This window comes from Melanostigma gelatinosum (assembly GCF_949748355.1).
Source record: "Melanostigma gelatinosum genome assembly, chromosome: 10".
In the NCBI taxonomy this organism is placed as follows: Eukaryota; Metazoa; Chordata; class Actinopteri; order Perciformes; family Zoarcidae; genus Melanostigma; species Melanostigma gelatinosum.
In genome coordinates, this window is record NC_136643.1 from 23,276,019 (window position 1) to 23,562,128 (window position 286,110).

At 44.6% G+C, this 286,110-nt stretch overlaps 14 protein-coding genes across 21 annotated transcripts in view; 8 read left to right on the forward strand and 6 right to left on the reverse strand.

Moving 5' to 3' along the window:
* dgkh (diacylglycerol kinase, eta) overlaps window positions 1-14,014 on the forward strand; it is a gene marked incomplete at its 5' end in the record, with an annotated part of 51,662 nt that extends 37,648 nt beyond the window's left edge. For 3 of the 5 annotated variants that reach the window (XM_079277535.1, XM_079277533.1, XM_079277537.1), the window contains 14 exons: window positions 137-271; window positions 460-577; window positions 736-846; window positions 1,172-1,268; window positions 2,176-2,283; window positions 4,792-4,905; window positions 5,001-5,135; window positions 5,273-5,433; window positions 5,519-5,624; window positions 6,435-6,527; window positions 6,606-6,725; window positions 6,928-7,033; window positions 8,283-8,413; window positions 10,009-14,014. In XM_079277535.1, the coding sequence (XP_079133661.1) occupies window positions 137-271; window positions 460-577; window positions 736-846; window positions 1,172-1,268; window positions 2,176-2,283; window positions 4,792-4,905; window positions 5,001-5,135; window positions 5,273-5,433; window positions 5,519-5,624; window positions 6,435-6,527; window positions 6,606-6,725; window positions 6,928-7,033; window positions 8,283-8,413; window positions 10,009-10,095 (1,622 nt within the window). In that variant the 3' untranslated portion in view covers window positions 10,096-14,014. Of the gene's footprint in view, window positions 1-136; window positions 272-459; window positions 578-735; window positions 847-1,171; window positions 1,269-2,175; window positions 2,284-4,791; window positions 4,906-5,000; window positions 5,136-5,272; window positions 5,434-5,518; window positions 5,625-6,434; window positions 6,528-6,605; window positions 6,726-6,927; window positions 7,034-8,282; window positions 8,644-10,008 lie in introns of those variants that run through there. The other 2 variants (XM_079277536.1, XM_079277534.1) reach the window with 2 other exon arrangements.
* Window positions 14,015-15,808: 1,794 nt separating this feature from the next.
* Window positions 15,809-34,193, forward strand: akap11 (A kinase (PRKA) anchor protein 11). Of its 2 annotated transcripts, XM_079276950.1 has the most exons (12): window positions 15,809-15,926; window positions 18,748-18,852; window positions 19,436-19,546; window positions 19,642-19,695; window positions 19,802-19,933; window positions 21,036-21,300; window positions 21,598-25,924; window positions 26,101-26,241; window positions 28,223-28,306; window positions 29,831-29,877; window positions 30,463-30,662; window positions 31,438-34,193. In XM_079276950.1, the coding sequence occupies exons 2-12, from the start codon at window positions 18,790-18,792 to the stop codon at window positions 31,621-31,623; spliced, it is 5,610 nt and encodes a 1,869-aa protein (XP_079133076.1). In that variant the 5' UTR covers window positions 15,809-15,926; window positions 18,748-18,789; the 3' UTR covers window positions 31,624-34,193. The 2 variants fall into 2 exon arrangements, with proteins under 2 accessions (XP_079133076.1, XP_079133077.1); XM_079276951.1 differs by lacking the exons at window positions 29,831-29,877; window positions 30,463-30,662; window positions 31,438-34,193 and having other exon boundaries at window positions 28,153-28,263.
* A 9,958-nt stretch (window positions 34,194-44,151) lies between these two features.
* tnfsf11 (TNF superfamily member 11) lies at window positions 44,152-50,683 on the forward strand. Its single transcript, XM_079277636.1, has 4 exons — window positions 44,152-44,514; window positions 46,470-46,505; window positions 49,368-49,494; window positions 50,109-50,683. The coding sequence occupies exons 1-4, from the start codon at window positions 44,314-44,316 to the stop codon at window positions 50,540-50,542; spliced, it is 798 nt and encodes a 265-aa protein (XP_079133762.1). The 5' UTR covers window positions 44,152-44,313; the 3' UTR covers window positions 50,543-50,683.
* A 21,491-nt stretch (window positions 50,684-72,174) lies between these two features.
* On the reverse strand, window positions 72,175-83,670 carry epsti1 (epithelial stromal interaction 1; the record flags this gene model as incomplete). The annotated part of the gene is made up of 10 exons (XM_079277243.1): window positions 72,175-72,865; window positions 74,477-74,682; window positions 74,958-75,028; window positions 78,170-78,239; window positions 79,408-79,481; window positions 81,503-81,586; window positions 81,869-81,942; window positions 82,055-82,138; window positions 82,244-82,302; window positions 83,504-83,670. 10 exons carry the CDS (start codon window positions 83,668-83,670, stop codon window positions 72,726-72,728), a joined length of 1,029 nt encoding a protein of 342 aa, XP_079133369.1. The 3' UTR covers window positions 72,175-72,725.
* A 656-nt stretch (window positions 83,671-84,326) lies between these two features.
* Window positions 84,327-90,768, reverse strand: idh1 (isocitrate dehydrogenase (NADP(+)) 1). The gene is made up of 9 exons (XM_079277721.1): window positions 90,660-90,768; window positions 89,641-89,771; window positions 87,825-88,116; window positions 87,200-87,302; window positions 86,745-86,922; window positions 86,481-86,632; window positions 86,198-86,338; window positions 85,895-86,057; window positions 84,327-85,179 (listed from the first exon to the last, which is right to left on the reverse strand). Exons 2-9 carry the CDS (start codon window positions 89,760-89,762, stop codon window positions 85,086-85,088), a joined length of 1,245 nt encoding a protein of 414 aa, XP_079133847.1. The 5' UTR covers window positions 89,763-89,771; window positions 90,660-90,768; the 3' UTR covers window positions 84,327-85,085.
* A 2,636-nt stretch (window positions 90,769-93,404) lies between these two features.
* Window positions 93,405-180,801, forward strand: kcnh3 (potassium voltage-gated channel, subfamily H (eag-related), member 3; the record flags this gene model as incomplete). The annotated part of the gene is made up of 15 exons (XM_079277311.1): window positions 93,405-93,633; window positions 150,919-151,152; window positions 154,625-154,759; window positions 157,973-158,112; window positions 159,463-159,721; window positions 161,189-161,346; window positions 161,846-162,047; window positions 165,964-166,338; window positions 169,998-170,197; window positions 170,826-171,075; window positions 174,754-174,968; window positions 178,363-178,619; window positions 178,966-179,066; window positions 179,172-179,224; window positions 179,845-180,801. The coding sequence occupies exons 1-15, from the start codon at window positions 93,558-93,560 to the stop codon at window positions 180,799-180,801; spliced, it is 3,612 nt and encodes a 1,203-aa protein (XP_079133437.1). The 5' UTR covers window positions 93,405-93,557.
* Window positions 180,802-183,125: 2,324 nt separating this feature from the next.
* On the reverse strand, window positions 183,126-193,581 carry armc8 (armadillo repeat containing 8). The gene is made up of 23 exons (XM_079276495.1): window positions 193,323-193,581; window positions 191,441-191,517; window positions 190,537-190,608; window positions 190,207-190,349; window positions 190,004-190,101; window positions 189,810-189,902; window positions 189,630-189,710; window positions 189,424-189,499; window positions 189,261-189,351; window positions 189,112-189,172; window positions 188,821-189,021; window positions 188,206-188,301; window positions 188,020-188,102; window positions 187,672-187,753; window positions 187,507-187,593; window positions 187,334-187,426; window positions 186,892-187,041; window positions 186,036-186,131; window positions 185,674-185,769; window positions 185,238-185,310; window positions 184,791-184,826; window positions 184,502-184,595; window positions 183,126-184,428 (listed from the first exon to the last, which is right to left on the reverse strand). Exons 1-23 carry the CDS (start codon window positions 193,365-193,367, stop codon window positions 184,395-184,397), a joined length of 2,058 nt encoding a protein of 685 aa, XP_079132621.1. The 5' UTR covers window positions 193,368-193,581; the 3' UTR covers window positions 183,126-184,394.
* Window positions 193,582-194,124: 543 nt separating this feature from the next.
* On the forward strand, window positions 194,125-198,123 carry dbr1 (debranching RNA lariats 1). The gene is made up of 9 exons (XM_079276337.1): window positions 194,125-194,256; window positions 194,936-195,264; window positions 195,352-195,476; window positions 195,564-195,644; window positions 195,717-195,802; window positions 195,899-196,123; window positions 196,246-196,323; window positions 196,422-196,567; window positions 196,814-198,123. The coding sequence occupies exons 2-9, from the start codon at window positions 195,068-195,070 to the stop codon at window positions 197,550-197,552; spliced, it is 1,677 nt and encodes a 558-aa protein (XP_079132463.1). The 5' UTR covers window positions 194,125-194,256; window positions 194,936-195,067; the 3' UTR covers window positions 197,553-198,123.
* A 147-nt stretch (window positions 198,124-198,270) lies between these two features.
* rab5b (RAB5B, member RAS oncogene family) lies at window positions 198,271-203,266 on the reverse strand. The gene is made up of 6 exons (XM_079276338.1): window positions 203,193-203,266; window positions 202,154-202,447; window positions 201,905-202,056; window positions 201,409-201,531; window positions 200,849-200,942; window positions 198,271-200,443 (listed from the first exon to the last, which is right to left on the reverse strand). Exons 2-6 carry the CDS (start codon window positions 202,317-202,319, stop codon window positions 200,328-200,330), a joined length of 651 nt encoding a protein of 216 aa, XP_079132464.1. The 5' UTR covers window positions 202,320-202,447; window positions 203,193-203,266; the 3' UTR covers window positions 198,271-200,327.
* Window positions 203,267-203,658: 392 nt separating this feature from the next.
* lcmt2 (leucine carboxyl methyltransferase 2) lies at window positions 203,659-209,055 on the forward strand. Of its 2 annotated transcripts, none has more exons than XM_079276978.1 (14): window positions 203,659-203,774; window positions 205,521-205,645; window positions 205,813-205,894; window positions 206,030-206,210; window positions 206,310-206,466; window positions 206,606-206,795; window positions 206,906-207,013; window positions 207,118-207,205; window positions 207,312-207,539; window positions 207,710-207,955; window positions 208,043-208,140; window positions 208,288-208,475; window positions 208,562-208,697; window positions 208,890-209,055. In XM_079276978.1, exons 1-14 carry the CDS (start codon window positions 203,709-203,711, stop codon window positions 209,052-209,054), a joined length of 2,058 nt encoding a protein of 685 aa, XP_079133104.1. In that variant the 5' UTR covers window positions 203,659-203,708; the 3' UTR covers window position 209,055. The 2 variants fall into 2 exon arrangements, with proteins under 2 accessions (XP_079133104.1, XP_079133105.1); XM_079276979.1 differs by having other exon boundaries at window positions 207,166-207,205.
* A 441-nt stretch (window positions 209,056-209,496) lies between these two features.
* On the reverse strand, window positions 209,497-213,125 carry crygs2 (crystallin, gamma S2; the record flags this gene model as incomplete). The annotated part of the gene is made up of 3 exons (XM_079277244.1): window positions 209,497-209,783; window positions 210,273-210,544; window positions 213,113-213,125. 3 exons carry the CDS (start codon window positions 213,123-213,125, stop codon window positions 209,511-209,513), a joined length of 558 nt encoding a protein of 185 aa, XP_079133370.1. The 3' UTR covers window positions 209,497-209,510.
* Window positions 211,996-217,078, reverse strand: tbccd1 (TBCC domain containing 1). The gene is made up of 9 exons (XM_079276980.1): window positions 216,927-217,078; window positions 216,379-216,443; window positions 216,021-216,287; window positions 215,690-215,848; window positions 215,384-215,500; window positions 214,876-215,125; window positions 214,556-214,742; window positions 213,956-214,474; window positions 211,996-213,560 (listed from the first exon to the last, which is right to left on the reverse strand). The coding sequence occupies exons 2-9, from the start codon at window positions 216,439-216,441 to the stop codon at window positions 213,347-213,349; spliced, it is 1,776 nt and encodes a 591-aa protein (XP_079133106.1). The 5' UTR covers window positions 216,442-216,443; window positions 216,927-217,078; the 3' UTR covers window positions 211,996-213,346.
* A 949-nt stretch (window positions 217,079-218,027) lies between these two features.
* dnajb11 (DnaJ heat shock protein family (Hsp40) member B11) lies at window positions 218,028-222,601 on the forward strand. Its single transcript, XM_079277729.1, has 10 exons — window positions 218,028-218,187; window positions 218,603-218,759; window positions 219,328-219,425; window positions 219,850-219,982; window positions 220,137-220,279; window positions 220,599-220,681; window positions 220,791-220,848; window positions 220,939-221,050; window positions 221,193-221,352; window positions 221,534-222,601. Exons 1-10 carry the CDS (start codon window positions 218,114-218,116, stop codon window positions 221,596-221,598), a joined length of 1,083 nt encoding a protein of 360 aa, XP_079133855.1. The 5' UTR covers window positions 218,028-218,113; the 3' UTR covers window positions 221,599-222,601.
* Window positions 222,602-242,378: 19,777 nt separating this feature from the next.
* satb2 (SATB homeobox 2) lies at window positions 242,379-284,049 on the forward strand. 2 transcript variants are annotated; one of them, XM_079277514.1, is made up of 14 exons: window positions 242,379-242,513; window positions 250,143-250,358; window positions 253,745-253,930; window positions 263,270-263,396; window positions 264,460-264,583; window positions 265,153-265,255; window positions 266,661-266,711; window positions 266,793-267,379; window positions 268,349-268,561; window positions 269,432-269,518; window positions 270,274-270,426; window positions 272,663-272,857; window positions 281,207-281,419; window positions 281,523-284,049. In XM_079277514.1, the coding sequence occupies exons 2-14, from the start codon at window positions 250,187-250,189 to the stop codon at window positions 282,015-282,017; spliced, it is 2,706 nt and encodes a 901-aa protein (XP_079133640.1). In that variant the 5' UTR covers window positions 242,379-242,513; window positions 250,143-250,186; the 3' UTR covers window positions 282,018-284,049. The 2 variants fall into 2 exon arrangements, with proteins under 2 accessions (XP_079133640.1, XP_079133641.1); XM_079277515.1 differs by having other exon boundaries at window positions 281,228-281,419.
* Window positions 284,050-286,110: the final 2,061 nt, after the last annotated feature.

Consider the following 286,110-nt stretch of genomic DNA (forward strand, 5'->3'; position numbering starts at 1 on the left):
TGCCCCCTGGTGGGATGCGAGGGTGGCATCACATTAAACAGTGAGGTCATTGTGTACCCTCTATTGTGTTCTGCCCTAAGGAACCACGAAGAAAGAAGCAAGAATGACAGGAATTCTTTCTCTCTTGTCTCTCCAGCTGTTAAGAGTCCCTGTTCTCCCACGGAGAGGAGAGTGAGCCGCAGCACGCAGTCCTACAGCTCCTTCACCATCACCCCCTTCACCACCAGCAAGGAGAACCTCCCCGTACTCAACACTCGCATCATCTGCCCCGGTAAACGCACCGCTTTCTGTTTCATTTCCTTCTAATGACACAGAAACCTTAACGAAACACACAAGGACAGGGTCACTTGGATATTTCAGCTCAGCCTCGTGTGTGTGTGTGTGTGTGTGTGTGTGTGTGTGTGTGTGTGTGTGTGTGTGTGTGTGTGTGTGTGTGTGTGTGTGTGTGTGTGTGTGCAGGCTTGCGGGCAGGTCTGGCTGCCTCCATCGCTGGCAGCTCCATCATCAGCAAGATGCTGCTGGCTAACATCGACCCCTTTGGTGCCACGCCGTTCATCGACCCCGACCTCGACTCTCTGTAAGTTCCTCGTTGCGCGTCTCCTCCCGTCTTCGCCACTGTTTGGATTTCTGTCCTTCTCTCTCTGACCGTTCGCGTGTAGATCTACACCCACCTCCGTGTGTCACTTTGTCCTTGATATATTTGTATATATGTTTGTCTGCTTGTGTGGCTGTCAGAGAGGGCTACATGGAGAAGTGCGTGATGAACAACTACTTCGGCATCGGCCTGGACGCCAAGATCTCCCTGGAGTTCAACAACAAGCGAGAGGAGCACCCAGAGAAATGCAGGTGAGACACATTTCTGTTACCAGGCATCTCTCAGCCAATCCCATCAATTAATCATGAAAGCTGCTTCATTGCCTACATCTATATTTAGAAAGCTTTACTCATGATTGTATTCCTCCTCATATACTACATTCATTGTGATTACTCAAGATGATATTTCTTGTTTTCTTGTGTTCTGACTCTTAAAGAAGGACGTATCCTTTTATTAAGTGAGAAACCTTCTTGTATCTGGGTAGTTTATAACTGCACTCCTTCCCTCTGTCCGCTGTAAAACCCTTTTGTTTTTCACCTCACCGTAAATCTCCCTCTCTGCTTCCCTCCCACACAGGAGTCGTACCAAGAACATGATGTGGTACGGCGTTTTGGGCACAAAGGAGCTTCTGCAGAGAACATACAAGAATCTGGAGCAGAAGGTCCAGCTAGAGGTGAGAAGGGGAGGAACAGCGGAGAGCGCTTTACTTCGAAAGAGTCTGAAAAAGTCGAGCAGCATGTTCAAAGACAGACGTCATCCTGCACGCTTTACGATAAAACCTAAGTGTGAAAAAACAAAGAACATCTACTTGACACCTGTAGTCCCAGGCAGCTGAAGGCACCAATCTGCAAACAGTGGGGAGTGATTTAGATGAAGATGTTACAGATGTAAGGGGAAGCATGATTCCGCAACTGCACAGTTTATTTCTCCCCTCAAATTTATTCAGAGGCTGATTTGGAGTGTTCAGGAGAAACAACGTCTGCAGAACAGCTGCCTGCTGACACGCTTCTCCAGTCTGAAGGTTTACAAAGAATAAAAACACTTACAGCCTCGAATGTTGTGTGCTTATCGGGTCGGGTGCAGGAGAGTCATGAAGTGATGTCCTCCCATATGGCAACCTGTCTGGACAATTGGGTATTTAGGATTAGTATCAGGTTTAATACCTGTCTTAAATGCCCATGTATACTACATCATTTGTATTATGTCCAACGAGAAATGGTCTTTTTTTTATGGATTTATGGCTCTTTGCTTTTGCTGTGAAATTGGACTTCAAGTGAAATAAAGGTTCTGATTGCGTAACAAAAGCTAACTTTTTTTACTCCGAATTTATGGAAATGGTGGCGTGTTCTGTATACTCTTAGATAAAAACAATACACCGTCTTGTTTAGAGTATTGCAATACATCACGGCACATGACCCCTGTGTCATGATATTGTGTTGCCATATTCTTGCCAACGCACAGCCCTATTAGATTTGATGTTCATGAAAGCTACGGATTTCTGCAATAGACACATACAGCACGTACAGCTTCCCTGCTCCCTTCACTTACTGGTCCGCTCGGTTGTTATTTGTCTCTCCCAGTGTGACGGCCAGTACATCCCCCTGCCCAGCCTTCAGGGGATCGCAGTGTTAAACATTCCTAGCTACGCAGGCGGGACCAACTTCTGGGGCGGCACCAAGGAGGATGACGTGAGTACACCTACAGTACACAAGAGGAACTCTCTGTAATGTTCCAATCTGGCTGGAAGCCCTTGGTAGGCGACTGAGATCACCTTTAGAGAGGAAAGGGGGAGTGGTTTTGTTTTTGTTTTTTTCCTCCTCGAGCCAATGTCAGCAGTTGGCCGGACCGCTGGATCAACGCTGCACCTCTCACTGTGTCCCTCTCGTTTTCTCTGTTGTTAAACATGGAAAGACTGCCTGGATCCTGGTGTAGCATGACCCCGATAGCCTGGAGGTGCAGGGGGAGGGATGGTTAGAGAGATATTTGTGCTTGTTTGTTTAAGGCCCAGAGTACAAGGGCTGCTGAGGGATTAGAGTCAGTTTGCACGCACACACACACACACACACACACACACACCCCTTAGTGAGCCCCTGCAGAGTTTACCCTTGGACACACATACAGTCTGAGCATTTGGTGTTATGTAACTGTTTCGTTGGAGCGGTGGAAACAGGGAGAGGACATTTAGTTATTGCACACACAGACACACTAACACATTACAATTTAAGTTTTTATCTTAGTCTCCAAATAGATCGATTTGTTTTGTGGCTCAATCGTACATTTTGACACGTTGCGGCTGACCTGTAGCTTCACTGTAAAACAAAGAGTGAGTTTACAGGAAAATAGAGTTAGAATGCTCATAATTGGTACCAAACACTGATGATGAACAGAGAGATGTCACCTATCCAGCAAAAGAAATGGTTTCTCCTCATTGCGTTGACCTTTTCACGGGCAGTTTGCAGGCAGAGATCGATACCAGACTCTCCTTTCACAAACAATTCATGTCTCGTTCAGGCCGCAGCGAAACGGAGCTGACAAGGAAAACTTTCTCCTTTGAGGCAATATATAGGCAATCATATCGTTTTAATACATTTAATGAATTATAATCACTGTTAAAATGTTATTATAAGTTAATCCAAGTGGTCATTGTATGCTTTAAGTCAGGGGTCAGCAACCTTTACTGGCCAAAGAGCCATTTTGCTCTATTTTCCACCAAATACAATGTGTCTGGAGCCGCAAAAGCTATTCGATATCACAGCTTATATACGTTTTATATATCGTTATATTATATATACAAAAACTATAGTTTGTTGTATTTATGAAATAATAGAACAAGAATAAAGACAATTATTGACATTTTATTGCTATTTTAACTTTCATGAAGAGGAGAAAAAAAATACACTGGCATGTGTAGGTCTACACTGAGGTCACAGAACTAAACACAGAACTATGCAGGCCTCGAGTCCTCCCCATAGTTCTGGGAAATAACTTAGAATTAAATATAACATATAGCTGCAGAAGTGAATCAAACACAGAACAAGTCAAGTCTATTTGGGTCCTCTCCCCATGTTTGTGGAAAAAATATTAAATGAAAAGTAGCTTACTTTGAAATAAATACAACATATAGCTGCAGCCTAATATCTTAAAATGAGTGAAGATGAAAAATAGGCAGTTTGTATTTAAGTAAGACTAAAGTCCATTTCAGTGCGATGTCATCCTCTTCTTTCCTCAGACACGTACAGCCATCAACCGTCGCGCCTGAACATAAAAACACAACGACATCAGTTCAGGATCTAAAATAAATATCTTTCTCCAAGATAATAGCCTATTAAATGATAGTGTTCTCACCTGTTTAATGTGGCTTTTGTTTCTGAACGTCGCTGCAGAGTTTCTCTATGTCAGGGCTGTAAGATGTGACTTGAGCGATATTTAGCGCATCTCCAGCTTGATCTTTTTCAGCACATGCTGTGTGTTGGGTCTGAAAGTGTCTTTCAACATTCGATTTTTTGTTGTTTGCAAATTTCTCGCCACATATTAAGCATACAGGTAGGCCAGCGTTGTTGGCAGTGAACGCAAATAAATACGTCCACGCAGAATTAAATTCTCTATTTTCTTCCAGGAGTTTTCTTTTTTTGGATTTATCCATTGATAACCTTACCGAGTCTGCAATCACGACGAGCCACCTGCAGGGGAAGCTTGACGGCGACGTAATAGGATGTGACGCACATTTTAGTTGACTAAATATTAAAAGGTTTTTTATTTTCCGTGACACAGTATCACCTCAAACTCCAAGATATGAGGTGTTCCCTTTGAAAGATTGTCCACTGACAAAAAACATTCAAATAAATTTAATATTTATTTATTTATTTATTTTGCACAAAGACTCAGGGAGCCGCAACAGAGGGGCTCGCGCGGGTTGCCGACCCCTGCTTTAAGTAAAGTGTAAAAAATAATTAAATGTATGCCAGATCAACAAATAAAATGTAAAACTGAAAGCAAACCATGACCACTTAAAGTAAGTTATAATCACATATTATGCATTATTATACATATATTATTATGCTGTTTTCATGTGCATCGTCAGTAAGAACAGAAGGATTTGGGACTCAGTGCCACAGACAGGGCAGGGAAGTCGAGAGGTGTTGAGAAATGGATGAACGCATTGTTTGGTTCCTGAATGTCACCGTTGTGCCGTGCAGATCTTCTGTGCCCCGTCGTTTGACGATAAGATCCTGGAAGTTGTGGCTGTGTTTGGGAGCATGCAGATGGCTGTGTCCAGAGTCATCAAGCTGCAACACCACCGCATCGCACAGGTGAGAACGCACATAAAACACAACAATATGAAAAGAAAAATGCACACGCTTATAGGAATATGTTCATGTCATGTGTGCCTTTCTGCCCCAATCAGTGTCGAACGGTGAAGATTACTATCCTGGGTGACGAGGGAGTTCCCATTCAGGTGGACGGTGAGGCCTGGATCCAGCCGCCCGGAGTCATCAAGATCCAGCACAAGAACAGAGCTCAGATGCTCACCAGAGACCGGGTGAGCCGGGAGGGAGGGGAAGCGGAGGTGGCCTCTGGAATGTTTGGAATAAAATGAGTGAGGAGGCTGGGTTTTGAGTGAATCGTTCCTGGTAGAAGGACAAGATATGCACTCATCCTTTGATTTCCCCCTCGTAGGCGTTTGAGAATACCCTGAAGTCATGGGAGGACAAGTTGAAGTATGACAAGCCTCCTTTGCGGCCTCACCTCTACCCACAACAGTCTGTGGATCTGGCGACAGAGGAGGAGGCCGCCATGGTGCAGCTGTGCGCCCGAGCTGCAGAGGAGCTCATCACAAGGTAAAAGATCAGGTCTCACTCTCGAAGGCCACACAGGCTTTACATATACACATGTTAAATCATCATTTGACATGTCTGATCCCAGGATATGCGAGGCTGCAAAGACCAATGGGTTTTTAGAGCAGGAGCTGGCTCATGCTGTTAATGCCTCGTCTCACGCCATCAACAAAACACACCCCAAGTTCCCGGAGGTAAGCGATCGACACGAACCACACAGCATGTCGTGTTTTCCTTCCTACGTTGAGCCTTGGGATGTTGCTGTGTGTGAGCTGCATTTTAGGGTTGAAGTCAAGTTTAAATCCACGTTTTCATGAACCTGTGGATGCTGTGTCCACGGGAGCTGCAGTTTTTTGTTTAAACACAATTTAGATTGAAGTATTTCAAAACATTGATATTTTTCTCTGTGTATGTTGTTACGGATTAATCCTTTTAGAACGTGTCACACTTCCCTCACTTTTTAAAGACATTCCTTGATGACCTGACAAACTAAAAAGGCCAATTCATAGCACCAGGCGACAACCTCCAGTTCTGAAGAGTGAAGCCGATGCGGAAGTGCCTTAAATTTGCATTCTCTGTAATGACCATCAGGGGGCGACTCCTCTGGTTGTATAGAAGTCTATGAGAAGATGACGCCACTTCTCTCTTGATTTATTCCCTCAGTAAACATTGTAAACATGAGTTTATGGTCTCAATCTCTAGTTTCACGTCTTCTTCAATACAGCATGATGTTCATTTAGTAAATGATGGTCCACTTAGAGTTGTACTTAGCTCCACCCTTTCGTGACTTCTGGTTAAATATACCAAGATGGCGACAGGCAAAACGCCGAACTCAAGCCTTTAAAGCCGTAGTCCCCAAACCAATGGGACTCACGGTGACCACGTCCACTTCCTGTTTACATGCTATGAGTATGACTGCACTAGTTTTGTACTGAAGCTATTCAAATGCTCACAATGAGAAATGTGTGACATGACACTAAATAACGGTCGTATCCCGTTTCCAGAGTCTGACCAGAAACACGGCTATAGAGGTGGCCAGCACTGTCAAGGCTCTGTACAACGAGACAGAGTCCCTGCTGTTGGGCCGAGTCTCTCTGGTGAGTAATCGTGGGGACTTTATCCTTACATGAATGACTTTCTTTCACTTTTACCACACATTATTTAACCCCTTGCAGCAACTGGACCAGCCAGAGGAGGATCAGCTGTCCAGTGCTCTGCAGAGTGTGGAGCTGGAACTGGGCAAACTGGGAGAGATCCCCTGGCTCTACCACATACTGCAGCCCAATGATGAGGAGGTGAGCAGCCTCACACACACACACACACACACACACATGAAGACGTGTATAACATTGCCACCATTGTGTTTTACTCCCGCGCATCATCACTGAAAGCATGTATACGCATATACTGTATGTCTTCGGTGTAACATGGCTCCACGTAACGGGAGATCTGAGTAGCTAAATGAAAGGCTATAGGTTGACTGTGCTTATGTACCAGGACCACTCTCTGGGTTACGGCAAGAGGAACAATCGCAGCAGCATGTTTCGCATAGTGCCCAAGTTCAAGAAGGAGAAGGCCGCCAAGAAGACAAGCCCTCAGTCAGGTAGGGCTGTGCACACTTTTCCCTCACTAGCGAACGGACTGGACAGACAGACTGCTTAAAGGACAGGGAGTCAGTCAGAGTCGGCCTCGGCTGCCACGGGGATCTCTGTTTGAGAGGTTTAGGTGTAAAGTGTAGAGTGGATGTTTTCCTGTGTCCCTCCGCGTAGAAGCTGCAGAAATCATTTCACACTTTAATTCAATACTTCCACGACTGGAAAGCACTTATCTAGAAGTGCTGCCATCTCGTGCTAGTTCATTAGCACTTTATGGCTGCTGTGTTTAAACTCACACACACTCAACAAACTTGGTTCTTCCACCGATCGTCATGGCACAGTCCACGCATAAAGGCCTTGCCTCATTATCATCCACCGGTAGAAACAAGAAGAATGGGTGTGTGTTTGAGGTGTTGTGTCCCACAGTCTGACCTCCAGCCATCAACTCGCACCACCTCCTCCCCTCCATTCATGCTCTCATCTCGCCGTCTACATGGCGTCAGAAGGCGCAGAGTCAGGAGAAGAACAAGGCTGCAACAAGGGAAGGCCTGCAGGCATCCAATATTACATTTGAACATGAAACAGCCAGGAATCAGCTCTTTTGTTGTTGCACATTAAAGTGAATATCTGATTTCTAGATGACCAAATGGAACTCGATGTTGCTGCGCACTAAGTGGGTAGATATTCATATACATAATAGGACCAGTAAGAATACGTCAACAGACAGACGGGGGTAGAGTGGAAGCCCTTTCCTCTCATCGCAGGCTGGTTCTTGATCAGTTGGGCTGTCTTTCCTGCAGACCGCCTCCCTTTACTTCCTACTTCTCCCTTTACTTTTCTGTGTGTTCTGATATTGGTCGATGATATGCATGCCCCCCCCCCTCCTCCAGTCTTCCTGGAACGACATCGGCCACCGCCTTGTTCTGACCAACCTTTGGCCTTTGTCAAACTCCTCCGCCAGCTGCCGCCACTGCTCTCCCTCTTCCCTTCCTCTCTGGTGCTCTCCCTCCATCTTTATTCCATCTTCCCGTCAGTGATTCACCACAAATGTGTGCCCATGTGTGAGGGTCATGTGTGCAATGACATATTCCTGAGAGTACACGAATGGGACGAGCGGTTGAGTGAAGTGTGAGAGTGAGAGCTTTTGGTGTGTGTGTGTGTGTGTGTGTGTGTGTGTGTGCATACCTGTGAGGCGCCCTGAGCCCCTCTCTGCTCTGCCCCGTGTGCGTGTTTGTGTGTGTCGGTGTGTGTGTGTAGTGGAGAGATGGGGCACAGAGGAGGTGGGCGTCTGGCTGGAACAGCTGAGTCTGGGGGAGTACAGAGACACCTTCATCCGACACGACATCAGAGGCTCGGAGCTGCTGCACCTGGAGAGGAGGGACCTGAAGGTACACACACACACACACACACACACCTCAATCCCTCGGTGAATCTGTGTGAACCCTCTCGTCCAAACCCACAATCAACTCTTTCTCTCTTGTCTACTGGATTTCTTATGCTCTTTAACCTGTTAGATGTCTCCCTGTTTTGCCACCTCTCGTGCTGCTCTGCATTGCTCTGCTTGGCTTCTATACTGTCTGGTCGTTGCTTTGTGAAAGAGACTCGCCGTAACCCACTAACACCGTGTGTCTCCTGAAGAGGGGAAGCCGACAGGGCTGGGCTGGGGGTGGATGGATCAAAGCGGGCGGGTTGTCGAGGGGCAAGAAAGAGTCCCGAGAGGAGAATGAAATTAGGTTTTTTTTACACGAACATACAAACGCGCACCGTTCACACATTCACACACTTGGATTTGTTCTGATCCACTGGACGCTTTGCGTGATGCCTTCCTACTCGATGCGTAGGTGTGTATCACCGTTGACGTGGAAACGATGTTGCACATACAAAAAGGACAATTGAGAGAAAAAAAAATGAGCGGAGTCATCAGTTCTTCTGCTGAAGAGCAGAAGTGAAACACAAGCTCCCTTTCATCGGTGAGGACGTACATTCAGATTACATTGCCAGAGTGAAACCAACTGGATTATGACGCTGATCCCAACATCAATATTTGGGAGTTAAAAAAAATGACATCACAAAATTTTGACCAAATGATTAATTGATTAATCAAGAAAAGAACAGATTATTAAACAATGAAAATAACCTTCAGTTGAAGATCTAGACAAACGATATGAAGGTAAGTTGTAACTGACACTTCTGTTGAAAATAAGATTGACTAACTGAAGGAATACAGAATGATGCTTTTTAAACCAGCACACTAACGATGCTGAGGTTACCCGGAGAGCAGAGAGTGTGTGGTTGGTGATCCTGTTGAGTAATTTTGGTACGACGGTGCAGGTTAGTGTGCACGACTGGCACACTCACATAAACCTTGAAAAGAAAAAAAGAATTTCATGTTTTGAATGTGTTTGTTTCACAGCTGACCACGGAAAACAATACAGGGTCATTGTGTTTATGAGCGTGATGCCACTGTGTGTGATTCTCACAGCGCCTCTCATGAGCAGCAGCTCGCATGCTGGCCTCCCCTTTCAGATGGCAGGCTGTTGACTTGTTGTAGTTACAAAGCACAGGTGTTACATTAACAGTGGCTCTGTGCTATTCAAGTGTAGCAGCAAGTCATGACAAGTCCGTCATTTTAGTATTTGATAGTATTTGGTGGTAAACCAAAAAGCTGCAATCAAGTATTAATTGGAATCTTTGGCCTGATGACGGTGCGAGACAAATAAGTGATGTGATTCCAGAAGTTATTCGAATTTTGATGGTGACGTGAATGTGTCAACCAAATGTCCAGACATTTCACTCACAACCAAAGAGAAAAAGTCAGAGGATCACCAAAGCATCATGGGTATCTGGCAATCCATCGGTTGTTGACATAATTCAGTCTGAACCAAAGTGGTCGCCCCAAAGGCGGATATTTGGTTGCAATACTTGACTTACAGCAGAAATGCGTGTGTGGTTTCTTCATGTGCTGGCCTTCTTTTTTCCTCAGGATCTGGGGATATCGAAAGTGGGTCATATGAAGAGAATTCTCCAGGGAACTAAAGACCTGGCCAAGGCCTCTATGGTTGACCTCTAACCCGGGAGCAGACGCAGCCGGAGAGGGGAAACGAACATTCCCCTCTCGTCAGTGGAAGAGTTTTGGCAACACCGTAGGCAGCGGAGGTGAAGATAGGCATTCCAGGAGCGCTGGATTTGTATCCCTCTGCTGAGAAAGCCTTTGTGATGTTGTTAACATGATTACATTGATGTGTTCCTTTGTGCTTTGGTGCCAAAATGACAGTCGAGAAAGCGGATTGAAATGCAAAAGGACTTCATGGATCTTCACAAAATAAAACAACAACAACAACAAAAGCCATTTCTAAGTTAATAACCATTCATAGCGCACAATCAGGTATGCAACTATCCATACGGTTGACTTGTTGTTTGAGTTGTGATAACAAACAGCAAAACCAGGACTTCCATGAGCGTGGGTAAACGTGATGTTTGCTGGACGTCCCAGAGCTGCAGATGCACCAAAGCAGCCTCCGGCTTTCAGGAGCACTGCTGCAGATAAAGGTGCAACATCACAGTCTAGCTGGAAGGTGTGGTGTCTGAAAACAGTGGGATACTGTCGCATGCTATGCTTGCTCGTCTTTAGATATGTTTAATTGCATGATTAGTGTCTTGATTTCTTTTTTTCTGTGCAAAATAAGACTTGAACAAGTTTTACATGACTTAAGTATTACGATGCCATTTGTTACTACTGAAAGCATCCTTTTTTGGTCTAAATCCAACTCTCTTTGTTTTCTCGCTTTAATTTATTTTGTTTGCATGATAATGATGTGTCAAAGATTTGTGCCATATTTTCAGTCATTTAGTGTAAAATGTGCTTTATTGGTAGAAGTCATAAGAAGTTTGTTTTTTTCTTCTTTTTTTGATGAGGTTATGAATATTTGGAATTAATATTTGTAAGTTGACACGTTCTCTGTGGATGTGAAATCAGTACCAAAGTGAATGTCTAAGAAAACGTTGATGACTTTGTTCAGGTCGCACCTCTTAAATTGAATCGGCCAGTAGGTCGTAGTTCTTAGTTCCTTTTAAGGTCGGATGAGATTCCTGTTGATCTGAAGCACGTAAACTGTAGGGTTGCTGAGTTTTTTTAAGGAACACTTAAAAGGCACTTTCTACTTCTTGCGTCATGCAAGTGCAGATACTCATATCATTACATAGAAGTAACGGTTCACCTCAACTTTTTAAACTTTTGGCAATTTAACACAGTATTTACCACTAATGAGAATAGCAGTTAGATATGGGTTTTGAATATGTAATAGAGCAGTTGATCTGCAGCCTGCATAGCATCATTCAAGTGCAGCTTTCTTCTTTTGTTGTTTTCTTCAAATTACGAGTGAGACGTTGATAGAACACGACTTTTACTCGTTAGTTTCTTTTAAGACTGGTGGCATTACAGGGTATATTTCTATATGTGATGCTCAGTTTGTATATACATATATGCACTGTATATATACTGGTGTATGCAAACCATGTTTGTAAGTGTTGTAGTCTGATGCATTTGTAGATTGCTGACATGGCATGCGTTGTCAACAGCTTACACATTTGATTGTGTATATTACACCGTAACAATTGTGTATTGTTGATTTGTCCTAATCTCTTGTACATGATAATGCTGTTGTATTCTAATGATGGTGCAATATTTTATCTCTTGTTTTGATACTGTCTCTGCAGCTTTCTGACATGATGTTTATCAGGGGGGGGGGGGCAAAAGAAAGGCAGGCGTTGAAAGAGTTCTTTTCTACATGTACTCTTCCCCGAGGTTTGGGGATTAGATTTTGACAGTTAGGCCCCGTAGACAGAGTGCTTTTTCTTATGGACTCCAAATTTCTTCCAGCGGTTCACTACTTTGTAGTTTTGCTCCTCTGTGCTTCCAAGATGATCCACTAAAGTAGGACTGTGTCAGCGAATGAGTAGAATGGGCAGACATGACTGTTGTGTTTACACGTAATATGTATCACAAGGTATTTGTGTACATTGTGTGTGTGTGTGTGTGTGTGTGTGTGTGTGTGTGTGTGTGTGTGTGTCTACGACAACAGTGGCATATTGTACCTTTATCAGCAATTGTATACTTACTTTTGCCAACTAATTTTATCATGTCATTTTAACTCAGTCTAAACTAGCTTAAAACGTTTTTTTATTTTTTCTGAATATTGAGTGCTACATTTTAACATGTGCACACATTTCCATCAAAGTATCCTAAATAATAATAGAATGCGAGTGAGTCGGGGGCTGAATCTTCATGTGTTTTCTCGAGTATCCCACCAGAGGGCGACCTGTTACATCTCACCTCTCCACCGTCCCTCACGCGCATCTCAAACAGCGCAGCGTTGCTGTTGCTTATGCCGACAATCAGTTGTGCAGCTCACTGCGTTCAGTAAGCCGCAGCGTTGCTAATTGGCTTGCAGAAATCAATAAGCCTGTCAATCAAATTCCGATCCAGGATACATTTTCTTTCGGTAATACTTTATATTCACCATCATTAATAATGGGTACATTTGTTGTTTATCAAACTGTAGTTAATAGTTATTTTACTGTTAATAATGTTTACTAATTATTTGTTATAGTTCATTTAGTTGTATAGTTATTTTGTGTATTGAGAAATACTTGTATATTGTATCATAGCTGACAGGAGATGATAACAACAACATTCTGATTACATTAGTACACTACGTGTTGTTGCACACATTGTAACATTTTAGATACTGTATTCAGTATTTCTTAATGATTTACCAAATGATTTGTAAAACCTCTAAACATTACATAGATAGATGGACCAGAAACCAATTAATGAACATCAACAAAGTGTTAGCTATCTGTCTAAATATTGTTTATAGATGCTTTACAAATTATTTATTAACATTTAACAAAGTATTATAATCATCAGTCATCTAAATAAATGAAAAGGTTTTCAGAGAATATATAAAATGTTATGTGTGCAACAAAACACTTAATATATCATTATTAATAATTAGTCCACATTATTAATTACCATTTCATTGTTTGTCAATAGTAAAATAACAATTAACTAAAGAGTAAATAACGATCAATTTGCTATTTAATAATGATGGTTATTGTAGAGTGTGACCCTGTCTTTTTTCATTGAGTAGATCAGATTCATTGTTATCGATCTGATGACCGTTGGCCTTTTGCGAGCCAGAATCTCTGGATTTAGGTTGAGACCAAGTTGAAGCCTTTTCGTTAGTCCTGCTTTAAATGGAGCAGTATAGTACGACTGCTGTACGCTGCTTTGTTCCTGCAGTGCTCAGTACGTTTTTTAAATTTAATCTCCATCATTGCCAGTTACCAAACTGAATCCACTAATACCGTTGCAGTTCCTGAGCTGTGTCTGTCTGTGTTTCTGTTATCCGCGTGTCCAAAGTGTCTGCCGGGTTCTCTAAATCTCAAGTGTTTGGGCTCCAGGCGAGGGGATGCTTGACCTTTCCACACAAAGTGGAAGTAGCCACCTTTCTCCCTTGCTGTGTTTTCCAGTGGTCTGTAAATAATGCTGCAAACTGCCTGGTTTCCAAAAACTAACGAAACCCATGCAAGGATCTCTAAAATATGGGATAACATGATAGTCTCTGACGTGGTTTCCTGAAGCGATGGGAGAAAAGTGAGTTTCATTTGTTTACATTATGTTTACAATGGCACAGTTTTAATTTTTAAGAATATATATGTAGGTATAAACAATATTTGCATATTTATTGCCTAAGGTTAAATGACATGATGTGTGTTGTGTTTTCACATTTGGAATATAATGTTACAGTTGTCACCTGTATTACTATCTGGATGATTTTGGTAAAGTAGTTGACCATTTTCATGACTACTAAGTGACTGTTTTCTGTGCCTTTTTATGGTTAGAATGCATGGTTAACTATTTATTACAATTTGGAGTCACTGAGATGTGTATTTTTGTATTCTGAATAAATAAATGGTTGAGCTTTTGTTGTACATTTTTTAGGTGCCTTAAAACAGGCTACCTATTCATATCTCTCTTCTTCAATAAAACCAAATACATATGCAGTGTGTTTCCGCCTCCTGTTTCGATGTCGCTTCCAGTAAAAGAATCGGTGCTATAAAATGTGAAAAATCTTCAGGGGATAAAATGTGTTCCAGCTGACAGTTATACATAGATATTTAATCGCGCTTTTGCCCCCTCTCAAATGAAAAAAAATCTTCTGTTCAAAGTTTCCCTATTGTGTCATAAGATAAATATGCTCTGCAAACAAATTGCAGTTAGCATTTCAAAGTTTCAAAAACCAAGTGTTGAACAGCTACATTGTGATTGAAGACTGTGGGCCATCCGTGACATTTGAATTTCTTTTGGATCACCCACATCCTTAAGCATTTCTCTCCACATCCCCTCCTCTGCGTTTATCTTTACTCATAGTCTTGCAATGTCTTTTTTAAACCCGTAAAGTTTTCAGTAGCTCATTTTACTTCAAGTCAATGTTTTTTCTCACTGCATCTCTGGCAACATGTTCTTTTTTTTTTTTACTGTCTGATCCCTTCCACCTCTTTCACCAATTGTCAAAACCTCAACGTTTTTCCCCCTAGAAGCAAAAACCCAATTATGAAGGACATGGAATCTTTCCATATGTTGTGACTGTTGATGTGCCAACATATCAAAAGTTGACAGGACAATCACGTATTGCTCCTAATTGTTCTTCTAAGATGCATTATTAAGACATGGAAACATCTGTAATGGTAAGGAAATGAAAACATAACCCTTTTCACATTCAGGCTTAAGTTTTTTTTATTGCATTTCTTAGTTCCTGTAGGCAATAACAACAACAAAATAACATCCCTTTTTATCTGGTCACGCTGTTTTTGATGATTAGCCTTTACCAAATGGTCGGGATGTCAATAAATTCCTGGAAGCCACCGGATTAGTTTTTAAATATGCAGTGCCATTAACATGATCTCAAAATGTGGTCAATCAAATGGTGGAACCCATTAAATGGCCAATCTATACTGCTGCTTGGCAATATTGTTGGAAACTTCTCTCTTCTTTAAAATGGGCATTTAACGTTGTTTCCTTTCCATTCACCACAACCAATCAAAGAGCTTTAATTTCCTTGTACACATTTTAGATACAGTTTTCTTGTCAATTTCAAGAAATATGTTTATGGGAAGGATGCAACTCATCACTAATTAATGACACAAGAGCATAGCATCAGCATTTTCAGCAATACAACTGTGTAAATGTACAAATTCAAAGCAGCAATTTGTGTCGGCATACATAAATGGTGCTATGGAATTAATTAAAATGTATTTACACTGTACTGTGAATGAATCAGGTGTGGCTTTAAAATACATTTTAAGTGCAAGATTTGGATAAATTAAATGATGTATCATCACTTTTCATTGCTGTATTAGTTTGTGTGTTTATATATTTTGTGTACAATGAAATTCTTCAAGACATATGTGAACATAAAAGCCATAAAAAAAAACACCCCGCAGTTTGATTGTTCTGTGTTCGACAGTGACAGAGTGCGACACACATCGATTGCTCGGCGTGCGATTAATGATGCCTCGTCACTCTTGTTTTCATGGGAAGAGCGGTGTTGCACAGGAAATGAGGAATCCGAATCATTTGTGAGATTTGGTGAAATCAAATCGTAAGACGGTAAAGTCTGTATATATGTTTTTGAACTCATCCAACGTTCAGTGAAGGTCTGTCGCTTGGGAAGGATATAAATAGTTATTTGACCCGGTTTAAATTCAGAAAATTAGGTGAAGCGTCCCTTCAGTTACGATACTGTTGGCAAGAAGAGTTCAAAACGGACGAATCTTTTACGCTCGCGCATCAAAAACACAGCGGCGACACCGTCAACACTGCTGGAGTCCTGAGAGGTGAGGCAAAAATTACTTCTTAATAACGCCACACAGCTATGTTTGGAAACATACAGAAAAAAGGCCACATATTGCAGCTGGTTTAGGTATTTAAATCTAACTTTAACGGTATCGTTAGCTTGGTGGTGGCTAGGTGTGAGCTAACGACAATAAAGGTGACATCACAGGCCTGTTTCCGATGCTAGCCTCCGGATGATTGACAGCCTGTCAACTTAGCAAGCTGGCTAATTTGACGTTGTTTTGACTGTCGCTTTGTGAATTTTACGATGGATTTGTTAAGTGTTTTATCTGCATAATGCGCTGCGGCTGTCCAGCGAGTTAACCGTGTTTTGTGTGTGTGTTGTTTTTGTGGTCGTGAAACAACATCAGCATCCACAGTGTGGCCTGCTGCTGCGGAGGGAAACCAGCCCCACAAGCCGTAACGTTAGCTTGTCATTCCTCCAGACAGGGTTTGGTAACGTAAATTAGCTTATTAACGTTACATGTTACGTTAGAGGTGCAGAATATAACAGCCAGTCTGTTGTTTAGGCAGTAGGTCGTCAACATATCGCGTTGCAACGACGAAGAAATGTACAAAATACAATAGTTATGTTCAGTGACAACATGGTGTCTTGCATATTAAATGTCTGGTATTTGTTTTAACCCTGTTTGCAGCGGTGGTCAGGGGGACCACCACCGAGGTGACACCCTAAAATTAGATAGAATCTATCTGTAGCCAAGACCTAAACGTAGCTCTTGAATGTATGACATCAGTACGCTGACATTTTTAAGATGTGTCCACTGATTTGCTGCATCAAAGGACATTACATCAAAAGTGTGTCTTAGCAGTTGTTCTAGTATTCTCTATGGAGAAGGACTGCAAATTATAACACAAGGTGGCCCAAAACCTGATGATAATGAAGCCCTATCATATAAGACGGAGGCAATTAGTTAATCCTCATAATATAATGTAAGGAAGACGTTTGACATGACATGGGCCCTGGTATTGTCCGAGCTGGCCCACTGACTTTACCAGAACAGAGCCATCGTTAATGTTATCAGTAACACTTGCTGTGCTGTTCCAACTATGACGAGACATAATTCAATGTAATGTAATTAGAAGGACTCATTGGAAACTGGAGCAAGGAATGTTTGGCATTTTTGCTGTATTTGACATTGAGAGCATTGCTATACAAACTATATAAACAGTAAACCACTATGTGTTGCGTGAATATCTTCATTCAAAATAGCTCTACTATGGCACATCTCCTGCTCCAACATTTGTCTCAATGCAACCAGCACCACATTGCTGTCTCTCTGTTGGTCAACCAAACAAAGGACTAGTTCACATATCGGAAAGATAAGTTATTCGGGTTCAGATCGAGTCTTTCTCAAGTCTTCCAGGCTGTGCTTTTCTCTCTCTCCGTTTCTGTTTATCTATCCTTCCGGCCACCCACACTCATGCTCAAAAGTTGGCCCACATCAGCTCTGAAACCAAACAACATTTTAGACTACACAGTTTCTGGCCTTGACAGGTTGTTTTGTCGCCGCCCTTCTAAGATGATCATAAACACCCCTTTGAATCTTTTTGGCAGGATCTGCTGAGCTTCATGACATCTTTGTGCAAACAATCATAATGCGTTTCATGAATCAGCACTTGAGGATTTCTTTAAGCCGAAACTTAGCTACACTTAATTGCAGTTTTTCCACGATATGACTAATACCGAATACATGTGGCATTATGTGACCACATCAGTTGCACAAGGTGGTGATGGAGGCCAATTAGCATACCGCTGAATACTAAAGCTGTGAACCCAACATGAAACATCCCAGGCTAAAAAAAAAAAGCAGATATGTTGTTCATCTCTGTTCCAGATAGCCACAGCCATAATAGACGCCATTGTGCCTGCTTGCCTTGTGAGTGAATTGGGATGTGCTGCATAGTTGAGGTCAGGCAGCAGCAGCAGCTGGCCGTGTTGTTTTTGCGCAGCCCACCAAAGCACCCATGAGAAGCTAGGAGGTCCTGGATCGCCAGAGGAAGCCAGTGGCTTGTATGCTGCCCCTCTGGTTCTCAGGATGCAGGCTGGGCTGATCAATGGGACCGCCTGCCTGTGTCTAGACTCCTCTGGCTGCTTTGGACCGTACCTCAAAGGAGAGGCTTGGATTTCTTGGGAAACTTTTGCTTCTTGTACACTGTAAATATTTTTGCCTCCTTTACCCGCTCTCTCATGCTGCTTACCGAGTGTGCTTCCCCTGCTCAGTCAGAGCACACACCCCTGTTCTCTTTGCCTCGCTGTTTGATCTTTGATGCAGGCCTGGCTGTTTAAAGAATATCAAAAGAAGCCAGGCCTACTATAGCTGATCCTCGCCAGCAGGACAAGTCTAGGCCTACTTTCAAGAGCTTTATTCAGGTTATTTTCACACAGGTTTGAAAACAATGTGGTCTACAAGTTTAGCTGTATAATCTCAAAGAAATGGAGGTACAACCCACAAGGTTAACTGTATGGCCTCCTGTGCCGAAATGTTTCGTAATCCCTTTCACAGGCTTGATCCCATTGATAACAGTGAATGGCACTGATGCAGTGACGGAGCGCTTTGTTGCCTGTGAACCTGTGACTTTGTCACCTCATGCTTCCTGTTTTGGCATGTGTGTGTGCAACAGCAGATGGGGACATAGTGGGATGTCTCTCTGTCTACTCGTAGCACACAACTTGTAATTGCTTTGTCATGTGATTTGTTGTGTGACAGCTGAGGAGCAGCAATCGAGATCTCACGTTCAACATTTGGTTTTATTTACTTGCTGCGGATTCGTTGATTCTATTTTCCACCTTTCTACCTGCAGGTGAGCGGCCGGTCAGCCAGCCACGTGCAGCTCTCTGCCGCTATGGATGCCTGTGCACGTATTAGAGGAGTCCCCATAAGGTCCAGGGCCTCAGTCCGGAAAGAGGTCTGTCTGCCGGGACACTGCATTTTATTCTGAAAATATCTGTTGTGTACTGTATGTTTTGAAAGGGGGGATTTCCAGCCCCACTCTCCAGGGATTCTCCATGGCTGCCATGACATCTGACATTTGCTTTTTATATATTTATTTATATGAAGAAGCATTTCTGCCGGACAAATTGAAACACACTGACTGACTGCTGGACTTTACTTCCACTTGTGATGTCGATGTCAATGTTAAAATGCAAAATATCTCGTCGTAGTTGTTTGTCCAGTTTGAATTGAGTATGACAACAACGTACAGTCCTTTTTGTGTTTGTTTGTTATCTGTAGTTGTGAGTTTCTATGTAAATGTTAGGCCAACAGGATCGTAAAGTGTTTTAAATGCCGCTTTGAATACAATCTGATGAGCCAGGATCTATATTTAAGGAAGTGTAAATGCACAAAGGTGTATATAAAAGAAGATGCACACAACTTCTTCACTCATCTTTCATGCATCCTACAGTGATGCACACATACACATTGATTTTTCATTGTTTCTGTTGGGTAACCATGTACTTGGGGCTTATTAACGCTGCATGTGTTTGCAGACCGTGCGTGACGGTGGGCCGCAGTGTGTGAAGAGCCTCTTTAGGAACAAGAAGGAGCTGTGCAGCGTTGGCCTGGAGCTGCCAACCAGAGACGCCACGAGGCTGACCGAGGTTTGTCACACAAACAGCAGGGCAAACATGTGCAGAGCACAGCCGTCGTCAAACACCAGGCGCAGCGATACTGACCATCAACTGTGCTCTTTCAGATTCATTTTGTGTGTCTGCCTGGCCAATGTGAGGGGGATGATGTCACCCAACAGGTATGTTTTCATAATTACAAACAGGAGTTATGACAAAAGACTTTCACTTGTTAAATACAATTCTGATGCGGTACTGATGGCCATTTTGTGTCTTCTTCTTCCCCAGGCTCTGTTTTCTATGCCTGGAGGGCTGTGTGAGCTTCTGAGGTCCCTCCACGTTCACAGCCTCAAAAATGACGAGGTTCTGCTGCTCAAAGACTCCCGCAGGCTGGCAGAGCACCGGGACGCGGGGCCTCAGGTGGGTGACGGATCTGTCATATTGAAGGAATGTGCTCAGTCAGCATGTTTTGAGTAAAGGGGAAGTGAGGGGAAATGATAAGAGGAAGTAAGAATGAGCTACTCTACTCATGTATCCTAACAAGAAGTTATTTCCTTTATTTAAAAAAAAAAAAGCACCAGTGGCTCAGGATGATTCTTTTAAGAGAATACTTTTATTAGATCAATAGCATTGGCTCCTGTTTTAATCATTTCCCTTAAAAATGTGCCTTACCCTAAAACTCAACAAGTGCTAGTGAAATAAAATCTTTATTTACACTAGAAACATGCACATTTGAGTACTTGAATGAAGACAAGTTTTTAAATGTTTAATTTGTAAAACTGAATCACTTTCTGGGTGCGCCATTTTTGTTGTATCTTCCTAAAATTCTTGCATTTGTTGACGAAATGGTTTCCCCATATTTATGGCCTTACCTGTCCCTTCATGTAAACGGACACACCAAGTCGTTCTCAGCCTTTTGAAGAAGTGCAGGTGGGATGGACGGACCGAGATGTTGTTTTTCCAGCCTAGTCCTTGGTCCTGTGTGCAGTGTTTGGGTACACACATGCCCTGCAGCTCACTCTGTGGTTTTGTCGGTTCACATAGTGAGACCTCCCACCTATCGGCAGTACTACTGCACATGCAACAGATCAACTCGCAATCAGAGTGCAGACATAACAATGCACGACCAGCCTCTCTCCGCCCTCCTGTAAGATTAGGATAAGAAACATCGCATGTGAATTCAGTTTAGTTTGCGCAGATCTTTCACATTATCAGCTGCTGCTGCTGATTGCAGGACATGATCGCTTTGACAGTTTAAAGACTGTGTTGGTTACAAATACTGTCATTTTTCTCTAAATCAGCTGATTAAAGGTGCCATTTTGCTACCTGGGCACTGCCGAGGTGCCCTAGAGCAAGGCACCAGACCGCCATCTGCTCCCTGGGCGCTGTGTGTTCTGTGCTGTGTACATGTGTAACAACAAAAGTTGATTTGATTTAAATCACCAGGCTTAACTTTCAGTATTTCTCTCTCCCTTGTCCTCCTTTCTTTTCTCTTTCCCTCTTCATCTCTTTCCGCCTCCAGTGTTGGTTGAAGGCCGTGTGTGTGCTGAGGCATAATCCCAGCACTAGTGTCTGCCCTCAAGCCAGCGTAGCATCTTTGGTGGGCTTGCTCGGGTGTTACGTGGCAGGCGTCCGCTATGCTTTGGAGCTCCAGGCTCTGCAGAGGGGCACAGCTGAGCCCGGTCATCCGGAGGAAGACGACACCAACCAGTCGGTCTCATCGATCGAGGATGACTTCGTCACGGCCCTGGAGCATCTGGAGGAGGACGACACCGGAGACCATCCCTGTAGGTTAAACAGCGAATGCTTGGTGTTATTTAGTAGCCTTGGGTCTCTTATGTGGAATATCTTGTCAGCCATCATCTGAATGTAGATACTTCTGCTAAATCCAAAATTGAGACGTACATTTTAAACCTGCTCCGTTCATCATACCGCCATAATCTATGCATGATATCGTTTTAAAAAGTGGTTCAGTGCTCGATGGCACTCGTATAAAGGCACAATGGATGAGCATGTTTTCAGTCAGCTTTCGTTTGTGGTTAACGTTTTGTCTCCTTGTCTCCTTTTCCTGTCCGTCTCCGCAGCTTCCTATCTGAAAGGCCCTTTTAGAAAGCGTGATGTGGCATCACAGACGGTCCCAGCCCACAAGAGAAAAAAGGAATTCGCAGGCGCCCGCATTATCATAGGCTCATCTTCGAAGAAGAATTTGCATAAGTCTGGTCCAGATGTATCTGTCACAGTGCAGAAGTCATCATGCATAGAATCTCAATGGACTTACTGCAGCCCCGGAGCTCGTCTCCCCTCGCCTTTGAATAATGTCAGTGAATCGGAGGAGTCGGACTGCTCCAGCCCCAGCCCAATCATTTTCCTGGATGAGGTGGGCTACCAGAAGAGCCTGCTGGCCAAACTGGACATCCCCCAGGTTCCAGGGGGGCCCAGAGAGCGAGTTGAAGACTCAGACTCTGAAGTCAGTGAATTCTTCGACAGCTTTGACCAGTTTGATGACCTGGAGGAGCTGAGCTCAGACAACTGCACTCTGGCGCTGCCTCTGGACGCCGTCAGTGCCCCAACCGCATCCAAATATGTTTCTAGGGGCTGCTCAACCAAGGGAATGAATCCTCACCGCTTTGACCAGCCCACCCTCCCAGCCAATGTGAAGAAACCCACACCTCTGAAACCAGGCTCTCCCTACTCGCTTCACTCTGAGGTGCCTGACTCCCCTCGACCCGTGCAGATCCCCTCTGAGGAGAACGGTTGCCCACTCTTTAGTCCCGTCAGCTCGTCAGCCTTCAGCCCGCTGGTGGACTCCAGTGGACCGCTGGCATACTTCTGGAAGGCAGATGAGGATGGACGGGATAGCTCAGAGCTACGTAAACCCCAGGATCTCTGCTCTCTGTATAAGACCTACTCAGACTTTGCGAGCAGTCTCTCCAAAGAAATTCTAGGATCTGTGTGTGGCTACCAGTCTGCTGTTGACATCAGCGACAACAAGAATCTCAGCTGCGTCTGCCACAAGGAATTTCAGAACCCATCGGGCTACCTGATGAAGCTCTCAGAAATACAAGAGGCCGTAACAGTGGCCACGCTGCAGAAGAAGTCCCAGTCTCTGAAGGACGGCATTCAGAGGTTTGCCACTGACCTGGTGGAGATGAGCTTGGGCAGCGCCTTGCGAGACCTCCAAAAAGGTGTATCCTCCTGTACCACCACCTTGTGTCACCTAGCTGCCAGGCTCACCTCCTCAGTGTTTCAAATGGCCTTCCATGAGATTGGCATGCGCCATGCCTTTGTGTTAAAAGAACGAGCAATCAACGGATTAGCTGGCTTCCTGGTCGGAGAGGCTGTGTCTGGGGCGCTCAAGGAGTTCCTGACGGTGAAAAAGCAGATGTTCCACAACACTGTGACACAATTTGCAGCTGATCTGGCGGAAGAGTTGGTGTTTGAGGGCATTATGGAAGTGTGTCAGTTCTCCCACCCCTCAACCCCTCTCACCCCGAGTGATTGGTCCTTTGGCTGCGGGCAAGAGGAGGAAGAGGAAGAGGAGGAGGAGGTGGTTTCCTCCTATGCTTCAGACTTGTCTGAGTCAGTTATCCAAGAGGCCTTCATAGAGCTGTCTCAGGCTGATGTTGCCTTCACTAGCCAAGCGGCTATTAGTGTGTCTCTGGACAACATCTGTTACGTCAGTGCAGAGAACGGTAGCGCTCAAACCTGCAGTACCTTTGCCAACCAGCAGGTTTTAAGTGCCAGCTCAGCTGCAGCGGTTCCTGGGCCCTCAGGAGAGGATGCTACCTGCACGGTGAAGAAAGCCCTGTTTACTGTATCCGGCATGGCCAGCTGTATTCCTGTGCCCCAAGCAGGCCAAGCCCTCTCCCACCTCCAGGATTCTGAGGAGAGCTGTCCTGTGTCTAGCTTATCGGATGTCCCACAGGCCAGCCCCCAAATAGTAACTGTATCCTCTGCCGACACCACCACATCTACCCAAACTTGCCTTCACAGTCATGGAACGCAGACCCCCACACCTGGAGAAGACCCCTCCCAAGGAAAGTCTCCATTCCAAAACATCTCTGGCAACATGGTGGATATGATAGTAACTGAGGCATGTGAGCTAATAACTGCATCTAAGATGAAGACGAGTTTTGGTGACTGTGCTGATTTCTTCACAAAGACGATCGGAAGCAGAAGGGACTCTTCTTCTAAGCAAGACGAGTTTAATTATGAGGCTCCAGATTCCCCTTCAAAGCAGGCAGCTGGCTTCAGATATGACCCAGCAACAGACCAAAGCATTCCTCACATTTCTTTTCAGGCAGGCTCTCATAGCCAGGGGAGACCCGGCTGTGAGGTAGACCCCAGGACCAGAGCAGTGGCTGAAATACATCCTGTGATGATGGATACTCTTGATGTGCCGGGTACCGAGATGGGTGGACAAAGGAGGATATCTGTTCCTGGGGATGACTCGGCTCCAAACTCCGGGCAAAAATCCGGTGGGACTCCTGGCACTCCCCCTTCTACCCCTCAGCAGCCCAGTGAGGTGTCCAAGGAGAAACAGATAAAACGGTTCTCCAAGAAGCTGAAAAGCAAGCTGGCGAAGGAATTTTCCCCTGCTACCCCCCCACCCACTCCTCACTATCAGCCTGAGCCCGGCCCAGGGCCAAAAGACGTAACCCCCGAGGCAGACAAGGCTGAGTTCATGCTCAAACTGATGAGGTCTCTCTCTGAGGAGGCAGACGGCAATGAGGATGAAGAGGAGGACGAGTTGGCAGAAGAGGGCCGTGTTGGTGGCACTAACGGATGTTTAGAGTCGGTGGGTGGCCGGCATGAAGTGAACCAGATGTCCGCTCGCAGAATGTCCAACAAGGAAGCTCTCCACTATGCTGAGCGGTTGGCTTGCCACATTGTCTCCATGGCCACAGAGATGGACACCCTGGGAGTGGCAGAGGAGGAGGGAGAGGTGAGCAAGGGTGGCGAGAGGAGGAGAGACAGCGTGGCTCAGTTCTCAGAGCAGACCCTGAACACCTTGTGGGTCTATGCCGGGGAGGTGGCTGGAGAGGTCATCAATGATGTGAAGAGGATGGTGAGCTCTGCACAGCCGTGTCCATACCACAGAAGAAGAAGCTTTGACAGATCTGGTTCTGAATGCTTGCATCACCACCACCAACACCAGTCTCAACCCAGTACAGACCAGAACAGAGACTGGAGGGTAGGGAGGCTGGCTGAGCAATGGTCTAATGACCTGATAGCCTCCGTCTTCCGGTCTCCCACCTCCACTTCAAGCACCAGCTCCAGCTCGGGCCTGTCCTCTGAGTATCCTAGCTGTGAGAGCGTGACGGATGAATATGCTGGATACCTCATCAGGGTGCTGAAAAAAGAGGGAGGCAATAGGGAGTTGGTCCTGGACCAGTATGCGAGCCGCTTGGCCTACCGCTCCATAAAACTGGGCTTGGCTCATGCCAGTCGCAAGATCAAGCACAGATCCTCCAGCACCCGCCTTTGCTCGTCCAAGTCGCTGCCAGATGAATGGAAAGCCTCTGGTTGTGAAGCAGCCCCGCCCAAGGACAGGGCAGAGTCAGTGGTTTGTCCCTCAGGCAAGGATGCTCAGTGTAGTTGCAAGGACTCTGAAGAGCAGAGTCGGAGGGAGTACATGGATCTGGTCAACTTCGCAGAGTCTTTAGCCTACAACATCACCTGCGATGTGACACGCAAGCTGCATCTTTCCTCTGCACGACTGCCCAAGTCTCTCACTGACTCCTGTCTGTACAAGAAATCCAAACTGGAAGACATGGCAGAGAGTCTCATCAGGAGCGCCTTCTCTTGCCCCCTGTTGTCCAAGGAGGGTAAGAGCAGGCATTACCACAGTACAGGAAGCCTGTATGATGGAGGCTACAGGAGTCGGGTGATGCAGGTCGTCGAGCATTATGCCAGGAAAATAGTTGATGACACTCTGAAGATGAGCCGCTCGTCAGTTGGACATTCATCCCGGGACCACCAGAGGACCCAAGGCCAGGACAGACACCCTCACACCCAGAGGTTGTCTGAGGGGCCATCACTGGGCCTCGCAATGGTGGAGAGGACATGCCGATATTGTCAGGTCCAGGAGTGCCCGTACTGCACCAAACCCAGCAGGCACCACCGCCAGTCCGTATCACAGAGGAGCAGAAGGGGGCCGGAATCTCAGGCAAGGCCTGAGCGGCTCTCTAGCCTGGAGATTCCCAAGATCCACATTGACCGGGACCACAGGGCGGTGTTCGCAGAGGAGATGGTGTCCATGGCAATTAACACCGCTAAACGTGAGCTGAGCAACACCAGCCTCAACGCTGACAGCGGCATCGGCCATGATGGAACCAGCTACGCCGAGAGCCTCACTGCTGAAATCATGACGTCGGCCCTGTCCAACATCTGCCAGACCGGCAACATCAGGTAACCGCATCAAGAGTCACATTAGTAGTTGCTTTTGTCTGTTCTGTCATGTTAAATGCATAGATGTTGTAGCATATAAGAAAAAATGGTACTTTAAAGCTGCTACTATTTCACATTTCACAGAGAATTTTCATCATCTGTGTTTTTTGTGTCCTTTCATCTCTCCGTGCATTTAGCTTCCCAGGTAGGGAAGCCGCTGAGTCCTCTGTGTCCCAGCAGCTGAGTGTAGGAGACGACAGTCTGGGCAGCTGGTCCAACCTGAGCTTTGAGGATGAGCACCTAGACGACAACAGCAGCTTCCTCCACCTCAGTGACAGGTAAACAAGCACTGGTCTTCTCATACGTAGCATACGAAATATCCGGTTAACTGTAGAGCACGCTGCTGTTATCTCCCCTTCTGTCCATATTCCACTGTCGTGGTAGATAATGAATGCACTTTGCAGATCACCAGACACTGAACCATGTATTTGATTGTGATATGTGTGTGTGTGTGTGTGTGGATCTGGGAAATGACAGGGGAATTTGATTCTTCATTACTTTTAGCTCTCATAGTCTTTCCCTCTTGCACTTTTATTGGTGCCAATAAGACATCCACAGTGTGATTTGACTCAAGAGTATTGATCAATGAGCAAAGTAGGAGTTATTGAAAGTCCTTCTGTGGACTGGGTACAGCTTTGTCTTCCCATTGTCTCCCGGAGGTGATAGGGTATCTCTTTCCAACAGGGTGGTAAATGCCAATGTTTTTCATTCGGTTCTTTATTTAAATGTGAACAATCTAATCATGGGTTCTATAAAAGAACAACAACAAACAAACAGTCAGATAAGATAACATAGGATGTGTAGAAAAAATACCATGTGAATTTGAACACACTGGTCACAAGCTGTGCACCGGTAATGGCACAGTTGAGTTCTCTGGGGAAAAGTCTGACGTGGGTTTGATATTTCAGTTTGAGGCAGTGGAATTATTTTCCTGTGCGGTCATGCACTCTGGACTTAACGAATCACTTTAGTGTTGATGTGTGCTGTTCATCTCCTCGGACCCAGAGCACTACAGAAACACTCTTTTCCTGCTAGTGTTGGACAGCAGCCGTCTCCCGTGGCTGCCTCTAGAGTGGAGGTTTCCCAAGATCAGCACAGGGCACAGTGTGTTGTTTGCCAACCTCATTTTGACTTCACTGCCAAAATGCAATTGTTTCTAATTTGTGCGGTTGTTGCATCATACGTGAGCTTTAACGGATATGTTGTTTGAGATTAAATGTAGTTGTCTCCGCTGCCAAGTTGTTCTCAGAATGTTTGTGAAATACACCACAGGGATACGCACCAAGTAGTAGTTGTGACAGAATTGGCCTTAGATGGATATTGTCACTGTTTGTGTGTATGCATGCAAAAAAACTAAAACAGGATGTGAGTGGGACAGAGTGAGTGACATGGTATCATGTGTCCAGCCTCTGGAAGTCAAAGTTGTTGACATTTCTGGGAAAGGTTGACATCTCTATGGAAGCAAAACGGACAACATTTGAGATCCGTTCCCAAGATCCTCAAAGAGCACGATGTGTTGGCATCTAGTTATTTTTGCCATCAGGGCCAAGTTAATGTATCATCATATTTCCTAAAGGTGTGTCTCTGAGTGCTCTCATCACTTCAGGCAGTGGTTCTATCGGAGCAAAGTCCCCCATGGGCAATTCATTAAGCAGATTAAATAATGGAAGGAAAAAACGCACCTTGAAGGTGTCATCGGGACACTTGAGCGTGACGATTGACTAAATGAAGAAACTCAACATGTGTCACTCACTCAAACCGCAGAGAGAAAGCTGCAGCTGAGGTAATGCAGATTAACAGAAGGTATCAGAGGCGTTCCTCCCTTCAGCCGCACACCACCGTGTGCAGGTTCCAGCCAGCGGGCTAATCATCGACTAATTACAGATGTTGTGTGTGCTGCTGTGCTGCTGTTGCCAGCTGGTTGTCCTGGCGGAACCCTCAGGATTAAGGACAAGAATGTCATGATCTCACGTTGTAAGCCTTTAGCAACAAATGGTCTCGATCAACATTACAGATGACTCAGTGGGAAAAATCTGCATCATTACGAGAACCCTACTCTGGATTATTCCAAAATGCCAGAAAAAGAATATCCTCAACCTGAGTCTTGTTTGTTGAAGCTACATGATAGATGGGCTCGTTATGAAACTGCCGCCACGTCTAACGTCCTGATGTCTGTTCCGTTTCGGTAGCGCTCGTTAGCAAGTAGCCTCCGTCGGTGTTCCAGTGGTGCGTTCGTTACCTGCCTTCTCTCTCCAGCAGCAATGGGAACAGCAGCAGCTGGAGCAGTCTGGGCCTGGAGGGGGAGGCGTGTGAGGACCGCATGTCGTTCTCTCCCTCTGACAGGTTGGTCAGCAACCTTTTGACTAAAAAATAAAAAAAATGTAAGAAGCCCGTAAGACCTGGGGGTTTACCCAGAATGAGACAAAGAAATAGTTTTACTATGAAGCCAAATCTAAGTCTGCAGACGTGTAACGGATCCATCAGTGGAAAATCTCAGCACAAAATTGGAACCAGGAAGCTGCCTCATCATGTGAAAATGATTTAGAAGATTGTGCAATGGCATTTTGATTTATACTTTGTCTCATACTAGGAACCACCAGCCACTTGCATGACCACACAAAGCTGTAAACAGAAACAGGCTTGACATATGCTGGTTGATTGTAATGTCTGCATGCGATGTATTGCCTCAGCTTTGCTGCTTTCATGTTGTGTTGTTGCTTAATAGAATAATGTCTAGTGCCGTGATATTTAAGGGGTCTTGCCCTCTTTACATTGATGCTATTCAACTGTTCAAACCCACTAATAGGTTCAATTCACTTAAAATAAAACCATACTGCAGCATTGAATCCGCACTGCCAGACATTTATAACAATCCCATTGTTTTCTCAGGTCAGGCATTCATGTTTTTCAGGCATTACACGTTGAACCTATTAAACAACAATGTGTCCTGGGTTTTATTTTAACAGAATTCACTTCTCAGATGTGGGAGTTTCCCACAGACATCAGTGCTTTACAACTACATGATCATTTCTCACAAACGATGCAGAACAGTAACCGGGGATTTCATACCAACAGTACTGTGTCGCCCACTCCTCCGTCACTAGACAACGTCATCCAGCACTGAGGACCAAACAGTTGGTCAGTTCAGAGCCGGCCATGAGGTGGCAGGTTTCTCACAGATTCAGGTTTTTTAAACATGTCAATTAACGAGATTGTTAGAAACAAATACTGTCCTGTACGGTCTAAAATACATGTTCCAGTACGTCACCGTCGGCTCATTCTGTTCAACTTTGATTAAAACAACAAAACATTTGCTATTAGTTGCCAGTTGCAGCAAATTCACTGGTGGGTTTGTACACCTCAGGCTCTGCCTTTAAAGGCCAAAGATGATAAATGTGATACGACTCAGTTATTGTCCTTTATTGCATGACTTTATAGTTGCTGCCATGTGTCTCTTAGTTTCTAGTCCTCTGCTTTGATAAAGTCATCGCTGCTTCATGATCCTATTCATGAAAACAGTAAAAGGCGTCTCCCTCCTGGAGAGAGACGGATCTCCTGATATTCTATTGAGCAGTGACGTAAACGGGTCTGTAGCTGTGGGCCGTGTCAACAACACCGCGATTAACAATCTTATGAAAAGTTGAGAAATTACTGTTTACCTGTTGGCACATCACACAGAATGGATAAATCAACTTTCACACCGATCAAGTGCTCTGACTCATCGTGTCTTCACAATCAGTCTAAAGACGCCTCCCTCGACATGTGTGACAGCATGCTCCTTGTCGTCTGTGTCTCCTTGCATGCAGCCTCGTGTCCCCGGCCGCTTCCTACTTCTCACTAACCTGTGTGACATTTCCCATCCCGCAGTGACCATACGGAGGACAGGGAGGCCGAGGTCAAAGAGGAATCCAGCGGTAAGGATGTTTTTATGGCTGCGACCACAGAGGTTTCGAATTCAATACAAGCTATTGTGAACAGGACTCTCCTTATAGTTCCGTTTAACAGAGATCACTGTTGGAGAGCAGAGGGACATAGGGAAGAGACGCCCCCCCCCCCCCCCCCCCCCTTCCTAATTTGAGGTCTCGCTCTTTCCACTCTTTGAGATTCAGAACAGTTGCCGTTGATTCCGGCCGGCTGTGTGCGTCTGTCTGCCTGTCTGAGTGTGTTGTAGCCGGGAATTTTACCACCCCCGTATTCAGACACACTAATGCTCATTCAACCACTCCACTCCCTCCTCAGTCATTCGTGCGTGTGTGTGTGTGTGTGTGTGAGAGGGGGGGGGGGGACTCCTTGTTGGGTCTGTTGTACTGTGGGAAAAGAGAGCAAAGGGCCGCGACATGTAACGCTGATCGTATCCGTCTGTCTTTGAGATGTACTGGAGCAGAGCACGCTAATGTGTCTGATCAGTGTTTCGGTGAGCCAGTCTCATGACAATGCTTTGTAGAAAGAGACTCACTGGATGAGTCACCTTGAATGAACCACGTTGGTCTGTGCTGCAGGGACTCTCTGCGTGGGCAGGACTCAGGTGCAGGCTCCCAGGACCGCGCTGGTCGTAGTGAACTCGGATGTCAGGGAGTTCGGGCGCGGCCCTCCACACGTGGCCCTCGACCCCCAGCTCAGGAGCATGCTGCAGTGGGTGGCGGCCTCCATGGCCGACATCCCCCAGGTCCAGCTGGGTCCCGACAGAGAGCTCCAGCAGGTGATTGCCCTCGGCCCGTTCTGAACGCGGTCACTACGTACCATCACGGCGGTGTTTATTATGAAACATCAGCGCGTCGCACTGCTTCGATGAAAGCTTGTTGGTTTTAAAGGTTGTGTCGTGGTGTCCTGGTTTCCTCTTCGCTGTGGAGACAAACCGCTCATGCAACGATTAAGTAAAGCGACTTGTATAATATATCATAGTTCTGGTTCTCATTTATTTAAAAATCTGTCAAAAAAATTATAAAACTTTTAAATCAATATACATGGGGCAATGAACACACAATTCAATCCATCCTCAACAACACAGATAAAAAACCTTCAGAAATAGCTTCATAGCTGAGCACATGGGGACCTCTGCCCTCTCTGAATATTACAGTTCATATTCAGTTCTGTGTTGTAATCTTTGAATGTTGCTTCTGAGCTTTGGCTTATTCCAAATCGCCTCGTTGCATCTGTCCTCATGAATCTTAAGACTGAAAATAAAATGTAACTCGGCGAGAGAAAACCTCTGACAAAGGTTGATTGTGTGCCCTGTCCCAATTAAAGATCACTTTGATCTTTGATTAGCCTCTCCTCTGGCAACTAGCCAAAGCGGCTCCACTACTGTCACATCTCTGCTTTATGAGACATGACAAGTGAGAATCCCTGACACATTCACCCCCGTCTCATTTCTTGGCAGTGCACGAATACTCGTAAATCTAAGTAACGATTGATAAAGCTCCCGCGGCCTCCTTTTGATTGTGGAAGTGAACGATAACCTTGTGCCCTTTCAGCTCGCAGCGGTGGTCCAAAGGCTTCGGGAGAAGAAGTGGCGGGTGGGAGAGCTGCTGCACACGCTGCTGCGCTACTGCGAAGAGGGCCAGACGCACGGCCAGCCGCCGGCCAGAGACGAGGCCCCGCAGCCGGGCAGGGAGCCGCACCGCATCCCCCTCTTCCAGTGGCTGCTGGAGCGCGCCTAGGTCCTCATCTCCTCTCCTCTCTCCTCAGTTCCTAACAGGGCTTTGCAAAACTCCACTGCCCCTAGAGGGCGCCATACAAATCAACTAATCTATCTTTCTCTGATGAATGTGGGCGGCGTGTGTTTTGCATTGCATGCAGTGACCAACAGTACCTCTGTCGTGATTTATTTTTCTTTCCGCCCTCTGTTTATGTTGTTGGAGATTCATTATTTAACGAGCTGTCTCTCCCGCTCACCTTCACGTCTGAATTGAAGCCCTCACACCTCGCTGCCATTGTGCTTGAGCTAAAAAATGAAGGTAGAAGCAAAAAAGAGAGAGAGAACGAGAGAGAACGAGAGAGAGAGAGAGAGAACGAGAGAGAGAGAGAGAGAACGAGAGAGAGAGAGAGAGACACTTCCCATCTATTCCAGACAGAAGTGCAGTGAGTTTAGAGAAAGAGAATGTGGTTTTTCTTTTTTGTTAGGGAATCCCCATAGTTGCTGGTCAGATGATGTCATCACACCCACAGCTCACCTCTGTGGTGTTTCCACATGTTGAGAGACCAACTGTGCGCTCACTCACACACACACACACACGCCACGCCCTTGTATTGTCACAGGGAACCCGAGAGACACCAGTGCTCATCCTCGGCAGTGTTCCATTGTCATTCAGTCGGCTCTGGTGACGTTTTCTTCTCCGAAGTTAAATGTCGATAACGTGACTCGTCACGTTTGACTGATGATGCTGCCATACATACAGATTGACGAGGCGTTGTTCGTCAGTAAATTGTGCCACACTGTCGTCACGCGCCGATGATCAAATGGGCCGGTCACTTGGCGCTCGAATGATAATTAGCGCTTGCTGAAGCTGCCGCTTGCCATTATCGGTGTTCCTGTTGTATCTGATATCTGTAACGCTGCTTGCCGAGCCTCTCAATCTCCTTGGTTGTCAAACTTAGTAAAAATACTTGCAGTGGATGATGATTACTGTGACAGTTGGTATAAAGAAGTATCTATTTTTTGAAGGTAGACTGTGTCTAGTCAAACATGAAATGCTGCTCAAAGCTATGAAAAAGAAAAAGCCACGACGTTGGCTTAATGTTGCCAAACGTAGCTTACAGGGTGACTCCTCCAGTCAGTAGTAAGTGAGTGATCCACCCCCGGTCAGCTCCAGGGAAGATCCAGTGACGCAGACGGTGGATCTTTTAGTAATTAAAGACACTCCTCTGGTCTGCACCTCCAGAACCACAAACGAACAGCATGTGCGTAGCTCAAGCTTGGAATGAGGAACTCGGGTACCAAAACTACAACACAGCACTAACTCATCTAACACGCACACACTCGTTACTCACCAGCCTCCCCATACGTGTGCCTCCTCACGCACTGCACTACTAGCTGAGATGCACTTTTTCTTCTTTTGTCTTGATTTGGCCGGAGGAGAGACTGGGCATTTCCAGCCCTGCCCTCGGACCTCTCCTGGCCTCCCTCTGTGAACTCACTCCCGGCGTGGACGTAAGCCTACATGCACAGAACTCCCTCCTCAAAGACAGACCGTTGGGATGCCTTTTCATGGTTGCTGTTTATTTATTCTTTCCTTGAACGAAGGACCCAAGGATGACGCGACGCTTCGAGGTTCCTCACATTTATTATCAGGACTTTCCCCCTCTTGAGTTTGAAACACTGTAATATAGCACATTCTTTTTCTGTTATTCTGAACTAAGTGTTGTTGGTGGTGCTCCCCTGCATGGCTGAATCTTCATTGGCTGTTGCAGCCGAGCGTTCTTTATGTATTCGCTGAACTGAGCTGCAGTGATCGCTCCGTGTTCCACACTGCCTCTGCAGGCCCGTTGCTGCTTAACCTGCAGGCTGCCAAACGGTCGTATAATCTTAAAGGTGTTTGTCCTGTATGATTGGTTTACATGCAAAAATGATGATATCACAAAATCCACTATTTTTTTTAAAAGTGATCCCTACTGTTAATGATGACAGTGGAAAAGAAGAGAGTCAAGTATTAACCTGAGAAGTGCGAGTGCATATATCTTGGTTTACATGAAAGGAATGTATTAAGAGTCGTCACCTGACATGAAGAGAGCGTCACAGTGGACAGTCTCTCCCAGTGTGAATGTGTCGTCGTTGAAGTAGGACTGTCCGGGTTATTCTCATTGTTCGGCCCCCTCTCTTCTTTCTTCTGTCTACTTTACCGTCCTGTGCATCCCACATGACCGATCGCTCTATATTGTTGTGTTTGTGAAAGCTGAATGTTTACTTGCAAAAGACTCCATTTAGAAGCAGCCGCTGTCGATCTGTTTTTGCGTCGGTCGTTCCCAGTGTTACTTTCCGACCACAGGCGGGAAAATGAGACAAATAAGAAATAAAAAGAGAGAAGTATACCTCGCCTCCTCACTCCCGTATTGTTCCCGCGCCCTTGTACAACCCTGCCAAATGAAGATATTTAATAAGTTATATATCAGTGAGTTCACTACTTGTTCTCCTTGATGAATAGTTTACACATTCTGAGCTTGAAGTCAAAAACTCTAAATTTGTTAATGTTGAAGCTTGGTGTGACAATAAAGCTTTTTTCATCTGCTCTTATTTATTGTCTCCTGTCTCTGATGTTGTTTCACTTTGTCACGGTGTGGTGTTACTTATGAAGTATATCATGTGACTAAATGAATTTAGTTTCAGCTTTTTGCTCAATGAAAGACAATCCAATAATTGTTAAAAGGGGGTCATGGTAATGACTCATTAAATCTGTTACCAACAAAAATAGCAAACGTTCTCTGCTGCTAGTTTCTAAAAAGTGAGGATTGTCTGCTTTTTTAAATTTTTAATATTTGAAAACAAGCATTTTTCCTCATGGTCCTCGGCGGTGGAAAAAAAATACATTTAATCAAGTACTCCAAGTCTAAGTATAAAAGTAAAGGTACTTGTACTTTATGCTAGTTTATACTTCAACTCCACTGCATGTCAAAAGGGAACATTTGAAGTATAATGTACCATATTGTACTTGTGCTCTGCTACATTTAGTTAATCAAAATGCTGCTTCCACACTGCAGTAATGCATCAACAATAATAATATAAAAAGCACATTTTGCTTCTATTATTTCTGTTATAAGTCAAACGTTGAATGCTGAGTACGTCTTCCCCCTCCTGTATCCTTCCACTTTAAACGTTGAGAAACATTAAATCCCCAAAGAATGATCCGGTTTGGTCAGACATAAGTAATTGTTACAGTAAATCCCAGCAGTGATGTACGGTATCAGAAACTCCACCACATCAAAGCAAGTCTTTATACTGTCGGTGAAGTATAGCTTAAACACTTTGACGACAGTTCTGTCTCTGCTTGTTGATCCATCACATGAAGAAGACTTTATTCAGGGTGGGTGTCTCAGTGATAACAGCCTGCTGTTAACTGCAGTGAGTCCTCCGCAGCAATTACAAGGCTGTCACTTTACCGGCCAAAGGCTGCTCCCCTCCCTTACTGTTGACTCGTGCTGCAGGTGCCAAAAGAAACAGAAGGGATGTGTATCCATCAAAGCTGGCCTCAATAACAGTGCTACACGTCGTGGCTATGCCTGGATACAGCCGCACAAAACAAGCCATTGTTGCTGTGCGATTACACACATGCACAAATGTATAATTCGGTAATGTGTGCTACAATGGACAGTACCTGTCAGTGACAGCTCTCGGTGTGGAGGATGAATGGAGGTGTCTGTCTGACATGGAGGGAGAGAAAAGAAGAAAGAGGGAAGGTGGGAATGCCTAATTGCAGGCTGTGTAGTGACACAGGAGGCGAGGGATGTGTCATGACGAGCACATCTCTGATCTTTTGAGCGGCGGGAAGCGAGAGGCCATACAAGGATATGGTTCGGCTCAGCTTGTGGGCGACCTGGCTGAGTCAAGTCATCTCCAGCAGGCTTCAAATTAGGGGGATGGAGATCTGAAACTCTGCAAATTGCTGTCGCCTCTTGGTGAGAAAAAAAATGCTTACTGGGAAGATGGGAAGATTGGTATTTCCTGTTCTTGTTCCCTGAGCAACATGACGAGTCTTTATTCCGTACCGAGTCAGGGAGCAGCCCGAGACGCTAGACATCCGTTCCTGTGACAAAGTTCAAAGCCGACGAGGCCACCTCAAAGTTTTAATCACACAGACAGAAGAACATAAGGAATGCATAATATCACGTATTAAAACCACGTCGGTATAGTGTGAAGAGTTCATGATATTTTACTCTTTTGTTGAGCTAATTTGTCCATGTCGTCATCGGGCATTATTTGAATGCCCGGATCGGTTCTATCTGGGCAAGTGAGCCCAGCAAAGAACAAATAAAGATAAATTGGGGAAAGTCCCGTTACTAACATTTCAGCGTGTACTATTTCCCAGTTTATTGAACAAAATAAACATTGTGATTGAATTAGATTCAACGAGTATGGGTGTGATTGGTTTATTGATTGACATACGGCTACAAAGTTACAGATATAGAGGTTTTAGAGGCTGTGAGCTAAACATCCCAACTCAAGCTCCACTTACGAGCTTTTCTTCGTCTTCATGAACAGATTGAGTTTGCCCAGTTTTTACGGAGATGAATTTCTTCACAAGCAATTAAGAGGATTTCATTCATTTTTAGGATTTCTTGCCCACATTGGCGTAAAAGTTTATTCTTGACCATGGGAGTGTTTATGACTAAACAATCCCAACTAAAGGCCCACTTACGAGTTTTTTCCCGAGCTTTCAGCCAAATCGCACAAGAAAAACAACGATTGGTTGTACTGATCAACAGCATCAAGTCTGATAATACAGGTCGAGGCACTGATGATACACTGGCACTCTCCAACATAACAGCATCACTATGGACGGGGTGGTTGAGTGACACAGACCAAGCATTACTGAGAGTGCGTCAGTTGACGTGAGTAGCCGGGAAGATACTGAAACATGACCACAGAAACTCACAAGAAGATTGCAACAGCTTCACAGAAGTGAAGCCACAGGAACGCAAGTGAGACACGACAGCAGTTTACGAGGAGGATGCTTTTATTAATCCGCTCTGACGGGCACATTATCGTGCACAGTGTACGAGCACAGACACACAGTCAGTGCGGCGATGCGATGTATAGCTGTTGTTGTGCAGAAAAGGATCAGTCAGCGACATGGACAGGTGCCCAATGGCATATACCACCCTCAGACTGTTTCACAGTGGTGTGGTCACACACACACACACACACACACACACAGACAGACAGACACACACTCTCTCTGACATCAGATAGGCTGGGTCCTGGCTCGGTTGGTGCATCCCCCCGCCGTGTAGATGTGTGAGTCACTGACATCACTTCCCTCCCAACAGCAACAAACGGTCGGGTTGTTGGGAGAGTCCACTGGATGAGGGGAGAGGAGGGGGGGGGGGGGGTGTTTGTGTCAAGCCCATGGAATCCATGATATACTGTACTGGGCTTTGTGTTGGAAAGGGGAAAACCAGCTACATCATCTCTGCTAGGCCTTTGTTTACTGCGGCCTGAAGAACATATCCTTTGTTTTGTTTTGTTTTTGTTCTTCTCTTCGTGGTGCATCTGCTCTTTGTTTCGTCACCATGAAGTTAAAGGTGTGAGCGGTTAATGAGCCGAGGGACTGAATAGCGGAGGTGGGTGTGAGGTCATGCTGGATGACCTACTGTACTGGAGCATGCAGAGCAATGAGGCACTTCCAAAGGTTTTGACTTAAAAGCTCATTCGAAAATAAATTTTCTCCTGGAACTTGCGGTGATAAATTGTTTTCAGGCGGAGGTTGTAGCGCCGCAGTCCAAAAACCTCCAGATCCAAAAACCTCCAGATCCAACGGTAATTCTGAAAAAGTTTATGGAGTGGAAAATCTAATCGTTCAAAGTTAATACTCAGTATCCAACTTCAAAACTGGATTAATGAAAGAAGGGAGTGTTTAAGTAATTTTCTGAGCTTCTCAACCTGTTTTATCTGACATCTGATGAGCTCGTCTTATATATATACATATATATATATATATATATTTCATATATATATATATATATGAAATATAAATAGTGAACATTCACTGCTATTAATAGGCTATCATACATTTACTGTGATTCCATGATATATATTTGATGAAAAAATCTGGTCAAAGTAATGTAAATATAGAAATATCTAGAATAAATACATTATATACTAAATAAATACTAGTACTTGGTCCCATATTCAATAAAACGATGGGGTCTGCTTTCAAAAATAAAAAAGAGTTGTCGTCCTGATCTATGAAGTGACATACAGTTGAGTTTTCAGGCTGACAAACATCAATGAGATTTTGAATTAGGATTTCTAACTCCTGGAGCAGATCCCATTCTACATATAAGTATATATATATATATATATATATATATATATATATATATATATATATATATAATTTATATATATATAAGGTATATATATATATATATTTAGATACGTTTGAAATAACATTTCTTTTTACAATCAACACTTGAAATGATGAAGTCATTTGCAAAGGACAAGTTGGTACAAAATGCAAACCGTATCCTCCTGTGATGTTGAAGCTGTTGTCATGGTAACAGTAGTTGTGGTGCTCTTCCTTAATCCTGTTTGCTTTATGAGTGAGGGCACGACTAATGAAAGATCCCACGCAGTCACCACCGGGGAGCTGGAAACACTTTCAAAACGTGAGGTGACCCGTGACATTTCCCTGCTGTTGTCTGCTTGTTTCCAGTAGTGACCACATAGTGATGCTGTAACTCTCTCTCTCGCTCTCTCTCTCTCTCTCTCTCTCTCTCTCTCTCTCTCTCTCTCTCTCTCTCTCTCTGTGTGGCTGTGTGTGTGTGTGTGTGTGTGTGAAAACCAGGCAGCAGGCATGGACAATAACTCAGACGTTTAACCTCCCAGGGCAACTCAGACCTTGGCACAATGGAAGCTGTCAGCGTGGGAGCGAAAGGTCGGAGACAGCGCCGAAGGAGCGAGGGAGAATAGATGCAGATAAGAGCTTAATGTCAGGGGGAACGGCTGAATCACGTTGAAATTATGAGTGTTTATCTGAAAAGGATTGGAAGGGAGCAGAAAGAGAGGGCCGTGGGCGGAGGGGAAATATCCCGGTCAAGAGGGGCTGCTGGCGATTCCCAAACTGACGACTCTGTTTTGACTCGTTGGTGATTAAAAACAGCAGATGGAGCTCCGTAGCGTGGTCAATAATATTTGCTGTTATCTGATGAATATGGGTAGTGAGCCTGTCTGACTCACAAAAACAACAAGCTGGCGCACACTGCGCACCATTGCTCCCACCCTGGCGGGATAGACAACAGCAGAGGGGAAGCGTTCACTGTTTCATTCAAGAAGCATTGCTTCATCCACCGTTGTGTCTCTGCTCGGCGCTTGTCGGCTTCCACCCACTGCTCTATTGACTCAGGTGCGTGCGTAAGTTTGGGTTTAACAGACACATCTTGACAAATCATGTTTCCCGATGACCTCAGGGCACTTCCTCCGAGCTCACGCCCACCTCGGACGACGACAGCGCGGCCTGTGTCTTCAGGCCCGGGGCCGGGCCGCTTTGATGTGACCACAGAGAGGAAGCAGGGGTTAAGTCCGGGAGATCCTGACATGGTTAACTGAATGAGAGATATCTGCTGCTGTCATGGTCGGTCCTTTTTCGCTGAGTCACTGGAAGCTCTTCCCACTGTTAGGGGGAAATGTAAGGATCTCTTGTTTGGTCAGAAAACACTGTCTGCAATGTGATGTAAGATGGAGAGACGAGAGGAGACGAGAGGAAGAAGGGAAGCGAGGGAGCAAAGAGGAAGGAGCCGAGGGAGAGAGGATGTTGGAGCAACGGGGGAGTGCTGACAGACAGAGTGTTTTGGGCCCTGAGTGGGGGAGCGACATGTGTGTTCACACGCGTTTTAAACAAGGAAAGCCTGGCTCCCACTGACTGAGCAAAAGTCCATCATTCGTTTGAAGCTGTGTGCCCACACAGGCCACAGAGTCTTTATCTGCATATTGTTTGCCATCGTGGCATTGGTCTAGGGATGGCAATCACTTTGGTCCAGACTGACACAGCTCAACAACTATTGGGTGGATTGACATTCAAATTTAGTAAACCTTTTCATGGTTTCCAAGCCTAAAGACTTTGGTGTTCCCCTGACTGTTCACCTAGCGCCACTATGAGGTTTTGAGTGAAATTTCTCGACATCATTTCGACAGCTGTTGAAATTTGAAACAGATTTTCATGTTCCCCTCAGGATGAATTGTAATAGCTTTTGTAAACTTGTCATTTTGAGCCTTTGTCTACGTAATTTGTCCAATACGTACAAAACTAAGATGGTGAACATGATACATGCTGATGTTAGCATTTATCTCAAGTACAAAGTATCTCACAGAGCCACTGGCATGGCTGTAAACTCTTAGTCTTGTTTATCTTCATGAGGCTTTTTTATTTTATATAAATGTATTCTATGTGAATAAAAGAAATGTTCCTGTGTAAACTGATTTTAAACAGCCTTAGGGTTTAAATCTTTTTGAATTTTGTTTAGTTCTCTTCAAATGATTTCCTTGAAACTGCTTCATTCAGTGTCTATAATCCTGTGGGCTTAATCATAATCTTCTTATTCTTCATCTTCCATACAAAGGTTTGCTGCGTAACTCCTCCTGCAGTGTTGCGCGCACGTGTCAAAATACATTAAAACGTGCGGCCTGATCGAGAGCTATGACCTTTCTTAGCGATTCGCACAGCTGTTTTCACGTAAATCGCAAAACACAGCGAGAAATCTTCACATCCACACACATGGGGTTTCGGCATAAAGAGGAGGAGGAGGAGGAGGAGGGTGTAAACATTGGGGTTGCTATGGAGGTGGCAGTGTAAGAAGTTTCGAGCGAGCGGCAAGAAAAGGCAGCGTGTGTGCGTGTTTTGCAGACTTTGAGTGACCTTCTCACCACAAAGGATGTGGGAGTGAGGAGAGAGAGAGACAATTCTCTGCTCCTCATGCAGCGAGTCTTAAAAGCAGCCTTCCAATCAGATAAAAGAGAGCAACAATAAACAGCGGAAAAATCCCGGCTTGTTATACCTTTTGTGTAAGATGTGCTTCTCACGCGTGAGGAATCTTGAGAAGGCATGTTATCGTTTCAAAACGGCCAGTTAATCAAATGCCATCGCATATTTATGCCAGGCAGCAGCTCAACCATTTCCTCATACTTGGCTTCTCAAATTCATGCATCTCTGCCCTTCATGGTTTCCAAAAACAGGCTGAATCCAGTGGAATCATTCTGGTTGCTTTGAAGCCGAAATAGCCACTGGGCAGAACCAGACTGACCGGATCCCGCTGTTCACCATGACTCTACAGTCCGTCTGTGAACCCTGAACCTTCACCCCGGATCCCCGATACCTCAGACGGCGTAAAACCGCCGACGTCAGAGTCCACCAGATGAGCGCGAGATTGCTGAGTTTAGCGTTGGGGTGAGTGTGAGGGCATGGTTAGCTAGGAATGCTCTTACAAACCAGAGATAACAACTGCTCATAACAATGCAAAGAGTTGACCAGTGACGAAGGTACACACCCTGTCTCAAGTGTTATCTTTGCATGCCGTTATGAGGGCACTTTTGTCTTTCTGTCGCCCTCTTACTTTACCTCTCTTCACCCTTTCTCTCTCATTCATGCTTCATCTCAATTTCTTTCCTCTTCGTCCTCTCTCTACAGCTACAGGGCCTTTGGCTCTCTGTCGCCATCCGAAGGAGCATCGGGTTCCACTCGCTGGCAGGCGGAACAAAGCAAAAACAAAGGGGCATGGACACCGTCCAAACACCCTTTTTTCCTCTCGCCTATGCACGCACGCACATGCACGCTCGTGAGTCAACCAAACGCAAATAAAAGCGTGTGATACAACCCAAACAAACACGTGTTAACCTGAATATCAGCCCAAACCAGGCCTCCGCTCTCCGCTCTTCCCTGCCGCAGCGCCGCGCTCCTGACTCCTTCAGGAAATTGCTGAGGGCACAGGAAACCCACAGCTAAACACAGTTTCTCATGGTGCATTAACGACCCCTGACCGAGGGAAGAGCACTTCGTAGTACCACATCCAGAGCAGTGCCAAGGCCACGCCGCGCTCAGCCAAGTGCAGGAGGTAGCTGGACGCGAACGCTGGAATGAAGGTCTCCTGGGAAAGATACGCTCTGAACCATCGTCAGGAGAAAGTCTTCTGGCTGAGCACAGACTCCAGTCCTTGTGCTACGTTTCAGAAGCAAAACATCAACAGAGGCTGTTCTACAAGCGTGGTAAAAACAAGCGTAATCGTAAGAGGGGGGAATGTGGTTGTCGAACGTAACCAAAATCATATGTGTGGTTTTATGAAGTTAGAATGCCCATAATGACGGTGTATTAAATTATTGTAGCGCCATGAGGTTTGATGGTTTTAGGCAGGGGGGGGGGGGCACATATAAAAAGCCAGCTTTCTCCCATGAACTCCTCTGGCACCGAGAAATTTCGCTCGGATTTCGCAAACTCACCGAACCTACTACAGCCGCCCCTCCTTTCCATTGTCACTGCTTCTGCCCTAAAATAACTCCTGTTCCTGAAGGAGGCTGGTTTTCTGCCGGGTTTTCAAATACTACACTGTTGTTCTGCTGGCAGCGGGTAAACGGCAGAGCTTAGGGAGGTCACTCTCTGGGCTAACAGGAGCCACTGCCATGTTTAGATGCTGCAACAGCCGCGATGTGTGACCGCTGGGCCGTCTGTGGACACTCCATGCGACAATACCTTATTGTGCACGTTTGTTTTGGGAAAACACAAGTGTAAGCGGATTATAATAGGAGATGTGAAGGAATTAATAGTATCATGTTGTCATCTCTACTCTTTTTAGGAACGCAGCCGAAGCCTTGACACAAAGTTTGAGTTTGTGTGACTTTGTTTGCCATACTAGCACAGACGAATTCTTGCACAGTTCATTAAAATGTTTAAATATTTCTGGATTACCAAGATCATATGAATGCGTGTATCGCTCTTATCGACATACCCTCAGAGAATAATCAGTTTCTTGCAGCTCAACAGAGCGCTTTACCATCTTTCAACGCATTGTTTTGGTTTAACGGACTTTACTGTGCTGGTTCGGGTAATGTACAAACTCAAAGTCTCTCCGAGAGCCAGTGTTTGGTTTGTCCTTTCTGGGCGACAGTAGGAACATGGCGGTGCAACATGGCGGAGTCTGAGGACCCGCTCCCGAAGATATAAACGGCTCGACCGAAGCTAACGAAAGCACAAAGATTCTTAGTTTTAGGTGATTACACACATTAAAACATCGTGAAAAACACTAAAATATATGAATATTATCTTCCATGTCTGTCAATAAATCCCCTTCAATCTAACACACTGCTCATTTAAACTAACACATATTTAATCCATCCACACATTTACAAGAAGTGATGGGAGGAGTGTGAGGAGTGGAATGATACGCTTCCTTCTTCACTGCTGCTGGACGGCTGCCAGGGACTTCCCATTCAGAGAACATGACAATAGAATGTGAAAAATGCATGATTGACTCTTTCTAGATACTTAACAGAAGAGTGTTTTGATCTGAGGCCGCATCAGTTATGCTGGTCCGGACTGAGGCAGCTATCAACAAAAAAAAACACGCTTCCTTGAATGACATGACGACAATAAAGGCTACTCTTAAAATGAGTAAAAATGCATTTTCATATATCAGAATTCCGCTTTTGTCTGATATGACTAACAGCTGAGCAGGAGACAAACATTGACTCTGGAGCTCTAAGCTGCCACACCAGCACATGATGAGTAAAGAGTCACTGATCCCAAAACAAAAAGAGCAAACAATGATAATTATGTGACCAACTGCCAGTGTGAAGGAATCCGGATTGCGTTATTATTGAGATACATGCATTTACAACTTTAAAATGTGTTTTGTTTATTGTTCACGTGGATGTTTGAGCTTCACAGAGTTTGACACTGGAGATGGTTTCACTGCTGAAGATGGAAGTATCCACTGATGCAGACACTTCAAACCTCCAGTGCACAAACACGAAGGATGGACTTCTTGAAGGAGACGCCTTTGTAATAAACAATATTTGCATATTCAAACATTCTGTATTTTGCAATAAGGGGAGTTGATGTAATTTTAAGATTTTGAAGTTCATTGACTTTTTTTTGTGTGGAAAAATAATCCGATTATGTAAATTGTTTATGTAAATAATATTTCTAAATGTTTTAATTAAAACTGGTTTCAAATTAATAACACATGTATTACTAGATATAGCATTTTTATTCCTTTACTTTTTTCATGTTTTGTTGTTAAGTTTGACCTACACATATTTGAGTTTGTTTGTGTGTTTATAGCTGTAAACTGATTACTCATATGAGGTATTAAATAGATCCACTGCATCTCCAGTTGTGCTGCTGAACTCTCTCAGCGTCAGCGCAGGGGGTGTGTCACCAGGGGGTGGATCACGTGCCAGTGCGTTGGCCCCGTGGAGCCATAAAGGACTCGCTTTACCTGTCGTGCGTTCATGTCGGCCCGGTTGCCAGTCTTGTTCCAGTCTGTCCCGTTGCTCTGTCTGAGGCTCCCTCTGATTGGCTGCAGCGCAAACCAGCTCTTTTCAGCCCACCCACCGCTGATTATAGGGACTCTCGCAGGCTCTCTTTCCTGCCCTGCATTGAGTCTGGGACCTGGCCCTGGGGCTGAACGGCACACACAGAGCGCGCACCATGGCAGCTACCCACAGCGAGTACAGAGGCTACCTGCGGAACACCGTCGACATCGAGGCAGGGCAGCACCGCTTCCACCCGGTGCAGAGCTCGGAGCCCACTTACCGGCCGCTCCTATTCGGGACCCTCGCTGTTATGGGATTGCTTCAGGTGGCTTCCAGCGTGGCGATCTTATTGCACCTGACGGGTTACCTGCAAGAGGTAGGCTCCACGTGACACTGCGTGCTCCGGTTTGGCGGCTCATTTCCAGTGCGCGTTGAGACGCTTTGCAAACTCACTCACTGCCGTTTACTCAAGCTTTGGTTCCGCGTGTAAATATTTATCTACAGACACTGTCAACAGCTCTCGAGTGGGCTGCGAGCGAGTTAAGATAGTCCAACGACTCTTGCGCAATTGTATAACGCCATAAAGTGACAGATAAGTAAGTTTGCTATCTCTATATAAAAGCTGGCGGCGCGCGCTCTTAGATGTAAAGAAGGAGTAATCTGCACAAGCGGAAAAAAAGAAGAAAAGGAAAAAAGGCTCAACATCGAGCAACTTCTGCAGTTTTGTGCGCCAAGATTTCGTGCACTCTTTTGAAGGCGCTGCGCTTCAGCCGCAGGCAGTTAAAAGCGTCTTCCCTCGCTGTACAAGCACCTCTAGATAACATCTCCAAAAAGCCCGCGTGACATTTTCCAAAGATTAGTTCTTTCAGCAAGATCTTTTCTCTCAGGGGCTGCAGGCAGCGCGAGTCAAAGCATCGCGAATCCCCCTTTTGAAGTGATAACATCGCAGTCGGCCTTGCGAGATGTCAATGTTTGCAAAATGCAGATGTTTTCACTTGAGCCTCCCAGGCTGCAGTTTTTCTTGTGCGTGTTTACATGCCATCGGGGAGCGTGTATTTGTAATTTATATGTGTCATAAGTTGTAAACTCTCGAGCATAAGCAGAGCTGTTTTCAAGGAGGTTGGAGGCAGAGAGTGTCTGGCAAAACTCAAGGAAGACCAGAGACACTATGAGAATACAAATGTTCCTGCATGTCCCATTGCCTTATGTCAGCGCATCTTTGCCGTATTTCAGTCTGTGAGCCAGTAAAATAGCATCTATGTTCTGCCACAACTGTTTTTGGGAGTTTAAAAATTTCGTGTTTCCGCATCCGGGCTCTGTCAGGATGCTGGAGGTTCACCTGGGGAGCATCCCTCTCTCGCTCTGTCCCTCCCTCTCTCTCTCGCGCTCTGTCTGTTTGCTTCTGTCTCTTCCCCAGTGTTTGTGTGTTGAATTTCTTTGGCTTGTCTTTGGCATAAACACACTGCAGTGTGGTAGTGGCTGGTTATGTTCTAGATGTGAACCAGAGGGGGAGAAACGAACTAAAAGAGAGGAAGGCTAAAGCGTAAAAAAACAAATAAAAAATACCCAGCGAAAAGACAAGGCAATCGTAAAAAGAGACATTTCATGGCTCTATTTGTATTTGTGTAATAAGGTGTGGGTTTTATCTGATCGTGTGATGAGAGGGATGCAGGACCAGACTCTTTTTTTAGGGAGCGATCAGAGTGTTCCTCGAATACCCAGCAGCATGAGATGCCTTCCGGTTGGCCGAAGTTGGAGCCGTGCTTCGGATTAACAGGCAGCCTTTTTTTTTTTTTAGATTTCCATGTCGGCTGCATGTGGTAGCACTTTTCAGCGTGAGTCAGTAGTTGTGTCTGTACGGGGGGGAGTGGAGTTTGTCACCATCATCTGCCCCCTTCAGCACCTGTAGAACTTCCTGGAGATGTTGGAGGAGAGCTGGAATCTGCACAGCGCCGTGTCTCCATAGGAATGTGGTGATCGGAGCAGGTTTTAGAAACACCGCTTTGATTCCAGCTCGTCTGTGTGCGTCAGGCCGTGCGCATTCATGAAAGCCCCGTGGCCGTTTTGTTAGCTTAACCTCATTACCCCACTCCCACACACACACACTCCCACACACACACACTCCCACACACACACACTCCCACGCACACACACTCCCACACGTATCCAAACTGAAATGTCTTTCTGTAAGTCTTGTCAAATATTCCTCCCACCCACACCGGTCAGGGGGGAATTCTCCCAACAGACCTTGCTGGTTTGAGAAGGCTTAACTCCGGTATTGTCTTCTCACATGGACCTCTCTAACCTCGGCTCCTGTGTTTCTGTCTCCAGGTGGATTTGTCCACAGCCCCACATCGGCCAATAGAGGTGAGTGTGACCGCTGGTTAACCCCAGGCAACACTGCTGCACGACACGCCCTCTGACTGGAGCACAGTCCACTCGGATAGATTGCATTTTAACAGGTTTTTCTTCCTGCTACGACGCCACACACACACACACACACACACCTGAAGTCTTTGATGTTAATGGCAGGACTCCTGCTGTGTAAATCATCTTGTTATTGATTATTAATCATCAGCACTAATTGCCATTTTTTCAATTTCTACTTCAACAAACTCAATGTGAGCAGACTTTGGTTGATCGAACAGTCGTCGACGTGTCACTAAAGGAAACTATGGGGGAAACAAAATGGCAGCGCCAAACAAAACATCTCCGCGACAACAGCAATCCGCTTTAAGAATGTTATGAAGCGCACCAGGTATTTGCTCGCTGACACTGTCGAGGGCAAAGTACAGTACGTGCAACAACTTGGCTTCAGTTTTTTTGGGGGAAAAAGCATAAAATAAACAAGATAATCATCTGCAAGTTCGCACTGACAGAAGTCATGATTTTCCCCCACGGGTGCGTTGTCAGCACATACCACAGCTTCTGTCTGCAAAGCACCAAACCCCAGGTGGTGGTCACACGGGCTGGGAAAGAGGTCCGACCACAGCAGCAGCAACACCTTTCTGCCTTTTGCTAAAGAGGCAATTAGCCCAAACGAGCCTCATCGCGTACTGACACTGTGCACAGAGAGTAGTTTACTGCATCGGCTGTTGGTGAGTCACCCATTGGCGACAGTGGTTGCAGAGTATTCCTTCGATGATCAGCAGTGGCATGAGGGAGTTATAAAATAGGAATTATTGACCGTTGAAGTCATTGTTTAGTTCCTAATCCCTCTTTGGAAGTTGGCGCACATTTTTTTTGGCACAGGTTTTGTAGAGCAAATGCAAAAATAAGGAAACTATGGAACCAGGAATTAAAACAACACAGAAGAAAAGGACTGCTGTGCTTCACTGGTGTTTGGTTTCCCATAATGCTTTAATTTCATTCTCATATTATGTATTTGTGTTTGCCCTGGGTATCCCTGGTGGAGTACTTTGCACAAACCACCCAGCCGGTCTTAGACTGAGGAGTTCATTGTTGCTGTTTCCCATGGAGCGCGGGGAGACTTGCTGGGATCTTTATGAGGTGTCGGGGTGACGGGCCCGCTTGGCACACCACTGTGTTGTGTTAGGGTCAGCCCCGGGACCGCCGGTGTTCTCCGCTGTCAGTTCAGGGGTTTTGCTCGACAGCGGGGCCTCGGTGGACAGCTGTCAGCTCTGCAGTCCGGCTTTGACGTGAGACGGCCGAGAGTCTCGGGAGGGGGTGAGATCACCAATCGGACTCTGTGATCTGAATGTTTGCAGTCCGCACACATCTGCATAACCGTGTCAGAAGGAGATCTGACTGACGCGGCGGCAAACACAAAGGGACGATCTGCTTCGGTGGCCGAGCCTCGAGTGGTCAGAGGACTTTTGTTCTCGTCTCTGAATGTATCCGTATGCATGTATGTATGTATACATACATACATGCATACATACATACACATATATATATATATACACAGATGTAGAGTCAGTCAGTTCGCCTTGATGGAGCAGCTCCGTCTGCTGCAGAGTGGTTGTCACAGTTTAATTCTAGATCAGGAAGCTGCCAAGCTGCAGCTACTTTGTCTAAATAATCTCTTCTCCCTGGTGAAGGAGGTATGACGCGGTCTCGCCACAAATCAAGATGGATCCCACAGTGTAGGGCCAATTGGGAGCGCGTTCACAATTACTCTGCAGCCTTGGCAAGACGATGTTTACCCCCGTCTCCGTCCAAGACGCAGCGCTATAAACATGTTTGTGCAGCAAATTGTTTTTGGACGACTGACTGTGCTAATCTTAGTCGGGGAGGCGTGCTAATCTGTCTGGACTTGGCTTGTGAATACTTCACAGTAATATTATTAGCACAGTGCAGGTGCAATGTTGCAAAAACATGTAAATGCTTTTGGTGGGACCGGCCCTGTCGTTGAGTTTGTTGTGGCAGTGTTTGTGTCTGCGTGTTGTTTTTTAAGTTGGGAATGTTTCCCTCGAAAACAACACTTTCCATTTCCCCACCTCTTTCTTTTGATGGGCGTTTCCTCAGAGTTATTGTGAGATGATATTTCCAGGATACCTGAGACAATTCATAAAACATGTGAAAACACCTTCAGGACATAAAGACACGATCTGTTTGTAATTAACCACATTTATTTGTATCTGCTGTACACATGCACACTTAAATAAAGATGGACCGGCTGCATCCCCAACATTTCAAGGCCTTCCTTCGAAGTAACTTACAGAAAGCGGCCTCTTGCCCGAGGCAGGACAGCCCGGCTCAGACTGTGGACGTCGGGTTCATCTGCCTTGAATAGAATCGGCACGCTGGGCTGAATGCAGTCCAGATACTATTTGTGCCAAATCCGTGAGAAGCGCAATCTATCTGAAAGGTTACACTCACCAGGAGGCCTCCCTGTCGCCGCCTTCGGCCCCGAGTACAACCGCGGCGGTAATGAGACGTTAGCAGGATAGACAATGCAGTCGGTGTATGCTCATCCATTTGCTGTGTTCACACACGCACACAATTTTCGCACAAACAGACGGATATTCAAAGAGACAGCTGACAAAGATGTTGTAACTCATGTCAAAACCGTATTGTTGCTGAGAGAAAAAGTAATTCATGGGTACCGTGAGGGTTTATTTTTAATTGTGGGTGTAAGTTTCAGTTTGGGCAACTTCTCAGAGTAGGATAACGCACACACACGCATGCAAAACTGTTTTTTGATGTTGTTTTGCGTGTCTGTTCTTCAGCGTTTGTTGAACTGGTTTCTTTTGGTGTTGTCTTCAGGAGGTCCAGACGGAGCCGGTGCTGAACGCGCTGAGAGACACGAAGAAAAAAGGACGCTGCAAAACCTTCAAAGAGAGCCTTCCATCAGCTCATCTACCAATCGGAGAGACCAAGGAGTACTCAAAGAGTGAGTCCGCTTGAATCAACATCCGTATGTTCTCACACTAGAAACAATTTAGCCATATCTGATGTAACTCCTCTCCTAATAACATGAGTGGCGAGTCACTAAATTAAAACGGTTGCATCACACAGTTGTTACTGATATTTAAAAGCAGCAACTGTCAACTGCATCTAACTGACGGAGCAAACGTTACCTCGCTGACATATGAACTATTAATAGCAAACGTATTAATATGGACGACAGTCAACATGTCTGACTGGACGTGATTAAATGCTGTTTAATAATTATGTAAACTACAGAAACATACTTTAAGTGATTGAATAGCCAAAGAAGTTCAACTCTATTACCATTTAGCATAATGGGCCATTGCATGAATACCAACTCTCCATGAATTCACTTATCAACACAATTACATATATTTATAAAGTTGAATGCAACATTTGACCACCTCTAGCTTATGGAAGTTATTTAACAGCTGCTTCCTGTTTGACAGCGCTCCCAACGCTGAAACCAGCTCGGTCCTTAGAACTTCTGAATGACTTTACACAGAAACCTTGTTCTTCTGTTTGGTATATGATCAACCAAACCTTATGTTTCATATTGCTCTTGTTGCCATGTAGAGGGTCTAACGAAGGCCATCACCATTGACTGGGACGAGGAGCACGGATACCGCAACAGAATGGGCTACCAGAAGGGGAAACTGCTGGTGATGGAGTCGGGTTTCTACTATATTTACGCCAAGACCTGCTTCCGCTACTACAGACCAGAGGAAAGCAGTCCGGCCGGGCTCCCGCAGGTGGATGTTAGCAACACCCAGCTCATCCAGTATGTCTACCACGAGAGCATCAAACAGAACAGCAAGTCCGTGGTGCTGATGAAGACGGGCAGCACCATGCGCTGGAACATCACGACCTATAACATGTACTGCGCCCAGCAGGGCCGAGGGGTCCGGCTGGACGAGGGGGACGCCTTGTACGTCAACGTGTCCAATGCTTGGATGCTGGACCCGGAGGGAGAAGGGACGTATTTTGGGGCCATAAAGTTGGGCAACTGAAAAAGAAACACGTGGGGAGCGGACATGCTACTGAACATTTGATATGCCAAAGAACCACTGTTAGCGAGTTATAGTGTCGACTTGTCGAAAACGTTTTTGTATCGTTCGCGTGTCGGTTTTTTTACATTGCTCTTCACCAAATTGCCGAGTCATATATATATATATATATATATATATATATATATATATATATATATATATATATATATATATATATATATATATATATATATATATATATATATATATATATATATATATATGGTAAAAGGTCGTCACCTTTTTAACATCTTGTCTTGCTCTTTTTAAAAGTATGTGGTTGGTGTTGAGAAACGTCAATACATTTCAGTTCATATTACAACATTTAGACTTAAGCACAGACATGTGTTGCACTAATTAAACAAATCACGAGGGAGCAACTTAGGAAGTAAGTTTGTTGGCAAGAAGTGCAGTGAGAATGGATTTATCAATGTTGATTGTCGGGGTGGGGGGGGGGGGGTGTCCAAAAAGAGCATTGCAGCTGATGCAGCATCTGCTTGTACTCAGCAGATTATCACAGAATAAAAATAACTCCCAGGTCTGCCTCTGACCCACGGCAGTGACTGCACCAAATGTTTTCCCGCCAGGTTTTGTGAGTGTGAACGAGGCGGGCAATGAGGCGTCCTCACGGCAAGTAACTCAACGGTATAATTAGAAATAGGCAGTTAGACGGTGAGTTATATCACCCTCAACATCTCTAAAGATTCACTCTGACGCCGACGTTGTTTCTTTAAGCAACAAAAGCAGTTTAAAAAGAAGGTCGTGTGTGTGTGTGTGTGTGTGTGTGCGCTCCAAAAACTCAACTTGCATTCCAGTTTTTTTTGTCTTAAAGAGATCTGAGAGTGGCCTGCTTCATGGAAGGCAGTGACGCGACTGTCATTTTAAAGCAGGGCGGGAATGACATCTGTTTGTTCTGTTTATGACGATCGACAAACGATGCAGATAGCTGGACTGTCTGACCATAACTTACACAAATAGACGTTTGTCTTCTTTAACTATAGAGGAGCCGAATTGAGTTTGGTTCATCTTTAACTTAACTTTTGTTTTTCATTTGGCTCTTCAGTGAGGCAAATGGGAATATGCACTAAATATTTATTTATTAGCTGTAGAAGTACAGAGACAGATCATTGTTACAGTGACCTTTCGGCTGTAACAAATCATTTCTATTTTATGTCTGTGTGACATTCATTATGCAGCACTTAGAGGAAATAGTAGACACGCTTTTTGTTATTAAAACACAGGGGCTTCATTTTAAATTCCATATTTATGTATCTTGATTTTGACAATTCTGTGTGCACTTGCCTGGCCAAAAGCAATATGGATATATTGTTTCTTCCACAAGATACCTGTAAGATCTTCATCTGATAGATTCTTTTTCCATTCAGTGTTTTTTTTATTTATGTCTGTATGTTTTAATAAAAAAAAACGACTTTTGTAACAATGTTTCATGTGGATTGACATTACCCACAATGCTATTGTTTGCGGTGACGAGGATTAGATGACAGCCACCTTCAAACCCGATGACAAGGCCACCCTGACTGTAATAAAAAAGTGCAGTCACGCTGCTCCGGTCAGCGCGGCCCACCAACTCATTACACTGATAGAAAGGAAGAAAGGTTGTCTAGAAAGGAACCGCGCGCCGCTGCAGCGCCGCTAACTCACAGCAGACATGTTGGACCGCAGCGCAGCGCGACCTGCAGAATAAACAAGAAGCAGACTGCATGCGACGGGAGGAATGACGAGCGTTTCGTTACTCCGTGTCGATCATTGTGGCGATGGGGTCTCCCATGAAGCCCTGCGGCGTGTGTGCGAGTGAGAGAAACGGTTTTAAAGTTGGGACTCGGAGCCAAACTGTTTCTCTATTGTCTGTACTTGGGCGTTCACCGGCATGTGGCCAGAGAGTGGCTGGCGTTCACACGTTTGTGCTGTACGCCGGGACCTCACACAGCTTTCAGCTCATTGTTCAAACGTAACCGAGAGTTTGACATAAAATCTGGGGCTTGCAGCAGAAACACTTGGCTTGAGGTGTACAAGGAGCTAATTAGCTTTGACATGGTTTTCTTTGCCATATTTTCTTTCACTGACTGCTACAGTGTAACATTTTATTGGCCTTCGTGTCTTTGCAAAAGAGAACACGCTTTTTTTAAGGGAAATGGTTCACCTAAAATGTTGTTTTTGAGAACGATTGTATGCACACAACAACTTGCACTTGCAGTTTTGCAACAACACAAACAATTCAGCTGCGGCGTCCATAGACCTGCTCAGCTTCAGATTTAAATAGCTGAAGCCATAAGTGTAAACAATGGACGAGCGCAGTGTGCCGCCCTTTTGAAGTGACTTGATTTCTCAATTCTTGGCGCTGAACGAGAAACCATTAAAATGTGTTGTGTCAGTAAACATTATGGAGAGCTTGGCGTCCACTGGACCCCCACCCACACACACACACACAGACACACACACTGGACACATATACGCACATCCGTACACACACCTACACTCACACATAGACAGAGAAGCTTCACTTGCTCGCTGCACTCAGCGGTTCGTAAAATAGGCCCATTTGGCACAAGTGCAGAACTTACCGACTTGTTTTATTACTCACACATGTAAAAACACAGGAGGCTATGAAAGGCAATGGCCCAATCCATGTCAGAGTAGGTATGGATTTGAACTATTACAGGGAATGACACGGATTGCTGACTTGTGTTTTTTCGCTCCTGCCTGCTGCTCTTCACATGTTCCACGACGCTGTGTTTGCAGACGAGAGACTTTATCCGTGTCCTCTATGCTTTCATGATGCTGCATCTCCATCAGACAGTCTTTTAAAGGGGTGGAGCTGTTGATTCAGAAAAACAAAGTCATGTGTTGGAGAATGTATCGGGGTGCTTTCCCCCAATAAGCAGCACCAGAGGCATCACTATAGAAGTCGAGCTAACTGTGGGTGCTTAGCTTTACGAGACTTTGCGGTTCGGGGGAAATGGAGCTCTGGAGGTCTTTGTTATGTGCAGTCCGGTTGCTTAGTGTTTTGCATGCTTACGCACATCTAATTATCCACGCACTATCGACGTAGAAATGTGTTCCACACATGCATTTAAAAAAGAAATGCGAACACGCTTGCATGCACACACACTCACACGCTCCTCTGCTGCTGAGTCAGCACGGCCAGCTATTTTCACAAGCCGGGCCCTCGCCCTTTGTCTTCAGCCCGATATAGCTCCGATGTCTCTGGCTTTTGATGTCTGACGTTTTTTTTACCACTTGGCTAATGCTAACATTAGTGTTATTAAAACAATAACAGAGTGAGATTTACAGGCTATGCTGCAGACGCATGGGCGTGAGATAGCGGGAGGGTTATTACTGTAACCCTAACCCTGTCATCTCCTCCTTGAGCTGTCAGCAAAGAGTGTGTGTGCCAGACTGTCTACGTCTGTGTGAAAATGTGTAGGTCGTGAGCCGCCCAGAGGTTTATTCAATCAAAGAACACGCCCATGAGCAAATTCATAACGAATATGAAGGGTATCCTATCGGGTCAGTTGGTTCAGGCACACAGAATGTCAGCCCAACAGGTTCAAATCCATCCCCTCTCGCTCCTATCTTTTTTGTTTTAATCTTTCCTCCATCAAATACAAATCTTTTGACATCAGTGACCCCTCTGACCTTGTACTTGTCTCTTTTGACCTGGCTTCAGCACCATGGATAGCACATCTAGATCTGATCTGCAATGCCTCAAAGGGCATTCGGGATGTTGGTGCTGCATCATGGCAGATTGTAACCGTATCCTTGAACAGTGGCTCGGATCAGCCAGGATTGATTCTTCAAAGTCCAGACCCTTGTACACACAGTCGTGCCTGCAGTTTTGTCAACATTATAATAAGAGTACATGCGCTGATGGGATTTTCTACTTTGTTGCTCCACATTTTGCTCCATCGAAGCTTAATTTGCACTGATCACACTTAAAGGAACCGACCCAAAATGATCCAATAGCAGGACAGAGCAGTGGAGCTTAAGTCTGAATTGGGCAAGACACACATCAAAGCACATTCTGTAACATGCCCAATTACCTTGATCCCACTGTTTATTAGACATGCTAAAGGACATAACTCAATTTACTTCTGCTTTGAGAATCAAATACAAAAAACTACAAACAATACAACATGGGGATCATTACAGTTGTATTAAATGCAATATTTTCCTTTCCTATTTTGATTTGAATAAAATCCTCCAGTGTTTAGGGTTCTGATCACTGGTTTTAATCAAGCGACTTGAAATGACTCCCAGAGGAAGAGGGAATGTTAATAAAGTTAAAAACAGGAAAGACGTACGCCAATAGACACAGACAAGACAGGCAGACACACACACACACGCTCACAGATGCATGCATCCATGCAACCACACTCAAGTATGTGCGCAATACTTCAAACACATACACACACACACATGCACGTACAGAGGGAATCCCCATCCATGATGCAGCAGCAATAACTCAGAGTTAATCCCTGGATAAAATGTCTCAGATGGATCAGTTCTTCCATTAAGGTGTGGTGACACCTGGACAGAACAACACAATAATCCTCACGAGGACACCTGCAGCTCAGTGCCCCCATGTGATCAAGCCAAAGCCCCCCAGTATTAACCGACTGTTGAAGAGAGACACAGATACTCTTTAGATATCCTGAAGATGAATGAAGTGTCTTGTTAACAGTTGAATTTGTCTGTCTGTCAGTCAGCGGGTCTGATCTGTAGTGCAGTGACGGCAGGGCGATGACTCAGACCAAAGGGTTGAGCCAGGACAATGTCAGAATATGAGAGCTAAATCAGCAGAGGCTCCCAGACTTCCCAAACCACCAGCAACAACAAGCAACACACCCAGCATTGAGACGAGCTGGAATGTCATTCATATGGTGCTGATTTCATCCCTCGCTCCCTTCCTCTCCCAGTTCTTTTTTCCGTCCCATGTCGAGGAGTTGTGTCGGCTGCTTTGGTTGTTTGGTTGGCTGAATTGTTGACGCAAAAAGATTTGTTGAACGACTGCTCGTCACGTTGCTGGTTGGGAGGTTTGCTCGTCATATGGTCATGTGTTGGTTGACCCTTTGGCAGGACAGTGGTAGTTGATCGGCTGCCTTCTTGAATGTTTTTTTAAAGTAAGAGTATACTTACGAGGTCCCTTTATTAATATGCTGCTTTCAAAAACAAAATATCTCTAATATGTCATAATATGTCTCATTGGGTTCTGGGATACTTCCAGGTGCATTTTAATTGATTTATTAATTGACTAAACATTTAGCTGCAGGTTAATCATTGATCATGTAATAGTTGCAAACTCAAAACTAAGCGAGCCGTGGCTAAAAAACTCGCCCTTCGTGGTTACCACAATGGTGCGGCCACTTTCAAATTGAAATGAGCGCAAACCTGAGATTTAATTTCCTTTTTGTATTCCTTAAGTCCTGAAAGACGCAGATAGAGGCTCAGCTCTGGCTGCAAACAGTCTGCTGTTTAGTTCTGTGATGAAACAAAGCGAGCCAGACATCTAGAATCAATAATTCTTGTTCCAAAGATAATGCTTGAAGCCCTACTGGGTGGCTCGTGAGTCATGTGTCACGCCAGTTGTTTGATTGGTTGGTTGGAAAGGAGCTCATTATCTCCCTGACTGACCCGTCGTCTCGTGGGCCGGTCCTTGGGTCGGTTGTTTGTGTTACTGCCCGGCTGATTGTTTGATTGTCCGGTTGTGGCGACGCGGTCACGGCTGGCTGGCTGTTTGTGTAAATTCTAAATGTTATAATCTGGACAGTCCTTGCATTGTGTAAGAAATGATGGAGACAATACAACTGTTGGTCATGATAAATAATAGATTGCAGTCGTTGCAGGCTCTCTTTCGGATTGTTTTGAAAAGAACGAGCAGTTGAGGGCCAACCAGTGAAGAGGAGGGGACTCTTCTATCTCAGTCTGCATCGAGGAGCAAAACAAGTCGCTGCAGTTGAAAGACGGCGTATTAAATGGTGACCACAGGCCACAGGCAACTTACCAACATGTTTTACTTTCCGCAACTCAAATGAAAAAAAACTTCCCCTTTACACTCACATGGAGATCAGTGTCGTGATTGGCAATCGCTGACTCTTTGTCAAACCAAGCCGATTCGATCTTTATCTGTCTCTCAGACACGCAAATGTGATTTGAGCAGCACTTTTCCAGCAGGCTTTGATACGACTGCACAGCACATGCTAACCACCAACACGCTGCTTGACCGAGAAGTTCCTCAGCCTGTCTGCCAGGTCCTATGGCTTCATACATCGAAAACCTCATTTCAGTAAAATGGCTCCCGCTGATTTTCCCCGCTGTCAGCGAATGTTTAGACTGACGGCTGTTTGGGGAGATGAATGCTCGTATGACATTGTGGATAATGTGAAGAAGGGACAGTGGGCCAAAGGTCTGTCTGTCTCCTTACAGATGTGCTGTTGGAGGAATGTATTGTAGCAGCTTGACAGAACATTTATGCAATGTTACTCTTGGTTGAATGGCTCGAAATGTGGGTAAAAGTTGACACTTTAATCTTGTATGAGAATTGGCAGCATTGGCATAGAAGTTTCTTGAAAGCAACAATGACAGAACAGGTTCATCAGGTTTATAAAGTGTGGTTGAAAGTGGACTTGGAACAAGATCAGGAACGATGAGCTGTCAGGAAGCATTTGGAGGTTGAAGTGCTGTTGCACAAACTCCAACTGAACAGGCCAAGGTTCATTGTTTTCACTAACGCAATGCTTGTATTACCGCCAGCACATCCACCGTATGTTCAACTACACTTTAATAATCATTTTGTCCCGCTGAAGAGAAGTCTGTAGTTTATGTATTTGTAGCAATAAGTAATAAGTAGCAATACAAAACATACTGTAAGTGATTAAATACAACAAATTTGCCTGGGACAGCATCTGAAATAGAGCAATAACAGATATTATTTGATTCAATCAACGAAGAAACAAAAGCTAATCTGGTGATATAATATATTCACATTATAACACAGAAGCAAAAAAGACAAGATCGATATAAGATGCATATGTAGGCCTGTATGTGAATTGCTGCAGACAAAACATGCCATGCAAACGCAGAAAAGGGAAAAGAGAGAAGGCCACTTCATACCGAATCGGAGGTAATTTGTCTCGTCAGATGAGTTTGAAGCTGAGCTGTAAAGGGGAGCTGAGACGGGCAGGAAGCTCACGCGGTGCTCAACATTACTTCAGCTCGTGTTCCTGGAAAAACACTCCGGCTTTTTTGTAAACTGAAACCATTTGATTATATACAGATGATATCCATTTATGTCTGTTCGTTAAGATGACCTGTGTTTATTTTATTTATTTCCTTTACAATGGGGTGTCTTCTCTTCATATGCAAATGAGCTGTGACGACAGTGGTCTTGGACTGTTCCGGTGTATCTTTCAATGCCATGAGACAGCACAGACTCAGACACGCAGGAGATTATCAAGACACTGAAAGGAACAGATCCGGGCAGAGAACCAAAAAACACATGCGTATGAACTGATAATGAGTTCAGTGTTACTGTTGGACTGCAGTAAATCTGAGAAATCACAATGGGGATGTCAGAACATATACCTCTTTAGCTGCACTCAATGTGTGTTGCTTCTCAGCCCTTTCGTCTCCACAGATACATGGAAAAACAATGCAATGCTCTGGTTCCTGCACAGGTCAACTTCTGGGCTGCTTGTTAATAAAACGCTGTGGGTTTGTGGCCTCTTTTTTTTTTTTAAAAGCCATAAAAAAAAGAATGTTTAAAACAAATGCTTGAAAGTCTGGGAACACGCTTAACCACGGTGATTTCTTTCACGTAAAATATGAAAAAAACGCTAGATTTTTAGATTATTTCATGTCATGCCTGTGCCAGCTGAGCTGAGTTTCATCATTTGTACGGTTTGCCAGGACACTGCGGTGACATGAACTGAAACTGATTCTTTTCTGCTGAGCAGAGAGATCTGCCGAGAGATCTAACACGAGGCTGAAGCTGCAACGTCTCCCTCACCAGTTCACGATCCATGTACCTGCAGTGACGATTGTAATAAAACGTTTTACCGGACCAAATTAGTTTGTCCATAAAGATTTTGTTGCTTACAAAACAAGACAAAAGATCGGGAGGGTACATGCGGAACATGAATGGGTCAGCAGTGATGGAGTTACATGGAAGACAGGAAACTGTGTCTTTGTGTTCGTCGTATATTATAAGTATGATGAGGATCTGATTTTTTTATTCAAACTTTTCTAGCTTATTTTACAAATTTAATTTTTAACATCAGGCTTTTAGGATAAGGACTCAACTATATTTGTGTCAAATCAAAATGTCAAGTAATCTCAGGTAAAGTTGGGGTTTCTGATGTGCGAACATGCCCGAAGCAATCACAGAGCCGCTGACGTTTATCCTCAACTTCGATCCAGCGTCGTCCTCTACACAGTTGAGAAATGCTACACGGTGAATGTACACGCAGTAAGTAGGGCGGCTACTTACTCTTAAAAAGAAGAACACCAATTTCCGCAATACAACAATTTCAGACAAATGATACAGATTTGGTGTGAAAAGGCCGAAACACTCGGTTACAAACTAGTTAGCTGGACGTGCTAACGATAGCCGTTTACATATGAGCAGACACTCACAACAGTATCTTCCACTTTTAACTGTGCAAGGAAAAGGGCTTTAGATGTGTTTAGTAGGTTGGATTGCTGGAGTGTAAACTCATTTCAGAAAGCTCACGTGCTATTTGGAAATACGAATCACTGACCTGAACAAATCTGTTAATACAGGAATTAAAAAAGTGATCATGTGCTTTTTCCTGGTTGTATTTGTCAGAAACCACAGTTTCCGTGACGATTTGGACCAAGTTGAACAGATGTTTGTTTGGGGGAAACGTCATTAGCTCAGACGACCCTGTTCACTTCCTGTGACATGAGAAACATCCTGTCGCGCGAGCCTTTCAACCCACACTTGTCCCCGAGTGGCAGATTATTCCAATATGTCACAAACAACGGCGCACAAAAAACGCTCCGTATGAACAACTGTTGTGTACTGTTGTCTTCACTCAGTTGACAAAATAGAGACTGTCATTTTTATTACGGTGTTCTTTCCTTTGCCTTGAATCACAGTTATCTGATTTCATTCACTGTCACGCATGGCATTTTCTAGATACATAAGCAAGTCTGCAGTTGATTCCAGGTGATCATGTGCAGCAGTTAAGAATCGTCTACAATCGTAAAGTAGACATTTGTGGCTTGTCGCTTTGATCGCAGCATGATTTTGTCCCGACGCAATCCCTTGTGATTCTGTTTCTCTTCTCACTTAAAGTCTTACTTTCATTCTCTCCCACAGTTTCTCTTCCCAAAGTGCATTTCATCACCGCTTTCTTACGCGCTGTTCCTACCACGACTTACCTCTTTGTGAAACCGCGTGGGCAAACAAACGGGCCCGAGCTCGCCGGCAAAAGCAGTCTTGACATTCAGTGGAAAAGGAGCGAGATGTTTAAAGCACATGCGCATGCACTTATACGAGAGGACACACACGGAGAGCTAGTAAAAACTTCCACCCGCAGAGTTATTGACATGGGTTCAGCTCTGCCAAACATCCTTTTACCAGAATCCAGTCGACCTCGGGATGGGATCAAACTCAAATACCGTAGTCATTGCTGGATTAACCGGCAGCAAGACCGCATTTCATAGCTGGAGGCGATGTGTGCATGTTGCCGGAGATGTATCACCTGAGATGGAAGACCCTATTTATTCGTACTTAATCCCTGCACTGATTGGAAACAAACATGTCATGTCGAGCCATTTCCCTGCAGCGAATCGTCAGATTGTCTGCTGTAAACCGCAGCAGATTAGAGAGAGAGGAATCCAGGAATCAACAACCGTCTGTCTGTGTGGTGTGTTGGTCAGTCTGGGAGAGGATCGCACACACATACACACTTTGATATACACGGGATTACATACACGCGCACACACACACAGACAGCTGTTTGGAATTACGTAGCCAGGGTGATGAACCCACTGACAGCGATGCCACTCGTGCAACATTCAAAGACAGATGAGGACGTGGGAAAACACACAATATTCATCGATTTCTTGTAATCTCTATTTGACGTCTGCACGTGGAGTGTCGACTGCTCGCGTGCTGTTTAAGACCATAACCGAACAAACAGGTATGTATTTATACCGATCTGCCAGAGGGCTGTTCTTGAAGTTGCAAAATCAACTACATTTTGGGCAGTTTACAGGAAAAACATCTCAGCGGGAAACGTGGTTTGAGGTATCAATCAATCTCCATCAGTGTTGGGAAATAAGATGTAAGTCAAGACTTTCAAATATTGGGGAGGATGTTTTGGTCAAAGCTTATTTCAGCAACATATCCTCATACAACACAAGATTTCTTTGTGTGTTCTCCTACAAATATCCAGTGACACGAGCACTCCGCATGCCTGCGTGAGCCCCGGCAGTGCAGAATCTGTGAGGCAACAAAATGACCAATGTTTAGGAACAGATCGTGCTTTGGGTTTTGTTGCAGAAGTTCCAGAAGAAAAGTGAGATTAAAATACGTCAACATCGACCTTTAGTTTCACACGTGACACAAACACTTGTCTCCTGAGTGAAAGTCCTGTTGTTTGTTTGACTCGTCCATCAACCACGACAGCCTCACGACATGGACTTTGTAGTTCTGTGTGCTTGGAGGCAGACCTGCACATGCTGGCTCACAATAATACACACTACACTGCATTTCTCTTCTATTTCTCACGTTTTATGCCTGTTTTGGTCAGTGACACATGGAGAGAGCAGCAGGTTTTGTGGGCTCGGGTGGGAGGACACGGTCAGGAGCAACAACAATCAACACACTTACCTGCAGGTACGTACACAAAGTACACAAAGACCCCTGCATTTAAACCACCCAAAGCTAATTGGGCCTCGATACTGTGGAAAAAGCATTGTTCACACATGTCAGGGTTCCGCTTGATTTACTCGTTTCGTAAGAAACAAATCAAGATTTCATTTTGTCAACAGAAAGAGTTGAAGTCTTTTGTCTTTTGTGTTTTCTTGATAGCCGAGAGCACACACCGTTTAAATCCCACACTCCAGAACTTGGCCTCCGGTTGGATTCTGATCCAGTAAGTGTTTGTTCCACGGCCAGCCCGAAGTAGGCAGTAGCTTTACTGTAAACACAATTATGCTAACTGTGGCAAGATTCAGAGACCACATGAAGGGAGATAGGCTCCCACGCAAAACACTCGCTGAGGCACTCTCGCACACGATACTTACTCTCTCACTTACACACTCATAAACCAAAACATGCATCCGCACCTGCAGTCTCACGGTACACGGACCCACCGGCTGCACACACCTGCACACCATAAACAACTTCCTCTGCGGCCGGTGTGATTAGAAATCACCCTGAGAGAGTACAACGAGGGGGGGGCGGCCCCCTTGCTGCGCACACACACACACACACACACACACACACACACACACACACACACACACACACACACACACACTGGAACCACAACAGACGATGGAGGATTTACTGACCAAACACTCCGCAATGATGGTGTCCAGAATTATCTGCAGGAGCACGAATTCATAAACACACACACACACACACACACACACACATGTGGGAGTAAAACAAATAATTTGATCGCTAACGACTGCACGGAAGGTGATTCACACATGCATTCAATTGCTGTGTCCCTCCTAACAACACACACACACACACACACACACACACTCACACACGCGATGCCCAGTGTCTCACCTCAGGCAAGCATCTTTTTGGTCCATAGTGTCATTTACAGAATAACACATCATTCTTTCCACTGTGGGAGTGGGCTGGGCTCTTTTTGGTTTCAGAGTCACTGTATAGTCCCTCAAGCCAACACACACACACACACACACACACACACAGAACCATATTCAACCTTACACCCTCACGCCACACAACTGTTATTCCTCTTCACTGTACATTTAAGGGAATCCTCAGGCGGCGTGTTCCAGCGACATTCACGCTCCTACCTCGCTTCAGTGACCGCAGGCATTGCAAAGTGACCGATTTATCTTGATCTCAAGTCGTTTAAACGACGTGCAGATTAAAACTGCCAGAAGGGGAAAAGTTCAGATGCGCTGGCAGTGCCACGTGTCACTGCCATTGCTGAGCCTCCTTGTCTCGGCCCGTTGACGCTGGCCAGCCATTGATCCAGATTGGCCGGATGTTTATTGAGCATCGTTAGCGGGTTTGACATTTCCCACAGAGCGGGTGAATTAGTTTTATTATTTACCGCAGGAGTCCAGCGAAAGGCTGCGTTCAATCAAACAAAAACCGGCGCGAGGATCCTCTGTCACCCCCGCCACTTGAGCTGGAACGCAGCTGCAGACGTCTCTGCTGTCCAGAGTGACTTCACTTTTCTCTGTGCCAAGAACAGTTGCATGCAATGCAGACTCTACAGGCTTATGCCTTTCTAGATTGATTGTCCTCAATCTCATTGTGGTGGAGTGCAAAGCTGGCCGTGCACACGCTGCTCGACACGACACGAAGCGCTCCTCGGGGCTGCAAAGGCTTTTTTATTGCAGCTGCAGCTCATAGGGTGGTGATCAAAATCGGTGTCAGAGATAACCGAACGGCACTGTTTGAAAGTGAAACCGCACATCTGCAGTTTTGCTTCAGAAAGGTGGTGAAAGCTGACACCGCCCACGGATAACCAAGTACTGTCCTTGCATTTCCTCTCCTGCTTCCTGTGTCACATGTGGCTTTTACACTGAGTGAAAATGAGACGAGAGTTGCAGAGACTTTTCAAGAACGTAAAGTTACTGTGAATTCAAGTGAATTTCTAAAAAAATGTCACGGAAATCAGCCACGCCGAACAAACATGTGGCAAGAACTGATCAAAAGTCTGTTCCTCTTCTCTTGTCTGCTATCTTGGTCTTGAGCATCAGATGTTCCGTGTTCCTCTCAGTATCTGAGACACTCGACATACACACACGTGATGTCCTTTTTTTCTTCTCGAGAAAACAAGCAGGAAACAATAGCAAAGTAGCAGATGCAGTGATTTGCTGTCCACTGCCACCAATAGATTTTCAAATAGGCAGAGAGGCTAATCTCTTACTGACAGTTGCCTCAGCAGGCCGGAATGCAGCGCAACCACAAAACATTTCAAATCTTGCGCAGCTGCCAGCGCCACTATTGCACTTTCTGAACGAAGTTTCCATCTGTTGTCTCGAACTTGTTGAAAGTCCCTCTCAGAAACTCATGAACTGAAGACGTGGAGGGCGTGAAAATGGTCACACCTGAAGAGAGGATTGAAGATACTTGACGACTTAATGTTTCCTGGAATGCAAAAACATCACAACTTGATTGTATCTCACATTTAAAGGGTCGATTTCACCGTGAAGATCAAAGGGACAGTTAGGAGAAAGGGTGTGACACTTTTCAAACAAAAATGGTTTTGAACTCTGTCTTTCCACCGATCCCTGGTCCAAGCGCAATGCTTCAAACTCGGCACCAGCGACCGGATAATGACCCCAAAAACCCCAAATTCAAATCAACCCACTGAGTCAAAACCCATTTCTCAACTAAGACTCTGTGTGTGTGTTCGAGGGCTTTGGCTGCGTGGTTGTGGTGCAGATCTCACTTCTGAGAACAACACTGGGCATTAATCACCTTTGAGGGTGTAACGTATTTTTCCGTTGTGTTTCTGATGCAGGCGCCCCCGCAGAATAATCAGGTTGGTGTTCGTGACCCCGAGGCGCCGGTCACTGTGGATTATTGATGCAGGACTTTTTATCAGCCCCTAAAATGTGAAGGCACACTTTTCCTCATATCACACACTCAATAAAATCGAGATATTCTCAGGCAAATGATATCACTGGTACAGGCGATGTAACGTAACCCCCCCCCCAGTCTTTATTTCATTTCTTTCTCCACAACCATCAGTCGACTCCCCCGGAAATGATCTCGCAACCCCCTCGGGGTTCCTGTGTATGGAACCTATTCTCATGCCTCATTTTAGCAGATATGCAACAGCAATGGTAAAACAAGAACGTTTAAATACTTCCTCACGCAAACACTGTCAGAACAAGTCAACGGAACATTCTCATGACTTATTGGGATTGTTCAGGCGGCGCTCTTGAAAACCCAAAAACGTCAGAAACATCTGATTCAGAAAGACAAGCGTAAACACAACAAAGAGACGCAGGGCGGGGCAGACGGCGAACCCAATCTCAAAGCTCATCGACGTTCCTGACGGAAAGTATTTGCATAATGTATCCAATCAAGTCTGGTAAGATGTGACCACAAGAAAATATACATCACAATTACGCTGCAATTACGCATGGTTTATTGTGTGAGATGGGTCCAGTGAAATAAAGCTCTTTGTGCGGAGCAGTTGGACAGACGGGGTCTTAGGAGACCTGTTTTGGTTGGAAGACCATAATTGCTTTGAATTGGCCCTTGCGCAAAAGCAGCCTGCTACAGTGTGCTGAGAAAGCATTGTAGTGCGTGAATGTGTGTGCGTGCTCGGGTGTTTTCTGTACGCGCACGCAAGACCGCGCCCCTGCAAGCGAGTGTTTTGTTCTGCAATCTCCTGCCTTGATGAAGTGGGGTCCGCCGAGCCAAAGCGTTGCTGAGAGTTCAGAGACATCGGCGAGGATCCTAGTGAGACAGCGAGCGACCGCAGGTTTGGTCAGGACATGGTCAAGCTCGGGTCAGGGCCGGGTCCGAAGGGAATGGCTATATTAAGTCACTGAGTTTGTTTCAGGGAATGTTTTTAGGGAAAGGAGCTGACCCGCGTGTTTTTGGGTTCACTGTACTGTAAGTTGTTTGTGTTATTCTTTCTGTTGCTCCTCAATCAAGACGCTCCTGGACTGCTGCGCTCTCGCAAATCATTTTGATGTCAACGTGAGCAATTTGGGTGTTTGGAAATGTCATCAGGCTTCTGTACAAGAGTGTTTGTACAGTGCTAAATCTCTCTGAGTCATTCCTGTTTGACCACACAAACTGGACAAATTGTTTTCCCACAGAGGTCTTTTGTATTCCATTAATCCTCGGTAATGTGTGACTTGATATGGAACGCTTCTACTGCGCCACGCCTCTGTTACGCGGGACCTTTATTAATGAGGACAGGGGAGCTACTTGTCGTTTGCCTGTTTTAATTGACCTTACAGTTATCTCTATCAATATACAATGTGTCAGAGCAACAACCAGCCGTGTGCTTCATGTGCACATTCGTAGTCCCGTGGGATTTTCCCGAAGTTCTTTCCCAGACTCGGGGGACAGCTCGTGTACATAACATGCTGCAGTACAGAAGGTAAAGTGCCCATCCATTCATGAGGAGGACCTCCAGTGTTGTCCTAACCTCCCATAAAGCGCCATCAATCTGTCACCGTCACAGCCTTGTTACTGTAAGGTCTGTTCCACTTGAAACAAGCCTCTAATTATACTCCCAGTCGACTCCCACTGGACCACATACTGTACGCTGCGCTAACCGGCCGCACTGCACTGTAGGTCTGCATCCACAGGCAGTTTGCAAGCATTGTCATCTCGCTCTCTCTCTCGCTCTCAAGTCCCAAACCTCCTCTCAGAATAGCATATAGCACCAGCCACAGCACAGATTTAGGGGCCAATGACGTCGCAGTGGATGTGACATACAAAAAGACAAAGTATGACCACCCCCGTTTCTGTGTTTGGGGTCGTGGGGCTCAGGATGCGAAGCTGAAACCTGAAACAACGCTCTCTGTCTCTGCTCTGCCTTCCTGGGGCTCAAGACGAGTGGGAATCGACACAGTGGCCCTGAAGTGATTAGTGGTTTCAGTCATTTTCATCCCACTGCAATGCATGTGTGTGTGTGTGTGTTTGTTTGTGCCGGAGTATAAGCAATAAAATAGAAACGGGGCACCGGGCAAACCAGTCTGTGGGTGGAGGAAACGCAGAACCAATCCGATGATGACATTGCCTTTGGTCGCGTTGTTGACAGTTGCTAAGCTTGAAAGCTTATATTTTGGCTTTTTGCACGAGGGCCCAATTACCAGAAACACGTGTTACTCCAATACCCACAGAAAGGTTTGACCTGTGTGTGTTTGCGTACATGCCATGCTGAACCCGGCAGCCTTTCACCTCACTTTCACCCACAGTATCTGCATCTTTTCAGCAGCTCAACTTGTAACCTGCCGTAATACCGGAGATTAGACCGGAGTCCGCCATTATAAACACGGTGAGTCATGTTCATTGGAACTAAACGGATGCACACATCAGTCCGAGGTCACGCCATTGGCGATTAAAGAACACCCTGTCACAGGCTGTGCCGTTCTTGATCCACGCACATCCGTCATCTGCTGTTTGCGGCCACTCTGCGACCTCTGACTGATATTTCTATGGCATTGCTTACATCGCAATTAGAGCTGAAGTTCTCGGGTTCATTCCCTTCGGTCACATTCTTATTTCCTATGGATTTGTGGCGCAAGGGAAATGCAGTCAAGACGGAAAACTGCGTCACGGACTTGGATGGTGCGAGTGTGTGAGAGCCGCATCCAAAAAGTCAAAAGGTTCAGCTCAAACACACGAGTGTGTATTATCTCACTGCTCTGCGTTTCCTAGGATGCCACTGAGTTATGAATAAGGCCATAAATCATCATTACAATCATATATTTATAGCTGTGCTCCGACCCCGGATTAGGTGCTGGTTGAAACAAGGCATGTGCAACACAAGACGCAACATGTGGACCACACAGGAAAGTACTGAGGACGAGGAGCCAAACACTCTGCATACCTTTGTTTCTTCTTCTTCTTTTTCTTATACGATTTTATGTTTGAATTAGTTTTTTGGGGGGGGGGGGGTTGTGTTGCTTCTGCTGACGATTTATGGATTGTTTGAAGGCCGCAGAGGACATGTGAGCGTAAAGTACAGCTGTCAGCGCTATCGGCCAGCAGTCGAGGAGCGCCTTCACTGCCCTCCTTGTGGAGCCAACTTTCCCTCAGGAAGCAAAGTCACTCAGTTGTGGTTTGACGTTGTTTGTGAGTGCATATCCAGTGAGTGTGTGTGTGTGTGTTTGAGAAAGCGGGATACAAAGTAAGACCAAGGGTGTTTGTGTCTGCACATTGCATGCTCACATTCTTGTGTATGTGCAATGTGTGCGTGCTGCAGTATTTTTAGGTGTCTGCGTGATCGCGTCCCAGGACTGGCGAGCTGTTTCTCAGGTCAGTCTGAAAATGTACCTCTCACTCCTCTCAGTGGGAAATGTTTTATGACAGCCGGTACAGACATCGCACCACTACGCTCCGTATGTAAAGTCTAAGAGGAGCGTGCAGGGGGCCATCAAAACCAAGAACGCACAGTGTCGGTCCTGTCTGCTGCAGGAGGAAACATGTCTGTATGCACGTCAGGCCAAAGTCAGCCAACGACAACTTGAAGGTTGGAAATAATCTAAAGGCTCTGTACACTCGAATCACGAAAAAAACCTTCCTCGCTTACCGCTAGTGGTGGCAAACCATGCAGATAGTTTTGGTTTTATGTGCTGAAGTTTTGAAATGTCCTGCCGTGAGATTTCTTACAACACCCCCGAAATACAATGGAGGTGGCTGGACTTCTGCCTGTGGTGTTCAACGTGTTGAAAAGTTACAATTGAAAATCTATTCCTAGAAAGAATGTCACGGTTGCCTTGGATGATCCGCAGACCTCATTTGTGAACAGTTTTCATTGGAACTACTTTCTGCTGAAGAAATGCTCCCAGTGCACGCTGCCCAGTGAGGTCTGTGGATTACAGTGTAATCCAGTGTAACCAGGACATTGTCATGTTGCTGCACATTCTTTTTCCAAAAGTCATTCCGTCAATTCTGTGAGTGCCAAAGAATGAAACTGTTGTATTGTGGTAGTGGCAGAAAGCTAAAGAGGCAGATATCTTAAAAACGAAAAGAACATCAATCATAAATGATCTGCATGGCGTTAAACATCACTACGCTACAGGAAGTCACTCCTGTCAGCTGACATCACACCAATGAGTCTCCTGTGTGGACAATATAACTGGACAAACTGTCCACATACATGAGTCTTTATATGACTTGATTATCTCTGTTCATCCTGTAATGTCTGGTCATTCAAAATATCTTTACTCTCTGCTCAAACTTTTAGATTCATACAATAATGGTGATTTTCTTTGCTTATTTCTAGCATTATGGTCCAATCTTTTTTCTTTATCTCGTTTTTTTTTTTAGCGGGCTGTGCATCTCACTTGTGGTGCTTTTTCTGGGTGAACAGATCTCTAAGGCTGATCAGCCCAAACATTTCGGACGACACATAAAAAAAATTAATTTTTTTCTGCTGCGATCAACTCGACTTAGATGTTGTCGTCATCAGAGCTTTGACAAATAGAGATACGCAAAAAAGCCGGACCACCTTCTTTGGCTCGCCTCAAAGCACAGCACTTGTCTGGCAGAGGAACAAAGCGGATGTGTGACTTAAAACTCTCACATTGCTGGTCACCCATGAGCTCACATTCTAACTTGATGCGAAATATCCTTCCAAGTAACCAGTGCAAAAACAAATGGTGGTGACATCAGATATATCGAGAAACTTCACGCTTTTCAAACCAATACTTAATATTCTCCAAAGATTTATGGCTGTGTGTGACTGCCGGGGTGTTTCTGAAGTGGACATATTTTAATGTATTTTTCACACAGAAGTTTTGGTGTGTGTGTGTGTGTGTGTGTGTGACACTACAGTATGAGGTGACCTCATTCTGATTATGCTCTCTGGGAATCCCCCAACTCCCAACTGTTTGTAGGCCTCTGCATTCATACATGCGTGTGTGTGTGCGTGTGTGTGTGTGTGCTGGTCTGTGTAACTCTGCCATATGCTGAGGTAATGACTGCCCTCAAGCTCATCCTCACAACCACTGGGTGGCCCAGTGACTTAAACAGCCACAATTGCTTGAAGAAAAGGTAGGACAAGTGGGGTGAAACAAAGTTTGAAGTTGCCTCAGTGCTGCAGCTGTGAGATTGTAAAACACAAACCCCAAACTAATTCCTTAAACAGGCTCAAATGTTTGTTTCAGCCCTGAGGCCCACTGGTGGAAGCTCAGCTGTAATGTTTATTGCAGCTGTGGGGCCTGGCAGTAATGTATGCAAGTTCAAGCCTTTGAGTTCATTCAAATAAATTCGACTTTCATTTGATCTCACTGGAGTCCATTCATCACGCGGAGACACACCCAGTGGCTATCGGGGGGGAAGGAAGACCTGCGAGGAGGGTATCAGCATGAGGCGGCTCTCCCTCTGATCTCTGTTCAACATCAACAGTGTACCAACGCTGGTGACCAGACAGGAAAGGATCGGCGTTCCTCACTCCGGTGGGAGTGACGTGGGTGTTTTGTGCGTTTACCGCCGCACATGTGTCAGTGTAGTTGCCATGCATGTGTTTGTCTTGTGCGCTTTGGGTGCTGCACAGGCAAAGGTTTCCCCACTTTGAAGCGCTGGGAAAGAGTCGGTCTCCTCCTGCACCCGCCCCCCCCCCCCCCCTTCTTCCTCTCTGCTGCTGGACCTCCACCAGCTGCAAGACTTGTCCTCCTCCGTTCTCTTAACAGAAGGGATTGTACCACACGTGGGGATCAGAAACGTGTACTCCTACCTACAGGCCAAAGTAGGTCAACTGCCAGGGCCTTCCGAAATGACTCACGACTGGGTTCGTGCCGCTTTTACTGGGAAAACGACGCTAAGAGAGCGGTGAGAGTGAAGCAGAACGGTACGAGCTGTGGGTCGGATGGCTGAACAATGAGCTGAAACCAGAGGAGAGCTGCTCATAGATACTTCTCCATCAGTTCCCACGTGTACTATTAGGACCTGTCACGTTACAAGCATACACAGAGATCAGCTTCTTATATAGTCCTCACTTCAACATGCTAAGTTGCACAACAGCTTGGAGGATTTCAATTTCTTGGTTGGATGATAGTGCAGAAAAAAGAAGGCAGAGGGTTTGAATTCTGCTTATTGTCATCTCTCCAGACCTTCTGAGCTGATCAGCGCTCCAGAGGACAATTAGTAATAGAGATCAGATGATGATTCATGTTCATTATTATGATAATAAACATGAAGTCTGACACTTTGGGACTTTTTCGAGAGCTTCATTTTTCTCGACAGATTCTTTTAAGTTTGCGTTGATAACTTTCTTTATTTCGATCTTTCTCATTCTGGTTGTCTGAAAACAGGCAAACGGGGAAACACCCCAAGTGATGAACACTGAGCAGGAACATTAAATCCCTTCAGGACCAATACAAACAACACACAAAGGTCAATGCTTGAACGCTTCCATGGCACTGTCACGGAAGCTTGATCAGCTGTACCCATCGCCATATGAGCGTAATGTAGAGCGGCGGGCTTTGAGAGGAGTGGATGACAATTACAGTATAGCTTCATACAAAGACATACAAAAAGTTTTGCACTTTTGTACTTATACTTTCCTACACTTCTCTCGACATCAGTCCATGTAACAAATTCGAGGGGATTTCACTGTTCTTTCCAAATAACGCGGTGAACCTGCTTCCTGGAAGCAGCCACGGATCCCGGAGCTGTTTCCATCTGAGCTGATTGACGTGTCCTGTAAGAGAGCCACGCGGCCCGTGGAGACGTCATGCGATACCTTCCCACGCCCGCGTCTCATCAGCTCACGGACGAGAACTGAACTGTATTGATTAGGCGACGGAGAAGTGGTGTGTCCCCACCTCCGCCCACGCACACACGGCCAGTTCATTTCAAGGTCTTTCCTCTTTACTTGATCGCGGCACACATCTGAATCTGATTCCCCACCCACCCTGAACTCTGACCTACAATAACTAAACCGGGTTTTTTTATTCTTACTTTGGTAACTCAAATAAAGCTGTTCTGCCTAAAATGTTAACACACACACAGCTGCATTATATGGAGACATTACAGTATTAGTTATAAATATATGGCAATGATTATAACTAATAACACAAATACACGGAACATTTTCTTCTCTGCAGCTGGCCTCTTCAACGAGGCCCAGATCCCCTTCCCACTTGTATCTCTGTATACATTGCACATATTCTTCAGACTTCATACTGTGAACTTTTGCACACAGCTACTGCAGAGAGAACAGTTGTAGTGCACATATTTTAATAGTTTTTATTGTACATTGTTCTATTCTATATTTATATTTCTTGACAAATTCCTTGTATGTGAAAACAAACCTGATTCTGATTATAATTTCTCCTCTAGGCCGTTGCTGCTACATTTAAAAAGTCCAGATTTCTTTTGTAGAATTGAGGCTCTTGCTAATCTCCAGCGCAAAGGCCTTTGCTGGATGACATCAGCAGTAAAACGCCTCCTGCATGACTTCATGCCGGAGTAGAAGGGGATTTCTGCTCCCCCGTGTAGAGAGCACCACCCTTTGTTCTCCGTTGCCCCGGTCAGGTGATAACCATCTCTGCTGTCCGGGCCTCCGCGCTGTCATGAGGCTGACATTCACGGCTTCAACAGCAGCACTGTGCCAACCGCCCACCTGGAAACCCCACCCTGTCCGATATAAGGCACTGATGAAAGAGAGAGCTTTGACAAACTGTGAGAGTTCACAAGAAGCCGTTTTATTGAAGTCCTCTAAAGCTATTGTGCCTTTGCACTGAAGCCTTTCTAAAGAAAGTCCCATTTGGATTTAAAATCTTTTGATGTCCTGAAGAATCCTGCAATAGATACACCCCATGTGACTTTGATTATAAGACAAACAAAAAGCATCATGTATGTGGGTAGAGCTTTTCCTCCATCTCCGCACACTGATTTAATTAAGAGCCCCAAATATGATCTGAAGATGGTGAGTCACGGTGAACACCCGAACACCCGACATGACTCACGAGTGCATGCAGACAGACACAAGGCAGCAAACACTCAATTACAATAGCATTATCAAAAACAGATTCAAAGAAGCACACGGGTATATAATTAATGCAGCTGTGTAGTGCCGTCAGCGTTTACATCCACCACCAAGGTAGGGACCTCAAGTCTGTCGTTTCTTATCATCGTGGACGCTGGTTATGCATTTTTATTTGGCCCAACTCCCAAAGTGTCAAACTCAATATTAAAGGAGAGACATGTCCTCCCATTAAACATGCATACCATTTAATTCATCGTGCAGTCGAGTAGTGTGTAGGCCTGCTCGTAGTCGCTGTTGCACTGCTCCAGGATGTCCTCGAGGAAGACTCTGCTGCAGTCTGGAAAGCTCTTCTTCAGTTTCACCAAGGCCCAATCATAGTCAGGATCTGGAAAGCACACAGGAAAGAAATCATCCTCATGGATCCCACTGTATTCATCATTGTTCCCACAAGGCCCCTGTTGAAAAGAGGGCTCTTTGATTGTCATCCCATATGGCACAGCGCAGTATCGTTCTCATGCACAGCAGACGGACACATGTTTTATTCTTTTCTTTTTGGGGATGAACTGTATATTTTGTGGAACATTTGCACACACGATCTGAGAGGCAATCCCCAAGATGCTCTCGTCAGCTCCACTAAAACGAGAAGTAAAAAGAGGGACTCAGAAGTCTGCAGTCATGTCTTCCAGGCAGCTCGAAAGCTCTTCTGTCTGACCACTTTGGCATCTCTTCCCTACAACTACCCACATCGTCCGGAATCGGACGCCCGGTGGTTCTCCCTGCCACGGCCTGGGCAGCACTGTGAGGGACAGACGAGAGAGGCCGTCGCACGATCATGCAGGAGATTGGCTCCGGCAAGGTAGCGACGGCACGGAAAGACCCGATCAGCGGGCTGGTAAAATGCAGACCGGGGCTGGCGGACGCAGCCTGACATGGATCGAGGATGTTGTGGGATTCCGACACGCAGAATAGTCCCCGCAGTGCCGGTGCCAGGACTGAAGGTTTGAGATATTCTTGGGTAATTCAGCTTTAACCTCTGACTTGGTTTGGATGGACAGATAGTCGGGCTGTAAGGTCGGACAAGAGCCTTACGACCAGACAGAGGATGATCCATAAACTGCACAATAAGACTCTTTGACCTGTCAGCTACAGTAGAGGAGGCGGTATTGCGGTAGGGTTTACATGCTTCATTAAAGCATGTAAACATGTTTACATGCTTCATTAAAGCATGTAAACATGTTTTAGTGGAAACCCCAAATAAACCTGAAAATGAGCAAGATCCATGTATGTCTCCCCTTTAAGTGCCATAGGAGTTTAGGAGTGCCATATATGTAAAAAGGTTCGATATTTGGATTATAACAAGTGTTAAAAAATAAAACAATCTAAAGAATAAATTACAGAAAGAACGAGTGACACATTTCTTAAGAGCAGCAGGTGATAATGTTTGTGTTCATGTCTCTGAGTGGCAAGTATGTGAACCCGGCCAATTATAGAAGGACGCGACTGTTCTCGTTTGGCTGCAGGCCGAGAGTCAGTTTGTTCCTGAGAATTTTCCTCTGATTGACAGGAGCCCAAAGTGTTTTGTGTGTGTGTGTGTGTTGGTGTCAGACTTTCATGCCCACGTTCTCTGTGTCCTGTCAACAAACGCTTAAAATGTGTTCGGTATGTTGCTCAATCCATACTACGTAAAGGTTTGTGTCCAGAAGGAGGGGAAATACTTTCTTACGCTCACTCATCGACACAAACAGACATTTCTCACAAACTACAAGTAGCAGCAGGATTTGAACGCCCAGAGCTACGGCATCACTCCGTACCACGCATAACTTCCTGCCTACATATTTGAAGCACGTGAAGCCTTTGATTTAACGCAGACTAAACAGACAATCACAGTCCTTCTGAGAAAGGATGAGGTGGGCAACTCTTGTCACATGTCTGATTTAGGTTTGGTTAACCAGCGTTGAGCCAGACTTAAAAAAGGCGTGAGAATCAGTCGGCTCACCACCTTCAACTGTCCAGTCGGCAAAGCACTGATCTAGGTCTGGGATCGGCTGAGAGGGGGGGAGTTGGTGTCCACGGGGGTTGGACGGCCGGTGTCTAAAATCCTCGGGGGCCAAAACGGGACACTCCCAAACGCCTTCTTCCTTTGTGTCCGTCTCGCTCCCCCCGCGTCGACCCTCGAGATTGTCCAGAAAGGCTTGGTTCACCCTGTCAAAACACAATGAATCAAAGGAATGCGTCACATGAAACAAACTAATGCTGTACTTCACAACTACACATGCTAGCAGGCTGTACGTGGCAGTGAGCGGGATGTGTCTGACAGCTTTTAAAACTTCAATAAGCTTGAGTCCACTGTGCAGAGAGGCCTCCATCTGATGCCTCACATTCATGTGTGCACTCGAAGTGCCCAAAGTTGAATCAGCTTTTATCTCGGAGACAGAACCATAATTAAATATAACAGTGTGTATACATGTTGTACATACCTCCTGTGTTCGTGCTGTTCGTCTCTCACACCTGTCAAGTCCTCTCTCTGTTTACCCTCCACGGCCCCACTCTGACAAAAAAACATCATTCAAAGTATAAAGGAAAAGATGGTTTACGGTAATATGCTTTTGGAAACTGAGAAAGGCATAAATTGTGTCTGAGCAGCACTAACTTGAAAGGTTAACTGGAACACTCCACGGGGGCCTTTAAGGGCTCGGCTGAATGTAAGGTATACATACATGCATGAACAGGATCATTGCATTGTGGGTTTGAGCAAAATATCGGCAGCATAAGCAGAAAAATATGCAAAATATGAAAACATAAATAAAGAGACAAACGGCTAAATGAAACACAGGAGGTGGAGGTTCAATGAGTTTGTTTCTTGGCTTGTGCAATAACCAGCTCTGTGCTATCAGTTTCTTGTAGCTTTTCTACAGGTGGAGAACATGTTGTACAGCCAATATTACTCTATGAACATTTATTAACCCGGATTTAAACTGAATTATGGCTATTTACTTTTCAATATGGATACATGTATTGACTGTTCAGACACACACACATCTCTCTCTCTCTCTCTCTCTCTCTCTCTCTCTCTCTCTCTCTGTTGTCCTGTCCCAGGGGAGCTCATGGGTCAGCGAGGTGGTTATTCAGGATGGGACGAGAGGAAGGAACACACAGCCCACCTGTGTGAGCGCTCTATCTCTATTATGGAGCCATTGCAGGAAGAACAACAGATCCCAGGGTCCCACTAGGAACCACATCAAGAAGTTTGACTTTTGCTGCTCCGCGGCCGCAAGCTTTCATCTCCTAATCTGTGACGTCTATCTGGGAGAGCTGCAGCCTGGGGGAGTCGGAGAGAGGAGAGGAGAGGGAGAGGGAAGGAAAGGAGAGGAAAGGAGAGGGATGGAAGAGGAGACGGAAGGAAATGATGGGAAAGGAGAGAGAAGTAGATGTCAGTGAAGGAGACGGAAGGAAAAGAAACTAAAGGAAAGGAGAGGGAATAAAATGAGAATAAAGGAAAGGAAAGGAAAGGAGAGGTAAGGAAAGTAATGAGAAGGTAAAATGCATGGAAAGGATAAGAAAGGAGAGAAAAGGAAAGGACAGGAGGAGATGAGAAAAAAGAGGCAAGATGATACAAGACAGACAAGGAGACAATAAGACGGGAACGGAAAGGAGAGAAAAGGAAGAGAGAGGAGAATGCAGGAAATGAGATGAGACGAAACAAGGAGAGACGAGAAGACGGGAGAGGAGAAGACGTAATAGGCGAGGAGACGCAATGAGAGGAGACAAAGCGAGTTGAGACAAAGTGAGACGTGAAGGCGGGAAGAGGTGAGTCTCTGTTGCTGTCTGTTGCCCTGGAATCATCCAGTGAACTGTATAATCCATTCAGCCTGTCAGTGTGTTACTGTGTGTGTGTCCCACCATAAAACAAGAGACTTCGTTATTACTGTAACTGACTGCTTTCTGTTTCTTTCTCCACCATAGTTTGACCCAAGGTCTCTCTCTCGCTCTCTCTCTGTGTCTCTCACATACAAAATAAATGTCTGGTGGAAAAGTCTCTGTGAGAAAGAGAGAGAGACGAAAGGCACAACGATGAGAAAAAGACCAGAAAGAAAACATTTCCTCCGTCCACCGAGGGAGCTGAGTGTGCAGTTTTAACAGTGTCGTCCGTCACCACATAATCCGCTCACAGCCTGATACAGTGTGGAACATACAGTGTCCTGCACACTCTCTTCTTCTCTGGTGTCTCTGACAGACACTAGGCTGGGTGGAGGAACTATTAGCCCTGTGTCTGACTTTCTGGCTGTCTGGCTGTCAGCACTCTCCAATAAATGCATGTTGTCTGAGCTAAGAATAACCGTGACCTCTTCATATTTAAGATTTACAGCAGCTGTCGATTTCAAGATTTATAGCAGCCATTACACCCCCACAACTCCAAAAAAAGATTGTTGATTAAGAGGAAAGTTATTCACAACGAGGGTTGCCCCCGTTTTGACTGACGTGCCGTGTGATTGGCTCTTGGGGAGCTTGGGTTTCCTCCAGGTACTTTTACTAGCGCAGGTTATTCCGCTTCGTTCTGCCTTCCGCAGACTCCTCGCAGTCACGTCATGTTTTGTCTCGGTCTCTGCTCAGTGTGAACTCTGGGAAGTCCCTTGAACTCTGCCTTCCACTCGTTCCCTCCCAGGAAAACTGACAGGCAGAGAGGAAGAGAGGCTGAGAAAAAGGAAGCAGTGAAAACAAAAGAGAGGGAAAGGAGCCGACAGCCAGGCAGCATCGAGAGGCAAGGGAGAGGAAAAACAGTGGCATACTCCTCTGTGTATTTACACTTCCTTTTTACACGACCATGAGCATGCTGTACTGCTGTGTGCCCCGGCTCTGACCAGGAGATAATTACAGGGGGATCTGGCTCCTCAACCCCACCCGGCCCACTGGGGATACCGCTTAATACCCGCCGCGGCCCCGGATGATGAACACTCGAGAGTATTTATTCAGGAAACAGCTCACAGATCCATTGGTGTGAATAACCACAGAGCTTCGGTCTCCGACCCCCACGGCCACAGATATGAGACTCAACACTGAACCCTGGGACCCACAGAGCAAGCGTATGTGTGTGTGTGTGTGTGTGCATTCAAGCATGTGCCTACATCATGCAAATAGAAGAGGAGCAGAATGGACATTGAACTGTTCATTTGACTGGTACTAAATAAAAATGGTGTTTGCTGTTGTGGGGACAACACACGTCGGTGGGGCCCGTAAAGTGTTGTCGCAGCTCTGGAGACGGACGCTTGGCTAGTTAGCTAGTTAGCTTGTCTTTCTCCGAAGCCATGATAAGTAAGAAAGAGGGACAACAAGACCCAGCGCTGCCGCTGGCTACCAGCCGCTTTTTGGCTCATTTCTGTGACCAGTGTAGCATTAAAGCATGGCGGTATTAGCCAGCTGTCCGCTAGTTAACTAGCTTGTTTATTCCACCATGCTTTAATGCTACACTGGTGACAGGAAATAAGCTGAACAAAGTTGTCCCTCATTTGACGATAGCGATGTGCTTTCTTACACTGTGGCAAAACTGTGTGGATGAAGCATTAAGCTGCAAATGATCTGCTCGTTTTGGTCGTTACTGCAAAATCTCACCTCAGCGAGTAAATAAAACATGTGAGAGCACATACAAGTGCACACACACACACACACACACTGTATGTGGTTGCTGGCTTACCCTGGATGACGTGTGTGCCAGCGGACCCGGAGCTGTCCTCTCAAATCTCTGCAGAAAACTCTCAGTCTTCCTAGAATAAATACACAAGTCATATCTCCTGTCTTGCAGTTACACATTTGAAAAAGAGAAACATGGGAACACACACAAACACACTGATAAATAAGGTATGAAGGAGTATTTGTTTACGCCACAGATGCTCCGCAGGCCTTGGATACTGACAGTACTGGATTTTCCACGAGGTTGACCAAGTTTGTTTGTCCCTCACTGACACCGCTCTCCCCGTTTCAAGAGCTCTTCATTGTTTCTTCAGGTTCACACATTGGTCTGCTGTCTCCTGTTTTTGTTTCTCTTGTAAGGAAGCCAGAGATGCTACTTGACAAGCCATTTCCCCCAGCGCCGACTTTGTATAATATTCCAACAACATCTCGACTGTCAGGGTAATTGATTTAGAGCGGTCTGGTGCACTGTTGGAGAATACGGCATGAAAACCTTGTGCAGACAGAGAACACTCTGAATCATTATTGTATGTACATTCAACATATTATCCAAAATCCCTGGTTATTTTAAAGGGGCACTACACTCATTTTACATGTCAAAGTCAATCCACTCGTCACGGGGAGTGCTACTCATCATCATTGTATAATGTCCTCTGTGGCCCTGAAGGAGTGACTGAAGTGACATCAGCTGTAATTTCTGTTTAGGGTAAATTAACAAATCATTTTCTTAATTTCAGGTGATTATACACTGATGAAAACATAGTTACGAATGTTGTATTACATTTCTTCTGACGAATCCCGTGCAATGCTACACACTGGCCCTTTAGCATGTTAGCATTGTCCTGGTGAGCCTGTTCGCCGGCTGACATTTAGACATTTAAAGGTGCACCGCCGCTTCCAAGAAAATAATTTCTTATTTTACACAACTAGAACACGGGCATTGGGACTGCTTACAAGTTTGAAAAGGTAATCAGGGGTCATCAGAGGTGAAGCTAATGTTGCCTGTCTTCATGCTTCCCCTGTTTTTTTTTGCTGTTTTCTGCCAATAAAAAACTCCAGAGACAATTATAGGTCAGCAGAGGATCAGACATTGGGCGCTTCCTTTGTAAAGGTCTGGATATTGTGACATCCGATGCTCATAGATCGAATGCAGAGCAAGAAGTAACACAAGACGACACACGGAAACAACACAACGCAGCGCAGTGACAGTGACGAGGCCGAGTGAACCTGATCGGGGCTGACCTGGCACGATCCTGGCTGAACTGCTCCCTCCTCCTCTGCTCCTCCTGTCGCTTTCTCTCCTCCAGACGATCGGCCTGCAACGCATCACAGACAGCAGTCACACCACAGCACACAGCCGGATGCACGGCGGGCTGCCGCCATGCAACAACATGCACTTACACATTCAACATATGTGGTATACGGGCTGCAGGTGTTGCTGTAGAACATAACCAAGCCTTCTGTTGCACACTATTTACAGATGCCATTCACATGTATACTACGTGAACAGTACTTGTGGCTGTCTGACATGAGAAACGTCTCTTTCAAGTTCATGATATTATGAAGATAAACAATGAAAGCAATAAATTCCCAGATATGGTTCAATCACGTTCAACAAATCAATAAAAAAGTCAGAAGATGTGGTATTTTAAAATATTTATGTAAATAATTCCATCATCTACAAGATCTAGCTTCTTAGAAAACATCCTCAATTATATCTTGTGTGATGTTTTGTAAGATGACGCATCCCATTTTCTCGATCCCACTGTCGTATAAAGAGATGGAAATCCCGTTTAGTTCCCTGTCATTGCAGTATTGCAGTAATTGTGTATTTGCTGGATAGAGACAAAAGTATTTGTATTTTCACGTTGAGATTCTGGCACCAGCGTGGTGAGCAGCCCGGCCGTGTCGGCTGTTACAGGATGTATTTACTGTAAAAACAAATCAAAGAGGCAGGCTGTCCGGGAGCAGTGATGAGCTGTAGCAGTCTCAGTTTTAGTGGTTCGAACCCTTCATCGTTTTCCACCCTGAACCCTCCCAAACCAAAGTGGGTCAGGATGGATTTATGACCCAGAGGCACGTTTCTGCCAGCCTCTTGTCAGACCCCGTCTACAGACGAAGAAGTGGCTGTTTCACATGCATCTGCTCTGTTTGCTGGATTATAGCACATTCCTATGGCTTCACGGAGGTCATTGCGCAACAGGACAGGGTCTGTGGAACACAGCTCGGGTCTTAATAATTAACGACCGTAGCAGTCTATCAACCACTATTGGACCATATAAGCGGGGCCGGACTGTGGAGTGAAACACGTCTGAGAGCAGAGGGACGAGCTGTCTTCGCTTGCTGGAAACCCATGGGACCATTAACCAGGTGGTTCTGATGCTGGTGGGGGGTGTGAGGGAAGACTCTGCTCTGGCACACACTGCTGCGGCTCAGGAGCAGGCGTGACTCTACTGACATCTAGCGGCGAAAACTCATATTGTTTCTCACTGATGGGAGACAAACTAGTGCCATGCAGTGGGAAGGTGAGACTCCCACAGGGAGAAATGTCCGCACATCTTCCTACCACCACCCAAAAAACACCACTAAAATGTATATGCACCCTTCAAAAACGTTGACTGTCAGTATTTCTGTATTTGCTGCATGTCTCTGGATTTGGTTGCGTTTTCTTTACTTGCGGTGGAGTTTTGTTGTGCTGAATGATTGTAGTCAAATTGGTGAATATTTTTTTATTTAAATGTGTTTGGTCTCGTTGCATGTGTGTTCTTTGGTGGCGCTGTATTCCTGAGAAAACGTTCATTATACACTCAGTGTCCACTTTATTAGCTACACCTGTACAGTCTAATGTGCAATCCAATGCAAGTCGTAAAGTCAACTTTAATTGATTAGCAGGTCTGCTGTGGCTGAGAGGCACAGGTGTGACGTCTTCTGCTGAACTCACGGACCACAATGCAATGCAGCCACAAGTAATGCCATATTCTGAGTAAGTGGTGCAACTCTTCACTGGAAAAACAGCAACTATTGCAACTGCTGTTGCTCTTTGCACCTCCTCTCACGGCCCGTGGCTGAGTGCCGTGCATTCCTGACATGGAACTCTGGGGTTTGTCAAAAAGCACTCTGTGAATTACAGGATATCACGAGAAGGGTTGAGGCTTCGATCTGACATAACTCCCCAAAGGGTGTTAAACATATAAAATGCGTTTCCTCATATTGCAATGATTAGTAATGCAACTGAAATATAAATAGAAGAGGTGGCGACTGATTTGAAGAAGCCTTTTGCGATAAATTGAACAAAAGGCCAAAGTACATACTCTTGTTGTTTTAATCTTGGTCTCACCTTCTCCCTCTGTATATCTTTCTTCTTCTGGTTCTCCTCATCCTCCTCTTGTCTCTTCCTCTTGTCCAAGTCTTCCTTTTTTAGCTTGAAACAACAACAAACACATTAAATATCTATTTGTGATTCAGCCAATGCAGAAAATAATCTGAACCACGATATCTTGATATATGATGACTTTAATCACGATATGGTTCCATTGAAAATGCTAAATTGTCATCCTGCATTTTCGACCAGCCCTGGTTACAATACGCTTCTATAATTCACAGAGCCCGTCAGACTGACTGATAGAAGGTATTTCATCTGAGGTGTGAAGTCAGAGGGGAAACAGTATGTGTGTGTTTTAAAACAGTAAACGTGATGAAGTACCCTTTTCTGCAGTTTGGAGCAACGAGAGTCTGTATGCTGCTTCTCCCTGGCTCCAGACAATGTTGCACTCCCACCTTGATACATGAAACAGCGTATTACATATCAGGAATGTGCAAATGCATAAAGTAAGAGTAATGTCATACAAATGGTTGACGATGATTTGCATTGGGTGTAGTTGTGGTTTACCCAGCTTCGCTGGAGTCACGTGCACAGAGGGGACTCTGTTTGCCTCCTTCCATCTCTGACAATCCTCCTGTTCTTTCTGAGCGACTAGAGAAACACAAAGCTTCATTACTTGGGAAAGAAATTACATTTTTTCGTATGAAGATCAAAACGATACAGGTCTGATAGATGAGAGCAGCAGCGTCAGCCTACTTCTTAGGAGCTGGGTTCGCCGAGATTCATTTGGTGGGATCACGGTGTATCCGCCTGAGCTGAGACAAGGACGGAGACATGAAGGAGCTCGTTAGGGACGAACGGGCTGTGGATACTGCAAAATCTCATCAACGTTAAGATACACAACGCTTGGTTAGCAATGCTTTGTCTTGTTTACCTATTTTTCTGATCAGATATTTCTTGCTATAATCATATGTTCATCATTGGTTAATTTCATAATGTATTTATGGCCCAAAAACAAAGAAATCGAAGTGTTCCCATGACGTAGAATAAGATGAAAACATGTTAATTTAGGGAAACATGACCTGAGACATAAATCCAAGTTTTTCAAACTCTTTTGAAAAAGGTAGGCGCGTAGATACATTTCGGAGTAAAAGTAAAACGAACAAAAAAACATTGTCAAATGAAAACTTTACTTGAGGATTTGAGTGACTGTTTGCTTCCATGATGGTATTATGTTTCAGAGAAAAGCTTCTTAACTCCACTACATTTATATAACAGCCACAGTTACACCATTCTTCAAAAACTAAAATATACACAATCAGTTCATAGAATTGCCATAGATTCATCTGTATCAGTGTACAAAGCTGATAAAATCAACACAATGTGCGACTAAAACATTAAAATGCTGCTTTCATGACAAAAATAATCCAAGTAGCATTCGGTCTTGATATTGAGATCGGAAACTGAAAGTAAAAGTTCCAAGCAGCTGTTGTTTGTCACATGAACTTAAACATAACATTGCAGTGCTGTTGCTTTGAAGTCATTAGTAATGTATCTGTTATTACTAATAGAAGCATTTTATTTTTCTGTCCCAAAACTAAATTATTAACGTGTTTTCTTTCTTTTCTTTCAATTCAGGTACAACATAAAGTAAAAAAACAAACGTATTTTGTGACAGCGGCCTTCACTTTGTTGTTATCTTGTGTTTAAACACTAAAAGGCAGTTTAAACTTAGCCTGCGCTTGCGGTTAATTAATAGTGACAAGTGGGATTTCCGGGAAACAGTGAAGGCACCGTTTCCCTCTCACGTGAAACGAAAGTGAAAGTCAGCAGCAGCGAGTTCCACAACAACAGATTCAACTTGTGAAATGTTTCACTGACTAGCTGGGTAGAGTTAACGAGTTAACTAATACTGACACTTTGTGTGACGTCATTATAAACTCAACACGTCCGTGTCACAGTAATGTGTCAGACTTTTATCACTTTTGGTAAAACACATCTGTAACTGTGACTTACTATTGCGGCTGTCTGCCGGTCGCCTGCGGATTCCCGCTGTCAGGCGCATCTCTGTTTGTGTTCTCAGGTGTCCGCTCAGCTCCAGATGTTCCTGATGTGCCGTCTTTAGAGTTGACAGAGTTGGGCTGGTTTCCTGCGTCTCTCTGGTTGTGGTCATTAGGGTCCATTATGCCTCCACTGAGAGATACTGTGTGACTGACAGGGCTGCTGTCCTGTTGATGTGCTGTTCTCAGTGCGGTCATCACATGGGCATAATACGGGACGGTGGGAGGGCCTTAATGCAATAGCGCCATCTACTGGTAAAAACAGATGTTGAATAAATGACAACATGGCATAATACAACTGCCAATTCCCAACCGATCGCATTGTTCCTGTATTCTTCATATTCCTGAATTACTGCTCAATGCAAAGCTAATTCTGTGACCTATTCACTCATTTTTAAGCATTTATACTGTAGAATACACTGTTACTGGCTTGCACAGTGCATTACTGTGGAGCTATGACTGTACAGTGTAATATTTAGTACACATACTTTCATATTTTATCACATTAGTAAGTATCCATCTACATAAATAAATACTATAAAAACTATTTTGATAATCAAAGAATCATTTGATGTATTTTTAAAGGCAGAAATGCAAATTATTTGGCGTTTCCAGCCTCTTAAATGTGAGGATGAGCTTCTTTTATGAGCGTAAAACCGAATATCTTTAGTCGGACAGAACAAGATATCTGGAGACGTCGCCTTCAGCTCAGAGATAGAAATTTATCCAAACATGAGAGACAAGACAAATATTTCCTCAAAAAACGATTTATTGCGAGTTATATTTGGACTGAAGAACTTCTTGGCAGGACATACTGGATGGCCACGCACACACACACACAGGACAAAGAAATACACCTCTTAAACAACTGACAAGTAACATCAACAAGACAACTACATCTAAAAGGAATGTATTGTATTTGTTTACAAGTTGTGCAAGAAGAGTCCTAGAAATGAACGTTTGGTGCTGCAAAACAGTAAAACATGGTACGCGTGGCCAATCCACCACCATGCCGAGGGGTTAAACTAGAGAACAGGCCGACGGTGCTCCTGCTGTGGTTTTTAGCGGGCACGAAAACATCAAATGTAGCTTGAGGTATTGTGAAGACAGTGCAAGAATCAACCGATGACTTTGACACAAAACTAATAAGGCAGCGAGGGTCCCGGGGCTCCCTCGCACAGACCACCAACAACTACTGACAACACACTCACGTCAGCGGACCAAGTGCAATCAAAGGTCACTGAGCCATCGGGTCAGGAGGCCGGTAATGTTTGCGTATGGCTGTGTACTACCGATGATGGCCTACACTGATCAGAGACCTCCGCTCCCCCTTCCTCCTGGGAATGACATGGTTTCAGTCTGTAGACCTCCTGGAGCACCTGGGCACACTCCTTGCTGCTCCAGCGTAAACTCCGGTAGAACTCCCGTAACTTTGTAGATGTTTCAGTGTGTGTGTGTGTGTGTGTGTGTGTGTGTGTGTGTGTGTGTGCGTGTGTGCGCGTGTGTGTGTGTCTAACAGCTGAGGCTGGGAGGTGAGATCACAGTTTGGGCGGGTTAGCGAGCTTAATCTTCAGGTTCTCTGCCAGCTTGTCCAGGAACTCGAAGGTGTTCAAGTAGTCGGCGCGTTTCACACTGCAAACAGAGACGAAGGAGAAACGATTTAGAATACTTTAACGTTACTTTGGGAGGTGCGGAGTTTCATTTGTCCACGTAGCAGCACTGAAGAATGTCGCCTAAATCAAAAGTAGAACTCAGTGTGGACAAAGAACAAGAAGATGGTTATTACAGAGTTATTACAAACTCAACACCTCGCGCAGACTTCTAGTGAGAAGAATTGACTGCGACTTTAACTGTGACACAGCAGCAGGAAGTGTTGTAATTAATGTTCCCCTCCAGACATTGTAGAAAATAAATTCTGAAAAGCAGCTGGAAGCATATTCACTCTTTCTCCCTTATTGAGAAAGCCTTTATGTGTGAATATTCAAACATGCCAATCTCACAGCACGTTTGACCCCGAGGAGTCTGTTGTCCACCAAAATTGGCGACTATGGTAAATTAAGTTGCCGTCTTTTACTTGTTTATCTTGTTTGTTCGCTTGTAACTGACAGTGGCTGACACAGCATTAGTGGTTGTAAAACACAATAATATCTCGTGGGATTTTTTGCTAGATAATTGGAGGAAGCTCTAGGGTCCCGTTAACATCCAAAAACTGCAAACGCTCCACCATGGTAGCGGTCACGACTTTCACTATGCTAATGCTAACTCTCTGTTCTAGACATCTACAGCGGGGACACCCGACGCGGAAAAACACAGAATAAATTGAGCGCTAGATCACGAAGAGACTGACTTTGGCAGGCCTTTGACGCAGATCGCCAAATCCTTGGTCATGAAACCAGCCTCGATGGTCTCGACGCAAACGGCCTCCAGCCCCTCAGAGAACACTCGCAGCTCTGCGTTGTTGTCCAGCTTTGCCCGGTGGAGCAGGCCCTGCGTCCACGCAAAGATGGAGGCTGCAGCACACAAGCACACAGAGAAGGGGAGGACACGTTATATTACACACAACGCATGCGTTATAAATTAAGATCACATTGATAGAACTTTTGGATTTCCTCTGAGGTTGTGTCTGGGTCAACGCTCATGTCGTTTGTACCGATGGGGTTGGTGGAGGTCTCCTTCCCTTGCTGGTGTTGTCTGTAGTGGCGAGTCACTGTGCCGTGGGCGGCCTCAGACTCCACTGTGCGTCCATCAGGACAGAGGAGCACACTGCTCATCATACCCAGGGAGCCGTAGCCTGAAACAGAGTCACACAGAAAGCACATTAACGACAGACCATTTCTCTACTTTCTTTATTATGATTCAGTTTTGCAGGAGTTCTAAGACTGTTTCTACATATTTATTCACATAACTGATGAGAGTGCGTCGTTTCTACCGACCTTGTGCCACGGAGTCAGACTGTACGTCTCCGTCGTAGTTCTTGCAGGCCCAAATGAAGCCTCCCTCAGATTTCATGGCCTGGGCCACCATGTCGTCTATCAGACGGTGCTCGTACCAGATGCCTTTGGCCTCAAACTTAGCACGGTATTCCCTGGAACACACGAGAAGGTGGAGAGTGCGTTAAAGTTGCGATCTCCAGTATAAAAGTGTGTGTACTTGTGAGAGAGAGAGAGAAAGTGTGCATGTGATTTAAAAGTCCTTACTTCTCGTAGATCTCCTGGAAGATGTCTTTGAAGCGACCGTCGTACTTCTTCAGGATGGTGTTCTTGGTGCTGAGGTAGAGAGCCCAGCCTTTGGTCAAAGCCATCTGGAAGGAGCTGTGGGCAAAGTCTGTGATGGAGCTGTCCGTGTTGTACATCCCCATCGCAACACCACCCGAGCCTGGACGGACACAAACGCACACGTTAAGTATCGTACGGTCACATACAGTGGTTGGGTTTGAGTGATCCAACAGGTGAATAGGAACAGGATTGACGCATATAGATAAGCCGTATCTTATTTTTCCCTCATTTGCAATGTGAACACAACGCTAAATGTGCTGCCAGTCCAGCTTCGTTGTATTGACTGACACACCTTATGATATTTCCCACCTTAGACTGATGCTCGTGTGTCTGTGTGTTGGGAGCGTGACGGTGCAGCGGGCTGGACGTCTTCTTACCCTCAAACTCATGGATGACATATTTAACCGGCTCTCCGTTTGTGGGTGTGTAGGTCATCTCCACTTTCCCAGGCCCGGGCACCACAAAGTCTGTGGCTTTGTACTGTGGGGAGCACATTGAGAAACACGAAGAAAGGTTAATACTGCTGCAACGTTGCCGTTTACTTAACCGCACAGCCGTTACAGGCAGCTTTAGGGAGGTCAAACGACAATGCCCGAGTCATAAACACCGTGGCAGGACCAGGCTGTCATCACCAGCAGAGTACATAATACGAATACCTCCGGCATCCTCGGGATACTATGTAACAAGCAGCCATTTGACCTTTCACCTGCATAACTCTCTGCAGAGAGGACTGTTGACTCTGGCACAGCGCTCACTCATGATTTAGTTGTGCGGCGTTGCTGCTACTTGTCCAGGCTCATACAAGCATTCACCGCAAGCCCAGCAGTCACAGCTAATTATGCTTCAGCAGCAGTTGTGGTTTTGTCAGATAATAACAGGTGTTGGTCTTTGCACATAGATAAAGACTCTCACACGAGTGCTGCACAGCTACCGTTGCTCCTTTCATCTGTAGTCCTGCAGTTGAATAGTATTTAAACTCAAAGCCGTGAACCAATAGCGTACCTGATCTCCGTGGGCGTGTCTGCCGATGATGATGGGCTTGATCCAGCCAGGCACCAGGCGGGGGATGTTCTTGCAGAGGATGGCCTCCCTGAACACGGTGCCTCCCAGGATGTTACGGATGGTGCCGTTGGGCGACCGCCACATCTGCTTGAGCTTGAACTCCTCCACGCGGTTCTCATCCGGCGTGATGGTGGCGCACTTGATGCCCACGCTGTAGCGGCGCACCGCCTCCGCCGCCTCGACCGTCACCCGGTCGTCTGTCGCGTCCCGGTTCTCCATGCCGAGGTCATAGCTTCGCAGGAGGACACGGAGAGGGTTAGGGTTGGGATTTAAAAGTACCGGAGAGACAGCATCCGTGATGTCCTGAAAATGTGTTGAAATGTTCTAAACTAATATTCCTACGATACCAAAACAATACTGTTTTTCAATACTTAGTTTCAGCCTTATGAACATGTCTTAATTCTACAGACATGTGAATAAATAACTTGGCCTCCGGTTAGTAAAATGTTGTCAAAAGTTAGACAGGCTGAAAATATCTGATCCAAAAGGTGAATAAACAAGCCGAACAACCTGTCACACATTCACTGGCAGCTCCTGTTACTCGACATGTTTTGATACTAAATGCTACAGAGATATTTTAGTCAGTAGTCCAAAGGATTCATATTTGTGTGCCTTTAAGTAGGAGGAGAAGCAGAGACGTAAGGAGAAGAAATGGACCAGACATGGAGACAGCAGAGGCACGGGACGCCATAAAGACAGTGGTTATCTGTGCTTCACTTTCACAAACATCCTGGAGCACAACTAAGCACTGAAAGTGAACATATGCCACTGGTTTAGTTGGCTACAAGCTAATCTGTGAAGGTTGCAGCACACTGGCTGCAATGTGCAACATAATCACCGTGTCAAAGGACACAAACGACATTAATAATAACTCAACCGGGGCTTTATTCCCTCCACATCTCCGCTAATTACAATTTCATGGAAGACCTGACACAGTGTCTGCATCGAGAACAGCCATTAGCCTCCTGCCCCACTTCTCTCACAGTACTGTGCTCTGTACAGGCCGGGCACTCGCACAAGAGAGAAGGAGATCTGCAAAACCAGCCAGCAACACAAAGACAAAGGAAACAAGGAATCGATTGTGCAATGAAGACTGGCTGCTAAGATAAGTGGAAAAGTTGGTCCACTCGTTACACTTCCACAAAAGGAACCTAACAAACCAGTAAGATGAGGAAGTATACAGCTAGGTGGAGCTCGGTGCTCATCACTCCCTTCAAGTACGAGCTGTCTCTGAAACCCGTTGCCATTGTTTGAAAGCAGCCGTGACCTTTCACCCACTTTCTTCCTTCCCTTCCCCACAGCACCAAGCCACAACAAGATGATACTCTACAAGAACATACGGCTGCGAGAAATCATTAACTTTTTATGACGCGCCACAAGAAGTGATGATTATGTAATCACATCTATCTAAAAAAGGAAGTCTAAGTCCAAAGTGCCGGCTACCTCTCCCCACTGAAGCCTGAAGATGTGATTCGTTATGACGGATGGGGGGGGGGGGGGGGGGGACATAGGGACTTGAACTTCACATAAAAAAGGTCATGCAAATAACATACAACTCTGAACAAAGTCCATGCAGGAGATAAGAGGAGCAACAAGGTCAAAATGAAGAAACAGATGCACCAATTAGAGAAAATGATTTGGGTAACAAAATGTAACCAATCAGTTGTGATTCACAGGAACGTGAGAGCAGCTGAGAGACAAAGTGGAGCTCCGGTGCCCTGGATGCCCTGTGGTCGTCACACTGAGGCGTACTCACCTGTGCAGGTCGAGCTCCAGATACGGGAAGATGAGTTTCTCCTTAATGAGCTCCCAGATGACTCGAGTCATCTCATCTCCCTGCATCTCCACCACAGAGCCTGACTTGATCTTCTGAGACATGTTTGAGTCCTACGACACACAGGGGACAAACACACAGACTTTAGGATGACGACGGAGGACGACAGCAGAGAAGAGAGACAGAAAGAGAGACGGGTGAAGGACAGAACACGTCAGACGCAATCTCTGACGTGTTCTGTCCCTGACCAATCTCTCTCAGGGATTTCATTCGGCTAAAATAACGAAGATAAATACTTTTGTTGGCATCATATAGTAAATTGTTAAATGATTGCACAAAACACAAGTAACCGGACAATCAATCATTTAAAAAGCACATCTGTGGTTGTTCCGCTCTACATAACACTGCAGACTCAATGAATGAATTCATTCATTCATTCAACGCATCCAGTAAGAGTAGTCAGACCAGCACCCCACCTGATACACTCCATAATCCTCTTAAACATGGGCCAAACAAAACCCCTACAGCATAAGCCTAACCAATGCCAACACACCTATTAATAGCCATTAATAGAGTAACTTAAAGTGCCCTTCATCTTATTCTATTATTGACTTAAATGTTCATCCTCGTTTCTCTGTGAAAATCGTAATGAACGGTCACTTGACTGCTGGTATTTTACGACAGTTTCAAAGTTGTACAACTCGTCGCATGATGGGGAGGGGACTGCTGAACAGCCAGACGCAGACGAGGAATGCAACCTGTCAACACAGCGTATGACGTGCAGGTTTTTACAAACATAGGCCTCCCAATAAATACCACGAACACAGGAAGGAGTTTTCTCAGACTATGGGCCTTGTTGACCACCGTATAGCACGACTGTGGCTAACTAGTGTATCGAGGCAATGAGATAAGAGTCGAGCAGCACATTACATTTCCCTGTCAGTGCCACGTTACGTCGCCACCACTTCATTCTGCGGTTAGCTAATGTATCGATAAGTTACCTCGTTCGGTTTAAAGGTCCACGGAACAGTCAGAGACGGGTAGAGGAAGCGGAATGACGCCCGAATGAGAGGGGAAAGTGATGAATACTGGCAGAGGTGCGGCAGGTATCCGGATCCCGACCTCACGAAATATTGGCCAATCAGAGAAGAGCAGAAAAAAAACGAACCACCAATCAGACAAGCCCACCAAGCCGGAGGGGCGTGATTTGTCTGTGCGGAGTCTGCAAATGTGGCTCACTGATTGGTCCGAGATATATAGCGCTATCCGAGATTCATTGATTCTGAGTGATTACTTAAAAATGGATTTTGTGTAATCCCCTTTCCACACTCTTACATGAACCTTTAATAAATGGGTTATTTAATTTTAATCTGTATGTATTTTGTATTACTAAATCAAATTATTGTCAAGTAAAATATGTCTGATTAAAATAATATAACAATAAGATATAAGCTTTATTTACCACGTGTATATACTAGAATTAGAGAACAACAACATAATTTGTCAACCTTAAAGAATCTAAATATATTATTTTGAGTTAGAACACATCCGCTTGTTGTCTTTTAAGTAAATAAGGTTTGGGAGTATGGAGACTACTAGTTCTCGGAAAGAAGCTGTGATTATCCCAATTAGGAAACCAGGCAAAGACTCATCAAACCCAATAAATTATAGACCCACAGCATTAATTAACATCCCATGTAGGTAAGATAATGGAAAGAATGATTACAGACATATTAACATTTTATATGGAGTCCAGGGGAATGATAACACCTCATCAAAGTGGATTTCGGAAAGGTAGGGGAGCTCTATGGACCCAATTATTTGTTTAGAAACAGAAATCAAAAAGGCCCAGGTGAATAAGGAGTCAGTGTCTTTAAAAAGACAGTTTCTCACTAAGTGGCTCATCATGAACACTCATTTTGTTGTAAAAAAAAAAGGTGTTCATTGTGAGAATTATCTTGTTGATCAAAACCTGTAAGCTTCAGAAACAAATGTTTGCCACAGAGCTTATTTTCTGAAACAACCCCAAATCCAATAAAAAATTCCCCATTGGCATCAGAAATGGACCAACCAGAAAAAGGGCGCCCCCTGCAGGTGGTACGGTAAACGTCCGCGTGTTCGATGAGGGCGTCACGTCAGAGGGAAGCCAGGTGAAGTTGGCTTCCATTGATTCGTAACTTCATTAAGTTAACATTACGGATAGTCACTGAAATGATACGACGTTGGCATTCAAATACAACAACCGGGAGAGTTGGAACGTTTTATAACGTTGCTACTGTGGTTTTTTGTTGGAGAGTGGATTTCTGAAATTCTGGTTGAAAAGCAGCTGCTTAAAAACGAGTGAAACAGAAACTGAGCTGGGCCTGGTTGGACGGGGATGGAGAACCAACGTGTAGTGGGAACTATGTGGTGGTTGTTGGCCACCATGAAGAACAGTGGACTTCAAAAAGTGAGTCAAACACTTCCCCTCTTCTCTCTGTGCGCAGCTGTTTGTGTTGCTTCTAATGCGCAAGAAGGTGTATTATAGCTGTTCTCTTCAATATTGCATTTGAGTTTTTATAAAGATGGATGAATAGATAAGAGACATTGTTGTGTTTTGATGTGAACATAACTGTGTTGTCTGAGTGCCTTCCTAAGTGGAAAAGAAAAGCAAATAACCTATGTGGTTTTATACGTGTGACGTTAAAACATAAAAACATCAACTTTGTTCGTACCAGCAAGGATAACCTTCGTGTGACACACTGGGCCTCTTAAGAGGGGGATGCCAGTCTAATCATTGGTCTAACCTGTTATGCACAAGTGTTTTTTTTTAATTATTCAAATGCATATTCTATAGTGAGTAAATGACCAATTCATTCTGCTCTGTGCCAAATTCACATTCGTGTGGTGCAGACAGCAGGCTGGAAACTGCAGCTTCATTACGTGTCCATAGACCCAGAGACTAACATGAACTCCTTTACACTATATGGCCCCAGTTTCCCTTTTGGAAAAAGGAACACGAGTTGCGCTGCGTCACTAGCAGATGGCAGAATCTCACTGCGCAATAAGAACCGAACCTCCTGATATCTCCAACTGCTTGAGACCATGTGGTCCTGAGGAGAGGCGAGGAGCTCGCGGAGGACTCGATCATGTTACGGTCCTCCGAGGAAATCTTAAAGCCAATTCCTCCTTCTCACATAGTTCATTCCACATTCATGTGTAACTCCGGGAATTTGAACGGGCAACATGCAGTAAAGTGGGATTCTTGTGTTTTACTCTGTGAAGCCGTGACTTCAAAAGACGCTGCACGGTCTTTGCTTTGTGCAAACTGCGGACTTTATTGATTCGATCAACGCTCATTGGATCTACTTTTTCTTTCACTCGGAGATCATCAGGGGGAAATGCCACTGGCTTCCAAAACACCGTCTCTTTGTTGTCTCCCAGCTCCACTTTGAAACGGGACCAGAGCTTGGCAAGACCTGGGAGGCGTCACGTGACTCTGCATCTGCTCTCAGTTGTGGCACGATAACCACGAAACGGGAGAGAGAGAGAGTCGAGGAGGAGCTTGCACGCGCCATCAGCACCAAAAACTTGCAGGCTCCACATCCATCCCCACAGCTCTCTCCAGCGCACTTGCTTTCTGCGAGCGCACACTGGCGTTTTAATTATTTTCTCCAACCGTCGGAAGGTGCACAGGGGCATCCCCACGGTTACTACTCGCTCTCCGCTTGGTTGATTATGGTCACAACCCCCGCGGTGCCAAGGTGGAGTCACCGCGCGTATCTCGGATCGGTGCGCTTCTCCAGGGGCTGGGATGCGCACCGGGCACCTCTCGCTTCCTGCCTCGTTTCGGGTCTGCGCAGGAGTCAAGCGCGGCCCCGGGGCGCCGAGGCAGGAGGACCCAGTCCACCCGGAGCAGGATGCCGGTGATGAGAGGGCTGCTGGCCCCGCAAAACACCTTCCTGGACACCATCGCCACCCGCTTCGATGGCACCCGTGAGTAACAAAGGGGAGCCCTCCCGCGAACCTCACTACACACAGTTCAGATACTTCATGTATATACATGAGAGAAGAAGACAAACTATGGGAGCTGCATGCATACAGGAATATTCTCATGAAAGTTTAAAAGTTATAAAGATTTTCAGCCTGCGCAGTAAGGGCACATTTACTCAGAAGATATAGTGTGCACCTGTCTGAGCTAGATGGGCTACATACAATGAAGCACAAATAAACATCACATACGCATGCAATCAAAGGTGTTTATAGACTTTGCCAGCTGTGATTTTTGCCTACTGTTGTCGTTTTTATGACCAGAGACTTCCTCCAGTTCCTTTGTGCACCACTGTGGCCGTTGTGTCCGTTTTGCACACATGGCCAGAGTGAAGCCATCGTCTCTTTTACTCCACCAGTCTCACCAGAAAGGTTGCAGATCAAACTCAAAGCTTTTGATAGATGAGTCTGTTGTATTCTGATCTCCACCATAAAATGAGAGAGAGAGGAGAGAGAGACGCACCTTTAGTTTGAGAATCACCTGATTTGACTGCTTTGGAGAGAGATCTTTGGCAAGGGTGTCTTGTGAACAGATGCGATGAGCGGCCCGTGTGTGTTTGGGCCCCTGCTGGGTAGGTGGGCGGGTGAGAGATGCTTATATTGTGCTTGGTATCGTCTGCACTGATTATTCAGGGCGATGGGAGTCTGTGTCTCCCCAAAACCAGTTACGCCTGGCAGCATGATGGAAAAGATTAGTCGACCGTGCATCATGCGCGGCGCCTTAAGGCAGATCCCGATCTCACGCAAGGTTTTTTTTTTTTTCTAAGTCCTCTCCTAACTACACTGACAAAACACAGAGGCAATGGTGCCTCTGTGTTTTGTCCACAGGACATTTAAATGCTCTGACTTTGATATGCAAAGTGAGTTGTTGCTGCTGGATCTGCTGCTGGGGCTTCTCTGTGCTGTATATCCTTAATCCTCACACCCATGTCTCCGCAGTTAAGTGTCATATAACAAAGAGGCTACAAATAATTCAGGTCTACACTATCGTCATATAGTCTGCATGCATTCATGCCCCCCCCCCTCACATATGCTCGCACACAAATACAGTAGGATGGGAATGATCATGTTTTGTAGATTGTCTTCGTGTCTGGAAGTGGTCTGAGCCGAGCTATTTTTCTTTCACTGGCTAAAACAAAGGCCTTCCATTTGCCGAGGTGCTGATAATTACACTTCTCCATCTGCAGTCATTGTAATTAACACACGTGTGTCAAGAATTCATCGTGGCCTTTCTGCTTGTCAGAGGAGGAGGATGAAGAGGAGCGGGGTGCGTGGGTGAAATGAGAGGTTGTGGGGGTGGGGAGGGCGGGAGTGTGTGTGCATGATGGGAGAATGTGGTGTAGCTGCTCTGGTGGGAGGAGGGGGGATTTGGGATGTCTATATATGACGCCGCTACGGGTCGAGTTGTGACAAACATGCAGCTATGTGGGCTTCTCTTCATTGTTGAATGGTGAGATATTCGTACATCGCATTAAATCAGACACTTGAGGGAGAATGGAGGCCAGTTATGTGTCTGTCTGTGGAGGTGATGGAAGCTTTGTTTCTCAGTGAATAATGCTCTGTGGGGGGGGGGGGGATTCACAAACATATTTATTTTCATCTGATGCACACACGAATACTTTTTGGTTTTAAATATAAGTAATAGAAATCCACAAATATATGCATTTAAAAGTTAAAAGGATTTTAAATTTTCATCAAAAACATTGTTGAACCTGCATTCAAGTCTTACGGCTCCAACAAGGTCTTTGATCAGCTGATGGAGACCTTGCTGTTGTGCATTTCAATCAATTCGTCTGTCAGCAGCTGATAACGCTGTTTAGTTTCCCAGCGTTGTGGTGGAAGCGTAGCGCCCACCCTCCGTTTCCCTCCCAGGTTAACGCCGTTAGCTTCGTCAGCGCTGTTTGCACTGTTGGCTGCGAGCCGCCAGCTCAGCCGTCGCCATGTTGAGCTGCGTGGAGGCAACAGATGTGCTGCCAATCGATCACCTTTTGAGTATTGACGTTAAGCGCTGCATCACGTTGCAGTTTTAACGTCACAGCTTCTGAATCATACACTTGGAGAACAGTTATCTGTATTTATAGACCGGTCTCATGACGACCGCTGTAGCCAACACCTCTTAGAACAGCAGGAGAAAAAGAACACACGCGCGCACAAACACTTTGTAAATGGAACAGTTGTTCGTCGACCCAGCACCCTGCAAATTGCTTTTCATTTCTGTTCATTTTGCAATCAGTGAATTCATGCAGAGGTCTCATTAGAATCATTATTTTATACTTGCTAATATGTGAAAATTACAGTCCGGAGGAAACTGAGGAAACAATGAGTCATCTGAAGACTTCATGCACAGTTCAATCAATGCTCATTTGCCGCTGTGCTTCCTATAAAAGGCAACAGCTGTGTGGGACTAAACGAGTCAATTGGACCTATTAATTGAGTGGGTCTTGGCTTGGTCCTAATCAGGTTAGGGCCTGAGCTCTGCACATCACGTGGACATGTCTGCACCAGCACTCTGCACAAGCTGCCACCAGCCTGCTAGCACCCACTCCTACTCTCAGCCTTCGTTTTTAATCCAAAAGGAGATTTAGCTGTATGGCAAAAGGCCAACAGAACGACAATAAACCTCCTAATTGTAGCATCATCGTAGAAGACGTAGCCCAACCTTTGCTGATCAAGAAAGAAAATGCTTTTACGGAGAGCGTGTACAATATCAAATTTTCCATGAGCCCCTTATTCATCTGAGACACAGCCTGGTGTCAGACTGTCTCTTCCCCGTTACTCTGTTACACCTACACTGTTTTAAGAATAGAATTAAATCTGCTGGGAAACTGATGTCTTTACGTCTCACGTTGCCAATTTTGCACAAATGTCCGGGATTTATAGAGAGTTGAACGTGTTACCTGGACTGATGGATGGCTTATATGTTAAGAAAAGCAGATAGACCCATATACCGGTATTATCTTACAAGAATAGAGATTGGACTCTTGCACCATTTTTACATTTTCACTTCCATCTTCCCAGCCTTATCACACATCATACTCACTTCGCCACAAAGCCCATTTGCTCCAGTCTCGGATAAGTTTATTCTGTCTCTCTGTAAGAGCTGAGAGAACTGAAACGATCTTACTTCCCTCATCCCTCACTGCTGCGTCCCTCCTTCAGTCTTCCATTAGTCTGTTCCCACCTCATGATATTCACCTGATTATGTGCGTTCGTGTGTGCAAGTGAGAAAACAAGTGTACACGGCCCTGGGCTGCAGGGAGACAGACTGTCGCCACTGAGTTTGTGTATCTGTGTGTTTGACAGCACAGATTAGCGTTGGAGCGTTGTCGTGTCTCAGGTGTGTGTTTCCCCCGTGGTGCTTTGCATAACGTGGTGCTTTTGCATTAATGGTGGCACAAGAGGGAAAGTCATTACATGGCAATCTGTCAAAAATGTGTCTGTGTTTCAGCACAGACCAAAGTGGTGGACGGACCAACACGACACTTGATTTTGAAAAAGGAGAGCAACGATTTTGATCCCCAGCTACTTTTATTGACTATGAATCAGGGCTACAATTGCACAGATGAGAGAGAGGGGGGAGAGGAGGAGAGGGAGGGGGAGAGAGTAGGTAGGTAGGTATAGCAATAAGGGTTCGTAGGTAATGAGGGAAGTAATAAAAGCTGTTTGGTGCATTCAAGGCACGGCCAGATGTGATCAAAATGGGAATAAGACTGAAGGCAGATAATGGTGGCAATAATTATAAGTAAGAGAATGTTCATAATGGATCCAAAATATTATAATTACAATCGGAGATAAATTGGAGGGATTTTAAAAGAGGACCGTGACTTTGCTTGAGATCCTCAGGCAGAGACTTCGGTCACTTTCATGTGAACTGGACTTATAAAAGGAGTGATGCTGGAAGTCATGTTGTTTTTACTCCCTTCTGTGCAGTCGGTGCCCTGACATGGCTGCAGGTACTCGCTCGCCACTCTTTCCTGCTACCTCTGCAATAAACTCTGTGACACACATCCTCACCTGCAGGAATCCACTGGAGACTCACATGTGCCACATTGCACTGCCTGCATAATATATCTCGCCAAGTTACACGAGGCCATGAGTCAGGAGGACTGTGATTGGGACGGCGAATTATTAAAACCATCAGTTAGACGGGCACGCTCTTCAGATCATTTATAATCACGAGCTCTCAATTCTATCAGCTCACTTCATTATATCTGAATTCAACAATCTCCTCTTTGCACTTATGCTGCACCTGCAGTCAGATTATGAAGTTGATAATAAACGATGAGAGAACTCTGCTCACTTACTGAATCAGGTCTTGGATCATTTCCATTCTCCAGACACAGAAAAGAGCTGGAGTCTGAAGGCCTACGGGGCTGTTTTCTTCTTTCTTGCTTGGAAAGACATGGCCACCTTTGGGGATATTATATACTTGCATTAATATGGAGATTCACCTTAACCATTGACCCAAAAATCCTCTTGTCCCCAATTGAGGATTATTTGTTTTGAAAAAGATATTCCTTTAATACCCATTTTCCTGATGACCGTTTTAATTTCACATTTGAAAGTTCTGCATACCTCAAAAGTGTTGAGAGCCACATGAGCAGACAGGGATTTGAACAAAGAACGCAGCAGGAAAATGTTGCCGGTGGTCGGTGCTTGATTTAGGCTTTTTTCATTTCACAGCTAAACGATAACTAAAATATGTTTCTGAAAACCTTTTGAGGCGACAAATAGGCAGTGCAGGAACAAAGTCTTGTGTCAAAGTTATTTTTCATAAAAGTTGCCAACTGCGGCTTTCATGTTCAAAATTGTACATTTTGTACTTATTGAGGTCAACTTCATATCACACATTCCTCACTTTTATTGTTCTGTAAAAGGCATTTGTCTGCAGCTTCCCTGCTGTACTGATGGTACCTATCAAAGCACACAGAGGCTATGAAACTGAATAATAAGTCTGCCGCTAATTGAAAGACCTCTTATAATGGAGCCGAGTATCAAGGCAGCGCTACAGGGCCTCTTGTTCTGAGGAAGATGGATGTCAAAATGTCACGTTTTGTGTGCAGTTGCTGATTTTAAACCAGCAGACCTGTGTTGGAGCCTCTGTGTTTTTTACTCCAGCATTGTCAAAAGCATAATTGGAGCAATTTTGTCAGTTGTCGTGATGTAGAGAATGCACCATGGCCCGGTGAACTGACGGGTCCGCCGAGGGAAGCACAAAGAGACGGAGAGAGAGCGAGAGGTAGAAGAAGCACACAAAGGCAGAGAAGAAGACGGAGCTAGAACTAGGCAAAAGATGTGCAGGATGAGCCGGACTGAGCCCGGGACTGTAATGGTGGTGAATGAAAGTGATGAAACCTAAGCGACAGGGGGTACATTAAGGCTGCTCTGAGCTAATACGTTCCAATTGGAAGCAGATGAATCCGAGCTCTGGCTGTATTAGGCCCCTGGACTCACCACAGTGTCGTAGAAAGGAAAGAGGGAACAGCTTTTGGATTGTCTTTCCTTGCAAATTTCCTAAAACCTATTTTTTTAATATTGCCTCGTTTAGCCAGATTTGAGTGCCAGCTCAATTATGTGTACACGTTCTGAACTGTCTCTCCCTAAATCACAAGTAAATGCATCAAAATACTTTGTTATATTAGCTGTGGTCGCTAACGCTGTTGTCCTGAGAGGCAGCTGAATATTCACAGTCCTGCAGTATTTCCACAAGCACACGACTATATTACTTTGTTGGATTTAGAGCAGGTTATTACAGCGAATTACTTATTGTTATATGAACAAAAGCCACTCAGCCATCAGCTGTAGTGCCACGGTAAGAAGAGACAAAATCAGTTTAATGTGATTTGATATGTTACAGCACCACAAAAACAGTTAAGAGAGAACAATTTATAATGAGATAAAATTACCATATTTTATTGCACCACACGCATGAATTTGTGATGTATGATGCATTAAAACATGTGACATGTAAAGATACACGACATGGCCAAAACTATATCCACATATCTTTATGGAATGAGATGCCTGCACATTTTTGGCCGTGTAGTGTAAATCTCACATCTATACATCTCATTTTAAAAGCTGCAATTAGCCGCTAATAAAAGCTGTCTGTACGCAACCAGTGAACCAAATAGAACACTGTATAAGCTCCGCCTTCCAGCAACACTGACGCATCCCTCGATTTACCATTCTGTGGTCTTAACACACACACACACACACACACACACACGCAGCCTTAAACCTCAACTCCCGTCCAGACTCATTACTTTATTTTCACGCCAAAGTTCATGTCTGGCCGCAGCCATAAGAGCGACACGCTGTACAGAAGTGAGATGCTGTGGGAGGTACGGCCCTCTGAAGTCACCATATGGAGCATGATGCTCCCAAGAGCATGCTCCTGTCTCTCGGGTAAAAAAACAACAACCAGTAATGCAGCCAAACATACAGTACAGCACATATGGATACACAGCCCTCCCACAGCCATCGGATACCATTCTGTCAAAGATGCAAATATGTGCTTAAACGAGGACGAGAAGAGGACACAAAGTCCCGACGACCTCTGTACTTTGGGAAGGAGAAAGATGATCAGAGAGCTGGTCCGGTGACAACAACTACTGCTGTTCTCAGCCTCTGAAAAATACAACTCACCGGAGTTCCATGCTCAGTCATTGTCTGTCCGTGCACATCGTTAAAGAGAGAAAACAGATGCTTCAATTAACGCTCGCATCATCAATAAAGTGTTTTTGTAGCCGGCTCCATCCGCGGTTCAAGTGACTTCTACATCATAGTTATCTGAAATCTGCCAACATGGATTTATGATTGCAGCCTAAATCAAACGTGTCATTGCCAAGAAATGGTTTCATTTGCTTCAGCTTTGTTTACTTGCTGGCAGTCGGCACAAGTTTGGGCACATTAAAACTGAAGTCCACAGATGCTTTACCTCATCGTCACACAGCCCCTCCCAAAGGGGGAACTAAAGCAGTTGTATCGCTCTCTGCAAAGCCAATAGACTCCATTGACATTTAGGTATTCTGCTGATTCTGCTGAGTGGATCCTTTTTCATTTGAAGATGCCAGAATTGACTCAGCCTTTCAAAGGTTTAGAAAAGAAAAGCCTGCGTGAGGTAGGAGTAACAGATGACCTTATTGAATTCAAAATGTTTTCTTATCTTGAAGGAGCATTGTGTTGGAATTGGAAAAGAAGGATATCTCAAGCAGCCTGATTGAATGTCATGCACAAGGCAGTGTAATACATACAGACCCCCCCCCCCTTTTTTAATTTAAATTGGAAAAGCCTTGCTAGGAGAGGAGAGTTAAAGGTGGCGCAGGGCAGTTGGAGTCTCTTCAGTCAGTCACACTGCATCAGAGCCAAGTGACCCAAACAGGACTTGGCAGCGAGTGCCCGGGGACTGTCGCTCCCTACCTCCAACCTGCTCGCTGAAGATGGACGAGACACTGAACAGCCTTTTCAGAGACTGCTGTGGAGGTCTCAAAGCACCTTTTAATCCATGTTCTTGTGTCAATGGTCACGCTCATATTTATTAAAACATGTGTCCATTTGTTTGTTTTTGGTTTGGTAGATGACCATCGTATTGCATCATTTGCCCGGGCCACGACTCCCCGGTTTGCCATCTCGTCCTGCTTTTGTGTAATTTTAGCAAATATTGACTTTGGAGAAGGCGACGGGTCTGTCTCTCTTGTCCAGCATCAAAAGGCCAGCGACAAAGCAATGTTCCAATAAAGAAAAACAATGCTGTTTTCCATGGCAGGGCTCTGGGAGAGGCAGGTGGTCAGTGAGAGTCTGCCGTAAAAAAAAGAAAAAGCATCAGATGCACCTGTTACTGGACGAGACAGATTGGCTTGACTTGGCTTTACGAGGTCACAAAGACATGACCCCGAGCCGATGTTGTTCTTCTGTGTTTCTGAGCCTCTTGTGTTGTCTCCACCTCTGACTGAGCGGTCTGTGCTTTAGTAGCTCACCCAGAATGTGTTCACACGATAAGGAGATGCATGCTGAGGATGCAACGGAACGGTATCGTTGCGTTGATGTCCCTGGTTGTTTTGAAGGCAAATGTGTTGAGAGCAGGCGGCAACCTCCGGTTCTGAAGAGTGCAGCCAATGCTGAAGTGCTTTGAACTTGCGTTATCTCTAATAACCAGCAGGGGGCGACTCCTCCGGTTGCAAAAATAAGTCAATCGTATAGCAGTCTATGGGAAAATGACTCTACTTCTCACTTGATTTATGGGTTATACACTGAGTAATATCAGTTGCCTTTCATAAAAGGAAGACGGGGCTTCATTTAAGTGCATTTGTTTGACAATATTTGCCTTTATCCGAACAGGATTATGTAAATGTATGTAAATTAGCAGCCACGGTGCAGTATGAGTCTTATGCTACATCTTCCTCCTCCTACTGGATAAAGAAAAATGGAACGCCACTTAAAGTCAGAGTTGCTACTTGTGAACCCGGACTTCACGAAGAAGCAGTTGTCTGAAGTCACAACGATTCGCTATATATATTGTGACAGCCCCCGGGGTGGACAGGGGGTTTCACGACAACACTGACCAATAAACACAACCAGTCGGCAGATAAACGGTTCAAGTGAGGTTTTTACTGAAGGTAGAGAGGGGAAAGAGGTAGGATAGACACTCAAGAACACAATGTCCGTTTTCCAGAGGGAGGGTCGGGGTCCAATTCCACGGGTCGGTGCACAGCGGGTATTCCTCAGACGGTCCAGGGCGCGGGCAGGAGCAGGGTAGTCGTACAGGCAGGGGTCGTGAGCCGGGCGGGTAGTCAGACGTTCCAGGGTGATCCAGGGGTAAGGCAGTCTTCTCCAAGGGTTTCTCTGTTTAGCTACTTCTTCTGCTTCCTCTTCCACTCCTACTCTCTCCCGGTTTCCTGTTGCCTGGGCCCTTTTGTAGTCCCCTCCTCCTCCTCTGATAGGGTGTGGTCGCTCCCTCGTCTCTCCTCCTCAGGTGTTGCTTGTTGGGCTGATGGTGGTTTGGCGCTCTTTTCCCTTCCCTGACATGGGGGCTCCGCCTCCATGTCAGGCAATATCGTCCCTCTATCACTGCCCCTCTGGGGTTGCCCCTCCGGCTGCCACATACCCCCCCCCTTAAATCCGACCTGGGGGGAGGACTGCTCCAGGAACCTAGGGCGTCCCGTCTTGACAGGGCGTCCGCGTTTCCATGAGCGGCCCCGGATCTGTGGACAACAGAGAAAGCATACGGCTGAAGGGATAAAAACCAGCGGGTGACCCTGGCGTTATTGTCTTTCGCTCGGGACATCCATACCAGGGGGCGTGGTCCGTGACCAGGGTAAAGTGCCGTCCCAGCAGATAGTACTTCAGTTCCCCCAGAGCCCATTTGATGGCCAAACATTCCTTCTCGACCGTGGCGTATTTTGTTTCTCTAGGTAACAGTTTTCTGCTTACGTACGTGATTGGGTGCTCCTCTCCATCCCTCAGCTGGGACAGGACGGCACCCACCCCGGTCTCGGAGGCATCCGTCTGTACCACCAACGGTTGGGTAAAGTCCGGGGTCACCAGCACTGGTTCGGAACACAGTGCTTCCTTCAGCTTCTCGAAGGCGTCCTCGGTCTCTGCCGTCCAGACGATCCGATCTGGCAGCCGGTTTTTGGTGAGGTCCGTCAGGGGCGCTGCAAGGGCAGAGAACTGGGGAACAAAACGTCGGTAGTAGCTAGCTAGCCCAATAAAGGCTCGTACCTGTTTCTTTGTGCGGGGGCGGGGCCACTCCCGGATCGCGTCGACTTTTCCTACCTGGGGCTTGACGCAGCCGCGGCCGATGGTGTACCCCAGGTAGTCAGCTTCCCGGAGGCCGAGGCGACATTTCTTGGGGTTGGCTGTCAGCCCCGCCCCTCGCAGAGCTTTCAGGACTGCGTCCAGTCTTTGGAGGTGAGCCCCCCATTCCTCCCCGTGTACGACGATGTCGTCCAGATAGGCTGCCGCGTATTCTCGATGGGGACGAAGTACCTGGTCCATCAGTCTCTGGTACGTGGGGGGGGCTCCGTGGAGACCGAACGGCAGCCTCTTATAGTGGTACAGGCCCATGGGAGTAGTGAAGGCCGTTTTTTCCCTGTCTTCGGGGGCCACTGCCACTTGCCAGTAGCCTTTAGTCAAGTCGAGGGTGGTTATGTATCTGGCCCTCCCGATGCGCTCTATCATTTCGTCCACCCTGGGCATCGGGTAGGCATCAAATTTTGAGATGGCGTTGAGCTGTCTAAAATCATTACAGAATCTGACTGAGCCATCTGGTTTCGGAACCAACACTATAGGGCTGCACCACTCGCTAGTCGAGGGTTCGATGATGTCGGCCTCCAGCATACTCTGTACCTCTCTCTCTATCGCCCCCCGGCGGGCTTCGGGGATGCGGTACGGCCTTAGTTTTACCTTCTTCCCGGGCTCGGTGATTATCCGGTGTTGCACCAGTGTGGTGTATCCGGGGTCCGGGGAGAACACGTCTCGGAACCGATCCACCATTTCCCGGACGTCCTGCTTCTGCCGGGGGGTCAACTCTTCTCCCACGGGTACCTCGACGGGCTCCGTTTTTCCTGGGGTTGTAGAGAGAGAGAAACAGAGCATGGCATCCCTACTCACCCATTTCTTGAGAAGGTTAACATGATAGATCTTCGTCGGGTGCCTTCGACCTGGTTGCCTGACTCGGTAGTTTACCGGCCCCAATTTTTCCATAATTTCATACGGTCCCCTCCATCGGGCTAAAAACTTACATTCCGCCGTGGGCACCAGGACCAACACCCGATCCCCTGGGTTAAACACTCGGGGTTGTGTTCCCCGGTTGTACACGCGGGCTTGGGCCGCCTGTGCCTCGGCCATGTGTTCTCGGACTATGGGCCAGAGTGATGCCATCCTCACCCTCATCTCCTCGACGTGGTCCACCATGGTGCGGTAGGGGGAGGGTTGGTGTTCCCAGGCTTCCTTGGCCAGGTCGAGTAGTCCCCGGGGTCGTCGACCGTACAGGAGCTCGAAGGGCGAGAATCCTGTAGACGCCTGGGGCACCTCTCTAATGGAGAACATAAGGAATGGCAGCAGTTGGTCCCAATTCTTACCGTCCTGGTCCATGGTCTTTTTCAGCATTTTTTTCAGTGTCTGGTTGAATCTCTCGACTAGGCCGTCCGTTTGGGGGTGATACACCGACGTCCTCAGTTGGGTCACCTTCAGCATGCCACACAGGTCCTTCATGATCCTAGACATGAACGGGGTCCCTTGGTCGGTGAGAATCTCCTCCGGTATTCCGACCCTGGAAAACAACATCACAAGCTCCCTGGCTATGCCCTTGGTGGCCATGGAGCGTAGGGGGATGGCTTCGGGATACCGGGTGGCGTAATCAACAATAACCAGGATGTACCTGTGTCCCCTGTTGGTCTTGGGTAGGGGCCCCACTAGGTCCATCCCGATCCTGCTGAAGGGGACGGTGATGATCGGCAGGGGCACCAGCGGGTTTCTGTGATGGGGTTGTGGGGCCACTTGTTGACATTCGGGGCAGCTCCGGCAGTAATCTTCGATGGCCTTTTTTATTCCGGGCCAGTGGAACCTGGCCCTCACCCTTTCCAGGGTTTTCTCCACTCCTAGATGGGCACCTAGGAGATGGGAGTGGGCTAACTGTAGGACAGAGGGTATAAAAGGACGTGGCACCAGTAACAACCTGAGGGGGGCCCCGTCCCTCATTACTACCTGGTATAGGAGCCCGTTATATATGGCGAAATGTGTGGGAGGGAGGTCTCTTACCCCGTCCAGTGGTCGTCCGTCTACGGCGGCCACCTGCCGAAGGGCGTTGGCTAGGTTGGGGTCCTCCAACTGGGCCGTCCCAAACCTCCCTGTGAGGGGCCCGGGTAAGATGGGCTCCTCCGGGTCCTGGGGAAACAGCCCGGCCAGCTCCTCTTCGTCGAGGGAGGGGGTATCTGCTTCCTCGGGGATGGGCGGCGCCTCTCCTTCGGGCTCACTGGGGCTGGAGGGTCCGTCGTTCTCGATGGCTGTGGCATAGACGTCATCGGGGTTGGGTTGGGTGGCCTCCACCAACGCCCGGGCCACGGCACTGGCGACTCCTTCCGATAGGGGATCGGTGGAGATCTCCTCCCCCAGCCCACAGATGGCTTTTTTTTTGTATTTTCGGGGAGGGGTCGTACCTGGTTTCACCACCAGGCTGCGCCAAAGCTCCTGGAACACGGGCAGGTCTCGGCCGACGAGCACCTCTACGGGGAGTCCTTCCACGACTCCTGCAGTGCCGATGTATCTACCCCTTGTCGTGTAGATCTCTAGGGCGGTGGTGGGGTATTCGCGGGTCTCCCCATGGATGCACGTGACCGCTCGGGTGCCGGTTAGGAGCGGGTACTGAGCATACGTGGGTCTCACCAATGTAATGGCGCTCCCGGAGTCCACCATCGCTGAGGCGTCGCGGCCGTTGACTTTGACAGGGGTGAGGGGCATGTGGTCCTCGTGAGTGGCCCAGCATCCTGTAATCAAACCGCATGGGCGACTCCCCTCACTGGCCGTGGGCATGGGCGCGTCCTGGCGGTGAGGGCATCCCCAGGCGATGTGCCCGATCTCGCCGCAGTGGTAGCACCTCCTCTCTTCCTGTCCAAACGCCGGCCGACGTCGGGGAAAGCCTGGGGGGAAGGAGGGAGACACATATTTATTTTCCTCCGTTTTAATTTTTTCTTTGCGGGTGGGCCCCTCTAATGTCTGGTTTCTTCCCCCACGCACTAAAGCTTGTGCGGCTTGGTAACCCTCCATTATTTCCACCAGGTCCTCGATGTTTCGGGGGTTTCTCTGGCCTGCCAATTTTTTTGCCTCATACGGGAGTGATCGGATGTATTTGTCCATGACCACGCGATCGGTGGGCGACACCTCGGTTGGCTCTGCGTGTAGCCAGGCCGTCGTGATCCTTTTTATCTCATGCATCTGGGCTCGCGGAGAAAGTGAGGCGTCATATGACCAGTCATGAAATCGTTGGGCCTTTAAGAACAGCGTGACCCCGCATCGCTGTAACGCTTCCGCTTTCAAAACCCGGAAGTCAACTTTTCCAGCGCGCTCTAAGTCCTGATACGTTACCTGCGTTTCATTGATCAAAAAGGGGGCTATTAACTCTGCCCAGTGATCTTCTGGCCATTTCTCGCGGAGTGCCGTTGTCTGGAATATTTGGAAAAAAACTTCAACATCGTCCGCTGCCGTTTGTTTGAGCAGGAAGCGCGCTGGATTGGCTCTCTCCACGGTATGTTGCTCCTGTTGGTTCTGTAACATGCCCTTGATTTCGCTTTGCATGGCCTCCGCGCGTTCTGTTTGCAATTCCATATATTTCTCCATTTGGCTTTGCTGTTGGTATTGTTGTTGCTGCTGGGATTGGAGGATTTGCATTTGTATTTGCATGGCTTGTTCGTGGCGCTTTTGGGTTTCTTGGTTGCTAGCGATTAGCCCCGCTAGCAGCTCTTGAAATGGCACCGGGGTGGCCATGCTTACTGGGTCGGTTGGTCTATCGGTCAGCGTTGCCAGAACCGGGTAGTGCCCACGTTCTCCACCAAGTTGTGACAGCCCCCGGGGTGGACAGGGGGTTTCACGACAACACTGACCAATAAACACAACCAGTCGGCAGATAAACGGTTCAAGTGAGGTTTTTACTGAAGGTAGAGAGGGGAAAGAGGTAGGATAGACACTCAAGAACACAATGTCCGTTTTCCAGAGGGAGGGTCGGGGTCCAATTCCACGGGTCGGTGCACAGCGGGTATTCCTCAGACGGTCCAGGGCGCGGGCAGGAGCAGGGTAGTCGTACAGGCAGGGGTCGTGAGCCGGGCGGGTAGTCAGACGTTCCAGGGTGATCCAGGGGTAAGGCAGTCTTCTCCAAGGGTTTCTCTGTTTAGCTACTTCTTCTGCTTCCTCTTCCACTCCTACTCTCTCCCGGTTTCCTGTTGCCTGGGCCCTTTTGTAGTCCCCTCCTCCTCCTCTGATAGGGTGTGGTCGCTCCCTCGTCTCTCCTCCTCAGGTGTTGCTTGTTGGGCTGATGGTGGTTTGGCGCTCTTTTCCCTTCCCTGACATGGGGGCTCCGCCTCCATGTCAGGCAATATCGTCCCTCTATCACTGCCCCTCTGGGGTTGCCCCTCCGGCTGCCACAATATATATGCCTTGATTTAATTCAAATAATACATAATACAGTAAAACCCCTTCTGCTTGTAAATTGAGGTCAAAATATGTCGCCATGTCGTCTGGTAGCTGGTTACGTTAGTTTTTTTTTTTACGTTTGGCGTTGCACACCTGGAATGCTTGGAGGCCGGAAGTTGGAAATTTGAATTGATAAAATTGCGACCTCCGAGTTGTCTGGAGCGCAGCATTACTCTCAGGAATTTATATTATTCGTTCTCGCTCCCCTTGTATCCCGTTAGCTCCGGGGAGCAGCAACAGTGACTGACTGCTACTCTTAACGCCACAGCTCGACACTGTCAAACTGTGTGTGTGTGTGTGTGTGTGTGTGTGTGGCTGCCAGCCGTTTGCATTATTGCCACCTTTCTTAATATAGCCGGCAAGATTACGCAATTATGGCACGGTGTCAAAGTGATGAGGGAGACTTTTACGCATGATTCTCCCTCAACTGACTTGTTGGAGTGACACAGGGCTTCGTGCAGTCAAATAGATTACAGCGTGATCATTATTAAAATGCCAAACACGATGGTCTGTTAATGTTGCTTATTTGGAAACGAGGAGGGAAAAGTCACTTCATCGTCAGGTTTGGGGACTGACTGATTCGCCGCCGGTTTGACAATTATGTCCAGGGAACAGGGAAAGATGATGAGACCACTGAGGTTGTAGGGTTGAGTAGAATGTCCAGGAGTCTAGAGACACGCATCGTTTTTGTTTTCCTTGAAATGCAACTAGGAGATCTATGGAGCCACAGTAGTTAGCAGCAAGGTAGCGTAGCTGCTTCCTGTTGACACAAATATAATCATCTGTATCTTCTTCACACCTGTTTCATAAACAACTAGTTCAGGCTCACTGCTGGAGTCCAACACCGTGCACAACGTCTCTGCTCCCCCCTAACCAGTAATATGTTACTAAGTGCCCACATGTACAAAGAACAACTTACTTTATAGTTTAAATAAACAAGTGGCAACAAGACGGGGCTAAATTAATTTGTTAGATGCTTAAATTGCATCATTCATGCTTCAAAGTGTCATATGTTTTGTATCGAACAGGAACACGAGCCTCTGTGTTGTTTTTACTTATTTATCGAGTGAAGTGGTTCGAGACCTTTTCCGACACGACGGCTGTAAACGTGCTCCTGAATGTTTTACATTTTACAGGCCGTGTTTCACCGTCGCGTTGGTGTTACGCCGACCTTTTTAAATCCTCACCTGCTTCTCCCTCAACTCATCCACAATTCAGAGCACGGACGGCAAATTGTAATCTTTCCGCCAATTTTTCAATCTTCTCTCTTCCACAGAGTGCACCTCTTCTAGTTATCTCTCATCAGGCTGTAGACATTATACACAACACATCCAGAAATTACTTCTTATCATGGCGGGCGTGTGTGCGTGTGAGACACTTTAAATGCTCACTGAATAGGAAGCGTTTAATGAGCACATTTTCGTTTGTGTAGTGGTGTTTGCGGAGATGCTGCACGTTTTGCACACACACAAATTTGCATTTTCCTTAAATGAATATAATCAGGCTACACAAGGTCACAGCAGCGGCTCCCTCTCTCCTCTACACCCATAACATGTTCAGTCTTCTTCTTATATGTTGTGATGTCTGATTCTTTTCACAATGTTTGCTGTTGTCTTCCAGATTGTATTTCACGGTTCAGTTAAAGACTCAATGATCAATCTGAAAGGAAAAATATAAGACACATGGTAGGAATTATACCATGTTTGTTTACATGTGTGAACATGAGAAACATTCAACATTTTCTTACCGAGACTATGTTTATTATTTAGGTTTATTACAAATGCTCCCTCTACAGGTCCCTGGGTATGTTTAAAGAGCTCCAAACTTTATTGTGGTAAAGTTTTGAGTCTTGTAGGTGTACTGTACCCCCCACCTGAGCTTGGTTCACCTGGAACTCTATTAGGCTGTACAGCTGAAGACTGCTGAAGCAATGGTTTAAAAACAACCTGTGCGTGGGCTACAATAGAAAACAATGACTTATTACCTTTTGGATTTCATTTATTCCCCTTACTGGGGAATGAAAAACATTAAATAACAAGTAACTCAAGCTCTCTCTGTGAGAATATGAGAGTGTGCTCACCAGTGTGTGAACTGGAATAAGCCTCTTTCACCCTTTGCTCCATATGGGAGACATTCCAGCATTGCCTTCTGTATTTAATGACAATATTCCTAAACAGTGGGCAGAAAACCAGTTAACTAGCTCACAATTCCTCCCAGATGAGATGAGATGAGCCAGCAAACATCTGTAACAGAGAAAACACGAAGGCAATCGGAGAAATATGGTCTTGTAGTAAACTAACCCCCTTCTGGGAGAACTCTGGTGGTGGGTCTGGGTTGCACTGTTGCCGACAAAAAACGTTCCAACGCAACTAAACTGCCCTCAATTACATTTTGAGGTTTTTGAGCCGTTTTAAAAAATGTGATTTAATGTTGTAAATTGAGACAAAACAAAAATGCAACAAAACTACTTGGTTAGGTTGAGTAAAACGTCACGGTATGGCTTAAAGTAAGTCATTTAAAGTGACTACAAGGAACTTTCATCGTGCAATGATTTTGGCGGTCCCTGTGGACGGAAGCGGTCGTGTTTCCAAGCACCAGAGTCCCTTTTAGAAAACATCTCATTTTACTGCAGCAGGTTCCGACAGTTGGACCTGGTGGCATCGATGGCGAGCGTTAAAGTAACTACCTAGAAACAGCTTCTCGCTTACTGATGTAGGTCATATAGAAGCATCAGCATTAGAGACTGTATTATATAACTAGCTAAAGGTTCCTCACAGTAACTTTAAGTTACACACGTCAATTGGGTCAAAGTCCTGCGTTTGTTTGACCCATCCATCCATGCCGGCCTCTTCCCTACATGGACTGTATGGTGTCTTGCACTGTCTAAAAAATAAAATGATATACCGATTAACATCATCTTGCGACTTCTGGAGACATTTCGTGCAGCCTTCAGCTACTTCCAATTGAAAAGAGGTAGAGACGGCGTCGTAACAAAGAGAAACCCGAGCAGAGAAAGTGAAAACGGGGAGAGATGGATGGCCCAGACGTCGCTCGTCTTTAGACGGATGGACCAGACACAACAAGTGTATGCACAGTTGACGGAACGGTCTGGATGGGAACATGAAATATTTAGCCGCAGTAAATGGAAGCGGATGCAGTCGGTTGTGTTCTCCTTGGTCCTCTTGTGTGTCGCTTCCGGGCCCCCATTGTGTGAGGCAGAAGGCTAACGCCAGTGCCCGTGTCGTGCACCGCGTGACCTAACCGATGCCTGGGTGATCAGCCATGATATGTGCGGACAGATGGGGAATACTGGCTGATATGGAAGGAGTTTCGTGTCACCACGTTTGATGAACTGTGAACGATTCCCGTCCCGGTCTCGCCAAATTGCTTATGAATGACACGAGAATTAGTCTGTCATTTAGAGAGCAATAACACCGTCATTTCACACCATGTAGTCTGTCCTGCTAATGTAAACGCACTTTCCTTTCAACCAGGAGACGGATGTTCGAGAACGTTGTTCGTTCCTCAAAGTGTTTTCTACACAAAGAACAGGCCTAATGTATCCTCCAGCAAAAAGCATTTTCACGTGACGCCGGTTACAAGCGGTGCAATTTGACAAGTCGGTGACGCGTTTTGAGTGAGAATGCGTCACAGACCAGCCTATCGAAATGATTGCAGACATCTTGAGGGTCAATTATTTTCTGTACTCGAGTATTCCTCGTGTGTTTCTTGAAGGTTGTGCCGGAAAAACGTTCTTTCTCAAAGTTGAACATGAAATCTCACCCTGGTCCTAAATGCTCAATATTTCATGTGTTGCTGTTTCTCTCATGAAAAGAAACCACACCTTTTGTCTTTGGTTTCCATAGTAACAAAAACACTGTGGTTCCATAGACGGAAGACTTTCAGTGAGTTCACATGCACTCACCCCTGTGGAGCTTTCTTGTAAACAAACTGTTTTGTTTCCATCCAGTGTTTCTCACTGTGCGTTGTGTTTTCTTGAGATCCAACAAACGTCTGAATTGAAATGACTTCCTCATTAAAGACCCGGAGTTGTCAGCAGGTACGTGCACGGTGTCGCCCGTGCGCTGTGTCTCCTTGTGAATGTCACCGGATACAAACAGAGCAGGCATCTGCTCATACATGTCACACGGCTTGATGCTGTACCGGTTTGCTTATCTGACGCAGCATATTCTATTCAATTCAATTACTATTACAAATACTATTCAATTACGATTTTTGGCTGCCAAAGATGATGAAAACAAGATAATTGAGAGAAAATGATTATTCTGCCACATTTCCTTTCTCATTGACGCTCTTGTTTTGTCTCGTGTTATGAATCCAGCGCAGCTCTTTTTACTTGAGTTTATGATTGGCGGTTGTTTACAAGAGCACGAAGTTCTTCATTTAGTCTTTTTCATTTTGCACCAGATGGATGCATTTTACTTTAAAATGTTCTCCTTTTAATGCACAATGTCTTCAAAGTCATGAAGCAATTGTGGTAAAATATCGTGATCTCAACTTTCACCAAAATAATGAATCAAAAACTGATTTTGCGTCCCTGAACCACCTTGAGTTGTCTCCTGCATTGACTGCTGTGGTGGTGGGATCCGGTTTCATTTAATTTAGGTGATTATATTGTGTATATATGCAGATATTAGTTCAGGGATGAGGGTCATAATACATTCATTCATTGTCCTTCATGATCCCAACTGTTGCTGCTTCTCTGCAGAACACCAGCTCTCTTGCGTTGGCGTTTCCGTTCTCCTCCCTTGACGTCTCTGAGTGACTCGTGCCAGATACGACCCGCCTTCTTGACATCATCATGGTACATGGGTGAAATTACTTGTAGAACTCCTTTTTAGTCTTCCGACCACTCAAAGCGTGACACTACATGTCACCCACCCTTTCACACCGATCCACCCGGGCTAAACGCTTCACACCGACATGGACTGGAGGAGCCGGGTGATCAAACCGCCAATCTTTGGTTGGAAGGCGACACATGACACACATACGTGCACTGCTTCCGTCACCGACTTCGCTGATCTGCACACTCTATTATCTATGCGTTAACCTCAGTTTAATAAATTGTTTGGTTTTTAAGTACAACCTTGCGTGGACTCCCTCCTCGTCACATTCCCTGAGTTTGTGACTTCTCTGATTTCCTGCTGTAATGGTTTCTCCCAGTAACCTGGTTCCTTGCATGTAAATATGGTCGATGTGTGACTCTGAAGCCAAATTCAAGCTCAACTTCCCGCAGCTCTGTGTGTGATTGTGATAGTGTGTGTGTGTGTGTGTGTGAGTGCTGCAGCTGTGGGCTGTTGAGACTCCGTCAAACGATTTTATCAGGTCTGAAATGAGCGTCAAATAGCAATCTGTCCAGTTCTGAGTGGTGCGCTGTCCACCGGCCTATTTAAAAGTCTGTCTGTCCACTTCTCTCTCTGCCTTTATGAGCAGTGCCAAAGTCCCGTCTGCCTTTCTGTCTGCCCATCTGTTTATCTTTTCATCTGGCAGTCCGTCCGTCCAAGCCGTCACTCTGTTTATCCCCCTGTCTGTCCATCTGGCTGTCTCTGTCCAATTAGCATATCTGGCTGTCAGTCGTGCAGTCGTCTTGCTTTGTTCGTGCAGCGGTAATCACTGTGGCTGCATTGTGTGAATCAGTATTTCCAAGCACCTCTTTCATCCGTACGGCTTAATAACGTCTTTGTTATCATGCACTTGATTTCTGTGTGGTATAAATTTGTCTTTTCGCCGCTGTAGTATTTATTTGGGGGATTTTACAAGGTCTGAAAAAATCGTACAAAAAGTAGGTTCTCTCTCACTCACTCACTCACTCACTCACTCACTCACTCACTCACAGCTTGACAATATGAATTACTTGAGCCAGAAAAGGAGAGCTATTCAAGCTGATGCCTGCCTACCTTCTCCCTCTCATTATTGGAAACAGCAGTTACATATCGGAATTTTCTAGATCAATGACCGAAGTAATGAAATAGCGTTACAGACATCTACAGGGTCAATACAGCAATACACACCAAGGGTCGATGTGGCAATGTTACAAAAGCATGAACGCACAAAGAGAGACATTGTTTTAGCTCCTAGAGAGTGTATACCCCTCCTAAAGTATAAACAGTCCTCCCAACCTATAAAGCAAACGCCGGTCTTCCTCAATGATCAAAAAGGACGAGCCTACGTAGCAGTAAGATCTAGTTGTGCCCATTAGAAGCTAAAAAGCTCGATGCTTTTAAAGATGGCATGAAACACACTGGTGGGGCATCACCAGTCGAGTCTGAAAAGTGAAGCCAATGCGAAAGTGCCTTAAACCTGCATTCTCTCTAATGGCCACCAGGGGCGACTCCACTGGTTGTATAGAAGTCTATGAGAAAATGACTCTACTTCTCTCTTGATTTATTACCTCAGTAAACATTGTAAACATGAGTTTATGGTCTCAATCTCTAGTTTCAAGTCTTCTTCAACACAGCATGATGTTCATTTAGTACATTATGGTCCATTTAGAGTCACACAGACCATAAAGCAGGGGATGCTTTACGGTGGACTTACTGTGATTGACAGGTCGCTACCATGCCGTTGTCTTGTCTAAGAGTTGTCCGTGTCTTTATCTTATAATTAAACCCTTTCACAGTATGTTTTCAGTTCATGAAAGTTAAATTTGGTCGCCTAAAAATGTCATTCAGTGTACTTAGCACCACCCTCTTGTGTCACTCCTGGTTTCAAATAGCCAATATGGCGACGGACAAAAACAAAGATGGGAAGGCCAAAATTAAAACTTGAGGCTTCAAAACCGTAGTTCACAAACAAATGGATCAGTGAAATGTGACGGACACAAAGCCCTCTGTTCCTTCTGCCAGTCCCCTACGGCGCGAAAGGTAATATACAGTTCAATCAGGAGAGACGAGTCACATGAAGAACAGATGATTGTTTATTGTCAACGGCTGGTATGTGATGATAAAGTCTTGACGGAGCTTGGCGCTTGGACTCTACAGGGAGATTTGTAATTGAGGGGCGTCTGCCCTGAGCAGCAGCAAGATAAATTCCCGGTGGTGGCTGATGAGGCTGATAGAATGATGAGTTGATGAAGCTGTGAAGACTGGGCGGTGGAGGGGCGCGTAAGATAGATCGATAGGTACTTTATTAATCCTGCATTGTTTTTGCTACAGTTATGTTGAGGGGGTTGTCCATCAAAGCTGATCAAAGGATTCATATTTAGTGGCACAGGTACTCCTCACTATAAGAAACTATTATTTCCTTTTTGTGGCACAGCGTGTTGTAGACTTTTTGGAAAATGGCTCAAACGAGGGCCTCGTATCCTTTTTATGAGAACCAATCGGTGCAAAGTGCCACCTCGGGCCCAGCAAATGAGAAGGGAGGGAGAGGCCCGGGACATTGTAAGGTCAAGAATGGAGGATAATAGCCGGAGAAAATTAAATGACGGCTCAGGCTGCAGAGGAGAAATGAGTGTTCTGTTACACACCGGCTCTGTAATTGCCTGTGTGCAGTATTTTCACCTTCTAGCCTATACTGGATAAGGACCGCTGAGGGCAGGGAGATTCATTTCGACGGGACACAGCGATGTGGGTTTTTGATTGACATCACCAGAGCGGCTGTGTCGTGTACAACGACAACGCCGGGCCGGAGAAGGTTATTGAAAGGTTCCAGACAGCTGCCAGGAATCATCTGCTGACGACTACAGATGTTCCACATCATCTACACGTCAAGAAGCACGTCCCTGCTCCCAACTGTGTGATCGCGTGGCGAAAAAAAGATAATTGTGACGCTTTCTGGAGGAGACATGGACACGCTTTGTTATGTTTCAGTTTTATTATGTAAGAAATTGACTCAACAAGCCATCTATATAGCTTGAAAGATTATTGATTGTAGAGCCCTGCAGGGATGAAGTATCTTTGTAGGCCAACCCGGGTGTTCAGCAAGATAATCCTCACAAATGAAAACCACTTTTATGATTTGCAAAGCATAAATTCAATAACCAGAAGTAGAGATGTCATGATACCAGATATTTATTTATATATATATTAAGCAAACTACACCACGGTAGCATGAGCCGGAGTATAAACACAACAAGGCTGTAAAGGCAAAGTACAAATACAATATCTGTGCTGTAGTGTCATGAAGCCACTTCTTTAAGACGTGGAAGCTTTCAAATTCATGGGAGGCGTCGTTACTGATGTATTTGACATCGTAGAGCAAAACGTGAAAAAATCTGTGTTAACCACCGACCCTATTTTTGTCCATTTTCATCACTCCGGGCTAGCCAGAAAATGTGTGGTTTAATATGACTTATAAAAGTGAGCGTGTGGCACGTCGATATTGTATGTAGACATTGAATATATCTCACGAATCATCTGCCATGACAGCCTCCTCTGAAATACCGCCACTGTGGTGGTGCTACACAGCAAAGCCGCATCATTTCTCACCACTGATACTGGGTCTAAATGTATCAAGGCGGCACACATGCAAGTGGTGGAACAATGGGTTTGACATAAAAATCTGGATGAAAAAAATCCGCCGACGTCTCTGTTATTCAGTCCCATTAGGATCTGACTTTTGTTTGCAGCCAAATATTTGCTGCCAAAAATAATCTGCTCTATTTAAAGCTGCCCTGATCGATTCTTTTCTCCAGACGTATTACACAACTGGAGCCTAAATAAACCCCGATGTATGATTTTCGACCAGCACCAAACAGCAGGCAGCTTTTTACGCAAATTCCAGTCAGATGATGCTGACTTCATGTACAGCACTCCTACCAACCTCCATGAAACAGCATCACTTTTAGATATTGGGTTAGACACGGTATCAGTTTGAGTATTCGTGTGTGTGAGAGCTGAGGTAAAGGGAGGGAAAGCCCCGTGAGTGTTATGTGCAAAATGAAGTGTCTCAGGTTTTGTAACTTTGACATCGGCTCAGCTGGGGTTTATTTAATTTGCATAAATTCTTGCAGGGGCAAACCAAAACATTTTTCATACACAAAGAACAAAATCCTATGTCTATCATTACATTATTAAGATCTTCTTATGTAGGATGTACGAAAGCTTTTGAATGGATGAAGACGTCTGTGAGATGGAGGCTCACGCTGCAACGTCACGTCGCTACAAGACAAAAGCATCTAATCGGAGCATTTTGTTCTGATTAGCTCCTCCAGAAATTAAAGCGCTCTCAGAACTAATCTGGAAAATCCCCCGTGCCACATGGCGACGGATGTTTCTTTGTATTTGTTAGTCATTAAAAACGTTTTTGTTGAAGAAATTGTGTGGAAAAGCCGTGGAGAGATTTTTGTTTTGCTGGAGATATGCATTCTGGTGTGGCTCCAGGACTGTTTTAAACATTTTTCTCAACGTGTGTGTGGCAGGCAGGCAGTGGCATCACTATCACTGCTCCGAGTGCCTGGAGTGTTGGAACAGCAGGTACGGCTTTGATTTAAATCCCAGTCGGCGTGCAGGGATGAATGCACGTCACTGTAAATTGGGTGATACTGTAAGAGAACAGGGCATGTAAAGACAAAAATGTTAAACATGATGCATACAGCTCGGAGCAACAGGAGGAGTGTGTGTGCCGAGATAGTTGTGGGTGGAGGAGCTTTGAAGCTGATCCAAAGTGAAGAGGGGAAATAGATTGTGTGTCGCCCACACATAATGAGAATGGAATAGTTGGGACTCTCCGTTCCCCTCTTTCCCTTCATCCCGCTATTTCCACTGCCATCTCCTCTTCCTCCTCCAATTATAAGCAGTCCTCCTGCTCCGTTTGTGTGGAGGTCGTGATGTAACGGCAGTGGTGTTTCTCTGAGCTCTCCAGGGAGAAATGCAGCAGGACCACCAATGAATCGTGTGTGTGTGCGTCTTCCCACCGATTACTTATTCTAGGGCTGTCCTCGACCAAAGAAATTCGTAGTCGACGAACACTCATACGAGTTTGTCACCTAATCGATTCGTTGATTTATTCTTAATCTGTAACACTGAGTTTCTCCACAAAGAATCCCACAAAAGCACCACTTTGAATATCGTGTTTGCCAGAGATGTGCTCGTAGGTTTCTTGGAAATAAGTCGTTCAAAATGACTCCAATCAACGAAAGAAATCGTAGTCAATTTAAAACCAAAATGACGGATAAAGGCTCATCTCCAATAATGTTCTGGCCCCGCTTCTGCTTCTTTGTGTTTACTTGCGGCAGCGTTACGTGCCTCTGCTCTGCCGTAAAAACCAACAACTAAATGACAGCTGACAAAAGCTTTTGTGGACAGAGGAGACTCATTATGTCACTCACTGTAAGTGTCCAGTATTGACTTTCCATCTTACAGAATAGAGGGGCGGACAACGTCGATGTGCTGGATTGATATCGACCTCTGACCTTATCAAGCGGATTGCGTATCGGCTATAATGTGACCGACCCATATAAAAAACAGTTCCTTTCATTACAATATATCTTATTTCGTTCAGTCAGGGTGGGCAGCAGACAGCTTTTAGTACCACAGCTGACATCGAAATGATCCGAATGAGTTCCGTGAATTGAGGTTTAAAATGTTGGCGAAAGAAAAGAGAGCACTGGTATCGGATCGGATACTCTGCATCAGCAGATAACCTGAGTTGAGCTACTGGACTCTGTATCGGGACAGAAGTAGTCTTGGTGCTACTTATGGATTTGGCCTTTAGATGGGATGCACAAGAAATTCTAATTGGTTAATTGGTTTCGTAAAAAATAAATGACTTAATTTGGCAATTTAGGAGATGATGGTGACAGACGATTGTTTGGACGTGGATGTTTCCCGTCGTATTTGTGTCGATGGTGTTCGGGTTTATAGATTACTGTGATTGGGTTCTTGATTCCCACATACATCTAAATGTTTAATATGCTCCACCTCTCCAGTTTCTTTTATTTTTACACCTGGCTCTGCCCTCACTAGTGCTGCTCTCTCCACCAGCACACGCCACCGTACCACCGCACCGGAGACCAGTGTGTGACAGTCAGCACCGCAGGAGGGGCAGAGCAACACATGTCTCCATGGGAACACGCCACCGTGTGTGTGTGTGTGTGTGTGTGTGTGTGTGTGTGTGTGAGATCACACACAGATCAACAGGGAGTAATGACAGTAATTGGAACTATTAATTCTTCATGTGGTGCAGCAAGGAAATGGGAAGTCCTAGAATAGTCCCAGCTCCTGTGTGAAGCTGAGGCACTAAAATGGGGGAGACAGAAAGTGTTTGATATATATGTATATATATATATATATATATATATATATATATATATATATATATATATGCCCTTACATTACATAGGTTCATTCTAATTGAAGTGGAAGGAAATGGGGAAAAGAAGTTCTGCCTTTCAACCAGTTACTGACTCTGTGAATATTCTAACAGGCTTCCACACTGACGGTCTAATTATAAAAATCTCTGAAACGAGAAACAAACAAATTTTGCCGCAGGCACGATTGAAATAAATATTTATTGTGGCGATGCAATCTGGAATCTGGATGTAGTAAAACACTTGTTGGCTTCCAGCCGTCTCTGTTTGTATTTATTACATTTGTGCCAGCGTTTTGGAGCACATTTGCCGTATCATTTGTAAAATCACAGAAACCTCAGTGAATGCCTTTACCTCTGAGGTCTGTCTCATATGACTATCAATCCTGTGACTGGAGGTCCCTGACTTTAACAGGCACAACATTCAAACCATTTAATGCTGAATGCTCCGTCTCCTCAGACAGAGTGGGCTCTGCTGCCATACTACAGCATGCATTCCAACAGCTCTGCACATTTACAAACCCGGTGCTTCAGCTTGCAATAACTGCCTCGGGCTCAGGTCGGTGAGGACGTGGAGAACAGAAAGGCTGTCTGGTTGAAGTCTGGCTCGGTTACTGCTCTCTCGGGTCGGGTTCAGACAGCAATATGCAGCCCAAGTTGGCAGTACTGTTCCTTCTCATGTGTTGTAGCTCAGACGCGGACCAAAACGCTCACCGAGTTGAGAAATTTAACGATATAGGTTTATGTTTTCAGATATATTTTGGTTATAAATGTTCAAACTTTGTTTGAGAAATCAATCAGCAGCACGGTGCAACACCCTGTTGCCATGGAGAAGACCCCAGCCAGAGGCGATGAATCAGTCAGCACTGCAACCACGAACAAAACACCGCAGTGGCTGACTCGGGTGAACTTAAACTTGCCGTCTTTTTTTGCAACTTCGGGGCAGCGGTAACAAGATGAATGGAACGCCGAGATATAAACTTTTAAAGCTGGAGTGCTGAACTTTTGTCTCCCCCTTCTGGCAGCGAGAGGGACCTCAGCGACGGAGCAGCAGCTCGGAGTACCGCGGAAAATCTTAAGAAGCTTCCAAGATAAAAAAAAAAAAAAAAGTTCAGAGTACGGATTCATGGAAAAGAAATCACCGGGACAGTGCACATTAATCAACATTTCAGTTTCCGCCTCAATGTCCAGAAGTTTCGTCCTGGGCAGCTCATCTGTGTTCTTCAAGCTATTCTTTTTTTACAGCTATGCACGAGAACAGACTCATTATGCTGCAGAGCTGACCGGCTTAATCGTGAAAGCTACATTCGCAATGAGGCCCATATTTCTGAATATCCAAACGGAATAGTCTGTTCACGTGATCTGCGTCAAATACTAAAATTGCCAGTTTCAGATGTGTGTAAGCCCCATGAGAAACGTTCTGTATTGGGCGTAACATGTTCTGTGCAGCATTCTGAGCTTGTGTGTGTGTGTTTGTAATGAGACGTATGGAGCTCGGCGGCCTGACTCGACCTGATCCCCTCTGCTTCCCTTATCCCGCTCCCTCTCTCTCTCTCTTCTGTTGTGGTGCGTTACAGATTGCTGTGGGTGGATGGTGTTGCATGGTGTGAGAGCAAAGCATGATCAAACAGGCATGCATTTGTCATATTGCCAAAGCCCTTTCATTTGCGTCACTTCTTTAGGGATTGAGATTTAACAGAGGAGGAAGGGGAAGAGTAGAACTTGCTTTGAAGCACTTTGACTGATGTCTTGGCTGATGTCACAGCTGGACCTTTGAGACACTTGTGACAGACGGGAGCGTAGACTGTCTATAAAGATGGACAACTTGACGACTCTCCAAAAGTGAAGCCAAAACATCTTGGTTGCTAATGCTAATGAGCTGTGGCTCTAATGCTAATGAGCTAATGCTAATGAGCTAATGCTAATGAGCTGTGGCTCTAATGCTAATGAGCTGTGGCCGCTGTGCTCACGGTTGAGTCGGGCGGGTGTAAAGGCGGGACCACGATCACGACCTCGCACAGTTTTGTAGTCACCACTCTGTGGTCTCACTCAATGTCCCTCCCACAGCGGCACTGATGCGCTACAGCCCATCAGTAACCGCTGAAGGAGGCTGTGCTACAGACAGACAAACATCACAATCCTCTACGCTGAAGCTGCAAAAATATCAAGTATTTCTGCGTGTCACGTTTTACAAAAAATGCAGCTCAGCGAGGATTCGGACATATTTTGTACCCCAGACGTAGCGTGTGCGTTCACTGAATCCAGTCTGCAGTGGTTCATACGCTTCATTGATAAACCAGAGGTATACAGTAGCAATTGGCTTCATGATCAAAGAACGTTTTTGTATCACGTCAACAAAAACGTTCTACTAATTTAATTTCTTACACGCCCCCCCTCCTCCTCCCCCTCACTCTCTCTGTGTGTGTGTGTGTGTGTGTGTGTGTGTGTGTGTGTGTGTGTGTGTGTGTGTGTGTGTGTGTGTGTGAGAGAGAGAGAGAGATTGAGAGGGCACTGTGGCTTTTTCTCTGTCTTTCCATGACCGCTGAATTGGTGAATATTGATGAGTATCCAAGGACTGAATTGTGAATGTAATGGGTTTCAAGCCGTCAGTGAGACATGGGGTCCGCTGGTTTGAGCGGACAGCGGGGCTTCCTATGTTGCTGCCCCAGCATGCAACTAGAAGCTAAGAGCCCTGACGCCCATTTGCTTACTTCCCAGTGTGGTCCACCAGCTCGCTCAATAGTCCACCGGACGACCCTCCACTTTACCCTCTGGATTTATAGTCTGAAGTATTGACCATTCGTTTCCAGTGACTCAACCGAGGCATCTTAAAGATCTTTAAAGTGGACACATGTGACCCTGCCTGCAGCTTATTAAGCCCCAGGGCAGTTACTCGAAGTCAATGTTTCAACAGATATTATCTTCTGTTCTATTGCCAAAAACAGACCCATTTAAAATGACTCCAACTGCAAAAACAATCAGAAAAGGTAACTCATAATAAGGAAAATATTATAAGTGATGCCTAATACAAATAAAAATGGGTAAAAGAAAAACGTACAGACCATCACAAGGCTAGATAGGGTTATTTATCTTACAGGATACCATGCTATAACTATAGCATCCTGCCCAGAGGAATAGTTTTACATTTTTAGATTGCTTTCTGTTGCAGAGCTCAATGAGGAGATCGATTCCACACTCAAGTCAGTCTGTTAGATATAAGGATGAAGCCAGCAAACGGTGGACGCCGGCGGCTCAGCTGCCTTTGTCGGAAGGTCACAACTCTGCTTTCCAGCACCTCTAAAGTTTACTATTTGACAACATTTTATATCTATTTTAGTTTCAACCACATGAAAACCAAAGTGCACGGATTAAACAACGTTTTCTCATTGATTTGTAGGCCTCTGTGGTTGCCGTCATAACCTGGAGGGGATAAAAGGGCAAGAAAAATGCGCAGTTGCACTTCTGAAACACCCGCGTGCTCTTTCATCCTCCGCTTCAGCTGCACGGCCACAATCTCCCCGTCCATCCACCGCGACTAACGCTTGATTTCAAACTCTGATGCACCGCTATAACCACGCAGATGACGTCATAGAAAATATTCATGAAATTCATTCTGCTGTGTTAAGCTGCATCATGGGGTTTCATCTTCAAGGCTTGAAGTTGTTTCTGCTGTTCTTCGTGCTCCATAAGGCTCTTGGGCCAGATGAGTTTGTAAAGATAATTTTACAGACGTTGTGGTCTTTGTTCTGTTCAGTAAAAATGAATATTGGGCAAATGTTATAATATGTTCAAATGTAATCTTGTAGATGGAGTTTTTACGTAATTTTTCGGTTATAAACTTGACTAAATACAGGTGTTTGATGACTATTGTCACATCAATGTAAAAAAATAATATTAGCGAGTGATTATGACCGCTTTAACTACCTAACACCAGCTCTCAGCAGCTTATAATACTACTGATTAAAACTAATCCCAAGAAGTTTTTAACAATAAAAGTAAAAAATGTTTCCGAATCATTTGAATCATGTGTTTTTATGCAAATAATCACTAAGATGACTATGACAAAATAAAAGCATAATATTTCGATTTTTTGACTGTCGACACCGATTTCAGAGGCGGTGGTGAGAAAAAAGCTATAGTCTGGAGCCTTGTAAACCAGCTGCTATAATAAAACAAAACGACAAACGATCTGTAACGTCGCCGATGGCTCATCGACAATCGTTTTGGGCGGCAAAAATGTCGGCTCACATCATCTGTAAACGTTATATTTGCTCCCCCTCTTCTTTTTTCAAACGATCCGATCTGTGAATCAAAACTGCGATATGATTCGAACCGTGAGTTTTTTTTATTAAGGCTTATATTAAATTCAGGCATCCTCCCGATCTTTGTACACTGTCTGTGCTGCCTTCATTCCTTATGGATTTGAACTCTACCTGAAGTAATCAAGTGGAGTAAATGATCTGTGGCAGCGTTCAGAAGGTTCAGTCAACAGTATCTGACACAGAATCGACTCATGTTTGATGCTGAGAAGTCCAACGCAGCCGGCTCCGTGTGCAAAACGTGGCAACGTCTTACTTCCAAGATTGGATATCCTCCTGCTTTTTATTTCATGGATTTTTCGAGGAGCTTTTGTTGTGGCTCTCCAGCTCATTTTACAGCCAGGTTTACTGCTAGTGTTTTGTTAAAAGAGCAGCTCAGCCATGTTTCACTTTCCCCAATAAGCGATCACTTACCGCCATGGGCTACGTAAATGATCTGCTACTTACTTTTGTTAGTATTACACACAGAAGCGTGGTACCCAAACAAAGACTTTGTCCTCTCCGTCCACTACAGCTTCACTCGCTGCAAAACAACTTCCATCCTGCCGTCGAGCCAACATCCACAGTGCGACGAGGAACTCTCTCAAGGCCTCTCTCCGGAGAAATAATGCTGAGCCTCGCCACAGAATAAACTGGCTGGTGCAGAATTATTTATAAGGCAACAACTCCAGCGACACAGAGACTAGAGCAAAAACCTTCCAGTGGGAATAACTTGATTTCTAAGGACTTGAGAAGTAAGATGGTAAAAAGGCTCTATTTCCCAGGCACCACAGTTGGTGACATAGCCACAAAAAGTCTGTAATTCATGATAGGGGTGTCTAATAAGATCTTGATCCCTATGGGCAGTGTTGTAGTCAAGACCCCCAAGACCAAAGTGTTTGGAGACTGAGACAAGACCAAGACTTTGAGGGGTTTTGACTGAGTCCCACACTGTATGACACACTTGAGATGAAATGTGGAACATGTAAACCAGAGGCCCTCCTCAAACTGATCTGAAAGATCCACATTCCCATAAAAAAAGAAAACAAAGAAGATTCCTCTTCATTCAAGAGACCGAGACCTTTTTAAAAAATGGTCTTGAGACCGAAAGCCACTCAACCCAATCCTCTCATCAGCCTTCACATTTGAGATTTTCTCCATATTGATGAGTTTGCAACTCAAACCTCCCTATGGTTTGCAGAAACAGGCAATGACAACTACGAAAGAAAATTACGAGTTTCAGAGAACGCAGGATTTGTTCGAGGCCAATTTGAATGTGATTGCAAGACACTGTTTGTAAATTGGTTTCAGCAATCGTCCACGAATCAGCTTAAATGGTGGTGTGGTGAGTTTTCAGCTTTCGGAGCAGCAGTGAGTGGTGCCGGTTGATGTAGGGATCAGTAACAAAGGCAGCTGAATTGATATAGCTGAATCATTGATTATGGTTCAAATAGATTTATCTGTAAACGTGCGTTTGATGCTCGAGGCTGGTGTGACCGGCCCTCTCCTTCCCCCTCTGCGTCCTCTGTCCTTCGTCCACCCATTCTTTTGAATAAACCAGAGGTTTTCTACTGTGCCCCCCCCCCCCCCCCACATCAGGGCTTTGATGAGCCACAACTGCTCGGACACACTTCATTGTCTCCAGTGGGATGTGCTTCTGCCCTCTCAGCACAATTTAATGTGTCCACAAAATGCCTTAATATGTATCATTTAGTGGAGCAAAACACTGCTCGCACTTACAGACTGATTGCTTTCATTCACCTCAACCCCGTCCCTTCCTCTTTCATCTTGATTTCCTCTCCTACCCCACCCCCTTTCTGCCAGCACAGCTGCACTGCACAGCGTCTGTCCTCATGGAGACACAGCGGCTAGAAAACCCAGATAGCTCCATCCAGTGTCTGTGTGTTGTCTCTCTCTCTCTCTCTCTCTCTCTCTCTCTCTCTCTCTCTCTCTCTCTCTCTCTCTCTCTCTCTCTCTCTCTCTCTCGCTCGCTCGCTCGAGGGGCCCCTCATCAATATTCACCACCACGACCAGCGCTTTTGTCCATCAGGGCCATGCACCTATACCTCCCCAATTATGCTGTGTCTTATGTTGTTCTTTGTAAATGTGGGCACTTAGTAACACATTACTGGTTAAGGGGGAGCAGAGACGTTGTGCACGGTGTTGGACTCCAGCAGTGAGCCTGAACTAGTTGTTTATGAAACAGGTGTGAAGAAGATACAGATGATTATATTTGTGTCAACAGGAAGCAGCTACGCTACCTTGCTGCTAACTACTGGGGCTCCATAGATCTCCTAGTTGCATTTCAAGGAAAACAAAAACGATGCGTGCTGCAGACCTAAGAAGCGGTTTGTAGTACAACTGATTGAGCCTTCAGACGTTTGTTTTCCTTTAAGGAACAGCTGGTCTCTAGACTCCTGGACATTCTACTCAACCCGACAACCTCAGTGGTCTCATCATCTTTCCCTGTTCCCTGTCAGAAGAACACACGTTACATTTGTCCAATTATTTAGCCGTTAGCTCAGCTGGAGGTCTTCCAGAATCAGACGAACCAGTGCCGGATAATCCGACGCCTTCCACGGCAGTGGAGTCTATTAGGCAGCTCATCAAAATCCTGCTGTGAACAGCAAATTCCTTCTTCCTGAACATCTACACATTGTGGCAACGCTCCATTGTCAGCGGTGGGGTTACATTCTGTTTCCTGGTTCCAAAGTTGCTGCTTTTATTGAGCAGTTTTCTGCCTGAGTTGAATTCTAAGTTGTTTTTTTTAAATGTTTGGACATAATTGTCAAACCGGCGGCGAATCAGTCAGTCCCCAAACCTGACGATGAAGTGACTTTTCCCACCTCGTTTCAATGTTTGGACAAATTGCATTCATAATTATAGTTATTAGCCTCAAGCTTTTAGTATTCTGTGTGTTTTTCTGGGATTTTACTCCGTGTGGAGGGACAGTCGTTTCAGTTCTCAGCCTCCTGATTATTGAACCTCTGCAGTGCCTGGATATGGATGTATTGATCATACCTTTGGTATTGATCATAGCTTTGGGAGAGGGTGGACCGGGGGCACTTCTTATCGGCTGACTGTGACCACAGGACGGATCTATTTAAGTGTAAGCTTGGCCTTGGAGAGAGCTTGAGAGCTACACATACAGTGATAATATTCGATCAATTAAGTAGACAGATTGGCTGAGTTAAGTGTGATCGTTACAAGTCGGCATTGCCAAGTCCCTGTTTTGTGTTTGGTGTCTGCGTACAGCTGCTCAAAGGGACTACCAAACATGAACTAACAAGACAACAACATTTTACAACCTCCGCTCTACTTTGGAGCCGTCTGTTACAATGACATCAACCGTGGGAAGAATCCAATTAACGAGAATCGCAAATGAGTTTTTGTAGCAAGTGTGTGGTGGCAGAGAATGCAGCTGAAAAACGCACTGACTGGTGTCTTTATGTACACAGTGAAATAAAACATATTCTAAGAGATCCAATCCTGTTTCCCTGTATGATGTGAGTACCGGGAGTAAGAAGTGTATATTAATCCAGTCGCTAGGTAAAATGTTGGTGCAAACCACAGGATGTTAAATGTCAGCATTTCTGAACCGAAAGTATGTTTTATAAATATGCTTCATATCAGCAACAATGTGAAACGATTACCGGTAGTTAGAAACAAGATCGTGATTTGAAACAACCCAACGCAACACCGACGGGCCGCAACACCACCCTTAGCCAGCGGACTTACTTACTTAGCGTTGCAGAACAACGTCCCGAGCAACGTCAACGTAAACTTTTGGTTTCACACGGGACACGGAGCAGTCTTCTCTGTATTTGGTTGATCATCTACCGCCCGTCCTAACAACCTGGAGTGGACGTCTCTTGCTTGTTATGCTCATAATAATACAACGTAACCTTCATACCCCGTTACTTTTAATAACACTCAGTGCTCTGACCAAATGCTAAAACACATACAACTTATCCGGGGTTTGCAGAAATATACATTTTTTTCCTTGCGACCGGTCTGTGTATGTGGGATCTCTGCAGCTCTCGCTCTGTATTCTCAGAGCTACACAAACTTTTAAGTGATTTAATCAAATCTGAAGCATTGGATCAAATAGCTATACTCTGCTCACATATTCAGTTCCACGTGACTGAAGATGAAAGCGTTCTAATTTCCATTTTATTCGACAGGGCGGTGAAATCCTGCTTTTCCGCCTGATGTTAAATTAACCTTCAATGCTATGTTGTCTCGGAGATACTTGCCATTCAAAAGTGTTGCCAATATTTTAACATTTTCACCTTTTTAAAGTTTCTGCTCTATTTCCTTTGAAAGACATTTTGAGCATCACTACTTCCATGTGCTTTAAGACAAATGAACTTGAGCCTGAACTGGACACGGGGTACATTAGTGTCCTGTTGCACTCGGACAATCATCACTTCAAGTCACTTCAAGAGTTCTTCAACAGCTGCCGAATCGGCTGCAGGATTTGATCAGTTGCTGTGATGATATCGACACGTAACGTAACGGTGTTGATTCCTTCTCCAACTTTAACCCGTAGACTCTAGTGCCACTTCATCCAGTGAAACAGAAATACGGACCTTTTTAGTGTTACTGTTTCAGCAGGCCGTTGAGCCATGTCATCGCTGCAATTACTGACCGAGTTTTAAAAAGATGAATAAATATGTCGCACGGAGCCAGTCCACGGGACTTATGCAGTCAAAGCCGGGTATATAAAGCATGATTCATAGACAGGCCGCCGGTATATCAGCCAGGCCTGGCCTCCAACAGACAACACTATGATGAATCCTCTGAGTGATGAGTAGGGCGACTTCCATCATGTCCTTCAGGGTGCTTTATCACATGGATATACTTATAGGTTGACTGGCTGGAATGGCAGGCGTTCCATTACCAGATGATGCTTCATGGCTCATTGGTTCCTATTTGCTTGTTACAGAGAGTCCAAATGCAGATTACATTGTTTAGGATTGTTCTCCTCCCCTCTTTCTCTCCATGCAGATGTGCTGTGCATGCATGTATTTGTGTGTGTGTGTGTGTGTGATACTAGAAATCCATACCACCTGTCCAGAGCAAGCTTCTCCCCAGAGGTAGACGCTGAGCCACACAACGCCAGGACAGATTAACGCTGGCACCGGCAGAGATTGAGCGGTTGAGGGTGAGGGACGGACAGGAAGAGAGTGGAAATGGGAGCTAAAGAGACGAGACAGAATAACTGTAGAAGAAAAGGCCAGTTTTCTAGTCCGACCTTATTTTCAAGAGATTGCCTGTTGGTTCAGACTTTCAGTTTCCTTTATTTCAAACCCAACTCTGTCTCTTTCGTTCTCTTCTTCTAGGTTTTCAAAGTGATTCTTCCACATTTCATCATCTTCTTTCTCTTTCTCCCCATAGTCTCCTGATACTCGTCCCTTTGCTTCTCCATCTTTCATCTTGTCCTTTCATACCATGTCTTTCTTCTCTGAATTCTCTGTCTCCAAACTCTCCCTCCCTATAATTGCATTACTCATCATGCTGATCCGTGCACAGTAGCATGAAACCCTAAACCCTTCACTTTCCTCATCCCTCGCTCCCCATCTGCCTTTCGGAGCTCAGTTACCCCCAGCGTAGTCTTCTTAGTTTCTCACTCGCATGTCATTCCTGTCCTTTATCTTTTTGCTCCATTTCCATTTCTTTTCCTTCCTTTTGTGTAGGTGAGTGGGAGTGTGTCCACACCTACCCAGCAAACATTTTTCTTGTTCTGTTTTCCCCTCACATCCACATGATGCTGGCATTTTATTCACACCAGATACTTTCAACCTATTCAACTGTTCGTATGATATCTTACGAAAAGTCATTTTTGGTGCGTTTTCCGACAAATGTCCGTTAAATCAACCAAACTGCTTGATAAGGTTTAGGAAATGATTGTGGTTTGGGTTCAAATAACTGAATAAGTGGTCTTACAAGTACGGAACATATGTGACAAAGAAGTCAATTTAAGATAACTTCGGAAGTGTCTTTACTTATTCGTTGGATATGTGTCTCATTTGGCGGTCCCAGCGGACAGAATCGGTGTGGTTGTTTCAAGCACCAGAGTCCCTTTAGGAAACGGAGACAAAGGGCGCTCTTACTCACATAAATGCCCTCATGGCCACGATGCTTTTAGTACATTTCAGTGGCATTCGATCTCACTGTACACAGCAGGGCAACCCAACAACCCACAAACCAATTAGCAGAGGAAAACTAAAGCATTTTGAATGCAGTGCGTGTGACATGCTGTTTCACGTAATCCCGCCTCCTTCCCTTCCCATGAGTCCATACTGAATATTTGAATCCTCTGTGTTGTTGTATTCTCTATTATCTTTACTAAACTCAAGTGACTTCCGCCTCTCCTCTTTCTTCCAGTGTCTACATTATGTTGAAACGCAGTTGATGGAGCATTAGTTCAATTATACCACTGGAGATGTGCTTGCATCAGCTGATTTAGCTATTGGTGTTGCATTCGTGCCTCCACATCACTGTCTCATTGCTGCATTAGCCCATTTGCAGCTGAATGTCATCGTTGTATTCATACAGGTTTGTGGAGCCTTTGTAACCTGAAATAGCTCTCACATGTACAAGTTTTAAACCTTTTTCATGTGCAGCAATAAGTGTTTTTTAAAGTTAGTGCTACATTTTCAGAATACAAACCCGAGGCCAGGTTTATCAGGTTCGCGTATAATTGTGCTTAAGAGGCTGCACACTCCATCACAATGGGATTAAAAAACAGATCAATGTTGAGCATAAAAAACAAGAAAATTCATCGTTTCATTTGTGTACTCTTAGCAATAGAATTCCCTGGTGGTAACATTTGTCACAATACATGATGAAGATGCACGGTCTGAGATAGCATGGCTGCGTAGTGGATTAAATGAACCATAGCAGCCCTGCTGACAGAAGCACCTGGCTGCAGAAAGGCAGTTCTTGGAAAAGGAAAGAAGTCAAATTCATTGTTCCGCTCACACAACAAGCTCCTCTGTCAGGCTTATATTTAGCCGATTGGCTGGTTGTATTTAATTTATTTCTTTAGAAGAAGAAGAAAGAAGAAGAAGAAACATTCCTTTATTAGTCCCACAGTGGGGAAATTAGTTTACACGATTTTGTAAGAGATTATTTGTAAGAGTACACAAAGTCAATAGTACACAAAGTTTATTTGTAACGGACAAGTACAGATAAACTTTGACAGTTGCAGAAGCAGCGTCTATGTACTCAACCTGCAACCACAGAGTTGCTGTTCTCGACCTCATAACTGTGCATTCTCGTGGCTGTGACTGAACGGCCAAATTGTTCCTAATGATCAGGCCGATACTTCGCATCGCCGCTCTGTTAGAGTGTGCGTGGGCGACTGAAAGGCTTTGTCGAGTCCATTTTTCTACCCGAGTGTTATATGTGGTCCATTTACCATCTAGTGTTGGGAGGCCTTTAGACTTAATTTCTTTTTTACATCGGTACAATGTCCAGTCGTATTGATAGATATTTGTTCTGTTCATGTTGAACCTTGATTCTGAGGGACATGCTCAGTCAGTCTGCAGGGGGAACGGGAAGGGCAGTGTTTCTCTCCATTTGTAAAGATCTGTCCATCGGTGAAGAATGTCAGCTTCAGGTAACAAAAGATGCCACTTTCAATAGGACGGGAGAGGAGAATGGGACGAATGGAGCAGCACTGTACTTTGTTCAACTTTGATCTAATGTGTAGAAAGGAGTCACACTCTGATAGAAACCTGAAAAAAATCTCCTGAAACCACAACACACACACAGTGGTTCTTACCTGTCACGGTCATTGGTTTTAAGTGTTATCTTTCCCATCAATAATGATTACAGCTGCAATTACCCCGTTTTTCCGCTCCTGTAATACAAATCCAGTCCAGTCTTTTTTTTTGTTGTGAAATTTCACTTTTGCGAAAAATGGAGAAAGTCCAAAATGTTTCTGCTAATCTAGAAACATGCTAACGCCGTCACACAGGCCTATGTGAGGCTTCCATCGACTTCCACGTCCCTTTATCCATTTGGCCGGAAGAGGTGAGCAGGAGGTATTCTGTGAGGTCAGTGACACAGGAAAACATTATGAAGACGGCAGAGAAGAAAGTAAACTAACACTGGACACTGGAGGAGGTTGAAGAGACCGTAGGGAAGGCGGTGAACTCCACCGCCACCTGCAGAAGTTCCTGGAAGACTTGTCGGGTGTATCAGCTGCCAATTGTAGATGTGCCAGATGTACTTCCTGAGCGTACCCCAGTCGTTCTGCGTCTACAGCATCGTGCTGTGGATGTTCTGGCATTTGCTTTTGTCCGGTGTTTCGCACCGCGGTGTTCAGGGCAACAAGCTGCACGAACCGCATCAATTAACTCCGCTGGAGGACGACAGAAGGACGTTTACCTCCAACCTCTTTCATGCTGCTGTGGATGAAAGCGACACTGATACAAGTTTGTTTACGGTTCTTGGGGATTAATGTGGTTTAAGGGGGGAAAAAGTAGCTTGAAGAGTTTTATGTCTCCAGAAGAAGCTGCGGAGAATCAGATAAATTGCCTCGAGCGGTGTCACTTGAGTCAGCGTCGGTTGTGACTACAAATTGAAACTGAAACCAATCTGGACCTCAGTAGCTCGTCTCTGCTCCAGGCGAGAGGCTCCAGGCTACATCAGGCACCACTGGAGTAAAACACCACAATCACGGAACAAACTGTCAGCAGTCAAGTGGCATTGTGGGTAATGTACGCGCCAGGTTTCGACGAGGAAGACGAATGTGTGCAATAAGAAAGACGTCATCTCTGGTTCTGCTGCATCGATTGTGATACTTTTTTTTTTAAACTGCCCCATTGTGAGTTTGACAATGTTATACTAAGAGTTATTTTTGTACGCCAGAGCCACTTCAGCAATAATGAGACCACCAAAAGGCCACAGGAGACCCTTCCTCCCAACAGCTACCATTCTCTAAAACTCCGCTCCCACTGACACGACAAGATATCGCCGTGCCTTTTCATTATAGATCTCAAAGTCCATCCACAGGCTGCGCTCTATGACGGTGTGTCTGCAGGACCGGGCTGCTATTTTATCCATCTCTCCCTCAGCGGACCACAATCATCCACAGACATTGATGCAAAGGTCAGAGGAGCGGTTTCCCCCCCCCCCCCCCCCTCTGTCATAGTGTGACCTTTCTTTGAACATCCACCGACACAGCAAAAGCCTTTAAGGTTCTCAATCTTAACGCGCCTCGCTTCAGTCAGTGTACCACAAACAAAACGCACGAGGTCGGTCCAAACTATTACTGTGTATGTCGGCACAGATCAGGAGTTCAGAAAAACAAAACGGTCAAAGAGGGAGTAATTGATCTGTGTTTCATTGATACATTAACTAAGAGACCTGAATCATGTTGTGAGCTGCTTTCATTGATCTAGCGCAACCACAGTTTCCTTTAAAGCATCGCGGGATGAGGGACTGATTCCAAATCCATGTTCTGCAAAGAGCCGTCCTAACGCTACCAAACGGGTGTTTTGACCACTGAAAAAGGAGCTTTGGGAAGACACTTTAAAGAGTCTTTAAAGTGGGTACAGTATATAGCGCAAGGGAGAGAAGGAAAAGAAGAAAAGCTAAATTCAGGTTCCAGAGGTTAAAATGTGTCAATGCAACTTAATCCCTTTCTGTTTCATTCTTGTCATGCAGTCATATGATGGGAACCGAACCCTGTCTGCACCCAATAAATGACACAGAAGAGCAGAGAGCACACGTCCTCTCAACGTTCGAACAGGGATCTTGATGATCAATGAAAAATCTCCGTCTCTGCTGCCTGAACAAGGCTAGACACTCGCAATGCAGGCAGTGTGATTGCTTAGCTTAGCCCCAGAAAAACAAATGTAAGAGTGGGTGATTTTAACACATTCCTCACATCTCCATTCCCAGAGAGATCCTTGGACCGGTGCCAATGAGACATTCACTTGCTTCTCTCTGTTCCTCTCAGATAGATGGATGGACAGATAAATCCTCCGGATGACTCGATACATGTACGCACACGTAGTTGCTTCAAAAACAGGAAACACAATTATTAATCTGCTGGTAATTTTTCTCGATTACTTGTTTTGTTTCAAATCTCAGTTTCCCAGAGCTCCAGTTTATGTCCTAAAATGTCTCGTGTCGTTTGAGTGGCACTCCAAAACCCAAAGATATCCATTTTACAGTGACATAAAACAGACAAGCGGCCAATCCTCACATTCAAGGTGCCAGAAGCAGCAAATCCAGTACCACTGAGTCACGCTGAAACACGTCACTACAGGTACGGCTCGCTGCTGCGTGTGCACCGCATCCCCCCGGCATCGAAACGAGAAGGAAGTGATAAAGTAGTAAAGCCAATCCTCTTCCTTGAACCGATTGGCTGCCTGGGCCAAGTGCGACATTGTCGACCGCGCTCGGCACCAAACAGGTTAAGAATACTTGAACTTCTATGCGCTAGAAAAACAAAAGAGGAACTCGCTCTCCTTCTTCCTTTTTTTGATTCCATTTTTTCTGTTTTATTGTCTCATCTAAGTTCCGCTCTGCGGTGCCCCGCAAGCAATTTCCCGAATGGTGTTTTTCATCAGAGAATTACAGCAGGAAAACACCAAGCGGGTCTCAATGAGTCTGTCACAGCTGAGCGTCCCCACGCCGGCTTCAGCGTACTGTATCCTGCTCGAGGGAGCTGGCTGATACGGTTGAGGCGTGCTGTATCATAAGATGCCTCTGATAATCGGTGAGCGCTGCTCGATGCAGAAGCACCATCAATATTTTAGTGGAGAGAATCTGCACAAAAGCTTGCCGTTGGTTTTATTGTGACCGGTTTCTCCTGCTTTTTAAGGTAGATACAAAAGATTATTATCATCCAGGACTTGTGGTGTGTGGAAACAAAATAACGCTTGTTGATTTAATCCTACTTGTTCTTTCATGTACATCACTATACTCTCTAATATGCACAATCATACTTTCTCATACATACAGTATTATCCTCCAAAACTACTCCTCTATGTCACTGGAGGATTATATTCTCTTACACGTGGTTTCTTCATTCTGAAAGGATCATAGTGTATGTGAGGCAATGCTGCATAACAGGGAGAGGTCTATTCTTACCTCGGATTGCATTTCGTTACTCCTCCAACCTAAAGGAATCTCTGCTGTCTCCTCCTCAGTGTCCTCGGTCTTTCTTTTGATTGCTCCCTTTTCTCTCGTCTTCATGCTCGATTCTTCTTTCGCTGCCCTCTGTCTCCTCCGCTTCATCTCTTTCCACTTGATAACAGCTCCTGTTTGAAAAAACATCGAACCGCTCTTTAGGGGGAGGGCCCAGCTCTGGAATGACCATCAGGTTGGTGAGGTTTGTGTCGGTGCATTTGTGAGTGGTGACTTAAAGTTGACTTTTAAAAAGCACAGCAATGTATTTTTTTGCCTTTGTCGACAGAAAGATTCGAGCCACGGATATATTCCGAGCCAGTGAGCCTGAAACCTGTCGTTTCCATCTACCTGTGTGAGGAATAACGTTAACGTTGGCATCACTGGCTCTGCTGTTTGCCCTAACGCTAGTCCTTTTGGATTCCAGGTGTTTTTTCCACTTGGGATGATGTAGACTTGGACAGCGGTCCATGTTTGCATGATCGGTTCATTGAAACCCTGTCTGTGTATTCTATATGAAATACTGCAACAGCAGAAAGGGCTTGTAGGCTTATAGAGAGAGGGAGACAGAGCCATGGATGTATGAAGGGAGCTGGATACAGCGTCGGAGGCAGCGCCCAATTCATTGCTCAGCGGTGCATGAAGCAAAAATAGGGTTAGGACCTAATAATATAAATAAGGGCTATTCATGTGTTCATACTGGGAAGTTGATTTATGTAAGTCTATGGGACCAAGCATTTCTGGGCCCCACGGCATCAGGTGACAGAGCCGGAAATTGTAATTCCACCGTTTGGCCACGATGTGAAGTTCCAGATGACGGAGCACCAGAGTGTGTTGTCCTGGGCGGGAGTCGGTCCGTCAATGCAGCGCTTCCAGGCGGTCGCCCTGCAGTCCGCACAGGACTCGGTGCAAACGTCAGCGGAACGTTCTTATGAGACATCGCTGTGAATTTGTGCTAGATTTGCGGGAATCCGTAAAATGAATGCGCAATACCCACAATCCTGCACTACAACTGAGGCCCCCGGTTTGTGGGCCGGGTGATAATGTGTGTGCGCATTGTGAGATTGCAGTGTGCAAGAGAGAGTGTGATTCATGGTGTAAACAGCCTCTCACAGCAAATTGAACACATCTAATGTAATATAGTTATCCACACTGGAACAATATTAGTCCCTTTATCGAAGCTTTGGCAAGACGGGAGCTTGACCTTTACCACCACTCAGCACTGTAGGCAGGTTACTATGGCGACAGGTAGCAGCACTAGGGGGAGGGGGGGGGGGGGGTTAATGATCAACTTCCTTTTCCAGCTCGACTACTTCCTAATGAGCCATGAACACTGCGATTGGGTCACGGCCAAGGGATGCAAAAAGGATGTGGAAAGTATTCTCATACTCCTATTGCCATGTATTTGAGCTAGCATGTGGCTCAGACACACACACACACACACACACACACACACACACACACTCGCTGTCCCGTGTACTCACAGATACACACCGGCAGTAATGAGCAGCGTCTCAGGCTTCAGAGGAAAGAGAGCTTGATTCTTAGTTCTATTCAAATATTCGTGTGTGTGTGTGTGTGTGTGTGTGTGTGTGTGTGTGTGTGTGTCTCTCCCTTCTTACAGTTTCTCTGTAATCAGATTTGGTTCATTTCTCGATGCTGCCGGGGGTGTTTTTAAAGTGAACCACAGTATCTATTTGCTGCTAGATTTTGGTACCAGACTGAACTCATGAAGTGTTTGGTAATATATTCACCGACAAAAAATATTCCCACTTCACCGCCGGTGTGTTTCTACTAATTGTTGCTCGACCCTATTTCCTCACCATAGAGAGCGAGGGAGTCGTATGGATACTGCAGTAAAGCTAATATCACTACCAACGGTCGCTGATTAATCGCCGCTCAAACAAAAAGTGAAATATTCGATTGGTTTTCTAAAGGGACTCTGGTGCTTGGGAACACTGTTCTGTCCACAGGGACCGCCAAAATCAACACGACACAACTCGTAAATTAAAGTATGAAAGTTATGTGACATACACGAGCAGTGGTTAAAAGTGCTAGAGATTCCAGACCAGTAATTACCTGGTTAACACATGCATCAAGCGGCATATAAAGTCAACGTTGAAAATGCATCGCTCGTTTGGTCCTGATGCTCCACTATCAGACATTTCAATGAATGAACGGTGACCTCAGCGCACCTGTTAGTCCACTCATAGATGTACACATGAAGCCAGTCTACCTCGTAAGCCTCAGCTAAACAACATAGTGACGGTAAGATCTGTATCAGGAGCCCAGCTTCATTGTATGTGGTTGAATAGGAGAAATCAATTTTTAAAACATTAAAGAAGGATGAAGTGCTCGTCGGCTCTGGAAAGGATGGAAGTAGTAAACCACAAAAGCAGATATATGTTGTGAATATGTGATATTCAATGTGTTCCTTCAGCCTTAGCCGTTCGTAGTCCACAGGCCACAGACATTACTGTAAAAAAGTACAAGACCTGTGACAAATCCCCCCTAATCCCTGCACTGTTCTCTCTTTGCGTGACTAGCTTTGTACAACCTTGTGTGGTCTATGATTAAAGAGAAAAAGTCAGTTAATATCATTATGATTACTTCCTCTTCATTTCAATAGCCAAAACAATTTGCTCGCTGTAATGAGTAAAAAAAAAGACAATTTGACAGTCACAGTGCAATTAAGTCTTCCACATTAGACTCCTCCTCTGCTGCTAATGAGTGTGAGTCCTCACAATAAACACAGCTTCAAATGATCATCATGAGCATGGCCTTTTGTCTGTTTATTTCCGTTTAGTCCTATGATTAGATCAAAGTAATGAATCATAAAAGTCATATTCACCTCCGAGGCGGATGGGGTCGAATACTACAAAAACAACTGAGTGACTGAGCAGCTACTGAGTCAAAGATAAAATCTATCGGCAACCATTTTGATGATCAATTTATGGTTTACATGGCCAGTGTGTCGCGTTTCGGGAGATCAATCGGTAGACATGGAATATAATATCCATAACTATGTCGTCATTAGTGTACAATGACCTCAAAGAAATAATTGTGTTGTCCTCACAAATCAAACACTGGCTTAGAGAGAACCTTTCACGTTTCACCCGAAGGCCACCGTAGTTCTCCCGTGGTCCCGTCAGCTGCCGTGTGACTTCCTTTGCTCCGACAGGAGTGATATTATGGTCAGGATGGCCCTTTGGTTTCGCTCTCAGCGGCTCTTGTTACCGTAGTCTTGTAAAGGGAGGAGGGAGCGGACGGGGTTTCAGTTGGTTGCAATCTGCAGCCACACCGCTCGATGCAACCAAATCCTACACACCGTCCCTTTAAGTCATTGCTTATTCTAAAAGCCACTTTTTCTCTCATTTTCAATCAGGTTTTTGACTGTTGGTTAGACTATAAGCAAGCAGTTTGAAGCTGCTGGTGGTGTTGGGCATTTTTCAGTTTTCTGCCAGTTCATAGATCAAATGACGAATCAATTAGGCAGAAAAACAAAAGGAAGATTATTCAATATATTAGTTGTGATTCGTTGCAGCCCTCCTCACGTTTTAATAAAGAAGTCGGTCAATAACGAAATGCAGCTCTGATATAGCTGTAGGAAAGTGAACAGTGTGGCAACATATTCTCCCACAATGGTGCGTGTGATACGAAGAGCTACTCCTCGTTTTTAATAGGTTTTTACAGGATGCAACATTTTGGAAGAGATCATTGTTGTGCCTTTACTGAAATACGCAATTTACGCGACAAATAAATCAACATTGACCTCTAGTTTCTCATTGGGAACGAACAGCCGTCTCCCGGTAACGGATCGGTTTTGTTTGACCCCCACCACCACCCTTACTTCCTGCCATGTGTGGGCTTTTGTGTCCTGCTTCATGATTACGTGGATTACATATGAATTTGATTTCGTAGTAGATCTACGAATCGTAGGCATGGATGAAAACAGCCTGACCAGTGAGACAAAATTACGAACATTAACACTAGATTTCCTGCTGCATATTTCCCTGTGAATCCTCCACTGTCACTGTAAGTGGAAAACTACATTGAATGGCTGTTGCTGACTGTGAATAGTATCAGAAATAGGGTTTCATTGCATAAGGAAAATGATATGAAAGTACTATTTTACAGTAACAAAGTTGAAGAACCCTTGCATCTTTACAGGTAAATAAATGTGAGGCAGTCAGAACCACATTTTATACAGACTGTGACACTGAATAAACTACCCACTGAAAGGTTAGAATTCAAGAGCAGAGTTGAATGCAGAAGTAGTCTGGTTATCTAAAGAGGACCATCTCTATTTTTTCCCAGCCTGCTATTGACTCACATTGGCTCTTGACAGGAGAAGCGCTCCTTCACAGGTCACTGCCACGCTGTACTTTGAGCTCTCTAAGGAGTTTTCTAGAGGGTCGGTGATTTAAGCGATTCCTTTTGGTTTGAGTTATCTCTGTATTGAAAGAGCCTGAACCCACAGAATAGTGTGTGTGTGTGTGTGTGTGTGTGTGTGTGTGTGTGTGTGTGTGTGTGTGTGTGTGTGTGTGTGTGTGTGTGTGTGTGTGTGTGTGTGTGTGTGTGTGTGTGTGTGTGTCCCTATCTTCCATGACAGCTGTTATCAGTTATGTGAGCAGGCGTTACAACGTTAGTGGAAATATTGGGCTCCATTCAGGTCTATTGCCGCAAACCATCTAATGTAGTTCATTATTGTTTCACACGCTGTGTGTGTGTGTGTGTGTGTGTGTGTGTGCATGAGAGAACATGTGAGGGAGTTAGAAACACTGTGTTCTTCTCATCAAAGCCCCACCCTCTCCTCTGTCTCCACGGAAACGCAACACAATTGGTACCTGTCGCCTGGCAACATTGCCCGGTATCTTTAGGACACAGAGCTGCTGGTAGAGAATAGATACACGCACACACACACACACACACACACACACACACACACACACACACACACACTGTCAACTGTCAACTGTCACCGAGGTGGTTCGTTTCACATTTCTTTGCACAGCCTTTTCAGACGAAGCCCTTCATTGCTCGGTACTTTTGGAGAACAAGCACACACATCGAGTTTGATTGTGCGTTGAGGCAGATGCATTTCTTATCGGCGGTATCGAGCACGTATTGTACATCAGTGTTTACATACTGTGTAGTGAGATAACGGCTTCTCTCACTCTTCGTTCGAACGTATCGCATCACAGAAATGTGACGCTTTCGTGTGGCTTGAAAATGACTTGAAATAAAACTAAATGTGCTCGCGTACGACTCCCAAAAGGTACGAATGTTTGCCTGCAAAGGTGCAAGTAAATGTCATCATTATGGATGTTGGCTTAAAATATTGCCAAGCTTGTTTTAACCGTCTGTGTGATGCTTCGACAACATAAAAAACAACTTTTGTGCAACTGCTGAGGTGTTTGGAAGATGTTACTCCAACCAAGATCAGTCAACTTCTTTTCTTGTAGAGCTCAGCTTTAGTTATTAAATTGAAGAGCTTTTATATTTTGCATCCTGTAATAACATATAGAGATTCTTTTTTTTGCATAAACACATGATGAACAAAGCAAATTACAAGTAAGTACAAAAATCAAGAACCAAAAAGAAGAAAATAACAAAAGAATATGAAACAAAATACTGACAGAATGCATCTGGACGACGATTTTCAAATCGCTTTAACATTTTACATTCAAACCCATTTTGAGTTATGTGCTGCACGAATGTCCACACATTGTATTTGGATCAAATTCAATTTTTCGAGTTCAAGAGAAAGTTAAATGAGACAAATAAATTAAAACGTGTAAACCATAATCGGAACTTCAATCCCCCCCCCAAGGCACATCAGCCGGAGATAAAGCTTTAATGTTCTCGTTCAGCCGAGTGGCTGCTAACGATGCAGCAATAGGCCCTAAAGGTTAGGCTGCTCGGGGGATGGACAATTATTCTCGACAGTCTGGTGTTACTGAAATGTCACAAAGTAACTCTGAACTGAGGTGTATGTCATATTCAGTTACATTAGCTCAGTATATTTCACATCCATGAACCAACCAACACTGGTTTAGGTAACCCGTTTTTAAGCAGCCTGATTAGATACACACACACACACACACACATATCCACATTCTCACACATCCTGCTCGAGGGAGACTGCTGTGACAGCGACATATTTCGTTTCTATATTTGCCCCATCACACACTCCCACTGGAGGAGGAGGATGACGCGACGGAGGCTGATTGGACAACGTGTCGTCCTCGTGTAGGCGCATGTGTATCCGTGTCGACAATATGTACGATATATGTAGAAAAGAAGCAGGGCCCTGTCATCCAAAATAATTTTAGAGCAAATATGAATTAAAAACAATCATCTTATGAACCGTCTCGAGCTCAAGAGGGTTTACAGAAGCAACGTAACCTGAGATGCTCCGAGTTGTAGGAGGCCAAGAGCATCTTAATAAGAAGCTCCTGTAGAGGAACCGCAGTATGCACTTTCACTGTAATCACTGATGCTCCCTGTGAAGTGGGCTTTTTTTTCTTCCTATTAGCATATACCATGGGCCCACGTGATTTATTCACACACACACAATCACACTGACAGCCAGAGTTAACCAGAGTACTGGACCATGAGCTTTAGGATTCAGCTTCAGGTCAAAGAGTTCAGCTGCGTGTCAGCCACTGCATCTGTCCCCGGAGACACAACCCCATCACCCTCACGTCCTCCCATAGACGCTCTCACACACCATCAAAGGGTTGATATGGAGACCCCCATCACATGGCTGGGTGAACCTGCAGTAGAGCAGATGATGGCTTGAGTACAGTTACTATTGTCGTTCACACCCGATCATTTTATACCCTTTTCATCCAACAAAATCTCTCCTTTTTTTAAGATTTTAAAATACCTTAAATTCTCGAATAAAACCATAATAGACATTGAGAAGTGTTAGATTCAGATCTGTCACACTAAAGGTCTGCCAGGAATAAAGTGAGGAGCAGGTTTCTGAGCTGCTCAAATGCTTTTATTGTGAAGCATCTGTGCACAACTGCATATATACTTAGATACTTTGTTCAAAGGCAAAAAGAGGGTCTTGATAGCAGAATTTCAGTGATTAGTTTGGAGAAACGACAGAAGTTTAAAGCTGCGAGTGAACAGTGTGTACATTTTAATGATGTACACACACGTGTGTGTAAAAACAGATTATTTCTCCCAATTAGATCATCTGTCAGTCAGATGAAAGGATACCAGTGGAACACTACTAGCCAGAAGCCTGTTAACAGCTCCACCATTCACGCTGCCTGATGACGCTGAAACAATATTCTTGTGCATGAACATTTACTCCGCTCTTCAAAAGGATTTTCTGTTGGTAGATTTTCTAATTTAAAGGGTTAAAAATTGTTGGTTTTATTGGTTTAGTTTGCAAAGTTCGCTGTAGCATCCGCATACGTATCCAACACTTCATGTTCATCAGCTCTGGCAGCAGAAAATAGTTGATTGGAGGTGGAAGCACTGATCTTCTCACCTGTAGAGCACCGTAAATGACTGGTGCATGGAGAGTTGAAATGAATGTAATCAGTATTCTGAAGTCTGCAAAGGCCCCCTGGCAGGTCGGGAAAAGATTTTACGTCAGGCTAAAATGAAATGGAGTTATATAAAACAAAACGGAGGCGATTTAAAACGCTACCGACGACGTGTTAGATTGAAAACTTGTCATTCATAAAACGGGGCTGGAACGCCCGCGTGGACGTAGATGGCTTACTTTATAAAACCTTGTTTTAAATGGAAAACGCAGTTCGTGTTGGATGTCTCCTTATATAGCGCCTTCCTATCCTTCTGACCACTCGTAGCACGTCGTGGACTGAAGGAGCGCTTGTGTCTGACACCGTGGTGGTTGTACAAGAGAGACGACGGCAACAACACCAAAAAACGTGTCTCCCTCAGAAACCTCAAGTACCCTCAACGCCACGGCCAGGTTGTTGTTTCCTTTTATCTGAAAACATGATAGAGTGGAGGAAGATGAAGAAGAGGAGAGTCCGCACTGCATCTCTCTCCCTCGACTCTTATATTTTCCTGCCTCCTCTACCATCATCTGTACTTTTGTTTGTTTCCTTCCTCTTTTTACACAGTCTCTGTATACACTGCCCCCTGTCTCGTCTTTTTCCCAGCATGCTCTCTCTTACGCAATATCAGGAGTCCCGTGTGTTTTCCTGCATTGATCCCACATGGGGGCTGATGCTCTCTCTCCGCTGAGTCGGTTGATTCAGGTGCCATCGAGACGCAGCTGCATGTTTGCTAATGTGTGAATACTACCGACTGTTGACACACACGATGCTCATCATTATGTCTTCTTAATCTGCTACAGCAGTAAACAAAGGTGGTGCAGTAATCCAACCCCTAAAGGGCATCACACACACACAGCTCGCCACAGACTCGTATGAAATTTTTTAAAAAATGCACAATTTTTTGATGTGCAGTCAACAGGCAATGTGCTGAACCAAATGAACTGAGGCCTGTCTCAATGTCTCAATCGTACTGTGGCGTGTGAATCACGATCGATCTCCAAAGAGACACGTCCTCGTTTGGTCATCCACAGAGAGGTCGGAGGTCATCGTCGGAAACGCAGCTCCCTCATCGCCATCAAATCAGTGTTTAATTAAAGTGAAGTTTAACGGAGTACCTCTCCAAATGTAAAAACACTCCATTTACATATCGGAGCTTTCAGCAGTGCCTTCAGCAGTCGCAGAAGCAATCTTAATGAGTTACAGGTGCACAGTCGCAGCTGTTGGTAGGAGTTCATGGTATGCTTGCACTTTGTTCAGGGCTTTGATTTGGTTTGCAAATCTCTAATTTGTCAGAGAGGTGAAGGGAGAGGTTCGGTTTCACTTGACCGTTCAGAGCGTCAGAGTTCAGGCTGATGTCGGTGGCTCTGCCCTGCTCTCTTTTTTTGGATTTGGAGAAGTTGACGCTCCAACGAGACCAGCCTACGTTATCCAAGAACGACTTCACCAAACCCCTGAGTTAGTCCTCATCCTCGTCGTGTTTGAAAACAACGCAAACATGTAACCTCTGTCTTGCTTCTCCAACTAGCCTTTGTAACTTATGTTGCTCCGCTTTCTGTCTCATGTGGTGTCAGTTGATGTTCACCAGTTTTCTCTGCTCTTATCTGCGGTATGTGTCGTCGCTGCCTCTTTCTCTTGCTGTCAATCTATCTTTGTCTGTCTTGACAGGATGTCTATCACGAGTCTTGAACTTGCCTGCACACGTCAAAAAAACACTCAGAGAGCAGAGTGTGATCGTGCTGCTCCACACACACACACACACACACACACACACACACAAAATGTTTGATAGGTAGGAATTTATATTTCTGAGAGACTACAAAGGCCGTTTTTTATCTCTTATGTAGACCAGAATAACCAAAGAGAAGAATTTACCGATGGAGATTCAGAGGGTTTCTCCATTAAGATGTCGGTATTTTCACATAAACACTCGCTGCAAAGTGAAAGGTTTGCCAGTACAGCTAATCCCACTGAGATTATGATACCAACTGTGCATCTAGTGCACTTCCGGCTCATTGTTTTGTCTGCTGGTCCATAGCGTTCACACCGGGGGTGCTCAGAAAGGTCGGGGACCTGTGCTGCTCCTTGACACATGCTGTCACATCATTATCTGAAGCTGCCGGCTGATATTCAATTGTGTGGGCCACTTACTTCACGTGCTCACAACACACTAGGAGATGAATGTGGTGTTTCAGTCGAGTAAAATGTGGTGTTTCTGACAGCTGGTATACCGTGAAGCGAGTTGAAAGGCAAAAGGAAATGTATCTGGCGTTATCGAGGCTGAATGGGTCGACCCAGATATTGATTGGCTTGAAACGTATACTGACAACACCACACGTGCAAGTCCGAGTCTGTAAGCTTGTTAACTGCGTCTGTTTGTTCACATATCCACTTTCTGTCTCACCTCAAGCCTTCCAGATGCTGTGTCATCCAATCACAAGTTAGGGGGCGTGGAATAATTTATGCATCGCACAATCCCCGGTAATCCAATAGCGGAGTAGCTCAAGCGATCAATGCAAGCAGCATTAGCGAACTCTCATATCTCTCCATCATACACGCATTACTGCATACTGTCCAAGACCGCAATCACCTCAAGTGTGTTCGATTATTCATCAAGGCCGGGCGGCTGCTGTCCCGGCATGTTTGCAGGGCAGATCCCTCAGCCCGTCCATCTCTCCCTCTGTTTCATCACAAACACACACCATCCATCACGGAGCAAATGACCCCGGCAAAGGAATAACTACAGATGATTAACGATGAACTGTTTATGACATACACAACTCTGTGCTAAAAGCCCTGCAGTTTGTCCCACTTCTTTACTGAACTTAGATTCATTTTTTAAAAGGCATCTTTTTCTCCCGATTTTGACTTTCCATCCATTTCACAGCCAGAGAAACTGTGTCTTTACAACACTCTGTAAAATGGACCCAGAGCTCTGGCCATTTAGGAGGTTGACAATCTGTCAATCATACCTTTTGCATTTTCAAAGTGCTTCCTCTTATGAAAAGTTGCAGGAAGTTTTACTTTATTACGGCGCTGCTGTGATCTCAAGTCAAGCCAAGTTCATTTATTTACACAGCCTGAAATCACTAATTAGTCTCGAGGGACTTTACAATCGGTACAATTCTCTTATTTTCTTTCCCTCTGCAGACCTCTAGCTTTTCAGATAACACATTTCCTTGATTTGGTCATTTGTGCCTTGCATATTAATTCATTTTGTATTTATTTTTGCGCACGCATGAATTATTTGTTCCCTCAAATTATTTGCCCTTAAGGAGACGTATAATGCTCAATAATAATTTCAGGTTCATACTTGTATTTTGGGTTTCTGCAAGAACTTACATGCTTTGATGTTTGATGTTGTTCTCATACCGTCTGTCTGAACAGACATGTATTAGTCCTCTGAACGAGTCCACATTTTAAAGTTTGAAAGAAGTGCTTCATTCAGAGAAAAGCCTCCAAACATGCAGCTCATCGGTCCTGCCTCTGAGACATTATTGTGACGCTGGGAATCTGAAATCTGTATTTTATTCATGGTGGTGTGAGGAAGAAAAGGTTCAAAGCTGTTCTGCAGTCTGCTGGTACTGGAGCACATTTGGCCTCAGGGTTAACAGGTTGTGGCTGAGGCTTCATTATTATGTGGGCTCTGCAGCAACTACATCTCACCAATACTACTGTACCATGTAGAAAAGTATCAATGATGGTCAGGTTTTGCTTCTGATCAGGCCCGTTTGATTGTCTACCTTGCGCATGCCAACCCAGCTTGTGAGGTAGACCTGTCCATCTTGCTTTATAATATATATTGGAGGAAAGTAAGGGTGTGGGGGGTTACCATCCTGTCACCAACCTGCAGTTAATGGAGGACATCAGAATTGCATCTCTGCTCTTTGCAGATGATGTGGTTTTGTTGGCTCCTTCAGACCCGGACCTTCAGGACGCACTGGGGCGGTTTGCAGTAGAGTTTGAAGCAGTTTGGATCAGAGTCGGTACCTCCAAATCTGAGGCCATGACACAGAACACGCTGGAGGGATTATGTATCTCGTCAGGCCTGGGAACGCCTCGGGGTCCCCCAGGAAGAGCTGGAAAACATTCCTTGGAGAGGGACGTCTGGAATACCCTGCTGAGCTTTCAGCGCCCACGACCCGGCCCCAGAGAAGAGGAAGATAATGGGTTTTTAACTTATCACTGATTTTACACATCGTCTATTTACTACTGCACTACTTCTCCATCTAGACTCATCAGTTCCTCACTCTGATGTTGAGCAATGGATTGTTCTTGATGCTCTAAAAGTTCTTGATGCCCCTCTGATGTTTGCCGGCCACCTGATGGTCGTGTGTTGTCTTCTGGAATCCTAGCGTTTGAGTTCTCTCCAGATCGGTTGCAGTTGTCTGTGTGCAGGGCCAACAAGAGGATGCTGAACACAGGGCCCTGGGGTGCACTTGTTTTAGGGGAGTCATGTGGTGCATGTGCTCGTCCTGACTTTCAGTTGGGGAGGAAAAAACATTTGTACTCGAGCCCAAACTGCTTCCGAGAGAGAGTGTGCCAACCTAGTGTCAGCGGTGTAATTGTTGTTATTTACAAGGTGTGTGGGTGCTGAGTGGAGGGCCAGTTTCTCAAAGCACTTCATAACAAACGTGTGTGTGTGTGTGTGTGTGTGTGAGTACCAGAGGGCAGTTTATTATGTGGTAGTGAGTGAGTACACATCCGAGAAGAGCTGCATGGTTAAACTCTTGCTTAAGGGTGGACTTTTAATCCCATCACACACACACACACACACACACAGTCAAGACTTTTGGGGACATTGCATTGACTTAGATTCTTTCACTAGAGACCGAACCCTAACCTCTGTCAGCCTAATCATAACCCTTATCTTAACCCAAACTGACCTTCCTTGTCTCCAAAAGGGAGTCCTCAGTGTTCTTTCTTTTTCTTTCTGTAAGACAAATTCATCTTCTCCGATTCAAAACAAGTCAATAGAAAGAACTTCAAAATATATCAGGACAGCATCTCAGCTGAAGAATATGTGGCATGCAAGAACTTCAGAGGGACGTTATGGTAGTTTGCGTTGCTGGGGAATTCATTGATTTTTCCTGCATTTATTGACAAAGACGTATTGTACGAAGGACAAACACTTGTTGTGGACATGGCCATGGTACATGGAGCCATACAGCAGGCATTTCCACAGGTGACTGTCACTCTGTGCTGGACAATAGGCCTCACCGGGGACATGCTCCAACGTGATTATGATTTTGTTCAGACTGTGCCTGTCAGACGTGGATCACTCTGACAAAGTGATGAGATTGGAGACTTGGAAGCACACATTAATGTGCAGTCATGGCTGTAGCTTTGTCATTTGTCTGGGTTAGGTGGTGCTTCAGGCGGCATTTTAAAGGTACATGTAACTATTATGTTGCAGTGCACAATATATTGTGAAATTGCACGAGCACAGATAGGCCTACAGACATTTATTTTATTACACTACAAATTTGAAAAAAATGTTTTCTAAGTTTTCAAATGTGTGATTTATCCTACGGCATATCCTTTCATACGTTGTTCAATGCATTACTCTTTGTTTAATACTTCAGTACCGCATACATGCTTTCTTTATGCAAAACATATAAACATACAAAATACATAAAGATACAAAACATAGTAAACTACTCGGTGACCTTTGATATTTTTGCTTATTGACGACATTCAGTGATTTTTAGCTCCATGCGCTTTAAGCCAAATCAGATTTAGTTACGACGTGCCCAGTATGGCGGTACGAGTGAGTCACCAGTGATCTCGATGCACTGCCATTAGCTCAGGCTCCTGTAGTTGCTAAGGAGACAAAAATCAATGGCAGCAAACGTACTAAACCTTTTGTGTATTTCCGACGCTTGACTGTCCTCTCTGACCTCCCTTTGATCCTCCTTACAAGCCACTCCAGTTCTGACTTATTGAACCCAAATCAATCGGAGTCAATAGCCAACGGAAGAAAGGAATGAAGATCTCACAAACCAACAGTGAGAAAGCTGGTGGCCGATTTAAAAATCAACTAATGGATCAGGTGTCTGTTGCTTTGGCAGCATATTTTGCATTGCATTTGTCCAGGTGCTGTGCAGACAGCACTCTGGGTGCAGGGATGTCTTTGCCACATGAATAATTGCCACACTTCCTAAATGTCTGACGCGTCATGCATCAAGCAGAGAATTTTTTAATTCAGTTGCAGAAGTGACACATTTGAGCTAAAACGAAACAAAGGCGCAATTAGTCGGTGGTTACATAAGTGTTCATCAGGTAGTTCATCAATCTGTCATCCAGGGGCAGAAGTACAATGAGTATAATACACAGAGTAGGGCTGCACAATTAATATTAATCGTGATCACAATTTTGGCTTCCCGCAATTATATGAACACGATTGACCGCAATGTAAATTTAATGTAAGTTTAATCACTCGTAGAAAAGTCTGCCGCATACCGAATCAAGCGCTTCCAGAAATACCAGCCGGCCACGATTGGCCGATCGGGATGTTCTGGCTTCACTTTTGGGGAGCTGTCATGCCGATGCACACCCGCCCTGCAGCGGCAGCCTGTGAAAACACTTTCCTGAAGTCCAGAGTAGAAGAGTGATGCGCTGTATATTAAATGCACCGTGTATAGGTGAATCAGAACCTTATTTTAAGTCTTATTGTTGATGCAAAACCAAGTATATTAACAGGAATGTAGCACAAAGTGAAAGCAGTGTTCTGTTCATTTAAATGTGAAAGTACAATCAAATTATTTTGTCCTTCACATCAATGAATAATCATGACAAATAATTGTGATCTAAGTACTGAAAAAAGCTATTGTGCTGTCGTTGAGACCCTAATCCTGCAGCGCTAACTCACAGAAGCTATTCTTGCACAGAAGGTCGGGTCCAGCCCCTCTCATTTGTAATTTGAGTCGCAGACGGCCCCATTTCACCTCACAGAAAAGCGACATAACTGCAGAAGACAGACAGCGAGACATTCATTAAAACCAACTCTGTATTTTTAATTGAGGCGGGAAGAAGGCAGCCGAGCAAGTCTGAGCAGGAACCGACAAGAGCAATCAAAGACGATGGAGCTGAACTTCTGCTTAACAAATGAGAGAGGGAGAAAGAGAGATGTGCAGTGGCAGTAAGGTAGAGACAGAGACATGGATCAGGGCAGTCATTTGGGGAAGATGTACATGAGAACTGTTTCCTGGCAACAGGAGCTAAGACTGGGACGACTAAACAGAACTGATAATGACTGATAATGAGTTAGACTGCGTTGTGCATGCCATCAGTTTCTGCCAAAGTGCTATAAAGATGTGTGACTATTGTTTTTCTTCTGATTTAACTGAATCCTCCCGTTTGGTCTGTAACACGAATAAAATCCATGCGCTGTATACATACATTGTTTTCATATTGTCAACAATACCTGTGTAGCCAATATGCGCATTAATCTGCAGCTGCAGTCGCCAACAAATGCACTGTTGCTTGTTTAAAACTACAGCATCCAGTTTCTTTTAGGACATTTCGGAGACTTTTTAGAATGTGAAACGACACTAAAAGTCAAACTTGACCGAGCACCCACGAGTAGAAAACGATCAAATCCAAGAAACTGGGATGTGACCCGGTGTTGTTTTTTATATTCCTGTAAAGTATGGTTGTTTTGACTCAGTGTTAGACACAACAAGCTCAACTTTTACCTTAAAACTGTCACAAATGCATCGTTAGCCGTAAAAAAGCTGGGAAAGTTTGCACCCACACTACATTTTAGTTTTGGGAAATAAGCAAACGGCAATATAAAGAACAGCAAAGTGTCAAAACAAAGTTTACCCGGTGTTGTCGGTGATACATTCACCTGGCTCCATTTGTAAATATGAGCCACAGAAAAGTCAGACCATATTGATTCTGATTCATTTTGGTCTGTTCATGGAATATTTAGAAAATTTCAACCCCCAGTCAACAACAGTCCAAGTCCAAGAAAACAAGCATCCTCTCCTCCTCATGTTCCTTTCTCTCTGATTCGATAAGTCCCTCGCCACAACATGTTGAGCTGTCTCTCAAATGAACTCTGAGGCAACGCAGGCGCACACACACACACACACACACACACACACCTCACACACCAGCGTTAGGCCATAAAATATTCAATACGGGGGTCTCGAAGGCCTTCAGAATTGATGGATCAACGAGAACTCCTGAGCACAAAATAATAAATAGTCCATTTTAGAGAGTTCGCCCATCTACATGCCCGGGGCCATTAAGCACTGGCAAAATGTTCCACGCAGTGCACACACACACACACACACACACACACACACACACACACACACACACACAGACGGAAGTAAACAGATGAACACGCCGGTTTTCACCTTTGAGCATTTTGATAGAAACACACGCTGCGGAGTGCAGAATACAAATATGGTGTGCGAGTCCTACTTTGAGTGTTTAAAGATTAAGATTGGATGGTTTTTGGTCTGCTGTTTTCCCGCCTGACGTGTACACCTGACGGGACTAGTCTTGGTAAAAAAGAATTCCCAATGAAAATCCAAGAACCTTTGACTAGAAATAGAAATAACAGATAAAAACAGTATTTACAGATGCATGTGTGATCTAAAACATATCGGATGTCGTGCTGAATGTCCGCTTTTAGAGGTCCGGCACAAGTCACACATCAGGTGTTACGTAGCCGAAGCCTCAAGTGAATTCAACTATTTCAGTGGTTCGCCTTTCACAACCGTGTTGATCACACTCCTCCTTCCTCTCGTCTCTCTTTGCAGACAGCAACTTTGTCCTGGGAAACGCCCAGGTGCAGTCGCTCTACCCCATCGTCTACTGCTCCGACGGCTTCTGCGAGCTCACCGGTTACGCCCGCGCCGAGCTCATGCAGAAGAGCTGCGCTTGCCACTTCCTGTACGGCGCGGAAACGAGCGACCAGCTGACGGCGCAGATCCAAGGAGCCCTGGATGAGCGGAAGGAGTTCAAGACCGAGTTGGTGTTCTACAAGAAGGAAGGTGAGACGGCGGGAAGCAAACTGTGCCTGTGGTCCACGTGATCTTCAACTCTGTCCATTAGTGCTCTATATCACGTCAGCTGAAAGCATATATAGTTATATATAACTACAGTTATACAGTGCTATGAGCAGATAATAAGGCATCGTGAGTATGTCTTCAATGCATTGTTAACAAAGGCATCAGAGAAAGTCCAAATCCCAAATTTCTCTGATAAATAAAGGGGGAAAAGTAACACCGGTCCATAAAATCATGTATGACTTTACGTAATCCTGAGGATGAACATAGTTATGCGGGCGATGGAATGCTATGCCAGACTCCATATGTGTAAGTGGACTGAGGGAATGAATGTGTGAATCACAGAGTCATGCATGTATTATATGTCAAAGGAGCTTTTGAAATGGTTGCTGCGCGTGTTTCACCACCAAATAATCCGCTCCAATGCTCCAGCAGTCAGCCGGGGAGGGATTTTAAAAAGGAGAAAGACAGAAAAATGAAAAGTCTTGTGAAAGAAGAGCATCAGCAGACTGTTCATTTATTAATCAATAATAAAAAGGAGAGACGTGGACACATCTGCTCCTCTGAGATACAAGCCTCTAACAAAGACCAACACGGGGTTATAAAGCACACAAAAGACCAATTAGAAGTGTTTCATGCTCTTCATCATCTCCCCATGAGCTCACATTAGCATTGAAGCGGTTCCCCAGGGGAGCAAGGGAAAGAAAGAAGCACATACATATCCAGTTCCCTCTGTCAGATCAAAGCCCGGGGCACGATTTCAAAATTGCATTTTATCCACGGAGCACATTCTCATAATCTATTCATATCAACACGATTTATGATAAACGAATGATGGAGAGAGTGCCGATAAACGTTAATAAAATTACAGATTAAAAAATGTACAGAAACATAAAGACCCAATGATGGTGCTGCTAGCTAATGAATGACAAGCGCATCACAAATTAGCTTCACTAAATCCCTGTTCTAACCTTTTCACAGTAATAATGCTGTGCTGCAATAATACCATGATGAATGAATCAATATGCGTTAAAGAAAGCCTTTCATTCTGTATCTTTGTGTCCTGCAGAGGCAGAACAGAGGACAGCACATGCTGTTTCAGTACCGCTCTTGTTTACCGTCTCGTTAAAGTCAAACGGGGACAAATGTTTTTATTGAGGCGGTCGTCTCGCTCGTTTTGATGCATTATTTACTCGCCTGATCCCCTGGAGGGAAACAGTATGCAGTGTGCCACATGCAGCCCATGAGGACACGAGTCAGAGATTAGAGGTGCGTAATGGAAAACCTGCGCAGCTTGTTTTAGCCTGATTTCATGCATTCATGCAGCAGCCAGCAGGGGGTTACTCATCTCGTTTGATGACCTTATTCAAAGGACAAGGCTGGCGATTTTCTGCGTCTTTTTTTCTAATGTCAACAAATCCCATGAAAAGGCCCAAACCAGCAATCGATCGACAAAGACAAGAAGGATTGTGTGCGTTTATCAAAGTCAGATATATCTTGTTCCTCTGTGCCATAGAGCCCTCTGTTGTCCAAAAACGATTTAATAACAATAAGCCACACTGTTTGATACCATCAGCTGGCCATAGTGAATGTGGATCCAAGTCTGTGAAGCTTGAAGAGTAGTTTAACCTTCAGTGGTTTAACTTGGTGCTCTGGTTCAGTCACTGTTGGTGTGGTTACAGGTGCAGCAAGGTGCATTTCTACCCACATATTTCATTGTCATCAGTGACGCTGGATGTGATTGAAGGTGAAACGGGCTTGAAACTTTCAGCCGGTGGTGGAAGAAGCACTCTCATCCTTCACTTAAGCAAAAGTAGCAATACTACAATGTTAAAATAATACTCTGTTACATGCAAAAGTCCTGCTTAATCCGTTTCAAATACATACATCATTTGTTCGTTTATTCATATTCTTTATTCGTAATCTCTGCAACGTATCAATTTGTAGCTAAAGCTGACAAAATAAATGTAGTTGGGCAAAATGGCAAAGCTCAAGTAAGGTACAAGTACCTCAAAATTGTACTTAAGAACTTGAGTGAATGCCAGAGAGGGCAGTAAGACGCTGGTTTGAGCCTGCTGTTAAATTACTCTTTAAAGTCCAATAACTAAACAAACCTGTGACGAACACAATCATTTAGTATCATATCTTTTTACCAACTAATGGGACACAACTGCCTTTAAAACACCAACACTGATTCCATTCAGACTCTGGATATCTGCTGGACAAAGACAGATGGCTTAAATGATAACGATGTGCTGCGCTGGTAGCAAATGTAGCCCAAAAGCTCCCTTTGCAAGGCAGAAGATCCAAGGTGTGCGTGTTGTCTGAGGTATTCTAATCAGTTGAGGCACGGACTTAAGGTGAATCTGTACTTCCTGCAATCTCCCTCTCCACACGTGGGAGCTCCAGTGAATTCTGAGGGTGTAGAATGGAACAGGGAAAAAAAGCATTTCATCCAGGCCTCTGTGGACTCGTGTCTCATTGTAGCTGCAGGCGCATGGTTCCCCTGAATGTAATCAACGTATGGTCACACGTGGAGTGTGAACTGGCCAAGTCCAATCATTTCTCCTCATGACGGATGTCCAAACCGTGGGATGTTGAGAGGGATGCCGAGTGACACGTCCTTACGTTTCTTTCAGTGTCCAACACGCAGCGAATTCAAGGATTCAAGGTTAATAACTGTCAATGTGCAACAAGTGGTTGCACGATTTATTTGATAACTTCAGTCCCCTGTTACTTTACAGATTTTGATTAATCACGCAAAATAATAATCAGTACAATAACTCGTGCTGTATTATTTAAGTTGATACTTTATTGATCCCAGGCTACCCAGCAGCATATAAAGTAGTTCTAATGAGCTCCACCTTCAGCAGATGCAATATTAAAGTAATGAACACATGAATGCATCAATTTTTAGAATCCGGAAATACATTACGTAATATTCTTGAAATGAGCTATTCTGCACAATAATTACTTTTACTTTTGGTGTACTTCTCTTTAAAATGCAGGATTTGTAACAGAGGTGTTGTCACATTTTACCACATCTGAGTTCTTCTTCCATCTCGTCTCACAGTGACATCAGACATGTTAAGTGAAGGACTCAGAACATATGTGCTGATGTATTTCATTCATATGTTTTTAATGTTTAAATCCTCTTTACATACAGACGGCAATCAACAAACTCAATGCTCTGACAAAATCTCGGTATCTCAGGACTGCAATCAGCAAATCATTTAAGAGTTGTCGATGCTGAGCTGGGTTTCTCAGTTAAATCTAAATTACTGTTACTAGTTTTCAGCATTGTCGGCCCCTGGCTTTAAAATGAACCGTACAAAAACAACTGATCATCCAGGTGGGTGTTTTAATGTATAAATAATTGTTATTGCAGGTAGTCTATCATAATTTAATGTACATTTGTGCTCTCTCTCGCTCTTGCTCTCGCTCTCTCTCTCTCCAGGAGCACAGTTCTGGTGTCTTCTGGACATCGTGCCCATTAAGAATGAAAAGGGTGAGGTGGTTCTGTACCTGGTGTCCCACAAAGACATCACTGACAAGAAGAAGGACCAGGATCCTGAGCACGGACCTGACACGGGTGAGTTTACATGAATAACACCCGCCTTCAGTTCTGGTAGTGAGCTTTCAACTGCATCTCAGAGTCTTGTCTCCTGATGACCACCGTCTTTGTCGTCACATGGTTTCCCTTTTGATGACGACTGAGCCGGCTCTCTTTGTGCAGAAGACCATGCCATGCAGTTGAATGCTAGTGCAGTAAATAAACCTTGAGTGCAGAATATTTTGCCGAAGTTCCCAAAGTCAAGAAAGAGCCGTCACGCTCTCGAGTTCAGAATGTTTTTGAAGCAACAAATTCAAATAATCTTCAAACTGAATGTGGTTGGAGATGCTCTCTATATTTTCAATATGTTACATTTTGGCAGCTGGAGTGGTTTCCATGCCTCACAATAGCTGACAGCAGGTTTCCTCACAATCTTCAGTGTTAAGTCATTGCGCATCGTTTCAAGATCATTTTAATTACCCCCCCCCCCCCCCCCCCCTGGAGACGGCGACGTCATGCAGAACGGTTTGCCTTGCAGCTATTGAGTGCCACCGCAGTTATTGTAATTTCAAGCAAACAACAACAATCCAGCATCAATTAACAATTTTCATCAGTGTAAATCTCACCCTGATTAGATAAGTGTGTCTGCCAATTTGAATAATCCACGAATATTCATGACTGCCTCTAATAAAATGCACACGGTGAAGCGCAAACATTCCGTTGGCGACGGCACACAGCTTGTGATAATGCAGATACTTGATCACAAATGAAATTACCAGGCGGTATTTGTGAGGTCATTAGAGGAACATACAAACTCCACTGACATCTTTTGTGAAGACGAGACGACATGTTTACACCCCAGTAAAGAGTTTACTGTGACGGGTCCAACAGAGGGAATCGGCTGGTGTCACAGATCAACACAGGCTGTGTAGATCGGGGAATAAGTGTCCAACTGCACATTATTGATTGACCCTCCATCGGTTCTTGCCCGGAGATGCTCGGGCTGTTTCAAGCTGCTTGTTCCTTTGTACTCCTGTGAAAACACAGTGAGAAATCCCAGCATGCAAAGCTGAAAGAGCAGATTTTAGAAGTCTTGAATTGCTGTGTTGCAAAACTCTGCATTCAGTATTGTGTAAGCCTGCAGACGTTTTACTGCAAACATTGAATGCACGGCTGTTACAGTAATTAAAAATCCTACTTTTAAACTTCCAAATCCTGTTTCCAGCTGAATTCACCGCACAGAGTTTTGAAGTTGAATGTAGAGAGACAGTGAGAGAAGCAGAGTCATCAAAACTCTTAAGATGAAGTGGAGTGTTTAAAGTTTTCGTGTTTTTGATTGGCTTTCAGAGCGGCTGGCTGTAGTGCTTCCTGGTGGGAAAGAGCACCTGCTTGAAATCACTTAAGCAATTTCCCCCAACTTACACAGGCTCGCTCATTTGGCTGAATATCTCACAGCCGAAATGATTGAAGGCTGCGTTCATATACTCTGGCTGTGTTTTACAGACCGCATGAGTTATTACATTTTAAATTGAAGCTACCAGATTTGGAGTGCTGTACACACCACAGGGGACAGAGGACAAACGGCAAAACAGACTGAAAGGAAAGCAGAGCGAGAGAGAGAGAGACAAAGGAGGATTTAAATGGCTTTTATTTCTGATTCATCACTGACACACGACGATAACCATTCTCATAACTTGAACCACCTCTTGATGTGGGAAATGAAAGAGGGGAAAAAGGTGACCAACAACTGGGAAATGGGGGTGAAGTGAAGGCTTTGACATTTACCAAGTGACACAAACAATCCCACTTACCTGCTTCTCTGCTTCTTAGTGGGAAATTGCTGGCTGGATGAACGGCTCACTTCTGGCACTTAGTGCAGCACCATGTGTATTTTCTAAAGCGTAAAATCAGTCGGTGAGATGGAAAGGTGAATGAGAGGGACGGGAAACGACGCGGGGTGCATTTACGATGGAAGAAAACCAAACACTGGCTGGGAGAGCCTTTCACATGTTTTAATTACCTGAATGCCACCGCAGAGGGCAAAACCACGGCACCCACGGCCACCATCTGACTTCTAACTTATTTTTGGTTCAGAAACAATGACATTCAACGGATGCCGTGGTTTGCAGAAATGCACAATTTCAACATTTTCTGTAGCGACTGGGTTGTTTATTTGATAATACAGGCACAAAAGCTGGATTTGGGGGACTTTTCTTAAGACTTTATTGTATTTTATCATCACTGAAGGCGTACAGTTTCCCTGTGAATACACCTGCTAGCAAATTCAACCCGGAATCTCTCCCAATTGTTGAAGTTATGCAATCAGCCTCCACTGGCCTTGAATCTAGCCACATTGAAAAGTAGTCGTAACATTCTGCTTTAATGTAGTTCAGCAGACAAGCTGTTATCTTTGCCACCACGTTGTACATAGTTTTCTCGCAAAAGACAATACGCACCGTGTTTATCCCACATGTCTCTTCGTAGGAATGGTCTTGTGAATAACCGACAACTTTCACAGTCCATACAAAGAGACAGAACGAGTCCCAGCAACAGTGGTTACTTTCTCTGTGCTGCACCATCTGAGCTGTTTAAAATCCACCCTAGACACGAGGAGCAAATCAAATTTACTGGCTGAATATGGAAATGATTTGGTTACAAGGGTTGCCAAGCATGGCATCATATTGTAGACAGACAGAGGGACGATCATAAGAGGAAATGGAGAGCGCATGAGAAGATTTTCCGCCTTGACGATAGCGTAACAGAAAATAACTCCCTGAATCTACCTGCTGTCCTTCTTTGTGTCCCTTTCCTTCTTTACCTCAGCTGATCTTATCTTCCGTTATTCAATAAGTGACCAAAAAGGATGCCATGAAAAGGAGGTGTTGGAGATCATTATTGATTCTGATCTGTAAACACAGATCTGGACCTCAGCCCAGCATTGAATTTTACCTAAAGAACACCTTGTTTAGTTGATAAAGAGCCGCAGAGGCAGACAGCAGGTCGATATCGCATCAAATATTGACACAAACGGCAGCATGTGTACATCAGAGTATAGAGCCGGCACAGAGGAGTTAAGAGCTATCACTGAGACGGCATCATGGTATGAGCTGACTTTCACGAGGCGAGAAGGTGCAGGTGATGTTTTCTCTGACGATCTCAAGAGTGTTTCAATCGACACAGAGCTCGAGCCGAATTCTCACCTGGTGTTGTGAATTGGATCGCGGTTCAACATGTTCCCATCTCTTTTTACAGATGAGGAGACGGGTCTTAAGGTGCATCAGGTAACCCGCCCTCCGGGCTTCAGCACCAACCGGCGGCGCAGCAGAGCCGTTCTCTATCACCTGTCGGGACACCTGCAGAAACAAGACAAGAGCAAACTGAAGCTCAACAATGTAAGTGTCTCCTGCATAGACTGGATGTAAAGATGGACGACATGACCGCTCCTCTGTTGTGAGAACGAGGCTAGGAGGCGGGCTTCAAGGGAACGCTCGTGCGCTTGATCAATGGGCCCCATGATGAGGAAGATTGGTGGCAGATCCGGATCATTTTATCTAAATTCTTTCCTCTGAAGTCAAACTTTTTTTTTGCTGAAAGCACCACTGAGCAACTTTCATAGGAATGAACGTGGCACCGTCTCCGGCGCTGTCTCCGGCGCTGTGTCCAGCTCTCTTTGGGAGGAGGCGGAGACACGTCGTCCATCTGTAAACACAGTCTGTGGTCTCCACTGATGGATGGAAAAAGGTTTTAATCTATTCCCCGACTGACTTTGTGCTCAGCAACTACACAGTTTCATTATAGTCTCAAGATATTTGATTGCCGTGAGATGTATTGCATGCCAAACTAGCCCCGGCCTGCCTCTCACGTAATTTCTTACTTTTGAGAATTTTTCACGAATGATTACATTCAAGTCGCAGAGGTAAGGATACACATAGTACAAGCCCCTAAAAACCCCTACAGGTTGTTCAACAACAAAGAATCTTTTCACCCAGATAGATGGAAGGGCATCTGGAGCGAGCTCACTTCTGTTTGACTTTGGGGTAAAAGAGCTGCATTTCGCTGATGTCAGTGATAAAAAACAAACAGACCTTTGCAGTTTCCATTCTGCAAGTTTGACGCCCACTTATTGAGGGATTATGTATTTTTAGGTATTTTTAGGTATCGTTATTTTTGGTTTTTATTTGCTTTTACATGGAATTTAGCTGTTTTTTATGTTGTATATTGATTATTAATAATACATGTATCCAGTTTAACCTTTCAAACTTTCTTTAATGAGCATTTCAGTTGCGTTTCCTCCGTATTTCTTTCTTCGCTGTATTAATAAGCTTTGTTTACAGTAAGCAGGGTCCTCATGCAGGAAACACAACAACATGATTAATCAGGACACGAAATCTATCTGAAAATGAGATTAAAACAATACAGTCCTTTTATAACATACAGATGTACTGTATAATATACCAGTGAAAATACTGCAAGCGTAAAGCGTGTTCCCAGTTTTCTTCTTAATGTCTCTTTGAGAAAACACAATATCTAACATCATTTTCCAAGATTGAATATATCACACTTAAAGGTGCTCGGTACGGAATTCAGAGCATATCCATTGCTTTCACACAGTCAGCAGTTAACGATGCTTGAAGCTAAAGGTGCTAACAGCGCTAACAGTGCCAACAATAATGCTGAGCGAGCTAATGGTGGAAACATAATGCGGTGTTAACATCTCTCTCTCTCCCTGTCGTCCGATCCAGAACATGTTCGGGGAGAAGCCTCCCATCCCGGAGTACAAGGTAGCAGCCATCCAGAAGTCTCGCTTCATCCTGCTCCACTACGGGACCTTCAAGGCCGGCTGGGATTGGCTGATTCTGCTGGCGACCTTCTACGTGGCCGTCACCGTGCCCTACAACGTGTGCTTCACGGTGGTGGCAGGGCGGGACGAAGGGAGCAGCGCCGCCCCGCGAAGCCCGCCCAGCGTCAGCGACATCCTCGTGGAGATCCTGTTCATTTTAGGTGAGAGAACGTCGTGCGTCCGTGAAAACGTCTGCCGCGATGTGAAGTCATTTCACGGCAAATGAGACGCGCACCTGAGCACTGATTAACACTCGTTCGATAAGCTCGTTCTTTAATCAAACGCCAGTGTTCGCTTCGGTAATGAACAACACTTTAATAATTGAAAAGATCGTCCATTTGTTCATCGATTTATCAATCGCCCCAGAAGAGAAGCCGATGAAGCAGCCTGTCTCTAAGGGGCTCATCTGTCATGATGAAAGTTTAGTTGGGAGTTTTTAATGATGCATTCACAGCAGTGAAAGGATGTGAGCCATTCACAACAGATCATGAAGTCTCATTGCGAACCCATTTCCTGGAAAACATCAGGCCTCGTTGTCCCCACCGCTGTCCATCTGACCGTGGGAGAGTTGTACGAGGGCTCTTCAAGGGACAATTTGCCTTAATGGAGAAGAGAAGACGAGCCCTGCATCAATGAACTTCTGCGATGAAACGATACGAGCCACCCGCAGTGAAAGGATATCCTGTTTGTTAGCACTAACAGGCCAGCCTGTTTGTCACTCATTCGCTCAGACGACTGTAGCGGACTGAAATGTGACATCGGGCTTCTGATTATTTCTGTTCATAAGATGCATTTTAAGAATTAACTACACCCTAAAGGGTCTTAATAGGAGTCATAAAAGGGCTCAAACATGACAAAACCATGACAAATTGCATTTTCTTTTTTTTAAATACTTTACAACTTTCAAACCTAAAGAAGTAAAAGCAACAAATTGTTTCCGAATAACTCACAGGATGTCTCCAACAAGTTGAAAAGTCCCCTTCCACTCACAAATCTATATTTTCCTTCTTCCGTGACTTCATTTTGCAGAGTGATGGACAGTTTGACACTAGCAATGTGTTTCACTTGGGGAAAGACAAAGTCTGTCTCTGGTCACCTTGAATCTCAGCTCAACACGATAACAACAGTTTGGAAACTAATCTCGGTCCAATATTCAGCTTGAACAAGTTCAGCACACGCGTGTGTGAAGTAGGACACGTCTTGTGTCCAGCGGTTCCTCTTTTGAAAGGCATCATAGATCATCATAGATTTAAGAAATGAAACAAATGAATCTATAAACTGACCTGTGAAAATAATTACTGATGGAGTATATCAACTTGATTTTCTTGGGCCCAACTAAATAAAAGCTTTCAGTGTGACTTTTGTTTTTGTAGCTGTTTTTGGCTCTTTATTCTCTTTGAGCTTTTGTTTCTAGTCAGTCTGCTAAAACATGCTGATCCTCCAGTATCGTTCTTTAAGTACGTAAGCATTGCTGATGTCTGTTTTTCTCTGTTGTCGTCTTCCGTGTGATTCGCCGAGTCGCCGTCGCTCTGTACTGTACGTCATTCATCCTCATGCGTCAGTGGTTTGTCACTGTCCCGGTGGCACTTCCTGCTGTCAGCTTCTGCTGTGCTTGTCGTCCTCTGCAGACATACTGCTCAACTTTCGAACCACTTTTGTGAGCACGTCGGGTCAGGTCGTGTACGACGCCCGCTCCATCTGCGTTCACTACGTCACCACCTGGCTCTTTGTCGATCTCATTGCCGCCCTGCCCTTTGACCTGCTGTATGCTTTCAACATCAGCGTGGTGAGTCTCCTCTCTGTGTGTGTGTGTGTGTGTTTACATCAGCAAGGTGTGTGACAAATCAAGCCTCTTAATTAATTCACCTTTTGTTTTTTTTGTAGGGAAGAAAAGCACTTGAATGTGGACACACACTCTGTCTCCTGCATTCATTATCCACGCTAACCCCCCCATGGCAACATGCCAAATTAGGAGGAAAAAAAGGGAAATGAATGCATAATGCCGTTGGCTTCCTGGTGAATTTATTAGATCAACATTTCATCCAAACTGATGCTGAGCAGACAAACAAAAGGGACCGAGCCAATCTGGTGTCAGTGCACACACTGCAGGTCTCATTCATTTCCGTTTCCATGCTCAGAATCCGAAACAAAACCGCACCTCCACTGCACAAAGTACTAACAGCACATGATGAAAGGAATGAAATAAAGAACGGTGCCTTTTATACGTAAGAAACACTGCAGGCTGAGTGTGTGTGAACCGATGTGGTCTGTGTCTGTCTGTGCAGTACTTTGGGGTCCACTTGTTGAAGACCGTTCGGCTGCTGCGGCTGCTGCGGCTGCTGCAGAAGCTGGAGCGATACTCCCAGTACAGCGCTGTGGTTCTCACTCTGCTGATGTCCATGTTCGCCCTGCTGGCCCACTGGATGGCCTGCGTCTGGTACTTCATAGGTCGCAAGGAGATCGACAGTCCTGGCTCCTGGGATATTGGTCAGTACCCACGATTTTCACCCACACACAGGGAAGTACATTCACTTAAGTATCGCTGTGAGGTACATTTACTCTACTGGTGGTTTCACAGGAAATAAGATGCATGCATGAAGAAAATCGGCAACATTATAAAGAGTAGTTAAAACATATTTGAGTGAAGCTACTTATTTACAGTAAACTGCACTCCTCAGCTTTTTATTTAGTGTCCTCAGTTTATATTTTCTCTGAGTCGAGAGCTTTTAGTGTTCAAGTTTTGAATTGTCACTGTGCCTGTACTGTAAATATCCTGCCAGAGCCAGAAACCAGAATTTCATTTGGGCAAATTGAGCAAATCTAAGATTGGATGCTGCATCACTCTTCTCAATTATACTGTAAACTCCATCGCCAGGAAAACAGTTTTAATGTTCCCGAATGCAGATTAAATGAGATCTTGTCTTATTGCAGCCCGTCTCTCGGTGGTTTTAGTGTGATGAGAAGCGTAGATTCCGTCATAAAAAGTCTTGTCTCGTTCATCTTAAACCATTTGCACATTCACTGCCTCGTCCTGCTCGGCAGACAGATCTAAGAGGACACTTAAACTCCTCAGCAGAGTGATGTCAGTCATTTTGCATCAGCAACAAAGGTGCAGCAGCAGCACTTATGCAAAAGCAGTTTCCAAAGGAGCTAAAGGGGCGAAGATCAACAAGAGGCTTTTATTTTATTCTACCGAAGCATCGACACGACGTTGAATCAAATGAACCACAATGAGAGTGTTTTCTAAGCTGTGGACTCGACTCAGGGACACATAACGAGATGTTTACTTCCCCTTGTTTTCTCTCCCTCGCTGTCCCGCTCTCCCTCCATCCCTCCATCTCTCCCTCTCGCTCACATTGATTTGTCCCAAACCACCTATCAGTATCCTTTCAGCGAACCACATAATGACAGAAACACAGCAGTCAATGTCCGCGTTCCCTCGATTTACTATTCAGACAGACGGGGAATCCAGGGGACAGCAAAGACCAGTGTGACCTTTCTGTGACACTAACTGAGATTCACAGTGAAGGTCTGATATCGGTAATTGAGGGGCAGTGGAGCCATGGCCGCCGTCGCAGTCCCTCATGGAGCTGAAGACATCGCACAAGACGCAGTCTACTGAGCTGGACAGAAAGAAAAGGATAAAGAATTGGACATGGAGTGGATATATTACATGTTGTCATGCGTACTGCAGGTTTCTAAAGGGATCTTTGGATTTACTATTCGTCTTGCAAGTTTTTGAGAGCCAGAAAATCCAAATTTTAACAACAGCTTTGTCGGCCTCAGAGGGGCAAGCAGGCGCCGACTACCACTGCTGTCACTTTCATTTTTTACATCTTCATTTTGAAAACAACACATTCGAAGAAAGAAAAATAATACATCTCGCACCCCCCAGAGGAACTGCATCTGTCGTTATACTGTCCGTTCCTTGTTGTCAAAACAAACCATGGAGAGACGGTGGCTGCATCCAATCGTCTTTTTTTTGCTCAGGAAGGTTCCTAACTGAGAGAAATGACCTAAAAGTATTAATTATCAGCCGTGATAATAGCTGGTCGAATTCTCTAAATGCTGAGGAAAGATGCCTTAATGCTTCCTTTCTTATCTCCTTTAGCTTAGGGAACACTTATGAAAGGAAAGGAGATCATGCCGTAAATAGCGCATTTGTTTTGGACTATTTTCATCTGTGGATTAATACACATTTAGTTCTCAAGTGAGTATTTATGGCACTGGGATGTCAGAAAGTCAACGTGCCATGTCACACCTGTTCTCTTAATATCGGTGCAGAAAGAAGCTTGGTGATGTAGTGACTATTTGCAGGTATAACTGTGAGCCGTAGCTAACTACGAATTTGCAAGATGGGTCGATAACCGGACAGTTGGCAAAGTTTAGTTGAGAGACGCATTTGTCCCATTGACTTCAGTCTCACTGCAAACCATGCCTCTTATGTATAAAACCGGAAGGTACATCATAGCTAATATGACATAACATTAGCTTCCTGACAGCCGCCTTAGACAGAGTGTGAGGCAGGAGTTCAGGACCACAGACGGCTCACACTGAGTCCAGTCAGCTCTCGACGAGAAGTCAGCACCTCGGACAGAGGCAGAGAAACACTGTCAACAGTTTCCACCAAAAATAAATGAATAGAAAGTTCCCGGTTGCACTTCGCCATTTTATTAGTTTGTTTATTCAAATATTCACAATGGCTCTGTTATGAACTGCCACTAAAGGGAGCAGATGAAGGCTGAGCATGATGAGTTTACTCCATCACATCAGAGAAAACCTTTCCTTCACTTCAACGTCTGTCTCCAGACCGGCACACTCTGTTATCGCTTGGCCCTTTCTGTAACATCAGTACTGCCCTTCACGTTCCGTTATGTACAAGATCAAATAAATTCTTTGTAGTTTTATATTTTTAATATATTCTGATCTCCAGGCACGGACATGCCTGATTGCAATATAACGGCTTCGCAGGTCCACATTTCCTCAGGAAGGTGGAGGTGAAGTTGTGTGCTAATGACAAAGTAATTAGGAAACTACTCGGGTGTTAAACCCTCTGATGTTGTTGGTTTAGCTGCGTCACTGGGACTCTGCTCACTGCTCGATTGTCACTTCTGCTTATTTATGCTGGCAGGCTGGTCTCACTATCTGAGAACACACACACACACACACAAGGTCAACGCTGCCGGTCTGTAGAAGTGTGTGATGCCGGAGATCAACGAATGGGTGCATCCATATTGTATTATTCATATTCCATCTCTTGCTGTCTTTCTGTTTTGATTCTGCGGTCAGCGGCTCAGATGGCTTTCACCAGTCCTCCGCTCACGAACACTGTTCTTCAATAATTCATCCTTCCTCTCTTCTTACTTTCTGCCTTTGTTATTCCTTCCTTGGCCGTCTTTTTTCTTCTTTGTTGCCTCTGCAGCTGAATTGTTATGTCGATATTTGTTTAAAAAAAAGTTAACTTGAATCCCTTTTGTTCACAATATGAAACAAAAACCATGTATTGTTTGTGCCAGATACATATTATTTGTGCAGATGGACGTGTTCCAGGGAACTTAATGTCTGGGTTCTCTAAATTGGCAATACAGACGAGCAGAACCGGACCCTCACCACAGAACTGTAGATGCCTACAAGGCTGGAATAACCACTCAGATCATGTTATTAAGTAAACACAGCAATACAACAACATTAAAATAATGTTACGAATAAAAAGTCAGCCAGTCAGTATTCTACTTGAGTAAAAGTACATACGTAGTACCTGCAAAATGCATCTAAACTATCAAAGGTACAAGTATTAATTATGCCGAACGGCCCCAAAGGTCCTAAAAGATTCTGAGAAATCGAGTGCGCACAAGATGATATAATGGGCACGCAAGTTATTCTCTCCTGTGACACATTACAGCATTATTATTCTTGTTAAATCTTTGTCTACCTCCAACATGAGCAGCTCTAATCAGCCACAAAACGCCTTTGTGGCGATACAGGACCTTTAATATATAAGTATGCATCATACCTTATAGGTTTGTCGTACGTTTTAAATGTCAAATCAAAAGTAGCTGTTAAATATATTAAGTGAAGTCAAATGTATCATATTTCTCCCTGAGATATCGTAGAGCAGCAGAATAAAGTCCCATAAAAAAGTGCTTCTAAATGGTACTTAAGAACCGTACTTGAGTTAATGTATCTGTTACTGCCTATCACTGAGAGGACAGTTCAGCAAATATTCAGCTGTAATGGAGCTTCAGCAGGACTTTTGTGTACAGTTGGAGATGAAGAAGGTCTAGTTTTGTGCTTGTTATAGTATAAAACTATTTCATTTATCTCAGGTAACTGTCAGTGCTGAACTCTTGGACCTATTTGTCGTAAAATAAAGTTTTTTTTCCATTTCACTTCTCTCTCATAGGTTGGCTCCATGAGCTGGCCAAGCGTCTGGGGACCCCCTACTTCCTGCCCACCCTGACGACGTCTGTCCCCGTCACAGTCGGCAGCTTCCCGGCCAACAGCAGCCAGTGGAACGTGTCGGGGTCAGAGGTCGGAGGGCAGGGCTCCTGGAACTCCAGCCAATATTATGGAAACGTGTCCGGCGGCGAGGCCGTGGCGGGGACGGACGCCGGTGGCGGGAGTTTTGGGGTGCTGGGCGGCGGCCCCTCGATGCGTAGCAGCTATGTGACATCGCTCTACTTTGCTCTGAGCAGTCTCACCAGTGTGGGATTTGGAAACGTGTCAGCCAACACGGACTCAGAGAAGATCTTCTCCATCTGCACCATGCTCATAGGAGGTGAGAAACCTGTGTTTTACTTCCACTTTTTAGGGATGCACACATCCGACTTTTTCAGTCCCAATACCGATACCAGGGCTTTGGGTATCGGTAGATACCGAGTACCGATATGTTTCGTTAATAAGCTGTATGCCTCACTGTCCGGAAGAGACTCGGATCATCCTTTTATGTGTTCGGCTTATCACACATTGCTTTACTAACTCACGGATATAAATTTACTCATTGATATTTATTAGTAAAATAATAAATCCTACACATAAACCTTTTTCATGCAGCAACAAATAGATCAAAGGTTAAACAGGAATTAAAATAATATTATATACTCAAGGATCATTTATTGACATCATGCAACACAGGTAAAGCACGACAACATGCAGTTCTCGTGTTTGCAACACGAGAAAAACAAGACAAACAAAAACAGGAGTGCATTCCTGTGCTGCATTTTGCAGCATTGTGCAGCAAAAAATATGATCTGTGGAGATTCCATGGCTGACGTCTTCACATTAAACATTCAACACAGACTATGTTTGAGCACCAAGCATTGTGTTGATAAATAATATAATTTATAGTACATACAAGGTTACACTGTTATTTTTTCCCTTGTACTAGAGGGTTGTGCAGTGACATGTAAGTTGTTGTCTAATTTAGCTGGATAACAAAAAGAAAAGACGGCAGCAGGGTGAGCAGGTCTCTGGGTGGGTTTTGTCTTTTAATATCCTTTGGGCTCTTCGCAGGCACCTCGTCACCAATATCTGATGCTCGGGTACCAATGATGTCTGGGTGGTTTTAACTATCCGCTGCAGAGCACTCCTGTCCTGAGCCGTGCACATCCCATGCCAGTTTGTCGTGCTTTCAGTCAGGATGCATCACGAACATTGAATTGAATCGATCGGCCCCATTGTCAGCGATAGTCGGTACCGGCCCGATATCGGTGCGTCCCTACTTTGTGTGCATGTCAGTGTTTCCTCTCGTGGCGTGAAGCTCTTCTTCTTCTCCTCTTCAGTACTCACTCAGCCCATTGTCTGGAACCAGTGAGACATCAACACGCAGCCGAGCACAGTTTGTACAATAGATGTACCGACACGCACTCTTGTATGCAAAACCGTCCATTCAGTGTCTCATTAGTCCCTCGTTTCTTGATTGAGGGGTTTCATTACATGTTCGGCTGTGTGCTTGTTTATTTGTGACCAGGATGTATCAAAATCGATTTGCTACAGATTGATTGTCCGTCACTAACAGTTAATAGTAAATAGCGAACGCTCTTTGCCATTAACAAAACAGACCAAGAGCATTATGCAGCTTTGAAAATCAGCTAATACAGTTTTTTGTTGACAACATCCAGAAGGGACAGAAGCAATAAACATCAACATCAACACCTTCAGACGCACAGACTCTAAATCTTGAAAAGGAATTCAATTCTTGAATTTGAAAATACACAGAGCTTCTGTTCATCCAAGATTCATTGGAAAAAAATTGGAAAATTGCATTTTTCTACTTACTACATTTGAAGCTGCAGAACTGACAGACTATTCATTGTAAAAACACAAAAGCCTTATAAATCCCTTATTTTCTATCTTTAAATATCACCAACAGTAACATGACAAACACATGTTCCAATCTGTTAAAATGACTCGTGCACCATCTCTCCTTTGAGTTTGCTCTCCCATGTGATGAAGGAGACGGCACTTAACTTTTCCACAGTGCTGCTCAATAAAGTACAAACTAAATAACGTGTTATTCGTCAGCTGAGCCATTTGAGCGACGCCTTGTGAAATGTCAACGAGTGCCTCTAATCACCGAAAAGCAGTTCCTTAAATACTTCAGCACAGTGTATTTACTGATCCTCTTCACTGTCCTGAAAATGCTCCGATTCAACATGTTTGTGGACGGAGTTTTAAAACTCCTGCCTTATTTCTAATGAGCCGAATGTTCTGGAGCAAAGCAATAAAAGAAGAATTGAGGTTGCTTGGTGAGAGAAATGCCAAGATTTATAGTCTGAGGACACACTGATGTGTGAGGATGGCCCCGGTGCACTTTGGGTGGTTTGGGAAACAAATCACAATGACTTCTGTCCGTGCTCGGCATTTCCTGGTTGATATAATAATAAAATCTGCTATTTTCCTTTTGAAAGGTGCTAATTAAAACCCTGTTAAATGTTAGTGTTACAAGGCCAATACTGTGCTGGAATTTATAATATTATTTTTTTCATCCCAGCTGATTTGATTCAGCGTCAGGTACGCTGTCTTGGTAGAGCATCAGATATGTATTCATCCATGGTTTCCAACAAATGTGCTATTTCCTGCTATTATAGTTGCTAAAAGCTGCAGTACTCGGCTGTGTTTGGAAATTAGTTTTTAAAAATGAAACCGTATATTTTAAACAGTTTTTCTTTCATGAAGAGTGTAGCAGGTGGACCCAAATGCAGGAGACTGCAGGCCACAGGAACTTGAATTTATCTTTATTCATAGTTCGTGCAGACAAAGCAAAACTGAACATTACAGAACAAAACCAGGGCTGTGGTGGAATAGTCAAAAACATGACGTCTTAATGTACTTTTCCTCCACCTCGATGGAAAACGCCATGAGGCGGGGGAGAGATGTGGACGAGAATTCACAAGGACTTAGGAAAAGACAACAGCTGTGCTAAAATCCAACTGCACGTGTTGTTGTTTTTTTAGAAACTTTATTTATAACACACAAATTGCGTACAGTTACAAACTCAGTGCTGTACAATTCAAGTAAATATTCCTGTCCAAAACAGAATCTCACCGCCTAAGAAAGATGTTTTCAATTAATCCAGATTGACCAATTAAACAGTTCTGTTATTGACGGCTGAAAGGTGCGTCGCGTTAAATGTTGCTGCCGCAAGGGATTGTGGGACGGCGTTACCTCCTTTCTCCTTTTGTAAAGGATGGTCCAAACATCAAAGCACTTTTTCTTAGCATTTTTTTTTTTACAAAACCCTAAAACCCCAAAAAATAACAAGTGCAGTCAACAAAAAGTGAAGACACATCTTCAGGGAGAAAAGATGAGCTTGGTTGTTGGTTTGGTCGTTTTATGGGATCCGTAGACGGTAATAAAAGCTATCCTCATCCTTCAATTCAATTTGGGGTTTTTGGAGTGGGTGTGTTTTGTGTTGCATTGATTTTTAATAACCTTGCATCCACAGAGATGCGAGTAAAACACACCGAGAGAGAAAGAGTAAAGATAGGAGACTCTGGCTTCATTAACCTCTCTCAATTGTTCTGTTCTGTGAGCCTCTCGGCTCCAACTGAAAGACATTTATACGTCCTAACTCCAGAGTTTTGCTGGATGTGAGGCGGGTCACTCTGCCTGCGGGGAGCAGCCATCCCAAAATGATGTCATTAGTCAGGGTGTCAGTGGGCTGTGTAAGTGTCCTGTGGTCTGAGCGCTGTTTCAGCAGCTTTTCTACTTGGACAATAATTCAATTTAGGGAGAGAAACTGCTCTGCGGTTCAGTCCGAAAGGTACGTTATAAGATGACTGCTGGTTAGATGTGTTTACATTCAAAGTCGACCCGTTTGTTAAATATTAATACAACAACCAAGAGTCATTTCACATACTGGGATTAGAGCTGTTTTTTAAAATGATAATTTAGTTGTTTTTATGGTGTTTGGTGCAACCTTTTTCTCTTCTCCAGCGCTGATGCATGCAGTGGTGTTTGGTAACGTGACGGCCATCATCCAGAGGATGTACTCGCGCCGCTCGCTCTACCACACCCGCACCAAGGACCTGAAGGACTTCATCCGGGTCCATCGGCTGCCCAAGGCCTTGGAGCAGCGCATGCTGGAGTGTTTCCAGACCACCTGGTCGGTCAACAACGGCATAGACGTCAGTGAGGTGAGGAGAGAGCAGGCGTACATTCTCCTCATGTAACGCAGAGCTGCATGAGTGTAGATAGATAGATAGATAGATAGATAGATAGATAGATAGATAGATAGATAGACAGATAGATAGATAGATAGATAGAATGTACTTTATTTGGCCCCAGGGGGAAATTTGTATGTTACAGCAGCAAGACACACCAATTAGCAGAGTAACCAAAAATATTAAGTATTAAAAAATGCACAATAGAATAACAGAGTAGGACAAATTAAATATCAGAATATAGAATATATAAGATAAAACAACAAAAATGCACAGTATATGATTGCAGATCTTACTGTTTTCAGGTAAACAGTACTGTTTCTCTATCTCTCTCGCTCTGTACTTTAAAATGAACACTTACAAATCAAAGTTTACTGGATTATGGTCAATATTTTAGTCGACACACTCTTTTTCTCGGTTTCGTTGTCTATTCTCGCACTCGTAGCTCTGCTGGTGGCTGAAGTCTGTCGTACTGGAGAGCATTTGTATTTTTGTTTATTTACAGTTTCTGTGTGGCCAAAATAAGCACTAATAATTTATAATAATTCATTCATTAGAGTCTCAGAGCATCTGTTAATGTGAACCGGCTCTTGCTTGACAGCTACTGAAGGACTTCCCAGACGAGCTGAGGGCCGACATCGCCATGCACCTGAACAAGGAGCTGCTCCAGCTGCCCCTCTTCGAGTCGGCCAGCCGGGGCTGCCTGCGCTCCCTCTCCCTCATCATCAAGACCTCCTTCTGCGCTCCGGGCGAGTTTCTCATCCGGCAGGGAGACGCCCTGCAGGCCATCTACTTCGTCTGCTCGGGGTCCATGGAGGTCCTGAAAGACAACACCGTGCTGGCCATACTGGGTAAGTCACAGGAAGATGAGAAGCGTTCACGGTCATGTGGATCCACAAAAGGGCAAATTTTCCCTTTGGCATGTTTACAGTGTTCAGTGCACCCATAAAAATAAAAGATAAAAGAGGGACACAAGCAGCTGTTTGGTAAGATTGTATTTAATTTCTGAGCCATAAAAAGATCTGAAATGACTTCAACAACATACTTGCTTCTGTCTTGCTTTTAATATTTGATCTATTTCCCGATATCTTTCCTCAAATTACCGCAATAATTTTCTAATGAATGAAGAGACCGGAACAAAACAGCTGGTAATGACATGGCTTTAGCTGATTGTTGGATTGTAAAATGACTGAATGAATGAATTTAAGCTACAAAATTGGATGAAATCTACACGGTACCACCGTAGCTTTGGTAGACGATTACCTGTCAAAATGAGACTTAATGAGAGGATGTGAGATGGCAAATACGCGTCTTTGATATCAAATACTAATGAAGTACGGGCTGAGAGATCACCTCTCAGTTCAGTGATTTCATTATTATGATCATTCCACAGGGATGAGTTTGATTTCATCCAATCAGACCCGAAGAGCAACTTGATCCGGATTTTTGTGGAAATTAGGTTGATGAGGGAGTCGAAGGAAAGAAGGAGGAAGGACCGATGAAGGCTTATGGGCGTACATCACTCAAACGACAGGGGAGGCATGGCTGAGGGAGGGCTGATAAAGAGCTGTTGTTTGTGTTCTGCTGCTTTAAAGAGTTATCACCAGACTTGACACACACACACACAAAGTCGAGGCTTCCCCGCAGTGTTGAGCCTGTGAGTGATACACAATAATCCTCCAATCCAGCATGAATAGAGATGTAGGATGTAGGAGGCTATCACACCTCACATATGGCAGAGTATAGATGTTTAGAAGGAGATGAATGAATGAATGAATGAATGAATGAGGCTGTCTTGTGTTTGTGCAGATAGTATGAATACATGAGAACCACATGAGGCTGAAGCACATTGGCTCCTCAGGCATCATTTACATTCTGCACAATGCCAACACTGCTATAGTTTCCACAGTGATATATGGCACATATATATATATATATATATATATATATATATATATATATATATATATATATATATATATATAACTTTTACTATATATATATATATAAATAAAAGGGGTTTTGGAGAAAATCATTAAAAAGTCTTATTTAATTTGGAGAAAAATAGATCCTAGCAGAAGGACCACTTCACACCTCAAGTCAACTGAGGGCATTTCAAAAATGTCCCAGGAGGTAAACCTTGTGCTCGGAATTTTTCTTACTGTTTAAGTCATAACAATGCGGCTAAAGAGTGTTACCTAACACTCCTTCTCTCTTAATGGCTCTGGTATCACCAGAAGCCGATCCCTGTGTCGCTTCGGATGTTTTTTGTGAGTTAATTATGTTTGCAGACACATAACACATTTAAATAACACAAACAGATCAGAATCAACCAGCATTCAGCAGTAAAAGTTAGACAACTGGTACTGAAAGGAATCTTGCAAATTGGAATTTGATTGGTCAGACACAATGTCGCACCTGTGACGACAGCTTAGAGTCATTTCTTTCGTTGGCTGGCTGTCTCGCAGGCTGAAATCTAATTTCCCCTGGATGTGCTTCAAAGCCTTTGAACACTAATCCAGCAAACTGGGCGAGCTTTCCCGAGGTGTGTTTGTGTGAAAGTGTAATGGACAAAGTGATAGATGGAGAGATGAGGGAGAAAGGGGGAGGATGTATATGTGCGGCGACGACGGATGTATAAGTCTTAAAAGTCAGTTTCTCAAAAGGCTGTATCTGTGCGCCTGTGTGTCGACCTGTGTGTGTGAGATGAAGTGGATTTATCTTCAAATGCCAAGCCCCCGGCCGATATTTGATCTTGCTCATGACACACATACACACATCTATAGACGGAATGCTGGGCTGTGCTGGTATTAATAATGAATAGATTTTGCATTATTAAAGCACCTTGATTATTAATGGTTGAAGTGTGGATCGAGCAACGCCCTGCAGAGCCCAGGAAGCTGTTGGTACAGCCCATCATGACCTTTACCAACAACCTGCATCGGCAGCGTTCTTCCAGGAATTATGCTGTACTCATGATACACGGTTCATTTCCAACGATCGGCCAGTCTGACCAAAACAGATCCCCGAGTGTGAAAGTGCAACCACGCGTTCAGTCAATTAGAGTCACGGACGAAGGCATTTTGCAGGCACCTGTTGGGTCTTATTTTCAGCCTGTAAATTTGGCCATAAATTGACCTTCACTTTGGCCATCACGCCAAATCAGTGTAACGTATGATGGGATGTATTACGTAGAATTGAATTAACGGTGTGTGACAGTGGCTTAAGATAGTTACGACAGGCCGCAGTGCACTCTATCATGATGGGCCTAGTGCACGCTAATTATGACGCACACGTACACATATTTTTCTTCCTGTTGCTTTTAGGTTTAAAAGGCATGACTGCTCGTTTGGTTGTGCTCAGCTTGTCAGTCTTGATTATTCATTCATTTGAATCGTTTAATATTAAGTGGAAGTGTACGATGATTGGTCATACACATCAGCCAATGCAGCACGAGCAAACGCCATTTAAAAAATAGCTTGTGACAACAACAGAAAACAGTGTAAAACACCGACAAATGGACCAACAGTGAGTCCAGAAGTGAACGTTAAGTCATTGATGATCACATACCCACTGAGCTAAAGAACAAGTGAGAGCCACTCTACAGCAAGCTAAACCATTAGCACAAAGGCTAACCCAGTAGCAAAAAGGCTAATCAAGTAATGTTAGCACAGAGGCTAACACAGTAGTGTTAGCACAAAGGCTAACCCAGTAGCAAAAAGGCTAATCAAGTAATGTTAGCACAGAGGCTAACACAGTAGTGTTAGCACAAAGGCTAACCCAGTAGCACAAAGACTACTGAGCCAAAGAATCCCTTTCAAACTGGCAACATGTACTTTTATGGTGGCTCATTGGCTTGTGTTCCTATGTTTGTGGCGTGTATCAAAGTTGGTAATATATTCTTATAGCACAAAAAACAAAAGAGAGCTTGTAGTAAACTCTGCAGTTCCTCTCAGGGACTCCCCAGAACTGTTCGGTCCCAAAACGTCTATGGTTGGAGGGCCCTGCTCTGTCTACAAGAGCTTCCTTTCACAAGCTTTCACGTATACTCAGACACATTGAAGAAGACCAGACAATGACGCACTCTTAAATGCCACTTTCAAGCATTCACCTCCTGCTCAGTTTAACATTCTGCTGTGATTATCTCGCTGACGCTTGCTGTCGCCCGGGGCTCCATCGCCACCCATCATCTTGTGCAAAAACAAAAGACAATTGGAGCCAAGCTGTGGTGTGAGTGATGTGAAAAAGATAGAGACAAGCGGAGCATGTAAAGAGCCCATTGTGCCAAATTATGTAGAAGCACAGGGATCCAGAAACGAGGGTGCAACACCTTATCCCTCCCATCTTTGTTGAAATGACTTTCCAGGTCCATCCCTTTGATCTTCGGTCTCTGATGATCTACAGCTCAGAGAGTCCGTGTGTTTAATTTACTTCTCTGATTCCCTCAGGCGGAGCCAGCTACTGAAATTACTCTCCCTCTGATTTACCACTTCAAAGACTCGTGTCCGTGTGTCCTTCTGCATGCGCAGGTAAAGGGGATCTGATTGGCTCGGACTCCCTGACGAAAGAGCAGGTGATCAAGACCAACGCCAATGTCAAGGCCCTGACCTACTGCGACCTGCAGTACATCAGCCTCAAGGGCCTCCGCGAGGTCCTCCGGCTCTACCCCGAGTACGCCCAGAAGTTCATCAGCGAGATTCAGCACGACCTCACGTACAATCTGCGAGAGGGCAACGGGGCAGATGTGAGTACGCACAGAGAGCAATATCACAGATTTAAGACTTGTGTTTTTATGTTTGCAATCGCTGTCTCAAATTGCTCCTTAAAGACAAATAAAGTCGTTTTTATTCATTTGAACTGATCAGACTGCCTCCTTGTGGCCACGGGATTGCCAGTGAATAGCAGTATTGTTGGATTTGCTCAAACTTTGTGTCAGAAACTGGGAATAAGAATGCATTCTACAAATTATATACATGTAGGGTCATGTCCATATCAACCCAACGTCATCTAATATTGGGTACCGGGGAAGGAAAGCGAGTAGTCTGTCACTTTATCAGAACCTGCTGCAGTTTGGTATTTAGAGGCCAATGTGGCTAAAGGTGGGGACCGTGTCATCAAAAATGTTGCAGTAAAGAGTCGGAGAAAGGTCTGCAGGTGCTTTTTGCATATCTACTGCTATTTTACAGACACACACGCACAGCCTGCGCCTCTGGCGGGTGCAGCAGCAGCAGAGGGAGCAAAACACAGGGACAAGAATAGCTCAGTGCTGCTGTTTGAAGCTGTCCTGTCACTAAAAATAGTGCAGGGAGGAAGCACGGGCGTCCCTGAATAGCTGTGTCCCCCGCAGCTGCTGCTAAGATTGGATCCCGCTCGATATAAATAGCGCAGCCAGCCGAGGAGAAGAGAAAGGCGGAGGAGAGACGAAAGGGAGGGGAGGGAGGGAAGACTCTGTTCTGCTCTTCCTCAGTTCCTCCTTTTCCACTGCAGACACGTGTGATTCTCCCGTGCACAGAATGGTCACTGCAGAGTATTTGCGTGGTGCAAATGCGTGCACATATCAGCATGTGTCCGTAGTATCAAGGGGATGCATGATTCCAGATGCCACAGGCTGCTGCCCATGTCTCTGGTTTTGGGCTGCAGATGTCCATACTGGTTATGAATGCAGAACCTTTCTGGTACCAGCAGCCCAGGAGAGTGTGTTTGCACATGTGTGTGAGAAAAGACTGCAGATGTACAGCACCTCCTTTCCAAGCAGACAGAGACTTGAGGAGGCAGTCCCAAAAGGATGAAATAGATTTGTCATAGCAATGAAGAAGAGACGTGTTGCCCAGCGTCGACTTGATCAAAAAGAATAAGATGATAAACAGGAAGGGGGAAAGTCTGAATTGAATTCGGGGTACCGGATGTGGAAAGGTTTTACTGAGCAAGAAAGAAGGCAGACGTTTTGGGCAGAAGTGACAGTTGTATCTTCACACAGTTTACATACATCCACTCTCACATGCAGGCCCTGCTCTCAGACTTCTGCATGACTCGATCACGCAGACATGATGCGAAATGCAAACTTCAGCACACACACACACACTCGCCAACACGAGGCGAGTGCACACTTATCACGCCCCCGCATCGCAGAGCGCTCCTTGGTTTTCCTCCAGAGCTGGGAGCTAAAATTAGAACAAGAGAGCTAAAAATACATTACGGTGGCACGGGGGGAGAGAGAGGAGGGCACTGGGGGAGGAGGAAGAAGAAGGAGAGAGTATGCTGAGCAGGCAGGGATGGAGGGAGAGGAGAGACTTAATTAAAGAGTGAGGCTCAGAGAGGGAGAGATCAGGGGAGGAAAGGGAAAGTGGCGGGGCGTTGGCTTGTCTGCATGATGAGATGTGAAATACATTCATTACTCACTGCACCAGTCATTCTAGGGCACAAGTTATGTTATTATTGTGAAGCCGGTGGAGGAGATTGGCAATTTATACTGTAATCCCTAAAGCTGCTGTTTCTTAAAGTGGATGCAGTGAAATTGTTTTGAGCGTGTTGGTAAGGTCGGACCTTACAGCATACACTTTATTAGCTTTAATCACTTTTCAAACTTGCCTGGTTTTCATTTCACCTGTCTGTACCTCGTGTTTTTTGCTTCATCTTTTATTATTCATATTCATCATAATTATTATTTCATGATTTACTTTCTGGTGCTGCAATCTGTTTTGCCTTTTGTGTCTATTGACATACGGGGAGTGAAATAAAAGAGATCAAAGTGGGCACACACGCTGATGTTTGACCGGCGTTCAAAACGTTTCCCGTCTCCCTCGAGGGATCGTGTGAGACGAGGAAATGTCAGAGAGAGAGAGAGATGGAGGAGCGAATGGTAACGAGTCCAATTCCAATTAGTTCTCATTTAGTTGTGAGCAAATGTTGTTTTGCCTCCGTCTTCCCCAGACTGCAAAAAGAAGCCTGTCATGCTACATTTAATACAGACTGCTGCTTCTGACTTTTTCCTCATCACTTTGCTCCGAGCACACACACACACACACACACACACACACACACACACACACACACACACACACACACACACACACACACACACACACACACACACACACACACACACACTCCCCCGGCAGTTAAATCCGTCCCTGTTCCCCATCAGCGATGTCCCTGCTTATGAATTGAATAATTTAGGCCGTCTCCAGTGTTGATGCTGGGTCGCTGAAACTTCCAGAAAAGACTATCTGAACAAAACAGCACTTTCTGTCTGTGATTGAACGAGAAGAAGTCAAAGTTCAGCATTAAATAGTCTCAAGCGCTCAAGATACAGAGAAACCAAGAGCAGACTTGTACCTGTTTTTGTGGCTGGATGTTTATGTATGAGTGAGTTGGTGGGACTTAAGGTTAATAAATGTCCTAAACGTTTTATACTGCTCGAAGCATTTTAGATATCTTGAGGTGAGAAGTCTTAAATCCCCCCCACAAAGATATTTTTTGACAAGCCGCCAAAAAAAAGTTATTTTCTGATTATTTTAACTTCTTTATTTTATTATATGTATTAAGGTATGTTTTTAATATACTTTTGTAATAGATTTGTATCTCTTTCACACTGCAAGGATCATAATGTTTAATATAGAATAAAGTGTGTAGGAGTCATTTAATCCCCCACATTGCCAAATCCTCAATAGTAGCTCATGAAATGCAATAAAAGAACAATAAAAGAGTGAAGACGAGTCTTTCTACACATCGTGTCTAAAAGCATGAAGTAAACAGTACACCAGCACTTTGATCTTTCCTGTTAATAAACCAGCAGCAAAGTGAAACAAATATTCACTCATACACCCAGGAATAGCATCTGTCTGATAGCACCTCTACACTAAAACTACTCACACAAGGAAAATGGTGAAAGAAAAGGAGCTCAGAAATGTTCAAAATGAAGAAATATCCTGTTGTATTTGTTGTGTCTTATATATGCTCTCTGTTGGAAGAGGGAGTATGTTGTGAGTACAGTACATCAAAACATTCACTGGTGGAAACTCTTGTTTGTCTGCCACCCGCTGGCACAACCACGTCACTGCGTCCCCAACACGTGCTCAAAACAAACAGTCTCCTCCGTCAACAACCGCCCGGTTGAACTCTCTCCGTTTGACTCGCAGGTGGACTGGGAGAGCAACGGCGGCCTGGTGAAGAAGCTGCCGTCGATCCGCGAGGTCGAGGAGGTCGACGAGGAGCAGAACTCGGCGGCGCGCGCCCATCGCTCCCCGCTGCGTCTCAGCAGGGGGCTCAACTCGCCGCTGCGCTCCCCGCTGCTGCCGCCGAGGCCGTTCCGCGCGCCCTCCGAGCACTGCCGCCCCGTCACCCTGCAGATACCGGCGGTCAGCTTCTGCAGTGCGCCGTCCGAGCTCAGCCCCAGGTAACACACACACACACACACAAAACAGAAGTAGCAGCAGCAGCTGATGCTGCTGCAGCATGTGTGTGTGGCTGCCATGAAAAGCCAGTAGGATACTGGCGGATCACGTGGCTGCTGCAGGAGGGCATGGTGGTTTGTATGCGTGTACATGGAAAGTGTCCATGTGTGCACAGAGATGAATGACATCCTGTCTGCTGTGCACTGATTTGTGAGCAAAATCTGCTGATGGAGGGGTTTATTGTTTTGTGTGAGAATGAAGACACACACGCAGTAATTATTGCTCTCTCTGATTTACATTCCTCTCCTGCCCTCCGTCTCTTATTTTAATCCCTTTTCTTCTGCATAGATTCGTGGACGGCATTGAAACTGAGAGCAACTCCACCTCCTCACAGAAGTTTGAGTTCAGTCCCAGCATGTCACCTGTAGCCCCGCCCTCTCCATACCCAGGTAACACGTTCTCTCTCACACACACACACACACACACACACACACACACACCTCGCTCTGAGGAGAACAGTTTTATTTCTGGAGGACTAATGTTCTTGTGTGTAGGGATCCGGGAGCACTCAGAGATCAAGCAGTGTGTGTCCAAACTGACAGAGGAGGTGAGTGCTCCATGATGATGATGATGATGATGATGCTTGTTTACACTGAAGAGGTTATGAACTGCAGTGACCTGTCAATCACAAGGTAGCCCCGCCTAAGCTAGTCAAAATGTCGATCTGTTACAAAGTTAGACAATAAGCTGAGAAAGAATTTTGCATCCTTGGGCAAAGCTCCAATACTCCTTCTCAGTAATCGGGTATTCAAAAACCATGGCAACCATCAGCCAATCAGCAGCACAGTCTCTTATCACTTTGTGTGCTTTGTTGCAAATCCAGTTCCAAATTAAATGATCAAAACAATAGATTTGGAAGGATTACACTTCTTCAGCAGAGCTCTTGTAGTGATTCCATGTTAGTATTTAATCTGAGCATGCAGCATGTTCTCCACAGTCACAGCTCATGATGTGACTGTGGACATTACGTATGCGGAGTGTGTATCAGATTAGGTTTAACGCAAATAAGGATTAACTTTGTCAGACATTGTTGTAAGCACCCCTGCCTTCTATCCGTTATCCACCTGAACAACAAGAAACTTTAAACAGCATTCGCATGGACTGACGTTGATTTGGTCTTGTAGTGTGTGTGTTAACGGTGTGTGTGTCTCTCTCTCTCTCAAACAGATGAACAGTCTCTCTAAACAAGTCTCCACGCTCAGTCAGGAGCTGCAGGAAATGACGCGCCTGCTCAAGCCCCTCCTCCAAACCACACCGCAGCCAATCCTGATGACCTTGATGCCAAATTTAACCCCGCCTCCCAGCAGCGCCAGCCAGCTGTCTACGAGCGCCTGTCTGGTGCTGCCGCCCGCCGCCGCCACACCTTGTTCCCTCCAGAGACCAGACACCCATTCCCTGTTGGACAGCGGAGACACGGAGGGTGTGGATTTGCCAGGATGCCTTCTCCCGACTCCTCATTCACCAAAAAGGCCTAATTCATCTCCTTCGGCGTCGCCACAGCTCCCATCCAAACCCCCGGGGGCCAACGTCAGGGGCCCCACCCACTCTGATCTTCCCTCCCCTGAGGAAGATCTTCCTGAAGGAGTCCTCCGGAGCCTCCACGGCTCCTCCAGCAATGGGATATATTTGCCCTCGCTGCAGGACCAGCCTCCCCTGGCGTCACACACCCCTTCACCCTCTCTCTCCTTCTCCATGTCCCTCTGCTCCTCGCCCTCCCTCTCCCGACCTGGCAGCCGTGCCAGCAGAGGCCTGCTCTCTCCGCCTCCCTCCCAGGACACCCCTCCTCCCCCGTCCTCCCACTGCTCAGCTCCCCCGTCGCTCACGTCCTCCCCCGGAGACCGTCGGCTGAGACCTTCCCCTTCCGTCCCGCTCACGTCCCCCGTCGTGTCCCTCCATCCCTCCACCGTCTCCCTGCCCATGTCTCTGGACTGTGTTTGTGCGAGGAGAAGGCAGAGAGATACCCAGAATGCACCTTGGTGTAACTCGCAGCCGCGCCACGGGGAGGCCCAACCCGCCACCCGTCCCCAGGAGCTGGAGATGCACGAGTGGGGGCGACAGGTGGAGGAGGGGAGGTCCTCCGCGGAGCACATCAGCTTCATCGATGAAGAGGAGCCAGCGTTATGAACGGGTTAAAACTGTGAGACGACAACAAGAGTAGCAGAAAAACGGAGATCAGATCAGGGAAAGTGGGCGGCTGGATGAAGACAGTCGGCTGGTCCATATCAACACAGGAAGTGATTCATCAGGCAGGAAACGGACAGAGGCTGAGACACAATGCCAGCTGTCAGCAGATCAGTGTGAAGGAGTCCTTTTCTACGCCGATCAGCCACAGAACTACAACAGCACAAATTGTCTTACAGTATCAACACTTCAGTAGCGTCAGTCGACCCCCGCAGCTACTGGGACCAGAGCACAACTTTTTAACCGGTTCCATTGATCTCTGGAGCCCGATTTAACCCTCATGTTGCTTTTTAAAAACCCCAAGTATGGATGTCTCCTCTTCAAAGGGCAGGTACAAAAAAAAAAAAACCTCATATCTCAGCGGGAAACATGTCTTCACCCAAGTCAGATAGTCCGAGCTCGCCTCACCGGGACTGGGAATGTACACTCTTCATTCAGTCACCTCACATGGAGGACCAGTTTGCATCAACGGGATTATTTTTACATTTTAAAATCTTCCTCTGGCCTGGTGGAGCAAAACACTTAGTCATACACACGCCCTCCAATTATGTCCCCCCCCAAAAAATAGATAGAGACGTTTGAATTGGTTTTAACTTTCTTTCTCTGTAAAAGAAGTTTGGAGGCCACCAATGCATGAGCATGTAGAGGAGCAGAAGTGCTTCTATTTGAGAGTGGACCTAAAACGTCTGAGCTAGCTGTTGCATTGTGTGCCAAAGACAAGTGTGTGTGGGGGGGACACAAATATCATGAACAGCACCCATATATATATATATATATATATATATATATATATATATATATATATATAACCATCGTGACTGTTTACAACCAGATTGTTCCGCAAACTCCCGCATCACTCCTGAGCTTTAGCCATCCAGCCATCCGTGCCTTCTCCACACAAAGACAAGAGTTCCCTAAAGTCCTTCACCTGTTAATCACGGGCACCATATGGATCAAAATTCACATTGAAAGCCATCAGCGTCACGTACAGAGAACACTTGCACCTCTACCCTAAAATGTAATTTATTTTTTCAGGCTGTGAATTTATTTATTTGTATTTATTTTTTGACGAAAGCAATGAGGACGTCATCTAACTGGACGCACTAGAGTGTCACCTTCCCAATTGTTATGTAGCGCACACACACACACACATTTTGCATCATCTCCAACCCGTTTGCCAACAGCCTAACCCTAAAACTACACTACCCAGGCTGCATTGCTACAGAGGTCTCAGGACTTCTCTGCATTTACTTTTGTGTCTGTGAGGTGCTTTGTGCACCACATGATACTTGTAACATAGACAGTCAGATTTCTGGTTTCTATTTTCTGTAACGGGGCCGGGGAGGAACACAAAGAACTCCCATTGATGTCTGAAGTTCTGATCCTGTGTTTTTTGGGGGGGGGGGGGGGGGGGGGGGGGTCTTGGTTACACAAAAGGGTTTTAAATGCATGTTGCAGCTTTTTTTGCATGAGGAATGTGCCTGCTTTTGAGCTGTGGAGGGCGGAGTCCTGATGGGAGTTGACAAACCGCCACCCTGGAGGAGGCTGTTGGGTTTCAGATGTGTTATTAAAGACTGCCGTTACATAAAAAAACTCTTACCAGGATTACATACTGTACGACAATAAAGAAGTGTTGTTTTCTAAGACCTCAGCATCCTGCGTTACTCTCTGGAACCACAAGCCAACGGGTCCTTCAGCAAACTACAAATATTTGTATCCAGATTTTTTGGAAATATCTACAGCACAAAGGTTAGTTTGGTTAAAAGGGTTTCCCTTGGTGCCTAAAACTGGGGCTGAGTAACTATTCGCTGCAATACAAACTAAATGGGAGGTTCACTGTATTTGTGCATTCTTAATACCAGGTTGTTTTTTTTGCTCAACTCCTGGATGTCTTTAAGATCATAATTATGTTGTTTGATCTCAGACACAGCAATTTAACCAAGATAGCTTAATATTGCTGTTTGCTGTAACTTCACACACCACATACATTTAAAAATGTCTGTCCTGAGGCATCCATTAGTTTCTGAATCTGGGAAAGTGAAAAGAAAACCTGTAAAATTCCTCAACTACTGTATCTGATCTTTGTCAACAGTGTGGATGAGAGGAATAATCCTTGTTGCAGATGTTAAAGCTCAGAACTAAACCCACAAAGCAACCCCACAGTCCTCCGTTTGTTTCTAAAGGTGAACCTCAAACATGTCTCGCTACGAGTGCCCTGTGAGGAGAAATAAGACGCAACACAGAAGAAATCCTTCTTCAGGTCTGCATATATTTTCAATGGAAACATTCATTCTATCAGTTTCAGTGGGGTTTGAAATGTCGGGGAACAACACTCTAGATCGATCGTGATGGGAGAGGAAATGATACGACGGAGGGAAGAAACCCAGCACTTGATTCTGCTGCTGTGGATGCACTTAGTGCCTCACCCTCCAGGGGCCAGTGTCAAGCAGTTCTTCCTTTATTCCTTACATCTACTCTGTCCTCGCTCGCCTCTCAAAACACATCGGATAGAAACCCAGGAGCTTTTCCTTTATCCCTTTTGACAAACACACAGTGGGGGTGGGGGGGCTGCAGAAACGGCAACAGACATGTGAGGATACATGCATCCTCTTATCTCTGGTGTCGTGTACACTCATGCCTGTTAATTAGTAACTGGGCAGGTCAGAGTTAGCACTCTGGAACTACGTTTCCCATTGGGATTATAAGGATGCTGGACAGAAGTGACAGGCGACGATGCACGCAGAACCACGACAGAGGAGAGAAAATAAAATTCAGGGGGAATACATTTCTTTTCCTTATTCACCTCTAGAGACCATGTCACATACTCCAATCAGACTGCGCCAACAATCCTGGTTCCGAGAGAATGAATGAAAACGAACAGAGGGTCGGGGGAAAATAAAAATCCAAAAATATATTTGTTTATATTTATATATATTTATATATTTACGAGGTATGTATCCACAAAAAAAGGGGAAGAAAACAACCAAAATTTTAAAACAGGCGGTCTGCCTTTTCTCCAAATGTGTCCTTGCTTGCGACGCCTGAAGGAAACATGATTAGTCGTAATATTAATTAAAAATAAAATGAAACTGGGGAGCTTCGGTGTCCAACCGCCCAGCTCTCGCGTCAAACCTCATAGTCCGCCTTTCTGAGACCAGAATCTCCACTATGGGGAGTCCAGACGCACCACGGTGGTGCTGGTTTCAGGCTGCAGCACTCCAACAAGGACCAAAAAAAACAAAAACCACAAAGCCCCAAAAGGAAAGGAAAAATCACTTCATTGATGAAAACACGGGAACCCCTCCTAACCGTGGATGTCCCAACAACCACGGTCTCCATGATGAGGTTCGGAGTGAGCTGAACTGTTGTGGTGTTATTAGGTGGGTGGGGGGGGTGAAGGGAGGCCAGCCACAGGTCCAAAAAGAAGTGTCTGTGCAACAAAACAAGCCTCGAGGTTAAACCAAACAAACAAAAGAACCAATGGCAGGTGTCCTCCCCGCGACTGTTAGTTAGGCTGGAATTCCTCCCCTCGGTAGTCACGCTAGGTACTGCTGCATCGCCGTCTTCGCCCTGCCAGAGAGAAACAGAATCAGGCTGGTGTCTGTTGAGAATGTGTGTTCTGTGATTTGTTATTGTGGCCCACCTGTCGCAGAGGTTGGGGTCAGAGGCCTGGGTGAGTTTGTGCAGGATATCCACGAAGCCCATCTCCCTCAGCTTATCCTGCCGCTCCTGAGAACCTGAGAGAAATTCATTCATATGAATTCATTAAGTGACATCTAAAATTCCTTTTCCAAAACAAAAGGCATAAATGGCTTTGTCATTTCTTTAAGCATTTTAGTGCACCATCATCTAAGTGTGTTGCAGACAACAGACTTCAGATTGCATCTAAAAGAAGTTGAAAGTTGTGTAACTTTGACCTGAGCTGTGCTGACCTTTGTGGGCACAATCGCTGTTGACCACTGCGTGAACTGAAAGATGGGACGAAAAACGAATTACTTGCGTTTCTGAATCTCCAGAACTGTACAATAACAAATCGGCCTCATGCCGAGACCAGACAGGACAGATATTGTTTGGTGAAAAATAAGCATGCAGCAAGCAGCAACCCGGTTAGTTAAACAGCGTTTGAATCTCTGAAACGTGGTGATATACTGCTAGCAACATTAGCATTGTAGCTAAGGTGGCTTCATTCAGTGCAGCGCCACTCGAGAGGCCTGGAGTGGTAAATACTGCCCGAAGCAAAGCAGAACTTGCGACACAAAACTCTTGTTTTTCTGCTGTAACGTGAACAACATTTCACCAGAAAAGACGAAACACTTTCCTCACATCCCTCTGACCCCCTTTCTTTGTGGCTCCTTCCACTGGTTTGGTGCGTCTCTTACCGTCCTCCTCGTTCCAGATTAGATTTGAGACGCAGAAGGTGGCAGCGAGCTGCAGTTTCACATTCGAATGTCCCTGCAGGAACAGCAGAAGTCAGAAAAATGTACAAGGGAGGGGAAAAACAAAAGCACAGGTCATTAAGACGTCTAAAGCATATATATAGTATAGCAGTTTGTACTCTATACGTCGTTTGTCGCATTTCTGTCCGAAACGCCAGAGGGCGTAAAAACAAAATGAACTGTGAAGAATCAAAAGGACAGCGAGTGTAACCCACAGACTGTAGGCGTGAGCGTCACTAACGTAGTCTTCGGTTGGTACGACACACCCCTCACAACATCTCAAGAGTGAAGGGGAAGCGGTAGGAAACGCATGCTGCAACAACACCAAACCCTTCTGATCTGATCACAAGGGTGAGCCACAGTAGTGGGCTTGTAGTACCATGTAGTATTTGATTTTCTGGAGCATGTCATCATTGGTCATGATGAGTTCCTTGGCTGTGTTGCCGTCGGCGATGTTGGCTAGGATGCACAGCGTCTGACGGATATAAAAAAAAAAGAAAAAAGGAATATTACATCAGTGCTGCTTTCTGAACATTTTGTTCTTTGTGATTCAGAAACAAACTCTAAATTGTGGACAGATTCTCTCCAAAGTGCTTCCAGCTCCACAAACACCACTTGACATGTCTAACGGAGGAAAGACTCACACTTGCAGAATGTTCAAATGTGGCTTTTTTTTTTTTTTTTTTTTTTTAAACATGAATTGTGTATGAAAACCATCTGTAAGCATGAAGCTAGGCTCACCTGCTCCTTCACCTCTATACTGTGCTCCGCTTCCAGGATGAGGGTCACCGCCTGCATGATCTGCTTCCCATGAGAGCTCGTGATCTGGTCGATGTGCTGCCAGTCGAAGGGTGCAAGAGAGCAAAGCAGGAAGAAAGAATCAGTATGCATGCTGTATTTAACATCTCTGAAGAGTCTGTGCCAATTCAGCACATTACATGCATGTGTATTAATATTTACAGAGTAGGTCAGACAGTATGGAACATTCAGGGAAGTCTACTAAAAAGGGCGCAACTTTGCTCCTGCAGCCATTTCTCGCTTGCACACTAGAATATTTAGCATGAGGCGGGTTCGGACTACGTCCTGTGGAGTAGATCACTGTCACTAATGATGTTAAAAGACTGTCACCAGGGTGGAAAAATGCTTCTGAAATTAAGTTTAGCAAATCATAGAGAACTTTATCACAATCACTACTTTTAGTGCACACTGCAGCTGCCCTCACAAAGCATGTACTGTTGCATGCAGTATGCATTCAATTGAGACAAACATTGACCCTTGAACTTCTCAACCATCTTGCTCTTATATCTGATGTGCAGAGGATTGTGGGTCAGAATTGCAAAGTCAGTATGGCGGCTTGTGTGCTGCTAAATGTGACGGGATGCAGTTTGACATCCTGGTATTTTTGGCATACTGTGTATCGGGACGTACTGAATCTGTTTCTGGCATAATAACCGGTGTGGTAGTACAGGTACTGGAATAAACAATATGTTTGGAACACACCAACATTCCTGAAATTCAACTCTGCTCAATGTCCAAACACTATCGACACAAGGAATTTAAGTTTCTAATCGTGTGTGTGCGTGTGTCTCTCTCTCACTGGGCGTGTTGACAGCAGATTGCGCAGCAAACCGAGGGTCTTCATCAGCACATTGGTGTCGGGGTCTGATAGCAGGCGGAACAACTGTTCTGTACCCAAACCCCGAACGATCTCCACCTTCACCTTCTGATCGGCCTGGAACGCCATGTTCTTAACACACAAACGCAAAGAATGATCTGGCGGCACGGTGCGCAAATGTAAAATGAATCAAATGCAGCCGCTTTATTATATTTTTAACTCACTGAAACATATTTAAAGTGATATAGATATATAGAGATAGAGATAGATATAGATAGATATAAAACACTTTAAACACAACTCTGATGTTTTTCAGTGCAAAGACAAAAAGAGGAAAATAGATCTTTCTTTACATCCAGTCCTAAAAAGCACAGATTTGATTGTTGTAAGAAGCCAACAAGTATAAAACAAATGCTCTTCTTACCATCAGAGCCCAGATCCCATTGACCCTCAGTGCAGGACTGTCACTCTGGGTCAGACTGCATAGTAATTCAATCACGCCCGACTCCAGGATGGGCTGCAGATCAGCAGAAACAATTGGTCTCAGTATTAAAGTAACACAATCTGTCCTCTTTACATGCGAGCGAGTGTGCGGACCTCTTTGCTGGGTGAGAACTCCAGCAGTAGATTGCATAGTGTAGAGGAGGCCATGACCAGGACTTCATCCGGGGCGTTCTGCAACAGCTACACACAACACACGTCAGTCAGAGTGTGTTTATATAGCACACAAGTATAGTTCCCCTACAAAACGTGCCCACTGACCTTCATGAGGGGTTTCCACACTGCATGGTCGTGGAAGCTCGTCCTCAGCTGCTGCACCGACCGCGACAGACTGTGAAGACACCTGGTGGAACAAACATGAACGCACAAACACAGCGGAGAGGTTAGTCACAGGTAAATGGCATTTTGCACAAGTTTCACCTCTTTGGTTTTATAAATCTTCCGCTATTGATGTCGTCGTAAAAGTCTCATCAAAACCTGAATTATAGTGACAGCATTTCAATATCCCTTTCATTAAAATGTTAAACACATTTTGTTCCTAAATAAGCATAAAAAAAAGAAAAAGACGCAGGGATAAGAGGGAGTTTAAGAGGCGAGGGCAGATCGTACCTGACAGCCGCCAAACGGACTTTAATGCTGGATTCTGATAGGCCACTGACTATCCGGTCCATCATGTTCTCCGTCTCTGTGATCTGAAGACAGGACAGAGGAGAGGATAGACTAGAAATATAAATAAATAGAACCGTGCACATTTATATATGCGAACAACTATATACAGCCGAGGCAAAAGGTCACCTTTTTGCGGATGTCCTCGTCGTTGGAGCCGAGTGAGGCGTACAGTTTGAAAGCGGCTTGTCTCAGCTCGTGCGCATGCTTCAGGTCATGATCCAGCTGCAGAAGAAGGAGCACAAAGTCAACAAGTGGCACATTTTTTTTTTATTAAAAAAAGAATCCGGTTGATAAATGTCGAACAACTTTTAAGTCTCCGCATTCACAATTAGACTCACCGATTCGTTTCTGGGAAGCAAACAGTGCAAATGACTACATTCAGACACACTCAGGTTCACAGCTGATGAGCATAACTACACTGGTCCAAGTCTGGACGTCGGAGCTAAACAATCGATTACTCTTATTAAGAAAAATAATTGCGATTATCATTTTTAGCCATACAAGCTGGATGGCTCTGGGTATCTAAAGGTTGGTCAGTCAAACACTTTGGTCCAGACTGAATACCTGCGACGCTAATGACACTCCCACCGACCTAAGCTGAATACTTTGTGTTAAGTGCTAATCAGCCAATGGCAGCATGCTAACATGCCAAACATTATACCTGCTGAACATCAGCAGTATTGTCCTTGTGAGCGTGTTAGCATGCTGACATTAGCACTTAGCTCAGGCCCACTGACCCACCCGCTTGATGTCCGTGATGGCAGACACAGAGCTGGGGTATTTGAAGTAGTCGGCCAGCATGGCCACCAGGTGGTCGGTGGTGCTTGCGATCCTCTGCAGCTCCACGTCGGGCTCCATCAGGTAGGCCAGCGTCTCCGCACCCTCCACCCTCTCCTCGAGCAAATGCTCTTTACTGCACATCCGCACGAGGCACGGCAGGGTCTGGGTGGGAAACAGGAAGTCACATTTAATAAAGAAGTGCGCCCGTTTATTGTAATGAATAGAGCTGCAGTTGTAGAATAAAAACCTGACCTTTAGGACTATGCAGCTGTCGTCTGTCCTGATGGCACCCGCCCGACACATGTACGTTAGACTGGGACAGAAGGAGAGGAGGTCACACTCAAAGTAGAGGGGGAATGTAGTCATATTCATATCGATTGGAGCAGATTCACGTCACTCACCATTTGGCTGCCGTTAGCTGCATTTCAATGGGTTGATCCCTTTGCATCATTCTGACAAATACCTGAGAGAGCAGCTCACCATCCACCAGCACTGTGGCAACAAACAACGTCGATAAGCTGGGGTTGAAAAGTGAAGCTCATACGGGGAGAAGGAGAGACTCACCATTCACCAGTGTCATGGAGACCTGAGTGTTCTCATAGGCAAGGACTGAGAAACACTTTAACGCCTGCATCCGGACCTGGAGAGGCACGAGGTCGGAGGGAGACAATGATACACACCGTTAACTGTGTGTGAAAGGTTGTATCGTGCAGTTAGGTATATACTATGTGTACACACACACACACACTCGCAGAGAGACGGCCGTATACCTTATAAGAGGGTGAGATAAGTAGAGGGGCAATGTTCTGGATGGCGCCGTGGTTGAAAAGAACCGTCTGGTGCTCTGGGGTCTGGAGACAACAAAGGTCCAGTCAGCAGTGAATCTTGGTCTGTCTACGAGCGTGACGGACTCCGCTGTGTTTTGCGTGTGAACGAATACCAACAAATACCTTACAACAGTGGGAGAAGATCTGTGTGATGTACTCCTGGGTCTTCTGTGAGCGGCTCAGTAGAGACATTAGATGAGGAATCACAGTGGGGTCCTAAAAAAACACACATCACCAAATAAGATGGAAAAAGTTAGAACGAGCCTTACAATTAGAGGAACACTGGGCTGATCATATCAGTGTGCAAGACAACCTACAGTATAGAGCAGCTGCACAGGAGTGACTGGACTGATGAAGACCGTTCTGAGACATCGAAGGCAAGCTTCGATGAAGATCAGGTCTGGACACAGAAGACCTGTGAGCAAAAAACAGGAGTTGAATAAGTCCCTGTCTCACCAAAGATGTTGTCCTCTGCAGTCAGTATTTGCATGTACGTGTGTGTGTGTGTGTGTGTCCCAACCTTGAAGAAGGGCAGGGATGATGTGACAGTCCACCAGGGACTTGATGTTGTTCTCGGTGCCCATGGCTAGGCTGCCCAGCACCACGGCACACTCGGTCCGTAGCTCCGGACTGGACGAGCTCTGCCCGAGCAGGTAAAGTAACCTGCAGCCAAACACCCCAATATGCAAATAGTTGAACTCTTACACTCTGCAGTTCCGATGCATTTTGATGTACAAAAGCATGTACCACCAATGTCGTGTCCATGTCTTGAGAGTAATTGAATGTGGTGAAAGTAGGAAGAAAGATAAAGTAGGAAGGACAGGAAGTGGAAAGGTGTGCAGAGACGTACCTCGGCACAGCTCCCAGGACAATCAGATTGGCCTTCTGCTTGTTGTTTCCTATGACGGCGTTCTTCATGTCACTGTGAAGTCGGACATAAACACACAGATGAGGATCACTCTTGGCGATCTATTTGAGGTAACTGAGACAAATTTGCTCTCAACAACGAAAGTTTAAGAGTTGACAACGCTTTAGATGACGGCCCGCAACATGCAGCATATTTCGTCCCAATTTATGTATTGGGAAGATGTATTGTGTCCATGTGTACATTTAGCTACAAGGGAACAAGATGTGTGGTCAGGGAATAAAGGTGAACCTAAAAATAATTCATACTGTAGTTTTGAGAGATTGTGAGGCAGTCTGCAGATGAGCAGATGTCATGAAATAAGTATGCAGACAGAGGTCAGCCAGGCACACATTTCCAAATTGGAACAGTGACGGTTTCCAGCAGATGTGCCACATATTGTTGCAGGACAATGAATGAGCCGGGTCATTTGCATGCACTCTTTTTTTTTTGGTTTTCCATGCAGCAGTTTCCTCTGCTCTCCTGCCACCCCCAGATGATATCATATAGCAGGTGAGTGAGGCTAATGGAAAAGTACAGCTGCAGCAGGCAGTCAAGTCAGTCAGGTGCTCGGCTAGCGGAGCGCTACGAGCCGTAACCAGAGCTAGTCCCTTCAGAAGTTAAAAATAACGATCGAGAGCGAGAGAGGGAGGGAGAGATGAAGTCACACTGATGACAGAGATGCATTTTCAAATAGATTGTCAGAGGAAAGCCTGGGCATGTAAACATGGAGGTCATGCTCACTCAATCAATGCATTTTAGCACAGGAAAGAAATATCAGCTAAAGCCAAAGGCTGTGCTGAAACACACACACACACACACACACACACACACACACTGCTGGACTTACATGACTCCCTGCAGCACTTTCTGTGGGTTGGGGTCAAACAGTCGGTCAACATAATGGCGACTAGTGGCAGTGACTTCCTGCATGAGCACAAATATAACAGCAACATCAGTGACACAATTTACAGACACATTTTCAAGCTAGGGCTACTTTACTAGAAAGGTAATCCGGTTGAATCTTGCCGTCTCTCTCACACACACACAAACAGTACAGATTTTGAACGTACTTAACGGCCTTTCATACATTTTTAGATCAATTTAACAACAAAGTTGAAAGGCTGAGAGAAAAAGCCTGTCACACTATATGTCTGCGTAATCTTTTTTTTTTTTTAAAGCAACAATAATCAAACACAAGTTTAAGTCTTTGATTTTAGATAATTTAACTAAAATAAAAGCATTGATCGACCCACAGTCACACACAGACAGCAGCATGGCCCTTTAAAAGTTATTATATAGGGCACCCAGTGGCTCCACGTGACACCAGTACAACTGTGTATATATCATTGACAGCTTTAACCAGAACATTCCACATGAAACCAGGAGCGCAAACCTCACCCAGCCAGCAACACGCTGCTGCTGCTAAATGCTTTTGGTGACTGCATGCTGCTGATAAGGTGTTCAGCAGAATATGTACCTTATAAAACTCACAATCATTGGCCCGCCAACTATTCACTAAATATTTTGACTCTTTTACTTAGTAAACATATGCCTTTCTGCATAAATGCACATCAAAATAGAGTAAAAGAGCTTGTTTATAAAAAATAAAGCCAGGGGGGATCCCCCAAACCCAATATTTGAGTGACTGCATGATAGAAGAGGTTCCAGCTGTTTAATGTGGTATAAACTTTTTAAAATGTAACACCTAAAACGCAGTTGCAGCTATTAAATGCAGTAAAATATCATATATGTCACAGAGGCCTAATGTCAATCTAATAAGTTCAATCAATAAGTAAATTTGAAAATGAACACGTTCAAAGAGCTATGGGCATTCCAATGTTTATTCATTATATAGGTTAATATTATTAGACTACTGTTTGGATATTACCTGGCCCCTGACATTTTGCAAAAGTAACCCTGTAGAGTCTCGTTGCTGCATGTAACGTTACCTTCCCTGGGGGCGTTTCACTATTATCAGTCTGCTCGTTTAAACTACTTATTTTATGTTAACTTCAGCTAAGTTACACCTGCAGGTCATTGTCACCTGCAAGTATAATTTATGATATAATAATATTAGTTAATTGCTAGACTTTCGGCTGCTGACAAAGCTTATTTTACCCAGTAGAAAACACATTTAAGAAGTAGGCAATCAGTGAATTTCGTTAGCTTAGCTAACGTTAGCTTAACCGTATGCTAGTGATTAGCTTAACGTTAAGTTTGCTATTATAATTAGCAAGCTGCAATAGGTACCGGAGAATAATATCGGACGGTTGGAATAAAGACAGTCTAAGTCCTGCAACTTATGCTCCAATGTGGATTTATAATTATTTAAAATGTCTTTGGGACAGCGTTGACAGCACTCTCACTCTTAGCAGTTAGCTTAGCTGCTAACTCATTCCGAGCGACACTTGACAGGTATTACTGCGTTCGTTCGATTTGTGTTCCTTCACACACCGACGGGGCGGCCGGACACATAGTCGCGTGCATCCCTATCCCGCGTTCAGACCGTCCCCGTCCCCGCGGGCGAGGTCAGGATAAGAAACTGTTGCAGCTACATAGGCAGAACCGCTACAGTGCTACATGTTTGCAAAGCCCTGAACTTAGCTTTGCAGGCTAACAGAAGCCATAGACCCCTTCTAGTTTAGCTCTTAGCTTATTCCCAAGGCTGATCAAATGATAAATTGTGAATTTAAAACAACGCTATTTGAAATGATGGGAGTGACACTCACAGACAGCACACTAATGCGTAGAGGGGCCTCCAACAAGCACGCCATCTCTCTTCCCCCGATCGAGCGCCCCAATCGGCGCAGCACTTTGCAGCCACTCCGCCCCCCCAGAGCAGCTGTGAGCGGCTTTAAAAAAAAAAAAAAAAAGTAACTACAGACAAATAAAAAACAGATAACTATATTTTCCTCTTGTGGGCTCAAGTTGCAAAACACCAAAGCAGCCGCTATGCAACAAAAAAACAAACACAACAACACCGCTAACTTGGCGAGCTATCTGTCAGACAGTGGATTTGTCAATGAAGTAAATGTTGTTTATGGCTGTGACGTAGGTGATATCTCATTGAGTTAGATTCGTTAAAATAACTTCACCCATGCGAATTATGTGATGGATACAAAAAATAAACAATAAATACAGACTGTATAATATATACAAATTTAATTGTCTGCATAATAAACATTAAGTGTCGAAAAGGTATTCCACTTTTTTGTGTCGAATCTGCTGCCAAATATCGAAAGTAGTTTTTCGCAAATTGGTGACGTATTGCGCTGGGATTAGACGGTAGGATTTCGTTTTTTTTCTTTTCTTTATTATTATTATTATTATTATTATTATTATTATTATTATTATTATTATTATTATTATTATTATTATCATTTGTATCCTTTAGAACAGTGATGCAACTTTTAGTCTGAAACACTCCGGTACAGTAGGTGGCAGTATGCACCGATTCAAGTTGGTTGCGATCCGCCAATCAAATTATAGAATAAGTACAAGAACAAGAACAAGACGTATTGCGCATGCGCGTAAGTGGTAGCTGTAAGGTGGGAAAATTCATTTCTGTCGCGTCGCTGCATACCCGTAACATAAACATGATTTTCAGAAAAAGTTTACAACTTAACGGAGTATAGAAATATACTCAGTTATTCATTCATCGCCGTAAGTATTCAGTTTGTTTCTCAGTGTTTTGTTCTGTTTCTATGCTTGCAGGAGAAGTATGGTTCATTTCAACACGATGTAACGTTGTAGTGCGTTAGATTAAGTGCGTAGCCTAGCTAGCATGTTATGAGGCTAACTAATGGTGTGTTACTGGACGTTATTAGGCAATATGTGAAGGCACATTAATGCAAAAGGCCTTGTGGACACGCATGTTAGGCTGAATGCCAAGTAGCTGCAGTCCCATTAGTCAGATACAAAGATTAAAATGTGCAAGTTTGCAAAACAACTGTAAGTGTCCTAATGTCAGGTGCATCGCTGAATATATCACAGGCTGTTCTAGCTATACTTATTTAAAGGAGTGTCTGTACAGGGCAGTCCACTTTTAACAGCTGATCATGAGTATTCACAGCAATAAAAACAACTGTTATGTAAACTCTCAGTACGTTGACTGACAATACTGTCATTAAGCGTGAAACATAATAGGAGGCACATTTCTAGCAGTCTTCCGAGTAATTAACATTATTTTCCGATGTTTTTATGTGTATTTAACTTGTGCAAACTTCACATTTCATTGTCAAACCTGCTCACTTAAAATCATGACGATCGCTGTCCTATCACACTTTTCAATGAAAGAAATGGCATCAATGTTTTGAGCTTTGTTTTGTTTCTGTTCCCGCAGATCACCGAACGATTGTTTCGAGGGGCAGGGAAGGAGCAGGCCTCAACATCCCTGTGTGTGTGGAGGCTGACAGCCCCTCACTGTGATCTTTTTTTTTTATCTGCGAATCAGCGGCTTACCTGTTTGTGCAGCATGAAGATTGCGGTAGAAGGCTGCTGCCACGGGGAGCTGGACAAGATCTACGAGACGATCGGCTACCTGGAGAAGAAGGAAGAGGTGAAAGTGGAGCTGCTGCTTTGCTGCGGAGACTTCCAAGCGGCGCGAAATGAAGGAGACATGATGTGTATGGCTATACCACCCAAGTACAGATCGATGCAGACCTTCTACAAGTCAGTTCTTTCTTGTTCTTTTTTGTCTTGTTAAAAAAAGAAGTGCAAGAATTGAGTGTTTCATACTTAAATATTTCTTTGATGCAGATACTATTCTGGAGAGAAGAAGGCTCCCGTCCTGACCATCTTCATTGGAGGGAACCATGAGGCTTCCAACCACATGCAGGAGCTGCCTTATGGCGGCTGGGTGGCCCCCAACATTTATTATCTAGGTGGGGACCAGCAGACGGTGAATGTGATTATTCTGTCCACCTGTCTGTCTGTTAATTCTTAGGCATGACTTGAATTTGTTTTCTCAGGTTACGCTGGTGTTGTTCGCTTCAAAGGGATCAGAATTGGTGGCGCATCTGGAATCTTCAAATCACATGACTACAGAAGGGGTGAGGGTTTTTTTTGGATTGTCTTACGTTACACACACACTGCAGTATATTTATAAATGTGTGCTCTTTAAGGTCACCATGAATTCCCTCCATACAATCCCAACACACTCCGAAGTGTGTACCACATCCGAAATATTGAGGTATTCAAACTGAAACAGGTAAATAGAGCTTTAACTTGTTCTCTTGCATGCATTTCAAAAGAGTCTACATTTATTTATCTCAAAGTATATTCACAAATGTTTATTCCCACTCAGATCCAGATGCCCGTAGACATTTTCATGAGCCACGACTGGCCCCGTGGAATCTACCACTATGGAAGTACGGCGGAATTGTTGAGGAAGAAGAAGTTCCTGCGTCAGGAGGTGGAGTCCAACTCTCTGGGAAGTCCTGCTGCCGAGGAGCTCCTAGCTCACCTCCAGCCCAGCTACTGGTTCTCTGCACATCTGCATGTGAAATTTGCTGCTCTCATGCAGCATCCGGTGAGTGTGACAGCCTTTTAGCAACTAGCTGTATTGCTGCTGTTGTCAGTGTTAGCCGCTGATACATTTTACACAGTGAGTATAATAATTCTAGGTACCAATGTGTATACTCTCGTCTTCAGCCTAAAGCTAATGCTGCCCCACGTGTGACCAAGTTCCTGTCTCTGGATAAATGTCTGCCCTACAGGGAGTTCTTACAGGTGAGAGAAAGTTGTGTCGTTAAATACACAACGGTCACGTCTATGTTAAGGTGTAGAGGCGATGGTTCTGAGAGATGATGTGCACGCTTGTGTTGCAGATCGTGGATGTTCCAGAGAGACCGGGTTCATCCGAGGGTCTCGAGTATGATCCAGAGTGGCTTGCTATTCTGAAGTCTACAAACAGTCTACAAAACACCGCCCCTCACCCCTGGAACCCCCCCGAGAATAACGGCTTGCACGAACGGTACACACATATTTAGACATGAGTGGTCATGGAGGTGTTTGTGAGGTTGTGTGTGTGTGAATGCATGCGCGTACGTTGTCGCCGATACTGTGAATTCACGCGCGTCTCTTTTTCATATTCAGTTTAATATCTTATAAGCCAGGCTTGATACGGATAGTGTTGTGGATTGCTCAATAAATGGACCGTTCTCTCTAATGCTTAGTTTGCGTAAACACAGTGACCCATGCTGTCGTCTTTACCCATCAGGTGGGACTTCACACCTTCAGAGGCAGCCATGATGCAGGTGGTGAAGGATCTCGGCGGCGATCTCGCCATTCCAGACAACTTCAGCCGGACCGTGCAACCCTACGACCCCAACAAGCCCCAGCCGCACGCCACCCCCAGCTGTAACACCAACCCCCAGACCACCGAGCTCTGTGCCACGCTGGGGCTCACCGACCTCTACGCCCACGTGGCGCAGGGAGGCGGCGACTTGAGCAGAATTCGGGGCAGCACAGGAGGGGGGGATGATGGTGGTGAAAGTGCGGACGAACCCAGCGAGTACCCGACCGACACCTCGGGCTTGTCGAGTTCGTACAATCCCGATGAGATCACCATAGAGGATGAGTGGGAGGAAGAGGAAGGAAAGGAGGAGGCTGAGGGCGGGTGTAACCCACCATCAGCAGTAACGGGAGAAAATCTCTCTGACGTAGGTGAAGTCCACCCCCCCGGCCGAATGGTTCTGCCCGCGCCCAAATGTGATACCTCACCCACTGACCTGTCCCACGTGATGAACCTGCCGCCTCCCTCCCACTCTACCCCAGCGGTAGCTCCCGCTTGCTCTGGAGCAGAAATGGAAGAACACTGTGAGGATGACGATGACGAGGCCTGTCGTACCTTAAAGCGTACGAGCGACGGCGCCGAGGCTCCCGGCAGTAAAGGCACAACTCCCAGAATCAAACGCAGGAACCAGGTGATCTATACAGCAGTGGAGGACGACGAGTGAGGACTCATTTCATACCGAGAGTACAATTCTTGATTTTATTGATTTGTAAAACTTCGTATTAAGTTATCTATCTACTTTCTGCCTTTTTATACAGCTAACGTGACAAAGCAGAAGTTTGTCTTTTATTAAAACGCCCGAGAAGCAGACGGACAGATTATTATGTTGAAATGTTTTTGTACGGATAGTTTCAAGAGTAAAGTGGCCGAGAAATTAAAATATCCTTTGTTTTTAAATGAACTAATGACATCATAAATCATAGTGCAGCCACTTCTCAAACTCTCTGAGGGAGCCCTGTGTCAGTTTAATGTCTTTTCTTTTAACCAGCATTCTGCACTCAGAGGCCCGTTCACAGCTTTTTTGAACACTATACAAACTCACGGTGCTGGTGGAGAAGTCTCGATCAGGACACTGAAGCTACTTGTGATCACTGGAGAATGAATCAGTGAATGCTGTTTAATGGATGTAATGAGCTGTTTGTGTCTTATTTGAATATTAATTGAAAACAATCAATCATGTTTTTAAACATTACGTCTGCTTGTGAATCTGAAAATAAAGCCGAACAAAAGATTTTCCTGGACACCAACATGAGTTTAAATCCAACAGATTTATAACATTAAGAGTCCTTTTTTTTTTAACGATTATTCCAGTGTGCTCTGCTAAAAGCAATACACACACACTTTTCATGAAAATTAAGACAATATTCAACATACAGTGTATTCAACAAGATGTCTTTACATCCACACAGAGCGCTGATACAGTATAGCCTAATGACACGGTGTATTGGTTTAGAGCAGGGGTCTCAAACTCATTTTCACTCCGGGCCACACCAGCATCATGGTCTCCCACAAAGGGCCGGTTGTAAATGTCACTACTCGTAACATATTGTTAAATAACTCTGCATACACAGTTTAAAGTAGTCTTCAATGTACTCACAATACATTTCCATGTTAAATGTACAGTAACCAGCCAAAGAGCTGCTTCTATGACTGTTTAAGTATCTCATCATTTTGACTTTCTATCATAGTTATGACTTTCTATCTCATAACTTCGACTTTCTATCTCATAATTTCGACTATGGGGATATTTTTATTATCAAGTCTAACTTAAAAAAAAAAGAAAATGTACTTTTTTTTTTTTCTTGCTGGCGGATTCGCGGGCCACATACAATTACGTAGTGGGCCGGATTCGGCCCGCGGGCCGGGAGTTTGGGACCCCTGGTTTAGAGTGCAAAGCCAATATCAGGGGAACGGTATTCCTGCATACCTACGAAGCACACAAACATGATTCACAGAAGAAGAAACCCGGGAATAGGCACTTTGTTTTTTTTCGTGTGCGTTTTCATCAATTCACTTCATTTTCTTCAGCCGAGCCTTGGACAGCAACCGAAGCACACCGCTCTGTTTGAAGAGCATCATGGTAAGTTAAATGAGTAAGTAAAACCATCTCAGATCGCTGGGATTAGACGTTCACCAACAGCTGAGCGTGAGGACAGAAGAGACACGTTGAACACGAGATGGGCAGATGTTCTACAGGGTGTCGTACAGGTTTATAGAAAAGATCTCATATTTTCACCAATATACAACTGAAGCAGATTGTTTCTCTAATCTGGGCGGAGCCATAGATGGACGACCAAATTTCCTGCTGCTACAGCACCATCACTCACTGTAATAACCCAAAAGTGAGATGAAGCGTTTTATTGAACACAAGGATTTAGTAAGTCTTGTTTCTGCTGCAGTAGTACTTTGTGTTTGAGGGATATGTCCTCTGCTACAGACATGTAATTAGTCAACGGTTTACTGCTCATACATAATATTAAAGTCACGTGACCACACACACTTCAGATCAAGTCCATATCGGTGCTTCACGTCTTTCCTTGTGAGCACTGAAGCGTTTAAAACCCCGAAATATTTTAGGAACACGGCACTTCAGCAACCTTTTTAGTAAGACAAGCAAGTGTGTCCGACCGAACTGATCAACGAGAAACACAACGCAAAGTCAGCAATTTTGTAGAGTTTGGAGAAGTGTGAGTGGAAGGAGTGCCTCTGAGACACTGGAGCGTTCTAGAGAAGTCAAAACAACGGACAATAAATACGTACAAATGGATCTTATGCTCAGCCGACTGTGCCATGGATGGTATGGAAGGTATTACACACCATGGGATCATTCCAGGGGTACATCATGTGGCATTATTCACAGCGGGATGTGAGTGATTCAGGTCTGAGGAGGAGGCGAAGCAAGCGGGTACAAGCTCCGACAAAAGTAGAAGAAGAAAACAGTCACAACCTCAAAATGTGGCTTCTTAGTTTTACGTCTGGCCACTTTTTTTTGTTTTGCTCCTTTCCTTTCTTGGACGCTCTTTTTTATTTATTTTTACGCAATCAGGACTGTGACTGATGTCGGGATGAACACGAAAGAAACTTCACAAATTAGTGCTAAATACTACAACAGGCCACTGTCTTCTATATTTTCCTCCTCTCGACCTCCGTCTACCTCCCCTCGTTCTCTTCCCAACAGCAGCTGTCGGTCGAGGGACACAGATGTGGAGCATTCTGCGTCTTGCTCCTCCCAACTCGGTCTGCTCTTCCTTTCCTCTTATTCTCTCCTTCGAATTTCTGTGTCTGAATTTCTGTCTGCTTTGACAGGAGAATGAATGGAGGGTAAGGGTTGTGAGTGGATACTGTGTTTCCCAGCATCAGGCCCCTCCCCCTGTAGGTTGGCTGAAGGAGGTGGAGGTGGTGGTGTGGATGGTGGAGTACTGGTGGGAGTCGTGGAGGTCTAGTTCCCACCGCAGCAGGCTCGAGTAGAGTGGGCGTCCGGGTCCTGGAGGTTGACCCCCCGGTGCCGCGCTGCGTGTGTCGGGTTCTGGGTGTCTGTTTTTGGCATCTTTTTTGCTACAAAGACAAAGAAATATATTGTTACATAATAAAAAAAAATAACTAGAGAGAACTCAGAGAGCGAATATATCCACATAGAATATAAAAACAAAGGATTAATGAAGGAAAATAATACAAATACTGTTGAGATTTTCTTTTTTATTCCTGTAGTATTTTTTGAAAATGTGTATTCCTCATATCTCCTAATATTTGGTAAACCTTTCAAAGATTCTTGGATCCAGATGAGCATCAACATGTAATCTCTTGTTCATTGGCTCGTGGCTTAATTTCCTGCTTTCCAGCTACGTGCTGCTAACCAACAGACAAACATTTAACATATACTCTCTAAAGAGGGGGCGATGACTCCTACGACTTAAATCTCATTCTCTTCTGAAATAAAGGTTTTTTTGGTTTGAGACTCACCAATGGCCAGAAAGAGCTCATTGACGTTCATGGCTGTCTTAGCAGAGGTCTCCATGAAGAGCAAGCCGGTGTCTTCAGCATACATCTGGGCTTCCTTTTCCATACAACACACAAAACAAACACAAAAAAACATCAGCGGTCATTGAAACAAATACAAAAACAGCCTAAAGCTGAAAAGAACAAACGTGTTTTCATCTACAGGTAGCAGGAGCTCAGTAGAGCTCGACCTGTGACACATCTCTCACATGCAGCTTCTGCAACAAATAAGGTTCATGTTCTGGTAGCTGCTGACTCATAACAGCTCCTTCAGCAGCAGCATTTGAATGCAGCCAAACAGGCATGATAACATAATATCCTCGTGCCCGATTATCTAACCTTTTTATAATGGAGTACACAAGCATGAGGAAGTGCACCAACATCACAAACTATGCCTTACACATGACTATGACTACTTAAAGCACCCATTGTGCCAATAATACGAATTAATAAAACACACCACCTGTCGTCAGCAGTTATTCGTTAGGTTACAGCCAATCAGGGGTTAGACGGGTGCGTCTTACCTCAAAATCCACAAGTCTCCTCTCTGCCAGGTCGGCCTTGTTCCCGGCCAGAGCAATAACAATGTTAGGACTGGCCTGCCTCTGCAGCTCCTTCACCCAGGCCTTGGCTCGCTCAAAAGTCTCCTGCGCACACACACACACACACACACACACACAGCACCGAGGTCAGATCAACCAGTAACACTCATGTAAATACCAGACAGAGGGCATAGAGGCTGTGCATGGGTCACACATCAACAGAAGCGTATTTGTCAGGTAGAGGACAGACTGCTCTCTTCCTAAAGTTCATGCATGCATAGAGCTGGGTAGTATGCTATCAGATTGTCTGTTTTGATCTAATATTGTGATGTAGGTTATTGCCATAAAGGCTGCGTTACGGTTTAGTAAAATAATGTCTTTGTGTATTTGTTGTCAAACACTTTTGCACGCTACAACAGTTGTCAATATAGCCAGATCTACACAAACAACCAATGGTTTGACTCTGTTCATACTGTACCGGCTTGGTGATGTCAAAGACAACGATGGCAGCCTGAGCTCCGCGGTAGTACATGGGAGCCAGGCTGTGGTATCGCTCTTGTCCTGCGGTGTCCCAGATCTCAAACTTCACTGTGGTGTCGTCTAGACACACCGACTGAGCCAGGAACGCAGCTGGGGGGGGGAAACAAATGAGAGGTTACCATTTGTTCTTAAAATCACCTGATGAGCATTTAAACCAACACAACGTACAACCTTAGTCCACATTCACCTCCTATGGTCGTCTCCTGGAACTCATCGAACTGTCCCTTGACGAAGCGCAGCACCAGGCTGGACTTGCCCACGGCCATGTCGCCCAGCAGCACCAGCTTGAACTGGCAGATCTTGGTCTGCGGTAGTGAGCCGTTGGAGCGGCCTCCACTCCCTCTGGAGCTCATACTCGGGGGGGTGGGGGGCTGGGCCTCCTCCCTGGGGTGGAGATGGGTGCTTCTGGGGATGCGTCAGTCACTTGCACTGCCTTTCCCGAGTGTGAGTCAACTCTCGCTGACGATGTCTTTACCTCTGTCTGAATGAAGAAGTGAAATGTTTTGGTGCAAGATTACATCACGGATCACCTCATACACACTTATTTATTTCCAAGACCAAGTCCAAAGACATAGAATTTGAAGAGGAGGGCTGCAGATCTGAAATGAATTTGAGGAATAGCAAGTTTGCAATCCAACTTCTTTACATTTACGAGCCCTGAATCTCTTCTATGTCCACATCTCACATTGCATTACAAACAATTGTCTTTCTTTCTCAACAACAGCCCCTTTTAGGAGAAGTATTTTTGAGACATGCTTGCTCTGCAGCTGCATTGCTTGCCATTTCACCAGCCCTGAATGTCTCCTCTGTGCTCACTGATTCAGAGTTATGTCTGAGAATAATATGTCCCGCTGCTAGCAGTGTCCCATTACCATGCAGAGAAACTCGGGAGGCTGCGTCTCAAATTGCTGTCTCCCACAGACACGGATGCTAAACGTCCATCACTGCAGCACATTAATCATTGGACACATCGGACCTCAACGTCTCGTTACACAGCGTCTGGCATTGCTGCAGTGTGTCCCCACGAGCGTTGAGGTTACTCCTTCTGTCAGCCTTATCACATCACCAGATCCTCCTTATCATCTTGCGTTGTGTGCTAATGGGACACCGCACTGAGCGCACTCACACAACTGCATTTATATGTCGACGCCGAATTAAACACACAAATACTAGCCGTTGGTCTAAATGACATAAAGCTACAGAGAGATAAATATAAGAATATTCACCGTATAAACTGTCGTTTCAGCGGCGCAGGTATCGCAAGCTTGACTGTTGACAATCAGCTGGTAAACTAAAAAACGTTAACACTTCCTGTAAAATGGCGCATGCGCACTGCGTGCCGCATTGTCAAACCTGACCGCATTCCCTAACGGTCCGTTCAGTGACTTCACATTTTTAGATTCTTCACTTTCTACTAAATTTACGAATTTAGACTCGTTTTTATCTTCTCTTTTTACTGACGAAAACAAGATAAGTTCAATTTACAACGACAGGTTTAATCAAGGCCCAGCCGAGCGTATTACCACCGCAATCAAACATGATAACCTTAATGTGTTGATAGTCTGAAGGGGCGTTTGAACGGGAGTCAGACCCGTGTGGCCTCCACGCCGCAGGGGGCGCTATAACGCAGATATGCAGGCACACGGAAGTCTTTACCACATGAAGGATGTTTGGGTTGTTTAGATCTGTGGACTCCTCTCAGTGCTTAAAAACACTTTGCTATTTATATAACACGCTGTTGAATGTGTGTTGGACTTTTTGATATTATGCCAACGTCTAACAGAAAGAAGCAGGGAAAGGACACCGCGGTAAGTCTAATTCATTCATTGACTCATGTTATAGACCATGCGATTGTCATACAAGCATAAAGTTATGCAGTATTTATTGCTGTAACTTACTTTTCTTTTTGTGTTTTACATGTAGCCTACATCAATCTGACAGTGGTGTTTCACCAAAGTGGCAAAAACAGGATAAATGTTGCTGTTTTGCATATAATCCAACTGTAAACAGTGTCATTTTGCTTTTGACAGAAGCCATTTCACTGAATGGTGCACATTATGTTTTACATAATATGTAAAACACATGTAAAACATATTATGTTTTACATGTATTACAGATGTCCACCAGTAAAATAAGCAACTCAGTCATTTTACTGTTAGTTTAAACTCCTTGGCACTTTATTGCTATATAATCTAATACAATCCACTACAACAGCTCAGATATGAATGTTTAGTTTTTGTAAAAAACTTTCACAGAGGTGTTGATTCAACCATGTGTTTATTATTGACGTTGAAGTTTGCAGTGCTGTACATGCATGCATCTATGCATGAAGCCATTCATTCACACATCGACACACACTTACGGAGTCAAACACACATTCATATCCTTTAATCCAGACCTCATTTCACCTTAAATGAGAAGAACAGTTATTTATGTATTTCTATGTATTATTTAAAATCCATCCAGTTGAATTAGAAAACTGAGAATCATAATTTGTTAAAATATAATTGATGTGTACTTTATTTGATTTGACAGTTGTTGACTACACAGAGACGTTGTTACTACTACTAGGCTTCTTGAATATATTTATATATATATATGGCAGTAAATAGCGCGAGCTAGATATTATTGTAATGTTTCGGACCTTTGCCCGAGGAGATTTTCTCGATCTGGACCTTTTGGAATTTTAGTTGAACACCCCTGTTATAGAGCTACACCTGATATAAGTATGAACAACTTGAGATACTTGCATGCAATTTATATTACATGCCACTGTATACTTCTACTCTTCTGCAATTCAGAGGGGAATATTGTACTTCTCTACATTGAATTGACAGCTTGCAACAATGCTACTTATGCTGTATATTAATACACTCGTAATCCAATAATGTGCAATAATCCAGTATATATATATATATATATATATATATATATATATATATATATATATATATATATATATATATATATATATATATATATATATATATATATATATAAGTCACTTACCTCATGTACATAAAGTATCCTGTGACAATCTTTTCATATGCATTCAAGCATCCTTGCACTATTATCTCCATTTCATTGTCATTGTTGATGTGTTTATGTTCATATATATACTTTTGTGTATATATATATATATATATATATATATATATATATATATATATATATATATATATATATATATTTATGTGTACATAGTAGTATACTTGTTTTTTGTTTATTTGTCTATTTCTGTGTATGTTCGTTGAGAGCAACGGAAAAAAAGTGAGTCAAATTCCTTGTATGTGTGCATACATGGCCAATAAAGCTGATGCTGATGATAGTATAACATGCATTTTTCTGCTTCCACTGATACTTTGATAAGTACATTTAGCCAAAAAATACCTACGTTCTTTTAATAATTTCAATGGAGGACTTTTACTTTTACTCAAGCAAAGAATCTGAATATTTCCTCCATCACTGGCAAAGAGTAAATCAATGTGGTCACATGCTGAGGCATTTACAGTGATGACGGCTCCGTGTTGTTGTTGTTGTTGTTGTTGATCCAGGTGCAGGGAACCAACGACAGCAGTGTGGTGAGCAAGGTGTCCGCTGCAGCGCGGGGCTACTTCCAGGATGTCTTCCTCCAGCACTTTGTGTGCAAAGTGGCCAGGAGAGCCCCGCTCATCAACAGGTCAGCAGAGCTCAAATCACTGTATTGAACTCACAAAACCACACGCACTGTCGTCGGTCTTGATCGACAGCGGTGGTGTAATAAATGGACATCATTTATGCACTGACAAAGAACCGGCACATACAGGAGTCGTACTGTGATAACTTAAGTGTATTTGTATGTTTTAGGGGGTACTATGTGCGCTGGAGAGCTGTGGACCACTGTGTGAGAAGGTTCCTACACGTCACTAAAAACTGCCCCAGGAGACAGGTAAAAAAGCAGCATATTGTTCAACAGTATATTTCATAAAAAAGTACGAAAGGGTTGCGTGTTTGATATCATTCATGATACCATTTGTCTTGTTTTCCTCACTCCCTCTTTCATTAAAATTCCCCCTTTTGTTAGATCCTGTCTTTGGGCGCAGGGTTCGACTCTGTGTATTTTCGCCTACACGCCGATGAAGCACTCGGCGGAGCTGTTGTGTTTGAGGTAGATTTTCCCGATGTCACCCGACGGAAGGCTGCCCTGATTAATTCTAATATTACACTGAGGGGGATGTTAGAACCACATTTACCTCCTGCTACAGGTTGGTCATTTCCCTCACGCGTATTACTGAGATTCAAAGATATTTTCTTTGTCATATAAGTTAGATTTCTGAATCGTATGTCTGCCTGCGTGTCTTCAGGGCCCGTATACGTGTCCAGTGGTCAGTACCGTCTGCTAGGGGTGGATGTTAGAGAGGAGTCCCAGGTGGAGGAGGCTCTGGGTGCAGCTGGTCTGGACTGGGCTGCCCCCACTCTAATTCTCTCTGAAGTGGTGCTCACCTACATGGAAACACAACGGTAAGGACTGCAATTCTGTCTTTTTAGGGGACCAGATCACCCCTTTGGTGTATGCATAATTATATGATCATGTACTTGAGTTGTATTATTACAACAACTAGCTCTAATGCTTGTTTGTTTTCCATTGTGTGTCTTCCAGGTCAGATGCTGTCATCAGTTGGGCAGCAAAGCTCCTGCCTCAGTCGCTGTTCGTTATGTACGAGCAGATGCATCCGCAGGATCCCTTTGGTCGCATCATGCAAGATCATTTCCTGAAACTAAATTCAACTCTTCACGCGCTTCGACAATACCCAGACGCCGCGGCGCAGAGGCGTCGGTTCCTGGACAAGGCCAGTATGCAGACAGCATGTACACGTTTTGTCATAGTAGCTGATTGCTCCTGTTTTTCTGTGTAGTACGAATGTTTAATCAGACAGCGTCGTGGTGTTTTTGTCTTCAGGGCTGGGAGCAGTGCGTGTGTCTGGATGTGAACGGCTTCTACCTCGGGCTGCTCCCCGAGGAGGAGCGGTGCAGAGTGGAGAGCCTGGAGCCGTTTGACGAATATGAGGTTAGCCGTTGAAATGCTTCTTCTCAATTTGTCTCTGTCATATAAAATCCTACTTCCTCGTCACGATATCGGACAGGATGACTGTATGATCTGTCTGCACTTAGGAGTGGCACCAGAAATGTTCACACTACTTCATCCTTACTGCGTCCCAGGGCTCTTTGATGGCACAGGCGTTACTCGCTCATGCTCCAGGTAGCTATCACTTCATTTCCCTCTGTTCAAAACCACTGCCCCCCCCCCCCCCCCCCCCCCCTCCCCTTGCATCAAACATATCTTTCTTTTGTTTGTTTTGCATCAGTTCCTCCAGCGGCATCTATTTGCCCATCTTGGAGCCCCACAGCCCTCAGTGTGCAGACCATACCAGTTCCTATGGAGGGGCTGGGGATGGCTTCCACCTCGGTGAGCCCGGGGCAAGTCCTGCTGACGGGAGGCTCCAGCAGAGGAGGCAGGGTGCCAGTGACTAGGATCCTCCTCCGGGGCCAGGAAGGCTGGAGGTCTGTCAGCGTGGAACCACCAGTAGATTTGGGTGAGAGGACAATCAAAAAAATGACAGGTTTGGTTAATCCATAAAAAGTTAGTTTTAGCTTCAACTTAAATATTCATGCATCTGTACAAAATCATTGCTATTTTCTTTTTAGCCTTATTATCAAAATTGTGCAAGTAAAATGAGACTGACTGTGTTGGCTTTTCTCCCAGGTGTTCGGCTCTACCACACCGCTACCTCTCTTCCTGGAGGAGGACTCGTGGTATACGGCGGCCGCTCCTCCCCACTTAGCCCAACCAGAGGCCTTCTAAGAGTAACCCTGGACACCCGTGGTCCACCCGGTCCTCTCGACTCAGAGGACGGAGACACGGGGACACTTTGTGTGGAGCAGATGGTCTGTACAGGTGATGCACCAGCGCCAAGATGGAGGCACGCGGCTACTCGTGTACGTCACAAAGGTGAGATGAAGCAGGAAGTCTCTTTCATGTTCATATTTCTTTCATATCTTATATATTATAACAAAGCTCTCGTTTGTTTTTCTGCAGGAAAAAGCTTTCTGTTTGTGTTTGGTGGAAAGAATGAATCGGAGGCAGCTCTGGGTGACGGCTACTTCCTGTGTCTAGACCAGCAGCACTGGACTGAAGTTTGTGTTATCTTTTTAAATAGCTTTTTAATATCACACACAAATGATCTTGTCTCTCACCACTTCATTACATTTAAAAGGTTTGTTTTTAAGTGGCTTGTACGAGTGATTTAAGGCTGTGTGTGTGTGTGTGTGTATTATTTACAGATCCCATTAGAGGGCGCAGCACCAGAGGCCCGTCATTCCCACTCAGCATGTTCGTATCGGGGAGGTGTGGTGGTGTTTGGAGGGTTAGACAGACGGGGAGTTCCACTGGGGGACACAGCGGTGTTAAGGCCAACTGACGGAGGCTTCTCCTGGGAGAGAATAGAGCTGCAGCCCCCTCCTGTTCCCAGGTCTGTAGCTTTTCACAAGCCAACCACTTTCACGTCATTCAGGTCGAAAAAAAGACCATGGCCTGAAGTTTGTACTTTGCTTTTAGGTACTCTCACTCTGCCCATGTGATTGGTGAAAAGCTGGTTGTGGTCGGTGGAGTCTGGCTGCATTCAGACGGTGTACCAGGTGTCGTCATCATCCACCTCACCACGCGCAGCAGTGTGGAGCTCAGTCTGGACACGGTCAGTTAACATGCATTCCATCAGATTCCACAGCCATAGTTTTGAGTTTAAGTCAGTGTTTTTACTGTATTGATACATCTACTGCTGGTTGTGAAGGCATCAGTTGCTTAGCAATGCATTTGCATTGATCATATAGCCTCAGGATAGACCTAATGAACAAGATACTAACAGATACATCTCTGCCATCTCTAGACCTCGGTGCCCTGGCCGCTGATGCTCCACTCGTTCTGCTCTGAGCTGACGGACTCAGAAGAACCAGAGCTGCTCCTGATGGGTGGGGGAGGAAACTGTTTCTCTTTTGGGACTCACTTCAACCGTCAGCCCGTCACTGTGGACCTCAGACCTGCACTGGGATGACGTACCTCAAAGTGTTTCTGTGAAACTGTGAAAGCTGCTTGACCATGCTACTGGAGGCCCAGGCCGTATCGCTGGGCCCGCTGGAGGGAAGGAAGGGAGGCCCGGGAGAACCAGGACTGCAAAGGGCAGTCTATTGAACTCTGCTGCAGTAGAATTAGAGGTTTTGTAAAGGGGCTCTGGTGCTCAGAAACACTACCATTTGTGTCCACAGGGGCCGCCAAAATCAACACAAAATGAAAGTTCCTGAAGGAAAGTAGCTCTAAACCGAGAAGGTTCAAAAGACATTAAACAACTCATGTATAGAAAAGCCAAAGAAATGTCTTCAGTCTGCTTACTGGAGAGTTTTTATTTTATTTGTGAGACCTCAGTTTCAAATCACAAAATAGTCAATTAAAATCAAAGTAAAATATCAACTTTTTAGGTTATTTTCTTTCAACGTTTTGGATGGAGGTTAAATCATTCAGTGAAGCGCCTGAAGGACTGGACCGTAGGACTGACGGCACCCCAGTCGCCAGGCTTGCGGTACTCCCCCTTCTCCAGGAAGTACTGGCGTCCGCGGTAGTTGGGGTGCTCGTAGAAGACCCACCAGCCGTCGACGACCTTACAGGAGTTGACCTCCCTCCAGCGGAACTTCTCCAGCAGAGAGGGGCAGTCCTCTGTGGCCTCGAAGGCCTGGCCCCCGAAGTCTGCCTTCTCATACAGCTGCATTTTGTACAGGGTCCCGCTGGTCTGGAGGGTGACGGGAGGAAGCAGGGGGGGGGGGGATGGGGATGTATAGAGAGATGGGATTTGCATCTGTAAATAGGCTCATCGTGGTTATAGTGTGGACCACGTCTATTAGGTAACCGGCACCACCTGTCATTGTTTTTGTTGTGCAAAACTGTACACATGCAGCCTGTACAAACTAGATTGATTTTTGTATGGACGTGGCGTCCCTGCATCTGGCTGCAGGCTGTGGGTCAGTTGTACTAAAGGCCCGATCACACTAATAGACTGACCCCCACGTATTGGTCTCCATCGACAAAGCCCTGCCGTCATCAACACCACAGCATGACCTCTGTGATCACTTTGTTTCTCTCCTGTGCCCACTGTGGCTTTCATCAGCTCACCAAACAACCTCCGGTTCATAAACCCACGAAGAAGAGGTTAGCGGCTCGTTCAACATTCAACAAAAAGTGTTCACACAGTACATCAGATCACAGACGATGGCCGACTTACGAAGTGGACCACCTTGCAGGAGCTGAGGCGGTCGTTGAGGCCCATCCAGCGCTGGTAGTCTGGGTACTCCCCCCGGCTCAGGACGTACTGGTAGCCCATGTAGTTGGGCCGTTCGTACACCACCCAGGCCCCACTCTCCACCCGGATGGAGTTGCAGCGGCTCAGGTAGGCGTGGAAGTCCGAGCAGTCGCTGTCGCACTCATAGCGACGTCCCTGGAAGTTCTTGTCCTCGTAGAAGACAATCTGAGAGGGGAAGGACAACACATGGGAGACTTATCTCTCGTGCACTTTTCACATTGTCTTTGTTCGGACTTAGAAAGGTCAGATTTTACTGTTTTATCACACAAACATTACAATAAAGCCGTGAAAAGCATTCTTTTTGCATTCTCACTTTGCCTTAACTCACCCTGCCCATCTTGGATCGAATGTGAGGGATGGCCCTGGTTATGTTAAGGGGTGGTGGTGGTGGTTCCCCTGAGGTCTCGATTGCTGCACCGGCCCCTCACCGGTCCCTTTTATATCCCCGCGTTCCCACGTTTATAAACTGCAACGGTGGAGGCAAAAGGGGAACAATCGCTTTGTCATGAAAATGAGATCCAAAAAATGAGTCAGTGATTCTAGTGCTATTCAGTTTTTCCAGAAAAGCGAGGAAGGATTACGGCATAATGGCCGGGCATGGTAAGCGTCCATTGACCCCACTTCTCTACTGGCTGGGTCCAGTGCCCACCCACCGCCGCCCCCCCCGCTCCGGCTCTCGCACCATGTCACATATGCCAGCTCCAGCAGCTTGCCCCCAACTGGTGAGGACCTGCCAACTCATGACTTATTGCTGCCTTATGGAGGAATCCAGCAGTGTCCAGTATATTGTATATTGAATTATTGCTACAAATGCATCCGTTTTCATGCAGAATCTTGCTTTACTTAATTTTTTTATAACTATGCATTGTAGTTTATAAACTCAATATGCATTTTGTATGTAAAGTTAACAACGGTGGTCGAGGAACAAGTGGTACAAAGCGGCAACAAACAGGAATACTCAAGTAAAATACAAGTAACTAAGGTTTTAAGCAGTGATGGACGTAGTAAAATGTTCTTTTACTTACTAAGTATTAGTGTATAAATACTCTACAAGTAAAAGTAAAAAAATAATACACTTAAAAGTAAGTGTTGATTATGCAGAATGTCCCATTTAATAACACACTATTAATGTACTGGATTATTATTATTCATGCATTCATGTTGCAGTTGGTAGAGGTGGAGCTCATATGATTTACTTTATAGACTGCTGAGTAGCTTGAATAATATAAGTATTTATTAATAATCTGAATCTGTAAAGGAACTAAAAGTCAGATTAATGGAGTAAAAAGTACAATATGTACCTCAGATGTAGTGAAGTTTAAAGCATATAATCAAAATGCTCAACTAAAGTACAAGTACCTCAAAATAGTACTTAAGTACAGTACTTGAGTAAATGTACTTAGTTACATTCCACCACTGAAAGTGTTGCATAACCACAGATACAACAAATAGTTCTACTGTAAGATTGGATTTCAATGCATTTCTTTATGAACAGAAGAATTCTCATACCAAATATTTTGAGCGTATTGCTTCGTCCAAATGTAACGACAGAATCAACACAATAAGCCGCCTGGTTTTAGTCAAAACTTTAATTCATTTTTTAACAATCGCCACCTGTATTGTGCTCTTCATATAGTGTTCTAGCAGTAAGGCATTTTACAGTGTTATCACGTCTTTAGAAGGAAGACACACACCAGCATTTCTGAAAACTTACAGTAATATTCTGTTGTGCAATAACATTTTAACAGTTCGTTTTCTTTAAGTCAATCTTCCCTTAAATAATTGAAATGCCCCGAATACACACGCAGCAGTTCTAATGTATGCAATGTGTCTCAGTGTGCAGAAGCTCAGCAGGCTGTAATGAGTGCAAGCAGGAAGCTAATGGGCTGAAGTACACTTGGAGGTATTAAATCCTAAAAGAGGTTCTGGAGGCAAAGTAGATTTATAAAAAATATACTTACTATAATGATAAAATATACATACAGGGGAATTAATACAAAAATAAACATGCGTTCAGACAGCAACAGTTCTGCAGACTGACCAAAGGTTTGTTCAATTTAGCCTCATTTGGCAAATCTGCTGTTTCAGTTGTACTGAAGAAATTAAAAGGACAAGTGTTGTTGACTTACGCTCTACCTTCATACAATATGAGTTTGGATAGTGCAATCATGTACCTGCAATAAATTGTGAATATTCCTTCCTTTTTTTCCCCCCATAATGGAAAACACTTGATTGCCATTTATTATATTCTCTCAACACACCAGAAACACTATGACCTGAGCACCAATATGTCCTTAATACCCGAAGAGCTACATTCATTTAGCATCCATCTTTAAATACACGCGTCAACCTCTTTTTTTTTTAAACAGAAAATAGCACATAGTTAATATATGTGCTCACAGTTTGGGAAGAAATGGTGAGGAACCCTCCGAAGAGTTCACAGCAGTCGCGGTTCTCCAGGAACGCGACCGCAATGAGCCACAGCGTCTGACTAAAAAAGGACATAGAATCATTAGTGCATTGAAGTGCTATTGATGCTTCAAGAGACCACATGCATGACTGACAGGTGTCTAGCCCGTCACAGCCAGTCAGTGCTTTGGTCCTCCTCAACTCAGATTTTGAATTTGTCTCCAAAAGATGACGTTCAGCTGTAAACCCTAATCTCCAACACTGTCCCTTCAAAGCCTGAGGTGACTTTGCAGATGCTACACCCTGTGTGTCTGTAGCAATGTTGTTTTACAACATGCCAATCCACTCCTTACTTGGCTTAGACATGTTTTTCTTTAGATGGACTTGTAAAGAACAGCCCACACCAGCCTTCCAGTCAACGAGTGGGCCGTCAACTGCAATAAAAGCTGGTTCAACCGCTCCAGACTTACCAGAGTAAGGTGTAACATACCGTACAGTAACACTGGCAGTAAACATGCTCCTCTGCTTGTTAAGAACCACATGTAGCTCATGCTACCTTAAGACCCGGACGAGGCAAAACCAACAGTTCAACAGGCCATAGGCGACTGTCTCTCTGCCCGTCCATTCCTCATGCGTTTGGTATCGTTAACTTGGGGCGTCTCTGTTTCAGGCCCACTGGAGTCCTTTAGGGAGGCTATCGTGGGTGGGATGAGGCTGTCTAGTTCCTGCCTGTGCCCCGTCTCCAGAAGCCACTCGTGGAACTTGACCTCCACCAACTCCTGGAACTGCCACTTCTGCTCCCTTGAGAACACAAACGAGGAATCGGTTACAACAGACATGAACTACGGCGCAGGAGAGAGCCGGGATGTGGGAGAGATTAGCGTTAAAATACTGTGACGTAGAAATCAATCATTTCTTTCCCCTCATGGAACGGCATCCTGTGATGTTGTTCGGGGTCAGGTTGAGTGTAGAGCCCCTCGAGCAAGTTCTCACAACATGCCATCACTGAACTGAGTGGCTAACTCACATTCTTATTGATTTTTTTTAAACGGCTGCTCTGTTGTAACTTTCCACTGATTCAAATAGTGCGCCGACTATTAAAGCTTATTTTTACACGTGCATGTTCATTAGAAAGTCGATCAAATGATTCCACTTCTTTTAATAATGATGTGAAGACGGTCTGATTTGCGACTCACTTGTTCAGCCGGGCCGCCATCACAGTCTTCTGCCAGTTCTGAATCCTCCTCTGCTTTTCATCGAGTGCTGCCTGATACGGAGGAGGCAGTCCCCCCGGCACCTCACATGTGTCGCCCTCCGTCTGGAAAGGCACAACCAGCGTGTGCAACTCGGCCGGGGGCAGCAGGCGGTAGCAGGCGGGGTCCGGGTTGGACGACGTGTTGACGAGGCCCTCGTTCCCCAGAAGCAAGGGCTGATCCCAGGCATTGGGGACTACAGCCAGACCCACGCTGGCCATGTGATCCTCCAGGGAGGGGTAGAACGCGTGGAAAGGCCCCAGTGTAATGTCGATGTTTCCCGGGAGGAGCAAGGGGCGGGTGGGCGTCAAGGCGTGGATGGTGCAACGCGACGAGACTCCGACGGCGATCCTGCCGGCCACACACACCACCCGCAGGTTCTGGCAGCTGTGGATGTGGACGCTGGTCTCAACAGGACCCAGGACCACCGTGCAGTCACGGCATTTGTCCACACTGACTGATCTGGAGGAGCAACACAACCCATGACGGATGAGCCCATAAAAAGTCCACAACACAAGCGTTATCCACAGAAGCTAATCCTACCTGAGAGGTGAGAGAAGGTAAATGAAGGCCTCCGAGCATCGGTGGATTTTGATGTTGGCACCGGTCAGCTTGTCTGAGGTTTTCGCCAGAGTCTGTTTGAAGACTTGCGACATCAGCACCATCTTACTGCCAGGAGGAGCAGTGTGGGTGTTTCGGGCTATCTTGGCTCTCTTCATGGATCCCTCCACTGGAAGGCACAAACGGAGAACGAAGTATAGACCGACAGGAAGAAAGAACACTTAACACGCACCCTGACTTTTAACTCCTTCCCCTTCAAAATGACTGTACATAAAACTTCATTCCAGGAGATTTTAGGATACCTTGTTGAGCCCAGGCTAGTTTCTTGCCTGAGTACAGGCAGGCGGTCATCCCAAAAGGGTTGAGTGTGAGGCTCTGCTGGAGACACGAGAGGAGCTTGTGCAGGCCGAAGGAGTGGCTGAGCGGGGAGTAGCCGGCTTGTCTCTGGAGCAGACCTTTGGTCAGCAGCCTGTGGACGGGCTGAACCGCTCTGCCGTGGCCGACCGAGCCCTCCAGGAGCAGACCCAGGCTCCGCACAGCCTCCAGGGATATCTGGCAGAACACAGACGTGAATAGTAATTTGTTTGAGTTTTATTTCAGTCAAAATGAAAACTAAGTACATATGATTACAGTGGCTATTCTGTAAGCACAAAAAACTAAGTAAAGCCAAGGGGAGCTGCAGATTCGGGTGATAATTCGGTGTAGTTTCATTACTAAGAGACCTCTTTGTCATTTGAATCATCTTAACAAATTGCTTATAGCTGCTTCACGTTAGTTTGCTGTAAAGTAACACCGGATGTGTCCACAGACCTGGCAATCTCTGAGGGCCTGTCCAGACTGTGACAGCTGGCCAGGCTCCACCAGCAGCTCCAGAATCTCAGCTAGATGGCTTTTCACAAATGACAGGTGAGCCTGATCATCCCAGTTCTGCGGAACCAAACAGCAACAAAAGGACTATGAGTGGCACATCACGAAGAACCGAGAGAAGACGATAACATTCGCTCTTTAAACGGGATCATGTAGATGCTTCCCACTGGGCAATAGGTAGTAATCAGAATAATAGGATAGTGCAAAGCATGGAATAATGTTTCTCTTGCCCTCGACAGTAACAAGGACCTTGTTCTGAGAGCTGGTCTTGGCCTCTCGGTCTGATGGAGAGGGGGAGCGGGTGCGATGACTGGGCCACTCTTCACCGATCAGAGAGGTGCGCAGAGACACGCGGTTCACCTGCTGGATGAAGAGGAAGAGGAGGAACTGCAGTGTGTCCACAGACAGCTGGAGTGGAAAGGAGAAAGATGGTGTGCATATCAATGTGTAGCTCAGACTAGAAATGTGAGAGGAGGGTTCCAACAATAATAACCTCTGCCTGGGGAAGAACACAATAATACAGTGTCAAAAACAGGTCAGAGATAGCAGGTAGTAAAAAGTTTTTTTTGGTTTTTTTTACCTTGTTCCTTTGTTGATCCAGCTCGCTTTTGGAAGAGCACTGGGAAAGACACTCTGCCCACTCCAGCCTCTCCTCTGGAGTGTGGCCTATAAGCAGGTCAAAGGTCTCGAAATAGAGCCACGCTAGGTCTTCTGGAAGCTGTAGCTTTCCACAGGCGATATGCCTCCACATGGGCCAGCCCAAAGCGGGGAAGCAGCCGTCCCGCGTTCGCACGTAGATCGCCATCTTGCGCAGATAGTGCAAGCTGAGCTTGGAGAAGGGAGCCACCTACAAAAAAAGCATTCATTCTAGTTATTTTACATTTGCATTCACTGGGCGACATCTTTACATTAAATAGAGATGGGAAGAGTATGCTCACCTGCAGGGCACCCACTAAGAAGGGCTCCATGCGTGGCCATATGCTCACACTGTCTGCCTCCATGTCTGAAGAGAAAGGACATAAAAAAAGATGAGAAAGTCAGACACATAGACCGACATGCAAGAATATCACGCAGTCATTGTTTTGCATTACAGAAACACTAAATGTAGAGATTAACTGATGAGAGCTAAGGAGCAGCCTGTCTGTATGTTATAAAGATAAAGTGCACAACCATGAATATGAACCAGCTTTAATGGAAAATTATGGGTAGATAAAAGAAACATACAGCTAAACACAAGGACAACAAAGCTGGTATATTCATGTAATAGTGGATGTAAGAGTTAGTTATTGCACGGTTAATAACACAATAAAATCCGTCTGTTCATTTAACATGGTGGCAGATAACTCCTGTAATGCTCTCCTGGCAACTGACTGCTCATGTCATCAACACCTGACTTTAGCATCATAACATCAAGTTTGCTAACTTAGCTACCGTTAGCTAGCACGGCAAAAGGAGGACTAGGAGACGACCGTGTCTTTGCTCTTACTTTCAGCCTCTGTCTTCGTCCAGGCACTGCGAGGTTCCGTCTCGACGGGTCACTCATAAGTGAAAGTAAAACGAGAAACGAGGCCTGTCGTTGACCCGGTTTGTTGTGAATAGAGGCAGACCTTTCTCACGTCTACCCATTCTTCCTATTTCGCGCCCTCTCCTCTAAAGCTGGTATCTGTTGCGCGCAGCTCGCGGGGGCGCGCTTTTTTCTTCTTCTTCTTCTTTCTTCTGTTTTGAGGTTTATTGGCGGTTGGCAAACAATGAATTGGTGCAATACCGCCACCAACTGGCATGGAGTGTGGATCAGGTTCAGTGATTCTCAACATTTTCAGCCTGGCAAAAAAAATCTAAAATCCTGTGCTTTTATTTTCGAAGGTGATTTTTTATGCAGCAGAGTGCCGTCTATTCGCACTCCTTAACAATATGTGGCTTTAATTGCCTTGTGATGCTAATATCAGCAGAGGATGAACTGAAAACGATACCTCTGTCAAATGGCACTATAAGTAGACGAATTGAAGACATGTCGGATGACATCAAACATCAGACCACAGCTCGAATTAAGGCAAGTGGTCATTTTACATTACAAATGGACGAATCTAAAGACATAACAAACAAAGCAGTTTTACTCATTTACGGGAAACATGTGCGTATGGAGCCCATTTCCACCAGCAAAAAAAAATAAAAAATAATAATTCGGATTATTTATTTATTTTTTGCCGCCGGAAAAAACGTAAAAATAAAAATAATAATATTTTTTAAAAAGGAGAAAAATAAACGATCATTTTTTTTCTGCCAGCAAAAAAAAATAAAAAGTTACAGTTGCTGTTTATTGAAGGTTATTTTATTTTATTTCTGTATTATTTTTGTAGTATTTTATTTTTGTATTATTATTATTTGGTTTGTTTGTTTGGGGGTAAAGATTGTAAGTATTTTGTCTGATCCACACTCCGGAGCAGAAGGTGGCGGTAATGTACCAATAAGATGGATGCCAACCGCCGTAAAACCAGAAGAAGAAGAAGAAGTATGTTTCTTTAATGGAGGGCGGGTTTTTTGTGTGACTGAGACATCCAGTGGGCGGGCTCTCTCTGACAGGAGGAAGAAGGCTTGTGACGGGCAGCCGGGATCCAAACCTTCAAAAGCCGGCTGTTCTTTTTGCTACTTCCTATTACAAAACACAAGGAATCCATGGCTACCAAAGGGATGACTCTCTGCAATGTCTGCTGTCTGCTTATTTACGTTATCACGGCGGTGCTTGCTGGGTAAGTATCGTGCTTGGACGTACAGTTTGAACAGCATCGCCAGGTGGTACACATGTTTCACTGTGATTGGTCCAGACCAGGTCTCACGTGTGTGGAGTGGACCAGAGCAGGTTCACACACACAGAGCTAGCGTGCTAATAAGAGTTTTCTTTGTGTTTTGTTGTTTTCTAGCTTCGTGCTTATATACAGGACTTTAACGGCTGTTTTTTTTGAATGGCAAACTAGCTTAGTTAGCCAGGAGCTAGCCTTCATAGCTGCTAAGCTATACCCGGCTTCCTCCTAGCTAGCTAGTTTACTGTTTATCATCATAATTCAGCCTGTAAACAACAGTGCTATGTCACTACAGCCTTGTCGTGTAACGTACATTTTTCTCTCTGTGTGTCGTCCCTTGTTACCCCCCCCCCCCCCCCCGTAGACGAGATTTCTACCAGATCTTGGGGGTGACTAAGAGTGCATCAATCAGGGACATCAAGAAGGCCTACAGAAAGCTAGCTCTCCAGTTACACCCCGACAGAAACCAAGACGACCCGAAAGCTCCAGACAAATTTGCAGACTTGGGAGCAGCTTATGAGGTGATACAAAAGTCTCTTTTGTACGCTAGCTATTTGGTTTGTTGTTGGAAAACAGCACGGCCACTGTGATTGGTCGACTAGACCGTGTGGCCGCATCTGATTGGCTGTGACGAAGCACAGCTGGCAGACAGGAAAGCCAGACGTGGAAAATGGGAGGGGACTCAGATAAGATCTGCAGGTGTTTCTTCTAACAAATGTTCACATTGCTCTTGAAATAACTAACTGTGATTAGTCAGTATGATCTGATATGCAGGAAGTGGACACAATATTACACAAACACATGTATAGTATGACACAATTAAGTATAGCAATGTGCCACTTCTTATCCACATCTATATACCGTATCTGTGTATTTTGTCTATTTATTTATATTTTGTACTTTCACCTTTATCACTATTGTTACATTGGCACTCTTTCCTACTCTGTACTGCAACTGCTGCTCCCTTCAGGATAAATATACTTCAATCTTATTTAACCCTGTTATGCAAATAGTACTGCTTTTGTGAATATTAAGGTGTTTGAGGTACAATTTGTTCGTTCTGTGACTGACAGGTTGCTTGTTTTTTAGGTGCTCTCAGATGAGGAGAAAAGGAAACAGTACGACGCGTACGGAGAAGATGGACTCAAAGAGGGTCACCACAGCTCACACAACGACATCTTCTCCAGGTTGGTTTCTGGAGCTCAGATTCTTTTTTACAGTCACATTCACCATGTTTTAATAACAAAACTGTTAACATTGTGTGCCATGGATTATCGAGAGTATTGGGTTACACTGACTCTGTGTCAGTGTGACAATGTTGCTGCTGATTTATGTTACTTTTTATTACATTTTTCAATCTTTAGACATAAATTCAACCAAACCTAGATGGAGATACAGATACCACTTGTGATTAGGATGAATCAACCCTTCAGGGAAATTGATTTACAAGATTAACATAATTTATATTTGCTGAAAACGTGCTACAAATAAACCTTGATTTCAAATGTGCTGGCAGAAGCCGAGTGTTATTAATTTGGAATGATGCTAAATCAAATCACAGATTAAATTGTGTTTTTGTGTATATGTCTATACTTTGCCCTCCTCCTGTAGCTTCTTTGGTGACTTTGGGTTCATGTTTGGAGGCAATCGGCAGCAACAGGACAGGAACATCCCCAGAGGAAATGACATCATACTAGACCTGGAGGTCATGCTTGAAGAGGTGTACTCTGGGAACTTTGTCGAGGTGAGGGGGAAATCCTGAATCAACAACCTGCACTTATTAATCATATTAAGTCGACTGTGTCACAATTGAGGTTTTGATTCGACACGCATTGACATCATTTAAGTTCTGTCACACTGCAAAAATGTGCTGATTCAACGTCTGCTTTGTCGCGCAGGTTGTTCGTAACAAGCCTATAGCGAAAGAAGCCCCCGGCAAGAGGAAGTGTAACTGCAGACAGGAGATGAGGACGACGCAGCTCGGACCCGGCCGCTTCCAGATGACTCAGGAGATGGTGTGCGACGAGTGTCCCAATGTGATGTAAGTCATTGCTGGTGGTCAAACTCCTGTTCATTACAACCCAGACTTGACCATGGCAACGGATTTATCTACGGTGCTTGACTATAAGGGTCCTTCTGGTTCCCAATAGCTGATGAAAACCTCAAATCTACCCCAACTCTGAACAAAATGGTGCAGGACACAGAAGCACAAAGTCCCACTGTAGCTGGCATTGTATTCTATTTGTATAGCTAGGTGTACTAAATAAATAGAAACTGAGGTGTGATTACATTTGGTAAAAATGTTGTACACGCATATTATCACAGCACTTGTTTTATTTACTATGTACTCTTCACCACAGGCTGGTAAATGAAGAGAGAACCTTGGAGGTAGAAATTGAACAAGGAGTCCGAGATGAAATGGAGTACCCTTTCATTGGAGAAGGTAAATCTACGCAAAGCTTATATTATATATATATATATATATATATATATATAGATCAACAGTTTTTAAAAATATTACCTGTTATTAACGTCTTTATTCGTGACCACAGGGGAACCTCACATCGACGGCGAACCGGGAGATCTACGCTTCCGCATTAAAGTGCTAAAGTACGAACAGGCTGTGTTTATTGATTCTGTGATTTGCAACACAAATGAAGAATATTAGGCAAACGGTAACATGATGCTTTTTCTTTTTAGACATCCTGTGTTTGAGCGCAGAGGAGATGACCTGTACACAAACGTCACCATCTCCCTGGTGGAGGCACTGGTGGGCTTTGAGATGGACATCGAACATTTGGACGGACACAAGGTTCTGTACATACCTGGTATCATTTTCTTATTCGCTGTCGCTCTATTAGAGCCTGGCAATGTAAAGTTGGTGAACAACTAAAAAAAGAGGTGTATGTGAATTTGCACATACTTGAGTCGTTGCATCCGTCTTTGCCTCACAGGTCCATATAGTGAGGGATAAGATCACAAAGCCCGGTGCTCGAATGTGGAAGAAGGGAGAAGGCCTGCCAAACTTTGACAACATCAACATCCGAGGCTCCCTCATCATCTCCTTCGATGTGGAGTTTCCTCAGACGCAGCTCGACGACCATCAGAAAGATGGTGAGGATGAAGGTTCAGGGACGAGTTTGGACATCTGTCCTGGAAGGATCAGTGTTGGGAGAAAAGTTACTTTATTTCACATCAGAATCGCAGCACATTTCTGTAGCTTGGCTGATGTTTGAAAATGTGTATACATGTTTTCGATATGCTGCTGTTAACAGTGATCGTTCTGCTGTTGCAGGTATCCGGGGTCTTCTGAAGCAGGGCTCTCTGCAGAAGGTTTATAACGGACTCCAAGGATTCTAGCACACCAACACACACAGCTTGGACTGAGTTATCTGTCTCTCTCTCTCACACACCCCCCCACACACACACACACACACATCTTCAATCAACATGACTTCTGATTCTGGCCAGGGTGTATTTATTATTTTCATATTGTTCTCAGGGTGGTTTGAACCCAATTTGTTTTTAATGCTCTACATTTTGACAGCAGTGGCCCAATTGCAGGTGTTTTATTTGAAGTGTATAAATGGAAAGGATGCCTCATCTTTGTTTTGCTTTTTTTGTCCCCAAATTATATTCCAATAAGGCCTTTTCTTTTTGTTTATTTTAAAAAGCTAAATCCCTTATTTCTCTCTGAGTGAACTTAATCTACTAATGTGTCAGTCGATGTACCGTTCTGTGTACATCTGCTGAAGAAGAAAAGCTCTTAATAACTTTTGAACAACTTTCACCCTGTGCAAGACATATTTTCATTTGTTTTTATTAGTTTGACGAGTGTACCAGCGTCACCTTTTTGACTGACGAAACATTTTATTTTTGTTCTGGTTCAATAATACTTTGTAAATAGGGAAGTACGATCTGTTTGTTGTGTTTTAGTTATTCTAATTTATGTTGGCTCTTACTTGTCTGTTTGCAACGGAAGAACTGTCCGCAATGCACAACCCCCACGTTCACTGTGACCAGAGTTGACCTCTTAAATGAAACAGACTTTTTTGTTTTTTTGTTTTTGGGAGGAATGAGGTGAACGTCCTCCAGCGCCACAGCGAACATTTAGTTTAACACACCTGTTTGGGCTGAACACATTTAAATCAAAGGGACCTCACACCATAGAGACTCAGCATCACTGGTGCTGTTCCTCCTCACTGGCAACCGTTTGGTTCACAACACGGTTTTAGGATTTTGCTTCCCTCTGTCTTTACTGCCGACTGCAACGCTGCCTCCCGATGTTATGAGAGTGTCATGCCCTTAGCGGGGGATGATGTACTAACTGACGATTATAAATAAAGATTTCTACAAATTCTGATGAGATGTCATACCCCGGATTCACCAGCAGATGACATCAGAGTCCAGTCATTGGTCATTAGTGAGGAACCATGACCTCCAAGCTGAGTCAGGTAGCACATCCTGAAGTGACCAAAATAATCAAAAAATCCCTCAATACGAGAGTGGTTTCTTACGGTTTCATTGGTTTTGGGGAACAAATAGATTTCTGATTTAAAGAACATTACCTGTATCACTAATAATATGCCAATCAACAGGCTACAGATTTGTCGAATTGTTTCCAATTTGTTTAATTATGATTTAGATTTAAGGATTTGTAACAATCAGTAAATGTAAGGTTTCCTGAGACACAACATTCAAAGCACCATTTTTTTTAAACTAGTGCCGGAGCAGATGTATGAGGGAAATGACTTACTACAAGCTGAAAACCTGCATCGGTTTATGCTCATGTAAATTTGTTTGTTAGGACGAATTTCGTTGTTAGACCTTGAAAGTGAACAGTTTTGTGAGGGTGGAGACATTTTACCTGGTAAGGGTTTAGGCGGGAGATAATGATGGTTCAACCTGCATTCACAGATTTGTTTTTGTCCACCTGGGGACACTACAATAAGCTGTAAACACACACGTGGCACATTATCACCTTATAGAGCTTCAGCTAAATGCCTATTTACACATCTAGCAGAAGCAGAACAAAATGTTTCTGGCTACCTGACAACCATTTTACTGCATGTGAGCGTGCCCCACCAGCTAGCTAGCGCATGGCCGCCGCTCTGCACTGCTCTCATATGGAGGTTTCAGCGGATAACACTGTTGTTTGCACTGTTTGTGTTGTTAGCACCGTTAGCCGCTAGCCACTGGCTCAACTGTCGCCATGTTGAGAACCTTTTCGAGGCTGTATGCTCCGAATTTAGAATCTAGCACCTTTAAATATTCCACTATATTCACCCGCTAGTTGATAACGTTGTCCGGCGGTTATCAGCTTTTTTTGCTGCTGCCATTTGCAGAAAGCAGTGAACTGAGACAAAAAAGTGGACCACAACTCTAAAGCACTCCATAGAGAGGAACCCCAAATAACTCTGTGGATTTGACATTTTTCCCAATTCTTCAACTCGTAGTCTTCTTCAGCCAAAAAGCTCAGATAAAGCCACTGTCAGCTACCCAGCACCAAACGGTTCGTTGGTGAACATGTCAGAACGTTTGGCATTGTAAAATATGAATGAATGCATCTTTAAGGTTGGGAGCTATCGTGCATTATGTGTAGGTGTACTAACCTGTGACCCCTCAGTAGTTTTATTTCTCCGTCAGTTTTACAGTAACGGCTGCCATCTGAACACAAGTGGCTCAGTGTCACAGACCCACACACACCTTGTGGGTGGAGGAGTCTGTCTGCATGGGTGGAGCAGGGGATGTCCACAGAAACATTCATGATGGTACGTTTATGGTGTACACATCTGCCCACCAGTGTTCATGTCACAGACTCTGTGTGTGTGTGTAACAATCTCCCACAATAGATCATGCATGTGTGCGTATCGTACATACAACATGTGCTTATGAATGTGTGTGTATTGCATGTGTGTTTCTATGCGTGCATTCGTGTGTGTGGCCGGTCTGTGTATAATGAACTCCCACAGAGATAGCAGGGCTGTGGTGAAGGGAGTTTCCTCCCCGGGCCCACCACAACATCCCGGAGTCATTTGCAAGACTGAAGAGACTCCAGAGAGCGGAGATGCTTTGTGATCCAGCTCAGATAACACATCTCACTGTTTCACCTCACAGTCGTTACGTCCTGATAGGACCGGGGACAGTCGGACCTTTTTAAAGGCCGCAGTAGCACACAAAGTTCAAGTCTGTGCAGGAGCCGGATCCGCCAGACTGCTGCAATTCCTATTTTACACAAAACAGCTCACATTTCCAATTTTAGGATCCAGCACCTGAACAAAATGTCCATGTTGTCTGTTCAGCCTGTGGATCGGTGAGAAACTCCATGAGCGGTGACTGTGTGTGACCCTCTCTGTGAGATGCGGCTCTGAGGAGAGAGGCCAGGGTGAGTTATGTCGGGGATTTTACCAGTCGTCCACAAATAATATCTTTTACACTTGTAATTACAAATTGCAGAGCACATGAGGGCAGTATTGCCTCTTCAATCAAATCCCTCTCTAAATCACTTTTTATTACCCGCAACACTCACCAGAGTAGCATGAGTGTGTAGTATGAGTGTGTGTGTGCGTGCAAGAGTACGCCTGCACTTGCCAGTTGTTGATGCAGATAAGCACAGGGATCACACTTGACCCTGAGAGTAATGACTTATAAGCGTAGCTGCAGGGTTAAGAGAGGCGCAGGCTAAAGGAGGGCTAATTGAGCAATGTGTGTGTGTGTGTGTGTGTGTGTGTGTGTGTTGGCGGCGCCAATGGGTGTTTTGACCTGCTCTGACTCGGCAGTGTGCTCGGTTAATGGTGCCTGACCTGTCAAATGCAGGGTTTGTAAAGAGTACAGATCCCAAAACAACACCAGAGCATTTCTCAGAGCGGAACATGGAAATGATACATTTGTTTTCCCTCAACAATTGTCATATTCCGACAACAGTTTGTTGTCTTATTATAATATATCACAACACAAAGTCAAATAGGCAGAAGTCTGCAGAATGAATGAGCTGACGTATTATTTGTCAGCCTGTGCAGCAAAATAAATTAAATATTTCTCGGCCACATGTGACTTTTTACCGTTTGGTTCTATATATTCCATTATTCCAAACTAAATTATCTTTCCATTTCTCCAAGAAAACAAATATCCAATCATTAGATGTTTCTTTCCACACTCAGGTGGTTGAGTAACAACATAAGAACACTGAGAATAAGCCTTTATTCGGGAGATAGGATGTTGGAAATGTCGCCTCCTCCTCTTTCAGGCCACTGCAGAGTGGATGAACTCAAACCAGTCATCTCATGTGACATGTTTTCAGTGTGTGTGTGTGTAGTTATCAATGCCGTGAAGCACATACACATACCAAGAAGTCTGTGGAGGACAGTGGGAGAGGGGGGGGGGGGGCTCTGCCCGAAATAAGAAATGTTGACGGACAAAGCCTGCAATTTGTGGGATCTGAGCATAAAGCAAACAAAGGGCAGCTTTTGTAAGGAATAATGCATGTCAGCCGTATCCTTATGCCGCCACGGCTTTGAACACTGCTGGGGACGTCCATTGCTCCACTGTGTATGTCGTGTTGCCATATTAAAGCCAGTCATCTCAGAGGGAAAAGCCTCAACTATTCAACAATTGAATGGCGGGGCTCTCATTATGGCCAATGTGGGCAGGAAAAAGTGGCTTTGGGGGTTTTCAATTCAGCGACTTAAAGCCCTCCTGTTAGCTCGGGACGCGCTGCTGTTTATCCCAATGCCTTTCTGGGGGCTAAACATAGTCAACTGTCATTATCTCTCTCTCTCTCTCTCTCTCTGTCCTCCCCGTCACCAACATTTATTTATTTCTCTCCCAATTTTGTCATCTAATGACCCGTGTTGTGTTGCTGTTTGAAGGGGGCCGATGGCTCTCCGGTCTCCCACATCCTGAGGAAGAGAAGAGGAGGGGTTTGGCTGGGATGCTGGAGGGCGAGCGCAGGCCAAACAGTGCTGCAGACCACCGATATGGATGAAAGCCACGAGTGTACGGACGGCATTCCCGCACGCAACATAAAGCCGAAGGGAGCAGCTTGTAGATGCCTTAGGCTGTATGTTACTGTATATGTGTGCCCTCCAGTAATCCCTCATCAAAGAACCGCCTTCATAGATGTCCTAAAAGCATTTTTTATTCAGCGCCCCTCTGTGTCAGGGGCCTGGACGGTTGGCAGAGCAGCTTCCCAGCAGCTCCACATGAATAGAGCCATATTAGAAAAAGAGGCACAGTATATGAAATGATGTGAATATGTATTAGCAGGGGGGGGTACATGGAGTGCAGAGGAGACAGCCAGAGAGGTGAAAGCAGGCTTTGTGTGAGCAGAGCCCTCTGGTGGACCCTCCCCTCGGAGCGGGGTTGCCCGGGCCCTGTGGTGGCGGATCACAGTTAATAACTGTGCGGTGGGCTGTCAGAGGCACTTAGCCTGACGCTGGGCAGGCCGGGTCCAGGCCCGGGCCCGGCCCGCATACACCGCCCGGACCAAAGGTCTCAGCCGTGAAGCAGAAGAGACAGCGAAAGGAGGTGGAGGACTCATACATTGGGGAAGAAAGGTTGGAGAGGATGATCGCATGAATGAGACGACGACACAAATACGACTATTATAGCGCGTGAAGCAAAGTCTAATAGGCATGAAGAGGGTAAATAACTGGGACAAGGCTGGGATTTGCACACTGAGCTCAGGTGTCCTCCCTTAAGAATTCTGTGCCAACTTTAATGCAGATCGAGAGCTCAATCCAGCATCAAGCATTACGGACGGGGCTCTTTTTTAACGCATTACTCACACGGCAATAAGAACAGCTCCTCCTGAATGAGAATCACTCCACATCAGTTTGGTGTTGTCCAAAGTGATCGTGTTTTTAGTGCAAACTTCCCTCTTTGTGCCACTATCGCTCCTCTGCAGCTCAGCAAGAAATCACTTTCTGTAAAACACAAATCATTTTGAACTTTGAAATGCATTTTTACATTTTTGTCTCCTGTCTCTTACATTACAATACACATTGTGTTCTGGGATGTTTTCAGGGCCTGTGTGTACAGGAGGAACAACTATAGCAAACAAAAACAAACAGCAAGTATTGTTTCAAAGATGTGACTCATATCATTTAATGAATGAGGAGGAAACACATAATCCTCCCTCGCTGCCTCCTAACAAAACAGCCGGTTCGGTCAATGCTAAGAAACCTTCCACTGAAGCACATCGAATGCAGTCGGGACCACGTCTCCAATCATCAGCACCAGACGTTATCTGACCCTCAACAAAGTACCTCCACAAACTCTTATCTGATGCCCACTCATAAAGATCAAGGAGGGCCGTCTTGGGGGGGTAGGGGGGTACCGACCAATGAAGACTCGTCTGATCTTTGAGTGGCGTTTTATTCCTCGTGCCAAACAATCCTGTCTGTGAACTCCAAAGTCCAGCTCATCCCCTGTTGACTAGATTAGATAACCCAGTTTTAAAGGCAGGGATAGTGTTTGCTCAGTGACTCCTCTCTGCCCTAATAGCGTCTGATCTAATGGGAGATTGTGGGCCGCTTGTTGAGCGTCATGGCAATGGCCAAACATCCCGGGGAAACAAAGCAGGGCTGAGCTTTAGTACCTGTAATTACCAGATAAATATCAGCTCCTTTGCTTAAAACAGACCTCAATAAATATCCTGCGCTGCTTTAATTACAGCTATTATGTTGTCTGTATTGGTTAGAATGTGAAAGGTTCACGGTGACTGGACTAAAATACGCTGCTGTGTTTATTTTTTATTTGTTTATTATGTACATGATGTCAGCTTTTGTTGAAACCGTTTTAGAGAGGTGTTAATTCAACTGAATGCTCATTTTAGAGGATGTAGTTTGGGGGGCTGGTGAGACAGAGAGGTGTTTCTGTTGTCTGTCCAACCCTCATTGATATACATAGGGTGGACAAAATAATAGAAATACCCGTCAGTAGGCTATAAATGTGTCTGCTGGGCAGCTAGACATGGGCAGTAGGTTGTTGTTTTTTAGCAAGAGTGGAAGTTTACAATTGTTAAAAAAAAATGTAATTCTATTTTTACTTTTTGAATCATAATTAGTGTACTTTGCGACATTTCAAGTTGCATCCATTACAAGATAAGAACAATAAGTCTTGTGTGAGAGTGGAAGCAAAGAAAGGAGCCAAATCTACAGCTGCAGCTCTTGAAGAAGTACTCAGATACTTTACTGAAGGTAAAGTACTAATACCACACTGTGAAAATACTCCATACGAGTAAAACTCCTGCATTCAAAACCTTATGAATGAAAGTATTATCAGCAATATCTACTTAAAAATGAAAGTCGTCAGAGTGCAGTAAAATGTTCCGCGTCAGTATTTTACTTGTAAATATGATGTTTGTGGATTAACATTACTGCTGCATTAAGTTTGCTGCACTGTAACACCTTTATATCCTGTTGGGTAGTTCAATCTACATCAATGCATCATATTCTATAAGATCATCATATGTTTGTGCTCTGTGAGAACCACATATTTCAAAGAAGTCAACTTGATCAAAGAGTGTTTTTAGAGTAAGAAGAAGGAGAATTTTCTTCACGCACACTTCATCCTTCAGTTCATCACAAACAGTCAACACATCAGGAGTTACGTGGTTATCACGGACAGGAGGGGGATGAACAACTCTCATTTGTAAAGTAACTAAAGCTGTCAGACGAATGTAGTAGAGTAAAAAGTATATATTTACCTCTGAGATATATATATATGTATATATATATATATTTTTAGAACGATGCATTATATTTTATAAACTCAATATGCATTTTGTATGTAAAGTTTTTAACAACAAAGGAAGTTGTAACAATGGTGATCGAGTAACAAGTGGTACAAAGCGGCAAAAAACGAGTAAAGTACAAGTAACCAAGGTTTTAAGTAGTGGTGGAAGTAGTACACAGTTTTTTTTTACTGAAGTTTAAGTATTACAGTGTATAAATACTCTATTACAAGTAAAAGTCCTGCATTCAAAACCTTGCTTGAGTAAAAGTAAAAAAATATCAGAATGGACTTAAAAGTACAAAAAGTAGTTCATTATGCAGAATGTCCCATTTAATAATATATACTATATTAATGTATTTAATGATGTTTTGTAAAAATAATAATCTGAAGCTGTCAGACAAATGTACTGGAGTAAAAAGTATACATGTACCTCTGAGATGTGGTGGAGCAGAAGTACAAAGCAGCTTAAAATGGAATACTCAAGTATCGTACAAGTACCTCTAATCTACATAAATATATATATTTATGTATATATTATATATATATACATGTATATAATATATATGTTGCTTTTAATTCCACAAGAAGTTTCCGGTTATTTAATGTATGTAGCTTAATATTGTTCATTCCACCCATCGAGGTGTCCATATGCTTTTTATTTACCTTTTTTTTGTGTGCATTTGTCTGAGTTTTGTCTCTTTTTCTAGTTAATTCTCGTGCGGCTGCACTGAGGAAGGTGGTTGTGTATTTGTAATTGATTGTGTGCACAGCTGGCTGCATCTGTAGAATGTATAGTTGGTTTGGCCTTTTGTGGTGTGATGTTCCACTGTTGTACAATTGACACATTAATGCAATTTAATTTGTGGCCTAAAGATATCTTTTTTTATTCAACACAGTACCTTTTATCATGATGTATCTATTTTGCTGTAAAAAAAAATCTCTGTAGAGCTGAGCCGACGACTCTCTTTAGCCTCATCACGACGAGCAATACTTTTCACATACAAGCACTCATGTGATCCATCGTTGATCCATCGTTGGTCCAGTGAAATATTGATTACAGCCGCTTTAAATGAAATGCCTTTGCACTGGTGAGTGTGCCATCTAATTCAAAGCTTACCTGCTCCCTCCGGTGTGGAGAGAGAGAGAGAGAGAGAGAGAGAGAGAGAGAGAGAGAGAGGCTCTGTTACTGGCGTCTCTGGTGCTCTGTTTAAATCATCACTTCCTGTTCTCAATCCCCACGTCTGCTTATCCATCATTTCATATGCATGCGCGTGTGTGTGTTGGTACGTCTCGGGGTCCTGTTGCACCTACTCCAGCCTCCCATGGGCGGTGGTGGTGGTGGGCGAAAAAAAAAGGGGGCTGCTCCCCTCAAGACACCCCTCAAATTATGGCCTAATCAGTTAGCCCCAGGAGCAGGCCCTCCACAGCTCACAGACAAACAGACAGACCCCCCCCCCCCAGCCACACAGCTCGGAGCCTGGCCTTGTCCCTGCAAAGACCTCGCTCCCTCTTTCTCTCCTCTCACTGAGATAAAACAGGTCCAGCTCCGGTTTGAGAAAAGTGTCGGCTGCTGCTGTCCCTCCCTCACTTATCCACTCCTCTTGTCTAGTCTACATGGCCCTTTCACCTCTCGCTCACACACACACACACACACACACACACACACACACACACACACACACACACACACACACACACACACACACACACACACACACACACACACACACACACACACACACACACACACAGCCATATTGTAAGTTCGGCCTTTTAGCTCAACACGCATTTTGGATCCAGACACATTGTGATCTCTGCTGCCAACTTAACTCATCATTGTTGGAGCTTTTCACCTTATGTTTCCCCTGATTTGAGTGGTTTTAAGGTCATTTATGAGTTGAGTAATCTCCGAGAAATTGAGCTCCATGAAACCAGGTCCAACCCCAGAGTGTGAGTTCAAAAAGGTACGTCGATCTCTCGGAAAGTTTGTGTTTGTTTTCCAGACACTAAAACGAAAAGCTTTGCATTTAATTTACAGCACATTATAATTGACTCATATTACAATGACCATACAAAAAATCTTGCTTTTTTTCCCAGTTTTAATATTTACTGTTGCTGCAGGACTCCTTTTTGCGAGTAGGCCTACTCGTTCCAGGTAAGTGTTGCAGTCACTCTCAATAATCTCTTGGTAATAAAAGAAAAATAGCTCAGTGAGAAATAAAACAATGTCGTAATATCACTTTGGCACCTCAGTTCATGTCAAAAAGTATCTGGCTTTTCCCAAGATCATTAATGTACACACACACACACACACACACATTTACACACACTTGGATCCGCTGCACGAATGTGATGCTTTGTCAACTAAATCATTGCAACTCTACCCGGTTAATCAATGACACATGGCAAGTTCTGGCAATGTCAGACCTTCACTGACTCCATTCCCCTCATCTGTGTTGTCATTCCTGTTCCTCTTTTACCACCCCCTCACACACACACACGCACACACACACACACACACACACCCCATGTGCCAAACCAGACCACTCTCCATACACACCAATGCTTCTGTTCCCTTCCGAGCAGCTCCATCTGTCACGTTCACCCCGCTTAGGATTCCCATTTGTTTTCATTTCACAGCCTTCGCAAAACACCACACACACACACACAGACACACAAACATACACACACGCACACACGCAAGTATCTGCATATGCATGAGAGAGCATGCAGACAGTAACGCACATGAACTCACACATGCACACACCTACAATCACCTTGAGTAGAAAACTCTGTCAAATGCAAAAGCAGCAAAGAAAAGTGCAACGTCCGCCGCGTCACTTCAGAAAAGAGACGAAATGCTGGGATTTATTAGCAAAATCATAAATGGACTTCATTTATTCACTCACCGTCTTTCTACCGCGCCGGACAAAGAGCCTTACAATGTGTCGCACACGTTGCGCATCGGGAGCAAGGACGCTTTGAAATGCGGACAGCAGCAAGCGGGGATCGAACCCCCAACCCTGTGATTAAAAGAGGACCCGCTCTGGTCTTCCTGAGCTGCTTTTGCCCCATTTGGCTCTGGTCCCTGAACAATCCTCACTGGCCTATAAATAACGGCGCGGATACTCTCTTCTTCTTCATCCTCTCCCTCACTCTTACACGTCCAGCGCTCCGGCCCTCTGTCCCTCAACATGTTCTGTATTAGTGGGTCTTTGTTTGGTGTTTGAAGTATGAAAACGAAGGAGGTGGGTGGGCGTCCGACCACCACACTCAGAGGAGACCCGTGACGCACACAGAACTATCCTCTGACTCCATTAGCATACCTCTGCTGGCTCAGCTACAGACGGCTGGAGCTGCTATTACATTTGCATGGAGGCTACGAGGCCTCTGGATGAAATACATCAACTCCTCTGAGATCTGTGACTGTGTGTTCAAGGACGTCAACATCCAGAATCTCACTCAATGTGTTGACCGTTAATGAGCCGTTATCAAAGTCTGGCTTAAATACTGTTAGACGATTTAAAATATATTAGTCATGCTTCGGTTTTGTACTGTTTAAAGGTTATTGACTTAGTTCATTTCATTTTGTCACATTTTCCAAAAAGAGGTTCATTCATTCATCTTTTCACGTGCGAAGTGTCTGAAAACCGCACGAAGCTTTGTGTGGAAAGCTCCTTCAAATGTGAAATTGCTGTTTCCGCGTCTGACGACTCATTTCCCGTGTGAAACATTAGAAAAAGTGAATTATAAAACAAGTAAGACGTGTTTCTTGTGTGATAAATCCTCACACGTGTTCTTGTAAGAGTTGATTCATTAAATGTTTTGGTCTTTGTATTTTACAAACCACAGCGGTGGACTTAAGCAGAAGTACTAATACACTGTGAAAATACTCCACTACAGGTAAAAGTACTGCATTCAAAACCTTTCTTACGTAGAAGCAAAATATACTTCAAGTAAAAGTATTTATAGATGCATTTTCCAGCTGATCCAAGAGACTTTTTAAAGAGTTTATTAACATTAAGGATTTTCTCAACACATGAAGGGAACACGTCATCCTTCAGTTTATCACAAACATTCAGCTTCACGTAGAGATACGGGTTCACACTGGACAGGAAGGAGATGGAAAAAGTACAATATTTACATGTGAGAAGTACTGGAGTAGAAGTATAAAGGTACATGAAATACAGGAACTCATGTAAAGCACAAGTACCCCATATTTGTAGTTTATAGTCGGTAAAGGACATGAGTAAATAAGCTTCGTCAAGTTCCACCACTGCACCGGCACTCCACTGAATATCTTTATCGTGAACATTTGTGATTTTTGTCGTGCATGTTTCTGCAGCGACAGAATGAAACCAGTTCCACATGAAGTTCCACGTAAAGTAGATCCAACACTGATGTAACAAAGGTTTGCAACAAATGTACCACAACTTCACTCCACAGGTAGAGAGCCACAGCATCAGTGGTACCCGGAAACAAAATCGACTTTGTTGATGAGTTTGCAGGAAAGACATGTTGAAACGCCCGGCAGCTTAATATTAGTGAAGATCCCAACATTTAGATAAGATAAAAAATAAAATGAAATATGTTGGAATTTCACGGAAATGTGTATAAAATGATGCAGAACACCTCTGTAGTTCTAGTTATGATGGTTCATCCATAAAAGCAGGGCATCGTAGACTTATCTACATTTAAAGGGAATAATGTGAAAGTTAAACAACACAATTAAAGAAAGATTTTGTTATTATAGAATATATATATATATATATATATATATATATATATATACCGTATATATATATATTTTTTAATATTTGACCTTTAAAGACTTGAGCCGTCAGTGACATGCACACCCAGGTTGTTCATCTGAACATTAGGGATGAAGAGAGCCGCCGTTTTGGGGCCATTTGGCTCCTGCCTTCCCTGCAGTGGGATAACATTTCACCAGTTTAGATTAGTTCACTCAGGGCCCATCAACACATGTGGAAGTGACCCTCAGACGCCTCTCACTGGCCCGCTGACCGAGCTGTCTGTGTGTGTGTGTGAGAGTCAGAGGAAGTGCACGGACCAGCTGATGCAGTGTGTGCTATGTTAACCCGTCCAAGGGCAGCATAGCAATAACAAACACACGATCGCAGCAGCGCGCTCACCTCTGACCCCTGCACCCTCCGCACAGCCGGCCTGATCGGTATCGCTCTGACAGCCACTCAGGAACCAGCCAACACACACACACACACACACACACACACATTCAGACACACTCAATACTCCGCAGGGTCCCCCCTCAATGCAAGAGTTCAATCATTGACTCCCTTTAGAGAAATCACAGAGATTTACTTTGGGAGACAAAAGCTTCCTCATTGGTGTCAGACAGTAAATGATTGACATTTACTTTGAATGCATTGGGCCCCACCCACCTGGGGGGGGGGGGGGGCTGCAAAGTGAAACCATCCACCCTCGTGCACCCTAGTTTACCCACAAGGCCGTTTGCTCGTCTGTGTCCAAGCGGTGACGGGTCGTAGACGGGTTGTTTTGGGGGGAAATCTGTGACGCCGACGACACGTCTCCAGAAAGCCTTGGGGACCAGCATGCTTGATGGTAGGATCTGCGTGTGTGTGTGTGTGTGTGTGTGTGTGTGTGTGTGTGTGTGTGTGTGTGTATACATGTTTGGAGGCATGCGTCCTTCTTGTCCTGTTCCTCAATCATGGGGAGTATGAGCTGTTGTTATTTGCTTCGGCGTCTGCAGCTCTGCGGTCTCCACAAACCCTCCTCCCCCCCCCCCCGTGTCTTTGTCCTTTTTTAAATGGTTCCTCCCCTCTCCTCCCGCCTCAACTCAGAGCCGACACTTTTAAACCGTATCACTTTCCGTTTCCTCCAAACATCGGCCTGCTCCTGACGTGGGGGCTCTCAGGTGCAGGAGGCCGGCTGCCATTAGGACAGACAGCTTGACATGAGTGCATGTGTTGGCCAGGAGTGACTGTGTGACCACTACAAGGGGAACGGAGTGGAATTCAGAGTGACTTCCTGCTGTGTGTGTGTGTGTGTGTGTGTGTGTGTGTGTGTGTGTGTGTGTATTATGTTAACGCCAGAGAGCATTTATTTTACTGGCACCGGTCTGAAGACTGTCCTGTCTGTTCTGAGATTTAGACGCTGTGTTGTTTTGTTTAAGGAGAGAAACGAGTATCCACCGAGGGGGAAAAAATATGTCACGGTACCAACAGTCAGAGTTTTAATTGACTTCATTGAGGCTGAATATTTAGGGCCGAGCCCCGAGATGAATTCGGCTCACCTCTGTCGTTTGCCTGAGGCCCTTTGAGGAGCTTGAGGTTTAACGCAACAGAGTTGGTCGTGAAGGTCTGGCGGCGGCGTCCATGTGGAAGACAATCCCTCTGGCAGGTCAAGTAAACCCAGAAACACTGAACACACTTTCCAAACCTCATTACAGAGACCTCTGCTGTTTTGTTGCTCGTGGGGCCCAATCATCCCCCCCCCCACCTCCCTTTTCTCCCCTCTGCAATTCTTTTCAAATGAGAATTGAATTTCTTTTTCAAAGTGTTTATGTTATCATTTGCAAATCTTACCAGAAGTGGACCATGAGGCACTCATACACATGTTTAGTGAAGTATTTACAGATAATTCCAACTGTCAAATACTTGTGCCCGATGACATAGTGCAGAGTGCTGACGCTCACAACCGCCTTCCTCCCTCTCCCCCGAGCTCCCTCCTCGTTAAAGCAGGCGGATTTGATTTCAGGTAAGAACCTATTGGGAGGCCGTGTGGGGGGGCCAAAGCGAGGGCCGCGGCTTTTTACCGAAAAGGAAAACAATCCTCTGTGGTGTGTATCAGAGCTCAGAAGGGCCCAGACATTGGGGAGGCTGAGCTATAAGGACATTAGAGCGTGCTGTCGCTGATGGAAGCACGGATTTAAACTTCTGCAGTTTGTTTTAGACGTTTAAGGTCAGCTGCTGCTGCTGAGCTCTAAGTGTTTCTGGCTCCACATCTAAAAGGAAAAGAAATGAATCTCAAATCAGCCTTTAAATTCATACATGTTGTGTTGATCACATTTTGTGTGAAACTTGGTTTCTTTAATGGTTAATAAATAATGTATATATCAGTAATAAACATCCAATAAGCACAAATATAAAAAATGCAATTGTAAATGTTGATAACCATCAATAAACCCGTAATAAGTTGTTAATTAATAGATTTTGGTCGAGATTCTCAACCTTGTTCTTATTTATTAGAAAGGCAAGACATAAATAATTTAATATTTAAAAAAAACATTATCTAAATTTGGTAATAATTTGAACATTTCAGGTCAACATTTGCATGCACACACACACAACTTTATAGAATATTTAGTCTCAAATATATAATAATTTCAACATATTTAAATTAGGAGTAATATTTATTTCTTTTTTTATCTAATTAAAAAAATCCTAACGACTACCTTTTCACTAAATCATTTACATAATAATTATTATGACTCTTATAATTATGTTATCTTAGACGGTGGAACAGATATAAAGTGGTATTAGTGAGTCTCTGGAGCTTCTCGGGGCCTGCGGGGAGAAACATGGTGTGAAGGAGCATTAATGGACTCGTGAGTCGTGACCTCTGCATGGAAGCAATTTGGGGAAAGAGTTGAAAGTGTCGTAAAAGACAAATTAATCCTCGACGGAAACGAGATACATCCTTTAAAAACAACCATTTGCGGCGCTTTGGCCCATCGGTCACTCTTTAGTCCAACCAGACAGACTAATACACCACGATCACACATTTACTGCTGAGAGAAACTCCCACAAGTCTGTGTGTTAACGACAGAAATAAGTGAGTCCATTGCGTCTGAACTTTACATCTTAAACCTCTTTGATTCGCTCCAATCAGGCGAAACCATCAGAAATATGAAATGCGTGTTCTGCAGAAACTATGTATTTATTTTTGCTGTGTTTTGTTTAATCGTCTGTTTTGTGTCACGCGTCAGTTGTTCGTTATACGTTAGTTACTTTCGTTTTCAATTAGAGGTGATTGTAACCAGCACGAGCGTTTAATTTAGCGTAACACTGGAAAACAAAGAAATAAAAGAAAGAGGAGGAAAATCAAAACAGGATGCTATGGGTATTATGATTATAATAATACCATTAGTATTGTAAATATTATCTATTGTTATTATTACTATTATTGGGTGAAATAAACTAATTTCCGTTGTTAATCTACTACTTCATGTATTATTATTGTCATCAGTATTCTTATTAGTATAGTTTTATTGTGTGGGGAAAATAAGCAAATCTCTCTTGTTAATCTACTGTTGTATTTCGTATTATTATTATTATTGGTATAGGAGGCCTATTAGATATCTGTCTAATTTGGTCGGATTTGAATGACGCTTCATTCATTATTTTAATTTATTTACACCTGAGTTTCCGTCCTCATATTTTTCTGTGATTCTGTGAGTATTATGTCCATGTCTGACTTTACTTCATATTTTTGGCCTTAAAGGCCTTTTTTGTTTTTACTCGTTGTCTCACTCTTCATCATCATCATCCTCTTCCTCATCATCCTCACTGCCAGCAGGACAGCAGAGAGCTCGTACTCAACCATCACTGTCATGAATAAATGACGCGGTGACGTGAGAGAGAGGAAACCCCGAAGAGATCTCCATTAGGCGGATTGATTTAACGTCGAAAGACAATAAATAGATCCGATTAATAAACGCTTATAGAGCTCTGAACACGTGTGTAAATGGCAAATACTTTCCTACAAATAACAAAGTGATCAAAATACTTTGTTTGTTTCGATGTGTAGTGAGACGCTTTCCACAGCCTCCGACCTGTTACCTTCATTTGTCTGATGAACTTCTGTCCCAAATAGAAAATTCAGATTAACACATTTTATGAAAGATAATTTGCATCCAGTCATTGTTCAGGAAAATATAACGACACCAGAGGAGCTGGAATTATCCCTCGCTTTGCCAAATTAGGGCAATCTAAGATGCAGAAGTCTAGTTCAATGTGACACTTTTCTTTTATAATTAGTTTTTTTTGGTTCATGGTCTTATTTATTTTTCCTCAGTGTTTTCTCTTGTTTCTGTCTTTTCCGCGCTGTTTGCACAAACGACGCCTCTGCTTTTCTCAGTCAGACACACACAAGGTGACAACAGACAGTCTGAACCAAATCATGCAAAAACCGCTTCCCCGCTGCAGGCACGCGACATTGCCAAAGCTGAGTCAAAGATGTGCTCGTGACAGTGAACAGAAACAGTTCACAAAAGAACGTTTCTTTCTTTTGTTGTCTTTTTTACGTAAATGTATGTAAATGTTTAGCATCTCTCGCTCTTTATACTTCCTTGATGTAAATTCAGGCCTAAAATAACAAACTTTTGTTGTTTACTAATGTTTCTTTTTTGTTGTTGCTTGATCCAAGCCAGATCTCTAAATTCTTCTGCTGACTTGCTTGCATTTTTAAATGAGTTGTGTGTCAGAGTTCTGCTTCAAATCACTGAAGGGTCACTTTCTATAAATCGGTCTGCTCCCTGGATGTGAAATAAATAAAAGCGTGTTATTCTTTCCTTTCTTTGGGGGGATGGGGGGGGGGGGTAGTATGGTGGTGATCGGTCACAGCACACTCACACTCATACACACAAACACACACACACACACACACACACCACACACACACACCACTTACCTGTGACACAAATGTGTTCCCAATAACTGGAACTGCATTACTCTCCAATCACAATCACGTTTGACACAAAGCTTTGGGGCCAACATTAAAAAACCCACATCAATGATTCAGTCCTATGAATTTGTTTCAAATTCAGGGATCACTATTTCATTCTTCTTCGCGGCATTGTGGAGCGTTTTCACGCTTGTTCGGGCTCCTAGACTCCCACTTTCCACCCAAACAAATGCATGAAACAGATAAAGGGAAGGAGCCTGTGTGAGTCTGCGTGAGTCTGCGTGAGTCTGCGTGAGGGACGCAGCGGAGGAGCTCTGCAGGCTGACGATTCCCTGCCGGGCTTCAATAATTCACAGCCACCGCTGCAGCCCGGATGTGGTTGCATGACGAGATGAAGCAAAATGCACACGGAGAGAACATTTCTCTGAATAAATACAGTGCGATGATGTTCACAGCGCGCTCGTGGTCTGCTGTTCACTTCCTCTGCAGCATCGAGACAGAATTTAAGTTGTCAAACTTCTCCTCCTGATCTCAGAGAAACAGTTTAAAGTATTTAAACACTGAGGGGAAATGACGAGTCTCTCATTTACTTTACGATATTTTGGCTGTGAAATTTTGTGCACGTAGAGTGATTAAATATTGACGCAAAAAATACATTTTCGTTGAGTTCACCGGCAGAAATGAATTCAGAATGAACTACAAGCGTGATACTCCAGATTTAAAGGGAGCTTGTAACAACAAAACGAAATGTGTACGTGAATCCACCTCAAGTTCCCAATAGTCCAATTGATTTAAAGACATGTTGCTTAAATAAACTACAGATGCCGCAGGTCACATGATGGGTCCTTCCCAAAGCGGCAGCTTGGAGCTGAATATCCCCAAAACAACCCGCAGACACTTTGGGTTTAACAGCCTGCATGGTGAGAAATAAAGCTTTAAATTGGGCTGTAACGCTCTTTATGTCCAACCTCTAACGATGAAATCAAAATAACTGCAAGAGACTCGTGAATGCCACCGAGCAGCCTCGCGACAACCTGCTAAGATAAAACCACAAACTGTTCCTTTTTTATGATTTTAGAATTGTTTTAATACGTTCTTTCTCTTTATTCATCACCGCCGTTAGGCCTGCATTTATTCGGGTGTAAAGCAAAATACATGCCAACAGTCTCACCCCGCGCGCGCGCACAGTTGTCACCGTCATTATCATATTAAATAATATTGACGAATGAGCAGCGAGCAGCGGACTGGCTCTACGCCACCGGCTGGTTCCTCTCAATTCTCGCGTCGCATCTGCATCGGAGCTGCCAGGTGTCTGATAGCCGGGCTGCGTTAAAGGAGGTGAGTTCACCGTGTTTCGTAGTTTATGTTTTACTGTAAATGAGAGGTGAGTGATGAGTGTTTCTCCCTCAAGCAGAGACTAAACTGGTGAGTTCAGTCACTAAAGGTTTGGTTTATCGTGTTTCTTTCAGTCATTTTGCTTTGATTTTAATAATATGTACAAAATTATACCTGCTGTTGATCAACACTCCAAAAATCAGGCCGAGTCTATGTCCTGGAAAGCTGTATACGCGCACGACTGGCGACGCACGCACGCCAGACCCTCTAAACACCCAGAGGCCCCGGATCAGCAACCCCCCCCCCCTCCTCCTCCTCTCCTCTATCTCACTGGTACCCCGTCGCGTGGGCTCCTCTCACACCAACGCAACGCTCCGTGAAATGTGCAGCCGGCGGGGCTTTCACGCACAGCCGCAGAGTTGCAGTTTTGTTCCTCAATTCGGTTGCGCATGTTCTCGTTTGAAGAAATACGTGTACGTGTGTGCATGAAAGAACTTGTCGCACTTTATACCGTGAGGCCGCAGAGACAGAGGAGCCTCGGTGACTCACCTGAGAGTCGAACGGAAATCACAAACAGAGTTCGAGTTCCAGAGAATTAAAGTCAAATATTTACTGCGTTAATACGCACAATACAATACACTCACGTGCACGTATTTCTGTTAAAATAATACACATTTCTGACCACTCCACTTTTTTTAAACAAATAATAACGTCTATTTTTTCCCCAACATATTTTTTCATTAATGAAATAATATTTATGGAACTGTTCCATAAAAAATATTTTGCATTTAGAAATCACTCCATATCATTTGACCCTCGCCGACTTCCTTATGTAAGAGACACCACAGGGACACCTGTCAATCACAGGTCAAGGCTACATCAGTCAGTGTGTGCGTGTGTTCATGTGGCTATCGTCAGAAATGAGGCTGTGTCCATTTGTATCGAAATGTGCGCGCGCACACCTGACACACATTGTGTAAGTGAACACGAAGTATTTTTTTTCAGTAAAACATACACAAAACATATATATATATATATACACACACACACACACACACACACACACACACACACACACACACACATTGTGAATTATGCACCACAGACAATGCGCGTGCGTTTTGCGCAACAACACGGCGTTGACCCGGTCAGCTGTGCGCGCTCGTGTGCGTGCTGTTGCGTTCACTGCTGCAGAACGAAACGAAGCGGGAGGCGTTCACTGACCATCAGTGTGTCTGCGAGTCGCTTTAACTTTTGTTGTAACTTTTTTTGGGGGGGGGGGCGTTTATACGCGCTTGCGCACGGTTTATCATTGACAGGAACCCTGAAGGCATCTGTAATAACAGCAGAGAATGAGGGAAGGAACTTATTATTAGGCTACTTATTAACACGTATCAGCGCGTGGACGTCACCTCGGGCGGCATTATCTGCGGGATGATACATGTGTGAACGTGTGAGAGGGGAGCTGATAAGTTCCTGCTGCGTGAAGCACAAATATTCTTTCTCCGCAGGAAAAAAGAAAAGTAACAACATGAGCTCTATCTTCGTCAAGGTCTCTCTGATAGGAGGATATTTCAGAAAGGATTTAGAGAAGTATTGCGCAACTGTATGTGTTGAATGGCGAGAACGTGGAGTCACAAGAGACATTATTTAAGCGTCCAAAAAGAAGGATCCCCGCGCGGGTGCGTTTTGACGGCACTTATTTATCTCATTATGCGTCCTGTATGAGCGAGATCCGGCCCACAAAATGCTTTCATGGGTCACATTCGTTTTTTTGACGCCTCCTCTTATCCCTTCCCTCCACTTCCCTCTCTCTCTCTCTCTTTGTCTCTCCTCCCTTCTCTCCTCCCTCTATCAGTCAGTGCGCCCGTTGGCACAGGACCGATTGAAAGTGACACGCTGATTAGAAACCCGCTCCGTTTGCGCCGATAAATCCCGCTACTGCTGTAAAAGTTCGACTCCGGTGTTTTGCGTTTTCGGTCAGGTCCGCGTTGTGCGTTTTGTCTCCCGGGTTGTCTTGTTTCTGTTTCACCGGCTGCGTTTTTTGTTGTTGTTGTTGCGCTTTTTGCTTTTCTTCCGAGGATGAAGCCATGAGTTCAGAGGAGGAACGACTTGTGCCACAGAGACGCGTTTTGACAAAAGCGTGAAACTAAAGGACGAAACGTGCATCGACAAGATCAAGTTTGTGCGCGCGCTCCGGACGACAGACGACAAAGTCTCTCTTCTTCGCCTCTCCTTCCATCCTCCGTGCACCTCTCCACTCCGCTGCTTCGCGCGCTATCGTCCCCCCACCTTCCTTCCTTCCTTCCTTCCCTTCCACCCTCGTCCCCCACCACACTGTCACCAGTAAGTGACTTCTTGTGGATCTCCGGTCCGGTTCTCTCGTCCGAGTCCAGATTTCAGGAGCGTGATCCGCCGTGTGTAGGAGCCGAACCACAGCCCAGCCCTGGATTCAATACTCCTGCTCAATGGACAGAGCCTCCTCAGCGGCCAGCAGCGCTACAGACACGCCGTAAACAGTGAGTAGTTCTGCAGCTCCATCTGCTCACCGCCAATGATTTAAAACTGCCCGTGGATTACGATATGAATTATATAAAAACAAACAAATAGATTAAACATTGATCAACTAATAGAGAACTGTCCCTTTAATTAATAACTACACCTGATTTATTAAAATAATAAAAATAATTTAATATTATTAAGTGCTTTTATTGGATAGTATTAGTGTGATAATAACATAGCATCCACCCACACCATCTATTTTAATATTACAATAATAATAGTTATTATTTTAAAAGGGAGTCAGTCATATTCTATAAGTTTTTACACATTGAGTCATGTTTACTTATTGAATTTGCACATGTATGATCAATTTCAGCTTCTTGGCAATGAAATAAAACGTATTTCCTTCACTTAATATTATTTGTACAAAATATCAGTTGTGTTTCGTATTTTAAATATTCTAAATATGCTATTCTAAGTTGTAGATACCTCAATACAATCCCATATAAGTTATTAAAGAACTCAACCAGTTTATGAATATTGGGAGTTAAATATTTCAGGCGATGTTTTGCTACTTTTCTTTAAATAGCTATTTTGGAAGCTTGGCAGTGAATGTTTTGATTTAAAACTCGTACATATATATACGTGCGTGTGTGTGTGTGTGTGTGTGTGTGTGTGTGTGTGTGTGTGTGTGTGTGTGTGTGTGTGTGTGTGTGTGTGTGTGTGTGTGTGTGCGTGTGTTTGATAAGGCGAAAATCAATCGTTCCAGAAAAAACAAGAAAACGTCCCAACATCACTTTGTGACTTTTTAACTTTTAGGTAAAATAATGAATTACTGTGAGAGGTGTTACTCGCGTTACTGGTTAACACGTGTGCACAGTTTAAATAACAGCATCAGTTTTGTATTATTATTTTAGTTTGTGTTCCACGGCTTGAAGCTGCCGGTAAACGGGACAGGTGATGAATAAAACATACCGAGGGAGACCGAGACGCGTCGAACACGCTGCGGCTGTTTCTTCGGCAGCTACACGGGCCTTTTAACCTCCGCAACACATATGGGACAGTAAACACTCCGCCACCTCGGAGCAAGCACACCTTCAGAGGGAGTGGAGGAAAGAAAGAAAAGGGGTCACCATGAAGCATGCACGTCACAAAGCTGCGGGCTGAAGTGGAAGTTTGGGCCTCCGGTCTTCTCTGAAACTGAAGCCAAATGCGGTGAAATGAGAAACAGTCGTTCTGCAGAGCGTCACGTCGGGAGCAATACTTTGTCCCGCGCTAAACGTGGAGCCATCAAACACGCGGCAGTGTGCAGGCCTGCATTCAATGATTCATTGTGAACACGAGCAGGACAGACGGAAAAGTACATTTTCCTTCGAATTGTTTGAATCTCATTCCTGTATTTCCTCTTCACACGGACAGCAGCGGCGATACTTTCAGCCCCAAACTCTCCGACCTTTGAAAGAAAACAGCAGGCTGACTCTTCTTCTCCAGAAATAACACAAAACACCACCAGGAAGACAAACAGCGCCAACGTTTTCTCATCAAATCCAATGCGTGAAAAGTCAACTTCTGTTCACACAAACGTTACGATCTGTTCACCTGAGCAGGTGAAGTGCGGACGGAGCATTTGTATAATCTGGATTATGACGCACATCAGTAATTTGAAATATTCCCGACACACCACATGAAACCGTTTCTCGATAATCACAATCGACGAATAACACAAAAAATACGCGAGTTATTATTTTTATTTTGAGCCAACCGCGAGGAGAAACGGATTCGTTTCAGCTGCTCTGATGGGAGACTTTCTGGCCTGTCTGGTTGACGTTTGCGCACATGTTTGCGCAGACTCCGTCGTGAAGAGGAAGAGAGGGGGGGGGGGTTGAAGAGTTTGCGTAAAAAGGAAATAGTGGGAAAGTCATATTTTCTTTGGCTCTCACTGAGCTGCAGAGGATTCATATTGTGCGAAGCTTTGAGCCTTTTTGTTTCTTTTCATTCTGCCGCAAAGATGCGCCAATTATTTATGGTCTGCAATTTCATGCTGAAAGCAGACTTTATTTTGAGCAGCTAAAATATTATTTTGTTTAATTATTTTCTAAACTCTTGAAGCTCAAAGCCACTTTATGGTCTGATAATCATAAAAAACACCGATATTAACAAGTCACAATTAAATTATCACCAATAAATAATGAATCTTAACTTTAAATCCACATCTTTTGAGTATTTCAGTAACCCCCCCCCCCCTCTCCCTTCTTCCTGTGTGAACCCGGCTATCTGTTCACACGTAATATGGGTGTGTCCGCGCTATTAAACTGAGGAGATTAGATAGCGGAGGAGCTCAGTGGGAGCTAATGATGCTCCTCTGATGCTGTGCTCACTGATCTCTAATGTCCCCATTCAGCCTGCTGCGTATCTCCTCTTCTTCATGATAAAATAAAGTCTTCTTCCTTTTAATTCTTAGAGTGTGACTGTGAAACCTCTGAGACCTGAGCTCTCTGTTATTCCCACTCTGGTGAGGCTGGTGTGAGCTGTGGTGGATGGGTTTGGCAGGCGTGTGTGTGTGTGTGTGTGTGTGTGTGTGTGTGTGTGTGTGTGTGTGTGTGTGTGTGTGTGTGTGTAAAGTGAGCGTTTTCTTTGAGCAGCATCGTCGGCGTAAATGTCCGACGATGCAACAGGAACACGTCATGATGCAATGCAACTTCAAAAGCGTTTCACTGGACTGCATCATGTTGTGACGCTATTATATTGTCCACACACACACACACCCCTGTGCCATATACATGCACATGTGTTTGCTCCGCACACTCTTATTGGTCCCTGCTGTGTGTTCTGAGTCAGTGTGTGGTCCCTGGAAGTGTTGAAGCAGAGAGTCTGTGTAGCATGCTGGCTGTGGTTTGTGTGGCTTAGTGTGTGTGTGTGTGTGTGTGTGTGTATGTATGGATGAGTGTGTTTTAAGCATGCATCCTCTAGCTGGAAGGGCGAGGCTATAAATGCTCGCTGTTAACTCGTATTACCCGTATTATCAAATGAGATGTTTACGAGGGAGCCAGACATGTTCGCTAGAAGGCCTTCGTCTCGCCTCCTCACCTGCTTATTTCCCTGTGTGAGCCCGAGGACCCTCTCCACAAGCTACAAGCTTGTGACTGACAGTGTGTGTGCCATAAAGGTCTGTCTTGCCCTCACACCAACTCTCCCCACATCACAGCAACACATCTGATGGCCATAAACGGCAGATTCCACAATCATGTAACCTTCCCAAACAGCAATCATTTCCCATAAACAGCCACATAAAAAACTCTTGTGTTGTTCCCCTTTTTCTTTTCAGACGTTTAAAAACAGAATCTTCTTTTTTTGTGCTTCCTCCAGCAGCTCTGTCTCGTAAAAATGAAGTTCCCATCCACCGTTGTGAATTACGTTTCAAGGGAAATTTGTCGTGCAGCACGTCGAGGTGGTGCTCGGGTCAAGAAACACGGGGCCGCCGTGCTTGTCCTGAGGGAACCCTTTGTTGCTTTTGTTACTTTTGTTGCATTTCTTGCTTTGTTTTAAGTCATTTTAAGCCAAACCGTGAGTTTTATTTGACCAAACTTGAGTAGTTTTGTTGCGTAAACCTAACCAAGTGGTGTTGTAGCATTTCTTTTTGGTTTGCTTTGTTGCAATTTGAGAAAACACGTTTCTCTCAAAATGTAATTGAGAGTTCAGTTTAATGGTTTGGGAACGTAATTGTGCAGGACACCAGGTTGCCTCCTGACTGGTCTTTCTGTCCCCTCCCTGTGCATACATGCGTATTCAGTTTGACTGCAGGGCTTTTAATATCGCTCCCCCTCCTCCTCCTCCTCTTTTATCTGCGCTGCAGAGCCAAGCATTAACCAATAGCTTGATAACCCAGCTATAAAAGTGCATCATCGTATGGGAAGAACATCCGTGTATCTGGATATTGACATGTCACGCCGCTCCCCCGTTCTCTCTCTCCCCGGCTATCGGAGCTAATAATGCCCTCATAGGTCTCTCTCTCTCTCTTTCTCTTTCTCTCTTTCTCTCTCTCTCTCTTTCTCTCTTTCTCTCTCTCGCTCCGTCTGCTTTGCATGTCGGAGGCTCAACCCTTCATTAACGTAACGGTAAAATAGATACCAGGCGATGCAGCTCTGCAGAGTGAGAGGTTAGTTGTATTTCTTTGTGACACTTTGAGAGACGTTCCTTTCATACATGTACACGTTGAGGATCTTATCCTGCTGTTTGGCTGATTGCCTTCACTCCTCACCCTTTATTTAACTACTTTGTCTATTTGTGTCTGTAGATTTCTGCTAAATTCACCAAAAGTTACCATTGCATAACGCCTCATTTCCATATTCCAACATAACATTTCAGAAAACTTGTAATACGAAAAATAATTGTCTTAATGTCAGTGATCAGCTGCGGAAGTTTGATGGTAAAATCTGTTTGTCATCTTTTTGACCCTATTCACCTGAAGTCTTCAAGATGAATGTAATTTAACAAAACATCTCTTCAAAGGACGTTTTCTCAGACTCTTGACAGTATTTTCGGATTTATAGAGCGATACAAAGAGATATCCAAAAGTCCCCTTAATAATTGCCTTAATGTAATGAACCAATGGTAAAGTTGCATGGTGGTATCTATAAGTGAAACCTTTCCACCGGTCGTGTCTCCCTTTAAAGGACTTGAATGAGCTTCAGAACAGCAGCTTTCATTCCACCGTGCGTCTCTCACATGAATGGGACCAATCAGTGTGTGTCAGCCGTCTGATTTGTGGCGTTTCGACTGGCTTTGAATTCCACGTTGACCTCTGTTTGTGTGTGTGTACGTCTTTGAGCCGGACCAGTTGTTTAGAGGTGTGTTTGTTGTCGTGTCCCGCTCTTCCATTTCTTTGGGCGTGTCTGCATTTTCTTTTGCTCTGCAATCTTGTCTTTGGCCCCCTCGCTGTGTATTTGTTATGTCTACAGCGTGTAATAATGAGGAACTCGATGGTGCCTTATCATCAAAAAACACAGAGGCCGTCCCAGCATCGGCAGCAATGCGGGACAAACGGAGCAGAGTTCGGCTTTTTTATTTCTTCACGTCCGACCGTCTCAGAGCTGCAGATACAGCAGATTATTTTCTACTTATTTTTTTATTGATTAACAGGTTTTAAAAGAAAGGTGTGACAGTTGACCAGAGAAGCAATAAATTGGGAAACGTGTCATGAACCCTCTTCTTATCAAAATGACATTACATGTGTCTTCATTAACTGCTCCACCTATCGCAGGCCTTATCAAACAATGCACCTCAGATGGATTTAGGATGAACACGGCAACCATCTCAGGCTTTTGAAGGCTGATAAGATTCAACAGAACGCGCTATTGTGAGGTCACTGCTCAACACGCCGTAATAATTACGTAAAATAGATTTGCATGTATCAGTCTGAGACTGTGGATGTGAAACATTATCAGCTAAATGTACTTAAAGTATCAAAAGTAAAAGTACTCGTTCACCAGAAAGTTTGCCAGTGTCTGTTATCTCATAGAGCTGCAGTTAACAATTACTTTTACTGTCGATTAATCTGCCAAATATATTTTCTTCATGGATGGAGTGATCAATCGACAGATGTTCAGTTCACTTTCACCGAAGACGAGGAAAAGCGGAAGGTCTTCGCGATAAAGAAGCTCGAACAAACAAACAAAGACTTGATGTGTTTGCTTGAGAAATGACTGAAACGATGAATCGATTATCAAAATGTTTGCAGATGACTTTTAATTAACTGACTAGTTTTACTGTGATACAACAATGTTTAATTCCTACATTCTTTTAGGACATTCCACATGTCACGATAAGGCATTTCAGGCTTTTCGCCGTTTAAGCCAGCTTGTTACCGTTGAATGTCCACAGTTGGGTTTTTTGAAAAACATCATGGTTCATAGATAAACGAAGTAAAACGTAAACAAAGTCACATGAGTAGAGAAAACACGTCGCATACATCTGTAACGTAACTTCTAAATAACTCAACTACACTTTGAGACACGAACACCTGTCTCCCGGTTTAAAGTGTGTTTGTTTGTCTCCCTCACTTCTTTACACGACATCACGATCTGTGAGCGAAGGATGGAGTGTGTGTGTGTGTGTGTGTGTGTGTCCCAGGTCAGATGGTGAGATGTCGGTGAGGTGTTGATAGGGATCGTCAGCAGCGGGTTAGGACCTGCCTCTGATAAAGGCAGATTCTCTGGAGGATGATTTTTAAATAAGAAATGAATTATCACTTCCTCTTCAAGTTGTACACGGCAGGTACAGTTCCACTTCTCGTCCCGCTGAAGAGCAGCGCAGCCAGCGAATTCCCGTCAATGTTGTGTTTCATATCCAGTTGTTCTTTATTGTAGCTGCGACTTTGTCGGCGGTTGGATTTATTTGCAAAAGCCTCCCTTTGTGAATTATAGCTCCCACTGTACGCCATTGAAACCCATTGCTTTCCACTCAGTGCAACTCTTTGAACTTGTTTTCTTCTCTTTTTATTATTATTAAAAATTGTTGTTGTGAAAAGAGTCGGCACAGAAGGTAGAGACGGAGAGACCACACAAAACGTTGTCTTTTGTTCAGAGTTACGACAGCTGGAGCAGTAAAAGCTGCAGAAATATTAAAAAAGCGAGCGAGGGAGGGAGGGTGGGAGGGAGGGAGTGATTTGCAGTTTCTAATCAAGCGCTGTGGAAAATGCCACACTCAAACAATAACCACGGATTCTCCCTCATTTGTTCTGCTGGATTGCTGGCCAATGTCACTCAGCACAGAGACCCTCTGTGTTTTTTCCACTCTCAAATCTGCTCACTAACTTGATTTCCATACTTTCTCTCTTCACCATTTTATTACATTTTTTTCCACGGACAGTTTTCTAATCTCTCTCTCTCTCTCTCTCTCTCTCTCTCTCTCTCTCTCCACTGAGGGTCACACATGCTGGCAGATGTTGTCCAGGGGCTTGTATGTAAATAGAAGCCGGCTGCTCTTTCACACGCTGGCATGTGTCCCCCGTCTGGCCTGGCAGCGTTTCTAATGGCATTACCCCGTATCAGACGTTTGGCTGAAGTTCATGCGCCCACTGGATGTGTAGATGTTTATGTACTCATAGATATTAAACACAAACACACACTGTCACTGTGTGGTTTACACTCCCAACAAACGCTGATAACGGACTCTCTCTCTCTCTCTCTCTCTCTCTCTCGCTCTCCATCGTCTTCTTCTGTCTCTATTTGTCTGTTTCAATGATTCAATTAAATATTACACACCTGCCACTTAAAGGATGTTATTCCATTCTTGTATACCTTCAACAAATTCCATGAAAAGACCAAAACATCAATGTCTTCGTCCAACTCTGAATATTTAACTTTCATGTCTCAAGCTCATTTGTTACTGATGACATAAATGTCTAAAAAATGCGTCGCTAATATAAAGTTTCATTTGAAGGGTACGTTTTGTCCTAAAACCTCATTATTTGTTAATTACTCAAACAGGAGGACATATTTAATTTGTTGGGGACTATTCATTGTTTTTGGTATTTTCATGGGACAATAATAATAATTTAAAAAAGAATATCACCAACTTTAATAGTTGAATTCTTGTCACTTTTAACAATTCCGACCCTAAATGAAGTTCCCTTAAACGTTTTCCAGACTCGTTCTCTCTGGCTGGAGCTCCTCTGGGGATCTGGAGGAGGATGGAGCGAGGAGGGGAGAGTCCCATCACCCAGGACAGTCCCGAGCGGAGGGGGGGCAGCCCGGACCTCAGCGGCCTCCCGCCGCCGGGGAAGAAAGGCCGGCTGGAGCTCAACGGGAGCCCCACTGGGCCACGCATACGCCACAACGGAGCCCCGCTGAGGCCCCTCGGAGGTAAGCGACATGTTGGTAAAGAGAGGCTTTTGTTGGTGTTTATTCACTGTATGAAGAGATTCATTTCAAAGCCACTAACTCCATATTAGTGGGCTTCAATCCACCTGTAAAGAGACAGAAAAACGTCAGATCAGTGGAGCGATGAGGAGACCGTAACCTTCCTCATTGAGCCGCGTCCTGTAGCCGAGAGTGGAGTTTGGCTCGGTGTTTCTGCACTGTTAATCTATAAGCCTGGGGGGAACTGTATAATACAGGCTCACCAAATAAAGCAGATTGCTCCATATAAACAAGATTTATTCAACTCACTCTAGTTTATCGATTCCTGCATTCACGGTGAAAGTTGTTCCATGTTTGTGTGTGTGTGTGTGTGTGTGCACGTATCCCTCTATCTGGGTGTTTGTGTTGCTGTATGTTTGCAGAAATGTCTCGACATTTTCCTTAAATTTAGATAGAAATCATTTCTACACTGTTTGACAGAATTATAAATATATTCTGTTCTTGTTCCAACACGCTATTTACGTCAATTCTTTTTTATTTTACACTGACTGAAACATTCAATCAAAGATGCAATGATCTTAAGGCTAATTATTTTATATGAATCTGGCCTGAAATTCATCCTTTGGGATCTTTTCTAGAATATGAAAGAGACATTTCTGTGGGTTTGAACAGCGCCTGGCTGCACATTCTGAGTTTGTAAAGATGGACCCGTCTGGAGTAAAAGAGGTTAACAAATCAGCGTGGACCTCAGATTTGACCGCAGTAAGAGAAGAAGAAGAAGCAATGTGCTGAAGTGAGAGAATGAATGTTTCAACGTAAAGAAGAAAACATTTCTGTGTGAGAGAAGTCGAGGGAGGGACTGAGGGAGAGGAAGGAGGAAGGGGTTTCCTGCGCTGAGCGGATGGCTGGCCTGTAATAATGACGGGTTGTCTTTGAAGACAGGAAACACGACGTGTCTCCTCCAAACCACACTGCTGCCACGAGGAGGGGGCCACACACACACACACACACACACACACACACCATATGTCCACACTTACAAACGTCTACGCTGGGACACTCACACCCAACAAAAGCTGCCAAAACACACACTAACACTCCACACACACACACACACACATCTTATTTTCATATCCCAGTTCACTCATCCCCATACATATTAGAGGGATTAGAGGTTTTGAGGCAACATCGCATCATCCAAACCAGATCACACAGAGTCAGCGGGCAAATCACAGGACACTGGATATGAGAGAAGACAGACTGAGGTGGAGACGGAGGGTCGAGCGAGATAGGGCCAGAGAGGGGGAGAGAGAGGGGAGCGCTGGTCGGAGGGAGCTGCTCCGTGTTGACAGTTATATTTCCCTGTTGGGGGAAATTCACTTACTTGAATTGGCACAGTGCTCCAGTGTGTAATTCACTCCATGAGGGCCTGGAGGACTGGGAGCAGAGTGATTAATGAGGAGGAAATAGAAATATAGGAATTGACTGATTAAAACAACGGGATGGATCGGGGGTAAGAAGGAGGAGAGGGGGGGGACGATACAACATGCACCCCCATGAAGGCGCATGTGTGTGTGTGTGTGCGTGCGTGCTCGGTATTGTGTGGTATCCATGCGGTTAAACACATTGCCGTGCCCTGTATTATTAGTGCTGGGACGCTGCCTAATGCTCTCACTCCATCATTTCTTCAGAGAGCTTTTAATTAATTAGTTGACAGGTGGCCCGAAACCAAAAGCCTTTTAGGAAAAAGGGTTCATATTGAAGGGGAAGGATTGATATTAGTGCAGGGAGCCAAAAGGACACGGATGCTGGGAACCGGCGACTTAATGTGCTTCAAATACTGACGGGAAGGAAGAGCGCGTGCTTGTCTCGATTTTAAATGTTCAGCGTCTCTGCGCCAGAAACAGATGGATGTGTGTGTTAGTCTGTGGTCAGTGGCCACCTGTTTCAAAGAGATAGGGGGCAGCATTTCACCTCCAGTACAGGCTCCATATCATCTAAAATTCATCAGTTATTGAAAAAATAAAGCCAACCAGCAGCTAACAGCAGGCCAAGAACACGAAAAACATTTCAACCAACTCTGAGAGCCGGTCAAAACAAGCCGATCTTAAACTCGTAATGTGTGCCGTCGGCCTGTCGTGTGTTTACTGTGAGACGAACCAGAGGCTGGACGGTAACTTTACCTCCTGGAAGTTTATTTATTGACTTGGGTCCAAGCTGGCAGAGACGAGGGAATGACTCGTGCTTTTGTTGCGTGCTCGCTCAAAAAAAACTGAAGTTCCCTCCTCATACAGTGGGACACATTTTAAAGTTTGCTTATTTCGATAAGTTGTCACCTTCTCTGACAGAGAGACATCGCTGAATACAAATAATATGGTGTAGTTCTCCATACGTTGATTCAAGATGACGATTCGGCTTCACATAGTGACTGTTGTCCGTTAGAAGTAGCGTCACTCCGTCAACGTGTCCTGAAACCTGGTGGCAGAGAAGGTTGTTGAGTCTGTCATTGGTTTATTTACATTAGTTTTGTTTGCCGAAACCACATCAAACTTTAACCACAGCCGTGGCAGATCAGACAAGTGATTTTTTTAAAACAGTGCTGGGAAGAAATATCGTCTTGACGAGACGAGCTCTTCACTTATCTGAGTTGTGACAACAACCCGTTTTGTCATTTAGGTCAGAGGACTGCATGCAGAGTCACATTTCTGCCGAATAATTAATATACATGTTCAAAAGTTTTCCTCTGAACTTGTGTTTCCGCGGTTTTAAAGAATCATGCAAATGCTGTGAAAATGTGTCAAGGCGTGTGCGTGAAATGTGGGAGAGCTTCATGCAAACCGTCTTCTGGAGAATCTGGTTTGGTTTTCACGGGACTCAATTTGCATCTTTGAGGAAGCCTCACGATATCTTGTCAATTCATATACCTCTGCACAAACATCTAGAACTGCAATAACATTCATATTTAGCACCGCTGTTGCTTTGAATTGTTGTTGAATCGTTATTTGAACCTGTTATTAATACTCGAATGAAAGTAGCAGTTGGTGTGAGTGCAGGTCTTTTGTATAATTTTGCATATCTGTTAGGGGAGCCATTATTATGACGGCCTATCTAATAGGCCGTTGGACTAAATGCCTTGAAATGTCCTGCAGACAGTGAACAGTGAACAGTGAACAGCACTGTTCCAGTCAATTTAGTCCTGGTTGGTTGCAGCGCATTGAGAACTTCAGGTGTTGCATTATTCAACAGTGTAAAACCGAAAGGAGGAAGGGATTACAAGCTGGACCCGCAATAAATGCGATCCACATGTCTGCTGTCTGAGCGGGATGAACTGTGTTGTGATCTGGGACAATAAAAGCCAGACATCACAAAGCATCTTCTTGTTTCTGCAGGCCTGATGATTCCGGTCTTCTGCGTGGTGGAGCAGTTGGATGGAGGCATTCAGACGGACGGCTGTGAGGGAAGGGAGGAGCATGCAGAGTTTGTGCTGGTCAGGAAGGATATTCTCTTCTCTCAGCTGGTGGAGACGGCTCTGCTGGCCCTCGGCTACTCCCACGGCTCGGCGGCTCAAGCCCACGGTCAGTCGCCACGACACCAGCGCTGTCGTACCTGTGCGTTCTTTACATTTTCTGAAAGAAACTTCAAATTCAGGTTTTCAAAACACGGTGCGAGACATTTTGTAAGACAAACACTTCGGTGCCATAAATTATAATTAAGATTCAAACAATCCTTTAAAACAACACCATGCTAATGCTGCTACTACTACACTCTCACCACCAACTGATAAAAGACTGCAAAGAAAGCACACAAACTGTATCTGTGAGTCAACATGAAGTTAACATGTGTGTCAACTTAAAGGCACAGGTAAACAAATACATTTTGGGAAATTGTGCCGTGTGCTTGCTTGTTTAGAAGTTTGATGAGAAGATTTATACCACTCTCATGTTTGTACACTAAATACAAAGCTATAGCCAGCAGCCGGTTAGCTTAGCTTAGCATAAAGACTGGATACGGGAGGAAATGGCGAGCCTGACTGTCACAAAACCTGCTTAGCAGTTAATCTAACGCTCATTAATTAACGCGATATATGTCTCCTTTGTTTCAGTTACTGCTCGTTATGAACAGAGATGTAAGGTGATGATTTGTGAGCGTTTAGATGAGCTGGTAGGCAGATTTTGGTACCTTCGGAGAGAGCAAGGCGAGCTGTTTTCCCCCCTGCTTCCAGTCATGATGCTAAGCTAAGCTAGCTCCAGCTTCACATTGACCGTACAGGCATGAGAGTGGTGTTGATGTTCTCATTTAACTCTCAGTATTATATCAAACGTTTCCTCTAAATCTGTTCTTGCACTCTCTTAACTTAGGAACGATTACCTCTAGAATTAGTTTTTGTGTTTGATCGTTAGCTTTGTCATGCAAAGTTAAAAAGAACATCAAGGAGTCACAGGATTTATATCCATTGTGGTGCTTGAAAAAACATAAATAGACAGAAAATATTCACATTGAGTATTAACAGGCATTATTCTGACAACAGGCTATGTTGTACTGAAACTGGTCCTTAACTGAGCTGCATACAGCTCCGCCGTCTTCCTCTTCAACTTGTCTTTACAGGGACACGTTGTCTCATGCCAGTGTTTCACTTTTACCTGAAACGTGACTGTGTTTGTCGTCTGTTCAATGCTATTAGGAAGCTAAATCCAAACATGAGTATCTGCAAGAAGGTCTTACCAGCATCAAGACTTGCTCCACTGGACGTGGTGTTCTGCATGTGAGCCTCTCTGACCTGCAGGAACAAGTTTAATTTAAGGGCCATGTGCTGAAATTAAAAAGAAAGACAACAGGGGAAGAACCCGATAGCTAGGCCGGAGGAAAAAACATGGATGACTAACATAACAACTTTTTCAGCTTGGCAGAGAAATGCAGAATAACTATACTATAATAGAAACAGCTCAATATCTGAGGCCAAGCTGACTCTTTTTGTTAGTTTGAAGAGCATCAGGACCATCATTAATAGTCACGATTTTCCAACCTCCAAGTGTCTCTCCCGGTGTAAACCATGGTGCCACTGACTCAGAATTAAATACCGTGCAGCTTAGGGGTCAAGACGAGAACGGTCCTTGAGAGGAGACTCTGCCTCTAATCAGCGGCCTGAGAAGAAAACTGGATGTGAGGTCGTCTATTTAGAGCCGCCGCTGTAACGCTACGCTCGGCAATAAGTGCAAGAATGTTTCAAAAACACAACTAAGACACAGACAGAGCCTGTTAAAGTCATTAAAGACACAACAAAGAGCCGGACAGGAATGTCTCCGCAAGACAAAAATATATTGTGTGTGTGTGTGTGTGTGCGCATGTTTATGAAGCGGAGTAAAAGAAAAACTCTGTAATTTATTGTTGCACACATGGTAGTCATCTGCAACAGGACAGTGACATTTACTGCTGTCTTTTCTCAAGTATGCAGAAAATGCCATCTGGGGAAGTTGCCTCACATCGATGTATAAAAATGGTAAAAACAGAGCGACAGTGAGCAACAAGCGCTATTGCAATAAGCTGCAAATGGTGGGAGATCCCCCTGTTTGACATCTCGCTCCAGTATTTGTTTGTGTGTGTGTGTGTGTGTGTGTGTCATCTTCACCAGAACTCGTTCGAATTAAGTCTGCAGACCCATGAGAGTGCAGACATGTTTCTAATGTGTAGGAGGTTGTGTGTGTGTGTGTGTGTGTGTGTGTGTGTGTGTGTGTGTGTGTGTGTGTTCTCCCCCTTCTCCTAACCGCACCGCTGCAGGTAATCCCTTTACTGCCTCAAGGCAAACAGCTCTTATCAGGCCCGCAGCAGCCCACCTGAAACGGGCCGTGTACTCTCGACCTTAGTTCGAGACTGGATCGAGATATGCTGAACTTAAACCTGAAGTCTGACACAGGTTACTCAGATTCATTAAATATACTTAATAACCCTCTGAACCCCAAGCCTTTTCAGGGAGTCTGTGGAACACAGTTACAATGCCATCAATCAAAAAAGAGAAGAAAACACAAGTTGAAATTCTTTGATCATTTCTTTTACAAAAATTGTCAAACCGTGTAATCTGTCTCATTCAAATCAATCATGGCTTCCTAACACAGAAACACAGAATGTAATGCTTTTTACAGTATCTGGTTACTTGGAACGGTTTATTCGGGGTGAGATTTTAAACATATAGAATACAATGTTTTTGATAAAATATCACAACTTTAAGCTTGATTTCGGTTTCTCTTTTGATGGAAGCATTTGTCACACATGATGTGTTCATTGACCATCGGTAAGACGAACAATGTATGTTTATGACAGTTTTTACAGCTTCTGGCTACGATGAACCGTGTAGTTTTGGCGACTGTTTAAAGAAAACGTGCTTTTCCATCCCGCTAAACGATTACCATCATTTTCTCTCTTTCTCTCGAGTAGTTTAGCCTTCGGCAGTGAGGCAGCCGTGACGGCTATGGTTAGCAGAAGGCTAAACTAAACTATTACCATCATTTTCTGTCCTTCTCTCTGTAATAGTTTAGCTTATTAGCGTCGTTTTCTTTTCATCTCTCCAGTAGTTTAGCCGATTAAAGAGTAACTGAAAACACGGCTGAAAAGCAGCGTTTGCCTGTTGCACCTCTAACCACACCCTACTGTGATGTCACAGTGTACTGACACACCCTGGAGTACATATGCACATCACTACAGCAACATGAGACGCGAAACCACTGGATGTCAGCTGACACATTTAGGGGATGTTAAGTTACTCTTTAAAAAGTTCGGCTTTGCTTCGTCACTGCATGCTAATTATGCAAATCTGCTCACTATTACTGGTCCTTCCAGTGTAACCATAAACTATAATCTTGTCCGCTGGTCATGTTGCAGATTTATTTTTATCAAAGTCAGAACTGCAGTTGACAGCCTGTTACAGCGAGACAAATAAACAACACACAGATGCACATTACTCCAGAGTGATGGCCGCACATTACCCACTAAATTGTGCAGCGAGTGTTTGTTACGGTTTGCAGATGAATGCCATTAGTAGCACTTTTAGCCTCAGTGTCTTTGCCAAGTATCAGGGGAGGTCTCTCCCTCTGTCTGTCTCATCAGGGTGTATGGAAAACAGAGAGCCACATTGGTCCCCTGTCCACATCAATGCACCACACCAGGGGCTTCAAAGGCGAGACCGAAACGGGACATCGCAGCTCGACACAAACAAAACTCTGTGAATTGACTCGGGCATTGTTCACAGTGTGCACAGAACACACACACGCACGCACACGCACACACGCACACACACTTGTAAGCTGTATTCAACCAATGCAAGGATGCAAACAAAAGGTTCACATACTGTGTGGATAACCGTGTATTCACGCAGTATCACAGACAAACACACATGCACTTCCTCCCCCAACTTCTCTCAAATGAATACTTTTTGTTTTTTAAAACAAGCGTTTATGTTAAATGAATAATTTCTGGCCAAAATTATACATTTTTTCCCCTGCGGTCCACGACCAAAATTACACAGAGTTCCATCTATTTTCTCCCTGTTTGAATTGTGTCCTGCATTCTTGAGTCCCAGCGGTGTATTTAAAGTCCCCGCCGAGGACCACGGCCTTTCTTTAATTAGCTTAGCCCAGTAATTAACTGGGAGATATTGTTTATTTCAATTATAAGGGTCTGAAGGCTTTTATAGAACGGATGGGAGCAGACCTGTACTTTAGGGCTTCAGCCAATGAACAGTTAACAGCGGTCAGTTAGAGAGACGGAGCATTGTTGCAGTGCCACGTCCAACAGGCCGCAAAGGGTCACGGCTGCAGATCGTGTCAGCGGACATTTGAGTTCAGACCTCTCCACGTTCTAGATTGGATTCTAGCAGCGTGCTGTTACATTTGACTTAAACGGTAGTCTCATTTAGACAAGGCATACTTTCCTTTTCTATTTATTAATATATAATACATTTAGAAATCAGGAATTGCAGATTATTAAGAACATCTTTTGTGTTTCTAGGTTTGGCTGGCGTGTATCCTTTTCCTGCATAAGCTGTTTTTGTTCACTTTAGGTCCGTTTTTAGTTCATCTTAAAGGTTCACCAGGTTCATTTAGTTTGCTAAAGAGGTCACACGGGGCTAAAAACACAAGCTGTCCGGTGACCATGAAGGCTTTTAAAGGGAATGTAGTAATGGTGAAAATCAACGCTGCAGCGGACGGGATATCCTGACTTTAATCCCGTAGTACAGGTTAAGTTCCCAACTCAGCCCCAGCATTTCTGGCACCACAATAACACCACCAACCAGTGCACCATCCTTGCGGCCCCCTTAAATGCAGCCAAACCTACTTCCCCCAAACCAAAGTTGAGCAGTACGTGCCTGTAACTGAGTAGATGTAGATGTTGAAGCTACTTGAGCCCCTGCAGCACTTTGTTTTATCCAATTTAAGGCCTTTATCCATCCACAGATTGTTGGCTCTGCCCCAGCATCTGACATGAACGGAGGGGGAGGGGTGGTGCCGAGTATTATCCTTCTTTCCACCAATATTAGCGCGTATATGCAGGTTTTATAAAGACGAGAAATCCTGCTAAAAATAGGCGAAAGACCCCTGTCCCATTGCCAGTAGGCGAGTATGCTTTTTGTGTTGTTTACCTCTTCTTTTTTTTGTGTAACTTATTCAGTCCCTCTTTCAAACTCTCAAAGCAGAGTTGGTGATTGATGGAACAGTGGAAATAACAACGACGGTTGTGATTGGAGCTTTATTTTGTTCCCGTTGAAGTGTTTATTTACGACGATCAGTGAGGTCAAATAACTGCTCCGACTGGAGTCTGTTGGCTCTGATGAGGAGAGCAAATTAATTCTATGTTTTTTTTCACGTTGGAATAATTATTCAGATCTTAGTTTATTGAATTTCTTATATATTCACTTCAAGGCGTGTCGCATAGAATCGGGCCAGAAAAGGGAGGAAAATTTGAGTTGTTTGTGTTTTTTTTATCACGGACGATTGTCGCTGTCGCTGGAGTCGATAAACACCAGTGACTACTGCGGAGTCATGTGTCCCGGTATTCAATGCAGATTGTAACCGTTCCCGTTGAAGACTAAATCCAGATGTTTGTGGGTGTCAGTCGGTATTGTTTGGCCAGTGAGAAAGAGGAATAAGAGATGCGATTGGGCCAGCCCAGGATGAGTAAAGAAAACATACCAATGAGCTGCTTTCCCCGAGTCTTTTCTTTTTAAATAAAAAATGATTCATTTAATCATATTGGGCCCATATTGTGTCCAAGGTGCGTTGGCAAATGGAGAGACGATATTCTCATATCACCCAAGCGCTCCGTTATCCTCATCCACCACAGATCACCCTCGTGGATCGACATCGACGCCGACTCGTAGCCGTCGTAGTGCAATGAAGGATTCATACCAGTAAAAGGGGTGCGTTCCCTTTCGTTTAGTGTTTTTAGATCATCTGTTTTTTTCTTTACAACCTGTTTGATAATCTGTTCTTTTCTTGCGTCAGACTTTGTTGTCGCGATGTCTCGGTGTTCCCAGATCTCAGCAACAAGTTCCCTGTTTTAACACAAACAGCTATAAACGGTACAAACAAAGTCATTTATCAAAGGTTATCCTACAGCATAATTCATCACGTCTGAACTTGTTCAGTTAATGAATCGATGCTCTGCGGCCTCTAAAAGAAAGAGTGAGCTAAAAAGCCAAATATGAGGATAAAAAACTGTATTATCGACAACCCCTTCAGTTTGCCTTGTTAAGAGAGTAGCAGACATGTTTTTAAGTGTTTTGGATCAAGTTGCACCATAATGAGCCGAACACTTTGTGCACTCTATTTTACAGATGAACATTTTTTGAGAAGCGTTTTCAGCAGAGAGGAGCACGCCCCTAACATATTTTACAAGGAGTTGAGTCAGGTGTATAGGGCTTCCCTCGGCTTGTGTCAGGGGTGTTCAGAATAAAGCCCTGCATGCGTCTGCAGCGGCCATTAAGGCTTACTCCTGCATGGGACAACAGGATGTGTGTGTGGGCATGTGTGTGTGCGTGTGTGTTCACATGCAGGCATCCATGCGTGCAAGGCCTGCGCGAGTGTCGATGAGAGGAGTCGGAGACATCAGTGTGTGTTTGTGTACGGCTTTGCGTTTGTGCGGATGGGCTCACTCAGACATGAGCCAAGCCACCAGCCAGCCACATAAAAGCATGTCTCTGGGAGGTGGAATTTTAATGTGGAAATGGGAACAATGATTTCTACTTTTAAATGTGGACACGAAGCAGAGCCCATTGAACATCAAACCAAAAAAAAAGAAAAAATGATGGATCAATTATTAATGCATTTACCATCACACGGGGAGCGTGTGAGTGTGTGAGTGTGTGTGTGTGTGTTGTGCGTGCGTGCTTGCATGCCAGCGGATACATGTACATGTCCACTTCTCTCTGTGCTGTCATGTGTCCTCTGTGAGTTTGTGTTTGCCTGCTTATTCACGCGTTTGCTTCCACCCAACTTGGCATGAGCGAAAATGTTATGGCTTATTTTCAGGTGCTGAAGATGAAGACAGTCTCTTTGTGTGTGTGTGTGTGTGTGTGTGTGTGTGTGTGTGTGTGTGTGTGTGTGTGTGTGTGTAGGTGTGTGTGTGTGTGTGTGTGTGTGTGTGTGTGTGTGTGTGTGTGTGTGCGCGTGTGTGTGTGAGAAAGAGGACCTGCTCAGTGTTTTCCTTGCCGTCATAAAATGATCTGAGTATTTTCTTCCATCGCTTTAAAATGCATTTCATTACGTCGTCCCTTAAACAAACCAAACTCTTTCACATGTGAAACACACACACATACACACACACATACACACATATATATATACATATATATATATATATATATCTCATATGTGAAATATTGTTTTAAATGTAAAATATCTGGAAATCACATGTTCCTGTACCATGTTATGAAAACCACATGTATATGTAGGTTTTCACACATGATGCTCCATGTGTGATCAATATGTAGAAGTTACTTTTATCACATAAATATGACGTTTGTGTGCTTAGAATTAGTTCTTCACTGATGTTACAGTAAAGCACTTTGTAAACGGCCTTGAAAAGGTGCTATAAATAACGTTTTACCTCCCTACGTTGCGATATACAGAAAACTAAGCTTTGTTCACTGTAAAAGAAGATGTTCTTGCGGCCCACATGAACTAAAAGTGTTCTCATAATATATATCTATCTGGTTCGGTTTGGGTTCCTCGTCATGGTGGTCTCAGGTTCCTATCCGCCCTGAAGGGTCCAAGTCCATTCAGCTCATGGAGGATTAAAGGATGCTCCCCCTCGTACGACCAGATAATTAAGAACACAGCTCGGCCTGACGGGAATCAAAGATACAACTGAGGTATAAACACAGTCGAAGAGAAGAGAAAGAGAGCGAGAGAGATCAGAGGGGTCTGGGGAGAAGAGACGTCTGACGAGGGGAGGAAAAGGAGAGCGGAAGATATGAGGGGGGAGGTGGGGAGGAAGAGAGGGAGGAACAAGGGGACACGGAGAGAGAGAGAGAGAGAGAGAGAGAGGACCCGTCTGGATCTCATTTCGAGGATAGTAATGCGATTAGCTTTGTTTAGTTTTCACAGCTCCAGCCAGTCCACATGAAAAACCTCTGTGACTGTGTGTAGTGTGTCTTGTGTTTGCTGTGCTTTGTGTTTTATTCTTATGTTCTTCTTAAAGAAACTCAACCAGAGACATTTCCACGTGACGGCGCTGCAGAACTCAAACACTGATCCTTAAAAACACACGGCTAGACGTGAAAGGCTGTGATTCTGGAGGGTTCCTTGGTGGCTGACACAGACCCCGAAATGTCAAATAAAATTCAATTCAATCTGAACAGGATATGTTCATGATATTGTGTCCAATGTGAGTCTCAATGAATGTAAATATGAAAGGCAGTTATTCAGGACATTGTTTCAGTGAAAAACAAAAAGACAAAAGGAAAGATTTAAACATTTCTAAGCTTTGTGGTCGATTTTATTTGGCTTGGAGGACTAGAAGTATCTCACAACTACGTATGACAATGTGCGTGATGAGATGCAATGGCATTCTTTTATTTTGCAATTTGGTAAAATTCAAACTCACTTTTTCATAATTCGATGCAGTGAAGTTGATAAAAACACCACCAGGGTGGTTTATCAGAGATTAATGCTAAAGAGGGAAGCATTCAGATTATCTTGGTGTATTTAAGTCTGCATCACTATTTTCAAAAACAAAACTGAAACACCGACTAGAATATGTGAAAACCAGAGATTATTAACGCAAAGGGATCATGAAAGTGAGATTATGGAAGATTTATTTATGGCAGGACGCAATCTCAAATGTTGGCTTCACGGGATGCAAGAAGATCGATATTATTTTACTCTCCTCAAACTGCTTACAATGAGCTTAACCCAACGATATAAATGTTTAAAATGTAACGAGGAAGTGGGCTCATTTCCACACGTTCTGTTTGATTGTACCCAAAAAACCATCTTAGAGAGGTTATGAGCTCCTCGTTGACAGAATATGATATAAGCTGTTTTTGACTGCCTGTTTTTGTGTCTGTAGCATTCTATTGTGTTGTTTCCCGTCTTTTTATAATCTTTTATTTTATTTTTACTCTGTCACAATTGTGCTGCTAGTACTGTCGGGCGATGTGGCCCGAAAATCACATCCAATTTGAATGGATTTATTTTCTTAAAAACAAACTAGGCTTGCCAAACGACAAAGAAATGATTAACTTTCACCAAACTTCCCTTATTAACAGATAAACTAAAGAAAAAGTGTTGTATGCACGGATAACATGACAGTGTTGCCATGTTGGCAATGTACTTACTCGAGTCATCGCCCATCTCTGCTGTGTTGCGTGATATCAAAATGTGAAAACGAACAAAGTCTCGATATCTCTCCCGCCTCTTGTCCAGGCATCATCAAGGTGGGGAGGTGGAACCCGCTGCCCGTCCACTTCCTGACGGACGCGCCAGAAGCCACCGTCGCCGACATGCTGATGGAGGTCTACCACATGGTCACGCTACGCATCCAGCTGCACAGGTCCGACTGAGCCTCGGTCACACTTCTCCAGACGTATTCACGACCTAGAATAATGATTCGGGAGATTTCACGAGGGCAGAAATCTCTCTGTGGAACAACAGCAACAGGAACGATTGCTCGTTGGTGTTTCATGCACACAGGAAGGATTTAAAAAGAGTGCGGTTCCACTTAATCAGACACTTGGTCCGCCGATGTCGTAGCAGTTCACTAATTTACCACATCTGTCAAATGTAAAGGCAGCAACATTGACACACGAACACACGGGATTCATCTATTATCTGTCTCCGACCGCGTGCCAGGAACTCCTAGTTCCCTCGAATAAGTGCAGCAGCATCTTGATGGACGGATAAAAAAACAGATAAACTCCAGATGAGACGCTCGTTCTTGTTGTTGTTGTCTTGGAACATACCAGCCAGGTTTGTTTACGTGTTTACGTGCGTATCCTTGGCGATGGCAGAGCGTTGGCACACTTTGTGTGTTGCGCAGTCGAAAATGATTCATTCGAGGTTGAAATAAAGAGATTGTTGGACCGTACGGGGAGGAGTGGGGTTCGGGGCTGAGGTTAATAATCATAATAATAATAATTAAAGGAAACGTCAGATGAGAAGATTGACATCACTCTCATGTCTGTGTGGTGAACGTCAACATGCAGCTGTTTAGCCTAGCTTAGCATAAAGACTGCAAACAGGGGGAAGCAGCTAGCATGGCTCTGGTTGAAGGCACCTCTGAAGCTCACATGCAGATATAGTTATTGTAAGTTAGTTCGATTTCTTGGGGTGCAACTTTTAGTTTTTACTCTTCTGGGGTGTTAGATGTTTTTTATTACCTTTGGACGAACTGAGAAGGCTAGCTGTTTCCCTCCGTTTCCAGTCTTTATGCTAAGCTAAGCTATCAGCTCGCTTACTCTTCATATTTATTGTAAAGACACGAGAGTGGTGTCAATCTTCTCATCGACCTCTCAAAGTGTCAAAATCTTCCTTTGACTGTCCCTGCTTTGGTAATGTTTCGTCCTTTTCTTCTTGCCTTCTTGAAGGTGTAACTGGGTTGTTTTGTCTCCTGGTAGTTTTTCAAAGCTGGAGGATCTGCCCTGTGAACAGTGGAACCACGCGACCGTCAGGAACGCTCTCAAAGAGCTGCTGAAGGAAATGAACCAAAGCACTCTGGCCAAAGAGTGCCCTCTGTCACAGGTAACCGCTGGATTCTGCTACACAACAACAACAAGACATGGAACCGCTTGTTCCTCAACTGTTCATCAGTTTAATAATCCTCTGTGTCAAGTGTCAGTGTGTCTCTTTCACTGATTAGAACATCACATCAGCCTATATTTTAGGGATTATTGCTACATTTTAATCAAACTCCACCCCACAAAATGATCTCCTCAATCATGTCAACCTCCCCCGCTGCATGATTAGCCCTCCATCCTGGTCTCATGATGTGTGTGTGTGTGTGTGTGTGTGTGTGTGTGTGTGTGTGTGCGCACATACTGCGTTTTAATCCAGCTCTGGTGGGGGTGTTGATCGCTGCATCAATTGCAAGCATATGTGTGTGTGGCTTGAGATTCCCTCTCTCTGCACTCTACTGGCTTTAGTTTCCATGGGTGGCTTCCAATCATGATTAATGTTCGTCTGTTTCTATTGTGTGTTCATGCGAGCATGCCACGAGGTTGTTGCGTGAGTGCAAGCATTTCATATCATGTTTGGTTGTTAATTATCCTTCCCTCTCTCTCTCTCTCTCTCTCTCTCTCTCTCTCTCTCAGAGTATGATTTCCTCCATCGTGAACAGTTCTTACTATGCCAACGTCTCCACTGCTAAATGCCAGGAGTTTGGTCGTTGGTACAAGAAGTATAAGAAAATCAAAGGTGAGCTTTCTCCCGCCGCTCTCACAGTTGAGATAAGATATGATGGGACTTCAATCGCGTCAATGAGGGAAATCGTTGAGCAGCAGCTGCAGTGTAAAGTTAGGAAAAAGTGCAAATATATAAGAAGGTGTGAATCCAAAATAAACACAATGCCAGGATTATTTTTTGGTTTGTTTTTATAAGAAATTAGTTTTTTACGACTTAAAGTTGTTGAAGTCACAGAGTTCACATTGAACTCACATTTGGAGCGATATTTAGCTCTTTTCCCAGTAAACCAGCATGACATGTTTGGTATCAACAGATTCATTGAAATCTCAAGATTCAGACGATTCCACTTTAAAGCCGCATCGGCTTTCAAAATACGGCAAAGCCAATCAGATAATCCACCATCGCTTTCTAAGTAAACCAACAACCGAGGAGGAAAATAATTCCAAGTTTAAGATCACGGTGATCAATGAGGCACTCACAATCGAATTAGAATATAACCTATATATATATATATATATATATATATATATATATATATATATATATATATATATATATATATATATATATATATAGGTTATATTCTAATATATATGTAAAAGGGGTCACAACGTGATATCTGGTGCAGGAAAGAATATTAAAAAGAAAATGTTTTTTTGGACTTTTCTCTAATATTTTGGAAATGTATAATTTTACGGAGTATAGTAGTTCAAATTAAAAAGTCTGAGAAGAGAAAAATCACCTTTCTACAACTCGTAGCCACAGGTCAGGTGACGTGCAACTTCTCAAAAACGTATCTAAACTGAAACTAAACAGGATTATAGAGGCTGCCGAGATACCACGACCTGTGATTGGTCAACTTGAGTTGCTTGTGTTTTCTCCTCCAAGCTCCTGATGCCGGTGGAGATTGTTGATACATTAAGAAGTTGAACATCTCTCTCTCTCGCTCTCTCAGCGGATGAATGAACATAAACACAGCGCATGGCAGCGGCCTCCTATTCAGTAAAATACGCTCGATATCGTAACGTAAATAACAGAACGTAAACACATTAAGTTGTGGGTAATATAATTCATGCGCGGTGGCTTGATCACAGACGCTGCTGGGGTTCTTTTTAACGGGTGAAATCCAACACTGGATCATAAATCAAGACCAGTGCTGGAGGTTTCTATGACTCCTTGCATGAAGTATAAATCCTGCTTCAGACATGCAACCTGTGGTGAAGGGTAGACGTGAACATGGCTTTGTATCGGAGGTTGGGAACCACGGATCGATGTCTATCTGCAGCTGAGATATTCAGTAACTCTTTACCTGATCACTTTATGGACCTTGAGGTGAGATTGTTGGTTGTGTATGTAGATCAGCAACATCAGGACCTTCCCTCTCTGACTGATTTCCTACGTGTGTTTCGTTGAGCAGTAGATTACCTGGAGAAGATGTGGTCCGGCCGAGACGCTGCTGACATCAAAAGTAAGCGATCGAATCTTCCTGACGCCGTGCTCATGTAACCGTGTTCGTTTGACCGCGCTCACCGTGCTGTCTCCTCTCCAGTAGAGAGAGACAACATGGCGGACTTCTGCGTGCTGGGACAGAGACCTCCTCCTCACCTGGCCGGCCTGTCCCAGCTCAGTCACCTGGGAGCCGGCAGCCCCCTCCTCAAGGCGGGGTCCGGGGATCTGCATTCGCCCTCCCAGCCGCTTCAGCAGCCTCCTCCACCCCAGCAACAGCCCTCGCCCCACGGCCCCCACCACCACAGCCCCCCCCTCCGCACGGGCCAGGTGCCTCCTCCGCCGCCCCCGCCCGGCGCCCTGCAGCCCCTGCTGGGGCCAGGTGGGCTGCTCTCCCCTCAGCTCTCCCCGCAGCTGGTGCGCCAACAGCTCGCCATGGCCCACCTCATCAACCAGCAGCTAGCCGTTAGCCGCCTGCTGGCCCATCAGCACCCCCAGGCCATCAACCAGCAGTTCCTCAACCACCCGCCCATCCCTCGGTGTTCGTCCAAAGCCGGCGGCGACCATCCCGGGAGCAACCCGTCGGCCTCCGAGGTCTCCTGTGAAATCTACCAGCAGGTCAGAGACGAGCTGAAGAGAGCTAGTGTCTCCCAGGCCGTGTTCGCCCGTGTGGCTTTCAACCGCACACAGGTAGGAAAACAGGACAGACTGTGGTCAAGAAAGGTTAGGAGACAGTCTGCAAAGTGTACATGATCAGAGAGAGAGGAGAGGCAAGGATGAGAGAGGGTAGCTTCAGATGACATTCAAAAGGATTCAGATCATCTCAATGTTAATATTTATCATCAGACTAAGACTAAGATCACAGCGCTCGTTCCCCAAAACATCTCAGGTTGAGGAGAGATAGTCGCCGTATTTGATCGAAACAAATAGAAGCTGACGTCACCGATAGACTATAATTTGTCACCCACCTGGCGGTATTTTCAGTGGGATTAAGCGGAAGCGAGGCAGGGCAGCTCGCCGGGTCATTGAGTCTCCCCCCCTCCCCCTCCCCCGCCCTCGCAGCAGCACAAGCACCTGATGCATTCAGGCTGTGCTAAACTGGTCACCACACGCCCCATTAGATCAATGTAATGGAGGCGGATCATAGACCTGTTGGTGTAGAGGCCAGGTGTGTTTTTGCATGTGTGTGTGTATGTGTTTGTGTGAGCATCCAACCCATGTGCTAATACTGTTTATCGAAGGTTCATCATTTTCAGTGTTTACCAACTGCTAAAAAATGGACATTTCCCTTTACTTACGTAACATATTTTATTTTGCGTTGTACTTCTGTTCCACTACAATTCAGAGGGAAATAATTAACTATTTATTGCTATTTGATAATTTTTTGCTGACAAGACATATAAAGCTTATAAAATACGTTTTGTTATAAATGATAACGACCCAACAGTTTATACACGAACAGCTGAAATGATGTGTTAATCGATAAGTCGTAGTCGTAAAGAACTATTTTGATGATCGTTCCTTGTTCCAGCTTCTGTGATGTCAGGATTTCCTGCTTTTCCTGAAGTCATTGTAATGATTTTGAATGTATTTTGTCATGATTTTTGTCGTCGGTTCAGAGTGTAAATGTGTCCCTGTGTGTGTGTCTTCACTGTGCAGGGCTTGCTGTCGGAGATCCTGCGGAAGGAGGAGGACCCTCGCACAGCCTCGCAGTCTCTGCTGGTGAATCTGAAAGCGATGCAGAACTTCCTCAACCTGGCCGAGAGCGAGAGAGACCGGATCTACCAGGAGGAGAGGGAGCGCACCATGAACCCGTCAGTCGGCCTTCCCGCCTCCAACTCCTCCAACCCCGGAACTCCACGCCTCCCACAGGTTGGTGTTCCATAAAGTCAGGGGTCAGGAGACTTTGAAATGTAGCCAGCACCTGAAAACAAACTCCGTGGCAATATTTTTAAAAATATTCACATTTTTGGGTTGTCTGTCGGTCCGGTCTATTCTCATGAACGTGATGCCTCAGCAAGCGTCCACTTGCACTCGAGGTTGAACTGATGAGAATTTGGAGTTCAAAGGTTACTGTTACTGTGATCTTTGGTCATAACTCAAGGATTCGTATGCTGATTATGACAAAAGTGATGACATTTTGGACAGACATGGAGGTGAACTGCAACATGACGGATTGGCAGAAGCCTACACTGGCTAAGCAGCAATTCCAGTTGTAGATAGGAACATAATCCATTGGATTACAAAAAAAAGAACCTAATCGGAATACTTTTGGATTACTTCAAAATCAAACATTGAAAATATTGGGTTTTTATACAAAAAAAAAAAAATGGCGTCAGCTGCAAAATTTCTAGACAAAAAATGTTCATCTTCCATTTTCAATGTCAATAAAAAGGAAATAAAAACTCCAAAACATAAATCATGATTAAAAAACAAACGGAGAAGTCACCTTTAACAGAACTGACAACCTGAGAGGAGTAACTTTGATATACAGTGGAACATATTCGGCAGTAATCCTCGACAAACAAAGTAACTGTAATTTGATTTCATTCTAATGTAATCTGAGTTAATTATAGTTTCTTATTTTTTGTAATCTGATTAATCCTGATTACATGTTGTCCGTTATGACTGCATGCAGTCGGTGGTGCCGTCAGTGTGTTGTTGAGCTTTGAATGATGATGCATGTGTGTAATCCGATTGTAACGCTTGTGTGTCTGTGTGTGTGTGTGTGTGTGTGCATAGAAAGTGTGGGAGAGGGGCATGGATGACCAGATAACCCCCGATACCTGGGCCTCCATCTGGAAGAACAAGACTAAGATCTCCAACTCGGTGAGTCATCTACGATCTTCAACTTTCCCCTCACAAAGCAGACTGCAGCGCGTCATGCACTGCACCCTAAACCCTCGAACAGCTTCCATTTAGAATGAAAACGCGGCTTCAAAGCCATCGTAGGAGCATACTGTAAACATGAAGGACATTATGGAGTATTTGGACGTTTCTCTGCATGTGCACATAACAATTCAGTGATAAGACGTTCCCTCTGATGTCAGGGCAGATGGCCATTCATGGCTGTGGGTGAATTTTGTGCGCTATTCTTATTATGTCTATGTAAAATAATCTCAGCATCGTTTACACTGAGGGAATGTGAGCTGGCTGGTCTGTACATGTCCCGACTTCAAACGCTGTGTATACAAGCTCTCCGAGAGCCAATGCATGTTCGTTCAAACAGAAACAACAAAGAAAGACAAAAGAGGAGGCCTTAATGACTTTGATCTGTAAACACAATTCATGTGGAGACGTGCGCTGCAGATGTGAAGGCCGATGCTCGCACAGGGAAACACGGCACGTCTGTTCTGGGAGCAGCTCGGCCCGATCGCCAGCTGATAACCTTTCCTCGTATGTTTACATCCGATTTGCTTTTGTGGGTAAACGCTAAGTCGTTTTCCAATATACACGAGTCGTTATGATATTTCCCGTCATCCGAACTTATCTGATCTCCTTGTTAACGTCAACCATTCAAAGTCCCTTTATTTTGTATCCCATAGTGTGTACCACATCATCACCATGGGTCCTCTCTTTTCCAGCCAAAGCCACCAGGCCCGGCCCCCGACCTCCCACTGAAGCTGGAGTCGCTGCTCAACATTACGCCGGGCATCTACGACGAAATTCAGCAGGAGATGAAGAGAGCCAAAGTGTCTCAAGCTCTGTTCGCTAAGGTGGCCGCCAACAAGAGCCAGGTGAGGGGGAAAAGGAAGAAGCCACGAAAGTTTGCTCTTCGGAATGACGAAGTGAGATCGTGAGATATTCGCTGCTCGGTTAGATATCGATATCAAAACAGCGTTGAAAAGCTCCTGGAAACCACAAAACCTTGTGCGTTCAGAGCCAAAACACACTTCTGCAGAGACCAAAGCTGGAGCGCTGCCACGTTGTACACAGTCAGTCATCGGCTGGTTCAGCCGTCACTCGGCTGGTGATGAATAGCTCTGTTTGTTTTCTCAGAGCTCTGATAACATGATGTACTGCAGTGCTGGAGCTATTGTAATGAATACGTTTTTCTTCATTTTTTCTTAATTTCTCTAGAAACTGTACCTCATGTTCTTGTTGTTGATTTGTTTACGAGAGGACTTTTTAAATTTCTCATTTCCCCGCAAGCAAATCATTTATTTTTTATTTTGTTAGCTCCATAATATCCATTTACAGATTTACAGTCCCCTCCGTACCTGAGAGGATTGTTAATTGATTGATTGGCTAATTATTCTATTTAAGTTTTTTATAAATTTACCAGAAAAACTTGATTCATTAATTCGTAATTAAGATGATTAACGGTACAAGGTAATAATATAATAAAACTAAAATACATTTTATAAACACAATACAAATACAAGTAAAGAAACAAATAATCACAATAAAGAAGCAAATGCATGCTAATAATGCTAATTGTAAAGAATAAAAAAATAAAAAGATGTGCTGGGCTTATTAGGTCGTTGACTGCTTACAAGATGTATTAATCTTATAGCAATATATTGCTGTTTTATATCTAAATATCTGGAATTACAATGAAAATATCTTCATATTTGACGCTGTAGTTCTCTGGTTTTAAGTCTTAACGTCTCGATAACATCTGCATTCAATAAATGTGGGAAACTTTCAATATATTAGCAATGGCGCCATGCAGCTTCTCTCCTCTGCTGCTTGCAGACATATAAACAAGGATTCAAACGCTCAATATTTCCCGACGCACATTTCAATCCCACACGCTTTCTAAACTTGCATGTTGTTTACTCTCGTCAGGCCAAAGGAGAGGTCGGATGTGACGGGAAACAAGGACTCAATTAGAGAAAAAGGATGTGGAAATACAAAAACGCTTCCATCTTAAATATATTTACATGTAAAGAGCGCCTTCATTTATGGATCGGGTCCAGGTGTAAGCGTGAGAAAGGTAATGTGTAGAGACGTATGCATCGTGTATACAGTACATGCATGCTGGTTCGTGTGCAGTCTGCGAGGTCCCCCAGGTTGGCGGGTCTGGGGGTGGCTGAGGGTCACGGCTCAGTGCACCCATCTGCTGCAGCTGGCCACAAGGACAGAGAGGGAGGAAGAGAGAGACGATCAGGCTATTAGCGGTGCATGCTGCCCGAGGTGGCTGGTTGAACACGACAGCTGGTGTCACAAACCGAACCAGTCTAGCAGATATAATTGAATCTTCTCCATCTCTCCCCCCCATCTTCCCCTCCTACACTTACCTCGCACACGATGCACATTTCTAACTTCTTCCAACTCTTTTGCTAGATTTTATCCCCCTACATGCTCACAATGTGTCTGTTCCTTCCTGTATGTCTTTATATTTTAACTCCTGCTTTCTCTCATGGTCTTCATCCTCCTCCTTCTTCACCCGGTGTCAATGATCGTAGATGAGAGGTGTTGGTTCTTGGGCTCCACAGCTGGAGAACAATAATAAAATGGTTTATAGAACAGGAAATACAAGGATGGTCCACCGTGATATTTTTTTCAGGGGGAACAGAACCCCCTTCTGTTTGAAAATCGGACTAGTCTGACAAGTACACATAGAGTTAGACAAGAAGAGTGATACTATTCTCATAACTTTATGGTAAAAAAATAAAGCTACAGCCAGCAGCATGTTAGCTTAGCATAAAGACTGGAAACGAGGAAACTCTCAGTGAATCACAGGCAGCAACCTCCGGTTCTGAAAAGAGAAGTGTGTCAAAACTTGAATTCTCTCTCATGGCCACTCTGGTTTCAAAAAGAAGTCTGGTTGTATAGAAGTCTGAGAAAATGACTCTACTTCTCTCTTGATTTATTCCCTCAGTAAACATTGTAAACATGAGTTTATGGTCTCAATCTCTAGTTTCAAGTCTTCTTCAATACAGCATGATGTTCATTTAGTACATTATGGTCCATTTAGAGTCAAACAGACCATAAAGCCTCTGTTTAACCCCCACCTTCTGTCTCCAGGGCTGGCTGTGTGAGCTGCTCCGGTGGAAGGAGAACCCCAGCCCGGAGAACCGCACCCTGTGGGAGAACCTGTGCACCATCCGCAGGTTTCTGGCGCTGCCGCAGAACGACAGAGACCTGGCGTACGAGGAGGAGTCCAGACACCATCACTCAGAGAGGATGCACACCGTCCTCCACCTGCCCCAGGACGCACAGGTAAGAACCACACATGGTTACAGCTGGTGTCCACGTGCACCTCGTATCTCCGTGTCCAGATGTTTGTAACACCTGGCATCAAAATGCACCTCCGGTTCACGCATTGAAAACAGATTTCCTGCACATGTCACCTCATCTCACAACATTTACATCTGTTGAAATTGACTGTAAACACCTTTTCTTACTTCACCACCATGTACAAGTACACTGAAAATGTATTTTTACCAGATCTCCTTGGACCTTGTTTTCATTTTGGGTCGGTGCGCAAAAGCGTATTCTCCATTCTGAAACAAAACATCTGTACAAAACCCGAAGTTATTTGTCAAGAAATAGTCCAACGCATTACTCCCAGTGAGACCACAACTTGTGCTTTTTACACTTATTGTTCAGTGCTGATTAAAGACGAGATAAAATGTGTTTATCAGTGGACACAGAACTGTTTCCCTCTGTTTCCAGTCTTCGTGCTAAGCTAAGCTAACCATCTGTTGTTTGTAGCCTTTTATTGCCAAAAATACAGTATGTTCAACAAGTCCTTTATAGTAAGACCATTCTCCACCACCTACAAACATAAGCATATACCCCACATGTACAGACTAAAAACTAGTATTAGCATCAAAATATACTCAAATTACAAAAAGGAGATGTACTCATGATGCGTTCATGTTCATCACTTAATTGCTAGAGCAGTAAAAAGTACAAGATTTCCCTCTGAACCCACTGAACCCTGTCTGTTTTTATTACTCTCAGGCTGTATAGATAATACCTTATCTGTTATTGATTTTAAGTAGCAGACGACACAGAAATATACCGTAAGACGACACAAAAAAAACCATCTTTTCTTACAATCTACATGTTTGGTTGGGTGGTTGGAGGTTTTATCCACAGTGCCCCAATGTGAGGGATCAAACTATGTTGGTCAAATTAAAATAAAAGCTGACTCAACAACTGTGACTTCAGCAGACACTGGTCTATTTCGGCCTTGAATGTAGCCACATTATGCTACTATGACTGTTTATGGCGAACTATACCATGACTCTTTATGACATTTTTAATAAAGGTTTTATGACAGACTGTACTATGACATTTTATTACATTTTTATGACATACTATATATGACATTTCATAACAACTGGCAAACTCTATCTTCTGATGAATGTGTATGATGATACACATTGACCTCGAGCAGAGATCGTTTTGTCAAACCTCATATCTGCTGTGTCATTGTTGAGGCTCCCAGCACGTACAGTACCAAATTCAATTTTTGTTAGGATGCATCATGTCATTTTGGATAAAACAAACGTGATCTTAAGCTCACTGTCTTCAGGCTCCAGCAGCAGACAGAGAGTTGTATTAATCTTCTCTTTATTTGCAAGAAAGTCCTCTGTTTGAGATACAGTCTGTCTAACCCCCCCCCCCCCCTCCCCAATGCACGGTTATTATATCCCACATATAGCACATACCATATGCCATAAATCAGAAACAGGCGAATGCTTCCCATTTAGCATCGCAACACCAATGCTATGGTGCCGTTTCGCCGGTCTCCGCCCACCTCCAACCCCACCACCAAGCAGATCCTTTTCTCTCTTTCCATTCAGAGCTCTGTATTAAAGGCTGATGGGAAGACTGGGAGGAAGCGGTGGTGGCACCGTTAACACATTCCTCTGCTCCTCTCACACTCTCAGCAACGACTAAAAATACAGTACAGCCTCATATCGCCCATGTTGTAACCCCCAGCCCACCTCGAGAGACTCTGGGGGATGAACTGTGGTGAAACACTGGTGATTTATTAATGGGAAATGAGGTGTGTTGCTGTCATCAGACCCCCCCCCCCTCCACCTCCCCTCTGTCTCACCCCACTACCGCCAAACCTCCGGCTCCAGCCAGCCTGCCACCACAGACTACACATGTGTCCCATGCACTGATAGTTGGTAACGTGAGCCCCCCCTCCCCCCCCCTCCCCCCTGTGTCGTGGACAATAAGAGGGTCTCCCAAAAAAAACTGAAGCGACCGACCACAGACGATCACATGAAAGATGAATGCGGCGCTGAGACGTAACTGTGCGGTGATGTGTGTCTGGCCTGGACTGGATGTACAGCAGCGTGAGCCGTCTCTGCATCTTGGGAGATCTCTGACTGCGTGTCTATTAAATCTATAGGTGCTGCGTGTGTGTGCGTGTGTGTGCGTGTGTGTGTGTGTGTGTGTGTGTGTGTGTGTGTGTGTGTGTGTGTGTTTGCATGTCAGTAACCTCAGCTGCATCACATTTCTCCATGCCTGACACGGCCCCGGTGCTCGCTCCACGGCTCTTTATTCACACGGCTTCAGCAGTTAAGTGCGTCCCACAGCTAATTTGGCAGAGTCTGCCCGTATAAATAATTTCTTCATTGTTTTTGCTAAATTGATTTCTGCTGCAAGTCAAGTGGTTGTTTATGTGTGTGTGTGTGTGTGTATGGCCGCTCACCGAGGCTGAGACCCCAGGAGTGGTGGACTAGAACAAGACGTAACAACCACTGCGCCCTTCCTCCTCCTCCTCCTCTCTTTGTGTCTCACTTCAATCCAAAGGTGCTTTACTGACATCACAAAGAAAAGGTGCTTTTTGCCAAAGCAGCAACAAATTGCTCCCGTCGACACCGAGTAAAATCTCACCTGTTTTTAGGTGATCAGCACGTGTGAGTCATTTAGTGTTGCATTTTTATTGACTTCTTAGGAAAAACAAATCAACTGTGATGAAGACTGCAAAATGATACCATAATATACATTTTAGCACTCTGTTGGTTTTGCTCTTTTACTTTGGATTTGTTAATAATCAGAAACATTTAGAATATTGCCAGACTTTGAATGTTTACGTCATTAACAATGTGATCTAAAACAGAGCAAAGCTCCGCTGATTAACTAAAAGAGAGAACGAAAACGCGACAGAACTTCATGTTCTTCTGTCATCAACAAACAGCAGGGCCGTAATAACATCATGAACTGGATCAGACAGGTTTTACACTGGAATCAAACACACAACGTGGATCAACCGTAATATCAAACGGTTCAATAGAATCATTAATTATCAAAAGGAAAATGGATTGTAGGTCATAAAACATGGAGTTCATCCTCTCTGTCACTGTGACAATCAATCATTCGCTGCTATTTCCATAAAAATACATTTCTAAAACAAATATTTGTTAGTATTCATTAATTCACTTCGAGAGGAAGTAGCCGCCTGTCTCTCTCTTTTCTGTCTCTCTCTCCCCTTTCTCTCTCTCTCTCTCTCTCTCCCCCTCCAGTCTTCAGTTCCTCCCGGTGGCCTCTCATTCACTGCTGCAGGGTGGAGTTTGAGCGTTTTTGGCAAACCACAATTAAGTGAATTGTTTAATTGCAGATAAGTGGAATGAATACCACACACAGTTTGAATAAAAAAAAAAGCATGCATGTACACATAAACATATATGACCACACACACACACACACACTTGCTTAGCTGCACTCCAGCTCGCCTCAATAACATTTTGTGGATACAGTTTCTCATCGAAGAAACATTATTTTACAAAAAAGGAAATGTGCCGTGACTCATCTACTCCCTTAGCCTGGATCCAGTCCTCATGGATCACAACCACAAACACACTTATTCTCATACAAGAGTGAGAGAAAGAGACACTTGTTCTAATATGAGAGTGAGAGAAAGAGACACTTATTCTAATACAAGAGTGAGAGAAAGAGAGACACTTGTTCTAATATAAGAGTGAGAGAAAGAGACACTTATTCTAATACAAGAGTGAGAGAAAGAGACACTTATTCTAATACAAGAGTGAGAGAAAGAGACACTTATTCTCATACAAGAGTGAGAGAAAGAGACACTTATTCTAATACAAGAGTGAGAGAAAGAGACACTTGTTCTAATACAAGAGTGAGAGAAAGAGACACTTATTCTAATATAAGAGTGAGAGAAAGAGACACTTATTCTCATACAAGAGTGAGAGAAAGAGACACTTATTCTAATACAAGAGTGAGAGAAAGAGACACTTGTTCTAATACAAGAGTGAGAGAAAGAGACACTTATTCTAATATAAGAGTGAGAGAAAGAGACACTTATTCTCATACAAGAGTGAGAGAAAGAGACACTTATTCTAATACAAGAGTGCGAGAAAGAGACACTTGTTCTAATACAAGAGTGAGAGAAAGAGACACTTATTCTAATATAAGAGTGAGAGAAAGAGACACTTATTCTCATACAAGAGTGAGAGAAAGAGACACTTATTCTAATACAAGAGTGCGAGAAAGAGAGACTTGTTCTAATATAAGAGTGAGAGAAAGAGAGACACTTGTTCTTTCCATCATTCCATATTTATCTCTGTGTTAATGGTGCCTCTGGTGGTCATACACTGCCCCCCCCCCCCCACACACACACACACACACACTCCCCCCACCAGAGAGAGAGAGAGAGACGGAAAATAAGTTTTTCAGGAATATTGAATGATGCCATGAGAGGAGCTGGTCTGGCTGTGGAGCTCCATGCTTGTGGTTTTGGGAGAGCGGGGCTGTATTGTGTTGCTCTGAAGTGACATGTCATCTCTCCCAAAGTGTAACGGTCAGAGATGGGAGGAGTAAAGAGCCAGGGAGGGAGGGAGGGAGGGAGGGAGGGAGGTGAACAGGGACAAACGTACTGCAAGCTTCTATTGACGTTCGTACTGGTTATTTCTGCGAAAAAAAGTAATTATATGTAACTCGAATGAGGATAATTTCAATCTGAAGTGTGATTAATCATTTTAAACACCACAGTGTGAGCAGTGGTCAAAAAGTAATCAGTTACTTTACTTAGAAAGTACTACCACTACTAACGGTCCTACGTTAAGAATCTTACTTGTGTAAAAGTATTATCAGCTCAATATACTTAAGTATTGAAAGGAGTCATTGTGCATAAAAAAGCCCCTTTTGGGGGTGTGTATATCTTGTATTATTGCATTATTATTTTTACTGATGTAGTCATCCTAGTTGGTTTATGTGGCGCTAATTATTACCATTTAATATATTGGATAATTGAATGTAGTTATTATGTTAAGTCTTTAACAGCAGAGAAACTATAACTGTCAAATAAATGTAGTGGAGTAAAAAGCATAAACTTGCATAAAATGTAAATACTCAAGTATATTTTTGTGTTTCCTGTGTTTTACTTAAGTAGCATACTCTGACATTTGAAACGTAACACCAATGAAGTACTTTTAAAGATGGAGACTTCCTCATCGAGAAAATGACAGCATTGGTTTTCTGTCCGTTTGTTTACGTTGACTCGTGTGACCATGTGACGTCTGAAATGTGTCAACGCAAAGGAGGAAGCTGCTCGACGTCATTAAAAAGAAAGGAGGAGCTCTGGGTTTGCTCTTGGGTTATGGCTCATTTTGGATGGCAGTGACTAAGAACCTTTTTTAAGATGATTTAGTCTGGAGGAGGCGGTTGGGTCAGTTACATTTCTCAGTAATTGTCCCGGCGGGTGTAAGTCTACCCTCCATGACTTCTGACTAAGACTCACTGTTTTTCAGGGTGTTTTTAAATCATATTTACAGAAAGAAGCAGATCAGTTTAATGACTTTCACCTGGATTCTGTGCTCCACAGAGTTACACAGTAAGGAGACACTGATTAGCCTCAAGTCGTCTTGCAACACTGAGAGCTCAAAAAGGGCTTCCAGTAACATGATTAGCTATTTATGCACCAGGGTCCATTATATGTTGCACTAGTTTATTACACATTAATGCGCCCAAATACACTGAACTATTGATTTTCTCCATTGTTTTCACATGAAAATAATAAGTTTCACTTTAACTAATGCCTGTTTTGAAGTCTGTAAATCAGCACACAGCAGATACTGTTTGTTACAGACGGTAGGTCAAAGAGCACGGGGCAAACGGACACAGGGTGGGACTGAAGGTGTAGAAAGTTGGGAGTTGCAATGGGAGGGACAGCAGTGAGAGGGAGGGGAGGAGGAGGAGGAAGAGGTGGGAGCTCCTGGCATCCACCAGTTCAGGGCTGATTTGGATGTGGAGTCATGTTGGCTTGGCAGAGGTCCACTTCATTAGTGTCCTGATGCATTAGACCTGAAGGGAGAGGGAGAGGGAGGCAGAGGGGGGAGAAAGCACAGAAGAAGAGACGGAAAAGACACGAAAGGGAGGTAGAAACTAAAAAGGTATAAGAAGAGTGAGCACAGAAGACAGAAGATGACCATTTGTAGGAAGATGGAGACAAAAGAGATGAACCCTGAAGGAGCCGGCCAGCCTGGTGTGTTTGGCTCTGCTCGCTAACATCATCATTAGTGCATGAGGGAGACCAGACTCCCCATTGTTGCATGCATGTGTGTGTGTGTGGCGATTGATCCAAGAGTCCCTGCTGTCGGCCCAAATAAGCATAGAAACGATGAAGGTCTGTGGGCGGAGGTGGGGAGACGGTAGGTTTTTTTCGCAATCCCCTCCATGATTTACCCTGAATTTAGTTATTACGTCTCAGTAAGTTTGTGTGGGGGATGCTTGTGGCTGCGCGGTCCTCATTAGGGCAGAGAGGACATATCTTGCTCTCTTTGTTGTTGCACTCTTACAGTCTTTTGTCAATATCTGAAAAACGTCACTTTGTGTGATAGAAACAGAAGTTTTTTGGGGGCGGGAGAGAGAAGAAATGACAAAACAGGGAAAAACATACAGAATTCCTGTAAATTGGTCATCCCCCCCTCCCTTCCTGAACGAATGAAATTGCAGCAATTTCATGGTCTGGCCTGCCCTGCAGTATTATTATTGAAGTAAATACCCTGTTATTATTGAAGAGGAGGGAGAGAAAAGCGAATGGCTATTATCTTTATGTGGGTCCTTTAATTTTAATGCGCCACAGATTTATAGCTGGGCATTCCAGTGGGGAGGCCCCTCCCTGCTCTTAAAGCGAGTGGGCGGGACACGACCGCAACGCTCTCACAACAGCCTCTACCTCCTGACAAACAACCGAAGGTCCCCACTTTCCCTCCCAACACTTCATCCTGTCAAAACAAAGCCTTCACACTGGTCAGTGGTAGCCAGAGGACCCCCCGTCCCCCCCGTCCCCGTCTGACAGCGAGAGCGCCATCCGTCAGAGTAACTAACACATTTCTACACCTCCCCTCAATGTCTCCATTTAGAATCTCCCTTTGAGCCTTCATAGCCCTCGTTGATGAAAACCCAGACACACTCGTCTGAAGTTCATCCTTTTCCAGTGTAAACAACAAAATAAACCTTTTTTGTATCCAGTTAGGTTTAAAATATACACCTCCAAATAATATGAAAGATAGCTACTGTAAAGGACAAAGACTATTTGAATGTTTTATGAACATTATTTCTCGAAGACTACATCTATAAATCTAAATTTGATGTGCAGTAATGTTATAAATTAGTACATCTGCAATGCTTTTCTAGGAAAACGGTGATGTAGAGTAAGCAAAGAACAATTTAAGGCCAGAACACATAGAACATATTCTACAATGTATTATTTGCCCATAGATGATGATAACATTATGATTATTATCCAGTTATCCAGTTTCTATCGTTACCACTTCACGTCTAAACAAACACAAATGCTTAGTGGAGTTCCTCAAGGATCTATTCGGGAGCCTTTTCTGTTCAGCAGCACAAAGTAGTTTCTTATAACGATGCAGATGATACTCAAATATACATCCCTGAGTTATGAAATGACTACAGTCCCAAAGCTCAACACATCGAGCGAATCACTGATTCGATGTGCCTAAATGTTCCTGCAGTTAAAGAAAAAGATGAAGCTGCATTAGCTTCCAGAGTGTTGACATTGTTTTACTTGTTTAGAAAGAACTGAAGGGTTCAGATCTACTTCAGTTGTTATTTGTTCACTGTGTTGCAAAACTTCAAACGACATTTTTGTATCTCACGAATCAAAACGTCCCCTCTACTCTCTGTCCCCGTGAGGTGTCGAGTGGGCCGGTTAAATAGTGATGATTGGGTGTCACAAGTTTGTAAATGAGAGACTTTCTGGACAGGTGGTTGGCGTTGTACTGGCTCTACTCTTCCACACATTAGGTCAAAGGTATAACTGGACAGCTTGAATGGCAGCGGTGGAGCTGGTTAATAGACCGCGACGCTCTGTGAGCTGTGAAACACTTGTTCTCACCGTGTGCAGCCCTGGCTACTGTGTGCTGGAGGTGTGGGGGGGGGGGGCAGGTTACTGGTGGGATGTCTTGCATCATACACGGTTACTGTCGGCTGCAGACACACAAATGCATTATACAGGATTTAGGTAAAATAAGTTGATTATCACGGTTTTCGTCGTGTTGAATTCCTGCTGCAGTCTTGATCAGGGGTCACTGTGCCCCGTTAATCAATCAGCTCTTTTGTGTTTCTCGTCAGGCACACTACAGGCCACCCCCGCCCCCGATGAAGGAGCACCGGCTGTCTCCGATGCGCGAGGAGCAGTCATCGTCCACCCCGGTGAACGAGGAGGGGTCACAGAACATGGGAACGGGGGCCGGCGGCGGCGGTCCACCTGGCACCGGCAGCGGCGGCGCCGGGAGCAACAAGAAGCCACGATCACGCACAAAGGTGCAATATGTGGTTCTACTCGCTCTCGTCATCAGGACCCATTAAAGGATTATTATGTCATTTAGACTGGTTTTAATTCACGTTCTCTTTCTGGGCATTCTAGATTTCCCTGGAGGCCTTGGGCATCCTGCAGAGCTTCATCCAGGATGTCGGCCTGTACCCAGACCAGGAGGCCATCCAAACCTTGTCGGCGCAGCTCGACCTGCCCAAGCACACCATCATCAAGTTCTTCCAGAACCAGCGCTACCACGTCAAGCACCACGGCCGCCTCAAGGAGCTGGGCGAGGGAGCCGCCGCCAGCGGAGGCGTGGACGTCAGCGAGTACAGAGAAGAGGAGCTGCTCTCGGGCTCGGAGGACCCGGAGTCCAGCGAGGACGGAGCCGAGGAGATCTACCATTCCGCGGAGGGGAACGGCGTGAGCGCGCTGGGGGCGAACCGGCCGCCGGCCTCCTGCGGCTCCAACTCAAGCCACTCGTCCTCAGGGAGCAACATGGCTCAGGAGGAAGACAATGACAAGGGGCACGGCCGGCCCGGTGGCCCTCTGGGGCCCGGAAGCTCCTCATCCAGTCCCAGAGAGCAGGCCGACTACCAGAGGTAGAGACTGACACACGGGGAGGAGAGCAACGGGAGAAAGAGAGGGGGAGAGAAAACAACAAATGAACTGGTCATGAATTGACGGGAGGTGAACGTCAGGAAACCATCAAATACTTCACATCGCCGGAACGACCAGACAGACTCTCTGAAGTGACAGACATCTGTGAACACCTCGTGTGGCGTGAAATTACCTCAGCAAAAAGGACGATTCCCCCAAAAAACATTTCAATAATTCACTCGCAAAAACTCTCATTAACAGGTAATCTATTGCTGCTCATGCCTCCAATTTACAAACACAAGACCAAATCTCCACGTGTCGACAACCGGACTTTCTCCCGATCAACCAATCGCCGGAAGAGACACTCCAAGGAGGCGGGATTTCACCGGCTTTGTGCCAGAAATGGTTCCCGCTCTTCCTCTCTTAAAGTCTGAGCACAGTCACGTTAGACGTACTCCCTTCATGCCGGGGTTGAATTCGCCCCGCTGAGTGACATTTATAGACTGGATCCCAGGGGGGGGGGAGACTTCTACAATCCTATAAATCCTCAGGACGCACACTAATGTTGTTAATGCTGTTGCCTGCCTGAGAACGGGGACGGACAGCAGTCGCTGTTCGTCCACGAGCTTCGTTTCATCGCGCAAGAAAAAAGAAAGAATGACCACGACAAGCTGCCCTCGCCTCACCGTCACACTCCAGAATCACCACCAGCCCAATCTAGCACTTACTGTTCACAAAGACACTGATATTTTGTGGATGTGATGTTCTCTCGCCTCCCTCCCTCCGTCTCTCCTCTTGAGGCGAACTAAAACAGCGCGAGGTTTTTAAAATTGACAGTGGACAGTTTGGCCGGAGGACATCAAGCGGACGTGGCGTGGAGGGACGCTCGCTTGGAGGGACGCTCGCAGGGCCTGTGCACCCGCGACGCCGAGCCCTTCCTGGCGTAGGTGTGTGCCGAGAAACACGTCAAAAAAGGAAGGACAGAACGGAGATTCAGCCACCAAACAATCAGTCACTTTATGTGCGGTAGTCCACCCCCTCTTCCACTCTCCCTCTCCTCTCTCCATCTCACCCTCTCCCCCCTTTGCCTCTCTCTAATTGGTGCCCACAGTCTTGTGTTTCACCACACCTACCCGCACTTAAACTTCACCAACCCTATTTATTGCTATCTTTATCCATGATTATTATTATCATTATTGTTATTATTGTTGTTATTATGGTTGGAATTGCTGTCATCTCGTGCTATTTTTAGTTTTTATTTCCATGGGGTTTAAATATCGGTTCTCAGAACTGGGCGGTGGTTTGGGAAACAAGAGACATTAAGAGCGCTCTGCCCGAAAAGAAGAGGAAGAAAAGGAGCGGAGAGTGAAAGAAAATAAAAAAGAAGCAGTTACTGAGTGTGATTAGGTTTAAAAAGAAGGGGAAAAAAGTCCTGTCATGTTGTATTATGCCATTTTTATAGCTCTGTTTCCCAAAAATAGTAAATGAGCGAAATTAAGAAAGTAAAACTGCTATTTCGCCGCAGTTGATGACAATCTACGTTTTTTTGAGCCATTAAAGAAATGTGGCGGGTTTGGCTCTGTTCTTCACTTTTGATGTCTGTAAATACCCGACACAGGATGAATTGTTGTTAATATACTTTTATTTTTGCGGAGTGACTTTTAAGTGTTTGAGCCAGTTTGGAGTGTCAGAAAAAAGAAAAAAATCTTTTTCCTTTGGACAACTCGGTGAGATCAGTTCATTTCATTGTGCCAGGCAAATTCAATCACAGGAATATTTAAGAATTAAAACAGTTATTTTTTTGTTTTGCTTGGTGTCAGTTGTGTACAAGTATACAGTATGTTGATAAAAAAAAGAATATCGGAGAACGGATAGCGTCCACGTTGTCAGACTGTCCTGATCGGCTGCTACATTCTGCCTTTTGACGACGACGTCGACTCCAATCCCTCCGTGTGATGATATTGTGCTTTTCTGTGTGACAGGAATCAGGGTCGGACACAAATGCAGTTCCAATGAAATATTAGTTCATCCAGCGTTGAAGTGAATTAAAATGTGTGAATTCAAAAAGTCGTCTTGTTTTTATTTCAATAATAATATTGCAAAAACTATCTTATATCAATTTGGAGCGTCTCGCTAGCTGAACGGTTTCAGCGCAGGAGTTGACATTGCGTGTCATACCCTCTCTCTGTCTTCTGCATCTTCTCTGTCAACTATCCAATAGAAGGTTCCTAAAAACAATATGAACAAACAATATCAAGGCTGGTGATATTCTACATTTTTGTTTTCAACAAATCCCATGAAAAGGCCAAAACCTATTTTCTATATCTATCTATTTTCAGCTGCAGATTTGATGCGTCAGAGTATTTACATCATCAGGACCGTGTGTGTGTGTGTGTGTGTGTGTGTGTGTGTGTGCGTGTGTGTGTGTGTTCGTCGTGGTAATGAATGAACATGTCGCGCAACATCGTGGCTCACTCATGTGATTTTTTACCAACAATGGAGCTCTATAGCACAGAGGGATGAATTCAGGCTCATCAGGATATACAAACAATACCAGTTGGTGGAATCGTTTCCTTAGTTTTGGTCGAGAACAAAAATATAAAATATCATGGGACGTATTCTTTAAAGTAAAAACAAAAAGCTACGGTTTCAAGCAGCACACCTCAACAAATAATCAACAATTTCAGTTTACAGGGCAAAGTCTGATGAGTGGAGTTTAAAGTCGTGTCACAACTCTGTTTCTTCGTGTCTTTTGTTTCCTCCGTCTTTTAGTCATCGATTAATGCAGCACATTAGCTTACAGACAGATAGCCCCGGAGTATGAAGACTAATTTAAATAAAAAGCATTAGACGAACAGAGCTAAGAAGCGTCTAACTCCAGTTTAATATGTTGTATTTGCTCCACGGCGTGGTTCCCATTAAGATGGACTTTGACTGTTCCTCGCTGTGTATTCTGGGTAAATAATAACTTTTTAATTGTGAAAACATGACCATGACTAATATAGCGGATTATCCCTTCTTGTTGCTCACTCCACACCATTCAGCAAGTTGTATTCATTTCGCATGAACAGCTCAGAGACACGCTGGGATCACACTGATTTTTCAGTCAGTATATTGTTATGACCGTCTGTTACTCATGTTGAGAAAACCGGTTTGGTCCGACTTCAGCCCTGCATGAAAAAAAACGTATTTCTGCTGTTTACCTCGTGAACGCTGTGACGACAGATTCGTTGCCCATGTGACGACTTTCCAGGGTTGAACAGATTGTAACATATTACAATCCTGTCTGAGTATTATAAATACCAGATCAACTTTTATCAGATTCAACGCATCATCTGTATCCAGGCGGTAACCTTCGATTGAAGTCGATGCGGAAGTGTCTTAAAACTTGCCTTCTCTCTACTGACCAGCAGGGGGCGACTCCTCTGGTTGTATAGAAGTCTATGAGAAAATTTCAAGTCTTCTTCTTCAATGCAGCATGATGTTCATTTGGTAAATTATGGTCACGACCGTTCGTCGGTTGCAAAAAACAACACGTTGACGGCGAAATCACTGAACTCAAGGCTTCAAAGCTTCCACAAACCAATGGGTGACGTCACAACGACAACGTCCACTTCTTATATACAGTCTATGTCTGTACCTTATACAACGTAGACACAACGGAGTCAATCAGGAACCATGTGACATCCCTAAAATCAACTGGAGTAAACAAGTCAAATGAAGTAGCTCATCTGACGGGCAGGACAATCAGCTTCAAAAGGCAATTGTCTCTCCAAATAGTTTCAACTCTGATGAGGTGAGGCAGGGCAGAACAATCTAGGTGTTTAACCTGCCACTAGGGGTTGGGTCAAGCATTGCGCGTGTGTGTGTGTGTGTGTGTGTGTGTGTGTGTCGGACTCCTTCAGTGAACAATAGAGCCTAAGTGTAGGTGATGAGCTGGAGGGTCTATGTCTTTTCCTGAAGAGCCGTTTTCCACTTAGTTTGTCTCCTCTGACTGAAGACAATCAGCTCACGCTGTGACTCCACCACGGTGGGATAATTATACCTGCTGAGACACACTGATGTCTCTTCGTACTGCCCCCCCCCCCCCCCCCTACAC

What these genes read in the sequence shown, in the direction of transcription:
- tbccd1 (XM_079276980.1), bottom strand. Translation starts at nt 216,441, where the DNA reads ATGGAGGCAGACAGTGTGAGCATATGGCCACGCATGGAGCCCTTCTTA. An exon ending in TGGATCAACAAAGGAACAAG is followed by an intron (nt 215,849 to 216,020) that starts GTAAAAAAAACC and finishes TTTCCACTCCAG; the next exon opens with CTGTCTGTGGACACACTGCA. An exon ending in AGGCCCTCAGAGATTGCCAG is followed by an intron (nt 215,126 to 215,383) that starts GTCTGTGGACAC and finishes GTGTTCTGCCAG; the next exon opens with ATATCCCTGGAGGCTGTGCG.
- akap11 (XM_079276950.1), top strand. Translation starts at nt 18,790, where the DNA reads ATGGATGCCTGTGCACGTATTAGAGGAGTCCCCATAAGGTCCAGGGCC. An exon ending in TTCCTCCACCTCAGTGACAG is followed by an intron (nt 26,242 to 28,222) that starts GTAAACAAGCAC and finishes TCTCTCCAGCAG; the next exon opens with CAATGGGAACAGCAGCAGCT. An exon ending in CCGACAGAGAGCTCCAGCAG is followed by an intron (nt 30,663 to 31,437) that starts GTGATTGCCCTC and finishes GTGCCCTTTCAG; the next exon opens with CTCGCAGCGGTGGTCCAAAG.
- tnfsf11 (XM_079277636.1), top strand. Translation starts at nt 44,314, where the DNA reads ATGGCAGCTACCCACAGCGAGTACAGAGGCTACCTGCGGAACACCGTC. An exon ending in TGACGGGTTACCTGCAAGAG is followed by an intron (nt 44,515 to 46,469) that starts GTAGGCTCCACG and finishes TTCTGTCTCCAG; the next exon opens with GTGGATTTGTCCACAGCCCC. An exon ending in GACCAAGGAGTACTCAAAGA is followed by an intron (nt 49,495 to 50,108) that starts GTGAGTCCGCTT and finishes GTTGCCATGTAG; the next exon opens with AGGGTCTAACGAAGGCCATC.
- dbr1 (XM_079276337.1), top strand. Translation starts at nt 195,068, where the DNA reads ATGAAGATTGCGGTAGAAGGCTGCTGCCACGGGGAGCTGGACAAGATC. An exon ending in TCGATGCAGACCTTCTACAA is followed by an intron (nt 195,265 to 195,351) that starts GTCAGTTCTTTC and finishes TCTTTGATGCAG; the next exon opens with ATACTATTCTGGAGAGAAGA. An exon ending in CCTACAGGGAGTTCTTACAG is followed by an intron (nt 196,324 to 196,421) that starts GTGAGAGAAAGT and finishes CTTGTGTTGCAG; the next exon opens with ATCGTGGATGTTCCAGAGAG.
- dnajb11 (XM_079277729.1), top strand. Translation starts at nt 218,114, where the DNA reads ATGGCTACCAAAGGGATGACTCTCTGCAATGTCTGCTGTCTGCTTATT. An exon ending in CACAACGACATCTTCTCCAG is followed by an intron (nt 219,426 to 219,849) that starts GTTGGTTTCTGG and finishes CTCCTCCTGTAG; the next exon opens with CTTCTTTGGTGACTTTGGGT. An exon ending in ACTCTGGGAACTTTGTCGAG is followed by an intron (nt 219,983 to 220,136) that starts GTGAGGGGGAAA and finishes TTTGTCGCGCAG; the next exon opens with GTTGTTCGTAACAAGCCTAT.
- rab5b (XM_079276338.1), bottom strand. Translation starts at nt 202,319, where the DNA reads ATGAGCTCCAGAGGGAGTGGAGGCCGCTCCAACGGCTCACTACCGCAG. An exon ending in CCAGGAGACGACCATAGGAG is followed by an intron (nt 202,057 to 202,153) that starts GTGAATGTGGAC and finishes TCCCCCCCCCAG; the next exon opens with CTGCGTTCCTGGCTCAGTCG. An exon ending in TCTTTGACATCACCAAGCCG is followed by an intron (nt 201,532 to 201,904) that starts GTACAGTATGAA and finishes GTGTGTGCGCAG; the next exon opens with GAGACTTTTGAGCGAGCCAA.
- armc8 (XM_079276495.1), bottom strand. Translation starts at nt 193,367, where the DNA reads ATGGCGTGCTTGTTGGAGGCCCCTCTACGCATTAGTGTGCTGTCT. An exon ending in TACGCATTAGTGTGCTGTCT is followed by an intron (nt 191,518 to 193,322) that starts GTGAGTGTCACT and finishes GTGCTCATGCAG; the next exon opens with GAAGTCACTGCCACTAGTCG. An exon ending in CAGCGATTGTGCCCACAAAG is followed by an intron (nt 184,596 to 184,790) that starts GTCAGCACAGCT and finishes AATTTCTCTCAG; the next exon opens with GTTCTCAGGAGCGGCAGGAT.
- idh1 (XM_079277721.1), bottom strand. Translation starts at nt 89,762, where the DNA reads ATGTCTCAGAAGATCAAGTCAGGCTCTGTGGTGGAGATGCAGGGAGAT. An exon ending in TGTCATCCATGAGTTTGAGG is followed by an intron (nt 86,923 to 87,199) that starts GTAAGAAGACGT and finishes GTGTCCGTCCAG; the next exon opens with GCTCGGGTGGTGTTGCGATG. An exon ending in GACCTCCACCAACCCCATCG is followed by an intron (nt 86,058 to 86,197) that starts GTACAAACGACA and finishes TGTGTGCTGCAG; the next exon opens with CCTCCATCTTTGCGTGGACG.
- lcmt2 (XM_079276978.1), top strand. Translation starts at nt 203,709, where the DNA reads ATGTGTGTTGGACTTTTTGATATTATGCCAACGTCTAACAGAAAGAAG. An exon ending in ACATTTACCTCCTGCTACAG is followed by an intron (nt 206,211 to 206,309) that starts GTTGGTCATTTC and finishes GCGTGTCTTCAG; the next exon opens with GGCCCGTATACGTGTCCAGT. An exon ending in CAGCCCCCTCCTGTTCCCAG is followed by an intron (nt 208,476 to 208,561) that starts GTCTGTAGCTTT and finishes CTTTGCTTTTAG; the next exon opens with GTACTCTCACTCTGCCCATG.
- satb2 (XM_079277514.1), top strand. Translation starts at nt 250,187, where the DNA reads ATGGAGCGAGGAGGGGAGAGTCCCATCACCCAGGACAGTCCCGAGCGG. An exon ending in GAAGTATAAGAAAATCAAAG is followed by an intron (nt 265,256 to 266,660) that starts GTGAGCTTTCTC and finishes TTCGTTGAGCAG; the next exon opens with TAGATTACCTGGAGAAGATG. An exon ending in AGCCACGATCACGCACAAAG is followed by an intron (nt 281,420 to 281,522) that starts GTGCAATATGTG and finishes TGGGCATTCTAG; the next exon opens with ATTTCCCTGGAGGCCTTGGG.